We start from the raw sequence: 288358 nt of genomic DNA on the forward strand, positions 1-288358 counted from the left end.
AAAGACTGACTTTATCTCATCTGTTATTTATAAACCACCTTTGATGAAAGAGAAATTTGTTAAGACTGTGCTTCATATGATGTCTAGGATTTGCTTCAAAATAATCCGTGGGGGATGGGGAGGAGTGCGGGAAAGAGAAGGGAGTAGGTAGGGGGTGGGTAAAAAAGATTAGACACGTGGAAGTTGGGTGATTGGTACCTCAGAGTTCCTTTCCTTTTTATGGCTTTTTAAATTTTTCTGTAATAAAAAAGGTTTCTTTTTAAAGTATTTTGTGGAATCAGAAGTTTGGAGCTGAACTCCAATCTTTAGAGATCATCTATTCTAATTAACTGATTTGATAAGATGAGGAAATTAAGGCCCAGCCAAATTTACTGACTTATCCAGAGTCTCCCAGTCTCATTTTTGGTGATTTCCTATTTAGATATTGAGGAGAAATTACTCACTTCAAAGTTCTTTTGATTGATTGATTGATTGATTGATTGATTGTCAGCCTCAGAAGTCACATAGCTCTTTATCTCACCAAACAGTAACTTGTTCGAGATTTCCTAGGAGAGCCTCCACAGCATAAAAATTCAAGCCTGTTCTCCACTTTCCGAAATGTAATCTGCATGTGGTAGACTGGCGAGTTATTTGGCTCTGGTCCCCCAACGCATTAATTTCAGAAAACATAGTATTTGAAGGCCCAGTGCTTCACACCTGCAGGCATTCTTAGCCACTGTTTTAGATTTTTAAGTAAAATAACATCAACAAACACTGAATCTGTTTTATTAAACACTAAATCTCCTATTTAAATGACCCAGAATATCCTACCCTTCACAGGGAGTGTTAGCACACTCTTCTCTTTGTGCTCCCCTCCCATATCTTATCTGGCTAGGACTCTGTCTCAGCATTATCAAAGTGGGCTAGAGTCTCTTGGTACTCAGCACATTCTTTATCTAGCTTTCTTTTCTAGGCCTACAAGCCAAATGTGGCTGGGCAAGGAGTGGGAAGGACTATCACGAGGCTCCTCATCTTGAGTGGGAGGAGAGTAAGTGATCTTGAGAACAGCATCTTAATAGGTCATAAAGAAAAGCAGGGAGTTAGCAGAGGGAGGAAAACAGAGAAAGGAGTAATGGGCAGGAAGATGGTCTGTATGAGTATCTGAGACATAAGACCTGCTGCCCATAGCTGGCCTTTTTTTGTTTTTGAGATGGAGTTTCGCTCTTATTGTCCAAACTAGAGTGCAGTGGTGCGATCTTGGCTCAGTGCAACTTCCACCTCCAGGTTCAAGTGATTCTTATGCCTCAGCCTCCTGAGTATCTGGCATTACAGGGGTGTGCCACCATGCCTAGCTAATTTTTTGTATTTTGAGTAGAAACGGGGTTTTACCATGTTAGCCAGGCTTATCTCAAACTTAGGTGATCCGCCCGCCTCAGCCTCCCAAAGTGCTAGGATTACAGGCATGAGCCACTGCGCCCAGCCCATAGCTGGCTTTTATAGGCTCCTAAAGTATTTTATGTGGATGGAACCGTCCTCTGCCCTCCATCTTTCCCCACTATTGGGTATTAGTGTCTGTGCTGACTTGAATACTACTTTAGCATTTACCTCCAAATATGGCCAATTTCCCTAAGTGGCACTTGTCCACATCTGTCTACAATAGCTAGCTATGTTCCTGTGTCCCACCTTAGAGGACTGTTGTTTGTCCTGACTGAGCTTGATTCTTACCTGCTTCCTTGAACCCCTTTTTCTGAGCCTCAGTTATGATATTTGTCACATCATAGCAAATTGTCCTGACTGTAGATGCAGAAATGTATGTGTTATTTCAAAAATTACACCTGGTGAAGTAGCTCCCGCCTATAATGCCAACATGTTGGGAGGTTGCAGCAGGAGCTTGGGAGTTCAAGACCAGCCTAGGCAACATAGCAAGACCTTGTCTCTACTAAAAAAAAAAAAAATCCAAAAAAAATTAACCATTTGTAATGATGCACGCCTGCAGTCCCAGCTACCCAGGAGGCTGAGTCAGGAAGATCGCTTGAGTCTAAGAGATCATGGCTGCAGTGAGCGGAGATCTTGCCACTGCACTCAAGCCTGAGTGACAGAGCAAGATTTTGTCTCAAAAACAAAACAAAAAAAGATTAAATTTTAAAAATACTAGCGTTCGTTTTGGCCAGGCATGGTGGCTCACACCTGTAATCCCAGCACTTTGGGAGGCCACGGTGGGTGGATCACGAGGTCAAGAGATTGAGACCATCCTGACCAACATGGTAAAACCCCATCTCTACTAAAAATACAAAAGTTAGCCAGGCGTGGTGGCGTGCACCTGTAGTCCCAGCTACTCAGGAGGCTGAGGCAGGAGAATTGCTTGAATCTGCGAGGTGGAGGTTGCAGTGAGCCGAGATCGCACCACTGCACTCCAGTCTGGCAATAGAGCGAGACTCTGTCTCAAAAAAAAAAAAATACTATATTATAGAAAACAAAGCAATAATACATAAACAAGGCCAGGGGCGGTGGCTCAAGCCTGTAATCCCAGCACTTTGGGAGGCCGAGACGGGTGGATCACGAGGTCAGGAGATCGAGACCATCCTGGCTAACACGGTGAAACCCCGTCTCTACTAAAAATACAAAACATTAGCCGGGCGAGGTGGCGGGCGCCTGTAGTTCCAGCTACTCGGGAGGCTGAGGCAGGAGAATGGCGTGAACCCGGGAGGCGGAGCTTGCAGTGAGCTGAGATCCGGCCATTGCACTCCAGCCTGGGCGGCAGAGCCAGACTCTGTCTCAAAAAAAAAAAAATAAATAATAATAATACATAAACAAAAATAGTAGTACAGTAAACTTTTCTGTATCCATCACCCACCTTCAGCAATTATGTTAATCTTTTTTTTTTTTTTCTGAGACAGAGTCCACTCTGTTACCCAGGCTGTAGTGCAGTGGGGCTATCTTGGCTCACTGCAACCTCCACTTCCCAGGCTCCAGCAATTCTCCTGCTTCAGCCTCCTGAGTAGCTGAGATTACAGGTGCCCACCACCACACCCAGCTAGTTTTTGTATTTTTAGTAGAGATAGGCTTTCGTGGTGTTGGCCAGGCTGGTCTCGAACTCCTGACCTCAACTGATCCACCCACCTCCGCCTCCTAAAGTGCTGGGATTACAGGCATGAGCCACCGTGCCTGGCTAACTCATGTTAATCTTGTGTTGTGTATATTTCCACCCACTCCTCACTCCCCCAAGTATTTTGAAACAAATATATATTATTTCATTTTTAAATATTTCAGTGTATATCTCTAAAATACAAAAATGTTTTGTTTTTGTTTTTGTTTCTTTGAGACAGAGTCTCACTCTGTTGCCCAGGCTGGAGTACAGTGGCGCAATCTCGGCTCACTGCAATCTCCACCTCCCAGGTTCAAGTGATTCTTCTGCCTCAGCCTTCAGAGTACCTGGGACTACTGGTGTGCACCACCACGCCCGGCCAAGTTTTGTATTTTTAGGAGAGACGGGGTTTCACCACATTGGCCAGGCTGGTCTTGAACTCCTGATCTCAAGGGATCCACCCATGTCAGCCTCCCAAAATGCTGGGATTACAGGCGTGAGCCACCATGCCTGGCCTATTTGTTTATTTATTTATTTTAGAGATAGAGTCTTGGTCTGTTGTCCAGGTTTGAATGCAGCAGAGTAGTTATAACTCATTGCATCCTTCAACTCGTGAGTTCGAACAATCCTACCACCTCAGCCTCCCAAGCAGCTGGGTCTACACGTATGAACCACTATGCCAGCTAAGATAAAGATCGTTATTATTATTGTTATTATTTTGAAACAGTCTCACTTTGTCACCCAAGCCAAGTGCAGTGGCACAATCACAGTTCACTGCAGCCTTGACCTCCCCGGCTCAAGCTACCTTCCCACCCCAGCCTCAAAAGCAACTAGGACAACAGGCATGCACCACCACATCTGGCCAAGTTTTGTATTTTTTGTAGATACAGGGTTTCACCATGTTGCCCAGGCTGATCTGGAACCCCTGGGCTCAAGCAGTCCTCCCACCTTGGCCTCCTAAAGTGCTGGGGTTATAGGTGTGAGCCCATGCCCAGCCTGGTTCTGCTTTTCATTGGACAAATATTTATTGAGCATTTACTGTGTGTCAGGCATAGGAACAGGAGTTGGATATACAGTGGATCTGTACTATTCATGGATTCCATACTTATGAATTTACCTACTTTCTAAAATTTATTTGTAAGCTAAAAATCAACACATATGGCATTTTCAGTCACTCATGGGCATGTATAAAGAAGCAAAAAATTTGAGTCACTCGGCCAGGTGTGGTGGCTTATGCCCGGTCCCAGTGACTTATACCTTGGTCCCAGCTGCTTGGGAGGCTGAGGCAGGGGAATGGTGTGAACCCAGGAGGCGGAGCTTGCGGTGAGCTGAGATCGTGCCACTGCACTCCAGCCTGGGTGACAGAGCGAGACTCTATGTCAAAGAAAAAAAAAGGGCAGTGTTTCTCAGACTTCATTGCACATTAGGGTCATTTAGGGATCTTTTAAAAAGTCTGAAGCAACATCTCATACCAATTAAATCACAGTTTATTGGGTTGGGACACAGGCATCAGTATTTTTTAAAGCTCACAAGTGATTCTAATGGACAGATAAGTTTGAGAGCCCCTGAGCTAGAGTCATCTGAGAAGGCATCAAGGAATGGGATTTGGAGTGATTCTTGAAGCATAGATGGAATTTGATTAGCTGGAGAGAAGGTGGAAATTTTGATGAAAATATTCCTAATAATAATTATAGCAAATTGTCATTTCCATTTTGATCAGGACAAATGGTTTGTAAAAGTTACTTGATAAAAGGAATAAAGTGTCATCATTATTCAAATAAATAAAATATTGTTCAATACAGCCAAATTTCTAAGATTTAACAAACAAATACATTAAAAAATATTCACAACTGAGCTCAGTGGCAGTGGCTCACACCCTAATCCCAGCACTTTGGAAGGCTGAGGCAGGAGGATTATTTGAGCCTAGGAGTTTGAGGTTACAGTGAGCTATGATGGCATCACCACACTCCAGCCTGGGCAACAGAGCAAGACCCTGTCTCAAAAAAAAAAAAAAGACTGCATTTCCCAAAAATGGCTAGTTTTTTTGTTTTAATTTTGCCAGGCACAGTGATCCACACCTGTAATCCCAGCAATTTGGGAGGCCAAGGCAGGCAGATTGCTTGACCTCAGGCGTTCAAGACCAGCCTGGACAATATAGCAAAACCGCATCTCTACAAAAAATACAAAAATTCGCCGGGCATGCTGGCATACTCCTGTAGTCTCAACTACTTGGCTGGGAGGATGGCTTGAGCCCTGAAGGTGGAGATTGCACCACTGCATTCCTGCCTAAGTGACAGAACCAGACCTTGTCTCAAAAAAAAAAAAAAAAAAAAAAAAAGGTTTGTAATATTATAAACCGAAGAGCCTAGGCCAGGCATGGTGGCTTATGCCTATAATCCTAACACTTTGGGAGGCCAAGGCAGGCGGATTGCCTGAGCTCAGGAGTGTGAGACCAGCCTGGGCAACATGGCAAAACCCCATCTCTACTAAAAACACAAAAACTTAGCTGGGCATGGTGGTGCACACCTGTAATCCCAGCTACTCGGGAAGCTGAGGTGGGAGGATCGCTTGAAGCGGGAGGCAAGAGGTTGCAATGTGCCAAGATCGCACCACTGCACTCTAGCCTGGGCAACAGAGTGAGACTCTGTCTCAAATAAATAAATAAATAGCCTATTGATTGGGACCCATGTGTAACCTGTATCATTTTGAGATCATTTTGAGATTTCTGTTTAAATAGTTATGTATAAAGTTGATTTGAGGAAAAATAATGTGTTAATTGTTATTTCATAGCTATGTAGAAAATTCTTAGGCTTCATAGAACTAGACTATTACAATTCTTTGTTGGAAAGGGAGTCCTTCCTAGAATAAGTTCTTGATTTTAAATTATTTTCCTATAACATTGTGTCTTGGCCGGGCGTGGTGGCTCAAGCCTGTAATCCCAGCACTTTAGGAGGCCAAGACGGGTGGATCACAAGGTCAGGAGATCGAGACCATCCTGGCTAACCCGGAGAAACCCCGTCTCTACTAAAAAAAAAAAAATACAAAAAACTAGCCGGGCAAGGTGGCGGGCGCCTGTAGTCCCAGCTACTCGGGAGGCTGAGGCAGGAGAATGGCGTGAACCCGGGAGGCGGAGCTTGCAGTGAGCTGAGATCCGGCCACTGCACTCCAGCCTGGGTGACAGAGCGAGACCCCGTCTCAAAAAAAAAAAAAAAAAATTGTGTCTTAAGAGCATTACAAGGTTGGAAGAAGCAGGGAATAGCACTCAGTAATAAAACAGAATAATCAGTTTCTCAAGGAGTCTGTTTGTCCTGCTGGCAGCAGCTCTCTTCAAACACATTTCTTACTAATATGGTTTTAACTCTAATGGAGGTGTGCTCCCTTTGGCAGCACATATACTAACTGTAATGGAGATAAATTTGGATTTGAGATAAAATTTTCCCTACCGAGTGTCTTACTAAAGTTTGTCACTTTCTCCTTTTTATGAAAGTGCCAAGTTTTAGACTATGTGCAAAAATTTTGGCCAGCTTGCTTTCTGTGAGATTAATTTTCCTACCTGGCAAGGTGACATTTAGCAAAACTGGCAATATACATTATTTGTAAGTGTCTTTATTTTTCTTTTTTTTTTTTTTTTTTTTTTTTGAGACAGAGTCTCACTCTGTCGCCCAGGCTGGAGTGCGGTGGCCGGATCTCAGCTCACTGCAAGCTCTGCCTCCCGGGTTTATGCCATTCTCCTGCCTCAGCCTCCCGAGTTGGAACTACAGGCGCCTGCCACCTTGCCCGGCTAGTTTTTTGTATTTTTTAGTAGCGACGGGGTTTCACTGTGTTAGCCAGGATGGTCTCGATCTCCTGACCTCGTGATCCGCCCGTCTCGGCCTCCCAAAGTGCTGGGATTACAGGCTTGAGCCACCGCGCCCGGCCGTGTCTTTATTTTTCTAAATAATGGCAATTATAATGGTTTAACCTTGTGACAGACACTTCAGACAATATGGACTAACAGATGTGAGTTCATATTTTGGCTCTGCAGTTTACCAGCTTGGACTTGGGCAAGTTTGCCTAATCTCTCAGGTTAAGTACTTAGCTTGCAGTATTGTTGAAAGATTAAATGAAAACCAAATAAAATTCATTAGGCATTTTCATTATCTCCTCACTGCCGTTTCTCTCCATCCTAACACTGGCTTCTATCTCTTCCTGCCAGCGTTGCTGCCATTTCAGTTAGATATTCTACTTCACAGTTCAAACTTCCTCCAACAACCTGACCATTCCTTCTTCTCCACAGACTCCTCTCCAGTTGAGGTCTTGGGATTAAGGGCTAGAATATGTTTGACATATAGAAGGGTACAAAATGCATATCAGATTAATGACTCAGTGATGTGGCAGGAATAGTTGTCTCCACGACTGCCCTCAAAGCAGAATCAAAAAGGACACTGATAAGTGGCCTCTTTCAACTGACAGCAATGAATACAAGATAGGTGGAACAAACCATTTTTAGTCCAAGCTTCATTAGATAATACTAACTTGGAGCACAACAGGGCTACATCAGCAAGAATAAGGTAGCAACTTGTAACACTCAGTGTAATGAATTAGGAGTAAAACTGCGTGTATTTAAATCCCAGCTCCACCATTTGCTGTGTAATGTCTCTGAGCTTTGGTGTGTGAAATGCAAATAGTAATAATAGTACTAATAGTAACTGATGTATTTTACTGTTGTTGTAAGGCTTTTTTTTTTTTTTTTTTTTTTTTGAGATGGAGTTTCACTCTTGTTGCCTTAGCTGGAGTACAATGGCACGATCTCGGCTCACTGCAACCTCTGCCTCCCAGGTGCAAGTGATTCTCCTGCCTCAGCCTCCCAAGTAGCTGGAACTACAGGCATGCACCACCACACCCGGCTAATTTTTGTATTTTTGGTAGAGATGGGGTTTCACCTTGTTGGCCAGGCTAGTCTGGAACTCCTGACCTCAGGTAATCTGCCCACCTCAGCCTCCCAGAGTGCTGGGATTATAAGCATGAGCCACCACCCCTGGCCTGTAAGGCTTATTAGAGGGTTTTTTTGTTTTGTTTTGTTTTCTTTTGTTTTTATGAGACAGAGTCTTGCTCCATCCCCCAGGCTGGAGTGCAGTGACGCCATCTCAGTTCACTGCAACCTCCGCCTCCCAGGTTCAAGCCATTCTCCTGCCTCAGCCTCTGGAGTAGCTGGGGTTACAGGCATGCGCCACCAAGCCTGGCTAATTTTTGTATTTTTAGTAGAGAGGGGGTTTCTCCATGTTGGCCAGGCTGGTCTCGAACTCCTGACCTCAAATGATCCACCTGGCTCGGCCTCCCAAAGTGCTGGGATTACAGGCGTGAGCCACCGTGCCAGGCCTAGAGTGAGTTTGTTTGTTTGTTTGTTTGTTTGTTTGTTTGTTTGTTTTGAGACAGTTTCGTTCTTGTTGCCCAGGCTGGAGTGCAATGCTGCGATCTTGGCTCACCGCAACCTCTGCCTCCCAGATTCAAGCGATTCTCCTACCTCAGCCTCCCGAGGGATTACAGGCGTGTGCCACCACAACCGGCTAATTTTGTGTTTTTAGTACAGATGGAGTTTCTCCATGTTGGTCAGGCTGGTCTCAAACTCCCGACCTCAGGTGATCCGCCCGCCTCGGCCTCCAAAAGTGCTGAGATTGCAGGCGTGAGCCACCACATCCAGCCTTAGAGTATTTATAGGAATTAAATAAAATAGGCCAGGTGTGGCCTATTCTATTTTCAAATGTGACCTTCTCAGAGAGGTCACATTTGAAAAGAGACGTGAATGAAGTAGCTTACAGAGGATACCTGGGAGAAGAGCATGCTGAGTAGAGGGATGGAAATGGGAAGGTATTCATGTGACTAAAATTCACTGAGCAACTAAGAAGGGTAGGCAATGATACCTTAAGCAGTGCACTAGACGGGGAAGGTGCTCACCTGGAGGGGAGAGAGTTCCTAGATTTTTGGCATAGCATCCACACCATTCTATGCCTTAATCCAGAGAAACTGTCCCAGGTACCCTGGAAGAAAGAGATTTGGAGATGGAAAAAGCAGCTATGCGTTCTAATCATTTTACACATCTCAACACAAATGGGGAAGCTATTTTCTTCATTTTAACATAGCAACAGGTAGAGACAGGACAACTACCACTATATGGTGGCAGGGGACATCAACCAACTGATCCAGAGCCGAGACAGGCCAGAAACTAGAGCAGAAAAAATCCTATGTTTCAAATTGGAGGAAAAGAAGACTGTTTTTTAAAAAAAATATATGTGATACAATTTTGTAAGACACATTAAATAGAAGCAGCTACCTATGGCTGAGATGCCAGTGGTTTTACTGGTGCGTTATGATAAAGAGTTTCAATAACATTGAGTGCCTATCGGCCAAACATTCCAGAGAGGTGCCAGAATAAAAAGAAGTAACATTGTGTTAGGCACTGTAACTGTTTTGTTTTTCTGAGACAGAGTCTCGCTCTGTTGCCCAGGTTGGAGTGCAGTGGTGCGATCTTGGGGTCAGGAGTTCAAGACCAGCCTGGCCAACATGGTGAAACCCCATCTTGACTAAAAATACAAAAAAATTAGCCAGGTGTGTAGGCACACGCCTGTAGTCCCAGCTACTTAGGAGGCTGAGGCAAGAGAATCGCTTGAACCCGGGAGGGAGAGGTTGCAGTGAGCCAAGATCACGCCACTGCACTCCAGCTTGGGGGACAGAGCAAGACTCCATCTCAAAAAAAAAAAAAAAGGGCCAAGACCAGTGGCTCACACCTGTTACCCCAGCACTTTGGGAGGCTGAGACAGGCAGATCACCTGAGGTCAGCAGTTCGAGACCAGCCTGGCCAACATGGTAAAACCCCATCTCTACTAAAAAAAAAAAAAAAAAATACAAAAATTAACTGGGCGTGGTGGTGTGCACCTGTAATCCCAGCTACTCAGGAGGCTGAGACAGGAGAATGGCTTGAACCCGGGAGGTGGAGGTTGCAGTGAGCCGAGATCACACCATTACACTCCAGCCTGGATGACAAGAGCGTAACTCCATCTCAAAAAAACAAAACAAAACAAAAAAGTTTAAAACTTGAATTGCTTTAATATCTCAGTTTATTGCAACCTCCGCCTCCCAGGTTCAAGCAATTCTCTGCCTCAGCCTCCTGAGTAGCTGCGATTACAGGCGCCCACCACCATACCTGGCTAATTTTTTGTATTTTTAGTAGAGACGGGCTTTCACCATCTTGGCCAGGCTGATCTTCAACTCCTGACCTCGTGATGCATCCGCCTCAGCCTCCCAAAGTGCTTGGATTACAAGCATGAGCCACTGTGCCCAGCCCAGAATATTTTCATTAAGGGCAACTCTTTGGATTTGGGCACTGTATTGCTTTATACATGAATAAAAATTTGATAAGCAATAATAATTATAATAGCTGCCAGGAGGTTTGATAACTGCATTATAGCTGTTAATTCAGTTAAGACTCACGAGAACCCTATGAGGTAGGTATTATTTTCTCTATAGATAAGGAAATTGGAATTCAAAGAGTAAGTAACTTGCTCAAGTCCACAGCAACCTTCAGCCTAAATGTGATCCCAGGTGTATCTGACTCTAGAACCCTGACACATTATCAATATTGCTCTTCTAAGAAGGAACATTCTTATATGAACTGACTAAACACTGGCAGAAGAAACTGCCGGGGAGTGGGGGGTGGTTGCTAATGCCTATAATCCCAGCACTTTGGGAGGCTGAGGCAGATAGATCACTTGAGGCCAGGAGTTCTGTCTCACAGAGTTCCGTCTCAAAAATAAAATTTTTTAAAAAGCAGGGATTCTAGCAGCTGACCTCTAGTGCCCTCATCTACCCCAAAGTCAGTACACCTAGAATTGTTACCCCTTACTTAAATTAGAAATATTATTAGTTGTAATTTATATTTAAAAAGGAACAGGGCTGGGTGCAGTGGCTCACACCTGTTATCCCAGCACTTGGGGAGGCCAAGGCTGGAGGATCACCTGGGCTTAGGAGTTGGAGACCAGCCCAGGCAACATAGTGAGACATTGTCTCTACAAAAAAATTTATTTATTTATTTATAGATAGAGTTTCACTCTTATTGCCCAGGCTGGAGTGCAGTGGTGCAACCTCTGCTTCCCGGGTTCAAGCGATTCTCCTGCCTCAGCCTCCCGAGTAGCTGGGATTACAGACACCCGCCACCATGCCTGGCTAATTTTTTGTATTTTTAGTAGAGATGGAGTTTCACCATGTTAGCCAGACTGGTCTCGTACTCCCGACCTCAAGTGATCCACCCACCTCAACCTCCCAAAGTGCTGGGATTGCAGGCATGAGCCACCGCGCCTGGCCAAAGAATTTAAAAATTAGAGCTAGGCATGGTGGCACACGGCTATAGTCCCAACTACTTGGATGGCTGAATGGGGAGGATTGCTTGAGCCCAGGAGGTTGAGGCTGCAGTGAGCCATAATTGCACCACCGCACTTAAACTTGGGTAACACATGTACTCTGAGTTCCGGGAAAACCCACACATCTACTTAACTTTGGGACTTTAATGTTCCTGTTAATGCCACCTAAATCAACCCTTTGGCCATGACCTATGTTGGCCAATCAAAACTCAGCAACCAGGCCGGGCATAGTGACTCACACCTGTAATACCAGTACTTTGGGAGGCTGAGGTAGACAGATTATTTGAGCTCAGGAGTTCCAGACCAATCTGTGCACCATGGTGAAACCCTATCTCTACCCCAAAAAAATACAAAAATTAGCTGGACATAATGATGTCTGCCTGCAGTCCCAGCTATTTGGGAGGCTGAGGCAAGAGGATGGCTTGAGCCTGGGAGGTGGAGGTTGTGGTAAGCCGAGATTGTGCCACTGCACTCCAGCCTGGGCAACCTGTTCTAAAAAATTATACACCCACACACATATATATGTGCGTATATATGCCCACACATATATGTATATATACACACAAATATATGTGTATACACACACACACACACATATATGTACCAGAAGATCGCTTTTTAAATTTGTGTGAATATTAATATGCATACACATATGTGTAGAAAAAACCCCACAAAGACTGATGAGGTCTTCAATTTGCTTTACTGTATATTCAGCATACATGTATTACAGTTATCTAGTGAAAGCTATAAAATGTTTAAATGAAGACTAGGTTTTAGAATAAGTTAAAAAATAAGATAGTCTATCAGAAGTAGATTCTGAAGGAAACAAAAGCAAACAAAGAACAGCTGGATTTCTATTGGTAAGGGAGGTTGCTCTTTTTAAAAGAAAAATAGCAAATGATTCCCTGTGGATCTGGAACTTACTCTGTCAAACTAAGGATGTGTTTTTGTGACTATCATCTCTTTATTCTAATGCCAAGTGGAAAGAGAACAAAGCAATGAGAGGAAACTGATAAAAACCTTTAGCTGATCAAGGTGGGGAATTAGGAAAACTAAACCTAAATAAACTCTTGAAGTAACTTTGTGTAGCAAGAAAATAGTCTGAACTTGATTATGATGAAGAAAATCCTTACAGAGTTCATGCTACCAGAAGAATTTTGAGACTACATTGGCATGAAGTGTGGGGACTATCAAGAATTTTATGACCGGGTGCGGTGGCTCTTGCCTGTAATCCCAGCAGTTTGGGAGGCTGAGTCTGGCAGATCACTAGGTCAGGGGATCAAGACCATCCTGGCTAACACGGTGAAACCCCGTCTCTACTAAAAATACAAAAAATTAGCCAGGAGTGGTGGCGTGTGTCTATAGTCCCAGCTACTCGGGAGGCTGAGGCAGGAAAATCACTTGAACCCGGGAGGCAGAGGTTGCAGTGAGACAAGATCAGGTCACTGCACTCCAGCCTGGGCGACAGAGCAAGACTGTCTCAAAAAAGAAAAAAAGAATTATATTCAGAGTCAATTAGAAAGAAGTCAGGTGCAGTGGCTCAAGCTTGTAATCCCAGGACCTTGAGAGGCTGAGGCAAGAGGATTGCTTGAGCTCAGGAGCTCAGGACCAGCCTTGGCAGCATCAGAAGATCCCATCTCTACCAAAAAAAAATTAGCCAGGCATGGTGGCATGTGCCTATGCTCCTAGCTACTCTGGATGCTGAGGTAGGAGGATTGCTTAAGCCTGGGAGGTTGAGGCTGCAGTGAGCTGTAATCGCACCACTGCGCTCCAACCTGGGCAACCAACCGAGACCCTGTCTCAAAAAAGGCTTCCTATTCAGTTTGTGCAGATAACTAAGATATGATATATTTTGAAATATGGAAAACGTTTTTGAGACCAATTCTTGCTCTGTAACCCAGGCTGGGGTGCAGTGGCATGCTCTCAGCCCACTGCAACCTCCACCTCTCGGGTTTGAGCAATTCTCCTGCCTCAGCCTCCCAAGTAACTGGGATTACAGGTGTGCGCCATCACACCCAGCTAATTTTTGTATTTTTAGTAGAGACAGGTTTCACCATGTTAGCCAGCCTTTTCTCAAACTCCTGACCTCAAGTGATCCGCCAACCTCGGCCTCCCAAAGTGCTGAGATTACAGGCATGAGCCACTGCACCCGACCAGAAAACGTGTTTTTAGCCTGTGTGTTTCCAGTAAAATCTTACCTGATCTAAGTGTCATCTAAACATGATGTTTAGCAATGACCCGGTATGTATTTTCATATCAGAAAGAAGAGGAAGGTAAAATTGTCTTAATCTACCTCTTGTTTAACCATTCCTACTCCTGTCTGGACCACATAGCCCTAGTCAACACATAGCCCTACTCAACGCCAAATACAGTTTTTAGCATGAAACCGAAAGGAATAAATAATCACCAGAATGCTGAACTTGAACATTAAAGCTATAATAGGAACATCAAGCTAGTAAAACTATGATTAGTGGGTAAGTGGCTTTTGCAAGGCTGGGCTATTAGTGTTATATTTTTGGCAATAGTTTTTTGTAGCATACACATAATTCCTTGTTTGATACAAGTGATGACTTCTTCCAAGTGAGCACACAATCATTTCTACCTACAAATATTATAACTAAAAATTAATTATCAGGAATGCCTTCTCAATATAGCAATTTAAAATGTGAGGTGTGCTAATTTGTTTGCTTAATGTTGTTTATTAAATACCTATACTGGCTGATTTAATCCATAGCATACTATGTAGTCAGGTATCAGGGTTGGCTGCCAGATATGAGCCTTTGGCCAAATGAGGGATGAAGTTACTTCGTCTCTCATCCAGCTTTGCCAGACCAACTCACATAGATGACTGTCTACATTTTTAACCCTCTTTAGAAAAATATACAGAAGCTTTACAATTTGAAACCAGTCTTCCTGTACTCCCTTTGTATTCTGAATCTTACTATTTGTCTTTTCTGTCCTGACAATGTGATTTGTGAACTTAGCTTTGGATTCTGATTTTCGTTTATTTGGTTCTACATATTTTGGATCCTATCTTTGGCATGTTTTTTAAAATTTTTGTTCCATCCTGGGCTTGTATCTAATTCAAATTCCTGAACTTGACACCCCCAAACTCCACCCATAAACCTTTTAAACAGATGTTATTTCTTAAGCCCTAGAGACTAAAACTACAGGGGAAATATTACCTCAGCTAGAAAAGCATCCTTCTTAGTCTTTTGATATGATCTCTTCTTAGGTGAAGGGTCCTCACACAAAAACATAAATTTGTTAATCCAAAAGACATTATGCAAGAGTTATATGTTTGTACAGGCTTTTCCCCCAACGAGGCAAGAAGAACCTGCTCGGCTAGTTGTCATTGCTGAACTAAGAAAAGACATTCCTGTGATACACACTTGAAATCTGCCTTTCACTGAATGCTCATCTCCTCATTTGCTCCTCAGATACAGACAATTGCCTGCCCAGTTTTGTCTGGTTCACCACTAGTTTAGTAGGGGACACTAAGATTTTCCTGTATCCTAGTTCTGCTCTGGTGTCTCACTGTTCACCTTTCCTGATTGTGTCACCACCCATTAGTCCAGGTACATGTTCGTCTGCGAACATATGAATGCACGAGACACCAGGCATATGCTTACTTAACATGAAGTTGCCTAAATGCTCTTATAAAACCTTATTGTGAGTGTATGAATTTAATGCCAACTTGTTTGAATTATAATGTCAATTTTTTTTTGTTTTTTTGGTTTTTTTTGAGACAGAGTTTCATTCTTGTTGCCCCGGCTAGAGTGCAATGGTGTGATCACAGCTCACTGCAACCTCCACCTCCCAGGTTCAAGCAATTCTTCTACCTCAGCCTCCCAAGTAGCTGGTATTACAAGCACGTGCCACCACCTCCGGCTAATTTTTTGTATTTTTAGTAGAGACGGGGTTTCACCATGTTGGCCAGGCTGGTCTCAAACTCCTGACCTCAGGTGATCCACCCGCCTCAGCCTCCCAAAGTGCTGGGATTACAGGCATGAGCCACTGCACCCACCTAATGTCAAATTATTAACACTGATATCCTGGGCCCAGAGCTGTTTGAGTTACTTAATCTCTGACTCTTTGGGAGTAGCAATATAATGCTGTCTTTCTGGAAATGCAAATACTTCGCTACAATTTGAGAAGATTTTAACCCCAGATAGATTTCCCACCAGTTTGCAACAGTGCCTGAAATTCCACAAGAAGTATTCATGTCTTTTTGTCTTGAAAGGAACTCAAGCTAGCTATTAAAATGTATTCGTGTGTGTGTGTGCGCGCGTGTGTGTGTGTGTGTTTTAAAAGATTAACAATAATTTTCTGGAGATAGTGGGATTACTAATGGTTATTTTTATATTCTTCATACTTTTCCCTATTTTAAAATTTTTCTACAGGGAAGATACACACTTCTATTATCAGGAAAAAAATGCTATAGCAGTTTTTATGAGGCCAGGTGTAGTGGCTCACACCTGTAATCCCAACACTTTGGGAGGCTGATTGCTTAAGGCCAGGAGTTTGATACAAGCCTGGGCAACGTAGCACAACTCTGTCTCTACAAAATAAAAATTAAAAAAAATTATACCCTCAAAACGAGAAAAATCTAAAGCCATTATCAGATAGCAGCTTATTGAATGTATATTTCTCAAACCTTTTATGTTAACACTAGATAGCTAGAACCCAGACCTTTTCAGAAATAGGCATAAGATCCCAAAAGGAAGTAAATCCTCATATTGATAATATTGATAATGTCTTGTTCTTAAGCAGAGTGTTTATTCTGTTTAATAACACATTCTTTTGTATGTATCAATATTACACTAAAATTTTTCTTTTTTTTTAATCCTGAAAGGGCCAAAGATAAACTTCCTATTTCCCCAGTATTTGCCCAAGCCTCCCATGGCAGGACTCACATACAGGGCCTTTTTTTTTTTTTTTTTTTTTTGAGACGGAGTCTCGCTCTGTCACCCAGGCTGGAGTGCAGTGGCGCGATCTCGGCTCACTGCAAGCTCCACCTCCCGGGTTCATGCCATTCTCCTGCCTCAGCCTCCTGAGTAGCTGGGACTACAGGCACCCGCCACCGCGCCCGGCTAATTTTTTGTATTTTTAGTAGAGACGGGGTTTCACCGTGGTCTCGATCTCCTGACCTTGTGATCCGCCCGCCTCGGCCTCCCAAAGTGCTGGGATTACAGGCGTGAGCCACCGCGCCCGGCCTACAGGGCCTTTTTTATAGCTAATGCTGCTATAAGTAGCATTTCTAAAAGTGTTTAAGAAACTATGCCAGGCGCCGTGGCTCACACTTGTAATCCCAGCTCTTTGGAGGCTGAGGCAAGAGTGTTGCTTGAGCCCAGGAGTTTGAGGCCACAGTGAGCGATGATCATGCCACTGCGCTCCAGCCTAGGTGACAGAGCAAGACTCTTTCCGTAAAAATAAAAAGTATTGGCCGGGCGCAGGGGCTCAAGCCTGTAATCCCAGCACTTTCGGAGGCAAAGGCGGGCGGGTCACGAGGTCAGGAGATCAAGATCATCCTGGCTAACACGGTGAAACCCCGTCTCTACTAAAAACGAAAAACTAGGAAGGCGAGGTGATGGGCTGCTATACTCCCAGCTACTCGGGAGGCTGAGGCAGGGGAATGGCATAAACCCGGGAGGCGGAGCTTGCAGTGAGCTGAGATCTGGCCACTGCATTCCAGCCTGGGCGACAGAGCGAGACTCTGTCTCAAAAAGAATAAATAAAAATAAAAATAAAAAGTATTCCAGAGGCCGGGCGCGGTGGCTCAAGCCTGTAATCCCAGCACTTTGGGAGGCCGAGGCGGGTGGATCACGAGGTCAGGAGATCGAGACTATCCTGGCTAACATGGTGAAACCCCGTCTCTACTAAAAATACAAAAAACTAGCCGGGCGTGGTGGCGGGCGCCTGTAGTCTCAGCTACTTGGGAGGCTGAGGCGGGAGAATGGCGTGAACCCGGGAGGCGGAGCTTGCAGTGAGCCGAGATCAGGCCACTGCACTCCAGCCTGGGAGACACAGCGAGACTCCGTCTCAAAAAAAAAAAAAAAAAAAAAAAAAAAAAAGTATTCCAGAAACTAGAACAGATAAGACAGACCAATATTAGGCTCAAGTTTTCCTCATATTATGGTAAGGTTTAAACTATTGAACTAGGCTGGGCACAGTGGCTAATGCCTATAATCCAAGCACTTTGCAAGACTAAGGCAGGAGGATTGCTTGAGCCCAGGAGTTCAAGGCCAGCCTGGGCAGCATAGTGAGAATCTGTCTCTAAAAAAAAAAAAACAATGCCTGGCCAACATGGTGAAACCATATCTCTACTGAAATACAAAAATTAGCCGGATTTTTTGGTGCATGCCTGTAATCCCAGCTACTTGGGAGGTTAAGGCAGAAGAATCACTTGAACCTGGGAGGCAGAGGTTAGAGTGACCCGAGATTGCCCCATTGCACTCCAGCCTGGGTGACAGAGTGAAACTTCTTTTCTGAAACTTCTCAAAAAAAATAAAAATTAAAAAATAAACTATTGGAAGGGCGCGATGGCTCACGCCTGTAATCCCAGCACTTTGGGAAGCCAAGGCGGGTGGATCACGAAGTCAGGAGATCGAGACCATTCTGGCTAACACGGTGAAACCCCATCTCTACTAAAAATGCAAAACATTAGTTGGGCGTGGCAGTGGGCACCTGTAGTCCCAGCTACTTGGGAGGCTGAGGCAGGAGAATGGCGTGAACCCAGGAGGCGGAGCTTGCAGTGAGCCAAGATCGCGCCACTGTATTCCAGCCTGGGCGACACAGTGAGACTCCATCTCAAAATAAATAAATAAAAATAAACTATTAAAATTCAATTTAAAATAATTAAGTTATGATGATAAACATCATATGATATCAACTCACACAAGATTCATGGTCCTTTTCAATGTCAGGTAAATTCATCCTTGATTTCATGAAAATCCAGGGATGGCCGGGCGCAGTGGCTCACGCCTGTAATCCCAGCACTTTGGGAGGCCGAGGCGGGCGGATCACGAGGTCAGGAGATCGAGACCATCCTGGCTAACACGGTGAAACCCCGTCTCTACTAAAAATGCAAAAAATTAGCCGGGCGAGGCGGCGGGCGCCTGTAGTCCCAGCTACTCGGGAGGCTGAGGCAGGAGAATGGCGTGAACCCGGGAGGCGGAGCTTGCAGTGAGCCCAGATCGCGCCACTGCACTCCAGCCCGGGCGACAGAGCGAGACTCCGTCTCAAAAAAAAAAAAAAAAAAAAAAAAATCCAGGGATTAGAGTAGTTTCATCTAAGTGCAGCTAATGTCTATTCCATTTTCAGGTATGTACATGGAGAACATACCTGAAAATGATATGTTCATGGAGAATCAACTTGCCTTTCATTCATTTCAACTTGTTTTTCATTCAAATATTCAGATATTTCATTTCAGACATTTCCTTAGCCATATGTTAGTGCTGGGGATGTTGTATTGAACAAAGCAGGCATGGTTCCTGCCCTCATGGAGTTTACAGTCTAGTGTGTTCCTAGCATACCACCATGACAATAATGTGCAGTTGTTTTTCTTTTTTTCCAGAAGGGTCTCACTCTGTTGCCTAGGCTAAAGTACAGTGGTGCAATCATAGCTCACTGCAGCCTCCAACTCCTCGCTCAAGCAATCCTCTTACCTCAGCCTCCCAAGTAGCTGGGACTACAGGCATGTGCCACCATAATCAGCTAATTTTTTTAAAGATTTTTTTTTGTAGAAACAGGACCTCACTTTGTTTTCTGGGGTGGTCTTTTTTTTATTATTTATTTATTTATTTATTTATTTTATTTTGAGACGGAATCTTGCTCTGTCACCAGGCTGGAGTGCAAGTGGAATGATCCCGGCTCACTGCAGTCTCCACCTCCTGGGTTCAAGTGATTCCCCTGCCTCAGCCTCCCAAGTAGCTGGGATTAAAGGCACATGCCACCACGCCAGGCTGATTTTTTTTTTTTTTTTTTGTATTTTAGTAGAGACGAGGTTTCACCATGTTGGCCAGGATGGCCTCAATCGCCTGACCTCGTGATCCACCTGCCTTGGCCTCCCAAAGTACTGGGATTACAGGCATGAGCCACCACACCCAGCTTCTGGGCTGGTCTTGAACTCAGGGCCTGAAGCGATCCTCTTACCTCACCTCCCAAAGTGTTGGGATTACAGATATGAGCAACCATGCCTGGACTTTTTTTTTTTTTTTTTTTTTTTTTTTTTTTTTTTTTTTTTTTAAGATATAGGTAGTTGCCGGGCGCGGTGGCTCAAGCCTGTAATCCCAGCACTTTGGGAGGCCGAGACGGGCGGATCACGAGGTCAGGAGATCGAGACCATCCTGGCTAACACAGTGAAACCCCGTCTCTACTAAAAATACAAAAACTTAGCCGGGCGAGGTGGCAGGCGCCTGTAGTCCCAGCTACTCGGGAGGCTGAGGCAGGAGAATGGCGTGAACCCGGGAGGCGGAGCTTGCAGTGAGCTGAGATCCGGCCACTGCACTCCAGCCTGGGTGACAGAGCGAGACTCCGTCTCAAAAAAAAAAAAAAAAAAAAAAAAAAAAAAAAAAAAAAAGATATAGGTAGGGTCAGAGCTGGGCCCAGTGGCTCACTTCTATAATCCTAGCTATTTGGGAAGCCCAGGAGGGTGGATGGCTTGAGCTCAGGAATTCGATACCAGCCTAGGCAACATGGCAAAAGCCCATCTCTACTAAAAATACAAAAATTAGCCAGGGATGGTGGCCTGCACCTGTAGTTCCAGCTACTCAGGAGGCTGAGGTGGGAGGATCAATTGAGCCTAGGAGGCGGAGGTTGCAGTGAGCCAAGATCACCCCACTGCACTCCAGCCTGGGTGCAGAGCCAGACTCTGTCTCAGGAAAAAAAAAAAAAAAGATACAAGGAGGCGGGGCACGGTGGCTCACTCCTGTAATCTCAGCACTTTGGGAGGCCAAGGTGGGCCGATCACTTGAGTCTGGGAGTTTAAGACCAGCCTTCAAGACCAGCCTGGGCAACATGGTAAAACCCTGTATCTACTAAAAAATAAATAGTATTAATAAATAAAAATTAAAAAGATATAATTAACAGCTAGGTGCAGTGGCACAGGCATGTAATTCCAGCACTTTGGAAGGCCACGAAGGAGAATCTCTTGAAGCCAGGATTTTGAGACCAGCCTGAGCAACATGGTAAGACTCCATCTCTACCAAAAAAATATGGAAATTAGGCGGGCATGGTGGCATGGCACGTGTGGTGCCAGCTACTCTGGAGACTGAAGTGGAAGGATTGCTTGAGCCCTGGAGATGGAGATTGCAGTAAGTGGAGATTGTACCACTGTACTGCACTGTTGTCTGAGCAACAGAGGGAGACCCTGTTTAAAAAAAGAAAAAATACTGGAACTCATAGATACAATGGATTGGGTGCTCAGGATTTTCCCTAATCACTAGGTAAAACCAGCATGGTTCATGTCTTTGTGAAGTACTTTTCCAGCTACACCCAAGCTTTAATGCACAGGCAATCACCAGGAATCTTGTTAAAATGCAAACTGTGATCAGTAGGTGTGGGTTGGATCTGAGCTTTTGCGTTTTTTTTTTTCTTTCTTTCTTTTTTTGAGAAGGAGCCTCACTCTGTCACCGAGACTGGAGTGCAGTGGCATGATCTTGGCTCACTGCAACTTCCGTCTCCTGGGTTCAAGCAATTCTCCTGCGTCAGCCTCCTGAGTAGCTGGGATTACAGGTGCACGCCACCACGCCCAGCTAATGTTTTTTGTATTTTGCCATGTTGACCAGGCTGGTCTCGAACTCCTAACATCAGGTGATCCACCCACCTTGGCCTCCCAAGTGCTGAGATTACAGGCATTAGCCACCAAGCCTGGCCAGATTTTGCATTTCTAATAAACTCACAGATGCTGCCTATGCTGATGGTCTACTGACCCCATTTTGAGTGTAAGGAGTTAGACTGTGTCATCAGGAGAATATCAGCTGCAGCTCCTTCAGGTGTTTCTGTGTGAGGGCTGTCCTGTCCTTCATATAGTATATAGCTTCTCCCCACCTTGGCCAGCATCATCTCTGTTCCACGCCCCACTCCCCAGCTCTTTAACAGGTTTTACACATACACACACACGTACGTATTTTGTTTGTTGTTTTTGAGACAGGGTCTTGTTCTGTAGTCAGGCTGGAATGCAGTGGCGTGATCACGGCACACTGCGGTCTCAACCTCCCAGGATCAAACCATCCTCCCACCTCAGTCTCCCGAGGAGGTGGGACTAGAGGTGCATGCCGCTTTGCCTAGCTAATTTTTGTTTTGTTTTGTTTTTGAGAAGGAGCTTCGCTCTTTTTGCCCAGGCTGGAATACAGTGGTGCCATCTCGGCTCACCACAACCTCTGCCTCCTGGGTTCAAGAGATTCTCCCTGCCTCAGCCTCCCAAGTAGCTGGGATTAAAGGCACACGCCACCACACCTGGCTAATTTTTTGTATTTTTAGTAGAGACGGGGTTTCACCATGTTGGCCAGGCTGGTCTCGAACTCCTGACCTCAGGTGATCCTACCCGCCTCGGCCTCCCAAAGTGCTGGGATTACAGGCCTGAGCCACCATGCCCAGCCATGCCTGGCTAATTTTTAAATTGTTTGGACAGACAGTTGCAGGAGAGTAGGTCTCCCTTGTTACCTAGGCTTGTCTCGAGCTCCTGGCTTCATACAATCCTCTCGCCATGGCTCCCAAAATGCTGGGATTACAGGCAGGAGCCACCGTGCCCCGCCTTCAACAGGTTTCTTGTTCTGAGGTCTGAGAGTGTTTGCCAGACCCACAGCTGCCTGACCCAGGGCCTGTTTCCTATCTCAGGAGAGGCCTTTTGTGCTACTTCTCCTTGAGATGCTACTCCCTCCCATCCCCCAGGAAGTGATATACGGCCTCTCCTCCCTTTTGCTGGGACACTTGGCAACCAGACCCTTTGTGTATTTATGGCCCATTAACAAATTTATCTAAGAGATAAGAAAGATCACTGAAAACCAGCTGCCCTTTGTTCAGATCATTTCACTTTGAAATAAGCCTTATCCCTCTCTATTTTTAGTCTACTGTTTATTTTGTAGGTTTGGGTAAGGTGATTATAGCCCAAGGCTTGTTTTGATCTTTGTTCCTTAAGCTCTGGGGTGATTGGTAAACAGTTTGGAAGCCAGTGACTACTAGCTTTTATTTTAGCTTTTTCAGGGTCTTAGAATTGTAGACTTCCACCGTAGGAAAGGGCTTTCAAGGAGTTGTAGGTTAGCCCCCCTTCATCTGACAAATAGGAAACAGGAGTTTTCTGTCAGGAGCCCCTGGAGTTTCTATACCTTACAAAACACTACACAATTCAGGGCCGACTGGGCTGCTAGAGTCCCTCAGACCTTTTAAACTGTGCTCCAAGGAGCTGCTTAGACCTGCCTGCCCTGATATGTTTGTGTTTGGAGGAGTGGAGATAAAGGCGTACCTCAAGCAAAGCAGCACCATTCATAAGACTTTCATCCATTTCACATCCGTTTCATAAAATCTAAGATTTTAGAACTTGGATTTTATTTGAACAATGAGCTTTATATATTAAAAGAATTAACCATTTTATTTCACCATGATGCCTGCAAATTAGTCTTTATTAAATATTTACAGTTTAAGAGATCACATTTTTCTATTCTCATTTTTCATGCAAGTTTGAGCCAGAGCTAAAATTCTGTATCTGTGGAAAAGCTAAAGAAAGGAAGTCTGACACTTAGAACATTTAAATACAATATTTAAATACCCATTTTATCTTAGGCAGGAACTCATGCTGTAAAAGTTATGTCTTACATTTAGAAAGATAGAACATGCATCATCTTGTCTAGTCACTGTTAGCATTTTTATGATACTTTTCCAACTCTTACATTGAAAGTTATACACATTGATTTTCACCCAAACCTTGGTAAATTAAAAACCCTTGTTGAGATACAATTTACTTAACACATAATTCTCCAATTTAAGCTGTATAATTCAATGTCTTCTAGCCTATTCACAGACTTGTGCAACTATCTCTGCTATCTAAATCCAGAACATTGTCATCATTCCAAAAAGAAGCCCTGTTGGCTGGGCATGGTGGCTCACGCCTGTAATCCCAGCACTTTGGGAGGCCGAGGCGGGCGGATCATGAGGTCAGGAGATTGAGACCATACTGGCTAACACAGTGAAATCCCGTCTCTACTAAAAATACAAAAATTGGCCGGACATGGTGGAGTGCACCTGTAGTCCCAGCTACTCGGGAGGCTGGTGTAGGAGAATCGCTTGAACCCGGGAGGCAGACGTTGCAGTGAGCCAAGATCACGCTGCTGCACTCCAGTCCGGGTGACAGAGCGAGACTGCATCTCAAAAAAAAAAAAAGAAAGAAAGAAAAGATGCTTCAAGATGAAACTGATTATCTTCCCAGCCACTGGCTGCCAGAAACTCATTGGAGTGGATGATGAATACAAACTTCGTACTTTTTGTGAGAAGCATATGGCCACAGAAGTTGCTGCTGATGCTCTGGGTGAAGAATGGAAGGGTTATGTGGTCTGAATCAGTGGTGGGAACAACAAATTTCCCCATGAAGCAGGGTGTCTTAACCCATGGCCGTGTCTGCCTGCTACTGAGTAAGGGGCATTCCTGTTACAGACCAAGGAGAGTGGGACAAAGAAAGAGAAAATCAGTTTGTGGTTGTATTGTGGATGCCAATCTGAGCATTCTCAACTTGGTTATTGTGAAAAAAAAAGGAGAGAAGGATATTCCTGGACTGACGGACTGACTGATACTATGGTGCCTCATCGCCTGGGGCCCAAAAAAGCTAGCAGAATTCGCAAACTTTTTTTTTCTTTTTTTTTGAGATGGAGTCTCAGTCTGTCACCCGGGCTGGAGTGCAGTGGTGTGATCTCGGCTCACTGCAACCTCCGCCTCCAGGGTTCAAGCGATTCTGCTGCCTCAGCCTCTCAAGTAGCTGGGATTACAGGTGCCCACCACCACGCTCAGCTAATTTTTTGTATTTTTAGTAGAGATGGTGTTTCACTATGTTGGCCAGGCTGGTCTCGAACTCCTGACCTTATGATTCACCCACCTCTGCCTTCAAAAGTGCTAGGAATACAGGCGTGAGCCACTGCGCCTGGCCAAACTTTTCAGTCTGTCTAAAGAAGATGATGTCAGGCCGGGCGCGGTGGCTCAAGCCTGTAATCCCAGCACTTTGGGAGGCCGAGATGGGCGGATCACGAGGTCAGGAGATCGAGACCATCCTGGCTAACACGGTGAAACCCCGTCTCTACTAAAAAAAATACAAAAAACTAGCCGGGCGAGGTGGCGGGCGCCTGTAGTCCCAGCTACTCGGGAGGCTGAGGCAGGAGAATGGCGTAAACCCGGGAGGCGGAGCTTGCAGTGAGCTGAGATCCGGCCACTGCACTCTAGCCTGGGCGACAGAGCGAGACTCCGTCTCAAAAAAAAAAAAAAAAAAAAAAAAAAAAAAAAAAAAGAAGATGATGTCCACCAGTATGTTGTAAGAAAGCGCTTAAACAAAGGAGGTAAGAAACCTAGGACCTAGAAACAAAACACCCAAGATTCAGTGTGTTGTTACTCCACGTGTCTTGCAGCACAGATGGCAGTGTATTGCTCTGAAGAAGCAGCTTACTAAGAAAAATAAGGAAGAGGCTGCAGAATATGCTAAACTCTTGGCCAAGAGAAATTAAGGAGGCTAAGGAGAAGTGCCAGGAACAATTTGCGAAGAGATGCAGACTTTCCTCTCTGCGAGCTTCTGCTTCTAAGTGAGTAACAAATAAATAAGATCAGACTTGCAAAAAAAAAAAAAGAAAGAAAGAAAAAGAAAAGAAACCCTGTCACTCCCATTGCCCTCTTCTCAGCCCCTGGCAATCACTAGGCTACTTCTTATATCTATAGATTGCCTATACTGGATATTTTATTTAAATGAAATCATACAGTATGTGGCCTTTTGTGTCTGGCTTGTTTCACATAGCATAATGTTTTCGAGTTTCATCCACGTTGTAGCATGTATCAGTACTCATTCTTTTTTATGCCTGGATAATAACCCATTGTATGGCTATACCACGTTTTGTTTATTCATTCATTAGTTGATGGAAATTTGAGTTTTTTCCACCTTTTGGCCATTATAAATGATACTGCTGTGATCAATGGTGTATAAGAATTTGGCCAGGCAGGGTGGCTCAAGCCTGTAATAGCAGCACTTTGGGAGGCCGAGGCGGACGATCACTTGAGCTCAGGAGTTGGAGACCAGCCTGGCCAACGTGGTGAAACCCCATCTCTACTAAAAATATGAAAACTAGCTGGGCAAGGTGGCAGGTGCCTGTAATCCTAGCTACTCGGGAGGCTTGCAGTTAGCCGAGATCACACCATTGCACTCCAGCCTAGGCAACAGAGCAAGACTCTGTCTCGAAAAAAAGAATTTGAGTACTTGTTTTTAATTCTTTTGGATATATACCTAGGACTAGAATTTCTGGGTCATATGTTAATTCTGTGTTTAACTTTTGAAGGAACCACCAAATAGTTTTCCATAGAGGCTGTAGCATCCTACATTTCTTCTAGCAATGTACAAGAGTTCCAATTTTTCCATATCCTCACCATTTATATATCTAGACTATAAAAAGAACAGCCTTGTTAGATATATGATTTGCATATATTTTCTCCCATTCTGTGATTTGGCTTTTTATTTTCTTGATGATGTCCTTGGAAGCAAAAAGTTTTATATTTCAGTGATGTTCAATGTGTAGAATAAAATTTATAGGAGGCCATTGGTTTGGACTGAGCTCCTGTCCTAGGCCTAACAGATCCAACCAAAATGGAGTTACTAATGCTGAAATTGCATGTCAGTAAGTAAAAACTAAGATCTTTATCTGACCTTCTGAGAAATCAGGAGAGAAAGAGAGAGAATAGCCAAATCCTCCAGCAGGCCAGTTTTAGCTGGCATGATAAGGAAATCCCCTCTGCCTGTCTGTAAAAGCTATCTCTGGCATGATAAGGAAGTCCTCTCTGCCTGTTTATAAAAGCAATCTCTTCTGCTTTGCTCGTTGGAAGACTCATTCTGTTTTATAGAATGATATATTGCCTGAGTTTAGAATCACAAATAAATAACAATTAAGATTTTTAAACTAAATGTGTTGTAATTTTCTCTTTTGACAAATATATTCATTTGTTCTTTTGTCATTTGTGCTTTTGATGTCATATCTCAGAAACCATTGTCTAATGAAAGCTCCTGAAAATGTACACATATGTTTTCTTTTAAAACTCTAATACTTTTCACTCTTACATTTGGGTGTATGGTCCGTTTTGATTTTATTTATTTGAATTTTTTGTTGTTGTTGTTTGTTCGTTTGTTTTTTGAGGTGGAGTCTTGCTCTGTCGCCCAGGCTGGAGTGCAGTGGTGTGATCTTGGCTCACTGCCAGCTCCGTCTCCCAGGTTCATGCCATTCTCCTGCCTCAGCTTCCCGAGTAGCTGGGACTACAGGCGCCCACCACCATGCCCAGCTAATTTTTTGTATTTTTAGTAGAGACAGGGTTTCACTGCGTCAGCCAGGATGGTCTCGATCTCCTGACCTTGTGATCCGCCCACCTTGGCCTCCCAAAGTGCTGGGATTACAGGCATAAGCCACCGCACCCGGCCAATTTTGAGGGTTTTTTTTAGATAGGGTCTTTCTCAATTGCCCAGGCTTCAGTGCAATGGCACAATCATGGCAGTTGGCTCACTGCAACTTCCAAAACTCTTAGGCTCAAGCAATCCTCCTGTCTCAGCCTCCTGAATAGTTAGGACTACAGATGCTTGCCACCACACATGGCTAATTTTTAAATTTCTTTAAAAGACATGTCTTTTTTTGTATGTGTGGGTGTGAAAGGGTCTTGCTCTGTTGCCCAGGCTGGAGTCCAGTGGCATGATCAGCTTGCTGGATTCAAGTGATCCTTTCATCTTAGCCTCCTGAGGAGCTGAAGCTACAGACACACACCATCATGCCCAGTTAATTTTTTAAATTTTTAGTAGGGACGAAGTCTCACTATATTGTTCAGGCTGGTCTTGAACTCCTGGGCTCAAGCGGTCCTCCCACCTCAGCCTCTGAAAGTGCTAGGATTACAGGACAAAGCCACTGTGCCTAGCCTGGAGTTAATTTTTGTATATGAAGTAAGCTAGGGTTCCAACTTCATTTTTTTTTTTTTTCACCTGACATCCATTTGTTTCAGCATTATTTGTTGGAAAGGTAGTTTATTTGGGTCAAGTTTGAGGACTGCAACCTGGGACCTTTGATTAAGTTGCCCCGAATATATGCTCTGATCAGCAGCAGTTACAAGTGAATTTTTAAAGAAAAAAACAAGAGATAGTTCCTAAGTTGTTTACCAAGAATTTACCATAAAATAACATTAACTATTAATTGGCTATACATTGACTTTTCTTTTTAATTTTATGTTGTTTTATTTTATTTTGTAGAGACAGGGTTTTACCGTGTTACCTAGGCTGGTCTTGAACTCCAGAACTCAGGGGATCCACCCGCCTTGGCCTCCCAAAGTGCTGAGATTACAGGCATGAGACACCACGCCTGGCTTGTTTTGGCTTTTGGTTTTGTTTAAGATAGGGTCTCACTGTTGCTTAGGCTGGACCATACTGGTGCAAGCACAAATCACTGCAGCCTCCACCTCCCAGGCTCAAGCAATCCTCCCACCTCAGTCCTGTAAGTATCTGGGTGTGCACCACCACACCTAGTTAATTGTTTTTTTAATTTTTTGTAGAGATGGGTTCTCTCTGTGTTGCCCAGGCTGGTCTGGAACTCCTGGGCTCAACCAGTCCTCCTGCCTCTCCTTCTCAAAGTGTTGAGACTATAGCACCGTGCCTGGCCCCAAATCCCTTTAAACAATTGTCCCCTGGACATGTCTGTGGGTGGGCAGGGGAGCTTGACATACTCATGTCTCTCTGGCCTCAATAAATTTTGCATCTCAACATCCCAGACTGCTCTAAGCTATTTTTCTTTACTCAGAAATCAGAATGTAGGCTGGGCATGGTGGCTCATCCCTGTAATCCCAGCACTTTGGTAAGCCTGCCTAGGTGGGAGGATAGCTTGAGCCCAGGAATTTGAGATCAGTCCTGATCTCAAATAGCAAGCCCACATATATATAAAATTTAAAAAAATTAGTTGGGGCCTGGTATGGTGACTTACACCTATAATCCTAGCACTTTGGGAGGCCGAGGCAGGTGGATTATCTGAGGTCAGGAGTTCGAGACCAGCCTGGCCAATATGGCAAAACCCTGTCTCTACTAAAAATACAAAAATTAGCTGGGCATGGTTGTGAGCACCTATAATCCCAGCTACTCAGGAGGCTGAGGTAGGAGAATCACTTGAACCCAGGGAACAGAGGTTACAGTGAGCTGAGATTATACCACTTCACTTCAGCCTGGGCCAAAGAGTGAAACTGTCTCAAAAAAACAAACAACAAAAAAAATTAGTTGGGTATAGTGGTGTGTACCTGTAGTCCCAGTTACTTGGGAGGCGAGGTAGGAGGATGGCCTGAGCCTGGGATGTCAAGTCTTCGATGAGCCCTGATCTCATCACTGCACTCCAGTCTGGGTGACAGAACAAGACCCTGTCTCAAAAAAAAAAAAAAAAAAAAAAAAAAAAGCCAGACATTGTGGCAACAGTCTGTGGTCCCAACTACTTAGGAGGCTGAGGTGGGAGGATCACTTGAGCCCAGTAGACTGAGGCTGCAGTAAACTGTGATTGCACCATTGCCTTCCAGCCTGAGGGACAGAGCGAGACCCTGGCTAAGAAGTCAGAATGTATGTGTCCTTCAATTTTATTCTTCCTCTTCCTGATTGTATTGGCTATTCTCAGTCCTTTGAATTTCCAAACTCTTTTCAGAATCAGCTTGTTGATTTCTGCGAAGAAGACAGCTGGGGTTTCGAGAGGAGTGGTGTTAAATGTGTAGATCAGTTTGGGGAGTACTGCCATCTTATCAATATTAAGTCTTACAATCCATGAACATAGGATGTCTTTCCATTGATTTAGATCTTTTAAAATTTATTTCAGCAACGTTTGTAGTTTTCAGAGTACACGTTATACAATTCTTTTGTTAAATGTATTTCTATGTACTTGATTTATTTATTTATTTATTTATTTATTTATTTATTTATTTATTTGAGACAGAGTCTTGCTTTCACCCAGGTTGGAGTGCAGTGGTGCGATCTCAGCTCACTGCAACCTCCACCTCCCGGGGTTCAAGCAATTCTCCTGCCTCAGCCTCCCAAGTAGCTGGGACTACAGGCGCATGCTACCACACCCTGCTAATTTTTATATTTTTACTAGAGAAGAGGTTTCACCATGCTGGCCAGACTGGTCTCAAACTCCTGACCTCAGGTAATATGCCTACCTCAGCCTCCCAAAGTGCTGGGATTATAGGCATGAGCCACCATGGGCAACTGTATTTTTGTTTTTAATTTATTTTTTTGAGATAGGGTCTCACTCTGTCACCCAACCTGGACTTCAATGGTGCAATTATAGTTCACTGCAGCCTCAACTTCCCAGACTCAAACCCTCTTCCCACCTCAGCTTCCCGAGTAGCTAAACTACACAGCTGCATGCCACGACACCCAGCAAAAAAATTTTTTTTTTGAGACGGAGTCTGGCTCGTTGTCCAGGCTGGAGTACAGTGGCTCGATTTTGGCTCACTGAAACCTCCACCTCCCGGGTTCAAGTGATTCTCCTGCCTCAGCCTCCTGAGTAGCTGGGATTACAGGCGCCCGCCACCATGCCTGGCTAATTTTTGTAGTTTTAGTAGAGATGGGTTTTCACCATGTTGGCCAGGCTGGTCTTCAACTCCTGATCTCAGGTGATCCACCTGCCTCAGCCTCCCAAAGTGCTGGGATTACAGGTGTGAACCACTGCGCCGGGCCTCACCCAGCAATTTTATTTTATTTTTTTTTTTGAGACGGAATCTCACTCTGTTGCCTAAGCTGGAGTGCAATGGCATGATCTTGGCTCACTGCAATCTCTGCCTCCTGGGTTCAAGTGTTTCTCCTGCCTCAGCCTCCAAAGTAGCTGGGATTACAGGCACCTGCCACCATGCCTAGCTAATTTTTGTATTTTTAGTGGAGACGGTGTTTTGCCACATTGGCCAGGCTGGTCTCAAACTCTTTACCTCAGGTGATCTGCCCTACTCGGCCTCCCAAAGTGCTGGGATTACAGACGTGAGCCACCCCTCCCAGCCCACCCAGCAAATGTTTAAAAAGAATTTTTGTAGAGTTGGGGCTCTCACTGTATTAACTAGATTGGTCTCGAATTCCAGATTGGCTCCAGGTTGGCCTCAAGTGATCTCAAACTCCAGATTGGCCTCAAGTGATCCTCCCACCTCAGCCTCCAAAGTGTCAGGATTACAAGTGAGAGCCACCATGTCTGGCCTGTATTTTTTTTTAATGCTGTCATAAATGAAATTGCCTTCTTAATTTCATTTTGGGATTGTTCCCTACTAGTGTAAAGAACTGATTTTTTTTTTTTTTTTGTAAAGTTGATGTACCCTGCAACCTTGCTGAAGTCATTTTTAAATTCTAATAGTTTTTTTTTAGTAAATTCCTTAAAATGTTCTTTCTTTCTTTCTTTCTTTTTTCTTTTTTTTGAGATGGAGTCTCGGTCTGTTGCCCAGGCTGGAGTGCAGTGGCATGATCTCAGCTCACTGCAACTTCTGCCTCCTGGGTTCAAGCAATTGTCCTGCCTCAGCCTCCTGAAAATTTTTTGTATACAAGATCATACACCGTGCAAGTAGAGATTGTGTTACTTCTTATTTTCCAATCTGGAGACCTTGTATTTATTTATTTTCTTGCGTAATAGCCCTCACTGGAACCTCCAGTGCAATGTTGAATGGCAGTGGCAAAGTGGACCTGCTTGTCTTATTTCTGATGTTAGAGGAAAAGCATTCAGTCTTTCACCATTAAGTGTGATGTTAGTGATGGGGTTTTAGCTATGTCTACAATGCCAGTGCATATTCTAGTATAGAAGTTCCAGCTGAGGGTAGAAATAGAGAACAAAGGTCAGAAGAAAAAGTTGGGTTACATTTGGGAATCCTCAGTATTCAGATGAGAGTTCAAGTTATGGAAACTTAAGATTGTCCAGGACAGATCACATAGGATGAGAAGAGGATTGGGGATTGATATGGTTTGGCTTTGTATCTCCACCCAAATCTCATTTTGAATTGTAATTCCCATGTATTGTGGGAGGGACCTGGTGGGCCGTGATTGGATCATGGGGGTGGTTTCCCTATGCTGTTCTCATAGTAGTGAGGGAGTTCTCATGAGATCTGATGGTTTAAAAGTGGCAGTTTTCCCTGCGCTCACTCTCTCCTGCCATCTTGTGAGGAAGGTGCTTGCTTCCCCTTCTCTTTCCACCGTGATTTTAAGTTTCATAAGGCCTCCCCAGCCATGCATAACTGTGAGTCAACTAAACCTCTTTCCTTCATACATTACCTAGTCTCAGGCAGTTCTTTATAGTGTATGAGAATGAACTAAAACAGAGAATTGGTACTAACAGAGTGAGGTACTGCTATAAAGATAACCTGAAAATGTGGAAGTGACTTTGGAACTGGGTAATAAGCAGAAATTAGAACAGCTTGGAGGGCTCAGAAGAAGACAGGAAGATGTGGGAAAGTTTGGAGCTTACTAGAAACTTGCTGAATGGTTTTGACCAACATGCTCATAGTGATATGGACAATGAAGTCCAGGCTAAGGTGGTCTCAGATGGAAATGAGGAACTTTTTGGAAACTGGAGCAAAGGTCACTCTTGCTATGCTTTAGCAAAAAGACTGGTGGCATTTTGCCCCTGCCCTAGAAATCTGTTGAACTTTGAACTTGAGAGAGATGATTTAGGGCATCTGGCAGGAGAAATTTCTAAGCAGCAAAACATTCAAGAGGTGATCCGGATTTTTCTGAAAGCATACAGTCACATACGGTCACAAAGAGATGATTTGAAATTTGAACTTTTGTTTTGTTTTGTTCTTTTGAGATAGAGTCTTGCTATGTCACCCAGGCTGGAGTGCAGTGGCACGATCTCAGCTCACTGCTTTCTATGCTAAAACCAGAAAAGTCCCAATCAAACTAAGACAAATTGGTCACTTTTAGGAATACATGAATAAATACCTTTTCCCAAAGAGACTGAAGGAAGTTGAAATGTAATGGTGAGTTGAGATTGTGGTTCCTAGGCTACCCCACCAATACTTAGCAAATTCATAAGTCACGTAAAAACTTTTTCTAAGCCTTGAAGCTATGTTTGTCTAGTCCCTGAAATCTGACCACTCTTCTCCTTTTTATTTATTTATTTATTTATTTATTTGTGAGACAGAGTCTCATCTGTCACCCAGGCTGGAGTGCAATGGCACGATCTTAGCTCACTGCAACCTCCGCCTCCTGGGCTCAAACGAAAACAACTCTCCTTTTCATCTTACATTCCGTAGCCTGGAGCCCCTGTCTGCCATGAGTAGTAGGATGTGGGTAAGGCAGGTGGACAGCTCCAGGGCAACAGAGACAGAGGAGATTCTCGCACAAGAAGAGGAGCCGGACCAGACCTTTAAAAGCTCCTCCAGAGGCCGGGCACGGTGGCTCACGCCTGTAATCCCAGCACTTTGGGAGGCCGAGGCGGGTGGATCACCAGGTCAGGAGATCGAGACCATCCTGGCTAACACGGTGAAACCCCGTCTCTACCAAAAATACAAAAAATTAGCCGGGCATGGCGGTGGGTGCCTGTAGTCCCAGCTACTTGGGAGGCTGAGGCAGGAGAATGGCATGAACCTGGGAGGCGGAGCTTGCAGTGAGCCAAGATCGTGCCACTGCACTCCAACCTGGGCGACAGAGCGAGACTCCATCTCAAAAAAAAAAAAAAAAAAAAAAAAAAAAACCTCCTCCAGAAATAATAGCTGGGGCATTTATGAAAAGGAAGCAGGTATCAGCAGCAGAAGGGCCCAGGAGCAAGAATAGTGAAGCACAAGGGGCTGCTTGTTTGTGCTGTTATTTGCAAGTCAGGAACTGTTTGACTTGACAAACACGTTATCACTCATGACTATTTTAAGAGAATTTCTGTCACGGTAAGTCCACTTCTAATCATTTCCACTAAGGGCACAATCAGGAATGTATGCAAATATATGTACAAAGAAGAAAAAAGGTACTGATTACAGTTTTGTAGTAGTAAAGATCTACAAGAGAAAGTGATACTTAATTGAGCTGAGCCGTGAAGGGTAAATAGGAGTTAGCCAGGTCTGCAGGGTGGGGAAGAGTAAGAAGGGAAGTTAAAGGGAACAGCATGTGCCAAGTTACAGAGATAGGACAGAATGTATTGGGAAACAGTAGGAAATTGGGTATTACTGGAGCAAAGGATACACTGTGAATGGGGGAAGGGACAAGGCTGGGAGGAAAACCTCAGAAGCAGAACAGAATTATAATGTCAATTTTTAAAATCATAGTCATTTTCCTCTTTGAGTGAATAAAAAACCACATTCTTTAGGTTGGCATGTATACACAGAGAGATAAGAAATTTAACTCTGTATGCAGAAAACTCAAACCAAGGGAAGTAGTGAATTATCCTTGAGTTTAAATGTTATTTGCAATAATAAAATAGGGAGATTAAAGAGTCCTGCTACTTTGATGTCAGGTGAAATCATGTCTATGTATAATACACTGGTCAAAGTTCAAGAACTGGTTATCTTTATAAAAACACTGCTCTCTTCTTTGCAAAGTCATCACAATGGCTCCAGAATTATTGGGGCAAAACATTTTGTTTTTCATGTAAAAAGTTATCTTTTTATTTATTTATTTATTTATTTTGAGACAGAGTCTCACTCTGATGCACAGGCTGGAGTGCAGTGGCACAATCTCGGCTCACTACAACCTCTGCCTCCCGGATTCAAGCAATTCTCCTGCCTCAGCCTCCTGAGTAGCTGGGACTCAGGGATGTGCCTCCATGCCTGGCTAATTTTGTATTTTTAGTAGAGACGGGGTTTCACTATGTTGGCCAGGCTGGTCTCGAACTCCTGACCTGAGGTGATCCACCCGCCTTGGCCTCCCAAAATGCTGGGATTACAGGTGTGAGCCACGGCGCCTGGGCCAAAAGTTATCTTTTTAGTCAAGTTGATAAAAAAATAAAACTTTGCTTATTGCTGATGGATCTATTTACATAATAAGAAATTTCTCTAAATTTATCATTATCACATTGTCTCAATCATTACCTGCTGTTGTTACCACTTATCTGTTCTTAAACTCCACTTACTTTTTGCAACTCGTCTTTTTGCTACTTCTACTGCTAAATAATCTTCGCAAAGGGAGTCTTTTCTTCCTATCTCTTCTCATCACCTGCTTCATTGTTCCCTGATCACAGAGATCAAAACCAAAATAATGTACCACCATCACTGTAGGGGATGGAAAAACACACACGAACCTTTTTCTTCTACCCTCCTAGGTTCTCCAGCTGGAGTCCTGGGAATCAAACTGATTAAAGATAGATTAACAAGAGAAAAACAGAGTTTATTAGCATGTACAGCACACATACACAAAGGAGAAACTCAGTAATGAGTAACTCAAAGGGGTGGTTAAAATCTGGGGCTTATATAGCATCTTAACATGGAACAGTATATATGTAGAGAAGTGACAAGATAAAGGGGTTACAGCTTTTAGGGGCAGCAAACTGTGGGGAGGTAAATATGTGGGGGAGAAACCATTGGAAGATAAAGGTTATTTTATTTCTTTTGAGGCAGGGTCTCTCTCCACTGCCCAGGCTGGAGTGCAGTGGCTCCATCTCGGCCCACTGCAACCTCCACCTCCCAGCTTCAAGTGATTCTCTTGCTTGGCTTCCCAAATAGCTGGGATTGTAGGCACCTGCCACTATACTCAGGTATTTTTATTTTATCGTATTTTTAGTAGAGATGGGTTTTCAGGCCAGGCACAATGGCTCACGCCTGTAATCCTAGCACTTTGGGAGGCAGAGGTGAGCGGATCCCTTGAGCTCAGAAGTTCGAGACCAACCTGAGCAACATGGAGAAACCCCCATCTCTACCAAAAATATAAAACAATTAGCTGGGCATAGTGGTGCATGCCTGTGGTCCCAGCTACTCAGAGAGGCTGAAGTGGGAGTATTGCTTGAGCCTGGGAGGTAGAGGTTGCAGTGAGTTGAGATCGTGCCACTGCACTCCAGCCTGGGTGACAGAATGAGACCCCATCAAAAAAAAAAACAGAGAGAGAGAGAGAGAAGGGGTTTCACCATGTTGGCCAGGCTGGTCTCAAACTCCTGCCCTCAAATGATCCACCCACCTCGGCCTCCCAAAGTGCTGGGATTACAGGCCTGAGCCACAGCACCCGGCCAAAGGTTATCTTAATAAAGTTTTTTTACGTAGATTCCTTTCTCAGTGCTATGTCTGATCCCTGTCCTGGTAAGAGTCTGGGCTAAAAGTCAGGAATGATTGAGTTGTTCTCCTTTTCATGGAGGGGGAAGGAAATACCCTTACAATTTATGTCCTGTTCTTAGCCAGACAGGGGAAAGAAGCCCAAGAGCCTGTTTTTTGTTTCTGTTTTTGTTTTTGTTTTTTTAAATTGGAGGCAGGGTCTTGTTCTGTTGCCCGGGCTGGAGTGCAGGGGCACAATCACAGTTCACTGCACTCTCAACCTTCTGGGCTCAAGCAATCCTCCCACCTCAGCCTCCTCAGTAGCTGGGACTATAGGCATGTACCACCACGCCAGGCTAATTTTTGTATTTTTTTGTAGAGACAGAGTCTCACTATGATGCCCAGGCTGGTCTCAAACTCCTGGGCTTGAGTGATCCTCCCTCTTCAGCCTCCCAAAGTGCTGGGATTATAGGTGTGAGCCCCAAGAGCTTCTTTTGCATCAGCCATTTCTCAATCTTCTTCAGCTCAAAATAATCCTATTCAAATGACATTTTTGGGGTAGGATGTTCTAATCCACTGCAATGCCATTTATTGCATCAGCCAACACTGGATTCGTGATATTACTTGCTCACAGGTAGAGGCTATTAGACTCCCCTGACTGGTTAATTGAAATGAATGCATCTTCACTCTCTGTTTTCTTTTTTTAAATTTTGGCACTCATTTTTCAAGTTTCCGACAAAACATCTTGAAATGTCCCTCTGTAGGCCTCAAATAGTTAAGAGCCTCAGAAAAGCATAATTGGTTCTAAAGGTAACAATTCCTTTTAGTTGTGAGAACCAGTCTCACAACTTGCAATTATGGCCATAGAATTTTTTTTTTTTTTGAGACAGAGTCTCGCTTAGTCGCCCAGGCTGGAGTGCAATGGCGCGATCTCGGCTCACTGCAAGCTCCGCCTCCCGGGTTCACGCCATTCTCCTGCCTCAGCCTCCCGAGTAGCTGGGACTACAGGCGCCCGCCGCCTCGCCCGGCTAATTTTTTGCATTTTTAGTAGAGACGGGGTTTCACCATGTTAGCCAGGATGGTCTGGATCTCCTGACCTCGTGATCCGCCTGCCTCGGCCTCCCAAAGTGCTGGGATTACAGGCGTGAGCCACCGCGCCCGGCCTATGGCCATAGAATTTTAGCAGTGCACACTAGCATGTACTTCAGAAATTATCTTGTCCAGATCCTTCTTATAGATAAAGCAACTGAACACAACACAGTGACTGAGTGACCTTGGGCAATTTACCTATCTTCTCACTTTTCTTATCAAATTGATCTCAGCAGTTCCTATACCTTTGAGGGTTATTGTAAGGAATAAATAATAAAAGGCTGGGCACAGTGGTTCACATTTGTAATTCCAGCACTTTGGGAGGCCAAGGCAGGAGAAACAATTGAGCCCAGGAGTTTGACACCAGCCTGGGCAACATACCAAGACCCAGTTTCTAAAAGAAAAGGTTAAAAATTAGCAGGGCATGGTGGTGCATGCCTGTAGTCCTAGGTGCTTAGGAGGCTGAGGCCGGTGGATCATTTGAGCCCAGGAGTTTGAAGTCACAGAAAAGTGGTGTCGTTGTCTGGGATAAATATCAGAGGTTTCTTGTCTCATGCCAAGGGAATCGAGAATGTGGACACATAAGAAGTGGGTTTAAGAGCATTGGTTTAACAGGCAAAAGGAAGAGAAAAAGGAATACCTCTCTCTTGGAGAGAGAGGGACTCCTGAGTGGGACTTTTGGTCTCATGGTGAAACACATGGGGTTTTATAGACGAGCTTGAGGAAGCCATGTCTGAGTTACATAGAGCCCAAGAGATTGGATGGACCAGGTGTGCCATTTTCATAGCACGCAAAGAAGCTGGCTGCCCTACCCTAATATTTTATTATGCAGATGGGTCCTCTACCTGGCTGGAGCCATGTTGCCTGTTCCTTTACTGTACACGTGGTTGACAAAGAAAAGGGAAAATGGAGCCTCCATGTTGAACATGCCTCACCCCCAGGTAGCCTTTTCCTATTGGCACAGCTGTTGGCATTTACTTGTGCAAGCTTCCAGCTTGCTTATTTATGTCTGCAGCTCGGTTTTTCAGGCTACTCTTTGTTAGAAAAGAAATGATTTAGGAGCTGCTTGGTAAGAACCCTCACTATCTGTCTAAATAATTTATTTCTAGTTCCTGTATCAACAGTGAGCTGTGGGCCAGGTGTGGTGGCTCACGCCTGTAATCCCAGCATTTTGGGAGGCTGAGGTGGACAGATCACTTGAGGTCAGCAGTTCCAGACCATCCTGGCCAACATGGTGAAACCCCTGTCTCTACTAAAAATACAAAAATTAGCTGGTCATGGTGGCTCACGCCTATAATCCCAGCTATTTGGGAGACTGAGGCAGGAGAATCGCTTGAACCCAGGAGGCAGAGGTTGCAATTAGCTGAGATTGTGCCACTGCACTCTAACCTGGGCAACAGAGAGAGACTCCATCTCAGAAACAAACAAATCAGTGACAAATCAGTGACAAACCAATGCACTCTAGCCTGGTGACAGAGTGAGACCCTGTCTCTAAAAAGAAAAAAAAAGGGCCCTGCACAGTGACTCACACGTGTAATCCTAACACTTTAGGAGGCCAAGGCGGGAGGATTGCTTGAGCCTAGGAGTTTGAGACCAGCCTGGGCAATATGGCGAAACCCCATCTCCGCAAAAAATACAAAAAGTAGCTGTGACAGCATGTGCCTGAAGTCCCAAGTACTTGGGAGGCCGAGGTGGGAGGATCGCTTGAGCCTGGGAGGCAGAGATTGCAGGAGCCAAGATCGCACCTCTGCACTTCAGCCTGGGCCGCAGAACAAGACCCTGTGTCAAAAAAAAAAGAAAAAATATAAATGAGATAATGCAAGTGAAACAGAGCAGTAATCATTCAATAAATGTTTGTTATGACCATGGATACAACAACTAAAAAGTCCTGAATTTGCTATTTACAATTAACTCGGGAAGTCCCTAAATATCTCTGGATCTCAGTTTTCACAATCCATGAAATGAATGAGAAGGTTAGACTAAGTCAGTGGTTCAAGTTGTGCTGTGGAGTCCTAGGGCTTCCCTGAAGGACAGCAGAGAGGGGCTGGGAGGCCAGCAGACAGCCACCAAATAACCTACCTTTCTTCAACCAAAGCTGTTTAGCTTTCGTCTTCTGAAATTTTTTTTTTTTTTTTTTTTTTTTTTGAGACAGAGTCTCGCTCTGTCACCCAAGCTGGAGTGCAGTGGCCGGATCTCAGCTCACCGCAAGCTCCACCTCCCGGGTTCACGCCATTCTGCTGCCTCAGCCTCCCAAGTAGCTGGGACTACAGGCGCCCGCCACCTCGCCCGGCTAGTTTTTTGTATTTTTTTAGTAGAGACGGGGTTTCACCATGTTAGCCAGGATGGTCTCGATCTCCTGACCTTGTGATCCGCCCGTCTCGGCCTCCCAAAGTGCTGGGATTACAGGCTTGAGCCACCGCGCCCGGCTCGTCTGCTGAAATTTTTGTTTGAATAAAATAGTTCTGAGCTGGGCATAGGGTCATGCCTGTAATTGCAGCATTTTGTGAGGCCACAGTGGGAGGATCATTTTAGGCCAGGAGTTTGAGACCAACTTGAACCCCATCTCTGAAAAACATAAAAATAAATAAAAATTGTGCTTAAAAAAAGTAACTACTTAGCAAGATAAACTTTAAGGTTCTTTCAGCTCAAGATTCTATGATTTTGCAAAGATCACACTGTGTCCTTTGTTCTGGTTTCAAAATAAAGACAGGGATTTTATTTTTTTATTTTTGAGACAGAGTCTCACTCCTCATCACCCAGGCTAGAGTGCAGTGGTGCAATCTCGGCTTACTGCAACCTTTGCCTTCCAGGTTCAAGCGATTCTCGTGCCTCAGCCTCCCAAGTAGCTGGGATTGCAGGTGTGCACCACCACACTTGGCTAATTTCTGTATTTTTAGTAGATACAAGGTTTCACCACATTGGCCCAGCTGGTCTCAAGTGATTTGCCCTCAACTCCTCGCCTCAAATGATCCATCTGCCTTAGCCTCCCAAAGTGTTGGGATTACAGTCATACATCACCATGCCCAGCCAAAATAAAGACAAAGATTTTTACATTTTTAAGGATAAGATCAACTTATGACTACAGGCACAGAGCCAGGACGGAACTCTAGGTCTCCTGACAGTAAGGAAGATATAATGTCTTGAGGTTAAAAGGAAGGAGATCTTCAAATGATTAATGCTCAGTAATGACTATGGACATTCTTCTGTTTTGGTTATAGGGAAACAAACCCTGGATTTTTGCTTCTTAGTTTTCTTTTGGATTATTTAAGGAGTGAGTATTCTTTTTTTTTTTTTTTTTTTTTTGAGACGTAGTCTCGCTCTGTCGCCCAGGCTGGAGCGCAGTGGCCGGATCTCAGCTCACTGCAAGCTCCGCCTCCCGGGTTTACACCATTCTCCTGCCTCAGCCTCCCGAGTAGCTGGGACTACAGGTGCCCGCCACCTTGCCCGGCTAGTTTTTTGTATTTTTTTAGTAGAGACGGGGTTTCACCGTGTTAGCCAGGATGGTCTCGATCTCCTGACCTTGTGATCCGCCCGTCTCGGCCTCCCAAAGTGCTGGGATTACAGGCTTGAGCCACCGCGCCCGGCCGGAGTGAGTATTCTTTAGGTGACAGTGCTGATTACGATCCAGTCTACAATTAACACATTTATTACCCAATCCTTTTCTGGGTAACTGAAGTTTAATGTTTGCTGGATTATAGTTGATTGAGAAAGAGGACCGTAAGGAGAGATTTCAGCATCACTTTCACTCAGATTTATTTTTAAAAAGGTTATAGGGTGGTTATTGCCATGTTATTGAGATATCCAGGTGAGCTTTGTATATTTCAGATGCAATTCTCTGGTACAGTTCTATTTTCAGTAAACCTACCCCAATTTCAAAGCTCTAATCAAAAAAGAGGTTGTACTGGCCGGGTGCAGTGGCTTACACCTGTAATCCCAGAACTTTGGGAGGCTGAGGCGGGTGGATCACATGAAGCCAGGAATTCAAGACCAGCCTGGCCAACATAGCAAAACTCCATCTCTACTAAAAAGACAAAAATTAGCTGGTGTGGTGGTGCACTTCTGTAATCCCATCTACTTGGGAGGCTGAGGCACAAGAATCGCTTGAACTGGGGAGGCGGAGGTTGCAGTGAGCCGAGACTGCCCCACTGTGCTCCAGCCTGGGTGACGTAGCAAGACTCTGTCTCAAAAAAAAAAAAATTATTTTTTTAAAAAAAGGTTGTATATGTAATCCCAGCACTTTGGGAGGCCGAGGCAGGCATATCACCTGAGGTCAGGAGTTCAAGACCAGCCTGGCCAATATGGTGAAATCCTGTCTCTACTAAAAATACAAAAATTAGCCGGGCATGATGGCGGACACTTGTAACCCCAGCTACTTGGGAGGCTGAGGCAGGAGAATAGCTTGAACCCCAGAGGCAGAGGTTGCAATGAGTAGAGATCACACCATTGCACTCCAGCCTGGGCGACAAGACTGAAACTCCATCTCATAAAGAAAGAAAGAAAGAAGGAATGAAGGAAGGAAGGAAGGAAGGAAGGAAGGAAGGAAGGAAGGAAGGAGGGAGGGAGGGAGGGAGGGAGGGAGGGAAGGAAGGAAGGAAAGAAAGAAGGAAGGAGGGAAGGAGGAAAGGAGAGAAGGAGGGACGAAGGGAGGGAGAGAAGGAGGGAGGGAGGGAAGGAAGGAAGGAAGGAAAGAAAGAACTTCAACACACATTATTTTATTTGATACTTACAAAAATTCTCTGAGGTAGACAGAAGAGGTTTCTTCCCTGATCACAGAAGAGAAAACAAAGGCTCAGGGAAGTTGATTATTATAACTATTCTACAGCTAATAAGTTGGTTATGCAGTCGTTAAGTCTTTATTGAACATCTCTAGCATCCAGACATTGGGTTAAGGACCCAGGACTCAAGTTCAAATGAATCACACCTCAGTGTGGTTCTCTTACTTGGAGTAGTTCTTGAATGCCTCAGTTTTAAACTTAAGGAGGCTTTCTTACAACTTTAAACTGTTTAACGGATAATTCTTAATTCACATAGTATAATATAACATACCCAACAACATTTTGCAACAGGCCAGGTGCGGTGGCTCACGCCTGTAATCACAGTACTTTGGGAGGCTGAGGTGGGTGGATGATCCAAATTCAGGAGTTCGAGACTAGCCTAACCAACTTGGCAAAACCCTGTCTTTACCAAAAATACAAAAAAAAAAAAAAATTAGCCTGACATGGTGGCGTATGCCTGTAGTCTCAGCCACCTGAGGCTGAGGCAGGAGAATCGCTTGAACCCAGGAGGCGAAGGTTGCAGTGAACTGCACTCCAGCTGGGACGACAGAGCAAGACTGTCTCAAAAAAAAAAAAAAAAAAAAAAAAAAAATTCTGCAACAGCTGACGACAATCGAAAGAGAAAAGTAAAGACTGACTTTTCTAACTATAGTATTTTGCCTGCTAGGCATTCTAGGTTTTTATTTTAAAAATGTCTTAGGAAACTCCAGCTGTTACAAGGAAGTATTGCTTTTGGTTTAATGTTTTATCCTGCTAGTGCACTCCACCCTTAAGTGATCTTAATGACTAATAGGACTGGCACCAGTTCTCACTTACCAGATGTGAATTCCACTTACTAGTTTGTTTTTTGTCTTCTGCTAATTTGCAGTTGTAGACAAAAACAGAGTAAAGAAGTTCTTAAAACAAATGAAAATCGGCAATGTAGTCACTGTTTAATTTTTGAATTGGCCTGGCACAGTGGCCTCACCTAAGAGTCATATGGTTGTTATGTTCCCTGATGTTAGGGGGCCCTCCCCTGCAGCCCACAGTGACTCAGAAGGCAGCTGCCGAGAACAGGAAGGCCTGGGGTTCATGTGACAAGCCACCAGCCTTTACCAGAGCAAACAAAGTAGGTGGGATGTTCCCCTGTCCCCTGACCACCAGTTTTATATCACATTTCAGAGCTTTTATTTTTCCTTCCTCAGACAGCTCTGAATTTTCTCTTTGACCTAATTTGATTTGTGGAGAAATGCTGTCGAAAGGGCCTGCTGAGATTTTGTCCTGGCCTGCCTCACTGAAGAAGGCCAACAATCTGTTTGCATAGCAAGAATGAAAAAAATGTTTCTGTGCTTCAGAGATTACTGAATACTCTTTTTCCAAAATGAATCCGTTCCTTCTAGCAGGGATCATTTTTGCTAGTTGGGAAGATAAAGCTGTCAATATTCAGTAGCCAATCTCTAGATTTCTTTCTTTCCTTCCTCCCTTCTTTCTTTTCTTTTCTTTCCCTTTTTTTTTCTGAGACAGAGTCTGGCTCTGTCGCCCAGGCTGGGGTGCAGTGGCACGATCTCTGCTCACTGCAACCTCCCACTCCTGGGTTCAAGCGATTCTCCTGCCTCAGCTCCCGAGTAGCTGGGATTACAGGCATGTGCCATCACACGTGGCTAATTTTTGTATTTTTTGTAGAGATGGGGTTTCGTCATATTGGCCAGGCTGGTCTCAACTCCTGATCTCAAGTGATCCGCCTGCCTCGCCTCCCATAGTGCTGGGATTACAGGTGTGAGTCATCACACCCAGTGCCAATCTCTAGATTTCAAGAGAACACATGACATCATAGTTTCTTGGAGATTTTCTTCACTGGATTTAAGTCATTGTTCTCCAATGTGTTCTGAGGGCTACCTACATTTGAATCATCGAGATTAAGGTATCATCATCTCTACCAAAGGACCTTGTAATCTGTGTTTTTTTCAAGACTAAGTCTCCCTCTGTTGCCCAGGCTGGAGTACAACGGCGCGATCTCGCTCACTGGCAACCTCCGCCTCCGAGGTTCAAGCAATTATCTGCCTCAGCCTCCTGAATAGCCACCACACCCAGCTAATTTTTGTATTTTTTGAGATGGAGCCCCGCTCTGTGGCCCAGGCTGGAGTGCAGTGGTGCAATCTCGGCTCACTGCAACCTCCGGCTCCTGGGTTCAAGCAATTTTCCTGCCCCAGCCTCCCTAGTAGCTGGGGTTACAGGTGCCCGCCACTATGCCTGGCTAATTTTTTGTGTGTACTTTTAGTAGAGACGGGGTTTCACCATCTTGGCCAGGCTGGTCTTGAACTCCTGATCTTGTGATCCACCCACCTCAGCCACCCAAAGTGCTGGGATTACAGGCGTGAGCCACTGCACCCGGCCAAAATTTATTTTTTTGCACAAAATTAACTTAGCTCAATCAGAGTTCACGAACCTTCATTGGTAAAGTGACCACAGGAGAGAGTCCTGGGGCAAAGGAGGAGTCTTATTTATGCCTTTCCTGTTTCCACTCCTGTACTCCCCCTCCCTGCAAAAATGCCATTTCTGATAGTGTTGGTCACTGCAGAAGGAAACAGGAAAAAACAGGAAGGAACTGAAGAAACATCAGTATTCCCTCTTGATTATCCTGGTGTGGGAAACAGGCCTGAGTTTAGAAAGCAATGCAGCAGAATGCTTACGAATCATTCACAAAGCTTGGTAAAACCACAGACTCCCCTTCTCCCCATTCTAATTAAGTGGGTGGGGTCTGAGAAGCTATATTTGTAAAAATACCTACAGTGATTCTAATGCAGGTTGATCTGGGGGGTCCATCAGGATATTTCTTGTTTAACGTACTGGAGCCCAGAGCTAGAAGTCCCCTTTGACAGCTGCTCTTCAAACTGTTGGCACAAAGACCTAAAGTAATTTTACAATATAAAGATATATGTGGGTTCTCTAACTGTCACAGGGGAAGCCCCCAAATTGGGGATCAGCCCAGGAGGCCATGAGGGTTCTTGACTTTTGGCAGGAAAGAATTCAGGAGGCCGCAGTGGCTCATGCCTGTAATCCCAGCACTTTGGGAGGCTGAGGCGGACAGATTGCCCGAGGTCAGGAGTTCGAGACCAGTCTGGCCAACATGGTTAACCCCATCTCTACTAAAAATACAAAAAAATTAGCCGGGTGTGGTGGCGTGCTCCTGTAATCCCAGCTACTTTGGAGGCTGAGGCAGGGGAATTGCTTGAACCAGGGAGGTGGAGGTTGCAGTGAGCTGAGATCACGCCACTGCACTCTAGCCTGGGCAACGGAGCAAGACTCTGTCACAAAAAAAAAAAAAAACAAAACCGGAATTCAGGAGCAAGTGGACGGAATAAAGTGAAAGCAAGTTTATTAAAAAGTAAAGGAATGAAACGGTGGCTACCCCATAGACACAGTAGCAGCATGGACTGCTTGATTAACTCTACTTATGGTTATTTCTTGATTACATGCTGAAAAGGGGTGGATTATTCATGTTTTCCTGGAATGGGGTGGAGAGTTCCCCAGAACTAAGGGTTCTCCCCATCTCCTACTATATAGGGTAACTTAGGGACGTTGCCATAGCATTTGTAAACTTTCATAGTGCTGGTGGGAGTGTCTTTAAGGGTGCTGATAATGCATTAGAATTAGCATATAATGAGCAATGAGGATGACCAGAGGTCACTTTCTTTTTTTTTTTTTTTGATACAGTCTTGCTCTGTCACCCAGGCTGGAGTGCAGTGGCGAGATCTCAGCTCACTTGCAATCTCTGCCTCTCAGGTTCAAGCGATTCTCCTGCCTCAGCCTTCTGAGTAGCTGGGAATACAGGTGCCCGCCACCAGGCCCAGCTAATTTTTGTATTATTAGTAAAGATGGGGTTTTATCATGTTGGTCAGGCTCGTCTCGAACTCCTGACCTCGTGATCCACCTACCTCGGATTCCCAAAGTGCTGGGATTACAGGTGTGAGCCACCACGCACATCCTCCAGAGGTCACTTTCTTTGCCATCTTGATTTTGATTTTGTGCGGGGGTTGGCTGTTTTTTTGTTTTTGTTTTTGTTTTTCTGTTGCCAGGCTGTTCTTGAACTCCTAGCCTCAAGTGATCCTCACACCTTGGCTTCCCAAGTGCTGAGATTACAGGCATGAGCCACCACACCCAGCCCTTGGCTGGGTTCTTTACTGCACCCTGTTTTATAAGCAGGGTCTTTGTGACCTACATCTTGTGAAACAAGTCCTGCCAAATTCCTATCTCATAAATAGCCAGCATTTAGTTTTAGTATATTCCGTGTTTGTCTTAAGATAGTATGTACATTTTCCCCTAGAGCAGCAAAAAAGAAAAGGATAATGTATATTTTGTATTTAAAAGAAATACTGGGGCCGGGCATGGTGGCTCACACATGTAATCCCAGTACCTTGGGAGGCTGAGACGGGTGAATCACCTGAGGTCAGGAGTTTGAGACCAGCCTGGCCAACATGGCCAAACATTTTTTCTAGTCTCTACTAGAAAAAAAAAAAAAAATTAGCCAGGCATGGTGGTGCCTGCCTGTAATCCCAGCTACTCAGGAAGCTGAGGCAGGAGAATTGCTGGAACCCAGGAGGCAGAGGTTGCAGTGAGTTGAGATGGCGCCACTGCACTCCAGCCTGGGCAACAGAGCGAGATTCCATCGCAAAAAAAAAAAAAAAAAAATACTAACATCTCTACAAATAAATGAGCCACCTGATGGGAACAATACTTTAATATATTCCATTAAAAAATATAAACTTTGGCTGGGCGTTGTGGTTCATGCCTGTAATCACAGCACTTTGGGAGGCCAAGACAGGTGGGTCACCTGAGGTGAGAAGTTCAAGACCAGCCTGGCCAACATGGTGAAACCCTGTCTCTACTAAAAATACAACAAATTAGCCAGAGCATGGTGGCATGTGCCTGTAATCCCAGCTACTCAGGAAGCTGAAGCAGGAGAATTGCTTGAACCCAGGAGGCGGAGGTTGCGGTGAGCCAAGACCGCACCACTATATTTCAGCCTGGGTAAGAAGAGCAAAACTTCGTTTTAAAAAAAAAAAAAAAATTAGCTGGGTGTGGTGGCACACACCTGTAATCCCAACTACTTGGGAGGCTGAGGCATGAGAATCACTCGAAGCTGGAAGGCAGAGATTGCAGTGAGCCGAGATTGTGCCATTGCATTCTAGCTTGGGTAACAGAGCAAAACTCTTGTCTCAAAAGAAAAAAAAAAAATCATGGTGGCTTGTCAAGTTTTGGAAATTTCTCCTTAATGGTTTTTCCTAACATTGCTTTCAGTATGTCACTCTGTCACTCCTTTGTTCAAAAACTTCAATGAGACTTCACTGCCTACTTATTAAATTCCATCGGCTAGTGTTTGAGGCCATATAACTTTATAACACTTGGCCTCAGTCCACCCTGCCAGCCTCACTGTTTTGTTTTGTTTTGTTTTGTTTTGTTTTGAGACTCTGTCACCCAGGCTGGAGTGCTTTGGCTCAATCTTGGCTTACTGCAACCTCCACCTCCCAGGTTCAAGCAATTCTCCTGCCTCAGCCTCCCAAGTAGCTGGGACTACAGGTGCCCCCCACCATGCCTGGCTAATTGTTTTTGTTTGTTTGTTTTTGTTTTTTGGTATTTTTAGTAGTGTCAGGGTTTCACCGTGATGGCCAGACTGGTCTCAAACTCCTGACCTCAGGTGATCCGCCATCTCGGCCTCTCAAAGTGCTGGGATTAAAGACATGAGCCACAGTCCCCAGCCAAATTGATTATTTTATTTTTTATTTTTATTTTTATTTATTTATTTTTTGAGATAGAGTTTTGCTCTTGTTGCCCAGGCTGGAGTGCAATGGCACGATCTCAGCTCAATGCAACCTCCACCTGCTGGGTTCAAGTGATTCTCCTGCCTCAGCCTACCGAGTAGCTGGGATTACAGGCACCCACCACCAGCCCAGCTAATTTTTTGTATTTTCAGTAGAGATGAGGTTTCACTATGTTGGCCAGGCTGGTCTCAGACTCCTGACCTCAGGTGATCCGCCCACCTCGGCCTCCTGAAGTGCTGGGATTACAGGGGTGAGCCACCATGCCCAGCCTATTTATTTATTTTTTCAGACAGAGTTTCGCTCTTGTTGCCCAGGCTGGAATGCAATGGTGCAGTTTCAGCTCATTGCAACCTCTGCCTTCCGTGTTTAAGTGATTCTCCTGCCTCAGTCTCCTGCTTTTGGAAAGTATTTAGTATTTTACAGAAGAATGGGCTCAGTGGCTCATGCTGGTAATCCCAGCATTTTGGGAAGTTGGAGGCAGGCAGATTGCTTAAGCTCAGGAGCTCTAGACTTTCCTGGGCAATATGGTGAGACCCCATCTCTACTAAAGATTGCTTTTAAATAGCTGGGTGTTGTGGCAAGGGCCTCTAGTCCTAACTACTCAGAGGCTGAGGTGAGAGGATGCTTTAGCCTGGGAGGTCGAGGCTGCAGTGAGCCATGATCGCACTACTGCACTCCCGCCTGGGTGACAGAGTGAGACCCTGTCTCAAAACCAACTAACAAAAACAAAACAAAAGTATTTTAAAGGATTTCTCCTATTTAAGTCTTTATGCATATGCATGAAAATATGTGGTAAAGATATTTTAGTTGTAGGAAAAATGTTGGAAGCAATCTAAATGTCTATCAAACAGGATAATGGTTAAATTATGGTACATCCTGTGATATACCATACCAATTAGAAAGAATGAAGTGGATCTCCAGATCCTAAATAATTTGATTCTACAAAATTAAGAAAATCTGTCCAATTAAAAATACTTCAGGGGTGGCTGGGCACGGTGGCTCCCACCTGTAATCCCAGCACTTTGGGAGGCCGAGGCGGGCGGACCACCTGAAATCAGGAGTTCAAGACCAGCCTGGCCAACGTGACGAAACCCTGTCTCTACTAAAAATACAAAAAAAATTAGCCGGGTGTGGTGTCGTGTGCCTGTAATCCCAGCTACCCAGGAGGCTGAGGCAGGAGAATCCCTGGAACCCGGGAGACAGAGGCTGCAGTGAACCAAGATCACGCCACTGCACTCCAGCCTGGCCAACAGAGCAAGACTCTGTCTCAAAAAAAAAAAAAAGAAAACTTCATGGCCGGGACCGGGCATGGTGGCTCATGACTGTAATCCCAGAACTTTTGGAAGCTGAGGCAGGCAGATCACTTGAGGCCAGGAGTTTGAGACTAACTTGGCCAACATGGTGAAACCCCATCTCTAAAAAATATACAAAAATTAGCCAGGTGCCTATAAACCCAGCTACGTGGAAGGCTGAGGCAGGAGAATCGCTTGAACCTGGGAGGTGGAAGTTGCGGTGAGCTGAGATTGTGCCATTGCACTCCAGCCTGGGTGACAGAGTAAGACTCCATCTCAAAAACAAACAAAAAAAGCGTTTAATTTTATATTTACATTAGTGATATCATGTCTCACATATAAATAATAAATATATATTAGCTATGAACAATGTATTTTTAAGATTCTGGGACCGGGTGCAGTGGCTCACACTTGTAATCCCAGCACTTTGGGAGGCCAAGGCGGGTGGATCACCTGAGGTCAGGAGTTCGAGACCAGCCTGACCAACATGGTGAAACCCTGTCTCTACTAAAAATACAAAATTAGCTGGCCTTGGTGGTGCATGCCTGTAATCCTAGCTACTTAGTATGCTGAGGCAGGAGAATCGCTTGAACCCAGGAGGTGGAGGTTATAGTGAGCTGAGATCGTGCCATTGCATTCCAGTCTGGGCAGCAAGAGCAAAATTCTGTCTAAAAAAAAAAAGATTCTGGTCATGAAGGTACTATTGAGAGGTGACAAAGATATATGCGTATATGGAAGATATGTACATAACATAAATCCCCACTGTAGATATCAGTAACTCCACTTTTTTTTCTTTTTCTTTTTTGAGATGGGGTCTCACTCTGTCACCCAGGCTGGAGTGCAGTGGTACAGTGATGTAATCTTGGCTCATTGTAACCTCTGCCTCCCAGGCTCAAGCAATCCTCCTATCTCAGCCTCCCAAGTAGCTGGGACTATAGGCGCACCACACCACACTGAGATAATTTTTGTATTTTTTTTGTAGAGATGGGGATTTGCCATGTTGCCCAGGCTGGTCTCAAACTCCTGGCTTCAAGCATTTCTCCCGCCTTGGCCTCCCAAAGTGCTGAGATTACAGGTGTGAGCACCGTGCCCAGCCACCAACTCCACCCTTCCAGTAGTTCAAGCCAAAAATCTTGGCATCATCCCTGAATCCTCTCTTTCTCTCATACCCCACATTAAAGTATTAACAATATCTGTTGATATATATATATATATATATTTTTTTTTTTTTTTTTTTTTTTTTTTTTTGACACGGAGTCTTGCTCTGTCGCCCGGGCTGGAGTGCAGTGGCCGGATCTCAGCTCACTGCAAGCTCTGCGCCCGGGTTTACGCCATTCTCCTGCCTCAGCCTCCGAAGTAGCTGGGACTACAGGCACCCGCCACCTCGCCCGGCTAGCTTTTTGTATTTTTTTTTTAGTAGAGACAGGGTTTCACCGTGTTAGCCAGTATGGTCTCAATCTCCTGACCTCGTGATCCGCCCGTCTCGGCCTCCCAAAGTGCTGGGATTACAGGCTTGAGCCACCGTGCCCGGCCCTGTTGATATTATTTTAAAAATATTTCCAGAATCTAAACCCTTCTCACCACTTCATTCTATACCACCCTGGTCCAAAGTGTCATCTTCTTTTTTTTTTTTTTTTTTTTTTTTTTTTTGAGATGGAGTTTCACTCTTTTGCCCAGGCTGGAGTGCAGTGGTACAATCTCGGCTCACTGTAACCTCCACCCGCCGGGGTTCAAGTGATTTTTTTGCCTCAGTCTCCCAAGTAGCTGGAATTACAGGCATGTGCCACCACGCTTGGCTAATTTGTTTTTTTGGTTTTTGGTTTTTGTTTTTTTTTTTTTTTTTTTTTTTTTGAGGCGGAGTCTCGCTCTGTTGCCCAGGTTAGAGTGCAGTGGCACGATCTCGGTTCACTGCAGCCTCTGCCTCCCAGGTTCACACCATTCTCCTGCCTCAGCCTCCCAAGTAGCTGGGACTACAGGCACCTGCCACCATGCCTGGCTAATTTTTTATTATTATTATTATTTTTAGTAGAGACAGGGTTTCACCCTATTAGCCAGGATGGTCTCGGTCTCCTGACCTCGTGATCCGCCCGCCTTGGCCTCCCAAAGTACTGGGATTACAGGCGTGAGCCACTGCGCCCGGCCTATTTTTTGTATTTTTAGTAGAGATGGGGTTTCACCATATTGGCCAGGCTGACCTTGAACTCCTGACATCAGGTGATCCACCTGCCTCGGCCTCCCAAAGTGCTAGGATTCTAGGCATGAGCCACTGCGCCCGGCCAGTACTTTCTTTTTGTAGCATTTATCACAATTGTTGGCGTATAGTTACCAGGTTATAAGCTTCATTGAGAGTTTGAGTCTGGATCTCTGCTATATCCCTAGCACTGGTATATAGTAGATACTCAACAAATGCTTATCAATGAGTTAATAACTATATCTCCAAGAGTAGTTATAGTATTGTTGTAACTTCCCTTCTACTTCAAAGCTGCTTTTGATGTAACTCCTATCAACAGGTTGGAGAAGTGAGTTCACCATGACTTGTTCTGCGTTATGTGTATAGTTGTGTCCCCACAATCCCTGTGATGCTAAACATACAAAAGGGGATAGATACATGTTTAGGGGTTGGTTGATTAAATGATGTGGTTTGATACTCATCTCCTACCTCAACTTTGCCTATTGTCAGATAAGAGTCAAAGAGAAATATTAGGGAAGCAACTCTAAGCTTACAGAGGTCAAAACCTTACTTGGGTCTTTTGAAATACAGTCTGGCATTCATAGGAATTTGTCTGCTTTTGTCCACTATTGGCCTGAAAAATCAAATACCCTATGCCAAGAGCCTGATTGCCAGTAACTACTGTATTATCGAGCATTATAGATATTAAATTCCATGCGTGGCCAATATCATACATGAGTAGGTTTTAAAGTAATCAGAAAGTATTTGCTTTTTTTTTTTTTTTTTTTTTTTTGCTTTGCAGATGGATGGGTAAATATTCACTGTTCCTCTCTTCATTGTAGCAAAATCATAACTGTGTTAGAGCATTAATAACTCTCTAGCTATGTGGCTTTGGGCAAATCATTTCTCTCCAGACATTAATTTCCTTATTGACAAAATGAGGAAATTGGATGTAAGGTCTCTTCCAATTCTAACATCTTTTTTTTTTTTTTTCTATTTCATTCAATGAAAATTACCACACAAGGCCGGGAGCGATGGCTCATACCTGTAATCCCAGCATTTTGGGAGGCTGAGGCGGGTGGATCACGAGGTCAGGAGTTCAAGACCAGCCTAGCCAAGACGCTGAAACCCCGTCTCTACTAAAAATACAAAAATTAGCCAGGCATGATGGCAGGCGCCTGTAATCCCAGCTACTTGGGAGGCTGAGGTAGGAGAATTGCTTGAACCCGGGGGAGAGAGGTTGCAGTGAGCTGAGATCGTGCCTCTGCACTCCAGTCTGGGTGATAGAGCAAGACTCCGTAGACTCCGTCTCAAAAAAAAGAAAAAGGAAAAAGGAAAGAAAATTACCACACAAATTAACTTACTTCTGGCTGAGTGCGGTGACTCACGTCTGTAATCCCAGCACTTCGGCAGGCCAGGGCAGGTGGATCACCTGAGATCAGGAGTTTGAGACCAGCCTGACCAACATGGTCAAACCCCGTCTTTACTAAAAATGCAAAAATTAGCCAGGCGTGGTGGTGCATGCCTGTAATCTCAGCTACTCGGGAGGCTGAGGCAGGAGAATCGCCTGAACCCGGGAGGCGAGGTTGCAGTGAGCTGAGATCACACCATTGCACACCAGGCTGGGCAACAAGAGAGAAACTATCTCAAAAAAAAAAAAAAAAAATTAGCTTACCTCTAATTTATTCAGTTATCTTCTGTGTTCACAGGGAAAAATAAGACAAGTTTTCCTTAAATCTGGAGGTAAACTTTTTTTTAGGTTGCGTATGTGTTCCTACAAGAGAATTTTCTTTGAAAATAAAATACTGGACCAGCCTGGGCAGCCAAAAAAAAAGGAAAAATTAGCCAGGAGTGGTGGCACTTGCCTATAGTCCCAGCTACTCAGGAGGCTGAGGTGGGGGGATCATTTGAACCCAGGACATCAAGGCTGCAGTGAGCCGTGACTGTGCTACTGCACTCCAGTCTGTGCAACAGAGTGAGACCTTGTGAAAGAAAGAAAGAAAGAAAAAGAAAGAAAGAAAAGAAAAGGAAGGAAAAGAAAGAAAGAGAAAGAAAGAAGGAAAGAAAGAAAGGAAGGAAGGAAGGAAGAAGGAAGGAAGGAAGGAAGGAAGGAAGGAAGGAAGAAAGGAGGGAGGGAGGGAGGGAGGGAGGAAGGGAGGGAGGAAGGGAAGGAAGGAAGGAAGGAAGGAAAGAAAAGAAAGAAAGGAAAGAAAGAAGATTAAGAAAGAAAGAAGATTAAGAAAGAAAAAGAAAGAAAGAAAAGGAAGGGAGGGAGAAAGAGACAGAGAAGAAAAAGAAGAAAGGAAGGAGAGGAAGGAAGGAAAAAATGAGAGCAAGGAAGGAAGGAAGAGAAAGAGGGAAAGAGAGAGAGAAAGAAAGAGAAAAGAAAGAAAAGAAAGAGAAGGGAAGGAGAAAGAATCAAAGAAGGAAGGAAGGATGAAGGAAGGAAGGAGAAAGGAAAGAAGGAAGGAAGAGAGAGAAAGAAAGACGAAGGAAGGAAAAGAGAAAGAAGAAGAAGAAAAAAGAAAAAGAAAGAAAGAAAAGAGAAAGAAAAACTGAATACATAGACTTTTTCCTATTTGGCCGTTAGATGTCGCTCAACATCCAAAAAGTGGAAGAAACCGGATGTACACTATAAATCTCCTGCCCGGGTCCCCGAGGGCTGACCCAGTCGCACTAGGTGGTTTGCTTAATCATGTACTGGTATTTATGTGTCGGTGTCTTGCCACATATAGCAAAACAATCCCCTTAGCCATCCAGAAAACTTGTTGCCTGTACGTCTTATTTATGTATTTATTTATTTAAGGAGAACAGGGTCTTGCTCTGTAGCCCAGGTTAGAATGAAGTGGTGCAATTATAGCTCACTGCAACCTTGAACTCCTGTACTCAAGCAATCCTCCCACCTCAACCCAAACATCTCAATTTTATCACTTCTTTTTATTTTTTTCAGACAGAGTCTCTGTTCCCCATACTGGAGTGCATCGACACAATCACAGCTCACTGCTGCCTCAAGCTCCTGGCTCAAGTCATCCTCTTGCCTCAGCCTTCAGAGCGGCTGGGACTTAACAGGCGCGCGCCACCACACCCGGCTAATTTTTGTGTCTTTTGGAGAGATGAGGTCTCCCTGGGTTGTCTAGGCTGGTCTTGAACACCTGTAGTCAAGGGGTCCTCCTACCTCAGCTTCCCAAAGTGCTGGGATTGGGATTACAGGCGTGGAACACTGCACCTGGCTAATTTTATCACTTAAGTCAACATATAGTTGTTGAAGATTTTGGCTGACTACATACCAGGATCAATAAGCTCCCTGGCGGAATTCCCCCTCATCCTTCAGGACTTAGATCAAATGCTACCTCCTCTGTGGGACCTTATCTGCCCTTCCTAACCGAAAGCGCTATAGAAAACTCTTTGTCACAGTACTTTTGTATTGTGTTGGTTTACACACCTACCTCCCCAAATTCTGGAAAAGATTCCCAATCTCCTTCATAATAAAAGAAATACACACTAAACTACAAAAGATGTTATTTTAACTTAGATGGTAAATATCAACAGTTCTGATAAGATATTTGGTTTAGAATAATAGGCATTCTCATATATTTTTAGTGGGAGTGTACACTGGTTTATGATTACTGTTAATAGAAGACAGTTTAGAGATCTCTCTTTTTTTTTTTTTTTTTTTTTTGTGAGACACAGTCTCACTCTGTCACCCAGGCGGGAGTGTGGTGGCACTATCATGGCTCACTTCAGCCTTGACCTCCTGGGCTCAAGTGATCCTCCAAACTTACTGCTCCCCGCTCTAGGTCCTAGGCTAATAAACTGATAAGATTTGGCATGAGAAGGATAACAAAAGTAGCACGAATGCATTTTTGGCAGACTCGAGTCAGGGAAGGGAAATGTTGACCTGGAGGGGTGATGTGAAGTATGACAACTGGCAGGTGGGTGATTAAAGTCTGACGTACACTGCCAAACACCTGTGGGTAGTCCTAAACCTACCACACTAGGCATCTTATCGTTAAATTGGCATCCTTTGCTGTATCTCTCTTTCGTCTCAGAGAAGAAAAATGTCCTGGCACTCACCACCTTCAGTCCTCTTCATTTTTCAGAATGCTGATATTGGCTGGGCACAGTGGCTCACGCCTGTAATCCCAGCACTTTGGGAGGCTGAGGCGGGTGGATCACGAGGTCGGGAGTTTGAGACCAGCCTGACCAACATGGTGAAACCCCGACTCTACTAAACATACAAAAATTAACCAGGCATAGTGGCGCGTACCTGTAATCCCAGCTACTCAGGAGGCTGAGGCAGGAGAACTGCTTGAACCCGGGAAGCAGAGGTTGCAGTGAGCTGAAATTACTCCACTGCACTCCAGCCTGGGTGATAGAGCGAGATTTCCGTCTCAAAAAAAAAAAAAAAAGAAAGAAAAAAGAATGCTGATATTTATTTATACTTGAGGAGTGCTTTAAAGTAATTTTTTTTTGAGACTGAGTCTCGCTTTGTTGCCCAGGCTGGAGTGCAGTGGCACAATCTTGGCTCACTGCAACCTCTGCCCCCTGGGTTTAAGCGATTCTCCTGCTTCAGGCTCCCAGGTAGCTGGGACTAAAAGAGCGTGCCACACCTGGCTAATTTTTTGTATTTTTAGTAGAGATGGGGTTTCACTGTGTTAGCCAGGATGGTCTCGATCTCCTGACCTCGTGATCCGCCTGCCTCGGCCTCTCAAAGTGCTGGGATTACAGGTGTGAGCCACCGCGCCTGGCCATAAAGCAATTTTTAATTGGTTGTATGTTTCACAACCTGCACAGGGAAACTCAGGCATCACCTGCAACTTTCCCATGCAGGAAGTGTTCCAACCTTACACCACTTTTCAGTACAGAATCTTTTTTTTTGCTGTTGTTAAGATAGAGACAGGGTCTCCCTATGTTGCCCAGGCTGGTCTCAAACTCCTGGGCTCAAGGGATCCTCCTGCCTCGGCCTCCCAAAGTGCTGAGATTACAGGCATCAGTCACCAAGCACTGCCTCAGTACAGAATCTTGAGTGTAATTATGGTTTCATAATGAACTTTGGTTTCATCAAATGAAGATTGAATTATAGCATTGCAACTTTTATTTATCCACAAGTGGATTACTTAATATTTGTTCTCATTACTACAGATTTAAAAAGCCTTTCAGCAAAAGGCTCTCATTTGCCTCTCACGTGATTGTTGCCAGGAAATGAGAAACCATATTACATCCTGAATACTCCTTGCTGCCTCAACAATAGACCTAAAACAATAATGGGCTCAAATTAAGATAGAAATAGAACTATGGGATTGAGGGAAACTAACGTTAGCAATATTACAATGCTAATATAGCACAGAACACTTATATAACCAATGTACTTTATGCATCACTGGGGCATCTAAACATTTATTCAATAAGCAGCTATCGGCTGGGCGCAGTGGCTCACACCTGTAATCTCCGCACTTTGGGAGGCCGAGGTGGGTAGATCACCTGAGGTCAGGAGTTCAAGACCAGCCTGGCCAACATGGTGAAACCCAGTCTTTACTAAAAATACAAATATTAGCTGGGCATGGTGGACCACACCTGTAATTCCAGCTACTTGGGAGGTTGAGGCAGGAGAATCACTTGAACTTGGGAGGCAGAGGTTGCAGTAAGCCAAGATTGCACCACTGTACTCCAGTCTGGACTACAGAGTGAGACTCTGTCTCAAAAAAAAAAAAGCAGTTATCGAATACTTGGCATTTATTTTACTTTTCCCTCTGATTTCTAGTTAATAACTGTATTTGAATATTATGTAATCCTATATGCCAGGCACTATTTTAGGCGCTTTATATATCATCTCATTTTTACTCTTTGGCTTCACATGTCTATTCTCTTCCTAACTGCCTCTTCCTTCTGTAGCTCACAGTTTGCCTCTGCCTCCTACTTTTTACCTCTTGTCTCTATTATTTACTTTCCTCTCATTATTTTTCTCTCTGTTTCACCTCTATCCTTGGAAAACTTTTTCCATTTTTCCTGTGATTCACATTTCCCGCTGCCCCCATCCTTTTCCTCTTTGCCTGCCTGTAGTGTATGTTGATAGACATGAAGAAAATTCAGAGGAAAGTCACAAATAGTTTTTCTTAAAATACTTTTAAGTTTTAATGACCACTAATGAGTCTATGAGCTTTTGGTGCTCCACATCTTCACTATTTAAAAAATGTTTGAGGCCAAGCATGATGACTCACGCCTGTAATCCCAGAATTTTGGGAGGCCGAGGTGGGCGGATCACAAGGTCAGGAGATCGAGACCATCCTGGCTAACACGGTGAAACCCCATCTCTACTAAAAATACAAAAAATTAGCCAGGCGTGGTGGTGGGTGCCTGTAGTCACAGCTACTCAGGAGGCTGAGGCAGGAGAATGGCGTGAACCCGGGAGGTGGAGCTTGCAGTGAGCCGAGATCACACCAGTGCACTCCAGCCTGGGCGACAGAGTGAGACTCCATCTGAAAAAAAAAAAAAAGTTTGCCATCCTGGTGGGTGTGTAGTAGTATGTCATTCAGTTTTTACTTTGCATTTCCCTGAACACTAATGATGTTGACCATCTTCTCATGTGCTACTGGACACTCACATATCTTCTTTTGATTATGATTATTATTTGTGTGTGTGTGTGTGTGTGTCACCCAGGCTGGAGTGCAGTGTCACAATCTCGGCTCACTGCAACCTCCGCCTCCTGGGTTCAAGGGATTCTCCTGCCTCAGCCTCCCAAGTAGCTGGGATTACAGGTGTGTGCCACCGTGCCTGGCTAATTTTTGTATTTTTAGTAGAGACAGAGTTTTGCCATGTTGGCCAGGCTGGTCACGAACTCCTGACCTCAGGTGATCTGTCTGCTTCGGCCTCCCAAAGTGCTGGGATTAGAGGCGTGAGCCACCACGGCCAGCCACATACCTACTTTGGTGAAGTATCTGTTCAAATATTTTTCCCTTTCAAAAAAATGAGTTGTCTTTTTATTATTCAGTTGTAGGAATTCCTTATATATCCTGGATACTGGAACCTTATCTGATATATATTTTGTTAATAATTTTTCCCCAGTGTGTGGCTTGCATCTGTTTCCTAATGGTGGCTTGTTGGGCTGGACACAGTGGCTCATGCCTGTAATCCCAGCACTTTGGGAGGCCATGGTGGGCGGATCACGAGATCTGAAGTTCGAGACTGCCTGACCAACATGGTGAAACCCCGTCTCTACTAAAAATACAAAAATTAGCCAGACGTGGTGGCATGTGCCTGTAATTCCAGCTACTCAGGAGGCTGAGGCAGGAGAATCACTTGAACCTGCAAGGTGGAGGTTGCAGTGAGTCGAGATCGAGCCATTGCACTTCATCTTGGGCATCAGAGTGAGACGCTGTCTCAAAAAAAATAAAAAATAAAAAATAAATGGCCAGGTATAGTGGCTCACACCTGTAATCCCAGCACTTTGAGAGCCGAGGCTAGTGGATCACAAGGTCAGGAGTTCAAGACCAGCCTGGCCAAGATGGTGAAACCCCATCTCTACTGCAAATATAAAAATTAGCCAGGTGTGGTGGTGGATGCCTGTAATCCCAGCTACTCGGGAGGCTGACGCAGGAGAATCACTTGAACCTGGGAGGTGAATGTTGCAGTGAGCTGAGATCTCACCACTGCACTCCAGCCTAGGCAACAGAGCAAGACGCCATCTCAAAAAAAAAAAAAAAAAGATGGCTTATTGTTGTTTTGAGACAGTCTCACTCTGTCACCCAGGCTAGAGTGCAGTGGCATGATCTCGGATCACTACAGTCTCTGCCTCCCAGCTTCAAGCAATTCTCCTGCCTCAGCCTCCCAAGTAGCTGGCACTAGAGCCTCGCCACCACACCCGGCTAATTAATGTAGTTTTAGTGGAGAGGAGGTTTCACCATGTTGGCCAGGCTGGTCTCAAACTCCTGACCTCAAATGATCCGCCTGCCTTGGCCTCCCAAAGTGCTGGGATTACAGGCATGAGCCACTGTGTTCAGCCTGTTTTGTTTGGGTTTTGGTTTTTTGAGACAGGGTCTCGCTCTGTCGGTCAGGATGAGTACAGTGAAGCAACCACAGCTCACTGCAGCCTCAAATTCCGGAGCTCAAGAGATGCTCCCACCTCAGCCTCCCAAGTAGCTGGGACTATAGGCACGTGCCACCATGCCACACTAATTTTATTTTGTTTTTTGTGGAGATGGGGTCTCCCTATGTTGCCCAAGCTAGGCTGAACTCGAGTGATCCTCCTACCCCAGCCTTCCATGCCTAGCCAATGGTGGCTTTTGGTAACCAAAAGTATTTCTTTTTGACGAAGTCTACTACTTTCTCAAACCTTCCCCTATTCACAAGTCAAGATGTTATTTTCACATGTTTCCTCTAAAAGCTTTATGGTTTTAGCTTTACATTTAGGTTTATGATCTATCTCAAAATGACTTTTTTGTGTTATGAGCTGGTGGAAGGGATTTATTTTTTCCATAAGGATATGCAGCATAATTTATTGAATTACTTTCATTTACTCATTGGATTGCTTTGGTGCCCTTTTGAAAGTCAAAGACTGCATAAATATGGGTGGTTTGCTATTTTTTGAACTATTATTCTTTTCTAGTTCATTTTTAAATTATCTTTTTGTTATCAGTGTTTTACTTTATTGTATTCTGATCTGAGGATCTGGTCTACATAATATTGACTTTTTAATTTCAGGAGACCTCTCTTTTGGCTTAGTACCTTGTCAGTTTTGTTAAATAATCCTTTGTGCTTGAAAAGTATGTTTTTTCTCTAATATTTGGTTTCATAGTTCTATGTAGGTCATTTGAGGAGCTGTTTTAATTGTGTTGCACAAATCTTCATATTCTTCATAAATCTTTTTTTGGCTTGAGCTCTCCTTTTTTGAGATATGTGTTACCATCTCCTACCTTGGCATGCTCATGAGATGGCAAGGAGGCCCATACGAGATTCAACTGGAGTTAGTAAAGGGAAGAAGAGTAGGAGTTCAAATCAAAGAAGCAAGTGGTGCGGGATCATGTTGTAAAGCCTTGGATTTTTCTGTGAGTGAGCTGAGTCATTTCTGAAGGGTTTTTTGAACAAAGGATTCAGTGATGCCGTTTAAAGAATAGAATTTCGATACCTGAAGATAATAAGAGCCACCTATAACAAACCCACAGCCAACATTATATTGAACGGGCCAGAGCTGGAAGCATACCCCTTGAGAGCTGAAACAAGACAAGGATGTCCTCTCTCACCACTCCTATTCTGCATAGTGCTGGAAGTCCTAGCCAGAGCAACCAGGCCAAAGAAAGAAATAAAATGCATCCAAGTAGGAAAATAAGTCAAATTATCTCTCTTCACTGACAATATGATTCTATACCTAGAAAACCCTTAAAGATTCTGGCAAAAGGTGCCCATCAGTAGTGGACTGGATAAAGAAAAGATGAAATATATACACCATGGAAGGCCGGGCGCAGTGGCTCACGCCTGTAATCCCAACACTTTGGGAGGCTGAAGTGGGCGGGTCACGAGGTCAGGAGTTCGAGACCAGCCTGGCCATTTGGTGAAACCCATCTCTACTAAAAATACAAAAATTAGCCGGGTGTGGTGTCATGCGCCCATAGTCCCAGCTACTCGGGAGGCTGAGGCAGGGAGAATTGTTTGAACCCAGGAGGTGGAGGTTGCAGTGAGCCGAGATCGTGCCACTGCACTCCAGCTTGGGCCATAGAACGAGACTCCGTCTCAAAAAAAAAAAAAAAGAAATATACACACACACACACACACACACACACACACACCTTGGAATACTATGCAGCCATAAAAAGAATGAAACCATGTTCTTTGTAGCAACATGCATACAGCTGGAGGCCATTATCCTAAGCAAATTAATGCAGAAACAGAAAACCAAGTACCACATATTCTCACTTATAAGTGGGAGCTGAACATTGGTTACACATGGACATAAAGATGAAACAATAGATGCTGGGGACTACGAGAGAGGAGGGAGTGAAAAAAAACTACCTATTGGATACTATGCTCACTACTTGGGTGACAGGTTCAATAGCACCCCAAACCTTTCGCATCACACAATATACCCATGTAACAAACCTGCACGTGTACCCCCTAAATCTAAAATGAAAGTTGAAATTTTTAAAAATAAGAAAAACAAAACTATTGTATTAGTCTGTTCTCACACTGCTATAGAGAACTACCTGAGACTGGGTAATTTATAAAGAAAAGAAATTTAATTAGCTTCCTGTTCTGCAGGCTGTACAGGAAGCATGACTGGGGAGGCCTCAAGAAACTTACAATCATGGTGGAGGGTGAAGAGGAAGGAGGCATGTCTTACATGGCCAGAGCAGAGGAAAAGAGAGCAAAGCGGGAGGTGCTATGCACTTGTAAACAACCAGATCTCGGCTGGGTGTGGTGGCTCACACCTGTAATCCCAGCACTTTGGGAGGCCAAGGCAGGTGGATCACAAGGTCAGGAGTTCAAGACCAGCCTGGCCAAGATGGTGAAACCCTGCCTCTACGAAAAATACAAAAACTAGCCGGGCATGGTGGCAGATGCCTGTAATCCCAGCTCCTCGGGAGACTGAGGCAGAGAATTGCTTGAACCCCAGAGGCGGAGGTTGCAGTGAGCTGAGATCACATCACTGCACTCCAGCGTGGTGACAGAACAAGGATGCGTCTCAAAAAATAATAACAAAAAATAAACAAAAACACAAAAAACAGATCTCATGAGAACTCAGTATCACAAAAATAACAAAGGGAAAATCCACCCCCATGATCTAATCACTTCCCACCTAGTCCCTCCTCCAAGAGTGAGGATTACAATTCAATGTGAGATTTGGGTGGGGACATATACCCAAACAATATCAATTATATACAAGTATGGGAAAAAAGATGAATTTTTCCACAGGGGGCCAGGTGGCAGATGGGGGTTCTATAATTAAGAGACTATTGTAGAAGATCAGGCAAGAGAAGATGATGCTTTAGGCCAGGTGCAATGGCTCATGCCTGTAATCCCAGCATGTTGGGAGGCTGAGGTGGGTGAATCACTTGAGGTCAGGAGCTCAAGACCAGCCTGACCAACATGGTGAAACCCTCTCTCTACTAAAAATACAAAAATTAGCCAGGCGTGGTGTAATCCCAGCTACTCTGGAGGCTGAGGCAGGAGAATCGCTTGAACTTGGGAAGCAGAGGTTGCAGTGAGCCAAGATCACACCACTGCACTCCACCCTGGGTGACAGAGCAAGATTTTGTCTCAAAAAAAAAAAAAAAAAAAAAAGGATGATGTTTTGGACCAGGGTGGTATAGAAGGAAGTGGTGAGAAGGGTTTGGATTCTGGAAATATTTTAAAAATAATATCAACATCTTGTTGATACTTTAATGTGGGGTATGAGAGAAAGAGAGGATTCAGAGATGATGCCAAGATTTTTGGCTTGAACTGTTGGAAGGGTGGAGTTAGTGGCTGGGCACGGTGCTCACACCTGTAATCTCAGCACTTTGGGAGACCAAGGCAGGAGAAACGCTTGAAGCCAGGAGTTTGAGACCAGCCTGGGCAACATGGCAAAACCCCGTCTCTACAAAAAATACAAAAATTAGCTGGGCATGGTGTCATGGACCTATAGTCCCGGCTACTTGGGAGGCTGAGGTGGGAGGATCGCTTGAGCCCGGGAGGCAGAGGTTACAGTGAGCCACAATTGCATCACTGTACCACTGCACTCCAGCCTGGGTGGCAGAGTAAGAACCCATCTCAAAAAAAAAAAAAAAAAAAAGAAGAAAAAGAGAAACAAGAGTGGAGTTACTGATAACTACAGTGGGGATTTATGTTATGTACGTATCTTCCATATATGCATATATCTTTGTCACCTCTCAATAGTGCCTTCATGACCATAATGATTTTTTTTGTTTCTTTTTTGTTTGTTTGTTTGTTTGTTTTTTGAGACAGAGTTTTGCTCTTGTTGCCCAGGCTGGAGTGCAATGGGGCTATATTGGCTCCCTGTAATCTCTGCCTCCAGGGTTCTAGTGATTCTACTGCCTCAGCTTCCTGAGTAGCCGGGATTACAGGCATGTGCCACCAAGCCCGGCTAATTTTGTATTTTTAGCAGAGTTGGGGTTTCACCATGTTGGTCAGGCTGGTCTCAAACTCCTGACCTCAGGTGATCCGCTCTCCTCGGCCTACCAAAGTGCTGGGATTACAGGCATGGGACACCGTGCCCGGCCCCAGAATCTTAAAAATGTATTGTTTGTAGCTAATATATATTTATTATTTGTGAGTGAGGTATGATATCACTAATGTAAATATAATACTAATACTAAAGTTTTGTTTGTTTGTTTTTGAGACGGAGTCTTACTCTGTCACCCAGGCTGGAGTGCAATAGCACAATCTCGGCTCACTGCAACCTCTGCCTCCCAGGTTCAAGCAGTTCTTCTGCCCCGGGACTACAAGTGCACGCCACCACGCCCAGCTAAGTTTTGTATTTTTAGTAGAGACCGGGTTTCATCATGTTGGCCAGGCTGGTCTCAAACTCCTGACCTCAGGTGATCCACCTGCCTCAGCCTCCCAAAGTGCTGGGATTACAGGCATGAGCCACCACGCCTGGCTATATAATACTGAATGTTTTAATGCACATTAGTAGTTAATCCTCATTCAAACCTAGGTGATAGGCACATTAATACAACGGGATACTGAGTCCTGTGGACGTTAAATAACTTGTCCATGAATGCAAAGCTAGTAAAAAGGAAGGCTGAGATTCTTTTTTTGTTTTTTTGACAGCATCTCATTCTGTTGCTCAGGCTGGAGTACAGTGGCACATTCATAACTTACTGCAGCCTTGACCTCCTGAGTTCAAGCGATCCTCCCACCTCAGCCCCCAGAGTAGCTGGGACTACAGGCACATGCCACAACACCAGGCTAGTTTCTATATTTTTAGTAGAGATGGGGTTTCACCATGTTGGCCAGGCTTGTCTCAAATTCCTGATCTCAAGTGATCAGCCCGCCTCAGCCTCCCAAAGTGCTGGGATTACAGGCATGAGCCACTGTGCCCAGCCAGAAAGCTGGGATTCTTTTTTTTCTTTTTGTAAGTTGTTACCAGATGCTCCTTACCTTTTCTTTAAAAATGGTTGTTTTTAAATTTTTGAGCAGGTGACAGTCATAGTTCAAATTTGAAAAATACATGAAGCTTCTCTTTTAATCTTTTTTTGTTTTTTGAGACAGAGTCTCACTCTGTTGCCCAGGCTGGAGTGCAGTGGCCAGATCTCGGCTCACACTACAACCTTCGCCTCCCATGTTCAAGCGATTCCCTGCCTCATCCATGTGCCACCACATCTGGCTAATTTTGTATTTTTTTTTTTTTTAGACGGAGTCTCGCTCTGTCACCCGGGCTAGAGTGCAATGACACCATCTCAGTTCACTGCAACCTCCACCTCCCAAGTTCAAGTGATTCCCCTGCCTCAGCCTCCTAAGTAACTGGGATTACAGGTGTGTGCCACCACGCCCGGCTAATTTTTGTATTTTGAGTAGAGACAGGGTTTCACCATGTTGGTCTGGCTGGTCTCGAACTGCTGACCTTGTGATCTGCCCACCTTGGCTTCCCAAAGTGCTGGGATTACAGAAGTGAGCCACCGTGCCCGGCCAATTTTGTATTTTTATCAGAGACCGGTTTCATCTTTTTGGCCAGGCTTGTCTTGAACTCCTGGCCTCAAGTGATCCTCCTGCCACAACCTCCCAAAGTGTTGGGATTATGGGCGTGAGCCACTGCAATCGGCATTGCTAACTTCTTCAATACCCTTCCAGAGATACTTTACTTCCTAAACAAGCAGCTATGAAGTAAGTATTTCCACACTTTGGGAAGTCAAAGTGGGAGCATCACTTGAGCTGAGAAGTTTGAGACCAGCTTGAACAACATAGTGAGACCGTATCTCTACTAAAAATGAAAGAAATTTGCTGGGCATGATGGTACCTGCTGGTATAGCCTACTTGGGAGACTGAGTGGGGAGGATTGCTTGAACCCAGGAGGCAGAGATTGCAGTGAGCTGTGACCATGCCACTGCACTCCACCCTGGGCAACTGAGCAAGACCCTGTCTCAAAAAAAAAAAAAAAAAAATTCCCCTGCCCCCGTTTTATTTTTTTACAAAGGGTAACAATTTATACCCTGCTCTGTATCTTGCTTTTCCATTTGGACAGCTTTCCACATTGTTATACCCATAATTTATTTAATTAGTTCCCTACTGATGGACATTTAGTATGAGTGCAGTGGCCGGATCTGCTCACTGCAAGCTCCGCCTCCGGGTTTACATTTCCTGTATCTTGGGACTACAGTCATTTTTTGTATTTTTTAGTAAACGGGGTTTCACCGTGTTAGCCAGGATGGCCTCGATCTCCTGACCTCGTGATCCACCCGTCTCGGCCTCCCAAAGTGCTGGGATTACAGGCTTGAGCCACCGCGCCCGGCCTTTCCAGTCATTTTTTATTGTAAACAATGCCGCTGTGAATTACCTTGTACATATGGCATTTTGCAAAGGTGAAAGCTGGTATTATAAACCAAATCTGAGTGTAAAGCCACTAAACTGTGGCACCACACTGCCTCCCAATATGTTGTTAATTGACTTGAGAAGATGATTCTTCCTAACTACTCTCATTTTTTTTTTTTTTTCTTTCTGAGACGGAATTTCACTCTTGTTGCCCAGGCTGGAGTGCAGTGGTGATATCTTGGCTCACCTCGACCTCCGCCTCCTGGGTTCAAGCGACTCTCCTGCCTCAGTATCCCGAGTAGCTGGGATTACAGGCATGTGCCACCATGCTGCACTAATTTTGTATTTTTAGTAGAGATGGGGTGTCTCCATGTTGGTCAGGCTGGTCTCGAACTCCTGACCTCAGGTGATTCGCCCACCTTGGCCTCCCAAAGTGCTGGGATTACAGGTGTGAGCCACTGCGCCTGGCCCACTCGTCTCAATTTTATGAGCATACTTTATGTTTTAATATTCCTGATGCTCAGCTCCCAGCTCCAGGTGCAACCACTCTTGAATACCTGTGAAATTCATAAACATTCAATGTCCTCCAGCAATCCTCTCTGGGAACCTCATCCACACACAGATAACCCTGATCACAGAGTCTAGAAAAGGAAATAATAAACTCAGACCACCTGAGAAAGATTTCCTTTGCTTATAAGTTAAGGTGAATGTACTTTAAGAAGCATCCCAGAAGGGGAAAGTGTCTGTGTAGGGCACATGGAAAGCCTTTCCTAAGGTGAGACAATGATCTGACTCTTGCAAAGACGGATTGCATGTCAGCATCTTGAGCAATATGCCACCTGATCATGTGTGACACGTAGCACAGATCATTTTTGTCTTGCACAACCTTTCACTGTGCATGGGACTAACTTTGCTCTAGATTGGAGTCATTTCCTGTTAAAATGTTACATCTACTTTGTGGTGCTAAGAGGCTTACTGGTCTTAAGATAGATAAATGACTCAGTAACTGTCACTTCCTGAACTTTGGTCTAATTTGCGTTACAATGACATGTACTCCCCTGTGAACTTTCACCTAGATAGCTGATTCCCTGAAATTATTAACAGTACTGCAGGTGGGCCTAATAATCCTCTTTACTTCATTGATTTTGAGATATCTAAACACTTCATAGACATTAGCAAATACGTGTAAGTTAAAACTCCTTTCTTTCTTTCTTTCTTTCTTTCTTTCTCTCTCTCTCTCTCTCTCTCTCTCTCTCTTTCTTTCTTTTCTTTCTTTCGAGACAGAGTCTTGCTCTGTCACCCAGGCTGGAGTGCAGTGGATCAGTCTCTACTCACTGCAACCTCTGCCTCCCAGGTTCAAGCGAATCTTGTGCCTCAGGCTCCCAAGTAGCTGGAATTACAGGCGCACGCTACCATGCCCAGCTAATTTTTTGTATTTTTTAATAGAGATGAGGTTTCAGCCATGTTGACCAGGCTGGTCTCAAACTCCTGACCTCAAATGATCCACCCACGTCGGCCTCCCACTACTCTGGGATTCCAGGTGTGAGTCACTACAACTGGCCAAAACTCCTTTTTCTATCTCACCCATAAAATACAGCAATGGTCTATAATTTTCATCTTGTGGAAACAGCAATAATAATATTGGTAGAGTCCTTACCACATGCTAGGTATTGTTCTAAGCCCTTTAGATAATACTCTCACGAGGTGGGCTCTATTGTTATTATCTCCATTTCATTTTTTTATTAAAAAAATTTTTTTTTGGCTGGACATGGTGGCTCATGTCTGTAATCCCAGCACTTTGGGAGGCAGAGGTGGGCAGATCATTTGAGGTCCAGAGTTTGAGACCAGCCTGGCCAACGTTACAAAATCCCGTCTTTACTAAAAATAAAAAAATTAGCCAGGTATGGTGGCGCACGCCTATAATCCCAGCTACTCAGGAGGCTGGGGCAAGAGAATCCCTTAAGTCCAGGAGGTGGCCGGGCGCGGTGGCTCACGCCTGTAATCCCTGCACTTTGGGAGGCCGAGGCGGGCGGATCACGAGGTTAGGAGATCGAGACCATCCTGGCTAACACGGTGAAACCCCGTCTCTACTAAAATACAAAAAAAAAAATTAGCTGGGCGCGGTGGCGGGTGCCTGTAGTCCCAGCTACTCGGGAGGCTGAGGCGGGAGAATGGCGCGAACCTGGGAGGCGGAGCTTGCAGTGAGCCAAGATCGCGCCACTGCACTCCAGCCTGGTGCACTCTGCCTCAAAAAAAAAAAAAAAAAAAGTCCAGGAGGCAGAGGTTGCAATGAGCTGACATCACACCACTGCAGTTCAGCCTGGGAGACAGAACAAGAAATCATCTCAAAAAAATTAAATTACATTTAAAAATAATAAAGCCTGTAATAGCACTTTGGAGACCGAGCGTTTCACTGTATCGCCCAGGCCAGAGTGCATGGCACGATCTTGGCTAACACAATGCAACCCCACTCCCTAAAAATCAAAAAAATTCTCCTGCCTCAGCCTTCCATGTAGCTGGGATTACAGGCACCCACCACCATGTCCAGCTAAGGCTTTTGTATTTTTAGTAGAGAAGGGGGAACCCGTTGGGCCAGCTGGCTTGAACTCCTGATGTCACTGATCAACCCATCTTGGCCTCCCAAGCAAGACTCCTGGGCTTATAGGAAAAAGCCACTACACCCTGAAAAATTTTACATTTTTTTTTTTTTTTTTTTTGGAGACGGCGTCTCGCTCTGTCGCCCAGGCCAGGAGTGCAGTGGCACGATCTCAGCTCACTGCAACCTCCACCTCCCGAGTTTAATGCCATTCTCCTGCCTCAGCCTCCATGAGTAGCTGGGATTACAGGCACCTGCCACCACCATGTCCAGGCTAGTTTTTTGCATTTTTTAGTAGAGACGGGGTTTCACCGTGTTAGCCAGGATGGTCTTGATCTCCTGACCTCGTGAGGTGATCCACCCGTCTCGGCCTCCCAAAGTGCTTGGATTACAGGAGTTGAGCCACTGCGCCTGGCCTTTTTTTTTTTTTTTTTTTTTTTAAGAGACAGTATTGCTATGTTGCCCAGGCTGGACTGGATCTCCTGGGCTCAAGCGATCTACATACGACGGCCTCCCAAGAAGCTGAGGTTAAAGACCTTGCTCCAAATCCACCCGCTTTGTGAGAGCTTCCTTGCAACACTGACCTCATTCCTCCTGCCACTCTGACTGTAAATGAGCTGCTCCTTCAGCTGTGTCCTCAAGGCATGGTATATCTGATTCTCTCTGTAGGTCACATTCTATCCCCCATGTAGTACATTTTGCTGTTTATAATCTGTTGTAGAATGTAGGCTCCTTGAGATTGAGAACTGACACTATTTCATTTCTATATCCCTTTGCATGTTCTACTTAGGTTTCTGCAACCTCCACCTCGTGGGTTCAAGCAATTCTCCTGCCTCAACTTCTGAGTAGCTGGGATTACAGCACACCCAGCTAATTTTTGTATTTGTAGTAGAGACGGGGTTTCGCCATGTTGGATATGGCTGGTTTCAAACTCCCGACCTCAGGTGATCCTCCCGCCTTGGCCTCCCAAAGTGCTGGGTTTACAGGCGTGAGCCACCACGCCTGGCCACATTATTCACATTTCAAGTGCTCAATTGCTGTATCTGGCTGGCAGCTAGTATATGAGCAACACAGATACAGGGCATTTCCATCACTGTAGAAAGTTCAACCAGACAGTACTAATCTGGAAAGATCATTGGTACAAATCAGTGGAGCTACAGTTTGTTTGTTTTTTTTGTTTTGTTTTGTTTTTTCTTTTTGAGATGAAGTCTTGCCGTGTTGCCCAGACTGGAGTGAGATCTTGGCTCACTGCAACCTCAGCCTCCCGGGTTCAAGGGATTCTCCTGCCTCACCCTCCCGAGTAGCTGGGACTATATGCGAGTGCCACCACGCCCGGTGAACTTTTTGTATTTTTAGTAGAGACAGGGTTTCGCCCTGTTAGCCAGGGTGGTCTCAATCTCCGGACCTCGTGATCCGCCCGCCTCGGCCACCCAAAGTGCTGGGATTACAGGCATGAGCCCCTGCGCCCAGCCTGGAGTTACAGTTTGTATACCATTAAGAAACTGTTCTGGGAGGGTGGGGGCAGTGGCTTATGCCTGTAATCCCAGCACTTTGGGAGGCCAAGGCAAAAGGATCACTTGAGGGCAGGAGTTCAAGAGCAGCCTAAGCAACATAGTGAGACTCCATCTCTACAAAAAATGAAAAATTGGCCAGGCATGGTGGCTTGCCTCTGTAGTCCCAGATACTCAGGATGCTGAGGCAGGAGAATCACTTGAGCCCAGTAGGTCAAGGCTCCAGTGAGCTATGATGGCACCACTGCACTGCAGCCTGGATGACAAGGTTAGACTGTCTCTCAAATAAATAAATAAAAGAAAAAACTGTTCTTGGGAGCACATGAGGGTAACATCGATCATAACATCATCTTGTTAATGATTTACCTTTGGAATATTCAACACTTGGTAAATGACTCACACTTACAGTAGAGAAAGAAGAAAAAGAAGTCCGGGCACGGTGGCTCAAGCCTGTAATCCCAGCACTTTATTGGGAGGCCAAGATGGGCGGATCATGAGGTCAGGAGATTGAGACCATCCTGGCTAACACGGTGAAACCCCATCTCTACTAAAAAAAAAATACAAAAAACTAGCCAGGCGAGGTGGCGAGTGCCTGTAGTCCCAGCTACTTGGGAGGCTGAGGCAGGAGAATGGCGTAAACCCAGGAGGCGGAGCTTGCAGTGAGCTGAGATCTGGCCACTGCACTCCAGCCTGGGCGACAGAGCGAGACTCCGTCTCAAAAAAAAAAAAAAAAAAAAAGAAGAAAAAGAAAAAAAAGAAGCCATTAGTAAAACAACCATGGTAGAAAATTGCGCCTGGGCGCAGTGTCTCACACCTATAATCCCAGCACTTTGGGAGGCCGAGGTGGGAAGATCACCTGAGGTCAGGAGTTTGAGACCAGCCTGGCCAACATGTTGAAACCCTGTCTGTATTAAAAGTACAAAAATTAGCCAGGTGTAGTGGGGGGCACTTGTAATCCCAGCTACTCAGGAGGCTGAGGCAGGATAATCACTTGAAACCCAGAGGCGGAGGTTGCAGTGAGCTGACATTGCAACACTGCACTCTAGCCTGGGTGATAAGAGCGAAAGTATGTCTCAAAAAAAAAAAAAAAAAAAAAAAAATTGCTTTGAGGAAACCTCAGTAATCAGAATGTTGTATCTTAAAAGTAATTAACAATCGTGAAAGCATATTTCGGTAGGCCTTTTGCAAGATATACAGAGTAAAAATCAGGCACATAAAGGTTGGGATTATGAAAGGGTGTGCATTCATTTTTCAAGTTTGCGTAGTAACTTTCCTGACATTTATGTCAAGTTAAAAAAAAAAAAAAAAAAGTCAGATGTCCGGCCACAGTGGCTCAAGCCTGTAATCCCAACACTTTGGAGCGAGACTCCGGCCAATGTCAAGAATCCCAACACTTTGGGAGGCCAATGTGAGTGGATCACCAGAGGTCAGGAATTCAAAACCAGCCTGGCCAACAAACCCCATCTGTACTAAAAATACAAAAGCTAGCCGGGCACAGTGGCTTGTGCCTGTAGTCCCAGCTACTCAGGAGGTTGAGGCAGGAGAATTGCTTGAACCCAGGAGGCAGAGGTTGCAGTGAGCCGAGATCACACCACTGCACTCCACACTGGGCAACAGAGCGAGACTCCGTCTCAAAAAAAAAAAAGTCCCAGCACTTTGGGATGCCAAGGTGGGCGGATCACCTGAGGTTGGGAGTTCGAGATCAGCCTGTCCAACATGGAAAAGCCCCCTCTCTACTAAAAATACAAAATTAGCCAGGCGTGGTGGCACATGCCTGTAATCCCAGCTACTGGGGAGGTTGAGGCAGGAGAATCTCGTGAACCGGGGGAGCTGGGGTTGCAGCGAGCTGAGATCGCACCATTGCATTCCAGCCTGGGCAACAAGAGCAAAACTCCATCTCAAACAAACAAACAAACAAACAAACAAAATTAGTCAAGTGTGGTGGTGTGCGCCTGTGGTCCCAACTACTTGAGGGCTGAGGTGGGAGGATTAACCCAGGAAGTCAAGTCTGCAGTAAGCCATGATCATGCCATTGCACTTTTGCCTGGACAACAGAGAGAGATCCTGTTCGAAAAAGAAGAAGAGGAAGAGAGAAGAAGAGGAAGAGGAGGAGGAGAAAGAGGAAGGAGAAGGAGAAAGAAAAGGCTTTCAAGTTGTCATAATTTTCTGGCATCAATGAGAATTGGTACTTTTCCCAGTGGTTTCTCCTGTGATTCTCTCAGCCTGTTCTCTAAATCTAGCCATTACTTAAGGTTTTCTCAGAACCTCCTTTCTTTTCTTTCTGGACCCTCTCCCTTGACCATAAGCCATCTCACACAACTCCTAACTGCTAACTCCAATGAAATGACTCCTAAATCAACCTTCACCACCCTGAGCTATCTGTGCACAGAGGGACACTATGTGCTGGTGTCTAAGGATGACACTTAGACCACAGACCAAGAACATAGGTAACACCTGTGCATTGTAACAAAGCCCTATATGGGAGGTTGGCAAACCTTGTTTTTAAAGGGCCAGATAGCAAATACTTTCAATTTTGTGGACCATGGGGTTTCCCTGTCCTGATTATTCAGCTTGGTCATTGTAACATGAAAGCAGGCAGAGACAATATGAAATCAAAGAGGCATGGCTGTATCCCCATAGATTTCTATTTGCAAAAACAGGTGGCAGGCAGGAGCTGGTTGCTGTTTGCTAAGTCCTTTGATCATTGATTTTCATACAAGAAACCCCTTCAAAATCCACTAGGAGAGAAAGAAATAAATGAGAGGGAGGAGAGAGCTCAGTTCTTCCCTCCCATTTATTCCAACCAGAGCAATTTAGCTTTAATCTATTTGTTTACAATGGCTAAGGTTTCATTTGCACAAAGGGTTTCAGGGCCAAAAAGTTTGAAAGCTGCTTGTCTACCAGTTCTCTGAGTTTCATTCTAGGTATGAATCTGTCACCTCCCTCAATCTAGTCACTGTCTGCTTTGATCCACATTCTCTGCCAAAGTAGTAACCGAACTGTCCACTTCTGATCACATTACTTATCAATCTTCACTGACTCCCTGTGAGCCAATCCCAAGCATCCTCCTTAATCTAACATACCTTCTGCATCAGCCACCCAGGGCTCTGTGCAGGAGACTCCCCAAAGGTGCTTTTCCTTCCTTCTCTTTCTGCACATTCTCCCCTTGCCTGGGGAGGCTCTCTGCCTCCCATCCCACGCTCTTTATAATCATCTATTTCACCACGCAGAATCATCTATTTCACCACCCACTCTTCTATGTTCCTGCTGTACTTTGTTCATGGGGCTTTTATGTGTGTATGTTCTAACTCCCCAGCTGGATTAATTATCCCTATTAAGGGCAGGAATCACATTTTGTAGATCTCTGTACCCAGAACAGGCGTTAGCATGATACCATATCCACAGCAGCTATTTGAGCTGTTTATTTAGGTTGAAATGGGGCATGCCCTGGCAGAGTGCATCCTACCTCACTAAATATTTCTTCACCTGTCTGTCATCTTCTCACTCCCACCTCCTCTCACTGTCTGTGGGAGGCTATCTTTACAATGCACAAGTGTTACCTAAGTTCTTAGATTATAAGAACACCTGGTTGATGCCTGGGAGCTAAAAGAACAAGATCCAGATCAACTAGCAGTGAACAAGACATGAGAAAGAGGCTTGAGAGACAAGTCCACAAGCCTTGTATGACAGGCAGACATAAGCTCTCTGGCCCAAGTGGGCAAGGTCTAGGCTGAGGCAATTGCCAGAGTTTGGAAAGACATGGTTTTACAGCAGAAAGAGAGCAGCAGGTCTTGGAAAAGAACATGCTTAATATTTACAACTGTTTAACATTAGGTGGATTTCTAATCCTCTGAGCCTCGTCTGTAAATTAGGAATAAAATATCTTCTGTAATGCTCTGAGGGTTAGGAATAATGTTCCTCATACATAGCATACAGAGCAGGGGCTCAATAAGTGGAATTACAGGTTGTGAAGAAAGGGAGTAAAGAGGCAAATGAGATGTGAAAAACACAAAGAAGGAAAGGGTTGTTTTTAAGATAAATGTCTTTATTTTTCTTTATAGTCTTGCTTTGTTGCCCAGGCTGGACTCGAACTCCTGGCCTCAAGTGATCATCCCACTTTGGCCTCCCAAAGTGTTAGGATTACAGGCATGAGTCACCACGCCTGGCCAAGATAAATGTCATGAACTACTGCCTTTTTTTTTTCCCCCCCATGTATGACCAGCAAATCACATTGGGCTCCTTTTAACTGTGGCTGAAGTGAGACTGTAATGATGTGGCATGTGCATAGGAATCATTTGGGAATCTTGTGAAATGTCAGATTCTCATTCCATAGGTCTGTGTGAGCCTGATACTATGCATTTATGAGGTAATTCTGCTGATCTGTGAACCACACTGTGAGTAGAAAAGTGGTCGTCCACGTAGGCCGTTGAGATAAGAACAGATGAGTCGGCTGGGATGCCTGGTCGGCTTCCCGCACATGTCTAAAAACTACCACACTTTCAAGAAGAAGGAGGTCAGCTGAGGGAGGTTAAACTGTTAGGGAGAATAGCACCACGTGGAATGATAAGGGCCAAAGGATAGAGAAATTACAAGTGAAAAAGAGAACTTGTGTTCTTTGGGGCTTATCTACAGACCATATTCCGACACAGAAACTGGATTTAAATTCTTCTCAGGGAACGTTAATCTCTTTGGACCTTGGTTTAGATGCTGGAATAATTAAAAAAAAAAAAAAAAAGATTAAGCAAGATAGCATTAGAGCTTTTGCAACAAGACACAGTTTCATCAGCGGTAAAATGAGAATAATAATAACAATACCTAAAGCAAATGTAGCAAATTAGTCATTGCAGAATCTAGGTGGTGGGAGTGGGAGTGTTCACTGAACAATTCTTTCTTTTTTTTTTGAGATGGAGTCTCACTCTGTCTCCCAGGATGGAGTACAGTGGTGTGATCTCAGCTCACTGCAGCCTCTGCCTCTGGGATTCAAGCGATTCTCCGGCCTCAGCCTCCCGAGTAGCTGGGATTACAGGTGCCTGCCACCACACCCAGCTAATTTTTGTAGTTTTGGTCGAGACGGGGTTTCTCCATGTTGGCCAGGCTGGTCTCAAACTCCTGATCTCAAGTGATCTACTCACCTTGGTCTCCCAAAGTGCTGGGATTAGAGGCATGAGCTACCGCACCCGGCCCCATTGAACAATTCTTTCAACTTTCCTGTATGTTTGAAAAATCTTCATAGTGAAATGTTGAAAAAAATATGCTTCCAAATAAGGTTGAAATTAGACAAATTAGAGTAAAATAGAGGAATGTAAATAACATTAGCCCAGCCTGAACAGTAGTTACTCTCTAAGGGACATTCTTTTAGCAGTTTTATAAATTATTTCAGAGGCAGAAATACACGTAAAATATTTCTGAGGGCCAGGCATGGTGGCTCACGCCTGTAATCCCAGCACTTTGGGAGGCCGAGGCGGGCAGATCACCTGAGGTCAAGAGTTCAAGACCAGCCTGGCCACCATTGTGAAACCCTGTCTCTACTAAAAATACAAAAATTAGCCAGGTGTGGTGGCGGGCAACTGTAATCCCAGCTACTCGGGAGGCTGAGGCAGGAGAATTGCTTGAACCTGGGGGGCAGAGGTTGCAGTGAGCCGAGATATCGCCACTGCACTCCAGCCTGGGCAACAGAAAGAGACTCCGTCTCAAAGAGAAAAGAAAAGATAGCAGTGATTGCCTCCAGGGAGGGAGAACTTTGTGAGTAGACGACAGAATGGAAGGGAGGCTTTTCACTATATTCTTTTTTGTAAGTTTTGCATGTCAGATCATGTGTTATTACCTATTCAAAAATAAATAAAATTATAGCCAGGCATGGTGGCTCACACCTGTAATCCCAGCACTTTGGGAGGCCAAGGCAGGCAGATCACTTGAGGTCACGAGTTTGAGACCAGCCTGGCCAATATGGGGAAACCCCATTTCTACTAAAAATACAAAAATTAGCCAGGTGTGGTGGCAGGTGCCTGTAATCCCACCTACTTGAAAGGCTGAGGCGGGAGAATTGCTTGAACCTGGGAGGCAGAGGTTGCAGTGAGCCAGGATCACGCCACTGCACTCCAGCCTGGGTGACAGAGATAGACTTCATCTCAAAATAAATAAAATCAAAATCAAAACGTAGAGGTCTCAAAGTCTAATAGTTTGCCTCTCTTCCAAGCAGTTTAATCATTAAGTTGCAGAATTTGCTGTGCATGACCCTTGGTTATCAAAGAGGTCAATGTCCAGCTTCATTGAAGTGGTACATAATGAGGCTGAATTGACCTGTGCACAGCCAGCTGACTCGATCTATTTGAGGACATTTTTAGTTATGAGCCAAAGGACTGCATTTTCCATTCCTGCATTCCAGTCAGGCTGAGCTCACGAAGTATCTAGGTTGTATAGCCAGAGGCAGACTGGAGGTCTAGTAGGTGTATGTTAAAGGATGTAGACAAAGATAGGGAGTGAAGAGCTACACGTCACAACTGGGGCATAGTCCTGTGTCAGGAATATTTTACATGTTCCATACTTAAAGTTTACAAAGTATTTATAGACATTGCCTTCTCTGAGTCATCCAATTTCTCTGGATGGCAAGTGGGCAAGGATTTTGTCCTGTCTTACTAAAGAGGAAAACTGAGTGTGGTGACCATGAGACACACCGCTCAGATATCCTTCCAACTGCAGGGAGCAATTGACTGAGGGCCCCTGCTGCCTTCTGAACTCCATCACCACGTGTGAGCGAGGCCACGCACCCATGGGCTACTTCCAGCCAGTGACAAAGTGTGGCAGGGATGTTAAGGCAGGCTGATACTTTGGAGATACGGGACTCCTCTGATGACTGCAATGCTCCCGCAGCCTCGCTGAACTTTCCTTAGAATACACTGTAACGTAACGTGCTTCTACCCACCTTTCCCTCCTTTCCTCTCTTCTTCACTTGGGTTGAGGTCTGTATCGCAGTCTGATGGGCCTGCCAGCCTCTCCTGGCTCCTTCCCATTTTCTCTTAGAGGCATTTCCTGCAAGTTGAATACTATGTTGGCATTAAACATAGATCTGGGTGATTCTAGGTATGCTTGTAATCGCTGCAATATATTGTCTTTGTCTTCAGAAATTAATTTCAACTTGAGTCATTAGATAGGCAAATCTTTTTTTCTACCAGTTTATCATTTTGCATACTTTATTAAAAATATTTACATATACATGTGATTCTGTGTGGCATATTACATAGGCATAGAAATAACAATTGACTAGGCACACTGACTCACACCTGTAATCCCAGCACTTTGGGAAACCAAGGCAGATGGATCATTTGAGGCCAGGAGTTCAAGACCAGCTTGGCCAACATGGTAAAACCCTGTCTCTACTAAAAATACAAAAAATTAGCTGGGGATGGTGGTGCATGCCTGTACTTCCAGATACTTGGGAGGCTGAGGCAGAGGAATCGCTTGAACCTGGGAGGTAGAGGTTGTAGTGAGCTGAGATCATACCACTGCACTCCAGCCTGGGTGACAGAGTGAGGCCCTGTCTGCCCTGCAAAAAAAAGAAAAAAGAGAAAGACAGGTTCTCACTGTGTTGCCCAGGCCAAAATGCAGTAGCTGTTTACAGGTGTGATCATAGTGCATGACAGCACTGTGATCGCCTATGATCACTCTTAAACTCCTGGTCTCAAGCAATTCTCCTGCCTCAGCCTCATGAGTAGCTGGGACAACAGGCACATGCCACCATGCCTGGCTATTTATTATTATTATTGAGATGGAGTCTCACTCTGTTGCCCATGCTGGAGTGCAGTGGGGCAATCTCAGCTCACTGCAATCTCTGCCTCCCGGGTTCATGCAATGCTCCTGCCTCAGCCTCCCGAGCCCTGGGATTACAGGTGTGCACCACCATGCCCAGCTAGTTTTTGTATTATCATTATTTTTTTTAATGAGGTCTCACTGTCGCCCAGGCTGGAGTGCAGTGGTGCAATCCTGGCTCACTGCAAACTCCGCCTCCCGGGCTCAAGCAATTCTCCTGCCTCAGCCTCCCAAGTAGCTGGGATTATAGGCATGCACCACTACACCCAGCTAATTTTGTATATTCAGTAGAGACAGGGTTTCACCATGTTAGCTAGGCTGATCTGGAACTCCTGACCTCAGGTAGTCTAAATGCCTCAGTCTCCCAAAGTGCTGGGATTACAGGTGTAAGCCATTGTGACGGACCCTAGTTTTTGTATTTTTAGTAGAGACAGGGTTTTACCATGTTGGCCAGACTGGTCTCATACTCCTGACCTCAAGTGACCCATCCACCTCAGACTCCCAAAGTGCTGGAATTACAGGTGTGAGCCACCATGCCCGGCCCAAACCTGGCTATTTAGTGTTTATGAAGACTTCAAGGTATTTTTGTTGTTGTTGTTCTTTGTAAAATAATGTGTCCTGCCACATTGTCCACTCCACTTTTCTTTTTTCTTCTTTTTTTTTTTTTTTTGAGACAGAGTCTTGCTCTGTCACCCAGGCTAGAGTGCAGTTGCCCGATCTTGGCTCACTGCAACCAGGCTCAAGCGATCTTTCCACCTCAGCCTCTTTAGTAGCTGGGAATACAGGCTACAGGCACACACCACCATGCCTGGTTAATTATTGAATTTTTTTATACAGATGAGGTTTCACTATGTTGCCCAGGCTGGTCTGGAACTCCTGGGCTAAAGCAGTCCTCATGTGTCAGCCTCCCAAAGTGCTGAGATTACAGGCACGAGCCACTTCACTTTTCCTTTTCTTTATTAACGCTCTGGAGTTTGTAATTATATGGCCAACCTAGGGGTTCTGGGAACTTACTCAGGCCAGGAGAATTACCATTTGCAGGTGGCCCTTGTGGCTCGGCAAGGAATGTCATCAACCCGCACATGCTGGTCAAAGGTGTCACCAGGAGAATGGAGACATTGTCAGCTGTGAGCAGGACATCATTTGACATAGGGTGGGAGGGGGCAGAGCAATCAGCAGGCTCTTACTTCTAGACTGTTCTTGGAGTTGGCTGGCAGCAACCTGATTGGCAATAGTTGTTTGCCTGAGTTCCCAGGATTCCACTATGAGTTCATTCTGGTTGAACAGAACGTTTTGTCAGAACAATTAGGGCTTTCTTTCTAAAGTGTGCTTGGCTGGAAAAGAAAGCAGGAGCCCTCAAGGGCTAATAATCTAGCAGTGGCTGACACTGAAGTGATGCATGGAGGCAAGGGAGGTGGAGAGTAGTTTGAAGCAACTGGGGTAAGCTGAGGTATGTGAAAGCAGCCCTTCTGCTCGTGCGTCCCCACAGAGACAGCAAGCGTGGCTAGAGACGAGGAAGAGTGTGCCAAAGCCAGAGGGCCACAGGAAAGGGAAGGCTTGGGCAGCAGTAAGTGACTTGGTGAAGACATGAAGAATGTCTTCAAGGAACTTGTCTATGTAGCAAACTGGTGATGAGCTGGTCTTGTTGAGTCGGCGTAGTAAGGAATCAGTACTTTACACACATGCACACGCACACACACGAGAGAGAGAGAGAGAGAAAGAGAGAGAACAGTATTGCCTTGCCTCTTTACAACAGATATCTCAGTTACTAACTATATATTCTGGACTCTTCAAGAGCAGGGGTCATGATTTTTTTTTTTTTTTTTTTTGTGAGACAGAGTCTTGCTCTGTTGCCCAGGCTAGAGTGCAGTGGTGTGATCTCAGCTCACTGCAACCTCTACCTCCTGGGTTCAAGAGATTCTCCTGCCTCAGCCTCCCTAGTAGCTGGGATTACAGGCGCATGCCACCACGCCTGGCTATTTTTGTATTTTTTAGTAGAGACGGGGTTTCACCATGTTGGCCAGGCTGGTCTTGAACTCCTGACCTCATGATCCATCTGCCTTGGCCTCCCAAAGTGCTGGGATTACCGGCATGAGCCACTGCACCCGGCTGAGGGGTCATGAATTTTACCTCTATTGATCCCCTAATGTTACCCAATACAGGGCTGCACACTTGCCAGGGCCTCCTCGAATACAGTATATTATTCTTTTGGGCATCTTGGAAAACAGGTTCTTGACATCCTGCCAATGTGCACTATGCTAAATGGTTTCCATGCCCAAAAGCGCGAAAGTTCCCCACCTCATCTTCAACATTCTTCCTCCACATATTTTTAGGGCTCTACCTAGCAGTTCAGTTCTAAGCACATCTTTCACTAAGCATGAGGTTTGTTAGTGCTGACAGTCAATACCAGATTAAACCTGTGTGTCCCTTAGCCATTTGCAGAGAGACCTGGGAAATCAACCATAAACAAAAGGCACATGGGGGTGAGAAGATAGGTGAGGACTTACAGGGAAATTGCTCATTCTGATGGTGAAGACAGTCCTGACAGACCTGAGGGAAAAGGTTACAAGGAAAGGAAGCCCAAGGGCTTCTACTTTGTCCCAGATTTGTATCTGCATGTGTGATTTTTTTGGTTTTGTTTTGTTTTGTTTCTTTTTTTGAGACGAGTCCTGCCCTGTCACCCAGGCTGGAGTGCAATGGTGCGATCTCGGCTCACTGCAACCCCCAGCCTTCCGGGTTCAAGCGATTCTCCTGCCTCAGCCTCGCAAGTAGCTGGGATTACAGGCACAAACTACCACACTCGGCTAATTTTTGTGTTTTTTTTAGTACAGACAGGGTTTCACCATGTTGGCCAGGCTGGTCTCAAATTCCTGATCTTGTGGTCCACCCGCCTCAGCCTCCCATAGTGCTGGGATTACAGCTGTGAGCCACCATGCCTGGACTGCATGCATGATTTTCTGCCCATTCAGAGGACTGGTAAGGAGCTGCCAAATCTTTTCAGGGACCCTCACAGCTGCTTGGAGATTATGAATCAGGGATTCTCATGAACAGGCACAACTATCACAAGAAGTCCGGCATGAAGTGAATGATGGTAGTATGTGGTCCACTGCTAAGAGATGTGACGTGCTGCTTTTGTTTTTAAAAATTCTCTGTGTTATACTTTCTGCTTACAAAAGGAGAAATATAGGCTCACTAAACATTTTCCAACATTATAAGAGATACATAATATGAAAAGTGTGAAAGTTTTTTTTTACGATCCCTGCCCATCTATCCCAGATCACCATTGCCAATTATTTGGTATATCTCTTGAGATGGCATGCTTTCTGATTTTGAAGCAGATTGTGTCGGTTTTGTTTTGTTTTGTTTTGAGACAGGATACGGTTTTGACACCCAGGAGGGAGTGCAGTGGTGCAGTCTTGGTTCATTGCAGCCTCCACCTCCCAGGCTCAATCCATTCTGTCACCTCAACCTCCTGAGTAGCTGGGAAAACAGGTGCATGCCACCACACCCAGTTGATTTTGTATATTTTGTAGAGCCAGAGTTTCAACATGTTGCCCAGGCTGGTCTCCAACTCCTGAGCTCAAGTCGTCCACCTGCCTCGGCTTCCCAAAGTGCTGGGATTACAAGCCATTGTGCCCAGCCAGGTTGTGACTTAAAATGTGCAATATCTTTGACTTCCAAAAATTGCACCACAAACAGATTCCTTGGCAGTTTGGAGTGTATGTCCCAATCTGTGTGTATGTGTGGGTACAAGAGGAAGAGAGAAAGAATAAATGTAATAAAATCACTGCTATTCCTTTTCTGGGAAATAGTCTGCAGTTCTTGATTTTTATCTTTCATAGGAAATTGTGTTATTAGGTAGCCAGATCATTTATCTAACATGAATATATTAAAATTTAGTTCAGTCTGAGACTACCCCAATCAGAATCTCCCCCGCCCTCCATTAAATAAATAAGAACTGGTTATGAGCCTCATATGCTCACCTGGTGGAGAGCTGTCAAGAACATGGTGAGCCTGGCCGACATGGCGAAACCCTAACTCTACTAAAATTACAAAAATTAGCCGGGTACCGTGGCAGATGCCTGTAGTCCTAGCTACTCGGGAGGCAGGAGAACCGCTTAAACCCAAGAGGTGGAGGTTGCGGTGAGCCGAGATCACGCCACTGCACTCCAGCCTGGGCGACGGAGTGAAACCTTGTCTCAAAAACAAAAACAAAAACAAAAACAAAAAACAATTAGCCAGTCATGGTGGCAGGCGCTGGTGATCCCAGCTACTCAGGAGGCTGAGGCAGGAGAATCACTTTAACCCAGGAGGTGGAGATTGCAGTGAGCCGACATTGTGTCACTGCACTCCAGCCTGGGTGACAGAGTGAGACTCTGTTTTAAATAAAAAAAATCAAGAGCTCTTGGTTAACTAGAGACATTTGGATTTAGCTATTCTACATTTCCAGGGTTACATCTGTAGACCTATAAAGCCAGCCTGAGATGTGTTAATATCGGGAGTGGAGGGGTGGCAGAGTGTTTCTGAGTTCGTATTCCATTTCCGTTAGTTATATCTAATCAGAATCTGAGTGATGAATGTCAGTGAGGGCAGATTCATGGCTGATCTGTATTTCAGTTTCAGAACAATAGACTGTTTCTTCTCCTCTGACAGTAGACTAGAGTGATTTCATTTGCTAAAGCCCAAGCATGAACATTTCTGGAAGCTTAGAAAAGTGATGTTTCAGGCTGAGCACGGTGGCTCACGCCTGTAATCCCAGCACTTTGGGAGGCCAAAGCAGGCAGATCATGAAGTCAGGAGATCGAGACCATCCTGGTTAACACGGTGAAATCCCGTCTCTACTAAAAATACAAAAAATTAGCCGATGTGGTGGCACACGCCTATAGTAGCAGCTACTGGTGAGGCTGAGGCAGGAGAATTGCTTGAACCCGGGAGGTGGAGGTTGCAGTGAGCTGAGATTGTACCATTGCACTCTAACCTGGGCAAAAGAGCAAGACTCTGTCTCAAAAAAAAAAAAAAAAAAAAAGAAAAGAAAAGAAGAGAAAAAAGAAAAGTGACAGCTGGATGTGATGGCTCATGCCTGTAATCCCAGCACTTTGGGAGGAGTGGGGGGGGTGGTGGTGGAACATCTGAGGTAGGAGTTCGAGACCAGCCTGGTCAACATGGTGAAACCCCATCTCTATTAAAAACACAAAAATTTAGCCGGGGCGTGGTGGCAGGCACCTGTAATCCCAGCTACTCGGGAGGCTGAGGCAGAAGAATTGCTTGAACCCAGGAGGCAGAGGCTGCAGTGAGCCGAGATCGTGCCACTGCACTCCAGCCTGGGCAGCAGAGTGAAACACCATCTCAAAAAAAAAAAAAAAAAGAAAAAGAAAAGTGATGTTGCTATGGTAGATGCCATTCTTACAGCATAACTTTGTATCGCAAACCTTTTTTATTTTTTCATTGCAGTGCTCTAACTTCAAAGACAGATTGATTTGTTTTCGTTTTTGTTTTTTGAGACAGAGTCTTGCTCTGTCGCCCAGGCTGGAGTGCAGTGGTATGATCTCAGCTCACTGCAACCTCTGCTTCCCAGTTTGAAGCAATTCTCCTGCCTCCGCCTCCCCAGTAGCTGGGACTACAGACATGAGAGCCCATACCTGGCTAATTTCTGTATTTTTAGTAGAGATGGGGTTTCACCACATTGGCCAGGCTGGTCTCAAACTCCTGACCTCTCAAGTGATCTGCCCATCTCAGCCTCTCAAAGTGCTGGGATTACAGGCGTCAGCCACCAGACCCGCCATTGATTTGTTTTTTGTTTCTTCTTTTATTTTTCTCTGCCTCTTTGCATGCCTCAATCAGATGATTTTGTGTTTGTTTTAGAGATCTGTTAAAATTACATCAGGCTAACTTGACATCAATACAGCCTTACATTTTAGAAGACAAATTCTGAATTCTTGATGGATTTCATAACATTTATAAGTAGTGTGGTAATCACATGTTTGCTAAACTTTGGAAATCATGATGCAACCAACCCTCTGCCTTCACATAGTGAAGCCTTTTGGATTTTTCTTTAATGAAATATTAAATTGAATGTGGAACTTTGAGTAATTGGCCCAGATAAAAGAAATGACTCATCCAGGGATGACAAAAATTAATCCTGACCTTGAGGATTTCACTCTGCCAACTCAGAGAGTGAGATACACTGGCATTGATTGGTAAAGTCAGAGTTCCCCTAACTCCCTCAGTTGTTTTTGAGTCATTAAGAACTACTAATATTAGCCCTGTCAGAAGCCAGCCTAAGAAAAGAATATTTGCCAAATGCAATTCCAGAGCTGGGATGTTGAGGTAGACAGTGAATATAATAGTTAAGTTATTCCTGAAATTTTAGCTCAGTTCTCTTTTTTTTTTTTTTTTTTTTTTTTTTTGAGACGGAGTCTCTCTCTGTCGCCCAGGCTGGAGTGCAGTGGCCGGATCTCAGCTCACTGCAAGCTCCGCCTCCCGGGTTTACGCCATTCTCCTGCCTCAGCCTCCCGAGTAGCTGGGACTACAGGCGCCCGCCACCTCGCCCGGCTAGTTTTTTGTATTTTTAGTAGAGACGGGGTTTCACCATGTTAGCCAGGATGGTCTCGATCTCCTGACCTTGTGATCCGCCCGTCTCGGCCTCCCAAAGTGCTGGGATTACAGGCTTGAGCCACCGCGCCCGGCCTATCTCAGTTCTCTTTACAAAATTAACATACTAATATATTAAAATTCACTCCTTTTCTCCTACTCCTACTTCCTACTGGCTCTCAAAAAATAGGACTCAGAAATGAAAGGATCAGGCATCTTCACAAAAATGAAGGAAGCCAAGCCTGAGCTGTCCATGGCTTTTCAAGTCTGCACCTGTAATCCTAACTATTTGGGAGGCTGAGGCAGAAGGATGGCTTGAGCCCAAGAGTTTGAGGCCAGCCTGGACAACACAGTGAAACTTTGCCTCTAAAAAAAAAAAAAAAAAAAATACTAAGCAAAAAAAAAAAAAAAAAATGGTTTCAGGGTTATTGTTTTTTGTTTTTTGTTTTTTTTCCCAAACGTGGCTAGCAACAGCACTTGCCTCCAACAAAACTGCAGAGGCAGCTATCCCAGAGTACAATGGTGTGATCTCGGCTCACTGCAACCTCCGCCTTCCAGGTCCAAGCAAACCTCCTGCCTCAGCCTCCTGAATAGCTGGGATTACAGGCATACGCCACCATGCCCAGCTAATTCTTGTATTTTTAGTAGAGACAGGGTTTCTCCATATTGGTCAGGCTGGTCTCGAACTCCCGACCTCAGGTGATTGCCCGCCTCGGCCTCTCAAAGTGCTGGGATTACAGGCATGAGCCACCGTGCCTGGGCCCCCAGGTATCAGGGTTTTTAAGGACAATTTGGTGGGTAGGGGAAGCCAGTGATCTGGAGGTGCTGACTGGTCAGGTCAGAGATGAAATCATAGGGGTCGAAGCTATGTTCTTGCACTGAGTCAGTTCCGGGGTGGGAGGGCTATAAGATCAAATGAGCTAGTTTATCGATCTAGGTTGTGCCAGCTGATCCATCAAGTGCAGGATCTGCAAAATACCTTAAGCACTGGTTTTAGGTTTTACATTAAACCTAAAATTTAGATGATGTTATTCCCAGGAGCAATTTGAAGAGGGTCAGAGTCATGTAGGCTCCAGTTTCATGACTCCTAAACCATAATTTTTTTTTTTTTTTTTTTTGAGACAGAGTCTTGCTCTGTTGCCCAGGATGGAGTTCAGTGGCACAACCTCGGCTCATTGCAACCTCCGCCTCCCGGGTTCAGCCGATTCTCTGCCTCTGCCTCCTGAGTACCTGGGATCACAGGCACCCGCCACCATGCCCGGCTGATTTTCGTATTTTTAGTACAGATGGGGTTTCACTGTTTTGGCCAGGCTGGTCTTGAACTCCTGACCTCATGATCCACCTGCCTTTGCCTCCCAAAGTGCTGGGATTACAGGCATGAGCCACCGCACCCGGCCCTAAACCATAATTTGTAATCTTGCGGCTAATTTGAGAGTTCTATAAAGGCAGTCTAATCCCTAGGCAAGAAGGGGGTTTGTTTTGGGAAAGGGGTGTTATCATCTTTGCTTTAAACTCTAAACTGTAGCCGGGCATGGTGGCTCACGCCTGTAATCCCAGCGCTTTGGGATGCCAAGGCAGGTGGATGACCTGAGGTCAGGAGTTTGCCAACAGCCTGACCAACACAGAGAAACCCCATCTCTACTAAAAATACAAAATTAGCAGGGCGTGGTGGTACATGTCTGTAATCCCAACTACTCCGGAGGTTGAGGCAGGAGAATCGCTTGAACCGAGGAGGTGGAGGCTGCCGTGAGCCGAGATTGCACCACTGCACTCCAGCCTGGGCAACAGGAGCAAAACAACGTATCAAAAAAACAAAATAAAACAAAACAAAAAAACCTCTAAACTATAAACTAAGTTCCTCCCAAAGTTAGTTCAGCCTACACCCAGGAGTGAACAAGGACAGCTTGGAGGTGAGAAGCAAGATGGAGTTGATTAGGTCAGATCTCTTTCACTGTCTCAGTTACAATTTTGCAATGGCCGCTTCAGTAGTGTGTGGGGGAAGAAGTGTGTGTATGTCTGTGAGTGTTGAGGGAGTTGTTCTTTTTTTTTTTTTTTTTTTTTTGAGAGGATATCTCGTTCTATTGATCATGAGGTCAGGAGATCGAGACCATCCTGGCTAACACGGTGAAACCCCGTCTCTACTAAAAAATACAAAAAAAAAAAAAAAAAAAAAAAAAAAACTAGCCGGGCGAGGTGGCGGGCGCCTGTAATCCCAGCTACTCGGGAGGCTGAGGTAGGAGAATGGCGTGAACCTTGCAGTGAGCCGAGATCAGCTGCATTTGAGGGATAAATTCCCAGTGAACAAGGTCGAGACAGTAGGAGCGATGACACACAGGAATCCTATACTAGGATGTGTTCAAAGGACTATAAGTAAATCTGTGTGACTAGAGCTTAAAGTTTAAGACAGGTGCAACGCCAAAGTATCTGAGACAGGACTCAATCAATTTAGAAGTTTATTTTGCAAAGGCTAAGGACACACACATGGGAGACAGGTCTGTGCCTTTCTCCAAAGATGATTTTGAGGGTTTCAATATCTAAAGGGTAAAGGAGTGGATATTGGGGAGAGGAGAAATTTTTAAGAGGTGTGGGCCGATAAGAGGCAAATGGTTGCATTCCTTTGAGTCTTTGGTTAGCCATTGACATGTGAGATGGGGGGTAGAGGAATAGTCATGCATTCATCTAGCTCAGTGAATCTGCATTTTTACATACGATAAAATAAACATAGGCCAGAGGAAGCAATTAGATTTTAATTTGTCTCAGGTGAGCTGAGGGATGATGTTGAGTTCTGTCCTATGTCTCACCCCTGTGAATATAAGCTATCAATTTACAGTGTGAGGATGAAATTCAACAGAAATGTTTTAGGGTAAAGATCTTAGGGCCCACAAGGAATTTCCTAGTGGGCAAATTATGAGGGCGGTATGTAGCTTTTTTGTTTTGTTTTCTTTTGAGACAGGGTCTCACGCTATTACCCAGGCTGGAGTGCAGTGTCTCCATTATAGCAGTCCCCAACTGCAGCCTTGACCACCCAGGCTCAAACGATCCTCCCACCTCAGCCCACCAAGTAGCTAGGACTACAGGCACATGCGACCACACCCGGCTAATTTTTGTATCTTTTGTAGAGACAGGATTTCACCATGTTGCCCAGGCTGGTCTCAAACTCCTGGGTTCAAGTGATCGCCTGCGTCAGCCTCCCAAAGGACTGGGATTACAGGCATGAGCCACTGCTCCTGGCTTATGTAGCTTATCTTTGAATAGGAGGCAGGTTTGTGTGACACATCCCCAGCTTGACTTTTCCCTTTGGCTTAGTGATTTGGGGGTCCCAAGATTTATTTTTCTTTCACATAGGTAAAGTCCAGAGAAGAAGCTGGTGAGAAAGAGACAGGAGCCAGATCCTGAATGACGGTAAATTGAATCCTGGAGGGAACCAAACAAAGCCCTGAAAACCTCCAAGAATCTCAAGTTCGCCAAATCCATGGTAATGTCCTGCCACTCCCCAGGACTGCCACACTGCACACACCTTATCTAATGGCAACCTACCGCAGGGGCCAAGGAAAAACGTCCCCTTTGTCCTCTGGAGGTTCACTGAAAAATCAGCTGGCAAAAAGCACACTAACAGGAGAAAAGATGTATATGTATTATTATAAAAAGATGTAAATGTATTATTATAAAAAGACGTAAATGTATTATTGGGCATGTGGGGGAACCACAGAGTAATTACTCCACCTCTCAGTGGGTTCAGAAGCTTATATACCACTCCTGAGGTTACACAAATTTTGGGGGCTCAGAGAATGCCCCAAAACAGGTAATGGTGGTAAATCAGGATTTAGTGGCAAGACAGAAATGGAAACTTGGCTAGCAAAAGTCATCTCATTATGTAGATTAGGGGTCCCCAAACTTTGGGCCATTTACATTGTGGCCATTTACATTCCTGTTAGGAATAGGGACGCACAGCAAGAGGTGAGTGGCGAGTGAGTGAGCAATACCGCCTGAGCTCTGCCTCCTGTCAGGTCAGCAGCTGTTACTAGGTTCTCTTAGGAGCAAGAACCCCATTGTGAACTGCACATGCAAGGGATCTAGGTTGCGGCTCCTCATGAGAATCTAATGCCTGATGATTTAAGGTGGAACAGTTTCATCCTGAAAACCATCCCCCTGCCCTGGTCCATGGAAAAATTGTCTTCCATGAAACCTATCCCTGGTGCCAAAAAGGTTGGGGACCACTTATGTAGATGAAACCTCACAGGTAGTAGCCATTGGAGAGAATAGATGGTTAATGTTTCTTTCAGACCTTTAAAGGTGTCAGACTCTCCACTAACCTTTCCTATATCTGGACAAGGGAAAGCCTCAGAGAGCACCTGGCTGCATCAGTGCAGATTTTCTCTGTATATTGCAAGCCTCTCCCACAAAAAAACAAAAAACAAACAAAAAAAACAAAAACAGCTTCATAGGACTACTTCCGCTTGCAGGTCCTCTGAACAGCCATCTCAAAATATGTGAAAGAAGTATAGTCTAGGGTAAAACTTTTTTGTTTGCTTCACTATGCATCTCACCTTGGGTGTTATTCTTGCCACTGGTTTCATGTTCTCAGACTCATGAAGCTGAAAAAGAGTTGGGGGTGCAGAATTTGGTGTGCTTCATCCTTTGTGGGCTTGAAGAGTCTCTTGTTCCCAAAATTAGTCCCTCTGCTTCACAGGCAAATAAAAGCAAAAAGAAGCTTGCTTAGCCTTAAGTGAGGAAATGACTCACAGGTTTAAAACAAAAAAGGAAAAGATAGAGGCATTTTGTAGGTGAAAGGGCGAGAGTCTTCTGATGCAAAATAAGAGGTCATTAGAGCAGGGATGGATTACCAATAAGCAGAGCAAACATTTGCTTAGGGAACAAACAGCCCCGGAACACGAAAAAGAAAAGAAAAATGTAATAATTTGATTGCTTAAAACACTGAAGATGGCAACATAGGAAAAAACCCAAACGAGAACTTTTTTGGATTTCGTAACACTTATTTTATGGTTTAGTATTTATGGCTTAGTTTTATATTTTATTTTGAATTACATGTGCGGAGGTGGGGGAAAAATACTGTATTTTTTCTTGCCAAGTAAGGACCATTATATATTCAGGTATAATGGTATAAGGGATATCATTTTAATGGGTCTGTTTGGAGCTTTAGATATGATCAACAGTATCTGTGTGCATGCAAGTTTGGTTAAGAAATTGGGGTATGCGGCCGGGCGCGGTGGCTCAAGCCTGTAATCCCAGCACTTTGGGAGGCCGAGACGGGTGGATCACGAGGTCAGGAGATCGAGACCATCCTGGATAACACGGTGAAACCCCGTCTCTACTAAGAAATACAAAAAACTAGCCGGGCGAGGTGGCGGGCGCCTGTAGTCCCAGCTACTCGGGAGGCTGAGGCCGGAGAATGGCGTGAACCCGGGAGGCGGAGCTTGCAGTGAGCTGAGATCCGGCCACTGCACTCCAGCCTGGGCTACAGAGTGAGACTCCGTCTCAAAAAAAAAAAAAAAAAAAAAAAAAAAAATTGGGGTAGACCGGGTGCAGTGGCTCATGCCTGTAATCCAGCACTTCCCAAGGCCGAGGTGGGCGGATTACGAGGTCAAGAGATCGAGACCATGCTGGTCAACATGGTGAAACCCCCTCTCTACTGAAAATACAAAAATCAGCTGGGCGTGGTGGCCCACGCTTGTAGTCCCAGCTACTCGGGAGGCTGAGGCACGAAAATCACTTGAACCCGGGAGGCTGGGGTTGCAGTGAGCCGAGATCGGGCCACTGCACTCCAGCCTGGTGACAGAGCGAGACTCCATCTCAAAAACAAAAACAAACAAAAAAAAACAAAACAAACAAACAGAAAACAAATTGGGGTAAAAGCCTCTGAGAGTTTCCTACAGTTGCAACTCCAAAGCTTCACAAAGCCATTCCCTGGGACTCCAGCGCTGTGGGCTCCTCAGGGGGCGGACTCGCGGCGCCAGCGCCTGCTCGCCTCCCACCTCCCAACCCTCCCTTCTGCTGTACCCTCCCTGCGAGCCGCGTGCGGGGGATGGGGGGGTGGGGCGAAGCCAGACAGCTTCATCTGGAGATCCCTGGTCACTCACGGGGGAGGAAGTCCCACGAGCCCTACCTGGCCTCAGGCGGTGGCACAACTTGTCTGCTCAAATAATCTGGTTCCAAATCCGTGCATTTTACACGAGAAAAAAACAAAACAAACAAACAAAAAGCACAACTGGGACTCAGAAGACGATTTAAGTTGTCTTTGGAAAACAGTGCATAACCCTGCACATACAAAGTTGCCTATCTCACATAAGCCTACGAAGCTATCATTCTGGAGTGATCTGGAGTTAAGTCTTTTCTTTTTCTTTTCTTTTTTTTTTTAGACAGGGTCTCACTCTGTCACTCAGGCTGGAGTGCAGTGGCGCGATCTCGACTCATTGCAGCCTCGACCACCTGGGCTCAAATGATTCACCTCAGCCACCCATCCCCCGCCCCCAACCCCGCCAAACAGCCGGGACTAGCTGGGACTAGAGGCGCGCGCCACCACGCCGGGCTCCTTTCTTTGTATTTTGGGAGAGACGGGGTTTCGCCATGTTGGCCAGGCTGGGCTCGAACTCCTGACCTCAGGTGATTCGCCCGCCTCGTCCTCCCAAAGTGCTAGGATTACAGGCGTGAGCCACCGTGCCCAGCCTCCACAAAACTTTTAAAGGTTATTAGTTCGCTAAAAATAACAGCGTAGAAGCCACTGTGCAGCGCCACGCGATCTCGGCTCACTGCAGCCTGGACCTCCCAGGTTCAAGCGATCCTCCCATCTTAGCCTCGCAGGTAGCTGGGGGACACAGGCGCGCGACACCACGCTGGGCTATTTTTTAAAATTAAAAAAAAATAATAATAATTTCGACATGCTGGTCTGGAACTCCTGGGCTCGACAGATCCTCTCGCCTCAGCCTCATAAAGTGTTGTGATTACAGTCGTGAGCCACCGCTTCCATTTTTAAAGAGTTCTATTCTGAGGACTAACGCCATTCAACAAGTCGGTGTTAATTTGTTTGCATTTTTCAAAACCCCAAAGCCAGCCTGGGTGCCATCCCCATTTGCCCCGGGCCTGTCAGTACCCCGACCACAGGCAGCGCCCCGACTCCAGGCAGGGCTACCTCCAAATCCCAGCCTCCCCAGGCTGGGCCTCCCCCCGCCCCGCTCCCGACAGGCTCTTCTCCCCGCGGCGGGGCCCCTCACCCAGGCAACACACCCTCTCACCCCGACCGGGCTCCCACCCCTCTAGGAGGGCAGGCATTGGGGGAGGGCGCCGGGACGTGCCCTAGGGTGACACTCGGGGTAGGACAGGGCGTGCTGCCGCGGGTCACGTGCTGCGGAGGCTCGGGGAGGGGCGGCGAGGCGGGGTTTATAGCCCGGGCGCCCGCGGGCCCCACGCTTTGACCGGGTGGTAGCAGCCGGAGTCGCCTTCGGGACGCGCCTGCTCCCTGCCTTTCGCTGCAGTCCGTCGGTGAGTGCGCGCCCACTCGGCGCCCCAGCGAGCCGGCCCGAGGTCCCCAGCGGCGCCCAGTTGGGGTGGGGGGCTCCCCGAGGCCTCGGGGCCGCTGCTTGCTCCCCACGGGGCTCTAAGGTGGACGGGACGCGGGGGTGGTGGTCCGAGACTCTCCGCTCCCCTCGCGGTTTCCAGATCCTGACCGGGTAGGGGCGGTCTCCTGAACCCGCGCTTTCGACCCTTGCCTTTGTGAGTTGAGGCTTCTTTCCTGCCAACAGATTTAGGGCGATTGCTATCAAGTGTCCCTTGGCCTGCCTGGGCGGTTGTGGGGAAACAATTAACATTTGTCGAAGGGACATTATCGAAAGGGAAACGCGTTAGAAAACCGCATTTTTTTTTTTTTTTGACGGAGTCTCCCTCTGTCGCCCAGGCTGGAGTGCAATGACTCCGCCTCCCGGGTTCAAGCGATTCTTCTGCCTCAGCCTCCAGAGCAGCTGGTATTACAGGCGCCCGCCACCACGCCTGGCTCATTTTTGTATTTTTAGTAGAGACGGGGTTTCACCACGTTGGTTAGCCTGGTCTTGAACTCCTGACCTCAAGCAGTCCACCTGCCTTGGCCTCCCAAAATGCTGGGATTACAGGCGTGAGCCACTGCTCCCAGCCCGAAAACCGCATTTTATGGGTACACATTTTATGAATACACAATGGGAGTGGGATACCGACACTGGCGCGTCTTCCGCCTTCAGAGTAGTGGCGGCTCCGTTCTTGGCGAAGGGAGGGTGAGCTGGCCGGCTCAGGCACGGACGACAGCAAGCAGGTTCTTTCCCTCCCAGCTCCTGCCGCAGTCGGCTTTGTGTGGGGATGGGCTTTGGGGATGCTAAGATGACGTTTAAAGGCGTCGTGAAGTGCTTCTCTTTCTGCGTAGTCTCCCCTAAACTAGCTTCCGTCCTTTCTTTTTTTTTTTTTTTTTGAGACGGAGTCTCGCTCTGCCGCCCAGGCTGGAGTGCAGTGGCCGGATCTCAGCTCACTGCAAGCTCCGCCTCCCGGGTTCACGCCATTCTCCGGCCTCAGCCTCCCGAGTAGTTGGGACTACAGGCGCCTGCCACCGCGCCCGGCTAGTTTTTTGTATTTTTTAGTAGAGACGGGGTTTCACCGTGTTAGCCAGGATGGTCTCGATCTCCTGGCCTCGTGATCCGCCCGTCTCGGCCTCCCAAAGTGCTGGGATTACAGGCTTGAGCCACCGCGCCCGGCTAGCTTCCGTCCTTTCACAAGGAAGTTTTATTACGTCCCTGCAAAGCGTTCCCACTTGATCCCCACAAGAATCCCGGCTGACCAAGATGTCTTCTGCCTGAAATCTCTTAGTCTGAACCTGGGTTTTAACTTGGCTAGCATTTTTGTCAACAGATACTGCCCTTCAAAAGGCATCTCTCTATCTTGACAGAGAAACAAAACAAGTTTGTCAACAACTTTGCTTCTCCCTCCTGAGTATTGCAAGTTCACACATAAGCTCTGAAACCTTGCCTCAAAGAAGGGAGTGGGGTTGTGTGGGTGTGGGTCCTTCAGGAGGAGGACTCTGAGAGCTGGAGAGAGGAAAGAAGTACAGAAGACTACAGGGAACTCACCCTGAATTTTTCTCTACTTGAAATCAGCATTTGCCTGGGTTGGGGAATGAATTTGGGAGAGTCATCCCAGTGTTCTGAAATAAGTCTCTTTTCCGCAGATTTCTTTCTCCAGGAAGAAAAATGGCATCCGTTGCAGTTGATCCACAACCGGTATGAATTTCTAGTAGCCTTTGCCTACTTTCTCTCCTCTTGTGTTTTGAGACATTAATAAGCACACCCTCCCTACTTTGATTGCAGAGTGTGGTGACTCGGGTGATCAACCTGCCCTTGGTGAGCTCCACGTATGACCTCATGTCCTCAGCCTATCTCAGTACAAAGGACCAATATCCCTACCTGAAGTCTGTGTGTGAGATGGCAGAGAAGGGCGTGAAGACCATCACCTCCGTGGCCATGACCAGTGCTCTGCCCATCATCCAGAAGCTAGAGCCGCAAAGTGAGTTCTGATTTTTCAAGATGCAGTCAAGGGACTGGTCAGTGGTGAGCCCCTGAGCTCACAGCAGTAACATCCAGAACTCCTTAGCCTTTCCTGGGGTATACTCTGCCTTTACCTAGAAACTTTCAGGTGACCCTCATTACCATAAAAGGCCCGTTTCTTTTTCTTTTCTTTTTTTTTTTTTTTGAGATGGAGTCTCGGTCTATTGCCCAGGCTGTAGCACAGTGGCGCGATCTCAGCTCACCGCAACCTCTGCCTGCTGGGTTCAAGCGATTCTCCTGCCTCAGCCTCCTGAGTAGTTGGGACTACAGGCTTCTGCCACCACACCCAGCTAATTTTTGTATTTTTAGTAGAGACGTGGTTTCACAATATTGGCCAGGCTTAACTCCTGACTTTGTGATTCACCTACCTTGGCCTCCCAAAGTGCTGGGATTACAGGCATGAGCCACCGTGCCTGTCCATAGAAGGCCTGTTTCATAGCATTGGCAGATGTTTATGATCCTTTAATTAAAAATCCCCCAGAGGACGGGTATGGTGGCTTACACCTGTAATCCTAGCACTTTGGGCGGCCTAGATGGGAGGATCGCTTGATGCCTGGAATTTGAGACTGCTTATTGCAGTTTCTGCCTCCAGGACTCAGGCGATTCTTCTGCCTCAGCTCCCCAAGTAGTTGGGATTACAGGCATACACCACCATGCCCAGTTAATTTTGTATTTTTAGTAGAGATAGAGTTTCGCCATGTTGGCCAGGCTGGTCTGGAACTCCTGACCTCAGGTGATCTGCCCGGCTCGGCCTCCCAAAGTGCTGGGACTACAGGTGTGAGCCACCATGCCCTGCTGTGAATGAGTTTTAGAAATGGATAGTGGTGATGGTTGTATAATGTTGTAAATGGACTTAATGCCACTGAATTGCACGGTTAAAAATGGTTGAAATGGTGAAGTTTGTTATGTATATTTTACCAAAATAAAAAATAGAAATCTCATACTCCATGAGAAATCTCATACTGTCATACTTAATAGTCACTCCCCATTTCCTTCCAACCGCCCTGAGGCAGCTACTAATCTACTTTGTCTTTATAGATTTGCCTATGCTGGATATTTCTTATAAATGAAATCATAAAATGTGTGGGCTTTTTTGTGGGGAAAAGAAAGAGAGATCAGACTGTTACTGTGTCTATATAGAAAGAAGTAGACATAAGAGACTCCATTTTTGTTCTGTACTAAGAAAAATTCTTCCATCCTGGCTAACATGGTGAAACCCCGTCTCTACTAAAATACAAAAAAAATTAGCTGGGCGTGGTGGCAGGCGCCTGTAGTCCCAGCTACTCGGGAGGCTGAGGCAGGAGAATGGCGTAAACCCGGGAGGCGGAGCTTGCAGTGAGCCGAGATCGCGCCACTGCACTCCAGCCTGGGCGACAGAGCGAGACTCCGTCTCAAAAAAAAAAAAAGAAAGAAAAAAAAATTCTTCTGCCATTGAGATGCTGTTAATCTGTAACCCTACCCCCAACCCTGTCCTTGCAGAGACATGTGCTGTGGTGACTCAAGGTTTAGTGGATTTGGGGCTGCGCAGGATGTGCTTTGTTAAACAAGTGCCCAAAGGCAGTATGTTTGTTAAAAGTCATCACCATTCTCTTAATGTCAAGTCCCCAGGGACACAAACACTACACACAGGGACCTCTGCCTAGGAAAGCTAGTTATTGTCCAAGGTTTCTCCCCATGTGATAGTCTGAAATATGGCCTCATGGGATGGGAAAGACCTGATCGTCCCCCAGCCCCGACACCCGTAAAGGGTCTGTGCTGAGGAGGACTAGTACAAGAGGAAAGAAGGCCTCTTGGCAGTTGAGGTAGAGAAAGGCATCTGTCTCCTGCCCATCCCTAGGCAATGGAATGAAACCCAATTATATGTTCTATTTACTGAGATAGGAGAAAAGAGATAGGAGAAAAATCCACCTTAGGGCTGGAGGTGAGACGTGCTAGCAGGCAATGCTGCTCTTTATGCACTGAAAATGTTTATGGAGATGTTTGCATATATGCACATCAAAGCACAGCACTTTTCCTTAAACTTACTCAGGTCACAGAGATCTTTATTCATGTCTTTCTGCTGACCTTCTTCCTGCTGTGACCCTATTGTCCTGCCACTTCCCCCTCTCTGAGATGGTAAAGATAATTATCAATAAATACTGAGGGAACTCAGAGACCGGTGCTGGTGTGGGTCCTCTGTATGCTGAGCTCCGGTCCCCTGGGCCCACTTTCCTTTCTCTATGTCTCTATGTTTCTGTGTCTCTTTCTTTTCTCAAGTCTCTTGTTCCACCTGACGAGAAACGCCCACAGGTGTGGAGGGGCAGGCCACCCCTTCATCTTTGTGATTGGCTTTTTTCATTGAGCATAATGTTTTCAGAGTTAATCTATCTTGTCACATCATATCAGTACTTCATCTCTTTTTATTGTGGAATAGTAATTCACTGTCTAGACAGACAATATTTTATTCATTCTTCAACTGATGGATGTTTGGGTTCATTCTACTTTTGGAGATTATGTATAATGCTTCTAGGAACATTTGTGTACAAGTTTTTGTGTGGACATATGTTTTCAGGTTTTTTTGGCATATACCTAGGAGTGGAATTGCTGAGTTATATAATAAGTATTTAAGCTTTTGAGGAGCTGCCAGACTGTTTCCAAATCAGCTGTACCATTTTACATTCCCACCAGCACTGTATGGAGGCTCCAGTGTCTCCACATCGTGAACTGCTTTTGCATAAAGATTTAAATCATTCTTTCAAATGGTTAAGCCAGGGACTTGTAGGATTATAAGGAGCCTTTAGAGACCAGCCATTCCAACTCTGCTACTTCCTAAATGAATTTGGTGCTTGTACTTGGCTTGGTATTCTTAGTGGGAAGCTCACACTAAAATCTCCCTTGTTAGGGAGATCCAGGGTGGTCTTAGCATACTCTTTCCTAGTGAGAACCCCAAATACACTGACATGTGCTGAAGTAAGTGTAGGTAGGGATTAAACTGGCTCGGGAATACCAACTTTAAGAGAGTTTCCAGATACCTTATTCTCTGAATGAGAGTTCAGGGAAAGCCTGGATACTCTTGGCATTAACATTAGGGGCCAGTTGATGAGGAAGAAGCTTCAGAGCCAGCTTCCTGTTTGTCCTGTCACTGCCTCTGCCTGCTCCTCCCTCATACCCCCATATTTCCTTTTCTGTAGAAGAGAGTTGCCAGCAACTTGCCAGGCCTCTTTCTGTCAGAGCTAGAGAAACCAGGCAATGCATTCTGTTGTATAAGATTAACATTCTTGCCTTTTTTTTTTTTTTTGAGATGGAGTCTCGCTTTGTCACCCAGGCTGGAGTGCAATGGCACGATCTCGGCTCACTGGAACCTCTGCCTCCCGGGTTCAAGCAATTCTCTTGCCTCAGCCTCCCGAGTAGCTGGGACTACAGGCGCACGCCACCACGCCCAGCTAATTTTTGTATTTTTAGTGGAGACGGGGTTTCACCACATTGGCCAGGATGGTCTCGATCTCTTGACCTTGTGATCCGCCCGCCTCAGCCTCCCAAAGTGCTGGTATTACAGGTGTGAGCCACTGCTCCTGGCCCATTCTTACCATTTTTTAAATAAGGCTAAAAGTATAAGGTATGGTAATGTGTGTTCATTCTACACCTACAGTACTACATTAACATTTTCCCATTTGTGATTCTAGTTGCAGTTGCCAATATCTATGCCTGTAAGGGGCTAGACAGGATTGAGGAGAGACTGCCTATTCTGAATCAGCCATCAACTCAGGTGAGCTTGGGACAAAAGTGCTGAGGCTTGACACTTCACATGTTTTCATGTTCTATCTGTTAGCACAAGCTGTACATACCACAAATAGGCAAATACTTAACTTGTTTTCCCAACCAGGATCTGGATGTGTGTTTGAAAAATAATAGCCGCTTCCTTACTTCCTGAACTGTTGTCAAGTTGTATCTATGAAGCAGAGAAGAACTAACCTCCTTTGGATTAGAAAACTTTTAGTGTGGTGTCTATCAATTTGTGTCTTTGCTCCTGTAGATGAAATTGCTGTCTCAAGTAACTGATTCTCTTGTGGTATTAAATAAATGCAGAGTAACTGATACTCTTGTGGTATTAAATAAATGCAGAGTTGATATATATATAAACTTTTCTCACCTGGCTTGTACAATGCTGCCAGGAACTACCATCCACATGGGATAGCTAGCCAGTGTTGACAAAAATGATAGGCTCATCTGTCCTGGTGATCCTTTGATTCAGATAATGTCCTAAAATTTTGTTTCAAATTAAGAATACAGAATGGCACAAAAGGATACCAGTTAGGGAAAAATATAGCTCTGTGTCTTTTCATAATCTAAATGCAGTTATCTGTCAGTTAGTGATGGGAATATGTTTTGAGAAATGCATCATTAGGTGATTTTACCATTGTGTAAACATCACAGAGTATACTCACACTAACCTAAATGGTAGAGCCCAGTGGTCCCCAAGCTTTTTGGCACCAGGAACTGGTTCCGTGGAAGACAGTTTTTCCATGGATCGGCAGGGGGCGGGTGGTGTTTTTGGGATGATTCAAGTGTACTATATTTATCATTAGATTCTCATAAGGAGCAGACACTGCACGCATGCGCATGCACAGTTCACAGGGTTAGGGTTAGGTCTCCTATGAGAATCTAATACCGCCTCTGACTGGTAATGGACTGGTAATGGTCCATGGCCCGGGGGTTAGGGACTCATGGTATAACCTGCTATATACCTAGGCTGTATGGTATATAGCCTGTTGCTTGCTTCTAGGCTACAAACCTGCACAGCATGACTACATTGACTACTATAACACAATGATAAGTATTTGTGTATCTAAACGTAGAAAAGGTACAGTGAAAAAAAAAAAGGTATACCTGTTATAGGGCAGTCCATTATAATCTTTTGGGACTATCATCGAATATGTGGTCCATCGCTGACCAAAATGTTATGTGGTTCACAACTATAGATAAGTTTAGTGTATAGCCTTTAGAATGCTTGTGCAAATCTTTTAAATTTTTCACTTACATTGCTTGAGACTATGCTAATGGTGAGAGCTATTTTCCATTTTGAATATTTTCTTTAAATGTTGGTGACTTGTGTTACCAACACAAGTTTGGCTCACTGCAGCCTCTTCCTCCTGGCTTCAAGCAATTGTCCTGCTTCAGCATCCCTAGTAGCTGGGTTCACAGGCACGCCCCGCTACACCCAGCTATTTTTTTTTTATTGTTTGTTTGTTTTTGAGATGGAGTTTCACTCTTGTTGCCCAGGCTGTAGTGCAATGGTGCAATTTTGGCTCACTGCAACCTCCACCTCATGGGTTCAAGCGATTCTTCTGCCTCAGTCTCCCAAGTAGCTGGGGTTACAGGCATGTGCCACCACGCCCGACTAATTTTTTGTATTTAGTAAAGACAGGGTTTCACCATGTTGGTCAGGCTGGTCTTGAACTCCTGACCTCAGGTGATCCAACTGCCTCAGCTTTCCAAAGTGCTGGGATTACCGGCGTGAGCCACCATGCTGGCCATGTATAATAACTGCATACTAATAACACCCTGAGGGCCAGGTTTAGTTTGATCTTCAGTTTCCTTTCTGAAATTATGTGACTTTGAAATAAGCTATATAACTTACCTTTTCTTTTCTCTTCTTTCTTTTTTTCTTCTTCTTTTTTTTTTTTTTTTTTTTTTTTTGAGACAGGGTCTTGCTCTGTCACCCAGGCTGAGTGCAGTGGCACAATCACGGCTCACTGCAGCCTTGGCAAACAGACAGATTTCATATCTGTTTACTTCATTTGCTCCTCCAGCAATTCCCAAGGATTGGCAGGTAGGGCAGATACACTTGATAGGGAAATTCAGGCTCATCAACTCTTAGTGACTTGCCCAAGACCTAAAGCTAGAATGAGAGGACTAGATTCCTTTAACTCTTCACCTGTGCTGCCTTAGCTAAGACCTTGAGTATGTCCTTGTGCTCATGTTTCTCACCAGCCAAGGGATCTGCTTTTCAACTTATAGATTGTTGCCAATGCCAAAGGTGCTGTGACTGGGGCAAAAGATGCTGTGACGACTACCGTGACTGGGGCCAAGGATTCTGTGGCCAGCACGATCACAGGGGTGATGGACAAGACCAAAGGGGCAGTGACTGGCAGTGTGGAGAAGACCAAGTCTGTGGTCAGTGGCAGCATTAACACAGTATTGGGGAGTCGGATGATGCAGCTCGTGAACAGTGGCGTAGAAAATGCACTCACCAAATCAGAGCTGTTGGTAGAACAGTACCTCCCTCTCACTGAGGAAGAACTAGGTAACTGGAATTTTATCTTCAAATACTGTTTTATATTAAATCTTTTTTAAACAGCTTCATTGACATACACTCCTATCTTTAGTCTAAATTTACACAGTTGTGCAAGCATCACCGCAATACAGTTTTAGAATACTTCTGCTACCCCAAAAGATCCTCATGCCTGTTTGCAGTCAATCCTTTTTAATTTAATTTAATTTTATAGAGATGGAATCTCACTATGTTACACAGGCTGATCTCGAACTCCTGGGTTCAAATGATCCACCTGCCTTGACTTCCCAAAGTGTTGGGATTACAGATGTGAGCAACCACTAATCTTTTTGCCTTTATAGATTTTCCTTCCTAAAGCAATCATAAAGTTCACATTGAATTGTACATAGTAAGTTTTCAAACTTTAGCAAAAATTGGCCTTGAAAAATATTTTCTGTAAATGGATTGCTTTATAAAATCCTCATTACAAAGAATCATCATTAGGTAATGTGTGCCAGGTATCATGCCGCTCAAGTTCACTGTAGGCTGGGCACAATGGTGCATGCCTATAATCCCAGCACTTTGGGAGGCTGAGACAGGCAGATCACTTGAGTTCAGGAATTTGAGATTAGCCTGGGCAACATGAAGAAACCCTAAAAAACACAAAAATTAGCTGGGCATGGTGGCTTGTTCCTATATTCCCAGCTACTCGGGAGGCTGAGGTGAGAGGATCAGTTGAGCCTGGGAGGTTGAGGCTGCAGTGAGCCAAGATTGCGCCACTGTACTCCAGGCTGGGCAACAGAGCAAGACGCTGTTTCCAAAAAAAAAAGGCAGTTTACTCTAGTGGAAAATACGTGTAGATGCATGCAGTGTGTAGCAGATACAGTAATATGTTCAGGGTAGTCAAGTCCAGCAGCAGACATGAGCAGTCTTGGAAAAATGACTACATGATTGCTAAGTGATTGGGTAGAAGTAAGAAAGTCAAGACCCAGGTTAGAGTCCAGGCCATATCAGTTGTCGCTGTGATCCCTTAAGTTTTTTTATCTCTTATTTCTAACTTCAGAAAAAGAAGCAAAAAAAGTTGAAGGATTTGATGTCGTTCAGAAGCCAAGTTATTATGTTAGACTGGGATCCCTATCTACCAAGCTTCGCTCCCGTGCCTACCAGCAGGCTCTCAGCAGGGTTAAAGAAGCTAAGCAAAAAAGCCAAGAGACCATTTCTCAGCTCCATTCTACTGTTCACCTGGTGAGTAAAACTTTATTTTAAGGTATCTGAAGTGGGTTCATTTATCTCTAGGACCAAGAATTAATGTAATCACAAAATCCAAGAATTTCACTGTTACTTGAACAACCCAATAGAAAACTGGACAAAGAATATGAAGACAGCTCACAGAAAAAGGAAGTATAAATAGCTGAAATATATGAAGTAATGCTAATCTCGCTCTGAGGGGTCAAGTACCAACATCTCTCTTGTCCTGCCACACAGGAAATGTGGCTGTTGGCAACGGTGTAGAAAAAGAACCACACTTATACAGCTCTTGCTCTAAGGGACTGATTCAAGAGACAGTTTTAGGAAAGTTACAAACATACCCACTCTTCGAGCAGTTTTACTTTTTATCTTTCGGATGTGTTTATTTGTTTAAAGTTGCAAGAGACTATAACAATGGACATCCACTAACAGGACTAATTAAATTGATATATCACAATAGACTACTGTAGCCATTAAAGGTTGCCAAGTTAGAGAACAGTATGTACCATTCTGTACTGCCATAAGAAAACCATTTCTTCCTTGAAGGGGAAATAGGTGGTTGGCAACAGGGAAGAGGAAGGTCAAATTCCTTTCTGTTTTGTAATTCTAACATCCTTTACTCATGTGCACATTAAATTTTAGTTGCTGGCTGGGCGTGGTGGCTCATGCCTATAATCCCAGCACTTTAGGAGGGCAAGGTAGGCAGATCACTTGAGGTCAGGAGTTCGAGACCAGCCTGGCCAACATGGTGAAACCCTATCTCTACTAAAAATACAAAAATTAGGTGGGCATGGTGGCATATGCCTGTAATCCCAGCTACTCAGGAGGCTGAGGCAGGACAATTGCTTGAACCCAGGAGACGGAGGTTCAGGGAGCTGTGATCACGCCACTGCACTATAGTCTGGGTGATGGAGTGAGACTCTTTCAAAAAAAAAAAAAAAAATTTTTTTTTTCGTTACTTTACCTGTGCTAAACTGGAGGTAAATTTGGAGTCAGTGATTTAACAGTTAGAGGCAGTAAAGAGCTATTACTGCTTGGTTAATTTACACATACTGATAATAAATAACAATGATAGCAGGAATAGATCTCATTCAACTCCAGGAAATTCTTAGTTTTTTTTTTTTTTTTTTTTTTTTTGAGACGGAGTCTCACTCTATCGCCCAGGCTGGAGCGCAGTGGCCAGATCTCAGCTTACTGCAAGCTCCGCCTCCCGGGTTTATGCCATTCTCCTGCCTCAGCCCCCCGAGTAGCTGGGACTACAGGCGCCTGCCACCTCGCCTGGCTAGTTTTTTGTATTTTTTTTTAAGTAGAGACAGGGTTTCACCGTGTTAGTCAGGATGGTCTCGATCTCCTGACCTCGTGATCCGCCCGCCTCGGCCTCCCAAAGTGCTGGGATTACAGGCTTGAGCCACCGCGCCCGGCCAATTCTTAGTTTTTATATTGCCTGATTTACATCATACATCTGCAAATGGGCTAACATGAATATCTGACTTGCGTGTTCCTTTGTCTTGTTTCAATGTGTCTAGATTGAATTTGCCAGGAAGAATGTGCATAGTGCCAATCAGAAAATTCAGGATGCTCAGGATAAGCTCTACCTCTCATGGGTGGAGTGGAAAAGGAGCATTGGATACGATGATACTGATGAGTCCCACTGTGCTGAGGTAAGATGACTGGGACAGTCATTCGCTGATTTCTGAAGAAGTTCTTGTCAGACTTTTCATTTCAATTCTTCCATACTATGTCTTAGAATACTCTTCTGTATCAAAAGGTTGAACGATACCATGTGCATAGGTGGCTAGTTATGTGGCAGAAAAGCAAAACTAGGCAGGGAATAATTTTATCTAACAACCTATGAGTATACATATGCCCCAAGTGAGATACAACTAAATGAGAAACATAGGCCTTGCCCTCATAATGGGTACAGAATAACAGGGGATACAGCCAGCCATGCTGTCCTATTGTGCCTTTTTTTTTTTTTTCCCAATGCTCCTTGCAGAAGAGGGCTATCCCATAGGCAGTACGCTCAGAGTAGCCAAGTCCGGTTGTTTTTTAACAGCATCAATACAGGCACTATTGGCCGCGCGTGGTGGCTCACGCCTGTAATCCCAACGCTTTGGGAGGCCGAGGTGGGCAGATCATGAGGTCAGGAAATCGAGACCATCCTGGCCAACATGGTGAAACCCTGTCTCTACTAAAAATACAAAAAATGAGCCAGGCATGGTGGCACGTGCCTGTAGTCCCAGCTACTCGGGCGGCTGAGGCAGGATAATCGCTTGAACCCAGGAGTCAGACGTTGCAGTGAGCCGAGATCACACCACTGCCCTCCAGCCTGGGCAACAGAGCAAGACTCTGTCTCAAAAAACAAAAGAAAATATATGGGAAGACTATCTCAGGCAGCCTTGGAGTAGGGGTAGGTGAGTCACATTGCTTCCTGGAAGAGATGAATGGTAAACTGAGAACTAATGGGTGAATAAACTAAGTGAAAGGGCAATAAGGTGACTAAGGTTCTGGAGAGAAGACATAGCATCTTGGCTGGGTGCAATGGCTCACACCTGTAATCTCAGCACTTTGGGAGGCCAAGGCAGGCAGATCACTTGAGCCCAGGAATTCAGGACCAGCCTGGGCAACTGTGAAACCCCCATCTCTACAAAAAATGCAAAAATTAGCAGGGCGTGGTGGTGTGCACCTGTAGTCCTAGTTGCTTGGGAGGCTGAGGTGGGTGGATCACCTAAGCCAAGAGGTCAGGGCTGCAGTGAGCCATGATTGTGCCACTGCCTTCCAGCCTGGGAGACAGACTGAGACCCTGTCTCAAAAAGAAAAAAAGAAAAAAAAAAAAACAAAAATAGAAAGAAATATCCTCTAGGATATTCTAGGAAATGTCCTAGAAAGTGGTTCTTTGCTTCCCAAAAGCTCTGAAGTCAGTAAACAGTGTTTCACCATTTTGGCCAGGATGGTCTCCATCTCCTGCAAGGAGCATGTCTTGTCATCTTATTTGAGGAGGGAATATATATATTACATTACTAGAATGAAGTACATTTCCATTCTTTTGGGTCTCCCCTACCTAATATGTTTCTTCAGTTTAAGATGATGAACTTTGGAGACTCAGGCACTAGTTCAAATCCCTACCCAGCTGTTTTCCAGTTGTTAACTGAAGCCATCTACTTAAACTCTAAGCTTATATCCACATCTATGAAATGTGAATAATACTGCTGCACTCGGCATTGTAATGAGGATTTTTAAAAGCCGAAGAATCCATATATGTGGTGGACACATAACCAGCTTACTGTCATTGAACTAACTTAACATAGCACTACTGGATCCACTGCTAATTTTAAGTTTTATTTTTAGCACATTGAGTCACGTACTCTTGAAATTGCCCGCAACCTGACTCAGCAGCTCCAGACCACGTGCCACAACCTGCTGTCCAACATCCAAGGTGTACCGCAGAACATCCAAGATCAGGCCAAGCACATGGGGGTGATGGCAGGCGACATCTACTCAGTGTTCCACAGTGCTGCCTCCTTTAAGGAAGTGTCTGACAGCCTCCTCGCTTCTAGCAAGGGGCAGCTGCAGAAAATGAAGGAATCTTTAGATGATGTGATGGATTATCTTGTTAACAACACGCCCCTCAACTGGCTGGTAGGTCCCTTTTATCCTCAGCTGACTGAGTCTCAGAATGCTCAGGACCAAGGTGCAGAGATGGACAAGAGCAGCCAGGAGACCCAGCGATCTGAGCACAAAACTCATTAAACCTGCCCCTGTCACTAGTGCATGATGTGGCCAGGCAGATGACCTGTTATGTTGAAATTAACTTGCTAGGCAACCCTAAATTGGGAAGCAAGAAGCTAGTAAAAAGGCCCTCAATTATAGTTGTTTCTAGCTGAATTAAGAGCTTTAAAGTTTCTGGCATTAGCAGATGATTCTGTTCACCTGGTAAGAAAAGAATGCTAGGCTTGTCAGAGCCTATAGCCAGAACTCAGAAAAAATTTAAGTGCACTTACGTTCTCATTCTGTGGCCATTGTGTTGCCTCTGTTCCTGTTTGTATTGAATAAAAACATCTTCATGTGGGCTGGGGTAGAAACTGGTGTCAGCTCTGGTATGATCTGAAAAGTCTTCTTCACTGGTTTATCTCATGATGATTACTTGTAAAACTTGATTTTAGCTTTTTATTTCTCAAATAGGAATAATACTACGTTTGAATTCAATAAAATTCACTGCAGGATAGACAAGTTACATGCTGTTTGTTCCATATGCTTTGTGTGTTGCTTTCGTAGAGCTGCTTAACCTGCATGACAGAGTTATTATACATACATGAATTTCGGTTGGCCTGTTGGGGAATTTGGCAGAGTGAGAACATTGGAAGGCTAATGTTAAAAATGGGATGCTTGATAACAGATTAAAAAAAAACTAAAAGCTGATGTGCATACTCAAATTTTACTAGGTGACAGTTGGCCCTCTTTGTTTGCCAACTTACTGGACCCCTGTGAGTGGGTTTGTTTGTTTGTTTGTTTTTGAGACGGAGTCTCGCTCTGTTGCCCAGGCTGGTGTGCGGTGGCCGGATCTCGGCTCACTGCAAGCTCCGCCTCCCGGGTTTACGCCATTCTCCTGCCTCAGCCTCCTGAGTAGCTGGGACTACAGGCGCCCGCCACCTCGCCCGGCTAGTTTTTTGTATTTTTTAGTAGAGACGGGGTTTCACCATGTTAGCCAGGATGGTCCACGATCTCCTGACCTCGTGATCCGCCCGCCTCGGCCTCCCAAAGTGCTGGGATTACAGGCTTGAGCCACCGCGCCTGGCCTGTTTTTAAACCAGTAAAATGTCCTAATCATGTCTGACTACCTTACTGAAAAGGAATCAGAGCTGAAAGGAAGCAAGTGATTATTTAAATCAGTGTCATGTAAAGTCACTGGGCATTTCTTGCCAGGGAACCAGTTAAAGTGTGAGTCCTAAAGAGAGAGATTCTTCAGTGTCCAGCCTCAGCTGGACTTTACTTACTGTGTTGTTATTTTGGGAGAAAGTCACTAACCTCAGTTGTTGTTGGGGAGGTACATATAGAAGACCATGTGAGACTAATTAGAAGTAAAAAGACTTTAAGCCCCCTGTAGACAAAGGTTCTTTTTTTTTTTTTTTTTTTTTTTTTTTGAGACAGGCGTGAGCCACTGCGCCCGGCCAACAAAGGTTCTTCTTACCTCCTGCCTATAGTATCCAGACTTCTAGTCCATTCAACATTGGTTATTTAGGAACTATCCTGAATCTCCTTATCATGCATATGCAATATGTCAAACTAGTTTTTAAAAGTGAGTCTCAGAACTTGTGAAATAGGCCCGGCACTGTGGCTCACACCTGTAATCCCAGCACTTTGGGAGGCCGAGACAGGCAGATCACCTGAGGTTAGGGGTTTAACACCAGCCTGACCAACAACGTGAAACTCTGTCTCTACAAAAAATACAAAAATTAGCCTGGCCTGGTGGTGTGTGCCTATAATCCCAGCTACTTGGGAGGCTGGGGAAGGAGAATCCCCTGCGTCTGGGAGGTGGAGGCTGCAGTGAGCCAAGATCTTGCCATTGCACTCCAACCTGAGCAACAGAGTGAGACTGTCTCAAAAAAAAAAAAGAACAAAACCCGGGGGGCGGAGCTTGTGAAATAGAGCCCGGGCGACAGACATGCTTCTGGCTGTCCTTCTGGCTGTCCCTGCTAAAAGGTAAGCAGGGCTGCCCTCAGCAGAACTGAAGTCTAACTCAAATTCGTCTCTTTCTATCCTGGTTCACCCCTTTATCTCCATGAAAACGAGGAAGCAGCACATAACTTTACATGCTCCTTTGGTATGAATGAGTCTATTAAACTTTTTTATGGACCAGGCACGGTGGCTCATGCCTGTAATCCCAGCACTTTGGGAGGCCGAGATGGATGGATCCCTTGAGATCAGGAGTTTGAGACCAGCCTAGCCAACAGGGTGAAACCCAGTCTCTACTAAAAACACAAAAATTAGGCCGGGCGTGGTGGCTCACGCCTGTAATCCCAGCATGTTGGGAGGCCAACGTGGGCAGATCACGAGGTTAGGAGTGGCCAACAGTGGCCAGCCTGGCCAACATGGTAAACCTCATCTCTACTAAAAATACAAAAATTAGCTGGCCATGGTGACGTGCACCTGTAATCCCAGCTCCTCGGGAGGCTGAGGCAGGAGAATCTTTTTTTTTTTTTTTTTTTTTTTTTTTTTTAAGACAGAGTCTCGCTCCGTCGCCCAGGCTGGAGTGTAGTGGCGCGATCTCAGCTCACTGCAAGCTCCACCTCCCGGGTTCACGCCATTCTCCTGCCTCAGCCTCCCGAGTAGCTGGGACTACAGGCGCCCGCCACCTCGCCCGGCTAATTTTTTGTATTTTTAGTAGAGACGGGGTTTCACTGTGTTAGCCAGGATGGTCTCGATCTCCTGACCTCGTGATCCGCCCGTCTCGGCCTCCCAAAGTGCTGGGATTACAGGCTTGAGCCACCACGCCCGGCCAGGAGAATCTTTTGAACCTGGGAAGTGGAGGTTACAGTGAGCCGAGATTGCGCCATTGCACTCCACCCTGTCCGGCGACAGGGTGAGACTCCATCTCAAAACAAAAAAACAAAAAAACAAAAAAACCCACAAAAATTAGCCGGGCATGGCTGTATGCACTTGTAATGTCAGCTACTCGGGGGCTGAGGCACAAGAATCCCCTGAACCAGGCAGGTGGAGGTTTCAGTGAGCTGAAATCTTGCCACTGCACTCCTGCCTGGGCAACAGTGAGACCCTGTCTCAAAAAAAAAAAAAAAAAGCTTTTTATCAAGTTACAAATTTTTTCTCCTCAGTGTAACTCTAGAAATTAATAAACAGGTGAGTTGAGTTGGAGGGTAGGTAGGAAGTCCCTAGGATTTGTTTTGCAGATAAGGAGCTTCTGGTTTCTGGGAAGGATGAACTTTTGTGATGTATGGGTTTCCAGGATAGAGCCTATTCACTCACTTGCCTCCCTGTTCCCAGTGACTGGCATTTTCTAGGCCTCTGGCTCTTAATTTTTTTTTTTTTTTTGATTCAGAATCTTGCTCTGTTGCCCAGGCTGGAGTGCAACGGTGTGGTCTCAGCTCACTGCAACCTCCGCCTCCCAGGTTCAAGCTATTCTTCTGCCCTCAGCCTCCCAAATACAGGCGTGTGCCACCACTCCTGGCTATTTTTTGTCTTTTTAATAGAGATGGGGTTTCACCATGTTGGACAGGCTGGTCTCAAACTCCTGACCTCAGGTAATCCACCCGCCTTGGCCTCCCAAAATGCTGGGATTACAGGCGTGAGCCACCACGCCTGACTACACATGCTTTCTTATCTTGAATATACACCTTTGTGTTTCCCTATTAATAAGAGTTACAGTGTGTTACTTAAGTTAGTACAAATTAGAAAAAAAAAAAAAGAATTGTAGTGCTTACTTGAATAGCTTATGAAAAGAAGAGCGGTCTCAAAGCTCTTCTTCCTGAGCAGGGGCAGGATAAAATGTAGACCATTCTTAGCTTCTAGAAGAGCACCAGCAGCCCTTGCTTTTTGCCGTGAGCTGTGCACATTGGTCATGGTTTTGCTGTCTGTCTTTGTGTTTCAAGTTTGTGTCTATATGTATTTCATTCATTTGTCAACATGTCTCAGGATTTGTGGTGTTCTGGAATTTTTTTTTTTTTTAGATGGGCTCTTGCTCTATTGCTCAGGCAATAGTGCTATAGTGAGATTGGCTCACTGCAACCTTCGCCTCCCAGGCTTAATCGATTCTCCTTCCTCAGTGTCCTGAGTATCTGGGACCATAGGCATGCACAATCACACCTGGCTAATTTTTGTATTTTTGTAAAGGTGGGGTTTCACCATGTTGCCCAGGCTGGTCTCATACTCTTGAGCTCAAATGATCCACTCACCTTGGCCTGCCAAAGTGCTGGGATTCCAGGCATGAGCTACTGAACCTGGTCTGTGTTCTCACATCTTGCAGCTTCATTGTTGCATAACCTGGCAGAAAATTTTGGTTTTACAGACTTGTTTTCCTCCAGAAAACAGTTCTTTTGAGGGAAAATACTAAGGCTGACACAGTATGTAACCATGGCAGGTTCGTAAACATATGACTGCATGAAACCTGGCATGATGTGCCTCAGGGAGGGTTCAAGAACATTTTTTCCTTTGCCTGTAATAATAACATAGTCTTTCTAGTTTGTCCTATGCAAAAATGCAAAGGAACATGATGCATTGGCCATTAATCACTGAGCCTTAGTTTTCTCATCTATTAAGTTAATGTTGCCTCAACAGATGGAAGTGAGTGTTGAGGATGGGGATGTGTTTTTTTAATTTGCACTAGAAGCATGGGGACATCATCTGTGGGACAGTGACATGTAGTATCTTTAACTTGGCAGTTCAGGTGTGAGTATATAATACCAGCTCATGGTTAGGAAAATATATCCACTTTGAAAAGGCAGTTTATAGGTATTAAAGAACTAATGAAACTGGGCCTAGTAGTATGTACCTATAGTCTCAGTTTCTCAGGTAGCTGGGACAGGAAGATTGCTTGAGCCCAGGAGTTTAAGGCTGCAGGAAAGAAACAACTAATGAAATGAAAAGGAAAAAACTAAAATTTGGTTTACATAAGATACAGGGCTCAAGGTCAACTTAAGCCAAAGACTTGTTTTATGGTATCTTTCTTGGTTACCTTTTGAGATTCTGATGCTACCCTGCTCCTTCCACCCCAAAATGAACTTTAGAACTGAACTTATAAAACTTTAGTTTTAGAAATTATCAACTCCTGAAAAAAAAAAGTGTATTAATTTGACCCTCACTGGGCTAGACCCAGGTCATATTTTTAGGACTGGTGAGGGTTAAGGACCTCTAACTAACCATCCTAAGCTGAGAGTCAGGAATAGAATGCTCGGAAGGAAAAGACTGAATCAGGAAATTATACTCTCAATTGGTGGTGAGAGGGAGCACTTCGTTGAGTTTGACAGATGAAACTGCTGATTAACACAGTACATCTTTAATTGTTAAGATTGCCCAGGTGCGGTGGCTCATGCCTGTAATCCTAGCACTTTGGGAGGCCGAGTCAGCCAATCACTTGAGGCCAGGAGTTCAAGGGCAGCCTGGCCAACAAGGTGAAACCTCGTCTTTACGAAAGATACAAAAATTAGCTGGGCATTGTGGCTTGCTCCTGTAATTCAAGCTACTGAGGCATGAGAATTGCTTGAACCTGGGAGGCGAAGGTTGCAGTGAGCCAAGATGGCACCACTGCACTCCAGCCTGGGTGACAGCGAGACTCCATCTCAAAAAAAAAAAAAATTGTTAAGATTGTCAGTAAGATGACTAAGTGAAGCGATAGGCAGGCAGTCAAAAGGAAAATGTTTGCAATGGGAGGTAGAGAGAATTGCCTGGGATTCTTCTCAGGTTTTACTTGCTTAAACTGGGCCTGCAGATTAGAGATATGATATGAAATATAATATAATGAAAGGTTTTGAATCTCACAAGGGAGTCTTGATACAGAATATGCTTTCTAGGTTTTTAGCTGGTATGGATTTTATGAAAGTGCCATTTGAGAGTGTCATATAAAAGATAGTAGAGCTGGTGGGGCACAGGAGCTCATGCCTGTAATCCCAGCACTTTGGGAAGCCAAGGTGAATGAAGCACCTGAGGTCCGGAGTTCAAGACCAGCCTTGCCAACATGGTGAAATCCCATCTCTACTGAAAATACAAAAATTAGCCGGGTGTGGTGGCACACACCTGTAATACCAGGTACTTGGGTGGCTGAGGCAGGAGAATCACTTGAACCTGGGAGGTGGAGGTTGTAGTGAACCGAGTTTGCCCCACTGCACTCCAGCCTGGGTGACAATGAGACTCCATCTCAAAACAAACAAAACCGAAATCCAGTGTCAAATTTTCCATTTTTTCAATTTTTAAATGTATAATTCTGTAGCATTAAGCACATTCACAATGTTATACAACCATCGCTGTTATATTCATCTTAAGCACAAATTCTGTACCCATTAAACAATAACTCCAGGCCAGGTGCGGTGGCTCACGCCTGCAATCCCAGCATTTTGGGAAGCCAAGAAGGGTGGATCACTTGAGGTCAGGAGTTCGAGACCAGCCTGGCCAATATGGTGAAACCCCATCTCTACTAAAAAATATAAGAATTGGGCCGGGCGCGGTGGCTCAAGCCTGTAATCCTAGCACTTTGGGAGGCCGAGACGGGCGGATCACGAGGTCAGGAGATCGAGACCATCCTGGCTAACACGGTGAAACCCCGTCTCTACTAAAAAATACAAAAATCTAGCCGGGCGAGGTGGCGGGCGCCTGTAGTCCCAGCTACTCGGGAGGCTGAGGCAGGAGAATGGCATAAACCCGGGAGGCGGAGCTTGCAGTGAGCTGAGATCCGGCCACTGCAGTCCAGCCTGGGCAACAGAGCAAGACTCCGTCTCAAAAAAAAAAAAAAATATATATATATATATACACACACAAGAATTAGCTGGGCATGGTCGCAGCACACGCTTGTAATCCCAGTTACTCGGGAAACTGAGGCAGGAGAATCGGTTTGAACCTGGGAGGCTGAGGTTTCAGTCAGCTGAGATCACGCCACTGCACTCCAACCTGGGGGACAGAGTGAAACTCCGTTTAAAACAAAACAAAACAAAACAAGCCCCACAATGACTCCCCAATTTCCCTCTTTCCTTTATTTTTTGAGGGATTTTTTTTTTTTTTTTTTTCAGAGACAGAGTCTTGCTCTGTCACCCAGGCTAGAGTGCAGTGGTGCAATCTTGGCTCACTGCAACCTCTGCCTCCTGGGTTCAAGTGATTTTCCTGCCTCAGCCTCCCGAGAAGCTGGGATTACAGGCATCTGCCACTATACCCGACTAATTTTTGTATTTTTAGTAGAGACAGGGTTTCACCATTTTGGCCAGGCTGGTCTTGAACTCCTGACCTCCTGATCCACCTGCCAAAGTGTTGGGATTACAGGCGTGAGCCACCACGCCCAGTTTTTTTGAGGGATTTTAGTTGCTGTTAGCTCTTTTTCCTGTTAGGTAATCAGCTGTGTTTTTTCCCTCCACTATCAAGATTCTAGCCTTTAGTAATATGTTATATGTTGTTAATTTTTCTTTTCTTTTCTTTTTTTTTTTTTTTTGAGAGAGTCTCACTCTGTCGCCCAGGCTGGAGTGCAATGGCACGATCTTGGCTCACTGCTCCCAGGTTCAAGTGATTCTCCTGCCTCAGCCTCCTGAGTAGCTGGGACTACAGGTGCATGCCACCACGCCCAGCTAATTTTTTGTATTTTTCGTAGAGACAGCGTTCCACTGTGTTAGCCAGAATGGTCTTGATCTCCTGACCTCATGATCCGCCCACCTCGGCCTCCCAAAGTGCTGGGATTACAGGCGTGAACCACTACGGCCGGCCTTAATTTTCTTGTTTTAATCTGTTGTTTGCTAAGAAACATTACCTAGCTTATCAAAATTGTACATAAAATAAAATTTGATAGAGTTTTTTGTCCCTAAAGGCTTTCCTGTGTAGGGAAGAGGTGGGGTTTTGTGATGGCTGTTTCAACCATAAAAAGAACTTTTGTTTCCTCAGTTGCTAGACATTTCCCTAGACACTTGCTTATGGAAAAGTATTATGGATTTTAAGAAAGTAATAGATTAATAGTTGAATAACGAGAATAACGAGAAATAACAAGAAATGCTATATATCTGGTATTTTTAAAAAAGCCTTCATTGACTAGCCTCCACCACTAGTTAGTTTCCTTTTTAAAAGTTTTCCTTAGTGCTTTTATAGTATGAGGGAATTGCATGAATAAGACCACAAACATCTTTTCAAAAACACAGCTATGGACAAAGCAAGGCTCACCTACATGCACTAAAGTCTCCATGAGCTCAGATGGACCTGACAACTCTGCTTCATCAGTGTTTGTTTCAATATCCAAGATTCTTCTTTTACAGGTACTTGATTTCACCACCATAGACTTGACATCTGAGACGGATGAGATTCCAGATATTATAGCTTTGGAAGAGGAGAACGGATCAAATCATTCACATGCTAATGACCCTGTCCTCTCAGGGCAAAATGTTGAATAACTAACAACAATAAAATACCCCTTTAGGTTGAATATGCAATTTGCATTACATTAAACTTCCTGTTTTTATTCCCGTGACTTTGAAGAGTGTTAATCTAGTTTTTTGGCTATATTGGTCTTAATTGCAATGACACTCTCATCTAAACTTTTGTAAGAGATCCTAGTTCTGTGTCATATATCATTTAATATAATTATTTAAAGTTTAATTGCTGAAATACTTACAATAAAAATTGGGCTGTATAATCTTGACTTCATGATTTTTTTTCCCTCTGGTATAGTGAACATTTGTTGTCTTTTGGTCTCCCATGATTCATTCATGCTTATTTTGAAGGTCTCAGTGGGTATAGTGGTCAAGGTTTTTGCTTTCCCTTAGCCTAGTGGTGGGCATGTGACTAAAAGCAGGTCAACTGGGAGGAAGCATAGCATGATGGGTAAGGGCTCAGACTCTGGTTTCTAATCTGACTCTGCCACTTACTGTGTGACCTTGAGCAAGTTACTTAATTTCTCTATGCCTCATTTTTTTTCATCAGTAAAACAGGAATAGTGTTAGGTTTGCTATGAAGATTAAACAGTTAACATTTATGAAAAGCTTAGAGCAGTGCCTGGCACAAAGCAACATTAAGTATTAGTTGCCTATAATCCCAGCACTTTGGGAGGCCAAGGTGGGTGGATCACTTGAGGTCAGGAGTTTCCAGCCTGGCCAACATGGTGAAACCCCGTTTCTACTAAAAATACAAAAAAAAGAAAAAAAAATTAGCCGAGTTGTAGTGGCACAGGCCTGTAATCCCAGCCTACTCAGGAGGCTGAGGCAGAAGAATCGCTTGAACCCAGGAAGCAGAGGTTGCAGTGAGCCAAGATCATGCCACTGCGCTCTGGTCTGGGTGGCAGAGTGAGACTCCATCTCAAAAAAAAAAAAAAAAAGAAGTATTAATTAAGGGAGTAAATTGTAGAAGCAATCTGGAGGCAGTGGCTCACACTTGTGATCTCAGCACTTTGGGAGGCCAAGGTGGGAGGATCACTTGAGCCCAGGAGTTCCAGACCAGCCTGGGCAATATAGTGAGACCTTCTCTCTATAACAAAAAACCTTCAAAAGATTGGGCTGGGCATGGTGGCTCACGTCTGTAACCCCAACACTTTGGGAGGCCAAGGCGGGCAGATCACTTGAGGTCAGGAGCCCCAGACCAGCCTGGCCAACATGGTGAAACCCTGTCTCTACTAAAAATACAAAAATTTGTCAGGTGTGGTGGCGGATGCCTGTAATCCCAGCTACTCAGGAGGCTGAGGCGGGAGAATACCAGGCTAGCCTGGAATTCCTGGTCTCAAGTAATCCTCCTGCCTTGGACTCCCAAAGTGCTGGAATTAACAGGCATGAGCCACTGCGCCTAGCTGCCAAATCTTAGAATGAGGCCTAGTGAGTGAGGACTAAACTCTGACCTTTTTTCTTTCTTGTCCAAATTCCTATCTATAGAACTTGGGGAGTCATGTCCTACAAGTCATAAAAATCTCATCAGATGGGTTTTGTTTAAGCCTATATAACCCAGCTTACTTTCCAACTTGACTGGCATAACATTGACAGATAAAGAAGGAAATAAAAATATTTTTTCCCAAAATATGTTTCTTTGTTATATTTTGAAATGGTCCTTCAAAACCGTCTCTTATGGGGGGAAATCTACATCTGTAAAGAAGCTGGCCGGTGGCTCACATCTGTAATCCCAGCACTTTGGGAGTCCGAGGCGGGCAGATCACCTGAGGTCTAGAGTTCCAGACCAGCCTGGTCAACACGGTGAAACCCTTTCTCTATTAAAAATACAAAAATTAGCTGGGCATGGTGGCGCATGCCTATAATCCCAGCTACTTGGGAGGCTGAGGCAGGAGAATTACGTGAACCCAGGAGGCAGAGGTTGCACTGAGCCGAGATGGCACCACTGCACTTTAGCCTGGGTGATAGAGTGAGACTCCATCTCATAAATAAATAAATACATAAATAGAATCTCTATTGAAATAAGTAGATCTTTCCCCTGGCAGGCCATCCCCATCCTGAAGAGATTAACTGAGAATCCAATACTTGCTCTGTCACCCACGCTGGAGTACAGTGGCATGGCATGTGATCTCAGCTCACTGCAACCTCTGCGTCCCGGGTTCAAGCAATTCTCCTGCCTCAGCCTCCCAAGTAGCTGGGACTACAGGCGTCTGCCACCATGCCTGGCTAATTTTTGTCTTTATAGTAGAGATTGGGTTTCACCGTGTTGGCCAGGCCAGTCTTGAACTCCTGACCTCAGGTGATCTGCCCACCTTGGCCCCTCAAAATGCTGGATTACAGGTGCGAGCCACTGTGTCTAGCGTAAAATTTTTTTTTTTTGAGACAGGGTCTTGCACTGTTGCCCAGACTGGCATGCAGTGGCATGATGTGGGCTCACTGCAACCTCTGCCTCCTGGGCTGAAACAATCCACAGCTTCAGCCTCCCAAAGTGTTGGGATTACAGGTATGAGCCACTACACCCAGCTTCTAGTACTTTTGGGTGGCCACCTATGAGACTTCATACTAACCCTGGTGTCCACAACCACTTATCTTGATAGACACTTTTCTATAGATTCTAGGTCTTTAGATAGTAACTTGACTCTTTCAACCAATAGCAATCAGAAAATCTTTTTTGTTGTTGTTTTTTTTTTTTGTTTTGAGACAGTCTCACCGAATCGCCCAGGCTGGAATTCAGTGGTACGATCTCAGGTCCCTGCAACCTTGGCCTCTTGAGTTTAAGCGATTCTCCTGCCTCAGCCTCCTGAGTAGTTGGGATTACAGGTGCGCACCACCATTCCTGGCTAATGTTTGTATTTTTAGTAGAGACGGGGTTTCACCATGTTAACCAAGCTGGTCTCAAACTCCTGACTTCAAGTGCCTCGGCCTCCCAAAGTGTTGGGATTACAGGCGTAAGGCACCATGCCCGCCCCAATCAGAAAATCTTTGAGTCCACCTATGACCTGAACCCTCCACTTTGAGTTGCCTCACCTTTCTGTACAGAACCAATGTATACCTTACATGTATTGATTGATGTCTTATGTCTCCCTAAAACCAAGCTATAGCCCCACCATCTGGGGCACATGTTCTCAGGAACTCTTGAGACTGTGCCTCAGGCCATAGTCACTCATATTTGGCTCAGAATAAACTTCTTTAAATATTTTGTTAGAGGAACCCCTGCTTTCCAGGCCTCTGGTTTAATAAAACATGACTCAAGTGACTCCATCTTAAACTAGCTAGGCACTTACAAGGCTCCTATAAAATTAATGCTTATGGTCTAAAAACAGCCACATTCTAAGCTTGCCACCAATTATAATAACAGAATATTTATGGCCATACAGGACATCTCCCACCAATCCTGCAGAATGTCCAGATGCTCTAAAGAGCAGCCAACTTTACTTAAAGATGATGTTAATGAGCAAGCATAGGTTGAAAGATTAATGGTCTCTGAAAGCACAATAGCCCCACCTTTAGTGAGCACATCTGCGCATTCCAAGTTTAATTACAGCTCTTTATAGTTTCTCATAAGTAGAGACAGTAACAGTAACAAAGGACCGTGTGTTCCTCCGCCTCCTTTCTGAGGTTGCTCCGCTCTTCAACGGAGTAATTTCCAATAAACTTCCTTCCTTCATTGTGCTCTGTGATTCACCTCAAATTATTTCCCGCACAAGATCCAAGAACCTTCTCTTTGGGTCTGGATCAAGACTCTGTTTTTACCGGTAACAATTTTACAGAGTTTGACTCTTTGTTGACAGGAGTCAGAGATTTTTTTTGTTGCTGTTCTTTTGCTTGGAGAAGGGTCTTGCTCTGTCACTAGGCTGAATGAAGTGCAATCGTGCAATCACAGCTCACTGCAGCCTCAGCTTCCCAGGGCCCACATGATTTTCCCACCTCAGCCTCCTGTGCAACTGGACCACAGGCTGCACCACCAGAATGGAATCAGAGATCTTACAATGACCTCCACAGTGAAAAGCTATGCATAAACTTCAAAAAGTGGTTTTAGGCTGGGCGCGGTGGCTCCTTCCTTGGGAGGCCAAGGTGGACAGATCGCTTGAGCCCAGGAGTTCGAGCCCAGCCTGGGCAACTTAGTGGGTTCTCTCTCTCTCTCTCCTCTCACTCTTTTTTTTTTTTTTTTTTTTTTTTTTTTTTTTTTTTGAGACAGAGTCTCACTTTGTCGCCCAGGCTGAAGTGCAGTGGCAGGATCTTGGCTCAATGCAACGTCTGCCTCCTGGGTTCAAGCTATTCTGCCTCAGCCTACCGAGTAGCTGAGCTGGGATTACAGTCATGCGCTACCCCGCCCGGCTAATTTTGTATTTTTAGTAGAGACCGGGTTTCTCCATGTTGGTGAGGCTGGTCTTGAACTCCCCGCCTCAGGTGATCCACCCACCTTGGCCTCCCAAAGTGCTGGGATTATAGGCTTGAGCCACCGTGCCTGGCCTCTTTTTATTAAGGTGGTTTTAGTGAGGCAGGAGGCAATAATTGCCAGAGGTAGCAATGAGACTTAAAAGCAGGTTACCCAATCCATTTCGAGGCCCTGTTGTCTATGGGGTTTGTGGTAGGCAACAGCCGTCAGTTAAGAGAACTGCAGGCGGCCGGGCGCAGTGGCTCACGCCTGTAATCCCAACACTTTGGGAGGCCGAGGACGGCGGATAACCTGATGTTAGGAGTTCGACACCAGCCTGGTCAACATGGTGAAACTGTCTCTATTGTGCTTTCAGAGACTATTAAAAATACAAAAAATTAGCCGGGCGTGGTGGTGGACGCCTGTTAATCCCAGCTACTCTGGAGGTTGAGGCAGGACAAATGCTTGAACCCGGGAGGCGGAGGTTGCAGTGAGCCGAAATCTCGTCACTGCACCCCAACTTGAGCAACAAGAGCGAAACTCCGTCTCAAAAATTTCATTTAAAGCAGACAAAGGAGCATCTAGTATTTGAGGGCATAGATTTCGCTAATGACAGAAATGGGGCTCAGAGATTACGTGACTTGATCAGAGTCACAGTGAGCATAGCGGAGGATGGAACCAATGCTTCTTCTCTCTACACCGAGGTACAGTGCTCCATTTATGGCTTTTATGTGACGTAACAACTAGCATACACAAGCAAATGAACCCCACACACCAACAATCAGAAAAGCCCGAAGACCCGAGGATCTGGGCAAGATAGCCGTTACGCAAGCGCAGAACAATTCGCTGGCCGCGCAATGCCGCGTGGGTCTTGTAGTTTCTTGGCTGGGCATGACCGGAAGGGAGGAGAGAAGGGCGCATGGCATGGCGGGAGATATAGTCCTTCCGGGAAGTCCCTCCTCCTTCGGAAGACTGGCGGCGCAGGCGCATACTGCTCTTCCTTAAGGGCGGGAGTCTCGGTTTGTGGTGGCTTTGCTGAGGCAGTTGTGCCCGCACTACCGTTAGAAGCTCAGTTTCCCGGAGGCTGTAAGTCCCTTTGAGGCGAAATGGCTCGGGGCGAGAAAGGAGCAGACTTTGGCAATGGAAGGACCGCCGCGACCTCAGGCTGACCGTAGGGAGGGATCTTGAGGGCCCTCCGAGTCCCCTGGGTTTGCGCTTTCTTTCTTCGCAGCCGCCGTGCCTACCGCGAGGATGAGCTCGGCTTCGGTCACCGCTTTCGAGAAGGAGCATCTCTGGATGTATCTGCAGGCGCTCGGCTTCGAGCCAGGCCCGGCAACCATTGCCTGCGGAAAGATCGTGTCGCACACGCATCTCGGAGTGTAAGGAGGCCGGGGCTGTCGGGGCGAGGGAGCCTGAGCCGGGGGATCCCGGCCTTGCCCTTTTGTATACCCCGGAGGTTGATTAATCAGAATTGGTTGAGCGGTTACTCTGTGCCAGGCATTGACTCCAAAGTTCCTACTCCCAGTTGCTGCCAGCCTAGTGGCAGAGGCAGACAGTAAATAATGGAAGAGTGCCGGAAGCGATCTGTAGGCGAGTGCAAAGTCTGCAGATGGGCAGAGTGCAAAACTGGAGGAACAGCTTAATTCTGCCTAGGTGGTGGAGGGGTGGTCTGTGGAGTAGTGGGAGGGATGGCGGGTAGTAGTGGAAGAGCAGGGGAATCTTACGTACAAAATGCCTTTTGAACTCAAGGGAGCCTTTGAAGGTGGTTTAACTTTATAATTTTTAATTTTTGAATTAGTAAGGCATGCTGGAGTTAGCATAAAACAACGGAGAAGGTATTAAAAACTAATACCCTTTTAATGAAAAGTATGGAAAGTAAAAGCCCCTTCCCTACTTTTTCCACTTCTGTTAAGGTTATGGATCTCTCCTAATAACCCACTGTAAATAACTCTGTTTTATTTCTATGTTTTATCAACTTTAGCCAGTATCTCTGTTTCATCATTCCCACTGTAGGCCAAGGGGAATTTGGGATAGATACATTGGCCATCTTCTATTCTCCTCAATCTGTTATATTTTTGTAAATTACATATTTTCAGTTCTTCTAGAGGCTTTTTTTTTTTTTGAAACAGAGTCTCGCTCTGTCGCCCAGGCTGGAGTGCAGTGGCGCGATCTCGGCTCCCTGCAACCTCCGCCTCCCGGGTTCAAGTGATTTCTGCCTTAGCCCCCTGAGTAGCTGGGACTACAGGCGCCCGCCACCATGTCCGGCTAATTTTTGTATTTTTAGTAGAGACATGAGTTTCACTACATTGGCCAGGCTGGTCTCGAACTTCTGACCTCATGATCCGCCTCCCAAAGTGCCAGGATTACAGGCTTGAGCCACCATGCCTGACTGTGGCTGTGGTTTTTTCCTTGTTTTTGTTTTTGTTTTTTTTTGAGTCGGAGTCTGGCTCTGTCGCCCAGGCTGGAGCGTAGTAGCACGATCCTCGGCTCACTGCAACCTCCTCCTCCTGTGTTCAAGCGATTCTTGTGCCTCAGCCTCCGTACTAGCTGGGATTACAGGTGCCCGCCACTGCGCCCGGCTAATTTTTGTGTTTTTGGTAGAGACGGGGTTTCGCCATGTTGGTCAAGCTGGTCTCAAACTCCTGACCTCAGGTGATCCACCCGCCTCGGCCTCCCAAAGTACTGGGATTACAGGCGTGAGGCACCGCACCCAGCGACCTCTATTTCTTGATTCATCAATCTCTTTTGATTCCTACCATAATTTCACAATGAACCGAGCTATTATAAGATTTCCTTCCTCCTCCTCTGCCTTCCCCCTCTTGACTTGTTTTGGCTGTATTTTTTCTGTCAAGATTTACAACTGTAATTAAGTTTTGCTTGGTAATTATTTTTGAGAAGTTACTATTAACGTGTGTAGCGGCCTGTCTAGCAGTCTTTTCTAAAAATTGAGTACCGCCTGGCGTGGTGGCTCCTGCCTGTAATCCTAGCACTTTTGGGAGGCCGAGGGGGCGGATTGCCTGAGCTCAGGAGTTCGGAAACAGCCTGGGCAACACGGTGTAACCCCATCTCTACTAAAATACAAAAAAATTAGCCGGGCGTGGCAGCGTGCGCCTGTAGTCCCAGGTTCTGGTGAGGCTGAGGCAGGAGAATGGCTTGAGCCCAGGAGGTGGAGGTTGCAGTGAGCTTAGATCGCGCCACTGCACTCCAGCCTGGGTGACAGAGGGAGACTCAGTCTCCGGGAAAAAAAAAAAAACTGACTACAAGCATATAGCATTTATCAGGTTCATGTATTATTTGTTTCACATGATTTGATGGCCCATAGCACAGTCACATTTTCTCTATACTGGTGGAGAAGTCTGAAGCTTTTCCAGAGTTCCGCTGAGAATGGCTCTCATTGTCACTGCGTCATTCTCTGCAGTGTTTTGGCAATTTTAGTTTTTTTTTTTTTTTGGGACAGAGTGTGCTATGTCTCCCAGGCTGGAGTGCAATGTCGCAATCTTGGTTCACTTCAACCTCTGCCTCCTGGGTTCAAGCAATTCTCCTGCCTCAGCCTCCTGAGTAGCTAGGATTACAGGCACCTGCCACCGTGCCCAGCAAATTTTTCTATTTTTTAGTAGAGACGGAGTTTTGCCACATTGGCCAGGCTGTACTACTTTGCATTCTACCAACAAGGTACAAGCATTTCCTTTTCTCTGCAAGATTCGCCATCTTGTAACACATGTCCCCTTTAAATGCTTTATTTTATTTTATTTTGTTTTTTTGAGGCAGAGCCTTGCTCTGTCGTCCAGGCTGGAGTGCAGTGGTATGATCTCAGCTCACTGCAAGCTCTGCCTCCCAGGTTCACTCCATTCTTCTACCTCAGCCTCCCGAGTAGCTGGGACTACAGGTGCCTGCCACCACGCTTGGCTAATTTTTTTTGTATTTTTTTAGTAGAGACGGGGTTTCACTATATTACCTAGGATTGTCTCAATCTCCCGACCACCTGCCTCGACCTCCCAAAGTGCTGGGATTACAGGTGTGAGCCACCGTGCCCGGCTCTTTAAATGCTTTAAGCATGGATGTGGCATCAAATTTACTTTTTTGTTTTTATTTTTTGAGATAATCTGGCTCTGTCTTCCAGGCTGGAGTGCAGTGGCCTGAATGTGGCTCACTGCAGCCTCCATCTCCTGGGCTCAAGTGATCCTTCCACTTCCGCCTCCCAAGTAGCTGGAATTACAGTTGCCTGCTGCCATGCCTGGCTAATTTTAATTCTTTTTTTTTTGAGATGGAGTTTTGCTCTGTTGCCCAGGCTGGAGTGCCGTTGTGCGATCTCAGCTCACTGCAACCCCTGCCTCCCTGGTTCAAGCAATTCTCTGCCTCAGCCTCCCGAGTAGCTGGGAATACAGCCACCTGCCACCATGCCTGGCTAATTTTTTTGTATTTTTAGTAGAAACAGGGTTTCACCATCTTGGCCAGGCTGATCTTGAAACCCTGACCTCATGATCCACCTGCCTTGGCCTCCTAAAGTGCTGGGATTACAGGCGTGAGCCACCACGCCTGGCCGGCTAATTTTAATTCTATTCTTTCTGTAGAGATGGGTTTTCACTGTGTTGCCTAGGCTGATCTTGACCTTCTGGGCTCAAGTAGTCCTCCCACGTCGGCCTCCCAAAGTGCTGGGATTACAGGCATGAGCCACTGCACCCTGCCAAATTTACTTCTAAAATTGCTCAATGCACCTGTAAATCCAGCTGCTTAGAAGGCTGAGGTGGGAGATTACTTGAGGCCAGAAGTTTGAGACCAGCCTGGGCAACATAGTGAGACCCTGTCTCTTAAAAAAGCAATTAGGCTAGACATGGTGGTTCACACCTGTTATCCCAGTGCTTTGGGAGGGCAAGGTGGGAGTATTGCTTGAGCCCAGGAGTTTGAGGCTACAGTGAGCTATAATGGTAGCGCTGTACTCCAGCCTGGGTAACAAGAGTGAGAGAGACCCTGTCTCTTAAAAACAAAAAAGAAAAAACCCATTATTTTTTATTCACTTATATTTTGTACATACACGTTCTCTTTGGTTTGCAGTTTATGAGTTTTTTGTTTCTATGAGCCTGAACTGGTATGACCACTTTTCTTTCTTTTTTTTTTTGAGATGGAGTTTTGCTCTTGTTGCCTAGGCCGGAGTGCAGTGGCGTGATCTCGGCTCACTGCAACCTCTGCCTCCTGGGTTCAAGAGATTCTGCTTCCTCAGCCTCCGGAGTAGCTGGGATTACAGGCTTGCACCACTATGCCCCACTAATTTTGTATTTTTGGTAGAGACGGGGTTTCTCCATGTTGGTCAGGTTGGTCTCGAACTCCCGACCTCAGGTGATCCAGCCGCCTCAGCCTCCCAGAGTGCTGGGATTACAGGCGTGAGCCACCAGGCCCGGCTCCATTTTTTAAAAATGTTAAACATATGCTTAATATATGACTCAGCAATCCATTCCAAGATATTTGCCCAAAAGGTTTGCAGTTTGGAAAAATCATATGGTTGCATTACAGAGAATGGATAGAAGGGGAAGAAGGGCTTTGCAGTTAGTTATCTAGGCCTGAACTAAAGTGGCAGTAGGAATAAAAAGAGGTCATTCATTTATTTGTTCATTCAACAAATATTTATTGACCACAGTATTGGACCTGGCTATGCAGTGGTAAACAGAATAGATATAAATTTTCCCTTACAGAATTTTTTTTTTTTTTTTTTTTTTTTTTTTTTGAGACGAAGTCTCGCTCTGTCACCAGACTGGAGTGCAGTGGTGCGATCTTGGCTCACTGCAACCTCTGCCTCCTGGGTTCAAGCGATTCTCCTGCCTCAGCCTCCTGAGTAGCTGGGATTACAGATACACGCCACCACACCTGGCTAATTTTTGTATTTTTAGTAGAGATGGGGTTTCACCATGTTGGCCAGGATGGTCTCGATCTCTTGACCTCTTGATCTGCCTGCCTTGGCCCCCCAAAGTGCTGGGATTACAGGTGTGAGCCATTGCACCCGCCCCCTTACAGTGTTTTAGTCTAGTGAAGGAACAAACCTTCAACAAATGTCTTATTACAAATTATAATAAGTGTCAAAGAGAAGAGAGCAAGGTACTTTATGAAAAGACAACAGGTTTGAGAGATGGTAGGGAAGTAGGATAGATGGAACTTCATTTGTGTTACTTGAAGAGTAGAGACATTCTAAGGACAAAAGTGTTGTTTGACAAATGGGTAGGCATAGGAACTTACGCAAGAGAATGGTAATCCTAAGTCAGAAATTCACTTGATTTGATTTTTTTGGAAGTAAATTTCATGCTTTTCCGTTTAAGTTAACTCTTGATTCCTTATAGTTGTGTGACATTTCTTAAAGGGTTTAGTGTTTTTTTGTTTTGTTTTCACTTTTTTTTTTTTTAGGCTTTGTTTTGATTAATTAGGGTAATTGGAACAATAAAAACGAATGCCAGCGTTATGTTATAAAGATGGTTCTGGGAATAAAAATCTAGTAGTGAAGACCCTGGACTCTAGGGTGAGGTGACATATTTCAAATCAGTGCTTTTCTACTTTCTGGTTAAGTGATTTTGGGCAAATTTCTAACCTCTAAATTTAGGTTTCCTCATCTGTATAATGAAGATAATCAAACTACTATCTAGTGTCATTAGGATTAAATAAAATAATTTGTGTTAAAGTAGATAGTATGTGATAGTAGTGAAGATTAGCTAAGTTACTGCTTGTAGAAGGCTTAGAAGAATGCTTGGCAAATAGGAAACTCTTAATAAATATTAACTATTTACTGTTATTCAGTTAATGTAGGTTGTTACCATTATAAGGCATGGTTCTCTCTCGAATTAGGTTTTCCTTCCTTTTCTGTAGAGTGTTTTCATTAAAGCCAGTTCTGCCAGTCTTATATTGAATCTGTGATTTGAGAATTAGAAAATGAAAGCTTGCATGTTTTTCTTAACTGGTTATAAAATGTACATGAATGAGAAAAATTAATTTGCCTTGACTTCCTGAAGAGAATGAAAACATTAATTTGTGTCGAACTCTTACTCAGCTTTTGATGATGTTTGGTTTATTAACCATTTTCTTTTTCTTTTTCTATTTCTATTTCATTTTTAACCACTAGGAACATGTTTGACAAGCTGAACCGTGATGCCTTTCATATAGTTTCTTATTTTTTGTTTCAAGTTCTGGACCAGTCTCTCACCAAAGAAGTTTTCAAGTAAGGAAAAATAATTTCATTTTCTTAAGTTTCTTTCCAAATTTGAAATGGACTGTGTTTTGATATAAGACAGAATTTCTTTTTTCTTTTTTTTTTTTTTTTTGAGATAGAGTCTCACTCCATCACCCAGGCTGGAGTGTAGTGACGCGATCTAGGTTCACTGCAACTTCCGCCTCCCAGGTTCAAGAAATTCTCCTGTCTCAGCCTCCCGAGTAGCCGGGATTACAGGTGCCTGCCACCATGCCTGGCTAATTTTTGCATTTTTATTTGAGATGGAGTTTCACTTTGTTGGTCAGGCTGGTTTCAAACTGCTGACCTCAGGTGAACCACCCGCCTCGGCGTCCCAAAGTGCTGGGATTACAGGTGTGAGCCACCACACCCAGCATAAGCCAGAATTTCAACTTGGCCTTTGACTGATGTTTTGAATGAATATTACAAAATTCAGGTTTGAGTCTTATACATTTAATTCTTAATCTTTATAAATCTGGGTGACGTTTTTCTTTGGTACATATCTTAAAATCATTTTCTTTATGTATATTTTTTTTTTTTTTTTTTGAGACGGAGTAGGTAGTGCAGTGGCCGGATCTCATAGTTTTTATTTTATATAATTCTTAACATTTTCTTTATGGTCTTAATAATTAAGCAAATTATTGTTAGCAGCACAATTAACTGGTATCAATCTGTATGAACTTGATTTTGCCCTGTTTTTTTTTTTTTGCTTAGTACTGTATGCCTTACTACTTTTCCTATAGGCAGTGTTGTTTTGTCTACATGGTTCTCTGTAAATCCTTACTTTTTTCAGTGATATATTAAAGCATCACTTGCTGTAGGGAAAAATCATTCCTAATACATTTACTCTTTTGTTGTATGCTGTTGTTTAAGAAGGAGATAAAAATGTAAACACCCACTAGTCTCAGTTCTAAGTTATTTTGCATGTGATTTGTGTTTCTGCTATCTAAAAAAGTGTTCAAATTTCTTTTGATATTTATGTTGTGCCTTCAATCTTTTATATAGGAAAGCAACAAGTAGATCTATTGCTTAGGGCATTATTTTCATTTTTGATAATCTATTTTGAATATTTTGCTTTTATTTAAAGTTCTGAGTGTGCAGGAGAATAGGTATGTTTGGATCATTTTTTGGAATTCCCTATTATTAAGGTATAGAGCAGCTTCTTCTGTCCAAACAAAAATAGATTTTTACTTTTTTTTTGCTGATTATCAACATTACGGCTCATTTTAAGTAATTCAGAAAATATAGGAAAATGTAAAAATTGTTTTGAAACCCATCAACCACTGAGTATCACTGTTGACATTCTAGCCTTTTAGTCTTTTTATTCCCTATGCATGCTCAGTTTTTTCTGCAAATACTGAATGTAGTTATAGAAAAAGTGAGGCCTTAAATAATTATGCCTCAGAATAAAAATTTGGAAAAAACTGACTGAAAGGAAAGCAGTAGGTAAATTTTAAACCCTAATATTCTTGACCAAAGTTGAAGCAAAATTTTCTTTTTCATGTTTTTCTGTCTTGTTTAGCCACAAAGCAATAGCACCCACAGTATGATAAGGATTATCTCTAGGAGTCATGCTCTTGTATGCCATTTTTTGTCCTCTTCATATATATCTGTTTATGTTTCTGTCCCGCAAGATTACTATTTCTTTTCAGGCTTAATTTACTAGTTTATTTATTTATCTTTATGCACTAGTCCAGTGGATCCGTTGAGATTGTTGTCTTTAGCTGATTTTCAGCAATTCTTATAGCTGTTCATTCCCTCATTTAATACATTTTAGTTGTTTGTATGAAACAGAACTCAATCCTTTAGATGTTTATAAATTAAAAAATTCAATTTCTCACAGGTTGGTGTCTCTCTATCTGTTATTTAAGAATGTTAACTTTAATTCATTTCACTTTAATTTTTTTTTTTAATTTTTTTTTTTTTTCTTTTGAGACAGGGTCACCCAGGCTGCAGTGCAGTGATGCCATCTTGGCTCACTGCAGACTCCACCTCCTGGGTTCAAGCAGTACTCGTGCCTCAGCCTCCTGAGTAGCTGGGGCTGTAGGCGCACACCACTATGCCTAGCTAATTTTTTTATTTTTAGTCGAGACGGGATTTCTCCATGTTGGCCAGGCTGGTCTCGAGCTCCTGGCCTCAAGCGATCTGTCTGCATTGGCTTTCCAAAGTGCCGGGGTTACAAGTGTGAGCCACCACGCCCAGCCATGTGTTAATATTTCTGGTAGTAGAAATAATTTTTTTTTTTTTTTTTTTTTTTTTTTTTTGAGACAGAGTCTTGCTCTGTCGCCCAGGCTGGAGTGCAGTGGCCCAATCTCGGCTCACTGCAAGCTCCGCCTCCCGGGTTCACACCATTCTCCTGCCTCAGCCTCCTGAGTAACTGGAACTACAGGTGCCCGCCACCACGCCCGGCTAATTTTTTTGTATTTTTTTAGTAGAGACGGGGTTTCACCGCGTTAGCCAGGATGGTCTCGATCTCCTGACCTTGTGATCCGCCCGCCTTGGCCTCCCAAAGTGCTGAGATTACAGGCACGAGCCACTGCGCCTGGCAATAAGTTTGATTTTTAAAAAATTTGCTGAGGCTTTTTTTTTTGGCTCTTGTTGTGCATAGTCCTAATGCTTTTATTTTTGTTTTCCAGATTTTGTTGGCCCCCATTTGACCAAAAAAGTGATACTGAATTCCGAAAACATTGCTGTGAATGGATAAAAAGGATTTCTGTAAGTATTCTTTTTGTTAGAAGATACAGACTTTAAGAAGTTAAAAACTACTTTAACTCTTTAACTTTTTAGAGGTGAAATCTTTTTAATGCTTCAATGCTATCAGTATAAGCAAGGAAATACTAGTTAAAATAGTCTTCTTTGATGGTTTTTGGTTGGGATTCTATGTATTTCGAAGAAACCAGCTTTGCTGGCCAGGTGCACTGAAAATAGGTTTTAGACTTCCTGAGAGTTTATAGCACAGTTTTTGTTTAAAGAAAACTTTTTCAACTGTATATTATTTTAGTTTGCTTCCCCAGATAGTATCAATGATTGTGTCTGTATCATTATAATTGTTTTTTCTTACCAGGTCTACATTGAGTTTAGAAAAACCAAAACCCACAACGTTTAACTTGTGGTTTAAATGGAATAATTCTGATCAAATTCTTTTTTCTTTTTTCTTTTTTTGAGATGGAGTCTTGTTCTGTCACCCAGGCTGGAGTGCAATGGCACAGTCTTGGCTCACTGCAACTCTGCCTCCCAGGTTTGAACGATTCTCCCACCTCAGCCACCTGAGTAGCTGGGATTACAGCCATGTACTACCATGCCCAGATAACTTTTGTATTTTTAGTAGAGATGGGGTTTCACCATGTTGGCCAGGCTGGTCTTGAACTCCTGACCTCTAGTGATCTGTCTGCCTCGGCCTCCCAAAATGCTGGGATTACAGGTATGAGCCACCGCACCCAGTCCTGATCAAATTCTTTTATGCTTCAAAAATAGTATGATGAGGAGACAGTGGGCTGGGGGCCTTACCCCCTTGGACTGTTTTGTACTCTGCTGCAGAGTTGGACATGTCCAAGCCACTGTGCTATGAAGAGGTACTAGGGAACCCCATGCCAACCTGTAGCATAGTGCTCATGAAAATGTGGGACTTCTATTGCAAGACTGTCACACCCTTTAACAAAAATAGTATGATGTAAATGTAAGAGTTTTTGTTAACAAGGTCTTCAAATCATCTTACTTCTCTTCTTCATAGGGTGAATGTGGAAGTAGCTTTCCTCAAGTTGTTGGTTCACTATTTCTTTCTCCTGGTGGTCCTAAGTTTATTCATCTGATGTATCATTTTGCAAGATTTGTTGCAATGAAATATATTAAATCCAATTCTAAAAGTAAGTTCAACTTATAAAATACTTTTTTGTTTTGATTCTTAAATTTTTATTGTTCTTTACAGTTTTTAAATCATGAAGAGATCTTAGTAAAAGCAAGATAAGTTAAAACATTAATGTACCCCAAAAAGGAAATGGTTAATATTCTACTGGAACTGTACTTTGAAATCTTCTCATAATGAACATAGTTACTATTTATATTTTTTTATTATGTTCTAATACAAGGATTGGGAAACATTTCCCTTTTTTTTCCTCTAAGACAGAGTTTCACTCTCGTTGCCCAAGCTGGAGTGCAATGGCATGATCTCAGCTCACTGCAACCTCTGCCTCCCGGGTTCAAGAAATTTTCCTGCCTCAGTCTCTTGAGTAGCTGGGATTACAGGTGTGTGCCACCATGCCTGGCTAATTTTTTGTATTTTTGGTAGAAACGGGGTTTTACCATGTTAGCCAGGGCTGGTCTTGAACTCTTTACCTCAGATGATCTGCCCACCTGGGCCTCTGAAAGTGTTGGGATTACAGGCGTAAGCCGATGCGCCTGGCTTTTTTTTTTTTTTTTGAGACGGAGTTTTTGCTCTTGTTGCCCAGGCTGGACTGCAATAGCGTGATCTCGGCTCACTGCAACCCCTGCCTCCTGGGTTCAAGCGATTCTCCTACCTCAGCCCCCTGAGTAGCTGGGATTACAGGCATGCGCCTCCACGCCTGGCTAATTTTGTATTTTTAGTAGAGATGGGATTTCTCCCTGTTGGTCAGGCTGGTCACAAACTCCTGACTTCAGGTGATCTGCCCGCCTTGGCCTCTCAAGGTGTTAGGATTACACCAAAGTGTTAGGATTACAGGCATGAGGCACCACGCCCGGCCTTTTTTGTTTTGTTTTTTTAATACTGGGGTTGCACCATATTTCCCAGGCTGGTGTTGAATGCCTGTGCTCAGGCAGTCTTCCTGCCTTGGCCTCTTAAAGTGCTGGGATTACATACATGCGTGAGCCACCGCTCCTGGCGACAATTGATACTTTTATCACTAGTGTATGGATAATGTCTGTTTTCCTAAAGGCTCATTAACATAGTATGTGACCAGACCTTTTTTTTTTTTTTTTTTTTTGAGATCGAGTCTCGCTCTGTTGCCCAGGCTGGAGTGCAGTGGCGTGGTCTCGGCTCACTGCAAGCTTTGTCTCCTGAGTTCACGCCATTCTCCTGCCTCAACCTCCCGAGTAGCTGGGATTACAGGCGCCCGCCACCACACCTGGCTGATTTTTTGTATTTTTTAGTAGAGACGGGGTTTCACCGTGTTAACCAGGATGGTCTTGATCTCGTGACCTCGTGATGCGCCAGCCTTGGCCTCCCAAAGTGCTGGGATTACAGGCGTGAGCCACTGCGCCCGGCCTGTGACCAGATACTTTAATCTTTTCAGTCTGATAGGTTACAGTGGGATCTCAGTATAGTTTTAATTTGTATTTCTCTTATTAGTGAGGTTGAAAATTGTTTCATGTTTAAGAGCAATTTGTACTTAAAAAAAAATGTTTATTTTTTGGCTGGGTGTGGTGGCTTATGCCTGTAATCCCAGCACTTTGGGAGGCTGAGGTAGGCAGATCACTTGAGGTCAGGAGTTCAAGACCAGCCTGACCAACATGGTGAAACCCCATCATTACTAAAGTACAAAAATTAGCTGGGCATTGTGGTGGGCACCTGTAATCCCAGCTACTTGGGGAGGCTAAGGCACGAGAATTGCTTGAACCTGGGAGGCAGAGGGTGCAGTGAGCCAAGATTGTAGTACAGAATTCCAGCCTGGGCAATAGAGCAGACTCAGTCTAAAAAAAAAAATTTTATTTTTTTTAGAGATAGGGTGCGTCTCCCTATGTTGGCCAGGCTAGTTTTGATTTGAACTCCTGGTCTCAAGTAATCCTCCCACCTCAGCCTCCCAAAGTGCCAGGATTTCAAATGTAATATAAGAATGTTTCCAATTTTTCTGCTAGTGGATGATCTGCCCCAATTACATGTAATACAAACTGTTTTATATAAAATATGCATGTTTGGATTTAATAAGGCATAAGACTTGTAAGCATGGATTGTCCTATTTCTGGATTTAAACCAATTCAGTCAAAATGTTCAGTCTCTAGGTAACTTCTAAATTCGGTAAACTCATTTCTTGTTAAATATTTAGTAATTCTGATGATTTCTTTGTTTTTCTTTTTTCCCCAGACGAAGTCTCACTCTGTTGCCCAAGCTGGAGTGCAGTGGTGTGATCTCAGCTCACTGCAACCCCTACCTCCTGGGTTCAAGCGATTCTATTGCCTCATCCTCCTGAGTAGCTGGGACTACAGGCACACGCCACCATGTCTGGCTAATTTTTTTGTATTTTTAGTAGAGATGGGGTATCACTATGTTGGCCAGGCTGGTTTCGAACTCCTGACCTTGTGATCCGCCCGCCTCAGCCTCCCAAAGTGCTGGGATTACAGGCATGAGCCACCATGCCCGGCAAATTCTGGTGGTTTCTCTGAGGCAATACTAGGACCTGGATAAGCAACGTTAATGCACTGTGGAAGTCCCTGATTTTCAGAATACTCATGTTTTTGTTGTATTGAGCCATGTAGGATTTATTACAGGTAAAAACCTGAACTCTGAAATATTTATATGGGTTATTCTCAGGTCTACTTTGGTTTTTAGTAACACAGTGAATAATTATTTGAGAAATGAACAGTGGTTTTATTTGGTTATCCTGTCCTATTGTCTTACTAGGAGGAAAAGTAAACTGATGGCAGCAGTGGAGATGATGTGATCCTCTCTTACCTTTTTATATTGACTTTCTTCCTTTGTTAAAAGGTTCTGTGGCTGGGCACGGTGGCTTACGCCTGTAATCCCAGCACTTTGGGAGGTCAGGGCGGGCGAATCATGAGGCCAGGAGATTAAGATCATCCTGGCTAACACGGTGAAACCCCGTCTCTACTAAAAATACAAAAAATTAGCTGGGCTTGGTGGCGGACACCTGTAGTCTCAGCTACTCAGGAGGCTGAGGCAGGAGAATGGCATGAACCCGGAAGAAGGAGCTTGCATTGAGCTGAGATCCCGCCGCTGCACTCCAGCCTGGGTGACAGAGGGAGACTCCGTCTCAAAAAAAAAAAAAAGAAAAAAAATATTCTTTTTGGAAGCAAAGTAGCTCTTATTATAATTTGAGATATCTGGCCGGGCGCGGTGGTTCAAGCCTGTAATCCCAGAACTTTGGGAGGCCGAGACGGGCGGATCACGAGGTCAGGAGATCGAGACCATCCTGGCTAACACGGTGAAACCCCGTCTCTACTAAAAAATACAAAAAACTAGCCGGGCGAGGTGGCGGGCGCCTGTAGTCCCAGCTATTCGGGAGGCTGAGGCAGGAGAATGGCGTAAACCCGGGAGGCGGAGCTTGCAGTGAGCTGAGATCTGGCCACTGCACTCCAGCCTTGGCGACAGAGCAAGACTCCGTCTCAAAAAAAAAAAAAAAAAGAGATAGCTATAAATAAATACACTATAGATATAAATGTATTTCTAGACGTCTCAAATTATAATAAGAATGTTTTTAGGTAGATGCCCTCTGAAAATTTTTAATTGTGTAAAATAACTCACCTTTAGAAATCTTTTTTAGTTGCCTGCCTTAAAAAAAGGTCATCTTACTTTCATTAACATTAGTTGTGTCGGGCTGAGTGTGGTGGCCTGTAATCCCAGCCCTCTGGGAGACTGAGACAGGAGGATCCCTTGAGTCCAGGAGTTCAAGACTAGCCTCGGCAACACCTTGAGACCCAGTCTCTACAAAAAATACTAAAAAAACAATTAGTTGGGCATGGTGGTATGTACTTGTAGTCTCAGCTACTGTGGAGGCTGAGGTGAGAGGACTGCTTGAACCCAGAAGGTTGAGGCTGCAGTAAGCTATACTTGTGCCACTGCACTTCAGCCTGGGCAATACAGTGAGACCCTGTCTCAAAAAAACAGCCCCAAATACCAAAACAAAACGTTAGTTGTATTGTTATATATTTATGGTATACTAGCTTTTGGGGAGTTGTTAGTTACATGATGTTAATTTCTTAATATTAAAATTCAACATTTTTGGTATTTATTAGCTTGTAAATCTGTTTTCCTTTTTTAAAAAGTCAATCAAATTTAGCAGTGGGAGATTGTATACCATCAATGTTAGTGACACTAGTGTTCAATTCTGATAACCCACTACTATCAGACCAGCCTGTTTTCTATAATCTTAATTGTGTTCCGTGTAGATTCTTCTCATCATTTTGTAGAGACATTTAACATAAAACCACAGGACTTGCACAAATGCATTGCCAGATGCCATTTCGCACGTAGCAGATTTTTACAAATTTTGCAAAGAGAAGATTGTGTTACCCAAAAATATCAGGAAAATGCGCAGTAAGTAGTACCTTGATAGAAAATAATTTCTTTCTTTTGAACAGATGTCACCAATATAATGTCAGCAGAAATAATCCATGCCTACCTCAAAACCCTGGTGATTATTTTTCCATTTTAAAGTCAGATAACTTTTTTTTTTTTTTTTTTTTTTTCCCCCTATCTGAGACAGGGTCTGGTTCTGTCACCTAGGCTCTTAAGCTGGAATTCAGTGGTGTGATGTCAGCTCACCGCAGCCTCTGCTTCCCAGGCTTAAGTCATCCTCCCACCTCAGCCTCCAGAGTACCTGGGATTGTAGGCGCAGGCCACCATTCCCAGCTAATTTTTGTGTTTTTAATAGTAACGGGGTTTCACCATGTTGCCCAGGCTGATCTCGAACTTCTGAGCTCATGCAGTCTGCCTGTCTCAGCCTCCCAAAGTGTCAGGATTACAGGCATGAGCCACTGTGGCTATAGTCAGATAACTTCTGCATAAAATATTTTAAAACTTTAGGCATACTATAAATGTAAGTTTAGAGAAAAAGAAAAGATCACTGTATTTATTGATTTATTTATTTATTTTGGGATGGAGTCTCGCTCTGTTGCCCAGGCTTGAGTGCAGTAGTGGAATCCTGGCTCACTGCAACCTCCACCTCCTGGGTTCAAACGATTCTCCTGCCTCAGGCTCCCGAGTAGCTGAGATTACAGGCGCCTACCACCACGCCTGGCTCATTTTCTTTTTTGTATTTATAGTAGCGATGGGGTTTTGCCATGTTGACCGTGCTGGTCTTGAACTCCTGACCTCAAGTGGTCCACCTGCCTTGGCCTCCCAAAGTGCTGGGATTGCAGGTGTGAGCCACTGTGCCCGTCCCACTTTAGTTTAAAAAGTTCAGTTTTCTTTTCTTTTTTTTTTTTTTTTTTTGAGACGGAGTCTTGCTCTGTCCCTCAGGCTGGAGTGCAGTGGCCAGATCACAGCTCACTGCAAGCTCCGTCTCCTGGGTTTACGCCATTCTCCTGCCTCAGCCTCCCGAGTAGCTGGGACTACAGGCGCCCGCCACCTCGCCCGGCTAGTTTCTTGTATTTTTTAGTAGAGATGGGGTTTCACCATGTTAGCCAGGATGGTCTCGATCTCCTGACCTCGTGATCCGTCCGTCTTGGCCCCCCAAAGTGCTGGGATTACAGGCTTGAGCCACCGCGCCCGGCCGAAAAAGTTCACTTTTCTTATGTGCTTTGTAAATATGGAAATATATTTTAAAGTTGTAATTGTAGTGTTTATTTTATTTCATATCCTTTTTTGTCTTGATATTTCATTCTGTAAATTTTTCCACATTGCCATAGTTTATTACCATGTTTTTTTTTTTTTTTTTTGAGATGGAGTCTCGCTCTGTTGCCCAGGCTGGAGTACAGTGTCACAATCTTGGCTCACTCCAACCTCCCCCTCCCGGGTTCAAGCAATTTTCCTGCCTCAACCTCCCAAGTAGCTGGAATTACAGGCGCATGCCACCATGCCTAGCTAATTTTTGTAGTTTTTAGTAGAGAAGGGGTTTTGCCATGTTGGCCAGGCTGGTCTCGAACTCCTGACCTCAGGTGATCCACCCACCTCAGCCTCCCAAAGTGCTGGGATTATAGGTGTGAGACACTGCACCATGCCAGTATATTACTTTTAATGTCCATTAGTCCGATTTGTGGGTATTTCGTTAAGTAGATATTCTTTCAGGTAGGTAGTCATCATTTTTTAAAACCACTTAATGCTATTTTATATTTAGGTTCAGGGGCTCAAGTGATCTTCCTGCCATGTCTGGGAGTACAGGCGTGTGCTACCACACCCAGCTAATTTTAAAATTTTTTTGTAGAGACAGGGCCTTGCTTTGTATCCAGGCTGGTCTCAAACTCCTGGCCTGAAGCCACTTTCCTGCCTCAGCCTCCCAAAATATAGGCATTACAGGTGTGAGCCACCACACCTGGCCTAATTTCTTTTTTGCAACTGTAGACAATTACAATAGGATAACTTTGTAGAATGCTTTGTTGTATTTTACTAAAGCTATAGAATCCTTTGAAATTAACTGAAATGTTGCCTGACTGTATTAGATAACATTTAAATTTATCCCCTGGGTATGTGAGATAAGGATAAGAGCAGAGTCGTCTTACTAACCACCATCATTCTAATCAGAGAGGGTATACTATCCTGATGTATTAGATAACATTTAAATTTATCCCCTGGGTATGTGAGATAAGGATAAGAGCAGAGTCGTCTTACTAACCTCCATCATTCTAATCAGAGAGGGTATACTAACCTACGAGTCCTAGGTCCATCTCAGTAGGAGCCTGTATGTTGAATCACTTGTGTGATAAAGAGAGTTTAGAGTCCTTTAGCTTGCTGGTGGCTGTACCCAGAGGCCTTGATCAAGGATATGAAAAGGGAAAATAGAGAAGTGGGCTATACTAATTAATTGTAATGGTATTATAGTTGTCATTTTGTATGTTTTCTTGCAGATTATCAGTTAAGCAGGTACGAAACTTGAGATCTGAATGTGTAGGACTGGAAAACCAAATAAAGAAGTAAGTGACTTTTAGAGCTAGAAGTTGCCTTAGAGACTAGTTTAGCTTTTGCATTTTACAGGTGAGAAAACAGATTCCCACAAACATTAATTAAAATAATATATCAATAGCCAGATGATGATAGGATTAGAGCATAGTTATGACTGCTAGTCCAGTTCTTCTAATAAATTATTATCGCTTTCAGATTAAATTTTATTTTTTGTTGGGGTGGTTGTTGGTGGGTGGGTTTGCAGACTGATTAGCTCTTTGGATATTAAATTGCCATGTGATTTTTCATGTGACTAACTAGATTATTTAATTTTTATTAGAATGGAACCCTATGATGACCACAGTAATATAGAAGAAAAAATTCAAAAGGTGAGACAACTTATAAAAGGAGAAATTTAATCTTTTAAAATTCTGTGATATGCAGTGTTTGCTCAGTTGGTGGGACTCTTATAGTCTATTTAGCACAATTTTTTTTTTTTTTTTTTTTTTTTTTTGGAGATGGAGTCTCGCTCTGTTGCCCGGGCTGGAGTACAACAGATTTTGGCTCACTACAACCTCCGACTCCTGAGTTCAAGTGATATTCTTGCCGCAGCCTCCTGAGTAGCTGAGATTACAAGCATGCGCTACCACGCCTAGCTAATTTTTTTTTTTTTTTTTTTTTTGAGACGGAGTCTCACTCTGCCGCCCAGGCTGGAGTGCAGTGACTGGATCTCAGCTCACTGCAAGCTCCGCCTCCCGGGTTCACGCCATTCTCCTGCCTCAGCCTCCCGAGTAGCTGGGACTACAGGCGCCCGCCACCTCGCCCGGCTAGTTTTTCGTATTTTTCAGTAGAGACGGGGTTTCACCGTGTTAGCCAGGATGGTCTCGATCTCCTGACCTCGCGATCCGCCCGTCTCGGCCTCCCAAAGTGCTGGGATTACAGGCTTGAGCCACCGCGCCCGGCGCTAATTTTGTATTTTTAGTAGAGACAGAGTTTCACCATGTTGGCCAGGCTGGTCTTGAACTCCTGAGCTCAGATGATCTGCAGGCCTTGACCTCCCAAAGTGCTGGGATTACAGGCATGAGCCACCACGCCCAGCCTCCCTTCCCCTTCCCCTTCCCCTCCCCTTTCTGAAATGGAGTCTCACTCTCCCAGGCTGGAGTGCAGTGGCATGGTCTCGGGCTCACTGCAACCTCCGCCTCCTGGGTTCAAGCGATTCTCCTACCTTAGCCTCCCTAGTGGGTGAGATTACAGGTGCATGCCAATATGTGCAGCTAATTGTTATATTTTTGTAGAGACAGGATTTCACCATGGTGGCCAAGCTGGTCTTAAATTCCTGACCTCAGGTGATCCGCCTGCCTCGGTCTCCCAAAGTGTTGGGATTACAGATGTGAGCCACTGCACCCGGTCCCATTTCTTTTTATTTATTTATTTTTTATTTTATTTTATTTTTTTTTGAGATGGAGTCTCGCTCTGTCGCCCGGGTTGGAGTGCAGTGGCCGGATCTCAGCTCACTGCAAGCTCCGCCTCCCGGGTTTACGCCATTCTCCTGCCTCAGCCTCCCGAGTAGCTGGGACTACAGGCGCCCGCCACCTCGCCCGGCTAGTTTTTTTGTATTTTTTTTTTTAGTAGAGACGGGGTTTCACCGTATTAGCCAGGATGGTCTTGATCTCCTGACCTCGTGATCCGCCCGTCTCGGCCTCCCAGAGTGCTGGGATTACAGGCTTGAGCCACCGCGCCCGGCCCCATTTCTTTTTATAGTACTATTACTTTTTTCTTTTTTTAAACTCATAGGTCGTATGTATAAAGATATTAATGGAGTGCCTTTAAAACACTTGAATATAATGGAAAAATGAACTTATAATTCATAAGCTTAATTATATTCAAAAGGGTTTTTAGATATGATTAATTAAAAATTCTCCACCCCAGTACAAAAAGCTCTGCTTGATTGTAGTATAACCTTGTCAGTTACAAGGTTATACTTGTCAGTGGTATTAATTTATCTAAGTAAAATGGGTTAACTGCAGGGAGATGTTAAGTATGAAAGGAAAATGAGGAATCAAAATGAGGCTGGTTTGGCAGGAGGGAGGATTCTGACAAATGAAAATGATCTGAGACCTCCAGAGTTTGACTTTGATGTGAGTTAAGTATTTTCTTAGGTTTTCTTTTTTTTTTTTGGATAAAATTTCTCTCAAGCTCTTTATTGTGATTCTGTGATTGCCACGCCAAGCTGCTGTGGGTATAAATTTGGCTTCCAAGGCACATTGTCACTTGTAAAGGTGAGCGCCCTCTTAAGGAAATATTTTTATTCAGTGAATGCTTATTGATATCTGATATGTGCTAGGTATCTTGTAGATATTAGGGCCAAAACAATGAGGAGAACAGGCAAGGCAAAGTCACTTCCTTCATGGTATTTTCCATTTAGTGAATCTCTTTTTTTTTTTTTTTTTTTTTTTTTTTTTTTTTTTTGAGACGGAGTCTCGCTCTGTCGCCCAGGCTGGAGTGCAGTGGCCGGATCTCAGCTCACTGCAAGCTCCGCCTCCCGGGTTCACGCCATTCTCCTGCCTCAACTACAGGCACCCCGCCACCTCGCCCGGCTAGTTTTTTGTAATTTTTAGTAGAGACGGGGTTTCACCGTGTTAGCCAGGATGGTCTCGATCTCCTGACCTCGTTCCGCCCGTCTCATCCCAAAGTGCTGGGATTACAGTGAATCTCCCGGCCAGTGAATGCAAATTATATAATTAAAATAATTTGCAGAACCTATTAAAGTTTTCACAGCCGTCTCTTCTGAGTTTGGTTCATATTTGTTTTCTCTGAGTACAGTCAACTTTGAGCCCTTGACAAGATAAAAATCTAGACTTGGAAAATCTGAGAACCAGATCCTAGATAATTACAGATTCATCAAGGAAATGCCATCCTGTGAGACCTCTAGACTGCTAGCCAATGAGTGTTCCTTTGGGAACAGCTTTACCTTGCCATGCAACATGTCAGAGATACTTAGGGTGGCACACACCTATAGTTTCACCTACTCAGGAGGCTGAGGCAGGAGGATTGTTTGAGCCCAGGAGCTCAAGGCTGCAGTGTGCTCTTGTTGTGTCAATGGACTCCAACTTGGGCAACAGAGCGAGACCCGTCTTAAAAAAAAAAAAAAAAAAAAAAAAAGAGGTGGGGGCACAGTGGCTCACACCTGCGAGCACTTTGGGAGGCCAAGATGGACAACGGATCACTTGAGGCCAGGCGTTCAAGGCCAGCCTGGCCAACATGGTGAAACCCTGTCTCTACCAAAAATAAAAAAAGTAGCCTGGTATGGTGGTATTCTCCTGTAGTCCCAGCTACTTGGGTGGCTGAGGCACGAGAATCACTTGAACCTGGGAGGCAAAGGTTGCAGTGAGCCAAGATTGTGCCACTGCACTTCAGCCTGGGTGACAGAATGAGACCCTGTTTCAAAAAAAAAAAAAGAAAAAAGGAAAAAAAAAGTGAACTAATTAGAGATATTTAATACTGTATTTTTATCATACAGGAAGAACATGTGTATAATTATATTTCTCCACCTCCCTCCCTCTTTTGTAAATTCTGTTAAAGCATAACGTATATACAAGAAATGTGTAACTCATAAGTATATAGCTTGACAAATTTTCACAAAGTGAACATGTCCGTGTAACCAATATCGTTTAAGGAATAGAATGTTACCAGCACCCTAGAATCCTCCTTGAACCTGTTTAGTTTACACTGTTTCCCCCCATGGGGAAACAGTGCCCTCACCTGTTACACTAAAGATTAGTTTTGCCTGTTTTTGAGCTTCATATAAATGCGAGTATATAGAATATATTCTTTTGTGTCTGACTTTGGCTCAACATTGTTTATGGTATTTATCCATGCTATTGTGTGTAATCATAGTGTGTTTATTCTCATTGCTGCTTAGTGTTCTATTTTATGGACATAGCACCAGTGTACCCTTTTTACTGTAGATGGACCTTTGGATTGTTTCTACTTTTTGATTATTACAAACAGACATTCTATGAGTATTCTTTTTTTTTTTTTTGCAAGGATCCTGGGCTTAAGGGATCCTCTTACCTCAGTCTTCTGGGTAACTGGGATTATAGGTATGCACCACTGTGCCTGCCTAAATATTCTTGTATATCAATTTTAATGAATATAGATTAGTATATGCCTAAGATTTTTTGTTTTTTTTTTTTTTTTTTTTTTTTTTTTTTGAGACGGAGTCTCACTCTGTCGCCCAGGCTGGAGTGCAGTGGCGCGATCTCGGCTCACTGCAAGCTCCGCCTCCCGGGTTCACGCCATTCTCCTGCCTCAGCCTCCCGAGTAGCTGGGATACAGGCGCCCACAACTGCAATTTTTTGTATTTTTAGAGAGACGGGGTTTACCGTGGTCTCGATCTCCTGACCTTGTGATATCGCCTAAAAGTGCTGGGATTACAGGCGTTTTTTTTGTTTTTAATGAGGCATAATTTCCCACACTTTAACTTCCTCAAACTGAATGACTTAAAATTGAGATGTAGTAGTTTTTTTCTCTTGAAAAAATTTTTTATTTTTTTTACTGAGATGGAGTTTTACTCTGTCCCCCAGGCTGGAGTGCAGTGGCGCGATCTCTGCTCACTGCACCCTCAGCCTCCCAGGTTCACGCCATTCTCCTGCCTCAGCCTCCCGAGTAGCTGGGACTACAGGCTCCTGCCACCACGCCCGGCTAATTTTTTGTATTTTTAGTAGAGATGGGGTTTCACTGTGTTAGCCAGGATGGTCTCGATCTCCTGACCTTGTGATCTGCCCACTTCGGCCTCCCAAAGTGCTGGGATTACAGGTGTGAGCCACCACGCCTGGCTTCTCTTGAGAAATTTTAAAAATTATTTCTCCCCAAATGATCTTTGGTAGATTGATTACATGTCAGCATATAGAAAAGGCTAACTGTATCTTGCATAAGATTTCTTAGATTTGGAGCTGGGTGCAGTGGTGCGTGCCTTTAGTCCCAGCTACTTGGGAGGCTGATGTGGGAAGATTGCTTGAGCCCAGGAATTTGGGTCTGGTCTGGGCAACATAGTAAGACCCCATCTCTAAAAACAAAAAAATTCTTAGATTTGTTTGAAAATTATAGTGAGCTAGATTCTCCTGATACATTTTTCAAAAATTTCCTTTGGAAATAAAATCCAAAGGGAGTTTTAAACTATTAAAGTATAATTATTTAATTTTCTTACTAGAAATCATTCTAGGAAATTTGTTACTAAGAGTGAACATATATTTACATTTAAAAAATATATATATGGATTATGTGCGAACTTTAATATTTTGTTTTTGTTTCCAAAGGTTCGGTCTTTGTGGGCTTCAGTGAATGAAACGCTCATGTTTTTGGAAAAAGAGAGAGAAGTTGTTAGTTCGGTCCTTAGTCTTGTTAACCAATATTATGCTTTAGATGGAACTGATGTTGCTATTAATATTCCAAGGCTCTTACTTGACAAGATCGAGAAACAAATGTTTCAGGTAAGCATTTGATATTAAGGAAGCTTTTGAGAAAACTCCTGTGATGTAATTGTATATTTTCTTGCAGTGTTCTTCTGCTTTCAGAATTTCTTTTTTTTTTTTGAGGCAGAGTTTTGCTCTTATTGCCTAGGCTGGAGGGCAGTGGCATGGTCTTGGCTCACTGTAATCTCCGCCTCCTGGGTTCAAGCGATTGTCCTGCCTCAGCCTCCCAAGTAGCCGGGATTACAGGCATGTGCCACCACGCCCAGCTAATTTTGTATTTTTAGTCGGTGGGGTTTCTCCATGTTGGTCAGGCTGGTCTTGAACTCCAGACCTCAGGTGATCCACCCCCCTCGGCCTCCCAAAGTGCTGGGATTACAGGCATGAGCCACCGCATCTGGCCTTTCTCTTTTCTTTCAGATAAACTTTAATGATAAAAAACATAAGTATTTTTATGTAATAGTTTATTATTATAATAACCTATAGTTCACCAATTTTTTTCTCCTCCTGATTCCTTAGTTGCACATAGGAAATGTTTATGAGGCTGGAAAACTGAACCTCTTAACAGTTATTCAGTTATTAAATGAAGTCTTGAAAGTGATGAAATATGAACGTTGTCAGGCTGATGAGGCAAGATTGACGGTAGACCTTCACTACCTTGAAAAAGAGACCAAATTTCAGAAGGAAAGATTATCAGATCTGAAGCATATGAGGTACTCTAAAAAGATCTGTTATTTTACTGTGGGAGGAGTAGGGTGGTTTTCTTAACAAAACTCGTATAACTTTAATAGCTCTTCTGCTTTGGCAAACAAGTATGAGAATTCTAGTACTCAAAAACCTTACTTAATGAACTCTTGGAGATACATGTGAAGCAGAAAGGAAAAGGAAAATTAGTGGGATGAATGATTTGCCCTGAATGATAATTTTTTTATGAAATAATTTTAGCTTTTCTGTAGTTTTCCTTTTGTTGGGTCTAATTATAAAACTGGGCCTTAGAAAAGGTTTTTTTTTTTGAGATGGAGTTTCGCCCTTGTTGCCCAGGCTAGAGTGCAATGGTGCGATCTTGGCTCACTGCAACCCCTGCCTCCTGGGTTCAAGTGATTCTCCTGACTTAGCCTCTCGAGTAGCTAGGATTACAGGCATGTGCCGCCACACCTTACTAATTTTGTATTTTTAGTAGAGATGGGTTTTCTCCATGTTGGTCAGGCTGGTATCGAACTCCTGACCTCAGGTGATCCACCCGCCTCGGCCTTCCAAAGTTCTGGGACTATAGGTGTGAGCCACCAAGCTCGGCCTCTTTTTTTGAGACAGAGTCTTGCTCTGTTGCCCAGGCTGGAGTGCAATGGCATGATCTCCCCTGACTGCAACCTCCATCTCCCGGGTTCACACGATTCTCCTGCCTCAGCCTCCCGAGTAGCTGAGAATACAGGCACGTGCCATCACGCCTGGCTAATTTTTGTATTTGTAGTAGGGATGGGGTTTCACCATGTTGGCCAGGCTTGTCTCGAACTCCTGACCTTAGGTGATCGGCCTGCCTCAGCCACTTGAACAGTTTTTTAATTGAGCAGAAAGAATAGAAAGTATGGTATGCTTATAGGAATGGACAGAGAGTGGGAGTGAAAGTCCTACTCAAGTTTAGAGCAAGGAAGAAATTCTATTTTAAAAATAAATGGAGTAGCTGGGTGTGGTGGCTCACACTTGTAATCCCAGCACTTTGGGAGGCTTGAGGTAGGTGGATCACCTCAGGTCAGAAGTTCAAGACCATTCTGGCCAACATAGGGAAACCTTGTCTCTACCAAAAAGACAAAAATTAGCCAGGCATTTGCCTGTAATCCAGCTACTTAGGAGGCTGAGACAGGAGAATCACTTGAACCTGAGAGGCGGAGGTTGCAGTGAGCTGACATTGCGCCACTGCACTCCAGCCTGCGTGAGAGAGTGAGACTCCATCTCAAAAAAAAAAAAAAAAAAAAATAAATAAAATAGAGTAATAGATATATTATTGCTTTTTTTTTTTTTTTTTTTTCTTTTGAGACGGCATTTCCCTCTTTTTGCCTAGGCTAGAGCGCAATAGCACGATTTCGGCTTACTGCAACCTCTGCCTCCTGATTTCAAGTGATTCTCCTGCTTCAGCTTGCTGAGTAGCTGGGATTACAGGGGCGCGCCTCCACGTCCGGCCAATTTTGTATTATTATTATTATTATTATTATTGTTTTTCAGTAGAGATAGGGTTTCACCATGTTAGTCAGGCTGGTCTCAAACTCCTGACCTCACGTGATCCACCCGCCTCGGCCTCCCAGAGTCTGGGATTACAGGTGTGAGGCACCGTATGCGGCCTCTTTCTGATTTTTTTTTTTTTTTAACTTTTTTTAAAACTATTTATTTTTTTATTTATATTTTATTTTTGAGACAGAGTTTTACTCTTGTCTCCCAGGCTGGAGTGCATGGAGTGCAATGGCATGATCTTGGCTCACTGCAACCTCTGCCTCCTGGGTTCAAGTGATTCTCCTGCCTCAGCCTCCTTAGTAGCTGGAATTGCAGGCACCCACTCCTACGCATGGCTGATTTTTTTTTTTTTTTTTTTTTTTTTTTTTTTTGAGACGGAGTCTTGCTCTGTGCCCCAGGCTGGAGTGCAGTGGCGCGATCTCGGCTCACTGCAAGCTCCGCCTCCCGGGTTCACGCCATTCTTCTGCCTCAGCCTCCCGAGTAGCTGGGACTACAGGCGCCCGCCAACTCGCCCGGCTAGTTTTTTTGTATTTTTTAGTAGAGACGGGGTTTCACTGTGTTAGCCAGGATGGTCTCGATCTCCTGACCTCGTGATCCGCCCGTCTCGGCCTCCCAAAGTGCTGGGATTACAGGCTTGAGCCACCGCGCCCGGCCGATTTTTTTTTTTTGTTTTGTTTTTTGTTTTTTTGAGACGATTTTTGCTCTGTTTTGGAGTGCAGTGGCGTGATCTCGGCTCACTGCAAGCTCCGCCTCCCCCAGGTTCACGTTTTTCAGCCTCCCAAGTAGCTGGGACTACAGGCACCCGGCTAGTTTTTTGTATTTTTTTTTTTTTTTTTTTTTTTTTGAGACGGAGTCTCACTCTGTTGCCCAGGCTGGAGTGCAGTGGCGTCTCGGCTCACTGCAAGCTCTCGGGGTTCCTGCATTCTGCAAGCTCCTGAGTAGCCGGCCTCCACCGGCCCGGCTTTTTTTGTATTTTTTTTAGTAGAGACACACTGCCATTCTCCTGCAGGCTTGAGCAATTTTTTTTTTTGTTTTGTTTTTTGTTTTTTTGAGACGGAGCCGCTCCCCAGGCTGGAGTAGTGGGGTGATCTCGGCTCACTGCAAGCTCCGCCTCCCGGGTTCACGCCATTCTTCTGCCTCAGCCTCCCAAGTAGCTGGGACTACAGGCACCCGCCACCACACCCTGCTAGTTTTTTGTATTTTTATAGAGACAGGGTTTCACCATGCTAGCCAGGATGGTCTCGATCTCCTGACCTCGTGATCCACCTGCCTCAGCCTCCCAAAGTGCTGGGATTACAGGCGTGAGCCACCGCGCCCAGCCTGTGTGGCTGATTTTTGTATTTTTCGTAGAGACGAGGTTTCACCACTTTGGCCGGGCTGATCTTGAACTCCTGGCTTCAGGTGATCCGCCCGCCTTGGCCTCCCAAAGTGCTGGGATTACAGGCATGAGACACTGCTCCCTGCCTTCTTTATGGTCATAAAAAGAGAAAGGTATTTTAGGTTCTGAATATTCACCTGTGAGAAGTTTAATTTTTATGTGGTATATTGATTGAACTTTCAGTTCCATTTCCTTCCACTTCTCTACAACTATTGTTATTTTCTTAAATTTGACTCAGTGCTTTTTTTGTATCTTCATATTTTGAATAAAGTTTTTTAATGCTGTTATAGGTATAGGATAAAAGATGATCTCACAACTATAAGACAATCTGTTGTTGAAAAGCAAGGAGAATGGCATAAAAAGTGGAAAGAATTTCTTGGTTTGTCTCCTTTCAGTCTAATTAAAGGTTGGACTCCAGTAAGTAATGTTGACTTGCCCCTGTTCTCCCCGCCCCACTTTTTTTTTTTTTTGAGACAGTGTCTTGCTCTGTTGCCCAGGCTGGAGTAGAGTGGCATGATCATAGCTGGCTGGACTACAGTGGCACAATCATAGCTGGCTGGAGTACAGTGGCACGATCATAGCTGGCTGGAGTACAGTGGCACGATCATAGCTGGCTGGACTACAGTGGCACGATCATAGCTGGCTAGAGTACAGTGGCATGATCATAGCTTGTTGTAACCTTGAACTTCCGGGTTCAAGCAATCCTCCCACCTCAGCCTTCTGAGTAGCTGGGACTACAGGTGTGCACCACCAAGCCTGGCTAAGTTTTTCTTTAATTTTATAGATAGGGTCTCCCTGCATTGCCAAGGCTGGTCTCAAACTCTTAGACTCAAGTGATCTTCCTGCCTCGGCCTCCCCAAAGTACTGGGATTACAGGTGTGAGCCACTGCACTCAGCCAATTTGCCCTTTGGAGAATAGTTTAATAAATGGCAATTTGTGAATTTATTGTGTTATGAATGACCTAGAAATGTTGTATGTATGTCATCTTTGCATTTGAGTCTAAAGTTTCTATGTTATGGTTTCTGTAATTTTTCTAAATATATATATAATATAATATCCATAAGTTGCTGTTGTCATTTACAGTTAATATTTTTCGATTTGAAGGATTGTATTAAAAGGAAAACAATTATTATTATTATTATTTTTTGAGACGGAGTCTTGCTCTGTTGCCGAGGCTGGAGTGCAGTGGCACGATCTCAGCTCACTGCAACCTCTGCCTCCCAGGTTCAAGTGGTTCTGCTGCCTCAGCCTCCCAAGTAGCTGGGGCTAAAGGTGCCTGCCACCATGCTCGGCTAATTTTTTTATTTTCAGTAGAGATGGGGTTTCACCATGTTGGTCAGGCTGGTCTTGAATACCTGACTTCAGGTGATCCACCCACCTCTGCCTCCTAAAGTGCTGGGATTACAGGCGTGAGCCACTGTGCCCAGCCAGAAAGCAAGCCTGCTCTTGATGTGAAGTACTGTGATGTTTGAGAAATTCAAGGACTAAGTAATCCCCCTTGCTCCTAATGTTGTACTTTGCTTTAAAAATAGTTATAGGGCTGGGCATGGTGGCTCACACATGTCATCCCATTGTTTTGGGAGGCTGAGGCAGGAGGATCATTTGAGGCCAGGAATTGGAGACCAGCCTGGACAACATAGTGAGACCCCTTCTCTACTAAAAAAAAAACCCCAAAACTGGGTGTTGTGGTATGTCCTTGTAGGCTTAGCTACTCAAGAGGCTGAGGTGGGAGGACTGCTTAAGCCCAGGAGTTTGAGGCTGCAGTGAGCTATGATAATGTCATTGCACTTTAGCTTGGACGAGGGAGTGAGACCCTGTCTTTAAGAAAAATAAACAAATAGGCCGGGCGCGGTGGCTCAAGCCTGTAATCCCAGCACTTTGGGAGGCCGAGATGGGCGGATCACGAGGTCAGGAGATCGAGACCATCCTGGCTAACACGGTGAAACCCGGTCTCTACTAAAAATACAAAAAAACTAGCCGGGCGAGGTGGCGGGCGCCTGTAGTACCAGCTACTCGGGAGGCTGAGGCGGGAGAATGGCGTAAACCCGGGAGGCGGAGCTTGCAGTGAGCTGAGATCCGGCCACTGCACTCCAGCCTGGGCGACAGAGCGAGACTCCGTCTCAAAAAAAAAAAAAAAAAAAAAAAAAGAAAAATAAACAAATAAAAATAGTTATCTGATACATGCTTGGTAATTCTGTCTTTCTTAGGGAGAAAATAATCTATTCATAGATTAACTCAGCATTGTTATTGTAGTAGTTAGCAAATATGTTTACTTCAAAATTGTGAATTTTCTGTTTTAAGTCTGTAGATCTTTTACCACCAATGTCTCCCCTTTCATTTGATCCTGCCTCAGAAGAAGTATATGCAAAGAGTATTCTTTGTCAGTATCCTGCTTCACTTCCAGGTTGGTTATTTATTTGTTTTTCTCTTTGAAACCTCCTTTCTGTCATTCTTTTTCATTATTATAATAGTTCTTTATATTTCTTGTCTTTTTCCTCCATTTTTTTTTATTGTGGTGAAATGCATGTAACCTAAGATTCACAGTTTCAGTTATTGCAAAGTATACAGCTCAGTGGCATTTAGTACATTTACAGTGTTGTGCAGTCATCATCACTATCTAGTTTCTGAACTTTATCTTTGATTTTTTTTGAGACAGGGTCTCACTCTGTTGCCCAAGCTGGAGTACAGTGGCACAATCTCAGCTCACTGTAGCCTTGACTACCTCAGGCTCAAGGGATCCTCCCACCTCAGCCTCTCACATAGCTGGGACTGGAGGTGTGCGCCACCACACCTGGCTAATTTTTGTAATTTTTTTTTTGTAGAAATGGGATTTCACTGTATTGCCCAGGCTGGTCTTGAACTCCTGGGCTCAAATGATTGACCTGTCTCGGCCTCCCAAAGTGCTGGGATTACAGGTGTGAGCCACTGAGCCCCAGCAGCCAGAATATTTTCATCATCTCAAAAAAACCCTCTAACCCATTAACCAGTCACTTCCATTTTCCCCGCTAGTCCCTGGCAGCCAGTAATGTACTTGTTTTTTTTTTTTTTTTCTGAGATGGAGTCTTGCTCTGTTGCCCAGGCTGGAATGCAGTGGTGCAGTCTCAGCTCACTGCAACCTCCATCTTGGGTTCAAGCAATTAATGCTCTTGCCTCAGCATCCTGAGTAGCTGGTATCACAGGTATGTGCCACCACACCTGGCTAATTTTTTTTTAATTTTATTTTTGGTAGAGACGGGGTTTTACCATGTTGATCGGGCTGGTCTTGAGCTCTTGACCTAAAATGATCTGCCCGTCTTGGCCTCCCAAAGTGCTGGGATTATAGGTGTGAGCCACTGCACCCAGCCCATTAATGTACTTCTTATCTCTATGGATTTGCCTGTTCTGGATATTTCATATAAATGAAGTCATATAATATGAGGCCTTTTGTTTCTGGCTTCTTTCACTTGCATTGTTTTTAACTTTGCACAATGTTTTCTTGAACTGATTCCAAGCAATTCTCCTTCCTTGGCCTCCCGAAATGCTGGGATTATAGGTGTGAGGCACCACATGTACAGTATTTTCAAGTTTTTTTACATCTTGTAACATGTATCAGCCTTCAATTTTTAAAAATCAGATTCGTTGAGTTATAATTCATATATCATACAGTTCATTGAAAATGTATGATTTCTTGGTTTTTGCTAAATTCACAAATATGTGCAACCATCATCACAATTGTAAACATTTTCATCACCTGAAAAAGAAACCTCATACCCTTTAGCTATTAACCTCCAATCCCCCTTCACTTCTCCAGTTCAAAGCAATTACGAAGATATTTTCTGTCTCCAGATTTCCCTGTTCTGGATTTTCATATGGATGGAATCATATCATATATAGACTTTTGTGACTGGCTTCTTTCACTTAGCATAGCGTTTTCAAAGTTCATCTAAGTTGTAGCATGTATCAGTCAGTATTGCATTCCTTTTTTATGAATATATGCCATTGTATGCCTCTACCACATTTTGTTTATCCATTCGTCTGTTGATGGACATTTGGGTTGTTTTCACCTTTTGGCTATTATGAGTAATGCTTCTATAAACATTCTGTACAGGTTTTTTGTGGAAGCTCACAATTTTTTTTTTAACATGAAAGAATAGTACAATAATTAACCTGTGTTAATTAGCACATGTGTATTATTATTATTTTTTTTTGCGACGGAGTCTCGCTCTGTCGCCCAGGCTGGAGTGCAGTGGCCAATCTCAGCTCACTGCAAGCTCCGCTCCCGGGTTCCCGCCATTCTCCTGCCTCAGCCTCCGAGTAGCTGGGACCACAGGCGCCGCCACCTCGCCCATCCTGGCTAATTTTTTTGTGTTTTTAGTAGAGACGGGGTTTCGCCGTGTTAGCCAGGATGGTCTCGATCTCCTGACCTCGTGATCTGCCCACGTCGGCCTCCCAAAGTGCTGGGATTACAGGCTTGAGCCACCGCGCCCGGCCAAGAATAGTACAATAATTAACCTGTGTTAATTAGCACATGTGTACAAGACAATTAGGTTCAGTAAAAGCGAGATAGATAAGGAATGAATGAATAAAAAACAAATTATACAGCCAAATTGGAGCAGGTAATAGTTGTAGGCTGTAGTTCACTCAGGCGAAAGGTCATGATAGCAGTTAGCACAGGACTCAATCACTGGGATAGGTAAATGGTTTGAGAGTCAGGTGTATTTGGGGAGGACACTGGTTGGGAAAGATTATAGACCAGAGAGCAAGGCTCAGTTTAGGTGCAACCATGAGAGAAGACATAGAAAAGTCTGCATGGGGCTGTGCATAGTGGCTCACACCTATAATCCCAGCACTTTGGGAAGCTGAGGGTGGAAGATTGCTTAAGCCCAGGAGTTCGAGACCAGCCTGGACAACATAGTGAGACCCAGTCTCTACAAAAAATGAAAAATTAGCCAGGCATGGTGGTGTGTGTCTGTAGTCCTAGCTATTTAGGAGGCTGAGGTAGGAGGATCATTTGAGCCCAGAAGTTCAAGGCACAATGAGCTATTACTGCTCCACTGCACAATGCTCTAGCCTGGACAACAGAGTAAGACCCTCTCTCTCTCTTTCTCTTTTTCTTAAGTTTTTTTGTTTTTTTTGAGACAGAATCTCACTCTGTCGTCCAGGTTGGAGTGCTGTGGTGTGATCTCGGCTCACTGCAACCTTCGCCTCCCGGGTTCAAGCAATTCTCCTGCCTCAGCCTCCCCAGTAGCTGGGATTACAGGCACACGCCGCCACGCCCAGCTAATTTTTTGTATTTTAGTAGAGATCAGGTTTCACCGTTTTGCCCAGGCTGGTCTCAAACTCCTGAGCTCAGGCAATCTGCCTGCCTAGACTCCCAAAGTGCTGGGATTACAGGTGTGAGCCACCGCACCTGGCCCTTTTTCTTAAATTTTAAATTAAAATTTTTTTTAAAATTAAAAATTAGTGTTATCCATTCTCAGGGGCCATGTTAATCTCTGTATTGTTCCAATTTTAATATATGTGCAGCTGAAGTGAGCATGAGACCCTGTCTCTTAAAAAAAATAAAAGGCTGCATGGTTTGATAAATGAAGAGGAGCTTCACATAGAGCATTCTGGTTCCATGGTGGCTGTGGACAGTCCTTAATTATAGTAGAATTCTTTTGATAGCTCTTGGCTTCGTTTTTAACTCTTTTATTTTTATTTTTTATTTTTGAATTATTTCTCTCTCTCTTTTTTTTTTTTTTTCAAATCCACTAGTCAACAGAGCTCTTGGCATTGTGTTGTGTTTTCATTTCAGTTGGGAAAGGGCTTTTGCACTCTCACCAGGGTTAGTTTACCCCTTCGAATCTATGAAATTCTCATGTCCATTTGGAGGTTTCTCTACTTGCCTTTACACTGAGGGAAAATGTGTCCATTTAGGAAGTCCAGTTGGAAGTGGTACTCTGGGGAGTCCCCCCCTTTTTTTTCTCCTAGTATAGAACCTTGATCTGAGCTGGGCTACTTAAACATTATATTTTTTGTGGTAAAACAACCATTTCTGCCTTCCTGTACCTTTCATATTGCATCTTACTTAATTTACTTTAAAAATGTTTTTTAAAATTATATTTCAGCATATTGAAAAGTACAGAGAATAATATTATAAATACTTGTTTATTAAACACCTTTTTGGCAAAGGTTTGCAATATTCACTTTAGGTTTTTTAAAATGTACATATATAGTTAATCCTTAGATATCCACCTTTCTTCACCTTCCTTACTGATTTCACAGAGGTAATCACTATTCTGAATCTAATCTTTAGTCTGTTGTATGTTTATAAAATAAATTTGTTACCTATGTATAGACCTATAAATAATATGTAATATTGTTCTTCCTCTTTTTTAAAGTTTATAAATGAAATTTTAAAAATTATCTTCCAAAAGGTTCTTTGTTAATGTTTGTACTTTTCGTTTTTTTTTTTGTTTTGTTTTGTTTTTTGAGACGGAGTCTTGCTTTGTCGCCCAGGCTGGAGTGCAGTGGCACCATCTTGGCTCACTGCAAGCTCCGCCTGCTGGGTTCACGCCATTCTCCTGCCTCAGCCTCCGAGTAGCTGGGACTACAGGCGCCCGCCATCTCGCCCGGCTAATTTTTTGTATTTTTAGTAGAGACGGGGTTTCACCGTGTTAGCCAGGATGGTCTCGATTTCCTGAACTCGTGATCCGCCCGCCTCGGCCTCCCAAAGTGTTGGGATTACAGGCGTGAGCCACCGCGCCCGGCTAATGTTTGTACTTTTCAAACCAGGATCCAGAGAGGGTTAGTTCGTTACATGTGATTGTTTTATTCTTAGTAACTTTTATTCTAGAATAATGCCTGTCTTTTTTTAATGACATTGATAAAAATTGTTTTTAACAATTACTGTGTTTAAATTGAGCAACATGATTGGTGACATTTTTGGTCTATTCTTTTGTTCTCCTTTTGAGAAGTGTATGTCAAAGTATATGCTTAGTTCTTGAACTCTGAATAGTAAAATTCTCAGTCTTTTTGTGAAAATGTCTTCATTTTCACTAATTTTTGAATGATAGTTTAGTTGGATATAGAATTCTAGATTGATTGGCACTTATTTCTCTTTGAGACTTCGATGATATGATCTCATTGTTTTCTGTTGTTTTTGAGGCTATTTGCTGTTGGTCTAATAGTCATTCATTTGTAGTTAGTTAATTTTTTTTTTTTTTTTTTTTGAGACAGTCTTTATTACCCAGGCTCGAGTGTAGTGGCATGATCTCAGCTCACTGCAACCTCTGCCTCCCAGGTTCAAGCAATTCTCCTGCCTAAGCTTCCCGTGTAGCTGGGATTCCTGGCATGTGCCATCACATCCAGCTAATTTTTGTATTTTTAGTAGAGACGGGGTTTCACCATGTTGAGCCACTGACCTCAAGTGATCTGCATGCCTTGGCCTCCCAAAGTGCTGAGATTATAGGCATGAGTCATCGTACCTGGCCCATTTGTAGTTAGTTAATTTTTCTTTTCTTTTTTTTTTTTTTTGGAGAGGGAGTTTCACTGTTGTTGCCCAGGCTGGAGTGCAATGGCATGATCTCCACTCACTGCAACCTCTCCCTCCTGGGTTCAAGCTCTTCCCCTAGCTCAGGCTTCCAAGTAACTGGGATTACAGGCATGTGCCACCATGCCCAGCTGACTTTTGTATTTTTAGTAGAGACGGGGTTTCACCATGTTGGCCAGGCTGGTCTCGAACTCCTGACCTTAGGTGATCCTCCCGCCTTGGCCTCCCAAAGCGCTGGGATTACAGGCATGAGTCACTGGGCTCGGCCCATTTATAGTTAGTTAATTTTTGATTTCTGGTTGCTTTTAAGATTTTTCTTTGGCTGGGCGTGGTGGCTCACGCCTGTAATCCCAGCACTTTGGGAGGCTGAGGCAGGAGGATTGCTTGAGCCTAGGAGACCAACCTGGGCAATATAGTGAGACACTGTCTCTACAGAAAAAACACAAAAAATTAGCTGGGCATGGTGTCACGCACCTGTGGCCCCAGTTACTTGGGAGGCTGAAGTGGGAGGATCACTTGAGCCCAGTTAATCGAGGCTGTAGTGAGTCATGATTGTGCTACTGCACACAGCCTGGGTGACAAAGCAAGAACTTGTCTCAAAAAAAAAAAAAAAAAAAAAAAAAAAAAAAAGAAAATATTCTTCTTTTGTATTACGCAGGTTCATTAGGATATATCTAAATGTAGTTTTGTTTTATTTAGCCTATTTGGGATTTGTGTGTGCTTATTTATTCTGAAAGCTCGTATCTTCAGTTTTAGAAACTTTTTCACCAATATCTCTTTTTTTTTTTTGAGACGGAGTCTCGCTCTGTCGCCCAGGCTGGAGTGCAGTGGCCAGATCTCAGCTCACTGCAAGCTCTGCCTCCCGGGTTCCCGCCATTCTCCTGCCTCAGCCTCCCGAGTAGCTGGGACCACAGGCGCCGCCACCTCGCCCGGCTAATTTTTTGTGTCTTTAGTAGAGACGGGGTTTCGCCGTGTTAGCCAGGATGGTCTCGATCTCCTGACCTTGTGATCCGCCCGTCTCGGCCTCCCAAAGTGCTGGGATTACAGGCTTGAGCCACCGCGCCCGGCCAATATCTCTTCAAATATTACTTTATGTCTTATTCTTTTGATCCTTTCCTTCTGAAACTCCTATTGTTGGGACTTCTGATTCTGTCTTTCGTATCTTTTAACTTCTCATTCATATTTACAACTTTTTTGTATCTCATGGCTTCATTCTAGGTATTTTCTTTAGATCGCTCCTATAACTCACTGATTATCTTTTAGTTATGTTTAATTTGCTTTTTGACCTGTCTGTCTAGTATTTAGTAGTCATAGATATATACTTTTTACCTCTCTAATCCTTACTTACTTCATTTCTGTAACTGCCTGGTTTTCATGTTGTCATCTTCTTTCATTATGGCTTCTGTTCCACTTTGGACACATACAACTGGGAAAAGCCTTTCAGAAGGTAACATGTTGAAAGAGGTCAAGCCCTTGGAATATCAGATCTTCTGTAATCCAGCCATGGCTTTCTTCATCAGTCTTATTTCCCACCATGCTTCCACTGGATGTATCCTGTGCTCCATCATAGTAGCTTGTACCTCGTTCCCTCAGTACCTTCATGCCTTCTTCCCACTCCGCAGTCTGGGCTGGATGTCTCTCCTCTGCCTCCTTAAACTCTGTATATACTTCTGTCATAATACTGTAGAAGTATAACAACACTTGACACATCACTATCCTTTCCTAGACTGACTCTTCGGAGGCAACCTCTCCATCTTTCATTTCTTTCTCCCATTGTTGGTATGGTAGTAGCATGTGGGTATGGTAGTAGCATGTAGTTATTCAGTCATAGGTTGAAGAATAATTATGTAGGTTGACTGATATCATAAATGTGCATTGAAATATGCTAAGACTGTAACTTTTTGGCCTTGCTGGCTTTTGTGATAATCTCATGATCTGTGTATGTAAACATGAAGCACGTAACACTGGGGAATTATGGATTCTTACTCTTTGAGAAACTTGTTTTAGTATTAGTCATCATTTCTTTTATAAAAGCTAGATATTCTCTATTACTTTTCTGCTCATCACTTTACACTTATCAATTGAATAATTATCTTTTCCTATTAGTGTTCGTGTTTTGGTTTTTCTGTTTTCTTCTGTTTAGAAGTTGTTCTAGAATTTCAAGGGATCCTTGAATGTTAGAATGTACAAACCTAATTAAACAGCAATCAATTTTTAATTTTCTTTAGATACACATAAGCAACATAACCAAGAAAATGGTTGCAGAGGAGACAGTAATGCCTTGGGAGCTCTACATGATCTAGCCAACAGGTAAAACAAATTTGATTTTCTTTTGTTAAACATTTAAAAAAACTCTTATTTTATAAAAAATAGAGATGGGACTGAGAGATGAAGCCAGCTGGACTTCTGGGTTGGATGGGGACTTGGAGAACTTTTCTGTCTTACAAGAGGATTGTAAAAATGCACCAGTCACTGGATGTAGTAGCTCACTCCTGTAATCCTAGCACTTTGGGAGGCTGAGGTGGGAAGATCGCTTGAGCCCAGGAGTTCTAGACCAGTCCAGGCATAGCAAGACCTTGTCTGTTCTAAAAGGAAAAACAAAAGGTGTGGTCTTTCTGGGTTGCAGAGGCTAGTCTTTAACTCTTGGCCTCAAGTGATCCTCCTGCCTGGGCCTGGCTGGGATTATGGTCCTCCCAAAGTGCTGGCTCTGTCGCCCATTATGGTCCGGATTCAGCTCACCCCGCCTCCCGGGTTTATGCTGGGACTGACCCAAATTTGTATTTTTATATTATTTTTCCTTTGCGATCCGCCCGTATATTACAGGCTTTTAAATTTGTTTTTATATTATTTTTTTCCCATCTTAAAACAGTTTCCAGTCTTACTTACTCTGGGATAGTGCGTAATTTTGCCCCCCCACCCCCTTTTTTTTTTGAAACGGAGTCTTGCTCTCGTCTCCTAGGCTGGAGTGCAATGGCGCGATCTTGGCCCACTGCAACCTCCCTGCCTCCTGGGTTCAAACGGTTCTCCTCCTGGGTTCAAGCTACCTCCTGAGTAGCTGGATTACAGGTGCCTGCCAGCACGCCCAGCTAAGTTTTGTATTTTTAGTCGAGATGGGGTTTCACCATGTTGGCCAGGCTGGTCTCGAACTCCTGATCTCAGGTGATCTGCCTGCCTTGGCCTCCCAAGGTGCTGTGATTACAGATGTGAGCCACAGCGCCCGGCCAATTTTGCCCTTTTAACTGGACAATATTTTTCCACCATAGACCCACATTTTCAGAAAAGATCCAAAATTTATGATAATGGGTATTTTTTCCCCTTCTATTCTTTATCTAAATATTGGGTTTCATGGGGATTATTTGGAAATTATCTAACGCAAATTTGGGAGTTTTTGCCTTTTTATGTATGTGAACTTTTTTGAAACTACTCTAAGTTCAAGTGTTTGGGGGCCTTTGAGATCATCTTGTCCAGATAGTTTTCAGACTATATCCTATAGTGCCATTTGGTGCTGTGGATGAATGTAACGTAACCCGTGGCTGGTCCAACCTTTTCCTACGTTAGCCTGGGCAACTTGCTCTTTTATATATTTTATACATTGGGGTGTTTGGTAAACTATTTGGTAAGAAGAGTTCCATGCTTAAAAAAAAAATTGGAAAACTTCTGATTTACTGTAACTACCAGATTTAACATATGAAAAAACCGAATTTTGTTCTAACTTCCTTCAGTAATATTCCTATTTTCTTTATTGCCTTTTTTTTTTTTCTCTATTATCCCATTTTGGACTGATTACAGATTTTATGAGCAAAAAATCTGTGAACTAAATGTTTGTAATCCGATTGGGGAACATATTAGTTCTTTATTGAAATTAAGCATTATTAAGTAGCAATCAAACACGAAGAAACTTTCCTGTATTTGGGTTTTTTTGTTTTATTGTTTTTTTAACCTACATAGGTGTCTTTCATTACAACTTTCCCAAGTAGATGAGGGACAGATGAAAGTAAAATACTTAGGAAAATTATAAAAGAAAATCCTAAATTTTAAATGAATTGAAGCACTCATCATTCTATATGGTCTTAGTGAAAACTGTAACACTAACCAGAGTTAAGCCTTTTTTTGTGAAATTGAGTTATTGGTAATTGGTTCTGCAGTGATCTAGTTCATAGCAGTCAGGACTAGTTGTGGAAGAACTATGTTTTAGTCTGCCTGGATTTGATGTTAATTTTTTGAGTGCCTAAAGAAAAATAATGAAATCTTCCGTGAGGACCTGGTGTTGAAGAGATAGTAAAGTTACTGGCCTACCCATTGTACACTCATATCAGAATTCTTTTTATGGCAGGCTGGGGGAGGGTATGATTGGTGCTTCCTAAACTCAATTAAGTTTTTGATTTTGTCTTTCCTTGAGAGCAAATTAAATATTTTGATTAAGGTGTTTTGCTGGACTACAGATTGATGGGGATACTAGATTAATACAGATAGCAGATTTTATTCATGAACCCCATTAAACCTCAGAATACTTTTTTTTTTTTGGGCCGGGTGCGGTGGCTCATGCCTGTGATCCCAGCACTTTAGGAGGCTGAGGTGGGTGGCTCACCTGAGGTCAGGAGTTTGAGACCAGCCTGACCAACATGGTGAGACCCCATCTCTACTTAAAATACAAAAATTAGCTGGGTGTGGTGGTGCATGCCTAATCCCAGCTACTTACTTGGGAGGCTGAGACAGGAGAATTGCTTGAACCCGGGTGGCAGAGGTTGTGGTGAGCTGAGGTTGTACCATTGCACTCCAGCCTGGACAACAAGAGTGAAACTCCATCTGAAAAGAAAGAAAAAAAAAAAAGATTATTTTTTTGAAGAATTTTGTACCAAGATACTATCAGAATTCTGTAGGAGCCAGAAACTCAATCCCTAATAATTTAGTTCAAATGGAAACTCTTAATATAGGAAAAATAACTTATATTAGATATACTTTGATTTCCATATCTGTCTTCTAAGCTCCTGGATCTTTTAGTTATATTCTGATTATTTTAATTATAGATTTGAGATATTGAAGGGAGGAAGGGGAAGGCTTAGTGGTGAGGGATAAATGGTTAATGGGATATGAAAGATTATTATTGCTAGATAGCGGGACAGAACAGAAGGACTGTGAAAAGCTAAGTTCCTGGGATATGGAAGTAGTCTGCTCAGAATTCTTCACTGTTAAAGGTATATGTAGTTAAATGTTCCATCAGTAATATGTAACGTAGATGGACTGTACTTAATGAAAGAAAAGAATACCTTTTTTGCATGTAGTTCAGCAATTACACTGTTTTATCTGCAATACATCATCTTTTATCAGTAACAATGTAGTTAACTGGGAAATTCATATGTAGATATGATCAATATAACCATTCAACTAAAAAAATGGAAAGAATGTAGTTTTTAGAGTGTTATTAGCCCTATCACATGCAGTTGTCATTCACGGATACCAAAAGATATGTAGTCTTTTCCATAAATCTCATTGCTGGCTTTTTTTTTGTTTGTTTTTTTGAGAAGGGTCTTGCTCTGCTACCCAGGCAGGAGTGCAGTGGTGCAATCACAGCTCACTGCAGCCTTGATCTCAAGTGATCCTTACATCTCAGCTAGCCAAGTAGCTAGGAGTGCAGGCATGCGCCTCCACACCCAGCTAATTAACTTTTTTTTTTAGAGATGAAGTCTCACTATGTTGCCTAGGTTGGTCTCAAACTTCTGAGCTCAAGTGATCCTCCCACCCCGGCCTCCCAAAATGCTAGGATTTCAGACGTGAGCCACCTTGCCTGGCTTTCATTTCTGCTTCTGATCAGAGTGAGCTCATGGAGGCTGCATTATACTTAAAACCAGAATTCAGCAGTTGGTGATGCCTTTGCTGTACACTGTGAGCATTAGCTTTCTTTGCAGTGGCTTTTTGTGTCTGTGTCTGTGTGTGTGGGTGGGTGGGTTCCATGATATTTCTAATGGTAATGATGCTGTTGTTCTAGACATCTAACTTCTATGTTTTCTCCTATACCACATTTCAAAGACAAGGAGGGCAGTATGATCTTGCATACATGCCAGCTAAACATCATTTGTGTTAGAAATTGAGTTCTAGTCTCATATCTTTCTCTTTTTATAGTTTCTATTTTTATTTTTCTCCTAATTATTGATATAACAACAACAGCAAATAAAAATGAGAAATAATTGGTTAAAGTTTTTAAGGAATCACTTGTAACATTTTTCCCCGCCAAGTACTTTTCTAGGCTTTGTATACCACCATATATAAATTTAGCTCTAGCTGGGCATGGTGGCTCATGCCTGTAATCCCAGCACTTTGGGATGCTGAGGCAGGCAGATCACCTGAGGTCAGGAGTTTGAGACCAGCCTGGCCAACAGGGTGAAACCCTGTCTCTACTAAAACTACAAAAATTAGCTGGGTGTGGTGGTCGGCACCTGTAATTCCAGCTACTCAGGAGGCTGGGGCAGGAGAAGTGCTTGAACCCAGGAGATGGAGGTTGCAGTGAGCCAGGATCCCGCCACTGTACTCCAGCGTGGGCGACAAAGTGAAAGTCTGTCTCAAAAAAAACCAAAAAGCTGTAATCGAAGGATGGATACAATCTGAATACAAATTTTAAAATGCAAAATTCTAAAGTACAAAATTTTATTTATTTATTTTTGAGACGGAGTTTTGCTCCTGTTGCCCAGGCTGGAGTGCAATGGCACGATCTCGGCTCACTGCAACTGCCACCTCCTGGGTTCAAGCGATTCTCTTGCTTCGGCCTCCCAAATAGCTGGGATGACAGGCACCCATGACCACACCTGGCTAATTTTTGTATTTTTAGTAGATACGGGGTTTCACCATGTTGGCGAGGCTGGTGGAACTCCTGACCTCAGGTGATCCACCTGCCTCAGCCTCCCAAAGTGCCGGGATTACAGGTGTGAGCCACCACGCCCAGCCCCAAATTTTAAAACATTAACATAGTATAAATGGTTGTGATTTTTTTGGCTGTATGTTTAAATAACATATTTACCAATTTTCATTGATAATAGCTTTGTAACACTGCATTTATTTTTAGATTTGAATTTTCTCTCAATTTTATTTTTTACTACTATAAAAAGTGTGTTCCTCTTTTTTCCTCTATGTTCTTCCCTTAGGATAAATTTCCACAATGGGATCACCGTCTTTTCTTTGTTTTGTTACAGTGTTAGGATTTCATGGGCCTCAATCTTGGCATGGCAAATGGATGAAGTATACAGACTGAGCCAGGGCTGCTTTAAAGTTGTCTTAGATTACGATGTTAGCAGGCTTAATAGCATGTTGCCAGTTCAGAAATGAGAGAGGGGAGGGTACAGAATGTTTCCATTGTTCTCTGCCATAAGAATCATTCAAATGGAAACACTTGTCACCTGTAGAACCCCATTCTCAAGTGGCATTTACTCATCGATTCCATCAGTTCATCAAACAGTTAACATGTATGTGTTGTACTACCAACCACTGTGTTAGTCTCTGGGAATAGCCTTAGGGAAAGACATAGCCTTTGTCCTTACCTTCTTGTGGTGGTGGCACCTTAGTGGCATTGGTCCATAGATTGCTGGCTCTGTTTCAGGGGGCTTTGTGATAATTTTTATGTAAGGGTTTCCCCAAAATCTAGTAGATGATCAATCCTTTGCCTTTGATATCTGGGTTATATTTTGTCAATGCTATGTTGAAGCTTGAGTGATTGCAGTGATTTTGAATTATGTTTGGAACGTAGACAAAGACTCTTAAGAGTGCATATTTGAAAAAGTTTGAAAATTACATTTACTATGATATAAAATATTTGCAATGCTATTAATTTTGTACTTCTAGTTATAAGAAGAAAGGAAAGTACCAACATGCATGTTGTTGAAAGTGGTCTTGATAATCCTGTCTTATATTAACTAGAGTAGAAAAGCTTTAGGCTTTTAACTTTTAAAGGTTTTTAAGATCAAAGTAAAAAAGTTACCACTTCTGGCTTCTTTGAAGATTTTTAAATTTAATAACATTTTATAATTAGCATGAATAGCTTGCAGTGAGCTGAGATCTGCACTCCAGCCTGGGTGACATAAAGTTTTAATATTTATCCAAAAGGGCAAGGGAATACAAAAGATTAAGAAATACAACAGAATGCGGCAAACTAAAACTCTAACCTTATGACGTTACTGTGAAAGTGTAACATGTTTGCTGTAGAGTAAAATTTAGCATATGAGAAATTGATTTTGGATATGAAGTATCAAAAGTATCTTAAAAATAAGTCTCTGCTGGGCCAGGTGTGGTGGCTTACACCTGTAATCCTAGGACTTTGGGAGGCCAAGGTGGGCAGATCACCTGAGGTTGGGAGTTTGAGACCAGCCTGACTAACATGGAGAAACCCTGTCTCTACTGAAAATACAAAATTAGTCAGGTGTTGTGGTGCATGCCTGTAATCCGAGGTACTCGGGAGGCTGAGGCAGGAGAATCGCTTGAACCTGGGAGGCGGAGGTTGTGGTGAGCCAAGATCGCACCATTGCACTCCAACCTGGGCGACAAGAGGGAAACTCCGTCTCAGAAAAAAAAAAAGGATCTGCTACAAAGAAACTGTGATTTGGACCCTGTGACATTATAATAATGCAATTCTGTTTTGAATCTGTTTTTAACCTGTGTTCAGGTTGTGGAGTATTCATTGTCATTTAACTCTTTCAAATCAACATATTCTTGACTCAGTATGTGGTAAGTAAAGTCTTCATAATTGGGAGGCTGATACACAAATTGGGCTGAAATACTGCTCTGCTTGTCACCATGCCTCCCTAGAATGAACTGCCTTTTGATGACCGGGACGAATTGAGTGAAATCGTAACGGACAGATACGGGGCAGACAGATTTTAGAGTAGACTTGTAAAGGGAATGGAATTCTTTCCTCGTTATAACTTGGATTTGTTGTCTTTTTCCCTTTTAGCCCTGCCTCTTTCTTGTTGCAGTCAGTTTCATCATCAGATAGAAACAGTGTTATACTACTTGAAAAGGTATATTTTAAAATGTCTCAATTAATTCTAGCCATACTAAATTATAAAATATTATTTATTTTTTTGATACCACAGTTAAATTTAATGTCTGTTTTTACATTTTCTAATATTTGTGTTTTTTTTTTTTTTTTTTTTTTTTTTTTTTTTTTTGAGACGGAGGCTCGCTCTGTCACCCAGGCTGCAGTGCAGTGGCCGGATCTCAGCTCACTGCAAGCTCCGCCTCCCGGGTTCACGCCATTCTCCTGCCTCAGCCTCCTGAGTAGCTGGGACTACAGGCGCCCGCCACCTCGCCCGGCTAGTTTTTTTTTGTATTTTTTAGTAGAGACGGGGTTTCACCGTGTTAGCCAGGATGGTCTCGATCTCCTGACGTCGTGATCCACCCGTCTCGGCCTCCCAAAGTGCTGGGATTACAGGCTTGAGCCACCGCGCCCGGCCATTTTCTAATATTTGTATATTTTGTACCATATCTACTTATATATTCCTTATTGCTAAGTGGGAATATTGGAATTAGTTAATTCTGCCAGTGACATACAATTTCACAATAATGTTAACCTTTTATAGGTTCCTGATAACCAGTGAACTGCTAATGAAGAAAGCTTCAAGATCAGCCATGATTATTAAGGGTTTAACATTACATATCTGTCTTCTTCAGGACACAAAGATGAGAACTCCCAAAGAAAAAAATGAAGCAATTTCTAAGAAAATACCAGAATTTGAAGTGGAAAATTCTCCATTATCAGATGTTGCAACGAATACAGAGAGTAGTACATTTGGAGGGTCTCTGCCAGCTAAAAAAAGTGATCCATTTCAAAAAGAGCAAGATCATCTGGTAGAAGAGGTGAGAAAAGACTATAATGAGTATACTTAAATATCAGTTATTAGATGGGCACAGTGGCTCATGCCTGTAATCCCAACACTTGGGGAGGTTTAGGCAGAGGAACACTTGAGCCCAGAAGTTCGAGACCAGCATGGGCAACATGGTGAAACCCATCTCTACAAAAAAGTTAAAAAAAAACCAGTTGAGCATGGTGGTACGTCTCTGAAGTCCCAGCTACTTACTGGTGAGGCTGAGGTGGAGGATCACTTAAAGCCCAGGCTATTGAGGCTGCAGTGAGCTGTGTTTGCATCCCTACACTCTAGCCTGAGTGACAGACTGAGACCCTGTTTCAAAAAACAAAATCAAAAACAAGTATTTTCTCAATGGTGTTGGGATCCTAAGCGAAATACAGTTAATTATTGATTACCTGAGGTAATATGGGATAAAGAAGGCTAAGGATAATAAAAATTATGGTTAAAGCAAAATTCGTTTTCCTCCAAAGTGAGAATAGATTCAATATAAACTTTTTTAGTTAATATTACAACTGTGGTGCAGAACCCACTTCCCATTCTTTAAACATTACCTGAAAGTATACAAATGATACATTTGAGAAATTTTGGAGATTAACCATTACATAGTTAGATAAATGTACCCAGGGTTTATACTTTATTAAAATACTTTGTCAGTGTTGTTTGTTGCTTAGCTGAGTTTCCTCTTTTTTTGAATATTAGAACACGTTGCAGTATCATATCACTGAGTGTAGGTTTTGTTCTTTTTGCTGTCTAAAATATTTCAAAAGTGATTAGATGCATTGTTGTTAATGAACTTGATTTTCCTAACCAGCCCCATCCCTTAACACTATTCTGCTTTTCACTGGTAAGTGACCACACAGTGCTACCATTGGTCAGCATTACAGAACTCAGTTCACGCAAGTTAAATTCTGAAGTTATTTGTTAATGTTATTTTTAATACATTTCCCATAACATGCTTTAGCATTGCTTGGATTTGGTTAAGCAGCCAGAAAATTAGTGTTACTTTTTATTCCTGAGAGACTGAAAAAAATTTGGTTTAGTGGATATTAATTCAGGTATTAGACTTCCCTCCTTTATTGCATTCCCGATCAAACTAAATGAGCATTGTCCAAATAAGAGAACTGAATGTCAGACATTTTTCTTTTTTCTTTTAAGACAGGGTCTTGTTCTGTCACCCAAGCTGGAGTGCAGTTTTGCAATTATAGCTCACTGTAACCCCAAACTCCTGAGCTCAAGGGATCCTTCCACCTCAGCCTTCCAAATAGCTATGACTATAGGCGTGCACCACTTTGTCTGGCTAATAAGTTTTTTATTTTTTGTAGAGTTTCTGTCGCCCAGGCTGGAGTGCAGTGGCGCGACTCACTTTTCCGCCCGGGCTGGTCTCAAACTACAGGCGCCGCCACCCCGTAATTTTTTTGCCTTAAGTGATTTCCTCTAGCTTTGGCCTCCCCCAAAGTGCTGGGATTACAGGCTTGAGCCACCGCGCCCGGCCAGTGCTGGGATTACAGGCATGAGCCACCATGCCTGACTGGATGTCAGTCATTTTTCTTGTTTGTAACAGGTCTAGTTTCATGGTCCTTAAGTACTTTTAAATCTCTAAAGTTCTTTTGTTTCTCTTCATTGACTCTACACTAAAGAAAAGATGGTTAGTCTTTTTTACTTTCCTAATTTTGAAAGGAAAAACACATTTTCTGATTAAAAGAATTTATATTAGCAATGGGATCAGATAGAAGAGTAAAGTCTTAAAATTTCATGAAGCTCTGAAAGTAAAATTAATTTTCTTTAAGAGTATTTATGACAGGGGATATTTAGTGTTTGAATTCCCAGAAGCACTCTGTTTTCTTGAAGGAGAAGCCCTTTTTTTCTATGGGCCAATTTTATTTGTATTTTTTATTTTATTTATTTTATTTTATTTTATTTTTTAAATTTTTTTTTTTTTGAGACGGAGTCTTGCTCTGTCACCCAGGCTGGAGTGCAGTGGCCGGATCTCAGCTCACTGCAAGCTCCGCCTCCCGGGTTTACGCCATTCTCCTGCCTCAGCTTCCCGAGTAGCTTGGACTACAGGCGCCCGCCACCTCGCCCGGCTATTTTTTTGTATTTTTTAGTAGAGACGGGGTTTCACCGTGTTAGCCGGGATCGTCTCTCGATCTCCTGACCTCGTGATCCGCCCATCTCGGCCTCCCAAAGTGCTGGGATTACAGGCTTGAGCCATTGCGCCCGGCCTATTTTATTTTTTTAAGACGGAGTTTTGCACTTGTTGCCCAGGCTGGGGTGCAATGGCGCCATCTCGTCTCACCACAGCCTCCGCCTCCCGGGTTCAAGCGATTCTCCTGCCGCAGCCTACCAAGTAGCTGGAATTACAGGCATGCACCACCATGCCCAGCTCCTTTTGTATTTTTAGTAGAGATGGGGTTTCTCCGTGTTGGTCAGGTTGGTCTCGAACTCCTGACCTGAAGTGATCCACCTGTCTCAGCCTCCCAAAGTGCTGGGATTACAGGCGTGAGCCACCATGCCCGGCCTCTTGGGCCAATTTAATTATGGCTTCCAGAAGTTTATTTTTTAGTGATGTCGGGGGCAGAGTTTTTAATTTGCATGTTTTTTCTTTTTCAGTTTTATTGATACTTAATAGAGAGCACTATTTTGATATTGGATACGTTTCTGTTTTAGAATGTACCTATACTTTTTTCAGTAATTTAGATCTGATAATGAGGTTTCTGGTGAAGAGGTATGTTGTCAGAATGATTCTGTTTCTTAATAGAGGTGTTGCTGTGCAAATTGATTATAATTGAGAAGAGTCTGCTTCCTTTAAAACTAGTCATTTTAGTGAATACAGAGCTGGCAAGCTTACAGTTGTGGTGGACAGCAGCTTAGGTCACTGCAGAATTGGAACTGCCCCTAAATCTTCCCGGTGTAAAGGTTCTTATCTCTTCTCTCCTTTATAATGGGCTATCCATTTAAGATGAGGAAATACTTCAGTGTTGTTCATTTTACAGGATTGTACCTAGATGGTCTATACAGAGTTGTTTGGGAACTTCTTTGTTGTTTATTTTTTGTGTTGTCTGCAATGGGAGGGGCTGCTGACTGTGAAGTGCTTATTATCCTTATCAGGGGTTTTGTTGCATTCTACCAATGGGCTTGGTAATCTTTGCTTTACCAATGGGCTTGGTAATCTTTGCTTTAGTTTTTCTTTTCTGTTTTAGATTGCCAGAGCAGTTTCATCTGATTCACCACAACTCTCTGAAGGAAATGAAATAAAATTAGAGGAACTAATTGACTCTCTGGGTTCTAACCCCTTCTTAACAAGGAATCAGATTCCCCGAACTCCAGAAAACTTGAGTAAGTTAATAATGCTTTCTGTTACTCTCTTTTGTTTCTTTGACATAACCACTGTTAGAACCATGACCTGACAGATCTTTTTAGCTTAGTTGCCAATGGTTCTTTATTTATGCTGTTGTACTCGACATACTAAGTGTGGGCATTCTCACATAACAGTCTTTTAGCAGTATTTTGTGCCTTTAGTGTACTCAGTATATAGAGATATAAAATTTTGATAACATACAATTTTGTCTTTGTTGTTTACTTTGCTTTTATCTAGAAAGATCTTATTTGAGCATTTAAAAAAAAATCTCTTGCCTCCTGGTCTGACCTGTGATCCACGTATTTATAGAGTACATAGGCTGTGTTCTGCCAGTCATCAACCAGAAGCATTAGCCATAAACCATGTGTGCGGAGGTCTTTACCCCTCCCAAATGAGTCAAACTGCCCAATACCTTTTTTGCTATAACTTGTAATTTGTGTAGGCAAAGTTCTGATATTGGTGTCCTTAGGTAGGCACATCATCTTGGTTGAGTAACTAAATAATTTCTGTTCTGCTGCTGATATAATTCAGTTTGGACTGAGCCACAGCCTAGGTCAGCAAACTATAGCCTATGAACCAAATTTGGCCCCACCTTGTGTGTTTTTGTATATAAAATTATGTTGAACATAAGCATTTTCATTTGTTGACATTGTTTATGGCTACTTTCATGCTATCATGGCAGAGTTAAGTAGTTGACAGAATGGATGACCTGCAAAGCCTAAAATATTACTATCTGGTCCTTATAGAAAATGTTTGCCAAACTGTGGCTTAGATGGACAAGAAAAGGTCTTTTTAATACATGTAATTCATATGTGCTGCGTAAAAATTGATGCACATTTTAAGAACAACTCTCTTTCTATGTGTTTATTTGTGTGTGATCAGTTGGAGATGGGGTTCTTTGATGTTGGGATTGGTTACATTGTGGAGCCTTGTCATCCAACCAGTATATTTATGGAACACATACTGAGTCGAGCTTTATCTTCAGTGTTAGAAATAATATGATTCATTGCATGCTCTATGTTTGGGAATGTTAGTAAATTGTGTTTTTCTCCCCTTTAATTGTAGTAACTGAAATTAGGAGCTCATGGAGAAAAGCTATTGAAATGGAAGAAAACAGAACTGCAGAACCAACTAAAATGGATGCTGAACATAGAGAAGTATTGCCAGAATCATTACCTGTGTTGCACAGTCAAAGAGAATTTAGCATGGATGATTTTCTCTTAGAAACCACTGTGTCAGATTTTGGCCAGTCTCGTTCGACTGAAGAGAAAGTTGTTTCAGATTGCAAGTGTGTGCCTCAGAAACCTGTGCTGACCAGTCACATAGATGAACCACCAACACAAAGTCAGTCAGATTTGTTAAATAAGAAAGTAATTTGCAAGCAAGATTTGGAATGTTTAGCCTTCACCAAGCTTTCAGAAACTAGCCAAATGGAGACATTCTCCCCAGCTGTTGGCAATAGGATAGATGTGATGGGTGGCAGTGAAGAGGAGTTTATGAAAATATTGGACCACTTAGAAGTTTCTTGTAACAAACCTTCCACAAATAAAACTATGTTGTGGAACTCTTTTCAGCTATCAAGTGGAATTAGTTCTAAGAGTTTTAAAGATAATGATTTTGGCATATTACACGAAACTCTTCCGGAAGAAGTTGGTCACCTAAGTTTTAATAGTTCCAGTAGTTCAGAGGCCAATTTTAAACTGGAGCCAAATAGTCCTATGCATGGTGGCATTCTTCTAGAAAATGTTGTGGGAGGGAGACAGACTACTCCAGAATCAGACTTCAATATACAGGCTCTTCGCAGTAGATACGAGGCTCTGAAGAAATCTCTTTCCAAGAAAGGGGAAGAATCTTACCTCTCGAATTCCCAAACACCCGAAAGACACAAACCAGAATTGAGCCCTACTCCCCAAAATGTACAAACAGATGATGTGCTTAACTTTTTGGACACCCGTGATTTGCATACTGACCATACAAAGACATCTTTACCCATGTCCATCGGTGAAAGAAAACGGTCTCTTTCACCACTAATTAAGTTTTCTCCAGTGGAACAAAGATTGAGGACCACAATGTCATGTAGTCTTGGAGAACTACCTAATTTAAAAGGTAAGGTTTAACTAGACCTATGCATATTCACCTGTTGAAGTTTTCTCTCAACTTTTGATAAAACCAGTACACAATGGATGCTGCATGACCTTTATTGTTAATGTGCTCCTCCTTCCTTCATTTAGGTTGAGGGGAATGATCCCTCACTCTAAAGGTCCTTTCAGAATCTCTGTTTATGTATATGTAGTTACAATTGATTTGAGACAGGGGTGGGAAAAAAAGCCCCCCCAACCTGAAACTTACTGCTTTTATAATACAAATAACTGAAAAGTAGTTGTCATCAAAATCTTGCCCACTGGAAGGTGGTTTTTAAAAACTTGAGAAACCCAATTTTAAATATCATCACTGTAATGGTGTAGTATCTGGGAGTGGGGTGTAGAAATAAAAGAAGCCAGGTCAGTGTATTAGTTTCCTAGGGCTGCCATAACAAAGCACCATAAAGTGGGTGGCTTGGAACAGCAGAAATTTATTGTCTTTGAAGACAGTAAGTTCTAGAGGCTAGATGTCCAAAATCAAGGTGTTGACAGGGCCATGTTCCCTCTGAAGCCACTAGAAGAGGATCTTTCTTTGCCTCTTCTAGCCTCTGGTAGCACCAGGCATTCCTTGGCTTGTGGCAGTGTAATTCTAATCTTTGCCTCCATTGTCACATGGTATTCTTCCCTTGTGTGTGTATGTGTCTTATAAGGACACAGTCATATTAGCTACTTAAGAGGTCACCCTACTCCAGTACGACCTCATCTTACTTAGCTAATTGTATCTGTAATGACCATATTTCCAAATAAGGTCACATTCTGAGTTACTGGGGTTAGAACTTCAACGGGGTATTAATTCAGTTCATAACAGTTAATATTAATAATTATTGAAGCTAGGTGATGGATACATTGAGTTAATCATAGTTCTCATCAGTTTTGTATGTTTGAATGTTTTCCTCATAAAAGGTTAAAAAAATCGCTCTTGTAGCTCATTAGGAGAGATAAGGATCTGGTGATACAGATTCATTACTTATCACTCTGATTTGCCCATAATAGTTATACACTGACTGCTATATTGAAAAGTATTTGGCTGGGCACAGTGGCTCATGCCTGCAATCCCAGCACTTTGGGAGGCCTAGATGGGAGGATCACTTGAACCCAGGAGTTCGACACCAGCCTCAGCAACACAGGGAGACTATGTCTCTACAAAAAATTAAAAAATTAGCTGGGCATGTTGGCACATGCCTGTGGTCCGAGGTACGCAGGAGGCTGAGGTGGGAGGATTACTTAGGCCTGGGAGTTTGAGGCTGGAGTAAGCTGCCATCGCGCCACTGCACTCCAGCCTGGGTGACAGAGCAAGACCCTGTCACAGAAAAAAAAAAAAAAAAAAAAAAGAAGTATTCTAGGAGGAATGTATTGATCTCTGGAGAAAGAGAGTACTTTGGTGAGAATAATGATAATTTTATCATAATTGAGTATTTGCAAAACTATGAACTTTTTATCTCGACTAAAATTTGCTACTGCTTGGAATCTGTTCTATTTATTTTTCTTTGTAATGTTTGCTTATACTTTGTTTTAAAAATCAATTTGCAGAAGAAGACATTTTGAATAAGAGCCTTGATGCAAAAGAACCACCATCTGACTTGACAAGATGAAGACATACCTATTTAATATAACTATGATGCACTTAAATTGAAGCTATGCCACGGGATAGAAACTGAATTATAACTTAAATACATGTTGGAAGTGTAACACTGTTTTTCAAAGTTTTAAAAAAATTCCAAATGCCTTTTAGCCTTCTTTAATATTTTTAGGTAAGGAAAGTATGTTTGGATTTTTTCTCTTTGTAGGTATATGAGATTGAAATATGAAGTATTTGGAAAACAAACGTCAAGCAATGGGAAGCCATTTTGATTTCTTGAGTAATCTTGTAAGCATTAAGTGAATGACAAAGTAGTAGTGTAACTAATTTCTTATGTTATAACTTCAGTCAGTGAATATAAGGATGAGTAGTTTTTGTTGTATGTTCACTAAGTGGTTAATAGCCATTGAATATACTAATCTTTCATCGTAGAGAACTATACAACTTTTATTGTTTCTTTATGGAACATTCTGGCTGACCAGAAAAAGTGAGAAAAGTAGTACCTTGGGATGTGTAGTCAAGATGACAAATTTTAAGACTGGAAAAGCTCTAAACAAGCTTAATGATTATTCAAGTAGAATGATCCTGAGAAGTGATGTTTGGTGGAATAAAGTGCATGTGATGATTAAGTGAAGACTGGGGCAGAATGATTTAAAAAAAGGAAAAAGATGGAAGAAGATGAGTAGACACGTGTAAGGAACACTGTCAAACTATAAATCCATTTAGTGGGTTGTATAACATTTATATTTAGTCTAATTTAGACTTTGATAATTTAACTTAATCCTACTTTTATATTTTAACAAAAATATAAATTAAAATTTTCATTAGTCTGTTTTATTGTTGTTGGGTTATTTTGTACTCCCTGTTGAGAGAAAGGAACAAGGAACAACCATCAAAATTCCTCAGTCCCTACAGAATAGCCCCACAATAACTTGAGAAAACTGAACCTAGAGTTAAATAACTTGTCACACTTGTAGTCTCCTGCCTCACTCCTTCAGGTGCCCTGCCTAGAAAAAGACTTGGGTCTAGCATCCAAGTGAACACATACTATTGCCCTCTGTGAACCAGGAGGAATGGAACAGGCACTGGAAGGGTGATAGTACCTACAATACCCTTTGTAGTCCCCATCTCACAACCATCAAAATCTTGTCCACTAGCCCCCAAAAAACTGGCAAGGAAAGAAGGTGGAGGGGAAATTTATGGAAGTAGATGGCTTAATAGTTCATCTCTCTTCATTTATCTTGGACTGCCTTTCTCTAAGTTGTTTGTGCTGTCCCAGTGTGAAGACTCATCTTTTTGTGAGAAAAGACAAAATGAAGCACATGTAACTACCTTCTTTGCAATGGAAAAGGAGAAGAAAAAAATCTTCTAAGTTGCTGTTTTCTTTTATTAGTTAATAAAACAAATCAGGGACTATGCAGGTCTATGGGGAAACCTTTAGTCTGCTTTAAGAAAACTCAGTATCTGAAAATCTTAGCATGTAACGCTATCATATCAGCATCTGCAGAAGTGCCAAGGCCATTGCTAGACACTTAATGTGTATTATTTCATTTAATTATATTTTAAATGTGCGTCCCTAGTAATTCTTAAGCTCAAGAAAGAGTTTGAGAACTGCCGCTAGGAAATAGAGATTCACATTTAACCCTGTGGTACTTTTAAGAAGCAGGTATGTTGTTACATATAATCTTCGGTAGAGATTGTTAACTATCGATAGGGAAGCTCAAGTTCGCCACTCAAGTCTGAGAAACCCTTAATTACTGAGAATCAAATGAGTAGAATGTCTGTAGACATTTTGGATTTGTAAAAATCACGTTGTTGAGTTATACCTGTGATAGGCTGAAAGTTTTTGGCATTCTTTCCTGTTCTTCATATGCCAGTAACATAAACAAAAAATATCTCAGATCTGTCACTTTCTTCTCCTAAACCAAAGTGATTGCGGCTTTTTGCCTGCAGCCTTTTCCCTATCCAATATCTCCTGCATAGTTACCTTTTGATCTTAAGAACTGTGTTGATTGGGTCACTTCCTTGCCTAAAATTCCACTAATGGTTCATTGTTAATTCTAAAACAGAGTTCAAATTTAAAGGCATGTAAGTTCCCCTGTAGCAGATTTCTTCTATTCCCCCTTCCACTGTAATCTCCCTTTTTTTTTTACTGAAATGCTTCAGTGAGCATGGGTCTTTAGGGGTCTTGGTTTACAATTTTTCTGAAGCAGGAATACCTTGCCTTCCTCTACTGGTTTACCACAATTACAGCTCTCTTTTAAGCCTCAGAAAAAATGTCACTTCCACCTTGAAGTCTTAATCCACGCTTTTTATATCCATGTGCCTATTCCTTCTCTGAAATCTCCTATGGTATCTTAACTTTTTATTCATTTTATGTCCCACTAATTGATTTTATTATATATTTTTTATGGTTGCATGTGGTCTCTCTAGTTATAGCAATATATACATACATACATACATACATACACACCTATGTAAATGTGTGTCGGGAGTATGTATTCACACACAGATACCCCAAGGCCATGTGTCATCTTTATCAATTGTTTAAGTTTTGCAATTGTTTAGTTTGCCTCCTATATCATGGAATAAATGGTAAAGAGGGCTAATTCATTACTGTAAGTGGATTTCTCATTACATTCATATCGGACATTATATAGAATGTACTGTTTTGTTCACTGTTTGTAAGATACAAAGGTGTATAAACTGACTTCTACATCAGCTTGAAACCTGAGATAATGTTAAAATGTTCTAGTTATTTTAAATGTTTAAAGAGAACCACCATATAATGTTGCTAAACATGAAAAATGTCATCAAGTGGAATAAAGAATAGCTGAAGTTAACAATTGGGGGAAATTGAACTGAAAACAAAAATACGAGTATTTTGAAACCTTTTCTTTACCATGAGTCTCTTGACTATGAAGTCAAATTTATCTAAAGGAAAAACAGGAATTCTGGAGATCTGTGTAAAAGCAGACTATTATCTTCCTACTGTGAGTGTACTAAAATTAAAATATGTTTAATGACGTTTTCCTCAATGTAGAAGTATTGAAGTAAATGTTTCTTTTATGTTGCAGATACATAGTTGCTCTAGAGATCACCTTTTTCTTTAGGCACCGTGAATAGCAAGTCCGCATCCTAAGTTGAAAATATTTGAGAATCCTCTATGGGAGTCTTTGTAAATATTTTAAATACTGTTGTTTTCAATAAATATTTTATACTATCTGGCTCTGGAATTTCCTGTATAATATCAAAAAGAACTATGCCCCTGCAAACCTTAAGATGATCACATATAAAGGTATATTAATAACCTGATCAACACATTTGAGAGGTTCAGTGATTCAGGTAAACATGTTTTGTTACTTCCATTTTAATTACTAGATTTACTGTACGTAGTATTTTAAAATGAATTTTTAAAGTAATATCTATACTGTCACTTTTCTCATATGGAGTCTTTACACTAATGTATTGCCAATGGCCCTAATTAGGTAATTTTTATAAATTACACCTGAATAGCTTCTTACTCTTCATAAGTAGTGTCATCCACATCTGCTGCTAGAAAGGGTTTAATAAATATTAAATAATTTTATAAAGCCTTAGAAATTCTAAAGCCCTATCACTTATATATACTGTCCATACAAAGATAGCACCTCGGGTGTAAAATGAGAGGCTTAGAGTTGATCACAGGTCTCTTGGCTCTAAAATACTTAGCTTTCTTTTCAAACAATTCATAAGGCAGCTATTGCTGGAACTGGAATGGGACATTTTAGATCTGTTTGCCCATTTTACTACACATTGCCAATCCAAATTAGGAACCTCAAAATCCTTTCTTAAAAGTAGGTGATCCAAGAATCTGGTTCAGTATTATCCAATTTCCAGAGAAATGCAAATGGGAAAGTGATCTTGCCCAAAACGAGTGAAACCCTATTCCTTGAGGAAGGTCACTTAGCTTCCTGGGCTTCAGCTTACTCAGTATGTAAATTCGGAATTATATGAAGGAATAATACACATTTAAAAAGCTAAGACCCATCAGTGCTGATCTGTGCAAGTTATAAGAACAAAAAAATTGCCGTGTGCAGTGGCTTATGACTGTAATCTCAGCACTTTGGGAGGCTGAGATGGGCGGATCACTTGAGGTTAGTAGTTCGAGACCAGCCTGGCCAACGTGGTGAAACCCCCATCTCTACTAAAAAATACCAAAAATTAGCTGGGCGTGGTGGTGCACGCCTGTAGTCCCAGCTACTTGGGAGGCTGAGGCACGAAAATGGCTTGAACCTGGGAGGCGGAGGTTGCAGTGAGATCACGCCATTGCACTCCAGCCTGGGCAAAAGAGCGAGACTCGTCTCAAAGAAACAACAACAACAACAAAATAAAAAGCTATGACTCACGGTTAACTTTTCAATGGAAGTAATGGGGTGTAATGATGAGGAGAGTCAGTAGTCAGATTGCCTGGGTTTAGCTGTATGAGCTTAATAAGGTCATAGCAATTTGCTCATCTGTTAAAATAGCGATCAAAGTAACCTACCACATAGGTTGTGAGGATTCAGTAAGATAAATGCACACGTGCTTAAGAACACCTGACATTTAGTAAGGGATCAAATATTCAAATAGGTTTCACATCCAGTAAATTGGGGAAGAATGGCTCAGTAGATGGTAATGGTAGTTAACACAGGACGCTATGCGCGCTATGCGCTAGGCACCGTTCCTAAATACCATGTTGAATTTAATCCTTTTAAACATCCTTTCAAGTGGTTTTTTTTTTTTTTTTTGCTGTTTTTGAGATAGGGTCTTGCTTTGTCACCCAAGCTGGAGGGCAGTGACACAATTATACCTCACTGCAACCTCTACCTCCTGGACTCAAGCAATCCTCTTTTCTCAGCCTCCCAAGTAGCTAGGACTGTAGGCACCCACCACTATGCCTAGTTAATGAAAAAAAATTTTTTTTTTGTAGAGACAGGGTCTCACTATGTTGCCCAGGCCGGTCTTGAACTCCTGGTCTCAGGTGATCCTCCCACTCAGCCTTCCAAAGTGCTAGAATTACAGGTGTGAGCCACCACACCTGGCTATAAAGTAGTATTCTGACCCACATTTTACCAATGAAGGAACAAGTGTAGTGAAATTAAGTACTTGCTCATGTTCACAGAGCTAGTAAGTGAAGGGACCAGAATACTAACTCAAGTGGTCTAGCTTGAGTCCATAGCATAAGCACTTCTACAGCTGTTACCAAACATCACTAAAATGCTGGGGGCTAAACTCACAGAATCAAATTTGCCAGTCAAGCAATACTTGTGGGCAGTCAGAATCTTTAGATTTACATATTAAGCACTTTCGAGTTATTTCAAATAAGGCCATGTTTTAAATTGCTAACACGTTTATTCAGGAATGAAGCCAAGAAGAATTTATAAATGCATTTTAATACCTTACTGATAAAATAGTAACATTCCATCTTTGCAATCTGATACGGAATACAGGAGATACTGGTAAAGGCTTTGATGTGCATATCTATTATAACCAGGTAATGAGAACACACACGAACCACCTACTTTAGTGTTACATCATACCAACTTCTCAGAAAGGCCAGCTTCAAAGCTCTACTGGGTAGCCGAGTAAATAGCGTCCAATGTTTAAAGACTGGGGAGCCGGGGAGAAAGATGAAAGGAGTAAGCAGCACACACTTCAAAGCCCACTTTTAAGCACACGACATTATGAATATTAAAAATAAAGGATGCAAACAAAAAAAGGCAATTCAGCATTTTCAGAAAGAGCATTTGGCAATATTCAACGCATAAGAAGACTGTGCTTGGGGCCATCCACTCTCTCCAGCTTCTCAAAGTGTTTCCGGGCATTGCGAATGTTGATCAGAGTGGCCGCAGAAGGGATCGACGGGTCTGACATGACCACCATCACGTACGTGTTTGAGGTGAAGATGTCGATGAAAGCAGCGAAGTTGGAATTCCTAACTTCCATGCTCTGGAAGGAAGCGGCCAATTTACTGCAGCTCAGCTTGAACTGTTTGATGATGTTGCTGATCTTCTCAAACCGGTGGACGTCGCGCTGCTCTTTGCACTGGTAGTGGGAAATAACCAAGAACGTGGCTCTTTCGAACAGCAGAACTTCATCGGCCTCAATGATTTGGGCAAAATTCCTGAGGTTCATCTCCAGCTGCTGAACGTTGGGAATCAGCTGGTAGACGATGCTGGACCAGGCTTTGTAGAGCGTCTCATCCCAGATGGACGTTCGAAAACAAGCACACTCCAGCGGGCGAGACAGACGCCTCAGGTCTTCCTCTCGCTCTTTAAAAATCAGGTCGCGCTGATCCTCCTGAACCAGATCCATTTTGTGCACCAGGCAGAAGATTTTGGCGTCGGGAGAGTTCTGGAGGATGGCCTCCAGACACGACTGGTAATAATGCATGTCCTTTTCCAGTTCGCGGCTCTCCACGTCAAACACGTAAATCAAAACTTCCACGTTACGGAAAATATTGTCTCGCTGGCTGGTGAAGTAATTTTCCATGAAGGTGTCCTGACCGCCACAGTCCCACAGGTTCAGCACCAGGTTCCCCAGGAATCGGACGTGGGAGTGCTCCACGTCAATGGTGGCCCCCAGGCGCCGGGTGTCGCGAGCAATATAATTGGCGAAGATAATCGACCTCATGCTGGTCTTCCCCGACCCGCTCTTCCCCATCAGCAGCACCTTTTTCTTCATGGCTGTATTTGGCATCACCCGCCGGGGCCGCCGCGGACTGGGCCTGAGGGCGCGGCCTACACGCAGCGCCGAGGGAGGGGTCGGGGGCTGCCGGAGACTCGCAGGCGGTGCCTCGCTCCGCTCCGCCGCGCAGCTGGGCAGGCAGGAGAGGCGAGAGCGCGAACCCGGGGCTGGAGAGGCCGCAGCGGGGCTGGCTCTTCCTCAGAAGGGAGCGCCTGCGGCTGTCGGTAGCAACGGCTTGGGAGATGCGCTTGCCTTCCGGAGAGGGAACCGCTGCGTCCCCGCCACCACCCACTTCCGGCGGCGATCTCGCGAGAGCTCCGTCGCTCCGCCGTTCCTGCCCGACGAGCTTTGAAAAGCTGCTACTCTAATGAAACCCAACTCGGGCAGCGTGAGCCCTAAGATGGAAGGGAAGCCCAAGGACTGCGGTCTTTTGTTCTGTTGCAGCTGGGTTTGCGGTTGCTAGGGGTACGTGTATGGTTGGCAGGGGGAAATGCTGCCCTCTGGTGGCCAAAAAAAGCCCCACCCACCACCACTACCGCAACTGGCTTTAGGAGCGAGGTGTGCTGGGCGGGTTTCCGCAGGGGCAGCCGACTGATGAAGTGGAGGGAAAGCCTAACTTCCCAGTCCGCTTAGGCCTCCCCAGGTTCCCTGGCCCAGTGAGTACAGGGGCAGGGCAGATGGAGAATGTGCAGATGCGGAAAGTGAGACTTAGACAAGTTAAGCGATTGCCCACCGCTGCGCAGCTAGACGATAGCGAGTCCCTCCTGGGAGACATCCTGGCTTCCAGTTGGTGCTTTTAATTCCTTTCTCACATCTGCTTTTCCCGTAATCTCAGAGTTTAGAATTTATAATTAGAATTCCAAAGCTCGAGGAAACGATAATATGGAATCCCATGCATTAGTTCCATCCTCACAGTAACCCTGTGAATTAATAACCCTATTTTCAAGTGAGGGAATCAAAGGTTAGAGAGGTTAAGTCACTTGACCAAGTTACACATATACTAAATGATGAAATGGAATTTGGTTTTAGTCTGACTGCAGTCTATTTGCCTAACAATAGGCCACCCTGTGCCCCTCTAAAAGCATAATGTGATTCTGCTCTTGGTCTTCAAGTAGATGAGAGAATCAGTGTCCTCCAGTATCGTTCATACAGAATGAATGAGAGTCATCAGGATACTGAAGCCTCTATATCTACCTTAAAGTCCTTTTTTTTTCTTTTGAGATGGAGTCTTGCTCTGTTGCCCAGGCTGGAGTGCAGTGGTATGGTCTCAGCTCATTGCAACCTCCGCCTCCTGGGTTCAAGCGATTCTCCTGCCTCAGCCCCCCAAATAGCTGGGATTATGGGCACCTGCCACCACCCCCGGCTAATTTTTGTATTTTTAGTAGCGACGGGGTTTCACCATGTTGGCTAGGCTGGTCTTGAACTCCTGACCTTAAGCGAGCCACCTGCCTCGGCCTCCCAAATTGCTGGGATTACAGGCATGAGCCACCGTGCCTGGCCTAAAGCCCTTTTCAAAGTGTATGCTGTACTGTACAAATTCAGGTATTCCATTCTTTCATTTATTAAAAAAAATTCCTACTGTTAACATGTACAGTAGAAGTTCAAAAATAGCCTTTGCTGTAGTTTATGGAAATCATAGAGTGAAATTCCATAATACAATATAGTATGTGGAAAATCTCCTCTTAGTGTATTCAATTTCATCTCCTTGGTGATATCTCTTCTGGAGCCTTCTTATCTTTCACCACCATTCTGGGGTTTCCCTTCCCCATTCTTTCGAGTTGGGTATTCTTTTTCCTGATTAAACATCTTCTCATTTTTGGCTCATTTGGTGGAACACATGATCCAATAGCTTCCAGATAAAAAGTATGAGGAGAGTAAAAATTTCAAGACGTTGGATGTCTGAAATTTTCTTTGTTTTTACCCTCACACTTGATTGGTTGGACATAATTTTTCCTTAGAGTCTTGGAGGCATTGCTCTGTTGTTCCATCATCTTTTAGCTGCCAGTAGTCTGATGCCTGCTTCTTGGTTTTGATCTATTCTTTCCTCTCTAAAAACATATTCAAAATTTCCTTATTCTAGTGTTCTGAAATTTAATGATAATTGGCATTGTTGAGCTCAAATTTGCATTGTGCTGGACCCTCCAATGTGTCTTTTAATTTGGAAACCATGCCGTTGAATTCTGAACAATGTTCTTGAATTGTTTGATGATGTATTTCCTCTATTCTCTCATGTGAATATTCCTAAGGTCTGGATATCACATTTTATGGAGTCTCCTCTAATGTATTCTTTCTTTTCTTTCTTTCTTTTTTTTTCTTGGAGACAGAGTCTCACTCTGTTGCCCAGGCTAGAGTGTAGTGGCACGATCTTGGCTCACTGCAACCTCCACCTCCCGGGTTCAAGAGATTCTCCTGCCTCAGCCTCCCAAGTAGCTGGGACTACAGGCCTCCACCACCATGCCTGGCTAAGTTTTATACATTTTTTGTTTTTGTTTTTGTTTTGAGACGGAGTCTTGCTCAGTAGCCTAGACTGGAGTGCAGTGGCACTGTCTCGGCTTACTGCAATCTCCGCCTCCCAGGTTCAAGCCATTCTCCTGGCTCAGCCTCCCAAGTAACTGGGATTACAGAAGCCTGCCACCGCGCCTGGCTAATTTTTGAATTTTAATAGAGACGGGGTTTCACCACGTTGGCCAGGCTGGTCTCAAACTCCTGGTCTTAAGTGATCTGCCCGCCTCAGCTTCCCAAAGTGCTGATTACAGGCGTGTGCCACCGCGCCTGGCCTTCTTTTCTTTTTTAAAAAAATTTTAAAATTTATTTTTAGAGACAGGGTCTTTCTCTGTCAACCAGGCTAGAGTGCAGTGGTGAGATCATAGCTCACTGCAGCCTCCATCTCCTCGGCTCAAGGGATCCTCACATGCCAGCCTCCCAAGTAGGTAGGATTATAGGTGTGTGCCACTATGCCTATTTTTTTTTTTTTTTTCCTGAGACGAAGTTTTGCTCTTGTTGCCCAGGCTCGAGTGCAATGGCATGATCTCAGCTCACCACAACCTCCGCCTGCTGGGTTCAAGCGATGCTTCTGCCTCAGCCACCCAAGTAGCTGGGATTACAGGTATGTGCCTCCTTGTCTGGCTAATTTTGTATTTTCAGTAGAGACGGGGTTTCTCCTTTCTCCATGTTGGTCAGGCTGGTCTTGAACTCCCGACCTCAGGTGATCCGCCTGCCTTGCCTCCCAAAGTGCTGGGATTACAGGCGTGAGCTACTGCACCTGCCCTGCCTAATTTTTAAGTATTTTTTGGGTAAACCTTTCTTATTTTCTATTTTTGTCTTTTTGTTCTACTTTCCAGGAGAATTTTCTCATCTTAATTTTCCAACTCTTTGGAGTTTTAAATTTTATTTTATTTATTTATTTATTTTTTTTGAGACAGAGTCTCACTCTGTCACCCAGGCTGGAGTGCAGTGGCGGGATCTCAGCTCACTGCAAGCTCCGCCTCCTGGGTTCACGTCATTCTCCTGCCTCAGCCTCCCGAGTAGCTGGGACTACAGGCGCCCACCACCTCGCCCAGCTAGTTTTTTGTGTTTTTTTTAGTAGAGACGGGGTTTCACCGCGTTAGCTAGGATGGTCTCAATCTCCTGACCTCGTGATCCGCCTGTCTCGGCCTCCCAAAGTGCTGGGATTACAGGCTTGAACCATCGCGCCTGGCCAGAGTTTTAAATTTTAATATCATATTTTAATTTCCACAGGCTGTTCTAATTGTTCTTTTTAAAAACATAAAATTATTTTTTTCATGGATTAAATATCTTCTTTTATCTATCTGAGGATAATAGTAACATTAATAAAAGTTTTTATCCTGTTTAGTCTTGGTTTCTTCCAAGTTTCTTTTGTTTGTATGTTCTCTCTCTCTCTCTCTCTCTTTTTTTGAGACGGAGTTTCACTCTTGTTGCCCAGGCTGGAGTGCAATGGCGCGATCTCAGCTCACCGCAGCCTCCACCTCCCACGATCAAGCGATTCTCCTGCCTCACCCTTCTCGAGTAGCTGGGATTACAGGCATGCGCCACCACGCCCGGCTACTTTTGTATTTTTGGTAGAGATGGGGTTTCTCCACGTTGGTGAGCCGCCGCGCCCGGCAGTAAAAGAAGTTCAAAAATGGCCTTTGCTGTAGTTTATGGAAATCATAGAGTATTTTCATGTTAGAAACTTTACTCATTTGTTCAGTGATCAGTGGTTGTCTGCTCCTATTTAAAGTTATTTAAAACCCGTGGGTAGCACTGAAGACTATCAGGTTCATTGAAATGACTGCGCCATTTCTTTGAAGAAAGTCTTGCCGCCTGCCACCTTTAGACCTGTTCCTTTTGGCTGGTTAGATTCTCCCACGATTCTTCTACTGGGATGGGGTGAGTATAAGCCTGATAAATAGCATTCTGGTTACTAAGTGGGAGAAGAAAGCTAGTTTGCTAATACTCAGTTTATAGGCCAACTTAATCCTGTTTACAATATGATATCCAGTCCTCAGTGTCTCTGGTGTTTCCCTAGTCCAGAGACCCCCTGTTTTACTCTTGGCAGGGAATAAAAACTGCTAGTCTTAGATGAGAGACGGGCAATTGCCCAGCTATGTGAAATTGCGAGGGGATCTGTAAGTCTAATTGCATCTTAAAGGGCTCTTCAAACAATCCCTCCTTTTTTAGTGCAATCTCTGCTCTCACTGATGCTACCGACTCTTGAATCATTTGGAGGTTCTGTGGTAAAAATGTTGCTCCTTGTCTTTCCCTACTATTGGCTAAGGTTCAGTTTTCTTAAGTCAACTAAGTCAGTTACCATTCTTGCTTGTGCATTCCTGCTTCCAAAAATTTTGGTTTTATGATCTCTTACCCCGTTTTTGTTCTTGCCATCTCATCCTATTTCTCTCATGTTTGTGGGATTCTGGAGAAAGATAATTGCATGTGTTCAGTCTGCTCGCTTGCTTGGAAATAGGAGAGATCTTAATCTAAAATGCTCAAATGGAATAATAATAATTCGATAGTAAGTAATACCGAAAGGGAATTGAAAAGTTTTTTTGTTTTGAAATTTTGTGGGTACATAGTAGGTGTATATATTTATGAGGTACATGAGATACTTTGATACAGGCATGCAGTACATAATAATCACATCATAGTAAATGGGTATGCGTCCCCTCAAGCATTTATCCTTTGTGTTGCAAACAATCCAATTATATTCTTTTTTTTTTTTTTTTTTTTTTTTTTGAACGGACAAGGCTGGAGTGCAGTGGCGCGATCAAGCTCCATTCTCCTGCCCAGGTAGCTAGGACTGGAGCGCCTGGCTAATGCAGTGGACGGGGTTTCACTGACACGATCTCCTGACCTTGTGATCCACCCGCCTCGGCCTCCCAAAGTGCTCCTTGAGCCAGGTTTTTTTTTTTTTTTAAGACAAGTGATCACTCTCTTGCCCAGGCTGGAGTCAGTCCTGACACACTGGAGCCTCTACCTCCCAGTAAGTGGTATTAGCTGCAGGCACCCGCCACCACGCCTGGCTAATTTTTGTATTTTTAGCAGAGACAGGGTTTCACCATGTTGGCCAGGCTGGTCTCGAACTCCCGATCTCAGGTGATCCGCCTGCCTCAGCTCCCAAAGTGCTGGGATTACAGGCATGAGTCACTGTGCCAGGCCCAATTATACTCTTTTAGTTATTTTTGAATGTACAATGAAATTATTGACCATAATTACCCTGTTGTGCTATCAAATACTAGGTCTTTTTTGTTTGTTTATTTGTTTTTGTTTTTTTATTTGAGACAGGGTCTTACTCTGTGGCCCAGACTGGAGTGCAGTGTTGTGATCACTGCTCACCGCAGCTTCCACCTCCTGGGCTCAAGCAATCCTTCCCACATTGGTGTCCCCGAGTAGCTGGGACTACAGTTACATACCACCATGCCTGGCTAATTTTATTTTATTTTATTTTATTTTTGAGACGGAGTCTCGCTCTGTCTCCCAGGCTGGAGTGCAGTGGCATGATCTTGGCTCACTGCAAGCTCCGCCTCCCGGATTCACGCCATCCTGCTGCCTCAGCCCGCTGAGTAGCTGAGACTACAGGTGCCTGCCACCACGCCCAGCTATTTTTTTGTATTTTTAGTAGAGACGGGGTTTCACCGTGTTCGCCAGGATGGTCTCTATCTCCTGACTTCGTGATCCACCCGCCTCAGTCTCCCAAAGTGCTGGGATTACAGGTGTGAGCCACCGTGCCCGGCCGCCTGGCTAATTTTTGTATTTTTTGTAGAGATGGGATCCCACTATGTTGCCCAGATTGCTCTTGAATTCCTGGGCTCAAGCGACCTGCCCGCCTTGGCCTCCCAAAGTGCTGTGATTACAGGTGTGAGCCACCGTGCCTGGCCCCTACTAGGTCTTATTCATTCTTTCTAACTACTTTTTGTACTTGTTAACCATCCTCACTTCCCCCTTAACCCCCCTGTTATCCTTCCCAGCCTCTGGTAACCATTCTTCTGCTCTCTGTGTCTATGAGTTCAATTGTTTTAATTTTCAGCTCCCGCAAATAATTGAGAACATGTGAAGTTTGTCTTTCTGTGCCTGGCGTATTTCGCTTAACATAATGACCTCCAGTTCCATCCATGTTGTTGCAAATGACAGGATCTCATTCTTTTTTTATGGCTGAATAGTGTATATGTACCGCATTTTCTTTTTTGGGGGGACAGAGTTTTGCTCTGTTGCTCAAGCTGGAGTGTAGTGGTGCAGTCTTGGTTCACTGCAACCTCTGCCTCTCAGGCTCAAGTGATCCTCCCACCTCAGCCTCCTGAGTAGCTGGGACTACAGGTGTGCACCACTATGCCTGACTAATTTTTGTATTTTTTGTAGAGACACGGTTTTGCTGTATTTCCCAGGCTGGTCTCAAACTCCTGGCTCAAGTGATCCTCCCGCCTTGGCCTCACAAAGTGCTGGTATTACAGGCTATAGCCACTGCACCTGGCCACATTTTTTTTTTCTTTTTTTAATGAGGCAGAGTTTTGCTCTTGTTGCACAGTCTGGAGTGCAGTGGCGTGATCTCAGCTCACTGCAACCTCTGCCTCCTGGGTTCAAGAGATTCTCCTGCCTCAGCCTCCCGAGTAGCCGTGATTAAAGGCATGCACCACCATGCCTGGCTAATTTTGTATTCTTAGTAGGGACGGGGTTTCTCCATGTTGGTTAGGCTGGTCTCCAACTCCCGACTTCAGGTGATCCGCCCACCTTGGCCTCCCAAAGTGCTGGGATTACAGGTGTGAGCCACTGCATCCGGCCCACATTTTCTTTATCCATTTATCTGTTGATAGACACTTAGGTTGCTTCCAAATCTTGGCTGTTGTGAACAGTGCTGCAACAAACACAGAAGTGCAGCTATCTCTTTGATATACTGATTCCCTTTCTTTTTTTTTTTTTTTTTTTTTTTTTTTGAGACGGAGTCTCGCTCTGTCGCCCAGGCTGGAGTGCAGTGGCCAGATCTCAGCTCACTGCAAGCTCTGCCTCCCGGGTTCCCGCCATTCTCCTGCCTCAGCCTCCCGAGTAGCTGGGACCACAGGCGCCGCCACCTCGCCCGGCTAATTTTTTGTGTTTTTAGTAGAGACGGGGTTTCGCCGTGTTAGCCAGGATGGTCTCGATCTCCTGACCTTGTGATCCGCCCGTCTCGGCCTCCCAAAGTGCTGGGATTACAGGCTTGAGCCACCGCGCCCGGCCTGATTCCCTTTCTTTTGGGTATATACCCAGCAGTGGGATTGCTGAATCATATGATAGTACCATTTTTAGTTTTTTAAGGAACTTCCAAACTGTTCCCCATAATGGTTGTAATAATTTACATTCCCACCAACAGTGTACAGGGGTTCCCTTTTCCCCACATCCTCGCCAGCATTCGTTATTGCCCATCATTTGGATAAAAGCCATTTTAACTGGAGTGACATGATATCTCATTGTCATTTTGATTTGCATTTCTCTGATGATCCATGATTTTGAGCACCTTTTTATATGCCTGTTTGCCATTTGTATGTTATCTTTTGAGAAATGTCTATTCAGATCTTTTGCCCATTAAAAAATTTAGATTATTAGATTTTTTCCCATAGAGTTGTTTGAGCTCCTTATATTTTCTGATTAATTTTTTATCAGATGGGTAGTTTGCAAATATCTCCCATTCGGTGGGTTGTCTCTTTGATTTGTTGATTGTTTCTATTGCTGTGCAGAAGCTTTTTAACTTGATGTGATCCCATGTGTCCATTTTTGCTTTGGTTGCCTGTGCTTGTGGGGTATTACTCAAGAAATTTTTGTCCAGACCAATGTCCTGGAGAGTTTTCCAATGTTTTCTTGTAATAGTTTCATGGTTTCAGGTCTTAGATTTAAGTCTTCAATCCATTTTGACTTTATTTTTGTATATGGCAAGAGATAGGAGTCTAGTTTCCTTCTTCTGCATATGGATATTCAGTTTTTCCAGCACTATTTATTGAAGAGACTGTTTTTACCCCATGCATGTTCTTGGCACCTCTGTTGAAATGAGTTAACTGTAGATGTATGGTTTTGTTTCTGCATTTTCTTTTCTCTTTTGTTGGTCTGTGTGTCTGTTTTTATGCCAGTACCATGCTGTTTTGGTTACCATAACTCTGTAGTATAACTGGAGGTCAGGTAATGTGATTCCTCCAATTTTGTTCTTTTTGCTCAGGATAGCTTTGGCTATTCTCAATCTTTTGTGGTTTCATATACATTTTAGGATTGTTTTTTCTATTTCTGTGCAGAATGTCATGGTACTTTCGTAAGGATTTCATTAAATCTGTAGATTGCTTTGGGTGGCATGGACATTTTAACAAAATTGATTTTTCCAATCCATGTACATGGAATATTTTTCAACTTTTTCGTGTCCTCTTCAGTTTCTTTCATCAGTGTTTCACAGTTTTCATTGTAGAGATCTTTCACTTCCCTAGTTAAGTAAATTCGTAGGTATTTAATTTTATTTGTGTCTATTGTAAATGGGATTACTTTTTACATTTTTTTCAGATTGTTCACTGTTGGCATGTAGAAGTGCTCCTGATTTTGTAGGTTGATTTTGTATCGTGCAATGTTACTGAATCTGTTGATCAATTCTAAAGGTTTTTTGGTGAAGCCTTTAGGTTTTTCCAAATATAAGAACATATCATCTGCAAACAAGGATAATTTGACTTTTTTTCTTTTTCAATTTGGATGCCCTTTATTCTGAAAGGGAATTTTTGCAAGATTTTAAAAAAATGCTTTATTGAGGTATAATTTTAATTCTAGAAAATTCATTTATTTTATGTAAGTATATAGTTCTGTTACCACCACTCAATTTTAGAGTATTTCCACCATCCCCAAAAGTTCCCTTTTCCCTGTTTGCATTTGATCTCTGCTGGTAGATCTACCCTGAGACCCAGGCAACTGCTGGTCTGCTTTCTGACTGTATAGATTTACCTTCTCAAGAAACTTCATATAAGTGGAATCGTATAATATATAGTTTTATGGCCTCTTTCTTTCTCTCTCTCTTTTTTCTTTTTTTTGGAGAAAGAATCTCACTCTGTTGCCCAGGCTGGAGTGCAGTGGCGCCATCTTGCTCACTGCAACCTTTGCCTCCCGGGTTCAAGTGATTCTCATGCCTCAGCCTCCCAGGTAGCTAGGATTGCAGGTGTGTGCCAATATGCTTGGCTAAATTTTTGTATTTTTAGTAGAGGCGGGGTTTTGTAATGTTAGCCAGGCTAGTCTCAAACTCCTGGCCTCAAGTGATCCACGTGCCTCAGCCTCCTAGAGCTACTGTGCTCAGCCCTTTTTCTTTTTTAAAAAATTTTCTATCATCTTTAATCAAATTTCACCCATGCTAAATGAGTTGTATTAGGTGCTTGACTTCCCCAAATGCTCATGTCTTGGGAGGGTATCAGTATTTGAAATCCTAAACCATTCATTTGCTATTTCTTAATAAAAATTTTTGAAAAGCATGTAAACTTTACCCTTATCTTTTGGATTACAATGCTTAAGTACAAAAACAATTCATTTAGCATAATTCAAATTATACATAAAAGCACCTGCAATTTTTTTAAAATAAAAGATTCACAGTGCACTGCACCTTGAATATAAGATATAAAGAACATATAAGGTTGGAATATAACATTTAAAAAGTGAATTCCAGGCCAGGCGCGGTGGCTCACACCTGTAATCCCAGCACTTTGGGAGGCCGAGGCAGGCAGATCACCTGAGGTAAGGAGTTCAAGACCAGCCTGGCCAACATGGTGAAACCTGTCTCTACTAAGAATACAAAAATTTGCTGGGTATAGTGGCAGGCACCTGTAATCCCAGCTACTTGGGAGGCTGAGGCAGGAGAATTGCTTGAACCTGGGAGGTGGAGGTTGCAGTGAGCTGAGATCGCACCATCGCACTCCAGACTGGGGGCCAAGAGCAAGACTTCGTCTCAAAAAAAAAGTGAATTCCAAGACATACATCTCTTTCAAAGACAAAAAACATAAAGCCAACCAACTACTCGTTTCATCTAGGTTCTTAAAATGCAGCACTCAGTAGAAGTAAATTATTGCATATTCAGCATACTCCTTTATCACTTGATTTCTTCAAACCATACTAAAAGTTCTCAAAGGAGAAATCCAGTTCTCTAAGCATGGCCTTTCTCAAGGTAACTTGAACACTGAGAAACTAATAAGGGACTAAACTTTGAGGGACTAAGTACAGTAGATGTACATAAAACAGGTACATCCAACTTAAATATTTTCTGCATAGCTAAATCACATCATACACATTAAGTTTAACTCACGTCTTTTAACATTTTTTTAACTTCAAACTTTGAGGAGAGCTAAAAGCCTAGAGTTATCATAATCACATCCCAACAATACCCTTATTTTGTTCCACAGTACATTAAATAAAGCAGCGCACCAGCAATAACATTTAACCACAGTTGGTTTTTCAATATTAAAACCACCTTGTATTCTTGGGATAAACCCCTCTTGGTCATGGTATTTAATCCTTTTTATATGTTGCTGGTTTCAGTTTGCTAATATTTTCTTTTCTTTTTTTTTCTTTTGAGGCAGGGTCTTGCTCTCTTGCCCAGGCTGGAGTGCAGTGGTGTGATCTCACCACTTTAAACAATGTTCTGTAAAGAGTTGCTTTTCAGATGGTATATAGCAATAACTTTGGGGTTGGGTGAGTTATAAGGCCACAGAATAAAAATTGTGCAGCACCACTATGTATTAATTTTACTAAAAAATTTTAGGGAGAATACTAAACAAAGATGTCCATATTAAGAAGTAAATGAAAATTGGATCCCGTTCCCAACAAGTTCATCATCTCTATCTGAGACCACCTCAGCCTGGACTTTATTGTCTATATTGCTGTCAGCACTTTGGGTAAAGCCATTCAGCAAGTCTCTAGGAAGTTCTAAACTTTCTCACATTTTCCTGTCTTCTTCAGAGCCCTCCAAACTGTTCCAACCTCTGCCTATTACCCAGTTCCAAAGTTGCTTTCTCATTTTTGGGTATCTTTTTAGCAGCACCGCACTCTGCTGGTACCAGTTTACTGCATTAGTCCATTTTCACGCTGCTGATAAAGACATATCTGAGACTGGGAAGATAAAAAGGTTTAATTGAACTTACAGTTCCACATGGCTAGAGAGGCCTCAGAATCATGGTGGGAGGCGGACGACCCTTCTTACATGGTGGGTGGCAAGAGAAAAAAATGAAGATAAAACCATCAGATCTCATGAGACTTCTTCTCTACCATAAGAACAGTATGGGAGAAACCGCCCCCATGATTCAAACTATCTCCCACTGGGTCCCTCCCACAACATGTGGGAATTACAGGCGTACAATTCAAGATTAGATTTGGGTGGGGACACAGAACCAAACCATATCAGATGGGTCAGGGTAAGGTTGGCTGGATGTAACAAAAAATGGACAGTAAGTGTAACTAGGTGAGGGGAGGTTGTCCCTACTGTCTAGCACTGCATCTTTGGATATATCATTGTTGAGGCTTTTATCCACACCATTTTCATCGTTCTAGATCTCTACCCTCTATTGAGGGCATGGATAGGGGAAGTAGGGAGTACCGTGATTGTTGACAAGGTGGCCGCCCACAAGGGCAGTTTGAATGGCAGGGATAATGAACAGGCATTCTTCTGCTGAAAGATTTATGGATAACGTTTAGGCAGCCATCAAGAGAAGGCTGGTGTCCAGCACTCTATTTCCTCTGTGAGGACTTTGTGATGTTCTCTGTCAATGGCGATGGATGGCATGCAGGCTTTGCTTTGACTTCCAACAGCTCCCACCTGTTTTTTGTCTGGCCAGGTTTCCATTGTCCCCTTTAGCGTTCTGACTTCCTACTGGGAAGGCAAGGAGCAGCTTCCCAACCTACTGTTCTGAAGAATGATCAATAAGCTTTGCTCCTGTCTGAATCTACCTTGTTGACTTTCTGTACCTGGGGTTGGAACACTCTCTCTGTAAAAAGTCAGATAGTGAATATTTTAGCTTTTGTGGGCCGAGAGGCAAAATCAGGAATGTTTACACAAATTTTTTGAAAAAATTCAAAACTTTATTTATAGACACTGAAATTTGAATTTTAGGTAAGTTTCATATGTCATGTAATAGTATTATTTTAATTTTTTCAACCATTAAAAAATATGAAAACCATTCTTAGCTCAATGGCCAGATAGAGTCAGGTGGCCAACCTGCAGACAATAGTTTGCTGACCTCTATTCTAGAGCCTAATATTGAAGAAAAAAACCTAAAAACCAAAAAAAAACAAAAAACAAAAAAACCCTCTGAATATTAAGTGTCTTGCAGTCCAAGATGCCTCTGACTGACTCATTCACTAAAATGAATGGAAAGAGTTAGGAAGCATAGGAAAGAAAAACAAGCACAAAGATTGTCAATACTTTAAGTTCCCATTTCCCATAAGCAGGAAGCCAAACTGGTTTAAGTCCAAACAACTGGCCAGAGCAGTGTCTTTGGAACTTGCTTCATGACCAGAATCACCTGGCTTCTTGTTGAAGCTAGATTCCTGGACTAGAGGTTTTGATGCAGGGGAGCCTTCTGGTTGGGGGTGTGCTCTCGGGACCAGGTAAGCGGAAGAAACACTATTTCAGGGGGTGTAAAGGAATCTCAAAAGCTGTGGTTCTTAAAGTGTGGTCCCTGGCCCAGCAGAACCAGCATTACTTGAGAGCTTGTAAGAAATAGAAGTCCTTGGCCTACCCTAGAAACAGTGAATCAGAAACTATGGGGGTGGGGTCTGGCAATCTGGTTTTCATCAAGCCAGGTGGTCCTGATGCCCACTAAAATTTGAGCGCGTCTGCTTCAAGGCATCATTACCAGCACCTGGAGAAGTGATTGAGAACCCACCTGAGCAGAGAAGGCCTGGGCTCTCTTAAACCGCTGTGTTCTCCAGTCTGTGGGTGAGAGCAATTCTAACAGACATCTGAAGCCAAAGGCTTAGGTTTCCACAGGAAGATCTGGAAACCCTATTCAAGGCAAGCCTTTTGGAAGTCAAAGGCTGTATTCCCCTAAGAGGGGGCACCATGGATCCTAGAGACAGCAAATGCCACCCAAAGTGATGGTGAGGGAGTTTTCATCTTTTCTGCACGTGTGACCATTTACTGCACCAGAAGCTTTCTAGTGACTTCCACCTTTTCCAGGTTTCTCCAAGGTCCACTGGGGAACCCCCGTCCTGGGCCTGCCAGTGAGTTGCTGGGAGTTTCCCGACCTCACAAACGGCTCTTGTGATGTAATTGTCACCTGAGGTGTGCCCCTCCTGGTCCTGGCGACATCACAGAGGCTACCTGGGCACGGACCCCGCAGCTTCCTGGGGCCCACTCAGCAGCTCCAGGTGCCTGAGTCTGGGCTGCGGAGGCTGGGGCGGTGGCATGCAGGGTGAGGTCTCCCTGGCTGCTCCCTCGCGCTAGGCCAGCTCCAGGAGGGCAACAGACGACAGGACATTGCAAAAGGGCCACTTAAATTTTCCTTCGAGTAAACAGAACACCTGCCAAGGCCCTCGAGCCTGGGCGTGCCTCAAGCCAGGTGGTTGGGGTCCAGGAGTCGGCTGCGGCTGGCGATGCTCTGAGGGGACGTCAGGGCCTCGGGATGGCCGCTATGAAGACAAAGTGCATCTGTGAACTGTGCTCCTGCGGGTAAGGTGGCTGTGCTCAGGGCAAGGCTGGGGGAGCCTGGGCTTTCAGACTCCCGAGGAAGGGAAGCCTCCCCCAGCTGCTTCATCAGGCGGCATCACGGTGGGTTCGTTCACTTGTCACGTTTTTTAGGCCACAATTTTGTCAACTAGCATTGTGCCCGCAGATGCAACATCAGTTCTGGCAAATGTGGCTGTTTTTGGGCCTTCTGTGCCGCTTCACTTCAGAACTGCAGGAAGGCTGAAATGGGCGTGGCCGGGCAGCCTGCACTCCCTTCCCTGAAGCCCAGAAAGTGTCAGCCAAGGAGGGAGAACACCTGGCCCAGTGGGACCAGTCTTGCTCCTTTTGGGAAAGTGATAGGATGGGAGGAGAATTCCTGTAGTGTAACTGAATTTCTCATTCAGAGAGATTGTTACTTTGTCAAAGAAGTATAAGGTATTAGTAAAACTTGTTTCCACATTGTGTAGAGTTGAATGAGAATAATGAAAACATTACTTTCACAGTCGCCTGGCCTGGCCAGGTCTCTCTTCTCACCTTTAAGGAGCGTGTCTGGGTGGAAGCACAGTAAAGGTGATCCTGGGGGAAATCATGGGCTTTAGTCAGAGTCCCACGGGCTGACTGGTCTGCTGTCTCTCACATGATCTCTTAGATGTTCCTTCTACCTGCTTCCCAGGACAGCTGGGTTTCTGCTTGGCTGGGGCAGGGAGTGGGCAGCAGAGGAGCAACAGGCAAGAGGGTTCTGAGGTCAGTTCTCCTGGGCTGTCATTAATTGTGGGATCTTGGATTGGTAAATAAACTCTCGGTCACAGGTGCCTCATCTGTACCAACAATACCTACCTCATAGGACTATGATAAGAGTTAAGATCATGTACGTGAGTCCTGGTACATGGACTGTGCGTAATATGTTAGTGTCCTGAAATCTGAAAAAAGGGCAAATATGACACATGCAGATAAAAATGGTATCAGTAGTGTGGATAATTAAAGGGCACTCTACAAACTGGATCAGCAGCCTTCTACATCTCTGGCATCAATGCATGGTTCCCAACTCTGGCTGCTGATTAGAATCACACAGGGAGTTTGAAAACTATCAGTTGCTCAGGCCGTTGAATTTATAATCTCAGGGTGGGTCCTGCCAACTGTCTAAAGGTGATTCTGACCATTTGCTAGGACTGGGACTCACTGAACTAGAACATGTACAAATGTGGGTCTTGCTTTTGAGCTTTGTTAAGTGGGGCCGGAGCAGTGTATAGTCTAGGACTACATGTTACCCAGCAAAACCTTTTCTTCTAAGGCCTTCTTTCTTTTTTTCATTTTGGAGACAGTGTCCCGCTCTGTTGCCCAGGCTGGAGTGCAGTGGTGCCATCTCGCTTCACTGCAACCTACGCCTCAGGGTTCAAGTGATTCTCCTGCCTCAGCCTCCTGAGTAGATGGGATTACAGGCACATGCCACCATGCCTGGCTAATTTTCGTATTTTTAGTAGACAGGGTTTCAACCATATTGTCCAGGCTGGTTTTGAACTCCTGACCTTGGGTGATCTGCCTACCTTGGCCTCCCAAAGTGCTGGGATTACAGGCATGAGCCACTATGCCCTGCCTCTAAGGCCTTCTTTCTCCTGGGACCCTTTACATTACCTTCCTGTGTCCTGCATTGTTCTAGGCATCAGGATTGAAATGTATAAGACATAATCTCCATCTTTGCACAGCGTGCAGTCTAGGTAGGAAGGCAGAATGCTCATTAAGAGATGCAGAGCATATGTAGTGAGAAGTCTCCCTCCTGGCCCTGCAGTAGGGGTATAACTCATTTGGGTGTTCCTTCTCTGACTCTGTTCTCATTCTGTCCCTGCCAAGGAGTCACTTTCCACTGGAAGCAGGGTCTGTTCTTGTGTCTTTTCTCCTTTTCTTCTTTCCTCATCCTGTATTTTCTCCTCCACTTTATGGTTTCAGCCAGTAGTCTCTCCTGTCTTCTGAATTCCAGTTTCGTTGTCACCTTCTCAAAGTGCTTTGGTGATCCATCTGTCTCATTAATCTCAGCTTCAGCAACCTTCAAACATTCTTCTGGTATCTGCCCCATTCATGGTGCCAGCAATCTTCTATTCATCCTGGGTGAAAATTTTGATTCATCTCTTATTCTCCCTCAACCACAGCATTGAATCTCTTTTTTCTTTTCTTTTTTTTTTTTTCGAGGTGGAGTCTTACTCTGTCATGCAGCGGTGCGATCTCTGCTCACTGCAACCTTTGCCTCCTGGGTTCAAGCGATTCTTCTGCCCCAACCTCCCAAGTAGCTGGGATTACAGGTACCCATCACCATGCTGGGCTAATTTTTGTATTTTTAGTAGAGACGGGGTTTCACCATGTTGGCCAGGCTGGTCTCAAACTCCTGACCTCAAATGATCCACCTACCTTGGCCTCCAAAATTGCTGGGATTACAGGTATGAGCCACCATGCCTGGCACATATGAGTCTTTTCTAAAGTCTGGGTCCCTCCATTATAATCTTTCTTTAATTGGTCTCTTCCCTTTTATTCCCGTTATAACCCCCCTGGTTCTCTCATTTTTATGTTTGGAAACTGGTCCTAAAGTACCTTTCTAGATTTTTTCTCCCATGATTCCCTTACATGAAACTGCACCTTGAATTGGATCAGGTTTCTTGGCATCCCGAGCGGACCTGCGGATCTCCCCTCTCGGATCCTTACCCTTGCCCTTTCTCTAAAATACCTATGTTCCCTCCTCCTGCTGGACTTGTAAGGTCCTGTTTCACTTGCAAGTTCCCCATTAACCCAGCCCTGTGGCTCCCCATCAAAGAAGAACCCCGCTCCCTGTGTTCTCATCCTCTAATTATGCATCAGCATGCTTTATATCCTTGATTAATTATATATACGCTGGGAAAACAGATATTTTCTATTTTTGTGTGTGCATCGTGTTACAGCAACATACTGTTTTCTTTATAACAGCCGATGCATATGTTTTTGAATGAATGGATTGCGTTTTTTGTTTGTCAAGGTCATAACATGCTGGACTGGATTAGGAAAGTAAGATTTAGAGCTGTTCTGTCCAGTATGGTAGCCAGCTGTGGCAATTTCATTTAAATAAATGAAAGTTAAATAAAACTAAAAATTCAGTTCCTCAACTGCACAAGCCACCTTTCAAGTGCTCAGTAGCTCCCATACCAGCCCATGCAGGTATGGAGTATTTCCATCACTGCAGATAGTTCTGTTGGACAACACTGATCTTGAGTCTCATTATCTTGGAACTCTTGATCTCTCCCACTCTAATTAAATCCACTCAGTGACTGGTTGGGATGGAGTGAGGAATTTTATAGGTATTTTCTAAGCGGTGGAAGTCTGTATTTGGCTTTTCCAGTCTGAGGTCCTGGGAAAAAGCGATGGGAAGTCTGGAGGACAAGAGTGTGTGAAGAAGTCGGAGACAGCGCCCTTGAGTGGGAGGGGGAGACCGGGGTTCCTGAGTGCATCACTGGAGATTTGTGGAGACCCTCAGGGCTGCCAGGGAGGGAGAGAGGCACATTTATTCCCCCTTCTCTCCCACATTCTCTTCTTCCAAAGTTTTTTTTTTGAGCAAATAATTCTTTAATGTCCTTTCAACTTTAACTTTTGAGGACATTGTACTTGTTGGTGAGGGGGCTCTAGAGATGCTCAGAGGCCTGAATAAGAAGGTGTCCGTCTGCAGGAGCAGCTGCCAAAGGCTGCTAGGGAAAAGCCACCAATGGGTGACTCTCTTGGAGCAAGTTCTTATATTTGGCCACAAGATGGCAAACTTTTCCTGATCAATTCTCACTGCGGGTTAAAACAAATCAGCCTAAATGGAAAAGCAAAATCTTTGGAGTTCTGGATTTTATTTTATTTTTAAATAGATTTATCTTAAGTTTTCTAAAATGAGCAATTAGAGTTTAGGGTCTAGCAGAACTCAGGAAAGTGGTATGCCTTTCGGAGTAGATGACAGATTACAAAGTGAAAAGTGTTTCAAATGTCTAAATTTAAAGATTCCAACCACTGGTAAAACTTTGTAATGAGCTTTCCTGGGCTAAAAAAAATCAGACGTATTTTACTGCTTCCAGCTCAAGGCTTTGCCTCCATAACAACACTACTCCTTTCCTTGATGATCAAAATCTTGCGATTGGAATTATTACCATAAAATGTCATAATATTCTATTTTCAACATAATCAGCACCAAATAAGCAAAGTATTTGTGGTTTGTAGAAATACAGTAAGGCCAGCATCTACAAATTTTTTTGAAAGTAATGTACCACTTAATTATCTTGACTTCAGAAGCCACATGGTGGGGGAGTGCTTTGAATAGAATAACTTGTATATGGGAGTATAATGCTTCCAATTGCATCTGATTATCCCCAGCATTTCCTGTTATTGAAAAAATGCTACCCTTCAGAGTTTTATAACTTTTTTTTTTTTTTGAAACGGAGCCTTGCTCTCTCACCCAGGCTGGAGTGCAATGGTGCGATATCGGCTTACTGCAGCCTCTGCCTCCCGGGCTCACGCCATTCTCCTGCCTCAGCCTCCACAGCAACTGGGATTACAGGCGCCCGCCACTACAGCCGGCTAATTTTTGTATTTTTCGGTTTTTTTTTTTTTTGCCTCTAAGCCATCTTTTATTGCGCACTTCAGCCGCGATTCTGGCGCTGGCCTGCTGCGCCCTAGGCGTAGTACTGTAGGTTGGCTTTCTTCTTCGCCTGGACCTCCAGGATGTCTTCCATGTAGGTCTCATGGGTGAGCTCCGTGGCACCCCTGCGCAGTGTGATCATAGGCGCCTCCACGCACACAGCCTTGCACTGGGCCCCATTGAAGCCATTTGTGCAGCGGGCCAGCTCTCCGTAGCTCACGTCAGGACTGACGTTCATCTTTTGGGAGTGTATCTGCATGATTCTGGCCCGAGCCTCCTCGTTGGGCATTGGGAACTCGATCTTGCAGTCCAGGCGGCCCTAGCGGATCAGGGCGGAGTCCAGGATGTCCACCCTGTTTGTGACTGCAATTACCTTAACTTGGGTGTTGGGCTGGAAGCCATCCAGCCGGTTCAGAAGTTCCAGCATCGTCCTCTGCACCTCTTGTCCCCGGACTTCTCGCTGTTAAAGTGCTTGGTGCCTATGACATCCAGCTCATCAGTGAAGATGATGGAGGGCGCGTTCTCTTTGGCCGGGGCGAAGGCATCCCAGACTAGCCTGGCACCATCCAGTGAACATCTGCACCAGCTGGGGGCCAGCTAGCTTTAGGAAGGTGGCCTTAGTCTGTGCCCTACAGGCCCAGGCCAGGAGAGTCTTTCCCATCCCTGGGGGCCCATACATCAGCACCCGTTTTGGAGGTTGGATCCCCAGGTTCTCAAACTTCTCATTGTGGTTCATTGACAATAAAATGGCCACTACCAGTTCCTGGATCTGCTTGTCCAAGCCCCCATTGTCACTGTATTGCTCTGTGGGCCTCTCATCCACCTCCATGGCCTTCACCCGCGAGTTGTACTCTGTGGGCAGCATCTCCAGGATCGGATAGGAGTCTTTGTTCACACCCACCAGGTCTCCTGGCTTTAGCTTTTCAGCATCCACCAATCCAATCACAGGCAGGAAGTACCTCTGTCGTGTAGAGGTTTTGATCACAGCATACTTGCCCTTCCTCTGGGAGTCCAGGTCAATATTGGCACCATCCTCCTTTTGGTCATTGGGATCAACATCCAGGAGCCTGATGACGTTGGAGACAAGGTACACCAGGGTCTTGTTCACTTTGATTTTCTCACTGTTCTCTTTGATCTTGTCCTTCATGGCTTGGAGCTTGTGGGTGACTCTCAACATTTCACTCTTCATGATCTTGATCTCACTGTCCAGAAGCTGTGTGTGTGTATGATCTCCATGGACATCTTGAGCACCTCCTCCCCAGTTCCATCTTGCTTGGCCTCATCCCACACCGTCGCCATCTTCTCTTCTAGTTTTTGTATTTTTAGTAGAGATAGGGTTTCACCATGTTGGCCAGGCTGGTCTTGAACTCCTGACCTTGTGATTCACCCACCTCAGCCTCCCAAACTGCTGAGACTTCAGGTGTGAGCTACCACTCCTGGCCCAGAGTTTTATAATATTAGACCACCTTCCATCTTTACAGTATTTTGAAAATTCAAAAAATATTTTCCCATATATTAATATCTTACTGTGAGTCCCTCAACATGGGAAGCATTGCTTAGTTTGGAAAGTCGATTCCTTGATTTTAGCCTGTCTTTTCCCTGGGGATGTTTTCAGTCTATTGAGCTGTTCTTTCCCAGATGACTAAATTTGAAACTATGGTTTGGTGGGGAGTGGGTGGCACAAGGCAGGGCTGCTGTAGATAAAGTAAAATGTTAATCAGCCTTTTAAAGCTGAAAGGGATCTTAGCGGTCTCTAGCTCTATTTTACAGATGAGGAAATAGAAACATTGAGATTAATTTTAATATATGGGAACACGTTTTGTCAAGCTTCAGGCACAATTTAGGTCAATCAATTAAATTTTATTCATCTTTTACTGGGTATCAGACACTGTGCTAGGTGTTAAAATTTACAGTCCAGTCTATTTTTGAGTCACACTGGACCATTTAAAAAATTGATACATAATGATTGTACATATTTCTGGGGTCCAAGTGACATTTTGATATATGCATATAACATGTATTAGCATATCAGTCACTTCACACATTGATCATTTTTTTGTATTGGGAACCTTACAAATAATCTTCTAGCTATTTTGAAATATATGGCAAATTATAACTATAGTCACCCTACTGTATTATCGAACACTAGAATTTATTTCTTCTATCCAACTGTATTTTTGTATCCATTAACCAACTTAATTAGTGCCCCCAACTCCCACAATGGGCCATTTTTGACTGTAGAGTACCATAAGAAGGCTCTTGTCCAACTGAGAAAATAGTATCTGATATAAAAAAAAAAGTGTAATTCTAAAAGCCTTTTAGTAAAGTAATATAAATAGCGAATCTTACTCCTGAGAATAAAATGTAGTAACACTGCTTTTTCTAAAATTCTTGTAAAAAAATTGTTAATGAAGGGATTGATAGAGCTTACTTTTATATCTGATTATTTTATGGCTTACAGTGCACAATTTTAAAGATTTTGTGCAATCTTGCAGGAAATTCCAGGACTGGGTAATGTATCATGAAATATTTATGAAGCATTGGTAGTATGTGCAGCATTTCATAAAAAAAGGTAGTCCCATAGAGGACTCAAAAATTGCTGAAAAGGATGTGGATTTGGCCCTTTCACAAAGCTTGCAGAGGAAGGTGATCTCAGGGGCAGCCATGTATCTGCAACTTAAATCAGCTATGTTAAGCAGGGAGGAACTTGTTATTTTAATTTTGGAAAATATTTTCTTCACATTGATGGAAATTTCCTTAACCTTAGATTTTATTTTCTTAGAGTCTCTGTTACAAATTAAGAGGAAGGAAAAAAAAAAAATTGAGGACTTGGTTTGATATTACATGTTTTAAGAAGAATTCTTATTTTTAATTTAAATAAAATTGACTTCATAAATTCTGACTAAGGAAAAAAGAGACAAAGAACAGCCTTTAACAGATACTTGCTGATGACTTATCTTTAGCAGAATCCAGATAGAAATGCCAAGGAAAAAAAAAAAAAGAAAAACTTTCACTTTAAGATTGAATTTTTAGCCGGGCGCGGTGGCTCAAGCCTGTAATCCCAGCACTTTGGGAGGCCGAAATGGGTGGATCACAAGGTCAGGAGATCGAGACCATCCTGGCTAACCCGGTGAAACCCTGTCTCTACTAAAAAATACAAAAAAAAAAACTAGCCGGGCGAGGTGGTGGGCGCCTGTAGTCCCAGCTACTCGGGAGGCTGAGGCAGGAGAATGGCGTAAACCCGGGAGGCGGAGCTTGCAGTGAGCTGAGATCCGGCCACTGCACTCTAGCCTGGGCGACAGAGCAAGACTCCGTCTCAAAAAAAAAAAAAAAAAAAAAAAAAGATTGAATTTTTATTGTAGATTTCATGTACTTTTCATGTTAAGTATGTTATGCTCCTTAAAAATGGCCTTTGATATCAGAATTAATGTTTAATTGTTCATAAATACCTTTCACCTTATAAAATGAGTACAAATGGGTATATGTCATATTTCAGATATTGTTAGAGTACAACTTCATATTCAAATTACAGCAGTAAATATGATCTATTTGACCTTATAGTCTGATGATGGATCCGTTCAGAGTAACATGTTCTAATTCTGTTCTGTAGTGGGCAGTTTTAAATATCATTCCCTCCATCGCTATTAAAATATTTATTACTGACCTTCAAGTGATTTACAGTTTATTTGGAAAGATGACATGTCTCGGGATGGGTGGTGGAGAGGCGGAAATAGCTACCCTTAGATGAATGAGACCAATAAAACAAGTGATGTAGGATGTGAGGGGTGGGAGAGGCACTTTGGGAGCGGGTAGCCGAGGAAGGCTTTAGGATGGAGAAGTAATGAGGAAAGTGAAGCTGGAGTCAGACTGCCTGGTTTCAAATGCTGGCTCTGCCACTTTTTAACTGTGGGAGCATATGCAAACCATTTTATCTTTCTGTAAAGTAGGGATAACAATACCTTATTCTTAAGGTTGGTGTGAGGATTAGGTGGGAGAGGAGCACAGGCCCTGGAGGAAAAGGGTGTGTTGGAGGTGAGTGAGACTGCCTCTGCTGCAGGGCATGGCTGTCAGAGAGACATGGAAGACATCATGTCCACCGGAGCACTTGAGCCTGCCAGGAGATTGTGCCAGAAGCTTGCTGGAGGCAAGTTGCAGAGGGACCCTTACATGTCTCAGAATGTGAACTCACCAGCAAAGAGCCATGGATGGATTTTGAGCTGATAGTAAAACAGATAAAACAGTCTTCTCCCCTCCCAAAAAAGCCTTAAAAGAGTAGAATTTCTTTTCTTCTTCTTTTTTAAAATACAGAGATGAGATGTCACTATGTTGCCTAGGTTAGTCCCAAACTCCTGGGCTCAAGCAATCTTCCTGCCTCGGTCTCCTGAAGTGCTGGTGTGAGCCACTGTGCCTGGCTCCCTCCCTCCCTCCCTCCTTCTATCTCTCCCTCCCTCCCTCCCTCCCTCCCTCCCTTCCTTCCTTCCTTCCTTCCTTCCTTCCTTCCTTCCTTCCTTCCTTCCTCCCTTCCTTCCTCCCTTCCTCCCTTCCTCCCTTTCCTTCCTCCCCCTCCCTTCCCCTCCCCCTTTCCCTTGCCCTCCCCTCCCCTTCCCCTCCCCTCCCCTCCCCTCCCCTCCCCTCCCCTCCCCTCCCCTCCCCCTCCTTTCCTCTCCTTCCCTCCCCCCTCCTCCCCCCCCTTCCCCTCCCCTCCCCCCTTCCCCTCCTCTCCCCCCTTCCCCTCCCCTCCCCCTCTCCTCTCCCCTTTCCTTTCCTTTCTTTTTTTCCTTCTTTCCTTCTTGCTTCTTCAGAAATGCCCAATATCTGAATTAGGTTGACTTTAAATCTGTTAATGTTTTGGTTTTTCTGAGTGGATTTGTAGTTTGCTAATACTTCATTAAATATATTTTATCTCCATTCCATTCTTGTCCTTTTTATTAACTTGATTCAACAAATGATTAAGTCATGATTTACTATGAGAAGTGGCAGAGTATTGAGGTTCCAAGTGCAGATTGTGGAGCCAGACTATCTTGGTTCAAATCCCAGCCTTTCCACTCCCTAGCTGTGTCATGTTGAACCATTTCACAGTGAAGTTTCTGCTTCCGTGTATCTCAGTGTTCTCATCAGTAAAATGGAGATAGAACCTGACTCACAGAGTTATTGAGGGGATTTAATCAGTATTAAATACGCAGGTAGAACAATGTCATATTGTTATAGAACTATAACATCCACAGTAAGGCATAGGTAGATGTTACTAAATAAGCATAAAGGTCTGTGTTCTAGGCAATGAAGCCTGAGGAAGCATACTTGCCTGAACACTTGAGTCTGAGTGGGAGATCCTGCCAGAAGCTCTGTGGAACTGGTACTCTAGAGAAGAGAGTTATGTTTGTTTACTAACTTGTAGGTAATACAAAATGCCCTCAAAGAATTAACTCAGGGGGATGTAATCTGGTGTTTGGGGGGCTTGATTAAATTTGGATGATAAGAATGGTCTGCAAAGACTTCATGTGCTCTTTATACTCTGGGAGGCTCTCTGCCCTTTCTGGGATGTCTACATTTGAGTCTAGCATTTATTAGGCTTTGTGAGTTCAGACTGACATTAACAAACAATAAGGTTAAGTTGCTATTCAGTTTAGAACTTTGTAAGTATTCAATGACTCGGGGGATTAAAGACAAACTCCCTGCATAGCATACCCTACTATACTGTTTTTTTTTTTTTTGTCTTTACCATCTTGTTCAAAGAAACTTTGAAGTTTCTCTGGTTGTTTCTCTAAAAGGAAAGAACAGTGTTTCTAAATGACTGTCAAATTAGCCACTAAGCAAAATACATCCTTATGTTTTAAATATCTAGACAATCCAAAAGCCCCTCATTCTAATGTTAACAAATTGGGTTTGTAATGTAAAAAATCAGTTAAGTTGCTCCCAGTGCTGGTCAATAACTAACTTTTATAAACTACATTATGCAGTAACTATTTTAAAAAATCACAAGCTTTCCCCATAACAGTCCTATTTCTCTTTCAAGTATGATGCATTTCAAGTCTTTTCCAAATAAGAAAATCTACATACCATCGGTGAACAACAGCTCCAAATGAAGAGCAGAATCAATTGAATACTTTGTTCTTTTATCTTGCTTCAAATGGGAGGGCAGCGAGTAATATTAGGGGAAGAACATGCAATGACTGTTGGGATTGCAGTCCTGGATTTAATTACTTATAAGCCTTGTGAACCTTTAACATCTCTAGACTTTCAAAAATCAGTGATCCTCAGGCAGTGAGGTTCCCACCATCTATAGTGGTGTTTTTCCAGGTCCAGACAACTTCCATGTCAGGGCCCTGAAGGTGTCTGCAGAGGTCTTCTCTGGCCTCAGCTGGTGACCTCCAGAGAAGTCAGGGAAAAGGGGACATGGGGCACAGACCTGAAGGTGGACAGATGTTTTCCTGACTTCTCCAGAATTGAATGGCTAGTTGGTAGTATGTGTCTTTCTCGGACCTCATGGCTCTTGGAGTGTCTGATCTGTTTTCTTCTGGGCACTCTGACTTCCTCTGCATGTTGGCTGGCTGTGGTTGCCCCAGCCCTAGCATCATACCGCTTCTCATTTCAGAGAACTGAAGAGTTTAGTGTGCTGTTTCCAAATTCCAAAGAAAAGAGCACCTGGTTGGGTCCAGCCTGTGACAGGTGGCTCTTCTGGCATCAGGCTGTCTCCTGTGGTCTAATAAGCTGAGCACCAGGAGGAGGGGGGTTACATAGAACAAACTGGGCAGCTAGAGGAGAGCTGTTTTAGGTTATAAGGACGTAGATAGGAAGAAAATAAGAGGAAAAAATTAGCCTTCCAAAGATTCTTGCCAAGATACCCTTGTGGATAAAGTTAGTGAAAGATGGGTTGGATGATAGTATTAGGCTAGGTGGATTCCCAGGTCATTGAACAAGCAGGCCAAAAGAGTGTCAACGGATTGCTTTTTACCTGCTTAGAACAATATCACCATTGTTAGTGATACTGGAACAATATCCCCATGCCCTAGAACTCTCTTGTTAGCTTTATCTTGTTCATTTTTAATCAAAACGTGGATGAAGACACAGAAGACACCCTTATCAAATGTGCTGAGAACACAAAATGAGAAGAACATAGGAAGCATAATAGATGACAGAATGAAGATTCAAAATTATTTTGGTTAGGCCCAGTGGCTCACGCCTGTAATCCTAGCACTTGGGGAGGCTGAGGTAGGCAAATCTTGAGCCTGGGAATTCAAGACCAGCCTGGGCCACATGGTGAAACCCTGTTTCTACAAAAAATACAACAACAAAAAATTAACTGGTTATGGGTAGTGCGTGCCTGTAGTCCCAGGTACTGGGGATGCTGAGGTGGGACGATGGCTTGAGCCTTGAAGGCGGAGGTTGCAGTGATGCAGTGAGCTGAGATCGCACCACTGAATCCCAGTCTGGGAAACAGGGCAAGACCCTGTCTCAAAAAAAAAAAAAAAATTATTTTGACAGGCTGAAATGCTGGGCCCCAAACAAGCTGGAACTTAGCAAGAGTAAGCATGAAGTTTGACATTTGGGATGAAAAATCAATTATACATAGTCATAATGGAGGTGGTTTATCTTGGCCTTTTCAGTTTGTGAAAAGGTCTTGGGGTTTTACTTAGCTACAGTTTTATGTGATCTGATGGTAGGATGTGGCTGTGAAGAAGCATTAACTTAGTTTCATGCTAAATGGAGCTAGAGTGTCCAGGTTAGCAGATGTAATTACTTCACTGGACTTTTGCCTTGTCAGACCACAACTGAAAGATGCTCTTCCATGTGGACACTTTTTATTTTTTTGGTATACCTGCTGGTGACCAGGATGGCCAGGTTATGGGGAATGCATTCTGAAAGTGAGAAAACTTGAACTTGACAACAGCAGGAGATAGATGGATAATAACCTAGTATTCCAATGCTGTAGTCTATAGAAGAGGGCTTTTACTTGTTCTGGATTGTTCAGAATGTGGAACCAAAACCCATGTGGATTTGGGGTCAATACTAATAAAGAATTTTGTAGCAGTTAGAACCATAAGAAACTGAATTGGTCTACTTTTTCTTTCTTTTTTCTTTTGAGACAGTGTCTCACTGTCACCATGGCTGGAGTGCAGTGGTGCTGTCTGGGCTCACTGCAACCTCTGCCTCCAGGGTTCAAGTGATTGCTCCTGCCTCAGACTCTCGAGGAGCTGGGATTACAGGCACGCACCACCATGCTTGGGTAATTTTTGTATTTTTTGTAGAGGTGGGGTTTCGCCATTTTGGCTAGGCTGGTCTTGAACTCCTGACCTCAAGCTGAACACCCGCCTCAGTCTCCCAAAGTGCTGGGATTACAGGTGCGAGCGAACCATGTCTGGCCAAAATAGAATTTTTCTGACCCTTGAGCTGGGTGTGTGTCTGTGAGATGCTATGGAAAGGGCTCTGGCATTGGACAGGAGGTTTAACAAAATTATCTCTAGGGTCACTTTCAACACTAGAAACCCAGATTTCTGGAAAGACAGAAGAGCCTTTTTTTTTTTTTTTTTTTTGTCATTAATGTCTCAGCAAAGAAGATTATTTATTTTAATATGATTATTGGACTTGAGAAGCTCTTACAGAGAACTATGGGTACATGTGATAGGAAAAATAAGCTGAGATCCATATGCACCCGGAAAAAACAAGAAAATTAAGAGACTTCTTAAGGCATCTATATTTAACATATAAAGCACATAACCAGACTTTAGCATCCTGTCTCTAAGCACTGCTCCTACTGAATCTGCCTTTTTACCTGGTGCCTCTGCTTTCCTGAGAGCCGTTGGATAACTTTTGGGTAGTGTATTAAAAAGCTTCATCTGTTGCTTCCACAACTTCCCTGATTATGTCTGCATGTAGCAGTTCACGTTAAGGAGGCTTTTGTGGGCTAGCCTGGGACTTTAGCCATGACGTGAAGCAATACGTTGTGAGAAATGTATTTCAGGCTTCCAACAGCCGTGTACTGACTTTTGAAACATGTTCCGTTGCAAAGCTGGAATGACCCATGTTGCTCTCTAAGATGTCCCACTTCACACCCATCTTGGAGCCTTTCCTAAACTGGGTTCTGGTCTTGGAAGCCGCCTTTGCACCTTCCTGCCAACCATGGCAGTTCCTGAAATTCTGACACTTACATGAATCAAGCCTTCCTGTTTCTCTTCCACTGCTCTATCTAGAAGTGAATTTTAAGAGGCTTTTCTTCCCCAAAAAGAATTTGAAGAATCATAAATAACTTTACATGATGCAGTACAATAAAAAGGGAAAACATGGAGAATAGTTCCGTGGTTTTTTTTTAATTTTGAGATGGAGTCTTGCTGTGTCACCCAGGCTGGAGTGCAGTGGCGCAATCTCGGCTCACTACAAGCTCCGCTTCCCGGGTTCACACCATTCTCCTGCCTCAGCCTCCCCAGTAGCTGGGACTACGGGCGCCCGCCACCAGGCGTGGATGTTTTTAAATGATGGACTAGGGAAAGCTCCTGGAATGGTTATATTATTCAGGATTCTTGGTTGAAGTAACTGAAATGGACGCTGGCTTGTTTAAGAAGAAGGCTGTGGGGCAGTTTGCAGAAGTGTGGAGAGGCAAGGTTGGAATATGGACAGGTACAGGAGAGGTCAGGAGACCAGAGCCACAGCCCAAATCACTCTGCAGAGACTGGTGAGCCGGCTGCTGAGGGCTGCTCTGGAGCAGCATGCTGTATCTGCAACAGCTGTCACTGGCCATGTCCTGGCGCTGCCAGTGTCCCTGTCTGTAGAATGAGTTCTTCACTGTCACCCCAGTTTTTAAAAAAAATTCTTTTTTCATCTTTTATTTTAGATTCTGTGAGCAAGTGTGCAGGTTTGTTATGAAGGTATGTTGTGTGATGCTGAGGTTTGGGGTACGGTTGAACCTGTCACTCAGGAAGTTAGCAGAGTACCCAATAGGTAGTTTTTCAACTCTTGTCCCTCTGCTTGTATTTTCCAGTGTCACTCTAGATTTTTTGGCATCAGTTGGCCTTTTTTTTTTTTCTTTTTCTTTTCTATCTCTTTCTCTTTTCTTTCTGCCTTTGCCTTGTGACAGGGTCTCACTGTATTGCCCAGGCTGGTCTCAAACTCCTGGGCTCAAGTAATCTGCCCATCTCTGCCTCCTAAAGTGCTGAGAGTACAGGCATGAGCCACCTCGCCAGGTCCTATTGGTCTACATTAAAGTTGCAGAGGGGAGCTTCTTACCGGCCAGGCCTTGGTCACATGCTCAGGCCTCACAGAAGAAGGGTGGGGAGTGGGAGGGGTGCCTCACTTCTTGGTTTCTGTAGTGGCAGGTGAGCACTGCCTGCCACAAGATGAATGTGGTGGGAATTCATCAAATGAAAGGCACCTCAAAAAATATTAGGTAGCTTAAAAAAAAAAAAACTCAGATGTTAGGTAGCTAAAAGAAAATGGCTGGCTAAAAATAATGTTTGTTTACATTTCTGTGTTCATTTATGAAAAGGCTCAACTTAGGCTACAGCATGGTTTCTAATCTGTGGCACCAATGGGCATTTTTGTTGTGGGGCCTGTCCTGTGCATTGTAGGGTGTTTAGCAGTATCTTTGGCCACTACCCACTGGATACCAGTGGCATCTACCCCGCTTTTGACTATCAAAAATGTGTCTGCATGTTGCCATATGTTTCCTGGGGTCAAAATTGACCTCAGTTTTGAGAACCCCAGTTGAGAATCACTGGGCTAGAAGCATTCTCAAGCCGTGGGTTATGCTTTTATTTATTTTTTGAGATGGAGTCTTGCTCCCTCACCCAGGCTGGAGTGCAGTAGCGCAATCTCGGCTCACTGCAACCTCCACCACCTGGGTTCAAGTGATTCTCCTGCCACAGCCTCCCGAGCAGCTGGGACTGCGGGCATGCACCACCATGCCCAGCTAATTTCTTTTCTTTTCTTTTTTTTTTTTTTGAAAGAGTCTTGCTCCGTCGCCCAGGCTGGAGTGCAGTGGCACGATCTTGGCTCTCTGCAAGCTCCACTTCCTGGGTTCACGCCGTTCTCCTGCCTCAGCCTCCTGAGTAGCTGGGACTACAGGCGCCCACCACCACGCCTGGCTAATTTTTTTGTATTCTTAGTAGAGACGGGGTTTCACCGTGTTAGCCAGGATGGTCTCTATCTCCTGACCTCATGAGACCTGCCTCGGCCTCCCAAAGTGCTGGGATTATAGGCATGAGCCACCACGCCTGGCTGGGTTATGCTTTCATAGCCTTGCATTAATGGCTTTATCACAGGAATGGATATTATATTATTGTCCTTGGAGAGTGACAAAGCTTTTCTCATGATGGTCCCCTTCCCCTGCATGTGAATGTCTGAATCTTCAGTGTTCTCAGCCTTCATTGTACCTGAGAATCAACTGGAGAACTGTTTGAAGGAGGCCGATTTCTGGTCCCTACTTCATAGATTTTAATTCTGTGGGTCTGAGGCCCAGGAATCTGCAAGTTTTGACAACCTTGGTGACTCAGATGCCGGTGGGTGATGGACCACACTTTAAAAAACACACGGCTACTTCATTGAGTGTCAACCCCCGAAACATAAAGATGTGTGTTTTTTTTTTTTTTTTTTGAGACGGAGTCTCGCTCTGTCGCCCAGGCTAGAGTGCAGTGGCCGGATCTCAGCTCACTGCAAGCTCCGCCTCCCGGGTTTACGCCATTCTCCTGCCTCAGCTTCCCAGTAGCTGGGACTACAGGCGCCCGCCACCTCGCCCAGCTAGTTTTTTGTATTTTTAGTAGAGACGGGGTTTCACCATGTTAGCCAGGATGGTCTCGATCTCCTGACCTTGTGATCCGCCCGTCTTGGCCTCCCAAAGTGCTGGGATTACAGGCTTGAGCCACCGCGCCCGGCCTTTTTTTTTTTTTTTTAAAGAAATGTGTCTGGGTGCCATGGCTCATGTCTGTAATCCCAGCAACTTGGGAGGCTGAGGCAGAAGGATCTTTTGAGGCCAGAAATTTGAGACTAGCACCATAGTGATACTCAGTCTCTTAAAAACAAACAAACAAACAAATAAATAAATAAATGGGCCGGGTGCAATGGCTCACGCCTGTAATCCCCAACACGTTGGGAGGCAGAAGTGGGTGGATCACTCGAGGTTAGGCGTTCGAGAGTAGCCTTGCCAACGTGGTGAAACTCTGTCTCTACTAAACATACAAAAATTAGCCGGGCGTGGTGGTACACGCATGTAATCCCAGCTACTTGGGAAGCCGAGGCACCAGAATCAGTTGAACCCGGGAGGCAGAGCTTGCAATAAGCAGGGATCACAACACTGCACTCCAGCCTGGGTGACAGAATGAGACTCTGTCTCAAAAACAAAAAACAAAAAAACAAAAATAATTAGCCAGGCATGGTGGTGCACACTTGTAGTCCCAGTTACCTGGAGGCTGTGGAATGAGGATTGCTGGAACCCAGGAGCTTGAGGCTACAGTAAGCCATGATCTGCCATTGTACTCCAGGTTGGTTGACATAGGAAGGGATACAGTTTTAAGACTTCCAAATCTTTCTATTCATCGATTAAAAAGAAGCAAGGTAAAGATGCTGTCTGTTCTTAGGCTTTTTTGGAAGGGGTTGTGTGGAACCAGCTTTGACACATGACACCAGCACTCATCGCCCTTCATCATCATCAGCAGGAAGTACTCTCTCTTGTTTTGAGCTCTGATTTGCCTTACATCTTTTTCAGGAAAGGACCTTTTACTCTCCACCCGCTTAAGTATTAGAGAAGCCTCTCAGGGAGGTTTCTATGCTTTCCTGATGTCCCAGGTCTCTTGAGTGGTCTTGTTTACGGTCTTGACTTCCTAACCCCAGGATAAAGAGGGAACACTGAACCTCAGCGGCACTGGCTTTATTTTTCATGTAGAGCCTCTATGATTGGATGTTGTCCAACATTCTGGTTGTTCTCCAGGGATGGAGGAGACAACAGGTAGGTAATACCTGTGACAAAGCTGTGGACCTCCTGAGCCTCTAAGCCCCTCTCAGAGGAAGTCTTAAATCTGTGAAAGAAGATCCCATCCACTGACAAAGCATCTTGTAGTTTTGAAGTATGTTTGGTGGCTTCTTTGAGCTACTTGTTTCTATTTTCACTCCTGCTCTATCTGGGGCTAGTCAATGATACTTCTAACAGAAATTTTTCTAAAACTCTGATCGGGTAATTTTGCCAATTTATTTTTTATTTTTAAAATTTAATTAAGTTTTTTTTTTTTGAAACAGAGTTTTGCTCTATTGCCCAGGCTGGAGTGCAGCAGCGTGATCTCGTCTCACTGCAACCTTGCCCCCTAGTTTCAAGGGATTCTTGTGCCTCAGCCTTCGGAGTAGCTGGGATTACAGGCGCCCAACACCACGCCTGGCTAAGTTTTTGTATTTTTAGTAGAGATGGGGTTTCACCACGTTGACCAGGCTGGTCTTGTACTCCTGGCTTCAAGTGATCTGCCTGCCTAAGCCTCCCAAAGTGCTGCAATTACAGGTGTGAGCCACCGTACCTGGTGATTTTGCCAATTTAAAGACTTTGATAGTTCTCCATTGATTATAGAACAAAGTCTACCCTTAAGCCCTTAGTCTACCTTCCCTGTCATTCCCCACCATGCTGCCTGTGTTCCAGGCTCACCAAACTATGTGGAGGACGCTTAACTCTCTGTATACTAACTTTACTCACACCTTGTTATTAACTATACTGACAACCTGTATTTCAGACTCACCAGACTCTGTTACAGACTAACATGCCCAGCTCACGAACTGGGTGCCTGCTAAATATTTTTTTCTAAAGAGTGGATATTGGTTGGTAACATGTAAAATCTCATGCGTTTTAAATATCTGGGCTGGGCGCAGTGCCTCATGCCTGTAATCCTAACACTTTGGGAGGCCAAGGCGGTTGGATCACCTGAGGTCAGGAGTTCGATACCAGCCTGGCCAACATGGTGAAAACCCATCTCCACTAAAAATACAAAAATTAGCCAGGCGTGGTGACTCATGCCTGTAATTCCAGCTACTCAGGAGGCTGAGGCAGGAGAATCGCTTGAACCCGGGAGGAAGAGGTTGCAATGAACAGAGATTGTACAACTGCACTGCAGACTGGGTGACAAAGCCAGACTCTGTCTCAAAAATAAATAAAATAAATAAATAAAATTAAATAAAATAAAAAATCCATACTTCTAGTTTCTTCTGAAAAATCAAAAGACATGACAGTATTGTGACTGCATTCCTAAATGCTAATGGTCAGCTCTTGCCCTGAGACAGGATGCGTTCTATCTATAGCCATCATGGAAAAAGATAGGGGGAAATACTGTGAAATTTTACCTTCCTATTTCCCACAAGAGGGCAATCTAATCTCTAAGAAAGTAAAAGGGACTGGCATTGCACAATCTGCTATTATAGCTTGACTTGTTACCCACCCAGTGGTGAAGATCTTTAGGCACCTACCTGCATTTTGTGTGCTGAATTGGCATGCCTTATGCCTTGTACTGGTCTTTCACAAATTCTTTTTTTTTGGTGTGGTTCCCCTCCAGGATCTATCTGGAAGGCCAGGTTGATGAAAAGGCATGCAAGAGGTGCCTGTGTGTAGCGTCTGGAGCCACCTTCAGCCTAGGTGGAGGTTGTGGAAGGTTGGCAGAGGCCTGATGAGGCAGGGTTGTTTCTAGAGAAAAGCGTGACCTGTAGAAACAACCTCACAGCCTAGCATTACTTGATGGTGCTTTTTGTTGGTGCAGAATCTTGATTTTTGTCAGTACCCTGAGAGAGCAGCCCCTGAACTCCACAGCGCCTCCCTTAATATTACCCTGGCTAATACAGACTGCTGTGTAAACTGAAATGCCAATTTATTTAGAATGAGACAGATCTACTGAGGGTGTCTAGAAACTCATTTTTGCTGGTCACAGTGTACTTTCTGTTTAGAAAAATTAAAAGTAGGAGCCAAAATATAATCACAAGTTGCTTGTCCGAGTTCTAAGAAAGAGGAATGCTGCCATTTGCACGTTTGAGGTCCTGCCGTGGTGTTCTGATGTATCCTTCTGAGATTAGGGACTGGATGGGTTGAGCCCCTCTGCTAGGCCTCCTTATCCAGACAGTGCTTGTAGGTACCTCGGTAGAGTGGCCCATATAACTCTGTGCCCACCGTCCCCCATATGGTTCGTGCCACATTTACATATCTTTAGATATACCAACACCACAGAGTTGATTACATTCACATGTAGCATTTTTCACTCCACGTCCTATTTTTACTTATCTATTACAAATTATTTTAATAATTCAGGCCTAAGGATTTGGGGAGGATTAGGGGTGAGGCTCCTTAGCACTCTGACTGCTCCTAAAGAGATTGCAAAGATTTCAGAAAATAAAACTAGCTCTTAACCCCCAGATGGTAGGTAGGTATAGATGAATGAAAAAGGCTCTAAATCTTATTTTCTCTGTCTTTTTTTTCCCTCTTTGTTTGCCTTTGGTCAAAACAAAACAAACATCTCTTTGCCTCATCTTTTTTCCTCTCTCGTTAAAAAAAATCTATCCTTGCTGGGTGCGGTGGTCACGCCTGTAATCCCAGCACTTTGGGAGGCCAAGATGGGCAGATCATGAGGTCAAGAGATCGAGACCATCCTGGCCAACATGGAGAAACCCCATCTCTACTAAAAATACAAAAATTATCCGGGTGTGGTGGCATGTGCCTGTAGTCCCAGCTACTCGGGAGGCTGAGGCAGGAGAATTGCTTGAACCCAGGAGGCAGAGGTTGCAGTGAGCCAAGATTGTGCCACTGCATTCTAGCCTGGTGACAGAGCGAGACTCCATCTCAAAAAAAAAAAAAAAAAAAAAAAAAAAAAAAATCAAAAATCTCTTCTTCATACTGGTAAAGTTGAAATGGTTTAGTAAGAATATGGAAATTTGAGAAAAAAGAGGAGGGAGGAAGAAAGAGCTGAAGTGGTTCATAGGTGGCATAGTTAGATTTTGAGTTATTTAAAAACTGGCTTTGGTTGTTAAAACTGGTAATTTTTTTTCATCGGTTTGGGTTGAATAACATAGCCATATTCCCTGAGGTAAAACTAATACTGAATCTATGTATCTATCTATCTGAATCCTAGTTTTGACCCTAGTTGCCACCAATTTGCCTATAGTTAGGATGTTGACTTAGCCTTGGGCCCTACAATTTAGGGCTTAGCTCTGGGCACACAAAGAACTTGGATGCTTATAAGAACTTTGGATAAGTTTTATTCATGCACTCAGTTTAGTGGGCAATCTGCATGTGCACCGGGCATGTCTCCTTCAGCCATGTTTTGTTTAAGTCATCTATGGCCTTCGGGTTCCCAGTACAAGGGATGAAGCAGGTCATGAGTGTTTAGTGACACTGTGGGGTTGTGCCCATTCTTGCCTTCCTCATTAGAAAGTGGCAGTGGGCTCAAATGCCTCAGCAGGTAGTTTGATAGGAGAAATAGGACAGTTAGAAAATGAATTATTTGATACTGAAGTTCAGTCACGCATGTATTTAAAAGCTTTTTTAGTGCTCTGAACTTGGCTTAGGTTTAGGGTGCTCTTAGGATAAGTAGAAGACTTAATTTTTACTTTTTTAGGGAGTTTAAAATCTATGCAACTGAAACAGCTATATAAAACAATTGGAAAGCAATGCAGGATACTATAGTGTAGTGAAGAGGTTAGGGAAGACACTCTGGGGTTAGACAGATGTGAACTTTTTAAAACATTTCTGGGCCTTAGTTCCCTGATATGTAAAATGGGAATGTTGAAAAGATTGATTGTATGAGGTAATGTATGTCAAGCACTTAATGTAGAGCCTGGCATATAGTTAAATGTTCAATATTTGGTTTTAATTATAGTAATTGGGTCTAACAGAAGCTTTCCTTTATGTGGTCCTATTGAGAAAGGAAAAGTTTCCCCTCCTTACTGCCCCTGGTAATCACATGGAAAGAAAATTTCCTAGAATACTGTTGTATACTTTCTTGATTTCTTTGAAAAGTTTACCTGCCTGTAATTGTCTTTTTTAACCCCTATTTTTAAAATTAGTTGCTTCTATTCTCGAGAGTCAGCTAGCCAAATAATATATTTCTGTATAAAGGAGGAAAGAGTACAGAAGGGCCTGTACCAGGACTCATATGTAAAGGCTTTGGGACAACTTCAGTGTTTTGGGTGGTCAGGATCTTTCTGCTCTTAACATTCTTGGCCAGGTTCTAAAAGACTATAGGGTTTTTTTTTTTTCTCCTAGAAATATGGAACCTGGTTATATGGGGTATTTGTTTAGTAGGACCAGAAGTGTGTAAAGAAATAGCAAATAGCCCCTGGATTATCTTTTATTTCCCATCAGAAGGGAGACTGATGGAAAGACTGATTCAGAAGCATGCAGGAAATGTGGGTTCCGGCCCTAAAAACGTGGCCATGACCGCGTGCCAGGGCCACCCCTCTACTACACGTGGCACTGGTTACCTGAGGAGGTTTAGAACCTCCTGGGAAGGGTAAGGTGCAGGTAAGTGAAAATAAACCTTACTAGGTCTCAACTTTTACATAAGGTTTTTTTTGTTTGTTTGTTTGTTTGTTTCAAGATTAAAAATGTAGGCCTGGCAAAGTGGCTCACGCCTGAAATCCCAGCACTTTGGGAGGCCAAGGCTGGTGGATCTCTTTTTTTTTTTTTAATTATACTTTAAGTTCTAGAGTACATGCACACAACGTGCAGGTTTGTTACATATGTATACATGTGCCATGTTGGTGTACTGCACCTATCAGCACCCATCAACTCGTCATTTACATCAGTTGTAACTCCCAATGCCATCCCTCCCCCCTCCCGGCTCCCCATAATAGGCCCTGGTGTGTGATGTTCCCCTTCCCATATCCAAGTGATCTCATTGTTCAATTCCCACCTATGAGTGAGAACATGTGGTGTTTGGTTTTCTGTTCTTGCGATAGTTTGCTGAGAATGATGGTTTCCAGCTGCACTCATGTCCCTACAAAGGACACAAACTCATCCTATTTTATGGCTGCATAGTATTTCATGGTGTATATGTGCCACATTTTCTTTATCCAGTCTGTCACTGATGGACATTTGGGTTGATTCCAAGTCTTTGCTATTGTGAATAGTGCCACAATAAACATATGTGTGCATGTGTCTTTATAGCAGCATGATTTATAATCCTTTGGGTATACACCCAGTAATGGGATGGCTGGGTCATATGGCACATCTAGTTCTAGATCCTTGAGGAATCGCCATACTGTTTTCCATAATGGTTGAACTAGTTTACAATCCCACCAACAGTGTAAAAGTGTTCCTATTTCTCCACATCCTCTCCATCACCTGTTGTTTCCTGACTTTTTAATGATCGCCATTCTAACTGGTGTGAGTTGGTATCTCATGTGGTTTTGATTTGCATTTCTCTGATGGCCAGTGATGACGAGCATTTTTTCATGTGTCTGTTGGCTGTATGAATGTCTTCTTTTGAGGAGTGTCTGTTTGTAGCCTTTGCCCACTTTTTGATGGGGTTGTTTGTTTTTTTCTCATAAATTTGTTTGAGTTCTTTGTAGGTTCTGGATATTAGCCCTTTGCCAGATGAGTAGATTGCAAAAATTTTCTCCCATTCTGTAGGTTGCCTGTTCACTCTGATGGTAGTTTCTTTTGCTGTGCAGAAGCTCTTTAATGAGATCCCATTTGTCAATTTTGGCTTTTGTTGCCGTTGCTTTTGGTGTTTTAGACATGAAGTCCTTACCCATGCCTATGTCCTGAATGGTATTACCTAGGTTTTCTTCTAGGGTTTTTATGGTATTAGGTCTAACATTTAAGTCTCTAATCCGTCTTGAATTAATTTTCGTATAAGGAGTAAGGAAAAGATCCAGTTTCAGCTTTCTGCTTATGGCTAGCCAATTTTCCCAGCACCATTTATTAAATAGGGAATCCTTTCCCCATTTCTTGTTTTTCTCAGGTTTGTCAAAGATCAGATGGCTGTAGATGTGTGGTATTATTTCTGAGGGTTCTGTTCTGTTCCATTGGTCTATATCTCTGTTTTGGTACCAGTACCATGCTGTTTTGGTTACTGTAGCCTTGTAGTATAGTTTGAAGTCAAGTAGCGTGATGCCTGACTGGTGGATGTCTTGAGCCCAGAAGTTCGAGACCAGCCTGAGCAACATGGCAAAACCCCATCTCTACAAAAAAAATACAAAAAAATTAGCCAGATATGGTGGTATGCATCTTTAGTCCCAGGTACTTGGGAGGCTGAGGTGGAAGGATCGCTTGAGCCCAGGAGGTGGAGGTTGCAGTGAGCAGAGATGGTGCCATTGCACTTTAGCCTGGTGACAGAGCAAGACCTTGTCTCAAAAAAAATTGTTTAAAAGAAAACCCCAAAACTTTGATGGACTTCACCTCTTTTGAAGGTGAATATTCTTTTCGAGGTGATGGAAATTGCATGAGTAAAGGAAAATCTGACTGGCTTTGGTAATGAAAGAGTGTAAGCATGTCAGGATTTCTCACAGCTGTTTTAGTAGGCAGAGTGCTTCCACGTAGGGAATAACACCACAAGAAATCTCCATTTTCCCTGATGCTTGTTCCATTTCATTCTGTGTACTCCTTTCTGCAAAGATTTAAATACCAAATTGCTTCTATTACTTCACAGTTTCCACCTGGGGTCTCGGGAGTTTGCACAGAGCCAAAAAAGCATCTGCAGCTTCCCCCTTTTTGCCACATCTTATAACTTGGGGGCTTCTTTTTGAGCTGTTTATGTCATCATGGCTATATCTCTGGGTATTCCTAGTTGAGTTTTTAGTTTCAACTGGAGCTGCAATCGCAGAAGTGGCAGGACTCCCCATGCTTAAATATTAACCTCAGCTTGGAAGGTTTTCTGCTGTGATGGTTGGGGTGACTTAGTTTTGAAACTCCCTTTTTACCTTTCTTAGCTCTGCTGGGATTAAATTTTTAAAAAAAATTTGGCAGATTTGAAAAACAATGTGAAGATTTTTTTTTTTTACTCTAAAAATACAGAAAATAGTTTTAGTCCAATCTTGTTTGCGTAGTTTTTATTCCATGAACACAGGGAAGGAAAATTATAGGCAAGACAGATTTAATTCTGTCTGCTGTTGCTGTGTGGGAGTACTGATTAAAATAAATTATCTTTGTTTATTTGAAAGGAAACTAGACAATTTTGGAAATAATAATTTGCTGCATCTATGAATGAGTTTGGACTAAATTGACCCATCAATTAGCTGGATGATCAATTGCTTTCAATCTGGTGATTAATGAACTTCCAGTGCTGTGATCAACTTTCCCCTCGCTGAGTTGCTAAGTTGCATGCATGCTGAAAAGAGCTCCCAGAGAACTCCCAGAGAACAGGTGTGTTTGCCAGACACCGTTGCTCCTGGACCTGCCCTTGGAAAAAGTCCCCTGAAGTGACTGGGGGTCCCCTCCTTCTCCTTTCTGATTTGTCCTGTTTCTTATCCAGTGTCTGATCATAGTCGGACTGAGTGGGGTCAGTATGACAGCACATGCACACACTTTAAGGAGACCTCACGGAAGTATCATAGAAGACTTTCTAGCTGGCACAGTTATTTGGGGATTCTTTTGCTAAAGAAAAAGAGGAAGATAAATATTGGGGTAGGTATCTAGCATTTTCTGCCATAATCACTCAACTCTTCAAATATGGCAAGCCTCTCTCCTCCCTTGTTCACCCTCAATTTCTTACCATGGGCTTCAAAATAGCTTTCTGCTCCTTCCAGAAATCTTCATTTTGATTTGTGAAAGTAAAGGTCAGTTCAATCTGAGAATGGCCATACTGTTTGGATCTTTAAAAATAACAACTGAGTGTTAGCTCAAAGGGAAGTTCGGTGGAATTTCACATTGCAGTTTGTCCTTTTCCAAGTTGATCATTTAGATCAGAAATCACCAATCTTTTTCTATAAAGGACCAGGTAGGCTGGGCACGGTGGCTTAGGCCTGTAATCCCAGCACTTTGAGAGGCCAAAGTGGGCAGATCGCTTGAGCTTAGGAGTTCAAGATCACCAGCCTGGGCAACATGGTGAAACCCTGTCTCTACTAAAAATACAAAAATTAGCCAGTTGTGATGGCATGCACTTGTAGTCCCAGCTACTTGGGAGGCTGAGGTGAGTGGATGGTTTAAGCCCGGGAGGTTGAAGCTACAGTGAGCTGAGACGGCGCCATGGCACTCCAGCTTGGGTGACAGAGACCCTGTCTCGAAAAAAAAAAAGACCTGGTAGTAAATATTTGAGGACTTGCAGACGGTTTCCCTTGTGTTGTGGCTACTCAAGTCTGTCTTTGTAGTACAAAAGTAGCCATACACAATACATAAAAGAACAGGCATGCTGTGTTCCAATGAAACTTAATTTATTACCTTGAAATGGAAATTACATACAATTTTCACGTGTTATGAAATATCCCTGTTAATTTTTCAACTATTTTAAAATGTAAAAATCATTCTTAGCTCATAAGCTGTAGAAAAACAGGTAGCAAGCTGAATTTGGCTCGAAGGCCATAGTTTGTTGACTCCTGATTTTAGATGATGATTGTAGAAATGAGTCCTAAGAAAAGAAAGTAATGTTTTGCTGTTCTAAACAGAAGTTGGTTACCTAGGGTAACACTCTGGAATGGCACAGAGGGAAGGAGAATCTGAACTTTTAAAAGAAGTGAGTCAGACTTAGTTTTCAGGTCACAGATTCTAAAGTGTTTAAAGATATATTACTAGATCCAAAAAAGTCTGTATTTTAAAAAGTTGAACTTTTTTGTTTTTTTAAATGTGATACAAATGTAACTTAAAATTTAACGTTTTAACCAGTTTATTTTTTAATTTTTTTTGAGATGGAGTTTTGCTCTTTGACCAGGCTGGAGTGCAGTGGCACGATCTTGGCTCACTGCAACCTCTGCCTCCCGGGTTCAAGCGATTCTCCTGCCTCAGCCTCCCGAGTAGCTGGGATTATAGGCGTGCACCACCACACCCAGTTAATTTCTGTATTTTTAGTAGAGATGGAGTTTCACCATGTTGGCCAGGATGGTCTCAATCTCTTGACCTTGTGATCCACCTGCCTCGGCCTCCCAAAATGCTGGGATTACAGGCATGAGCCATAGCACCCGGTCTATTTTTTTATTTTTGTTTTTGAGATGGAATCTCGCTGTGTCACCCATGTTGGAGTGCAGTGGTGCAGTCTCCTCTCACTGCATCCTCTGCCTCCCAGGTTCACGTGATTCTTCTGCGTCAGCCTCCCGAGTAACTGGGATTATAGGTGCATGTCACCACACCTGGCTAATTTTTGTATTTTTAGTAGAGACAGGATTTCACCATGTTGGCCAGGCTGGTCTTGAATGCCTGACCTCAAGTGATACTCTCGCCTCAGCCTCCCAAAGGGCTAGGATGATAGGCGTGGGCCACCACACCTGGCCTCATTTTAACCAGTTTCAAAATGTACAATTCTGTGATATCAAAACATTGACAATGTTGTGCAGCTGTTACCACTATTTGTTTCCAGAACTTTTTCATCATCCCAGACAAACTCTGTACCTGTTTAAACAAAAATAACTTCCCATTAACCCTCCCTTCCATCCTGCCCTGGTGTCCTTTATTTTACTTACTGTCTGTGAATTTGCCTATTGCAGGTACCTCATCAGTGGAGACATACAATATTTTTTCTGTTGTGACTGACTTACTTCACTTATCTATTTGTCTTCAAGATTCACTCATGTTGTAGCATGCATCCAAATTTTATTTCTTTTTAAGACTTCTGTCGTATGTGTTTACCACCACATTTTGTTTATGCGTTTATCTGTTGATGGACATTTTTAAGACTGAATGATCTGTTGTATGTGTTTACCACCACATTTTGTTTATCCGTTTATCTGTTGATGGACATTTGAGTTGTTTCTGCTTTTGGCTATTGGAATAATGCTTCTGTGATTGGTCTACAAGTATCTGTTTCAGTTCCTGCTTTCAATTCTTTTGGATATATATACCTGAAAGTAGAGTTGGTGGATCATAGGGTAATTCTATGTTTAACTTTTCGAGAAACCATCATACTGTTTTGCACAGAGGCTACGCCATCTTACGTTCCCACCAGCACTAGGATTCTAATTTTTCTACAGCCTTGCCAACACTTCCCTTTCTTTTTTAAAATAATAACCGTCCGAATGGGTGTGAAGTGGTATTTGATTGTGATTCTGATTTGCAGTTACCCTAATGACTAGCGATATTGAATATCTTTTCATGTCCTTTTTGCCGTTTGTATACCTGCTTTGGAGAGATGTCTACTCAAGGTGGGTTTTTTTTTGTTTGTTTTTTGTTCTTGCCATTTTAAAATTGGTTTTGTTTTTCGTGGGTTGTAGGAATTCTTACATATTCTGGATATTAATCCCTTATCAGATTTGCAAACTTTTTTCCAGTCTGTAGCTTACCTTTTCACTGTCTCGATAGTGTTGTTTACACAGAAGTTTCTAATTTCGATGAAGTCCAATTTGCTTTTTTTTGGTTTTGTGCTTTTGATGTCATAGCCAAGAAATCATTGCCAAATCCAATGTCATGATTTTTCCTGTGTTTTCTTCTCGGCGTCTGTATGGTTTTAGTTCTTATGCTTAGGTCTTTGATCCATTTTGAGTCAGTTTTTGTACAAGGTGTTAGGTAAGGGTCCCACTTCATTCTTTTGCATGTGGATATCCAACTTTTCCTGCGTCATTTGTTAAAAAAGGCTGTCCTTCCCACATTGAATAGTCTTGATACCTTTGTTGAAAATCACTTAACCATATATGTGAGGGTTTATTTCTGGGCTCTATTCTATACCACTGGTCTATATGTCTGTCCTTATGCTAGTATTGTTTTGATTACGTAGCTTCGTAATCAGTTTTGAAATCAGGAACTGTGGGTCTTTGTACTTTGTCATTTTTTTTTCTCCAAGATTATTTCAGCTGTTTTGGGTCTCTTGAGATTCAATATGAACTTCGGAAAAGGATTTTCGGCCAAAAAGGCCACAGATTTTCATAGAGCTTGATTGAATCTGTAGATCACTTTGGGTAATATTGTCATTTTAACAGTATTAAGACTTCCAGTCCATCGACATGGGGTGTCTTTCCATTTATTTGTCATCTTTAATTTCTTTCAGCAATGTCTTGTAGTTTTTTGAATGTGAAAGTCTTTCGCTTCCTTGGTTAAATTTATTCCTAAGTGTTGTATTCTTTTTGACATTATTGTAAATGAAATTGTTTATTTTCAGATTGTCATTGTTAGTGAGCAGAAATTCACCTGACTTTAGCGTGTTGGTTTTGTACCCTACGCCTCCTTCCTGGGTTCATTCGTTAGTTCAAACAGTTTTTAGAATTTTTTTTCAAGTTAAATTTGCATTTTTCATTATTTTAAGTTCTAGTGTACATGTGTACAATGTGCAGATTTGTCACATAGATATACATGTGCAGTGTTGGTTTGCTGCACCCATCAACTCGTTGTTTACATTAGGTATTTCTCCCAATGCTATATCTCCCCCTACCCCCCACTCCATGACAGGCCCCAGGGTGTGATGTTCCCTGACCTGTGTCCAAGTGTTCTCATTGTTCAACTCCCACTTATGAGTGAGAAGCTGCTGTGTTTGGTTTTCTGTCCTTGTGATAGTTTGCTAAGAATGATGGTTCCCAGCTTCATCCATGTCCCTGCAAAAGACATGAACTTATCCTTTTTATGGCTGCATAGTATTCCATGGTGTATATGTGCCACATTTGCTTTATCCAGTCTGTCATTGATAGACATTTGGGTTGGTTCCAACTCTTTGCTATTGTGAATAGTGCCGCAATAAACATACGTGTGTATGTGTCTTTATAGTAGCATGATTTATAATCCTTTGGGTATATACCCAGTAATGGGATTGTTAGTTCTAGATCCTTGAGGAATCACCATACTGTCTTCCACAATGGTCGAACTAATTTACATTCCTACCAATGGTGTAAAAGCATTCCTGTTTCTCCACATCCTCTCCAGCATCTGTTGTTTCCTGATTTTTTAGTGAACGGCATTCTAACTGACATGAGATGGCGTCTCATTGAGATTTTGATTTGCATTTCTCTGATGACCAGTGATGATGAGCATTTTTTCATATGTCTGTTGGCTGCATAAATGTCTTCTTTTGAGGAGTGTCTGTTTGTAGCCTTTGCCCACTTTTTGATGGGGTTGTTTGTTTTTTTTCTTGTAAATTTAAGTTCTTTGTGGATTCTGGATATTACCCCTTTGTCAGATAGATAGATTGCAAAAATTTTCTCACATTCTGTAGGTTGCCTGTTCACTCTGATGATAGTTTCTTTTGCTGTGCAGAAGTTCTTTAGTTTAATTAGGTCCCATTTGTTGATTTTGGCTTTTGTTGCCATTACTTCTTGTGTTTTAGTCATGAAGTCTTTGCCCATGCCTATGTCCTGAATGGTATTGCCTAGGTTTTCTTCTAGGGTTTTTATTGTTTTAGATCTTACGTTTAAGTCTTTAGGCCATCTTGAGTTAATTTTTGTTTAAGGTGTAAGGAAGGAGTCTGGTTTCAGCTTTCTATTTATGGCTAGCCAGTTTTCCCAGCACCATTTATTAAATAGGGAATCTTTTCCCCATTGCTTGTTTTTGTCAGGTTTGTCAAAGATAAGATTGTTGTAGATGTGTGTTGTTATTTCTGAGGGTTCTGTTCTGTTCCACTGGTCTATATCTCTGTTTTGGTACCAGTACCATGCTGTTTTAGTTACTGTAGCCTTGTAGTTTAGTTTGAAGTCAGGTAGCATGATGCCTCCAGCTTTGTTCTTTTGGCTTAGGATTGTCTTGGCAATGCGGGCTCTTTTTTGGTTCCATATGAGCTTTAAAGTAGTTTTTTCCAATTCTATGAAGAAAGTCAATGGTAGCTTGATGGTGATAGCATTGAATCTATAAATTACCTTGGGCAGTATGGCCATTTTCATGATACTGATTCTTCCTATTCATGAGCATGGAATGTTTTTCCTTTGTTTGTGTCCTCTTTTATTTCATTGAGCAGTGATTTGTAGTTCTCCTTGAAGAGGTCTTTCACATCCCTTGTAAGTTGTATTCGTAGGTATTTTTTTTTTTTTTTTTTTTGAGACTGAGTCTGGCTCTGTCGCCCAGGCTGGAGTGCAGTGGCGGGATCTCAGCTCACTGCAAGCTCCGCCTCCCGGGTTTACGCCATTCTCCTGCCTCAGCCTCCAGAGTAGCTGGGACCACAGGCGCTCGCCACTTCGCCCGGCTAGTTTTTTGTATTTTTTTAGTAGAGATGGGGTTTCACCGTGTTAGCCAGGATGGTCTCGATTTCCTGACCTCGTGATCCGCCCGTCTCGGCCTCCCAAAGTGCTGGGATTACAGGCTTGGGCCACCGCGCCCGGCCTCGTAGGTATTTTATTATCTTTGTAGTAATTGTGAATGGGAGTTCACTCATGATTTGGCTCTCTGTCTGTTCTTTGTGTATAAGAATGCTTGTGATTTTTGCACATTGATTTTGTATCCTGAGATTTGCTGAAGTTGCTTATCAGCTTAGGGGGTTTTGGGCTGAGATGATGGGGTTTTCTAAACATATAGTCATGTCATCTGCAAACAGAGACAATTTGACTTCCTCTTTTCCTAATTGAAAACTCTTTATTTCTTTCTCTTGCCTGATTGCCCTAGCAGAATTTCCAATACTGTGTTGAATAGGAGTGGTGAGAGAGGGCATCCTTGTCTTGTAACAGTTTTCTAAGGGAATGCTTCCAGTTTTTGCCCATTTAGTATGATATTGGCTGTGGGTTTATCATAAATAGCTCTTATTATTTTGAGATACATTCCATCAGTACCTAGTTTATTGAGAGTTTTTAGCATGAAAGGGTGTTGAATTTTATTGAAGGCCCTTTCTGCATCTATTGAGATAATCCTGTGGTTTTTGTCATTGATTCTGTTTATGTGACGGATCACATTTATTATTTTGCATATGTTGAACCAGCCTTGCATTCCAGGGATGAAGCCAACTTGATTGTGGTGGATAAGCATTTTATGTGCTGCTGGATTCGGTTTGCCAGTATTTTATTGAGGATTTTTGCATTGATGTTCATCAGGGATATTGGCCTAAAATTCTCTTTTTTTGTTGTGTCTCTGCCAGGCTTTGGCATCAGGATGATGATGGCCTCATAAAATGAGTTAGAGAGGAGTCCCTCTTTTTCTGTTGTTTGGAATAGTTTCAGAAGGAATGGTACCAGCTCCTCTTTGTACCTCTGGTAGAATTCAGCTGTGAATCCGTCTGGTCCTGGACTGTTTTTGGTTGGTGGGCTATTATTGCCTCTATTTCAGAACCTGTTATTGGTCTATTCAGAGATTCAGCTTCTTTCTGGTTTAGTCTTGGGAGGGGGTATGTGTCTAGGAATTTATCAATTTCTTCTAGACTTTCTAGTTTATTTGTGTAGAGGTGTTTATAGTATTCTCTGATGATAGTTTGTATTTCTGTGGGATCAGTGGTGATATCCCTTTTATCATTTTTTATTGCATCTATTTGATTCTTCTCTGTTTTCTTCTTTATTACTCTGGCTAGTGGACTATCTATTTTGTTGATCTTCCCAAAAAACCAGCTCCTGGATTCACTGATTTTTTTGAAGGGTTTTTTGTGTCTCTATCTCCTTCAGTTCTGCTCTGATCTTAGTTATTTCTTACCTTTTGCTAGCTTTTGAATTTGTTTGGTCTTGCTTCTCTAGTTCTTTTAATTGTGATGTTAGGGTGCTGATTGTAGATCTTTCCTGCTTTCCCTTGTGGGCATTTAGTGCTATACATTTCCCTCTACACACTGCTTTAAATGTGTCCCAGAGATTCTGGTGTGTTGTATCTTTGTTCTCATTGGTTTCAAAGAACATCTTTTCTTTCTTTCTTTTTTTTTCTTGATGGAGTCTTGCTCTGTTGCCCAAGCTGGAGTGCAGTGGCACGATCTCCACTTACTGCAAGCTCCACCTCCCGGGTTCACACCAGCCTCCTGAGTAGCTGGGACAACGGGCACCCGCCACCATGCCCGGCTAATTTTTTGTATTTTTAGTAGAGACGGGGTTTCACTGTGTTAGCCAGGATGGTCTCAATCTCTGCACCTTGTGATCCACCCACCTCGGCCTCCCAAAGTGCTGGGATTACAGGCATGAGCCACCGCACCCGGCCTCAAAGAACATCTTTATTTCTGCCTTCAATTTGTTATTTACCCAGTAGTCATTCAGGAGCAGGTTATTCAGTTTTCATGTAGTTGTGCGGTTTTGAGTGAGTTTCTTAATCCTGAGTTCTAATTCAATTACATTGTGGTTTGAGAGACCGTTTGTTGTGATATCTATTCTTTTACATTTGCCAAGGAATGTTTTACTTCTGATTATGTGGTCAATTTTAGAATAAGTGTGATGTAGTGCTGAGAAGAATGTATATTCTGTTGATTTGGAGTGGAGAGTTCTGTAGATGGCTATTAGGTCCGCTTGGTCCAGAGCTGAGTTCAAGTCCTGGATATCCTTGTTAATTTTCTGTCTCAATATGTCTAATACTGACAGTGTGGTGTTAAAGTCTTCTATTATTATTGTGTGGGTGTTTGAGTCTCTTTGTAGTTCTCTAAGGACTTGCTTTATGAATCTGGGTGCTTCTGTATTGGATGCATATATATTTAGGATAGTTAGCTGCTGTTGCTGAATTGATCTCTTTACCATGATGTAATGGCCTTCTTTGTCTCTTTTAATCTTTGTTGGTTTAAAGTCTGCTTTATCAGAGACCAGGATTGCAACCCCTGCCTTTTTTTTTTTGCTTTCCATGTGCTTGGTAGATCTTCCTCCATCCCTTTAATTTTTTAGTTTTTTTTTTTTAATTAAAAAGTAAACTTTAATGTCAAAAATGCAAACTTGGGGAGGGCAGAAAGATCACACAAAAGGCTGTCACTTCACATTTGTAGGGTTGCACAGCGGTGGGGCAGAGGTGCTCTTCTCTTCCCAGGCGGTGGGGTGGGTGGGCAGATGCGCTCCTCACTTCCCAGATGATGCCGGGGCTGGGCAAAGTCCTCCTCACTTCCTAGATGGGGCGGCAGCTGCACAGAAGCACCCCTCATTTCCTAGATAGGGCAGCGGGTGGGCAGAGGCACTCCTCATGTCCCAGACAGTGGGCAGCCGCGCGGAAGCGCTCCTCACATCCCAGACGGTGCGGAGGCCGGGCAGAGGCACTCCTCACTTCCCAGACAGGGCAGTGGCAGGGCAGAGGGGCTCCTCTCTTCCCGGTTGGTGCGGCAGACGGGCAGAGGCGCTCCTCACATCCCAGACGGTGTGGCGGCTGGGCAGAGGCACACCTCACTTCCCAGACGGTGGGCAGCCGGGGGGTGGGGGTGGGGCGCTCCTCACTTCCCAGTCAGTTGGGTGGCCAGGCAGAGGCAGTCCTCACTTGCCAGATGGGGTGGCGGCCAGACAGAGGCTCTCCTCACTTCACAGACAGGATGGCGGCTGGGCAGAGGCGCTCCTCACTTCCCAGGTGGTGGGGCAGCTGGGCAGAGGCACTCCTCACATCCCAGAGGCAGGGCAACCAGGCAGAGGCACTCCTCACTTGCCAGATGGGGCAGTGGCTGGGCAGAGGCGCTCCTCACATCCCAGACAGGGCAGTGGCCGGGCAGAGGCACTCCCCAGATCCCAGACGGCTCCCTTTATTTATTTATTTATTTATTTATTTTTTTTTGAGACAGAGTCTCGCTCTGTCCCCCAGGCTGGAGTGCAGTGGCGTGATATCGGCTCACTGCAAGCTCGGCCTCCTGTATTCACACCATTCTCCTGCCTCAGCCTCTTGAGTAGCTGGGACTACAGGTGCCCACCACCACACCCAGCTAATTTTTTGTGTTTTTTTAGTAGAGACAGGGTTTCACCGTGTTGGCCAGGATGGTCTCGATCTCCTGATCTTGTGATCCCCCAGCCTCAGCCTCCCATAGTGCTGGGATTACAGGTGTGAGCCACCACGCCTGGCCTCCATCCCTTTATTTTAAGCCTATGTGTGTCTTTGCACATAAGATGGGTTTCCTGAATGCAGTACGCTGATAGGTCCTGACTCTTTATGCAGTGTGCCAGTCTGTGTTTTTTAATTGGAGCATTTAGCCCATTTACATTTAAGATTCATATTGTTATGTGTGAATTTGATCGTGTCCTTATGATGCTAGCTGGTTATTTTGCCCCTTAACTGATGCAGTTTCTTCATAGCTTCGATGGTCTTTACCATTTGGCATGTTTTTGCAGTGGCTGGTACTGGTTGTTCCTTTCGGTGTTTAGTGCTTCCTTCAGGAGCTCTTGTAAGGCAAGCCTAGTGGCAAAATCTCTCAGCATTTGCTTGTCTGTAAAGGATTTTATTTCTCCTTCACTTATTAAGCTTAGTTTGGCTGGATATGAAATTCTAGATGGAAAATTCTTTAAGAATGTTGAATATTGGCCCCTTCTTCTGGCTTGTAGGGTTTCTGCAGAAACAGCTGCTGTTAGTCTGATGGGCTTCACTTTGTGGGTAACCCGACTTTTCTCTCTGGGTGCCCTTAACATTTTTTCCTTCATTTCAACCTTGGTCAATCTGACAATTATGTGTCTTGGGGTTGCTCTTCTTATGGAGTATCTTTGTGGCATTCTCTGTATTTCCTGAATTTGAATGTTGGCCTGCCTTGCTAGGTTGGGGAAGTTATCCTGGATATATCCTGAAGAGTGTTTTCTAACTTGGTTCCATTCTCCCCGTCACTTTCAGATACACCAATCAAACGTAGATTTGGTCTTTTCACATAGTCCCATATTTCTTGGAGGCTTTGTTCATTTCTTTTCACTCTTTTTTCTCTTATCTTGTCTTCTCACTTTATTTCATTAATTTGATCTTTAGTTGCTGATAATTCTTTCTTCTGCTTGATCGAATTGGCTATTGAGGCTTGTGTATGCTTCATGCAGTTCTCCTGTGGTTTTCAGCTCCACAAGGTCATTTAAGCTCTTCTCTATACAGGTTGTTCTACTTAATCATTCATCTAACCTTTTTTCAAAGTTTTTAGCTTCCTTGTGATGGGTTAGAACATGCTCCTTTAGATGGGAGAAGTTTGTTATTACTGACCTTCTGAAGCCTACTTCTGTCAACTCATCAAAGTCATTCTCCATCCAGTTTTGTTCCCTTGCTGGTGAGGAGTTGTATTCCTTTGGAGGAGAAGGGGCGTTCTGGTTTTTGGAATTTTCAGCCTTTCTGCTCTGGTTTCTCCCCATCTTAGTGGTTTTATCTACCTTTGGTCTTTGATGTTGGTGACCTACAGATGGGGTTTTGGTGTAGATGTCCTTTTTGTAGATGTTGATGCTATTCCTTTCTGTTTGTTTTCCTTCTAACAGACAGGCCCCTCAGCTGCAGGTCTGTTGGAGTTTGCTAGAGGTCCACTCCAGACCTTGTTCACCTAGGTGTCACCAGCGGAGGCTTCAGAACAGCAAATATTGCTGACTGATCCTTCCTGTGGAAGCTTCATCCCAGATGGGCACCTGCCTGTATGAGGTATCTGTCAGCCACTACTGGGAGGTGTCTCCCAGTCAGGCTACACGGGGATCAGGGACCCACTTGAGGAAGCAGTCTGTTTTCAGAGCTTGAATGCTATGCTGGGAGAACCACTGCTCTTTTCAGAACTATCAGGCAGGGATGTTTAAGTCTGTAGAAGCTGTCTGCTGCCTTTTGTTCAAATATGCCCTGTGCCCAGAGGTGGAATCTAGAGAGGAGTAGGCCTTGTCAAGCTGTGGTGGGCTCTGCCCAGTTTGAGCTTTCCTGCCTCTTTGTTTACACCATGAGCATAGAACTACCTACTCAAGCCTCAGCAATGGTGGATGCCCCTCCTCCCACCACGTTCCAGTATCCCAGGTCGATCTCAGACTGCTGTGCTAGCAGTGAGCAAGGCTCCGTGGGCATGGGACCTGTCAAGCCAGGCATGGGAGAGAATCTCGTGGTCTGCTGGTTGTGAAGACTGTGGGAAAAGCACAGTATTTGGGCAGGAGTGTATGGTTCCTCCAGGTACAGTCACTCATGGCTTCCCTTGGTAAGGAAAGGGGAATCCCCCGACCGCTTGTGCTCCCAGGTGAGGCAATGCCCCACCCTACTTTGGCTCGCCCTCCATAGACTGCACCCGCCATCCAACCAGTCCCAATGAGATGAACCAGGTAACTCATTTAGAAATGCAGAAATCACCCATCTTCTGCGTCAGTCTCACTGGGAGCTGCAGACCAGAGCTGCTCCTATTCAGCCATCTTGGAAGTGCCTCCTAAATTTGCCTAGTTTTTTTTTTTTTATTTAGGGTTATACATATGAGATCATGTCATTTGTGAACTGAGATAATTTTACCTCTTCCTTTCCAATTGGATGCCTTTTACTAGGTTTTTTTCTTGCCTCATTTCTCTGGCTAGAGCATTCAATACTATGTTGAATAGGAGTTGTATATGTGGGGATCCTTGTTTCTGATCTTAAGGAAAAAGTTTTCAGTTTTTCATCATTAAGTATGATGTCCACTGTGAGTTTTTCATCCATGCCTTTATTGTGTTATGACGTTTCTATTTCTAGTTTAGTGAGTGTTTTTTTTTAATCGAGAAAGGATGCTGAATTTTGTCAAATGCTTTTTTTTGTAGAGATGCATATTGAAGTACAGTCATGTGCTGCATAAGGACATTTTGTTTAACAAAAGACTGAATATATGATGATGGTTTTGTAAGATTTAATACTGTATTTTCACTGGCCTTTTGTATGCGTAGGTACATAATTGCCTACAGTAATCAGTGTAGTAACATGCTGTACAGGCTTACAGCCTAGGAGCAATAGGTTATACCATATAGCCTAGGTGTGTAGCAGGTTGCACCATGTAGGTTTGTGTAAGTCAACTCTGAGATGTTTGCACTGTGATAAAATTGCCCACTGATGCATTTCTCAGAATGTATCCCTGTCATTAAGTGGTGGATGGCTGTATGTAAGGATGATTTCTGGGACTGACTTTAAAATACTGCAGCAAAGAAGAAAAGGGGATTGATAAAGCAAGTGTGGCAAAATCTGGATAATTGTGAGGAATAGATGATACTTATTTGGGGATTCATTAAATGATTTCTACTTTTGAATATGTTTGGAAATTTATATAATAAAACCTTATTTATTTATTTAATTTTTATTTTTTTTCGAGACAGAGTCTCGCTCTGTTGCCCAGGCTGGAGTGCAGTGGCGTGATCTTGGCTCACTGCGAGCTCCGCCTCCCGGGTTCACGCCATTCTCCTGCCTCAGCCTCCCGAGTAGCTGGGACTACAGGTGCCCGCTACCACACCTGGCTAATTTTTTTGTCTTTTTAGTAGAGATAGGGTTTCACCATGTTAGCCAGGCTGGTCTCGATCTCCTGACCTCATGATCCACCTGCCTTGGCCTCCCAAAGTGCTGGGATTACAGGCGTGAGCCACCGTGCCCGGCCTATTTTATTTTATTTTAATTTATTTATTTTTTGAGATATAGTTTCACTCTTGTTGCCTAGGTTGGAGTGCAGTGGCATGGTCTTGGGTCACTGCAACCTCCGCCTCCTGGATTCAAGTGATTCTTCTGTCTCAGCCTCCCGAATAGCTGGGATTACAGGCATGCACCACCACTTCCAGCTAATTGTAGTTTTGGTAAGATGGGGTTTCACCATGTTGGCCAGGATGGTCTCAAACTCCTGACCTCAAGTGATCCTCCCGATGTGGCCTCCCAAAGTGCTGGGATTACAGGCGTGAGCCGCCACACCCAGCCTATGCAATAAAACTTTTGGAAAGGAAAAATATTATTAAAGTTCTCTATATTGTGTTCTTTTTATTTTCTTTATTTTTGTATTTGGTATGAATGTGTAGTAATTTCTAAACCTGAATTATTTGGGGGCACTTTGAAAAAACTGTAGATTCTGTGAGTAGATTCATCAGGCTTGGGGGTGGGACTTGGTCCCTGGAAGTGACTGGGATGCAGCCAGGTTTAGGAATTGTAAATAGGAGTAAGGCTTAAAAAAGGGAGTAGCAGCAGTATCCCTTGTGTTCTTTCTTGCAAGCCAGGAGAACATTCTTCTTTAGTGGGAGAGGAGCAGGGCTTGGAATCACAAATTCTACTTCAGACAGTAAGCCTAGGTGACCGTGGTTGGACAGATAACTTTTTAACCGCTTTGGGTTACTTCAGCCTTGGAAAAATTAGGAGGCTAACCTAAGACCACTGGAAAGCTCCCTGAGTTAATTATCGCACAAGCGAGACTGGCTGATGCCAGCTTTAGCCTGCGAGAGAGAGAGAGAGAGAGAGAGAGAGAGAGAGAGAGAGAGAGAGAGAGAGATACTGATCGCCAGAAAGGAGGGGATTAATATGGAATAATCCTGTGTACTTATAGAAGAGGATATTGGCATGTCTGCGTTGGGTTAAGTTTTTAGACAGGGAAATAATTAAAAATCCCCAAAGGTATTTTTGAGGGGGAGGAAAGGGAGGGAGAATCTTGCTTTATTAATTATTTTTGGTGCTTATTTATTTAAATAAGCATAAGTAGTAGAAGTGTGACATTTTATAGTTATTTTCTACATTGCAAAAAGAAAAACTCAGGCTCTTCTTGGATGGTCTAATGGAACCACAACCTTGACATACTTAATAAAGTTAAACATTGCGCAAGAAACTTTTCTTTTGAGGCCTTTAAGAATGTTCAAACATGTCTTGTTAGCTCACTAACAGGTCCAATTGGGATGTAGAGGAGATGCTGGTAGCGTGTCAGATCCTGAGTCCCCCAGGCACTGAGATTAGCCCCAGATTGCATCCTGGGGGTTAGTGTGGAACTGCTAATAGCTTTCAGTCTTTTACAGTCTAGAATTCAGAGGGAAAGGGATCTTAGGGACTCTGGGGGCAGGCCTTCCTTTCGTAGATGACAACTGAGGCCAGGAGAGGAGGACGATTTACCCGAGCAGAGTGCTCCTGCTGAGCCCAGGCGGTTTCCATTTCCCGGGGTCTCTGTTAGGATTGCAGCACCTTCAAAACATTTAACATACTTCCCTGCCGGAAGCCACATCCTTCAGTGGTGACACCCAGAGGCAGCCCTCTTGGTCTTTTGCTTGTTTTGGAAAGATGCAGCGTGACTGCTTTTATTGTTACAGCACTGGGTGGTCTGCCAGTGAGCACGTAGTATAAATAACAACTAATAAATAATTTTACAGCAGAAGTCCTAAATCTTTCCAGATAGTGCACTGGTGCATGGCTGTCAAATGCCAGACAGATCCTAAGAAAACAGTAACTTTAACCCATCCATCTTTTACGTACATGGCACATTGTTGTCATAAAATTTTCCTAAGGTTTTAGTGGCTTAAGGGAGAAAATGTACATGTGAAAACACATACACAAACACACCCACATATGCATAGCTACCCTTACTGGCGGCATGATTGCTTCCATTTTTAAACATGACCACTTGACACCTTTCTGAATTTTTCCTGTATTTTGGCTACAGTAACCTATTTTATTTTACAGCAGTAAATTTGAGCAGACGTGATATTTTTTGATAAAAGGATTCTCTAATGTTTTCATTCTGGGCCATACTTTCGCATTTGTTTTAGTGTCAGAAATGGTTAAGTTGATTTGGTTTAACTCATAGTGTAGGTTCGCCTTTCTTTTCAACCTCTGGAGAGCCAGGTACCTGAGTTCTGTGGTATCCAAGACCTCTGGCTTTTCAGCTGAGTTGGGGGTTAGGATTCTGGACTTACCCCTCCCTGGAATTTCCCAAGCCTTAGCTGCTTCTCTCGTAAATTGCGGATAATATTGATGGCACAGGGTGACTTTAAGGATTGAATATGGTACCTTACATAAGAACGCCCCAGCCTAGGGTCTCCATATGAAGGTCTTGATGAGTGTTGGTTCCCCTTGACTTCTGTGTTTTTACCTTATACCCCCTTTCTGTTGAAATCCTACCCACAGCAGAGCCTGTTCTCTCTTGAAGCCATCTGGAATGGAAATAAGCTGTGCTCCTCTGTATTTTCATAGTGCACTGTAACGTACCTCTCCTGTACAGTCTTTGATGTGATGTCTTTCACTCTGTTGATTACATGGGACATGTCTGCACCTTCTCACCCTCCAAGCTGGCTGAGCCATGAGAAGGAAAGCTGACTGAAGGCAGAGGCTGAGGCTGAGTCCTGTAGCTTCGGCAGGATTAGCACGGTGCTGGCCACATAGCAGGCATGATCGTGGATGAGCCCTCAACAGATGTGAGGTGTAATTGTTTAAAATGTTCTTAATGAGAACACATGGACACAGGAAGGGTAACAACATACACCGGGGCCTATCGGGGAGTAGGGGGCACGGGGATGGAGAGGATTAGGACAAATATCTAATGCATGTGGGGCTTAAAACCTAGATGACGTGTTGATAGGTGCAGCAGACCACTGTGGCACACATATACCTATATAACGTAACTGCACACTCTGCACATATATCCCAGAACTTAAAAAAAAAAATTGTTCTGGCTGGGCATGGTGGCTCACGCCTGTAATCTCAGCACTGTGCAAGGCCGAGGTTGGCGGATCACCTGAGGTTGGGAGTTCGAGACCAGCCTGACCAACATGGAGAAACCCCATCTCTACTAAAAATACAAAATTAGCTGGGTGTGGTGGTGCATGCCTGTAATCTTAGCTACTCTGGAGGCTGAGGCAGGAGAATTGCTTGAACCCTGGAGGCAGAGGCAGGAGAATTGCTTGAATCTGGGAGGTGGAGGTTGCGGTGAGCCGAGATTGCACCATTGCACTCCAGCGTGGGCAACAAGAGCTAAACTCCATCTAAAAAAAAAAAAAATTGCTCTTAAGTCATTAGAATATACATACTCATGAGATGGTAGCCATCTCCCTCATTCTTTCTGCTTCCAGTCTGCCCACGTCTGTCTCTAAACTCTGTCACTTGGAGGTCCTCTGCCCTTCACCTTGACTTCCCTGAGGAGGTGCCAGGTTTATAGAGTAGTGGTTAACTGCATGCAGCCTGACCACTTCCTAGCTGTGTGTTATGGATTGAATTGTACCCCCTCAAAAGATGTTGAAGTCCTAATGCTCCAGCCTCCAAATATGATCTTATTTGGTAAAGAGTCTTTACAGAGGTAGTTGAGGTAACATGAGCTCATTAGCGTGGGCCCTAGTCCAGCATGGGTAGCATCCTTATTAAAAGAGGAAATTTGGACACTGAGACAGACATGGACAGATGGAAGACAATGTGAAGACACGGAGAATCCCAGCTACAAGCCAAGGAACGCCTGAGCCTCTCAGAAGCTTGGAGCAAGGCATGGAACAGAATCTCCCCCACAGCCCTCACAGGAACTGACACCTTGATTATTGATTTCTAACCCCTAGAACTGTGAGCCAATAAACTTCGGGTTCAACCACCCAGTTTCTGGGACTTTGTTATGGCAGCCCTGGGAAAGTGATATGTAGTGGGGAGTAGGCAACTTTATAAATCTTTTCAGCCTTATTTTCCTTATCTGTAGAATGGGATGATGTGACAAATTGCACCTATCTCATTGGGGGGTTCTCAGGATTAAATCGTGCCTGGCATTTTGGGATAGATGTTAAAAAATAGCATTCATTCAATGTTATCATCCATAGACTCTGACTTCCTCATCCTGGATCGCTTTTAAACTTAGTAGTCTCTTGAGTTTTTACAGAAGCCTCTTCAGTCAGGTTTTGGTGGCCATAAGATCTCAAAATCTTAGTGTAAAACAGCATTCCCCCAAGTTTGTGGCACCAGGGAATGGTTTTGTGGAAGACAATTTTTTTGCGGACTGGTGAGTAGGGGCAGGAGATGGTTTGGGGATGATTCAAGTATATTGCGTTTATTGTGCACTTTTTTAATTTTAATTTTTTTATTATACTTTAAGTTCTAGGGTACATGTGTACAACGTGCAGGTTTGTTACATAGGTATACATGTGCCATGTTGGTTTGCTGCACCCATTAACTCATCATTTACATTAGGTATTTCTCCTAATGCTATCCCTCCCCATGCCCCCACTCCATGACAGGCCCCAGGGTGTGATGTTCCCCTCCCTGTGTCCAGGTGTTCTCATTGTTCAGTTCCCACCTATGAGTGAGAACATGCGGTGTTTGGTTTTCTGTCCTTGTGATGCTTTGCTCAGAGATACGGCTTCCAGCTTCATCCATGTCCTTGCAAAGGACATGAACTCATCCTTTTTTATGGCTGCATAGTATTCCATGGTGTATATGTGCCACATTTCCTTAATCCAGTCTATCATTGATGGACATTTGGGTTGGTTCCAAGTTGTTGCTATTGTGAATAGTGCCACAATAAACATACGTGTACATGTATCAGTCTTGCTCTGTTGCCCAGGCTGGAGGAATGTAGTACTGCAATCTTGGCTCACTACGACCTCTGCCTCCTAGGTTCAAGTGACTCTCCTGGCTCAGCCTCTGGAGTAGCTGGGATTACAGGCGTGCACCACCATGCATGGCTAATTTTTGTGTTTTTAGTAGAGACGGGGTTTCATCATGTTGGCCAGGCTGGTCTTGAACTCCTGACCTCAGGTGATCCACCTGCCTTGGCCTTCCAAAGTGCTAAGATTACAGGCGTGAGCCACCATGCCCCGCCTTGTGCACTTTAGTTTTACCATTATTACATTGTAATATATAATAATTATACAACTCACCATAATGTAGAATCAATGGGGAGCCCTGAGCTTGTTTTCCTGCAACAAGGTGGTCCCATCTAGGGATGATGGGAGACAGTGACAGATCATCAGGCATTAGATTCTCATAAGGAGCATGCAGCCTAGATCCCCTGCATGTGCAGTTCACTGATAGGGTTTGCACTCCTATGAAGCTGCTGATGTGATAAGAGGCAGAGCTCAGGTGGTAATGTGAGCAATGGGGAGTGACTGTAAATACAGAATAAACTTCACTTGCTTGCCTGCCGCTCACCTCCTGCTGTGCAGCCTGATTCCTAACAGGCTATGGATTGGTACTGGTCCATGGCCCAGGGGTTGGGGACCCCTGTTGTAAAGCAAATCATATTTGTCACCCAGACTTGAGTGTAGGGGTGCAAACATGGCTCACTGCAGCCTCAACCTCTGAGATTCAAGCAATTCTTCTACCTTGGTCTCCCAAAGTTCTGGGATTATAGGCATGAGCCACTGTGCCCTGCTAGGAATTTAGTTCTAATTAGGGGTTTAATTTCCTGACAAAGTGCTCAGCAACAAACAAGTCATATCTGTAAAATTGTCCCATTGTCATGAATTAATGTGTGTTGACTGGCTGAGCCCTGGTCTCTCTGGAGTTGCCATTTTAACTGGGAGCTTTTGTTAAACCCTTTGAATATATTGATTTTCTTGCTTTTAAATGCCTGTCATTATAGGCTATAGGAAGTAGGGTGTGGATTATTTGGTAGTTGTTAGGGGAAAAAAACGTCCATGGCTCCTGCTTGGTGTGTGCAGTGTAGGCAACACCGAAATCAAATGTGGCTTCAGCCTGCCACTGAGCATACCTATGTGGCATTGGGCCAATTGCTCAATCCTTTGGAACATCTGTTCTCTCTCCTTTGCAAAATAAAAGTGGCAATACCTGCCCAAGAGGCAGTTTTATGGTTCAAGTAAGATAACATAGGTAAGGAAACTCCTTTTTGATGTGGTGCATATTCAACAAAAGTTAATTCCTTTTCTCTCATCTCCCTCGTTCCTCAGTGGTTACAATCTGTAAGAGCAATGGCTGAAATGTTGGCCACTTCACTCATGATATTGAAGTTCCTTTTGGACAGGTAAAGAGCTTATGTCCCTCAGGTTGTACACCATGAAAAGCTGCCTGCCACCTACATGCTGAGAACCCACTTGGAGTGACACAGTTCGGATTAAAAACTTTATTTCCACATGGTCTGAAGTGAATTTGATGTATGACTTCTTAGCTCTTTTTGTGATTGTATAACTTATGAGTTGTTTATTATTATTATTATTTTTTAAAAAGCCTGAAAGTACGAAACATTTGAAGAATGAAGTATCACGAGATGGGTGTGTGTGTGTGTGTATGTGTGTGTGTGTGCGCGCGCGCGCGATAGCTAAAAAAGTAAATTTTCCTTTAGCTCATGCTCTGTATGAATTGGTCATCTGTATACATTAAATGTATATTTGTGAAGTTCTCTATGATAAATCTGCATTAGTAACTATGGCTATTTGAGCACTTGGGCTTCAGATAACATCAATATACCAAAAAAATTTCAAAGCTTTTTTGTAAACATCAATGCAGACAGTATTAATCTCTATATAAAACAGAACTTCAGTTTGAGCTTAATTGAATTAGTCACTTGGTATCAGATGTAGGAGACTGGTCTTCAGTTTCACTTAAAAGCAATAGGGAAGGAAAAGAAAGAGGCATCGAATGTTCTGCTTTGGCATCATTTTATTTGTTTTACTAATTTGCTAGTCTCAAAGCCATTCTCAGATGATGCCATTAAAAGGAGGTGGGATATTTGCCATTTTCCAAGTAATGACACATGCTAGGAGAGATCAGTCATACCCTATTTTGACCAATATAACTCATTCTATAACTTTTTTTGATCCCTTTAAAGTAAAATGATCTTATTTCTTATTAAAATAAAAAAGCATACATCCTATAGGGGAAAGGTCACAACACAGGGGTAGTTCCCAAAGGTTTTTATACTCCCCTCTGATTAATAATTATTTTCACAAACTGTGCTCAGGTACACCATGATTTGGGTTGCTGTGTGATCTGGAAGTCAATGTAAAGTGAATCATTATAAAGTGAATCATATTTTCCCATAGGAGTCCAGTTTTAATTAGGGGTTTTATTCTTGACAAAGTGCTCAGCATCATATAAATCATATATGTGGTTACTAATATAAAAGTAAAGATACTGCAATTTACATCACTGTAATAATTTAAAATAATAGCATTATACTCCTTGTTGCATACAATAGGCATGCATATAGTGCATACATTGATTATCCAAAGGGCCCAAGTGCTTTATAAAATATACATTCAACATATAAAATGCACAGCTTTGCCATGATTTAATGTATATGAAAGAACTTAATAAACTGTAGAATGCCATACAGATGTAAGTTGAAATTTTATTAGCCTTGTGCATATAGCTTAGCATAATACGTACATATAAAGACATTCCCGCATGTCTAATTGGGAACCCTTTTGCTCACCTTAGGATTTGGAAGGACATTTAGGGGTTTGGGTGACTCATAGCTCTGGATACCTAGGGAAATTTGAATGGATGCTTTTTGTTGTTAATATTTCTTTATTCTTGTATGTTCTGTTTCACAGCGTTTTCACTTGTTTCATTATGTAATCCTTTTCGAAGAGTAGGACACTGATGCTCACAGAGGATTCTGTGCTCTTTGTCACTGATAAATGCTTTTTTATTGCTGATACTCACTTTCTGAGTCACTTTGTGGCTAGGAAGTTGCAAAACTCAAACTAAAATCTGTGACTCCTCATTCTGTGCTTTTTCAAATAAGCCATAAGGGTCTGCTGTTTTCTCTGTAGTTAAGCAGATGCTAGTAAAATTATTTCAGGGATCTTAGAGTAGTGTTTAAAGAAGTTGGGATCACCCTTGAAGGGAACCATGACAAAGCCTGAAAATGTGGAGTCCTCATAGAAGACTTCGGTCTTCAGTTATGAATATGTAGAGAGGAAGAGCTGTTTGTTTTTTCTTTTTCTTTTCTTTTTTTTTTTTTTTTTTGAGACAGGGTCTCACTCTGTTGCCCTGGTTGTAGTGAGGTGGTGCCATCTCAGCTCACTGCAGCCTTAACCTCCCCGGCCCAAGCAATCCTTTCACCTCAGCCTTCCAAGTAGCTGGGACGACAGGCATGTGCCACCACGCCTAGCTAATTCGTTTTTTTTTGCAGAGGTGGAGTCTCCATCTGTTGCCCAGACTGGCCTTGAACTCCTGAGCTCAAGCAATCCTCCTGCATCAGCCTCCCAGAGTGCTGGGATTACAGGCATGGGCTACCATACCAGGCCCAAGGAAGAGACTTGAGTTTTTGCTCTTGTTTACCCACACTCTTGCCCTCATAATATTACTGAATACAGGAAGTCACAGGAGGCTGAGCAGGTGGACTACCTGAGGAAATCACGTGGAAAGGAAAAACTGGATCGTATTTCCTTGCCTTAGCATATTAGTAAAGTAATACTAGTCTATGCTGCAGTCGCAAATAAACTCTGAAATCTCAGTTATAATGAAGATTTATTAATCATGCAAAATCAAAGGCTCTCTTTGTGCCATGACTACGTGATCAGCACTGTTGCTATCCTGCAGTTCTGTCATCTTGGAGTTTGTTCTTGGAGTATGAGGAAGAGGGAGAGAAAACATGTGACTCTCCCTGGGTGAAGGGGTGTGATCTGAAGTCTCCCAGTTCTTCTGTGTGCTGAGATAATTGGCTTCTATAGCAATGAAATCATGACAGTGTCTCCGGTAACATCCTTGTTAATCACTTGAGAGGACTGTGCCTGACAATCACCTTGCTGGTTTTTTGTTTATTTAATAAACATTCATGGAATGCTTGTGTGCAAAGCATTGGGTTGAAAAGTTGATTCGATGCAGCAATTTGTTCCAAGGAATCACCTGAATTGTGTTGTATATTAACCATAATTTCTTTATTTGGGACATGGCTAGCCCACATGAAGTCTTTGTGCAAATTGGAAACAGGCATCCCTTCCTCAATACATTTTACTTCCATTTGTCAGAAAATTGTCATGCTGATTTTATTAAAAGAATGCCCTTTGCTGTTGTCCCTTGAAACATTGTCAAAATAAATATACAACCTAACAATGTATTTGAAGTGAGCAGTGCCCTCTTAGATGTGTCACTCTTGTGCAGTATACAACCTGCACAACTGTGTGTGACACCCTTTGCCCCCTTGCTTCCTACTATTGAATCTTTCTGGAATTTTGTAGATATTTTCAGGTAAACTTTATTTTCAGTCTTCGTAGATGTAGTGAGGCACCTTTCTTCTTTTTTTTTTTTTTTTTGGAAAAGACTACTTGAGTTCTGTTATGCTACAGGAAAAATGTCACTTCTTTTCATAGGATCAAATTCCCATTTTATTTGCTGTGGCAAATACTATCATTCATCTTAAACCTGGTTTGTTTTAAAGTTGTGTCTACCTTCCTCCATTGGTCTCTCTGTTCTTTGACCATTTACTACATTTTGAAAATATAGAGTTATCCTGTTACAATAGTTTCATTTTATTAAAAAAACTTTTACTCAAATAGGACCTTAATGGAATATTCTAACAGTGATAAATTCCTGCCCAGGGGCTAAAACATTTTGACATTATTAAGAAAAAAAGTTTTTCTGTTTGTCTGTATATGAAAGAGACCAACCCAACAGGCTGTGCCATTATTTATTAAATGAATAAATGAATGGACACATTGTAAGGGATATGTAGTAGTAGCTGTAAATGAATTGCTTTTTTTTTTTTTTAAATCTGTGTTATGATTGCATATTATCACAGAAAGACCCAAAGCTAGAAAAGCCCATTAGTATTTCTTTGAGTTAAGGATCTCTGCTAAGAATGAAAGTACAATCATGTGTGAGGAAAGGATAGTATATTTAAAAGAATTCCAGGCCTGGTCTAATTGTGCTTTGATTACTGTCTCTAGGGAGTAATTCTTACTTCTTGGTAGGAAACCATGAGCAAGTCTGACCATTTGGTTTTGTGAAAATAAACTTCGTTTAATTTATTGACACGTTAGACATACCTGCCAAATTTTCTCATGCTTTTTCCCTGACATGTGTCTTGCCTGATGGAGTCACTGTAATGCAGTCGATGTGTTTTTAAAGAAATTATGTTTTGCTAAGGAATGTATCAAAATTGTTAAACCATGTTGCACCTTGTTCTCATTAGTCTTTGGAATGCAGCTGCCGGAACAGAAAGGGCAGGGGAGGCGGAGTGGTGGCTCTGCGTGCTCTCACCTCCTTTCCTTGCAGAGGCCCTTGGGCTCCATCGTGAGGTGCTGGGTCTCTGCCCGTCCTCGAGCAGCTTTGCCAGGAGAGTACAGTCGAGGAGCCCTGTAACTCCAGTCCATTGCTGTTCTATTTAGAAAAGCCAACAAAAAAATGGCTTTCACCTCTGTGTACAACCTAGCTAGCTCCGATTGCTACACTGTGTGTAGAGGCGTATCTTGTTTTACTGTGCTGTGCTTTATCGCACTTTGCAGATACTGTGTTTTTTTAATGTAGGTTTGTGGTAACCCTGTGTTGAATTCTGTCTGCTGTTTCTCCAACACCATGTGCTCACTTTATGTCTCTGTCACATATTGCTAATTCTCACAATATTTCAAGCTTTTTAATTGTTATGTCTGTTATGGTGATCTGTGATCAGTAACCTTTGATGTTACTGTTTTAATTCTTTTAGGGTGCCATGAACCATGCCCATATAAGACAGCAAACAGCTGATAAATATGTGTGTGTTCTGACTACTCCACCAACCGGCCATTCTCGGATCTCTCTCCCTCTCCTTGGGCCTCCCTATTCATTGAGACACAATATTGAAATTAGGGCAATTAATAACAATATAGTGGTCTCTAAGTGCTCATGTGAAAGGAGGAGTCGCACCTCTATCACTTTAAATCAAAGCTCGAAACAGTTAAGCTTAGTTAAAGGCATATTGAAAGGCAAGACAGGCTGAAAGCTAGGCCTCTTATGCCAAACAGCCAAGTCGTGAATGCAAAGGAAAAGTTCTTGAAAGAAATTCAAAGTGCTACTCCAGTGAAGGCACGAATGATAAGAAAGCAAACAGCCTTATCGCTGATACGGAGAAAGTTTTAGCAGCTACAACATTCCCTTAAGCGAAAGCCTAACACCCGGAGCAAGGCCCTAACTCTTTTCAGTTCTGTGAAGGCTGAAAGAGGTGAGGATTGATTCGTGGAGTGGGGATTCGTGGGAGTGGGGTCAAAATATCAACATTAACAGGAATTTGGAAGAAGTTGATTTCAACCCTCATGGATGACTTTGAGGGCTCTGAGACTTCAGTAGAGGAAGTCACTGCAGTTGTGCTGGTAATAGCAAGAGAACTAGAATTAGAAGTGGACCCTGAAGACATGAATAAATTACTGCAATCTCATGATAAAACTTGAATGGATGAGGAGTTACTTCTTATGGATGAGCAAAGAGTGGTTTCTTGAGATGGAATCTACTTCTGGTGAAAGCAGTGAACATTGTTGAAGTAACAAAGGATTTAGAATATTATAAAAACTTTTTGGTATGGTTTGGCTCTGTGTCCCCACCCAAATCTAATCTTGAATTATAATCCCTACATGTCGAGGAAGGGATCTGGTGGGAGGTAATTGGATCATGGGGTGGTCTCCCCTATGCTGTTCTCATGATAGTGAGTGACTTCTCACAAGATCTGATGCTTTAAAAGTGTTTGGCAGTTACCGCCTTGCTCTGTCTCCTGCTGCCACGTAAGACATTCCTTGCTTCCCCTTCACCTTCTGCCATGATTTTAAGTTTCCTGTGGCCTCCCCAGCCATTGCAGAACTGTGTGTCAATTAAACCTCTCTAGGTTATAAATTACCCAGTCTCAGGTAGTTCTTTATAGCAGTGTATAAATGGACTAATACACTTAGTATTTTTGCTCCTTTTTTTTTTTTTTAATCTCCTTTTTTCATCCTTGAATAACCTCTCTGCTAATGGTCCATCTGGCTAACTCTACTCAGCCCAAGTGTCACCTCATCTTTGAAGCCTTTCCTGATTTCCTCTGCTGATTTAGGTGCCCAGCATCCTTAGTGCTCACACTGAGCTTGATAAAATACATCTATCAAAACAATTACCTTGTAGCATAAATACTCATTTCTCCTGATTGGACTCTGAAGTCTGAGACTGTAGCTTTTAGTTTGTATCTCCATAAATGATCACAGGCTTGCTATATAGAAATTCAATGAATGAATTAAGGTAAGATTTCCAAGGTATTTTGCTCAGCAAGTCTTCAAAAGCCGTTATATTCAAAAGCAGACGTTTCTACATCCAGTGAGTTAACATAGGTGAATGTAATGGCTTTGGTAAAGAAGTTATCTGAGTGAAAAACTAATTGAGTAGTTCGGTCAGCCTCAGCTTATTGCTCTCCCTCCCAACTGACATTATATACAAAGTCACCAGAAGGAAAGGTCTGCTCAGAGTAACCCTTCTGCCATGGTGACTCTGTTGGAAGTCATCCAGTGACACAAGACCCTGGAGGCAGCAGCTCTTATCCCTGGCTCTTTCATTTTGTGTGTATCATTGTAGTTTGCAGAGCTTTTCCTAGGAGACTGGTTGCCTGCCCTGATGTGTCAGAGCTCCTGGCGGAGCCCCAGATTCGGGCTCCCTTGTACACCTTCTCTGGGGATTGAATTTTATTACCCAATAAAAATTGCCACGGAATTCCAAGAAATGTGACATTGAAATTCATCAGGCTGTTTTATCGTGTGATGTTTTCTTGTCTTGGTGCCTGGGACTAATGGCCAATGGGTTTGCATTATCTCTAAATTTGGGGGCAACTGTATCTTCATTGGTTGGAATCTTAGTATTGAGGATTGTGGCAGGTTTTGGCTGAGCTGGGTGGAGGGGCTGTGCGTTCTTACCCTGCAGGTCACTCTGGTGAGTGAAGATCTAAGGTTCTCAGAATGGAGGGAGAACATGGAGTGAAGCATGTAAGGGGCTGTCAAGGGTACTGGTTGCTCTTGTGTGGTCTGGGAGGCCTAGAGAGCGAGGAGTCTGTGCTGGGATGGGGTTTTCTTCATTCTCTTGTGTCAGGGTCTGGCTCACCCAGGCTGCAAGAGCCAAATGCCTTTAAACTTGAGTGTGGCAAGATGTAGAGGAAAAGGGTTTTGGAGTTGGGTAGAGCTGAATTGGAATTTTGGTTCTGGCACTTCCTGTGGGACCATGGGCAAATTGCTGAGCCCCTCTGTTTAGGTTTTTTTTTTTTTTTCCACTTGTGAGGTAGGACTCCTGATCCCTGTGGGCCTGCTGTGAGGATGCAAAGTGAGAGCATTTTGGCAGAACTCCTGGCACATTCCAGGCCCTCAGGAGTTATCACCCCCTTTTGTGAATGTCTGTTCTAACAGTATATTAGAAAGATACAGAGGCACAGAAAGGGAGAGTGGATTTTTGTTTCTGCATGCTGGCTTAGTGAAGTGGCCAAAATCACTAATATGACATTGATGTCGTGAGGGCTCTGAGCTCTGTGTGAGGGGCTTTAGCCTGGCCTCTTAACCAGAGGATCTGCTCAGGGGGCCCCTCTGGAAAAGGGGGTAAGGGTCAGGAGGAAGCCTGAGTTCTAGTGTTTGCTTTGCCACCAACCACAAGTATGACCTTAGATAAATCACTTGCCTCAGTTTCCAGACCTGTTTGGAAATTGGTGTGGACCAGCTTTGAAATTTAATAGACATGAAAGTATTGTTATGAGACTATTAGAAAGTATTTTATAACTAAGAGTGGGGGTGGGTAGGGGCTTTCTCTTCCTTTCTTTCCCTCCTTTCCCTTCTTTCCATTAACAAGGTATTTAATTATCACAATCACAAAGAAATAACCTAGAAGCACTACTGTTAAAGTGATTTCCTGTAGAGGTCTTCAGATTTATTTCCAGAGGTTCCTAGGAAAGACTTTGAAGTTGGTTTAACACTTTACACCTGCTTTGCTGTCAGGTATTGGGCTAGCAGCTGGTCAGATTTGAATTTCAAAAGTCCATGAGTCAATTTATTCCTTAGCTCTTAGATAATGCTCTACCAGGATAAGCACATTTTAAAGGTGAAAATCTCCCTTTATGTAAAAATTGAAAAAATGCAGATGGGAAAGAATGGAAGGTAATATACTAAGATGTTAACTGATGGATGAGTGGTGAGGGTTCTGGATGAGTTTTTATTTTCCTTATACCCTTCTGTGCTTTCCAGGCTTTTTTTTCTTTTCTTTTTTTTTCCAGTTTTTAAAAAATATGCCCCTCCTCCCACACAGCAAATGTAGTGCTATTATTTAATATTATAAGAAATACAGGATTTAAAAAGTTTGTGACTTGCCCGGAAACTAAAGAGAGCTAGTATATCTGAAAAATCCCAGAAGGCAGACAGGGCCCAGCCAGTCTGAAACGTTTCTTTACAGGGCACCCCCCCCTCCCCCTCTGAAACCCCCAAGGTTTCCCCCCCCCCCCCCCCCCCTCCCCCTCTCCAGCCCCTGGTGCACAAGAAAAACCCCCTCCTCCCCTCCCCCCCCCTCCTCCCCCCCCCCCTCCCCCCCCTCCCCCCCCCCCCCCCCCTCCCCCCCCCTCCCCCTCCCCCTCCCCCCCCCCCCCCCCTCCCCCCCCCCCCCTCCCCCCCCCCCCCCCCCCCCCCCCCCCCCCCCCCCCCCCCCCCCCCCCCTCCCCCCTCCCCCCCCCCCCCCCCCCCCCCCCCCTCCCCCCCCCCCCCCCCCTCCCCCTCCTCCCCCCTCCCCCCCCCCCTCCCCCCCCCCCCCCCTCCTCCTCCCCCCCCCCCCCCCCCCCCCCCCCTCCCCCCCTCCCCCTCCTCCTCCCCCCTCCCCCTCCTCCTCCCCCCCCCCCCCCTCCTCCTCCCCCCCTCCCCCCTCCTCCCCCCCCTCCCCCTCCCCCTCCTCCCCCCCCCCCCCTCCCCCCCTCCCCCCCCCCCCCCCCCCCCCCCTCCTCCTCCCCCACCTCCCCCGCTCTGCTGCTCAGAGCTGGGACAAAACATTCTCCTTCTGGCAAGGCCTTCCTTATGAAGGAAGTCACATACCAGTTTTGGTGAGTCTGGAGGATTAATGAGCTGCTAAAACTCAACTTCTTCATCTCCTGAAGCTTCCTTTCAAACTACAGATTCCAAATATGACCTACCACAGCCATCTGCCACCTCCCAGTACACTTCTGATTTGTGTGCTTCAACACACACTTCCAAGCAGCGCCCGAATTCCTACCGTGGAGTCTGGGAGTTTGTCAAAAGGTGCCAGAAACAGAGCTTTATGAATGAGCTCAGCGGTCTCACAGCGTGAAAATGACTCTAGAATAACCTAGGTTTCAGGCCTCTGCCTAAATTCAGCTTTTTAATTATTCTAATTTGTTAATCATGAAGAATAAACACTTGAGCAAGTCAGCATGTTCAAGAACCTGAGCTCCTTTCCTTTCTCAAGTAGACTCCCTTTCTAAACACCCCATTTCAGAAAGTTATACCACCAGGCTGTGTTTCCCTTCCTTTCACTCGCCCAGTACAGTCTATCACTAAGTCCTGGTGAAATGTCTCTTTATTTTCTCTTTTTCACACTTTAGTGTAGGCCTTCATCATCTCATAGCCAGACAACTGTCATTGGTTTCTCCACTTCTAGACTCTTTAAAAAAAAAAAAAAAAAAAAAAAAAAAAAAAAGAAAAATGAGGTCTCTCTCTTTTGCCCAGGCTGTAGTGCAATCATAGCTTACTGCAGCCTCGAACATCTAGGCTCAAGCCATCCTCCTGCCTCTGTCTCCCTAGTAGCTGGGATTATAGATATGGGCCACTCTGCTGGCTCCAGTTCTATGCTGTTATCCTCTCAGCCCATGCATTCTTGCTGGAATAGTCTCCTTGGAAAATAGGGCTGGTCAGATCACTCCCAATCCAGAGTCTGAAGTCAGCAGCTGAGTCAGCCCTTCCTGGTGTGATTTTTCAGCCTCATGCATATCCCCAGGCCAAAGGCTCTGGACTGTCCCACCAAGTGCCCCCTGCCTTCTCCAAACTGAGCCTTTGCTCAAATCCCTGTCTTTGCACAGATACCTACATTCACCATTGTCCAGTCATGCCTGAGGTGTAAAATCTGACCATTCTCAGCTCTGGTGAAATTTCCTCACAAAGGCTGAGTTTATTACACATTTTCCTATCCTCACATGAAAACAAGTATGTCCTTATTTCCTTCCTTTGAGGTCCACTTAGCATGCTATGGAATTCTTCCACTTATTTTAGTAGTATATTTAACGATTTATATAATAATCTGCTCAGTTAATCGGGAAATCTATTTGTCGGGAGAGGCTGCAAGTCTATCTCGTTCTTGGGTTTTTTCATATTGTCTAGCCTAGTGCTTTGGACCTATAGTTGCTGTATATAATTGAATAGTAGACATTCAAACATGACTTTCAATGAGGTACTAGAATAGGTTCAATGTATATAATCTAAGTTTTCTTACCTTTATTTGTGAAGAGTAAAAGCAAAAATTTGATGTTATCCCATTTTAGTAGAGTGTTCTGAAATACTCCTTTGCAGCTACTAAGATGCTGAGGCCTTGGAGTCTCTTATTTTTCAACTGGAGTAAACTTTCTTTGAAAAGAGAGTAACTTCAGGTCCATGAGAAAGTGGGAGCCCATGAAGAGTTGGGGATGTATAGGGTTTTGGTGTCTGCTCAACATGGGGTTAGATCTTGGCTCTTGAGCAGATTTTTTGACTTCTCTGACAGGACTCAGGTTCTCCATCTGCAAACTGTTGATAATATCTGCCTAAGTTATTTTGCAAATTTTGGATGATGGATGTATGCGTCTAGAACAGTGCCTGTTGCACAGTGGGCATGCCAAAAATGCAATAATGGGCAATTATTTTCATAGCCCTTCCACAGGGTTCAGTTAGAAAGTGGGGCATCTGCAAGTGCAGCTGCAGACTGAAAACTAACCTTATTTCAAAAGCTCACCTTGCACAATGGTTCTTATTAAAATGTGAGATTGTTTATAAAGCAGAAGATTACTTGACAGCTGACCCTGAAAATGGAGTTTGAGCTCAGGCAGGAAGGGCCAGATGTGCTGTGCTATTCCAAGCTGGGCATCTCCTCCCCAGCAGGTGAGCTCTTCAGGCCAGAATAGGCAGATGTTTGGTTTTCTGGGGTGAGAAGGCAGGACAAGGTCCTGTTTGCTCTTTCACAATGTGAGTGGCTGTGAAAGGTTGAGCTTTGGGAAGCTTGCTAGGAGCTGTCACACGTGCATGGCTTTGAAATGCGGCCTTAAAACAAATTCATCACTCTCATTGCATTTCCATTGTGGGGTTGGGGGTGGATCCAAGAAAGGATCGGAGAAGAGAATTTGGTCAATTGGAGAGCTGGCAGTTGAGAACATACTATGACCAGGTACTGCTTTTGAGTGCTAGGGGCAATGAGGGGAATGGTGACACAGAATTTAATGATAAGATCTAGTTCCACCTGAGTCTAGAACAATCGTTTTTGACTTTTTCGTGTTTTTCCTCTTTCTTTTTTTTGGCAGGGTCTCATTCTCTTACCCAGGCTGAAGTGCAGTGGCATGATCTAGGCCCACTGCAACCTCCGCCTCCTGGGTTCAAGCAATTCTGCCACCTCAGCCCTCCCGAGTAGCTGGCATTACAGGCACGCTCCATCATGCCAAGTAAATTTTTGTATTTTTTGGTAGAGACAGGGTTTTGCCGTGTTGCCCAGGGTGGTCTGGAGCTCCCAACTTTGAGTGATCCACTGCCATGGCCTCTCAAAGTGCTGGAATTTACAGCCGTGAGCCACCACGCCTGCAGTTGTGGACTTTCTCTGAGGAAAACGTGTACATACACATGCCATTTTACATACAATTCCAAGAGGCTCATGGGTCCCCTGAAGTTCAAGGAACCCAAGTTAAGAATCCTTTATTTAGTAATTAAAATCTAGTGGAAAACATAAACATGAACTTTAGATTCAGAAACACTTCAAGTTTGTGTTCCACCCCTTACCAGCTGTGTATCTCTTTTTCTTTTTCTTTTTCTTTTTTTTTTTTTTTTGAGATGGAGTCTTGCTTTGTTGCCCAGACTGGAGTGCAGTGGCACAATCTTGGCTCACTGCAAACTCTGCCTCCTGGGTTCACACCATTCTCCTGCCTCAGCCTCCCGCGTAGCTGGGACTACAGGCACCCGCCACCATGCCCGGCTAAATTTTTTTGTATTTTTAGTAGGGAAGGGGTTTCACCGTGTTAGCCATGATGGTCTTGATCTCCTGACCTCGTGATCCGCCCGCCTCAACCTCCCAAAGTGCTGGGATTACAGGTGTGAGCCACCATGCCCGGCCCAGCTGTGTATCTCACTGAATGAAAGATCTTGGATGATTTAAGTTCTGTAAGCCTTAGACAGACACCTCCTATGGTAGCTGAGAATAATAGCAGCAGCATCTGATGGGGTTGTAATGAAGACGAAATAAGTTAATAAGGAAAAAAGCCATTATTAGCAGTATGCCCAGCATATGGTAAATGATCTACACGTGGTAATAAAATTATTACTAGTGAGCCTGCTATAAGGGAGACACTAAAGTATGGCAGTAATTCCTATTGGCATCTGAGAAGAAAGTGTGAACCACAGTTTTCAGTTGAGGTTTTGTATGTGAAAGAATTGTGGAAATCAGCATGGTGGGGGTTTCTGTTACAGGCAACAAATTTATTATAACTGTCTCATGCCAGTTTATAAAAGAAGGCAACCACAGCAGGATTCCATAGGGATGTTTCAGTGGTTATATAGTCCACGAAGATGACCTCATTGGATGGAATAAATCTCTCTCAGTGACAGCTAAATACTGAGCTATAATTCATTAGCAATAATGAAGAAAAAGGATAAGATGATGATGATAACAGCCATGAGCTAGTGAGGCTTTTCATGTGCCAGGCATTGTGCTAAGTGCTTCACATTTGTTTTGGTTTGTGGTTTTGTGGGGTCCTTCCTGATGAAGCTTGAGGACTTTGACTTGGTGTAGCTGGAGGACAGCAGGCTGTGTGCACACGTGTGCATGTGTGCACTAGCTAAACCAGTTTCTTATCAGCTTTCACTCATTTGACTGCTTTTGGAGCCATGACTTTTAACATTTTGGAATGTCCTCATTGGAAAATGTAAGTTTATCATGCAACGTGTAAGATTACAACCACAAGACTCAGGAAAGCGTCCCTGAGCTTGGGGGAGAGTTACAATTAACCTCGTAAAGAGTGCGGATGAAAGTCTTTCCCATAGTTACAATCAAAGACACTTTAGGCCACTCTTTCCCCAGAGGAATAGTTGCTTTTTATGGCATGTTTTAAAGTTTTATTTCAAAAACAGTCAGCATCTTAAAGCAGAATGCTGTATGCACCCCAGGACTTCACTTACAATGTGTTTTTAGTTTTCTCAATCATATTACCAAGTTTCTGGCCACGACATGAGCTGCTACCCTCACAGACCTGCACGCAGAAGGATTTAGCCTGACTTGCTTGTGCTTGTAGCAAGAGCTCGCTTCCAGATCTCTCTGCTATTTTCTGCTGAGAGGGAAGTTAGGAGTCGGCATTATTATGTTAGAAAAGACCACCTTTTCCAGCCCTCACATTTTTCAGTCCTAGAGAAGAGATGAACCCCAGTTCCATGCAGTTCTTTCTACTCTTAGTACTCAACTGCTCCTCAAACCCAAGAGAACAATTTTTTTGCCCATAACCTGGCTTAGAGTGCTTCCTAATTATGTCATATGTGTGCACACATGGGCATATCTATGTGTTTTAACTTAAATATTGGAATGTTATGTTTTTTCCTAAGACATAGGCACTGTGACTGGATTACCTTTGGATGATAATCTTTCAGTGAGCACCTAAGTATGGCAGGGAAAGATAAGTAGTCTAGTAGCGCCAAGGTGCTGAAGTACTGCTGTGTTAGTTCGCAACTGTGTTTGCGTGGAGTTTCAGGGTGAGTGAAACTTAACATCTCTCTTGGTCTGTCTGCTCCACTTGAGCTGCAGTTCTTTCTTTTGGGTCTCACTTTTCCCTCAGCACAATTTTCAGCTTCTGCTGGGCCTTGGGTTTTCTTGTTCAAAGAATGTTTTATGTGCTCCCTCCACCATAATATGTGCTCTGATAATGGCTAGAGAAAAGCATGGGGTTTGAACCAAATCTGACTTTGTATGGTCTCATTTATGCAGTGTATGTATAAATTTGTATGCTGTCATTTGTACAATGCATAGGACTGCTGTGGAGGCCTTCTCACTTGTCACTATGCCTAGAGTTTATCCTTTGATCCATTGACACTGATGTCAGGGTCTAGCTTTGTTACACAAGTGCAAATCATACCTGCCACCTGTTAAAAATCCTCTAAACCTCCTCATTGCCTGGAGTAGGGAGGGCAAATGATTCAATTTCAGGTGCCAATTGGCAGGGGTGTCTGAAGTTTGTGCTCTCTGAAGTGCATAAAGTGCTATGATAGACATGTCTGATATATGTGCAGAGTGGTAGTAGCAGCAGGTGTGCCACCTCATCACTAAGAGGACAAGGTCTGAACTTCTAAGCATGGTCCATAAGACTCTTCTTGATCTGGTTTCTGTCTACCTGTCCAGAACTATTTATCCTTCCCCAGCCTGCACCCTCCCCGCTTCCCCAGCACCCGTGCTGTCACTCCAGCATGGCTTTGCATCTGCCCAACTTCCACTGGAAATCTCTTGCCTGTTGTTTCTCCATGGCTGCCTCATCCTTCAACACCTGATTCAAGTATTACTGCCTTTGAAGCCTCCCCACTTTTTTGCTCCTTAGCCACACCTACACGGTCATGATGATGCCAACCTTGATCATATGGTCAAGGTTGAGGGTCTGCCAGATTTCTCCACTGTAAAATCACCATGTTCCCTTTGTATCTTATTATGATGGAGAGAGATTCTGATATTATACCAATATCCTGTTTCTTACCAAAACTTTACCCATCAGCCTTAGCATCCATCCATGGTTGAATGAATCCACCTGAATCTACCACTGTCACCACCATGGTTGCCAAATGGTGATGGCTTATTTTAATCATTTCTTCTACATTTTTTATTTGGCATTCTGTAAGAAAGAGCTTTCTCTTCTCCCCCATTTATACATGTGTATATATATACGTATATATATACACACACACATATATATATCTTAGTATGTACTCATTGATCTATTTTGTTCAGTGGGTTATAACCTATTACTATCATCATTTATTTTAATGCTCAAATTATTCCGTTTGAGCTCCTTCCAGCTGTCTCCCGTGTCCTTTTGACATATGTTCCTTATCCATTCAGCATTTCCTGACTTTCTGACACAAGATATTCCAAGCTCATCTTGTATTTCTCTACCTCAACCGTCAAACTTTTTTCTAACAGCTCTGCCTCCTTTTACTTGAGGTTAATATTTAGAAACCAAGGTCTGATTGTTCACTGTGTTTGTTGCTTCTATATAGATACACAACCCAACGTGCATATCAATGTGCACATATACATAATACACACAAACACATGGAAAATAACTCTTTCCATATCTGTGCATGTATATGAAAAACCCATCAGTTCATACCAATACTTCAAATTCCATTTCAACATTCCAGAGGTCTTTCTAGCTTTCTTCTTTCCATGTTTATAAATAGATTTTGAGGATGAGAACCCAGCTCCTTCTATTTTGAATATATTTACTAATTTGTAAAACATAACCAATCTTCCTAGCTATTCTGGATGCCTCTTCTGCCCCATTGTACCTACAACCCCTTACTGTCTGCTTCCTTGGCCATAAGGGCACACTGCCACCAACATAAGACATAAGGACCCCGAGTTTTTAGATACTGAGCACCAATGTCAAGAAGGGAAGATGGGTCGTGGTAGGTGAGTTCCTTTAAGGCAAGGAAATATGTACATTATCTTTCTTTCTAATTATTACCCAACACAGTACATGGCATATAACAAGAGCTTTGCGAATGTCATATGGATGAATGAATAAGTGGGCAAATACGTGAAAAGACAAAATGGTACATTGTTTAACTTGTGAATATTACAGGGATTACCGGGATCAGGATATAATAGGTAAGACCAAGCACTTTCTGTATCTGAGAAGATTTTTGTCTCTTTTCACTCAAGTGAGTAGCTTTGGAAAGCTGCAGAGGAAAGGGATCAGATACCAGGGATACCTGCTTAAGTAGCCAGATGAGCTGAAAGAAACTCTGGTCTGGAATTAGTTGACAGATGAGGCACCCAGTTTGTCTTACCAGTGCAGCACCAGGCACATGAGAGCCATTTAACCAGGATGTGTAATGATGATAACAATGGCAAGACACGTCTGGGTTTTGGCTGTTTCATTTTGTTTGAGATTGCTGTGTGTGTGCGCTAGAGATAATACAAGGCAACACTCTAGAGAAATCATTCCTATCTACCTATGTGTTTCTGAAATTTCATTTGGCATGCAGTGTCCTATGATACCCATCTACAACTCTGCTGAGATGTGCAGCTGTATGGCAACTGTATTGAATGCCACTTTAAAGGTGCTGGTACTTTAGATGATTCTTCTCTAGTAGTGTGCAGTTGTACATAAATATGCACAAAGCTCATTTTATGCATAATTAAAACCAGTTATCATTCCATTAGAGTTTTCACCAACCTTTACATGGTAACTACCTGTATGACACTGACAATAAATAAATAACACATTATTTTGTTGACTCATTTTGAGAACAGATTCTGTTGGGTGGTCACTTGAACTACTTTCCCAACCCCATTTCTCTTGCCTATTTTCCGGTGTTCTGACTCCACACCTTTGATTTTGCAGCTCCCTGTGCAGCTGGGGGTGGCTTTATGCCCTGATTTTAGTCAGTGAGAGGGCTGTGGGGAGTGTTTTTTTCACTTTTCCTTTGTCTGGTGGCAGAGGGTGGGATCCTGAGTACCTGAGGTTGCTGCCACTGCTTTCGTGAATGGCCTTTGCCTCCCCATATGTACTCCAGGTTGGAAATGGCCATGGCCTCAGACCCAGAAGGACTCGAGGCTTAGTGCAGTGTAGGCACAAAGAAGAGAAAAAGACGTAGGGGCTGGACAAAGGAATAGCAAAGAGGAGAGCATAAGGAAAGAGATGGAATTTTGTAGAAGCTGGAGGAGGCCCTGCTGTTGGTACCTTGGGCTTCTTAGAGCCTCAGAGATGGAGACTCCAGGTCCACTTCCTCTTGAATGCCCTTCTGTGTCTGATCTGGTTCTATGAGGGTCCTTTGTAGCCCTAGACTGTTTGTGTAGCATGACTCACGTCAGGTTTTGAGTTTTTTTGTAGACCTTCTGTTCTAATAAGGTTGTAAAGATTGAGATAATACAGATAAACAGGTAAGAACTGTGCCTGCCACACAGTCAATGCAAATGTCAAATATTCATATTGTTATCATTGAAGTTGTACAAATGTATTGGTGCACAAATTCTATACATTTATGAACAAAAGGGCAAAGGTCTCATGGAGAGCAGTCTCCAGCCAGTCTAATAGAAACGTATGGTGTTTGTTTCTTCAGTAATTTGAGATGAGAACAAGAAGATGGCTACTTTGCAAAGATGAGAGTAAGCTGAGAATTTTATTTTTGTGAATCTTATTTTTTGTAAAGAAGGGCTATCTTCTACCAGAAATAAAAAATGGAATGAATGCCCTGCCTGTTTTCTCCTAACACCTCTTCATTCCCTTGAACTTTGCCAGCATCTGGGAGGTCCAGTAGGAAATGCTCTTTAAATCCTCTGCATTCTTCCAGAAGCCCAAGGGGTTTAACAAGTTCTGACTTCAGTGAAAACATATAAACCAAAAGTACAATTTTTCCAACATTGTTCTTTATACTAGAAATCTTCTTGTGTTTGTCAAGTAACAAAAGCAAAACCTGGCTCTTTTGTTATTGATTACTAGTGAATCAATATAAAACAGGATATTTGGGGGTGAGAGTGGGTTACCTTTAACATTTTACATTGCTATATTTTATTGAAGGAGTGCGTTTTACACTATCTGTAAATTTTAATTTCCAGTGAGAATATATTGAAAAAGTACAGTTGGAAAGGGGTAACTTAAAAATTTTCCCTTTGGGCTAAACATCTGAGGAAAAGTAGAGAAAAAAATCGTTAGTGAAATCAGAGACAACTTTGACATACCGAATTATGAACACACAGCACAGGGAAGTAATTTCATTCCAGCTGCTCAGCTGTGGTAATAATCAAACTTGAAGTCCAGCCTCCTACTTGTTTTGGAAAGTAGGGGGTGTCTTATAACAGTGAGTTAGGTCCCTAAGAATCACATGCTTGTTGAAGAATATTTTTGGTAGTCAAAGAAACAGGCGTAGTGAAATGAGGACATTTTTTCTAAAATCATGCCATTCATTGTTTAAATTATCTTTCTTTTGCTTTAGTGACATTATAGGGGATTTGGTTCCTATTTTGAAAAGCTCCATAGAGACAGAAAATATAGATTAGCACTGGTACATTTTGATGGAAGATGCGACAGTTGAGATTTTGGTTATCTGTTGGAATTCTGAAAGTTTGGAGAATTGAAGCAAGCAGCAGTGGGGCATGGGGAATATTCAGTTTTGGCAGCTTATAAGCAGTGGGGAAAATCCTCGCTGCTCAATTGAATTCGGCATTGGCTATCAAGTCAGGATCTTCCTGTCTGCACATCTTGCTTCACCACTTGCTGCTGCAGAAAGGCCCCACTCGGGACAAAATCACTCCCTTTGGTAGCTGTTCAGGTAGGAAAAGGTATGGGTTGGGTAGGAGGGCTGGTGCAGGTCAGACTGGGGTTGGGGGTGAGGGGACAGGGAAGCCCAGGGGAACCCATTTATCCTCCTCATTACCTGCAGCATGAGACAGGGCCACGCTTAGAGAAGGAAAGACTCCTGAAGCCTTAACGCAGGGAGACTTTGGCACTGAAAACCTGACATGGAGGCTAAGAGACCTTGGGCTAAGTTTTGGGGCTCAAGGCAGTGGGACAACTATAAACATTGAAATGCCGGGGAAGCTGCGTAGCAATAGTAATTTAGAAGGCACTTGAGGACTCCAGGACTTCCAGTAATTCCATCCGTGTCATAAAACGCATGCTTGTACCCCAGAGACTGTTGGGACACTGGGACAGTCTCTTGAAGGAGATGAAATGCAACTGTTCCAGGAATCTTGTCCTTTGGGCCTTTTGGCCCCACTCGAGTTGTCGCCAGTTCACCTGCTGAGACACAAAGCACAACTCTAGGGCTGTGTCTCATATGCGTGTAGATAGATTTGGGTAGGGAGCAGTGGCAGCGACCACAGCCTAGGGCCAGTGTTTGTTTAAAGACTCATCCGGAACTTCCAGTTCTTTGCCTGAACTTGAAGCTAGGAGAGGAGAGGAGGAATCTTTTATGAGCTGCTTGGGGTTAATCTGACCTCGAAGGTGACAGCTGAGGGTAATCCTAGCCAATACCTAAGCATCCCCAAGAAAGGGGCAGTGAACACACAGCACTTGATTGTTATTTATGCAGGATGAGGAAAGGGACTTGTGGAGGGAGAAATGATGAAGCAGATTAATACATGTTGAGTGGTTGATGTCAGCTGGCTGGTTGAAATTAACATGGTGTATAGCATAACTGTTGTCATTTTTACCTTAATTAATTTTATGAGACATTTAACATATTCACACATCAAGCCAAACATCTGGGGCTATATGGATGGTGGCATTTATCCAGCTGTTTACACTCCCTACTTTCCAAGTATCAGCCACGCTCACTGGGTCCCATCCACTTGCAAGCTTAGTAAGGCAGAGGCCATACAATCCCCAACTCCAAGCTCTGTGCTTATGGGTAGAGGAGTGTCCTTATATTCTGAGAGATCAAGTTGAATTTTCCTCAGAAAGGAATGAGATGTAATGAAAAGAACATCCTTTTAGGAGTCAGCAAAAGAGGCATTAGCCCTGGTTTTAAAATGGACTGTTCTATGATATTGAGCAGGTTCTTAACCCCATTGGCCTTGCTTCCTCATCTGGGATATTGGTGATGGCTGCAGCTGTAGCAGAAGTAATAATTTCTGCCCTGCTTAGCTCTCAGGGCTGCAGAAAGAATAAGATAAGACTGTATAGCAAAGCTCTAGAAACTGTGTGTTTTACAAATTGTTCATCCAAAAATATTAAGTGTGTAGGTGTTCCAGGCAATGTGCTTAGCTGTTTATATAATAGTGAACAAGATACCCCCTTCCTCACCAAGGAATCTAGTTTGGGTGATAAAAAAGCATTTTTTAATATTGTGGAATTAATGCTGTGATAAAAGTAATCTACAGTGTGCTGTGCAAGCAACCCAGTCTTGGGTAGGGGTGAGATAGTGGGTCACGAACAGTTACTGTTTTAAAATAGGGATTAGAGGGGCTTTGGGGTTTTTTTTTTTTTTTGCAATGCCTGGAAGAGAGCCTTGGAAAGATTTGTTTAGCACAGCTGTTGGGTTTTGTCCGAAATTCACAGGGTCCTAGATTGCTTGCGAAGAGAGTGAAACTCCAATCAAGTGAGCTTGCTGGTTTTTGGCTGGAGGACACTAAAAGGCCATGTGGGAACAAGCCTACTGCAGCTGACACAAACTTCAGAGTGTGAGAAGGGACGCTTCCTTTGGTTGTTGGCTCTGCATTTATCATCAGCTTAAATCAAGATCCTGTTATATCCAGGTGGTTGGACTAAAGCCTATTAGCCTCAAGGGAAGCTCTTACTTAAGCAGATACATGCTTGTTTCATGTAGGCCCCTCTGCTTAGGGATTTGTATTCATATTTCCTTAATTTGGCCAAAAAAAAAAAAAAACTGCAAAAAGAGAACAGAGTGGGCCCCCATGTGTCTCATTTCCAGCATCAACAGTGATCAGGGTTTTGCCACATTGGGTTCATCCATCAATCCCAGTCATGCATCAATCCCAGCCAGCCATGTTTTTCACCCCTACCTACCTTATTATGCTTCTCTAAAAGTAGGGGCATTTTTAGCTGGGTGCAGGGGCTCACGTCTGTAATCCTAGCACTTTGGGAGGCTGAGGTGGGTGGATTACCTGAGGTCAGGAGTTCGACACCAGCCTGGCCAACATGGAGAAGCCCCATCTCTACTAAAAATACAAAAATTAGCCAGGTGTAGTGGCATGTGCCTGTAATCCCAGCTACTCCAGAGGCTGAGGCAAGAGAATCACTTGAACCTGAGAGGCAGAGGTTTCAGTGAACTGAGATCATGCCACTGTATTCCTACCTAGGCAACAAAAGCGAAACTGCATCTCAAAAAAAAAAAAAAAAAGACATTTTCTGAACCATGTTGCCACTATCTATCGCATCAAAAAATCCAAGGCGTTTTAGAAAACTTTTTTCACTGTCTATTTCTCCCCAAAATGTTACTTTGAGAAACTTCAAGTGTATAACACACTTAAGAGAATTTAAAAGTGAATGGCTACGTATCTGTCACTTAGATTCTATCATAACATTGACACATCTCTACATCTATTCATTCCATTATCCATGCATCTTTTAAAAATGTATTTCTGTCCGGGTGCAGTGGCTCACACCTGTAATCCCAGTGCTTTGGGAGGCCAATGCAGGTGGATAGCTTGAGCCCATGAGTTTGAGACCAGCCTGGGCAACACGAGGAAACCTCATCTCTACAAATAACAAAAAAGGGAAGACTGGCAAGATGGCCGAATAAAAACAGCTCCAGTCTGCAGCTCCCAGCGAGTCCAATGCAGAAGGCAGGTGACTTCTACATTTGTAACTGAGGTACTCACTTCATCTCACTGGGACTGGTTAGACAGTGGCTGTGCCCTCAGAGGATGAGCAGAAGCAGGGTGGGGCGTTGCTCACCCAGGAAGCATAAGGGGTTGGGGAACTTCCTCCCTTAGCCAAGGGAAGCCGTGAGGGACTGTGTCATGAGGGACAGTGCTATCTGGCCCAGATACTACGTTTTTCCAATGGTCTTCCCAACCTGCAGACCAGGAGATTCTCCTGTGTGCCTATACCACCGGGGCTCTGAGTTTCAAGAACAAAACTGGGCAGCTGTTTGGGCAGATACTGAGCTAGCTGCAGGAGTTTTTTTTTTTTTTTCCATACCCCAGTGACGCCTGGAACACCAGTGAGACAGAACTGTTCACTCCCCTGGAAAGGAGGCTGAAGTCAGGGAGCTGAGTGGTCTTGCTCAACAGATCCTTCCCCCATGGAGCCCAGCAAGCTAAGATCCACTGGCTTGAAATTCTTGCTGCCAGCACAGCAGTCTGAAGTTGACCTGGGACACTCAAGCTTGGTTGGGAGAGGGGCATCCACTAATACTAAGGCTTGAGTAGGCAGTTTTCCCCTTACAGTGTAAACAAAGCCACCAGGAAGTTTGAACTGGGTGTAGAACCCACCACAGTGTGGCAAAGCTGCTGTAGCCAGACTGCCTCTCTAGATTCCTCCTCTCTGGACAGGGCATCTCTGAAAGAAAGGCAGCAGCCCCAGTCAGGGGCCTATAAATAAAACTCCCATCTCCCTGGGACAGAACACCTGGGGTAAGGGGTGGCTGTGGACACAGCTTCAGCAGACTTAAATGTTTCCGCCTGCCAACTCTGAAGAGAGCAGCAGATCTCCCAGGACAGCTGTTGAACTCTGCTAAGGGACAGACTGCCTCCTCAAGTGGGTCCCTGACCCCCATGCCTCCTGACTGGGAGACACCTCCCAGCAGGGGTAGACAGACACCTCATACAGGAGAGCTCCAGCTGGCATCTGGCAGTTGCCCCTCTGGGATGAAGCTTCCAGAGGAAGGAGCAGGCAGCAATCTTTGCTGTTCCGCAGTCTCTGCTAGTGATACCCAGGCAAACAGGGTCTGGTGTAGACCTCCAGCAAACTCTAGCAGACCAGCAGAAGAGGGGCCTGACTGTTAGAAGGAAAACTAACAAACAGAAAGCAATAGCATCAATATCAGCAAAAAGGATGCCCACATAAGAATCCCATCCAAAGATCACCAACATCAAAGACTAAAGGTAGATAAATTCATGAAGATGAGGAGAAAACAGTGCAAAAAGGCTGAAAATTCCAAAAACCAGAATGCCTCTTCTCCTCCAAAGGATCATAACCCCTCACCAGTAAGGGAACAAAACTAGACAGAGAATGAGTTTGACAAATTGACGGAAGTAGGCTTCAGAAGGTGAATAATAACAAACTCCTCCAAGCCAAAGGAGCATGTTCCTACCCAATTTCAAGGAAGCCAAGAACCTTGATAAAAGGTTACAGAAACTGCTAACTAGAATAACCAGTTTAGAAAACAACATAAATGACCTGATGGAGGTGAAAAACACAGCACAAGAACTTGGTGAAGCATACACCAGTATCAATAGCCAAATCGATCAAGTGGAAGAAAGGATATCAGAGATTGAAGATCAACTTGATGAAATAAAGCGTGAGGACAAGATTAGAGAAAAAAAAATGAAAGGAAACAAACAAAACCTCCAAGAAATATGGGACTATATGAAAATACCAAACCCTCTTTTGATTGGTGTACCTGAAAGTGATGGGGAGAGTGGAACCAAGTTGGAAAACACTTTTCAGGATATTATCCAGGGGAACTTCTCCAACCTAGAAAGACAGGCCAACATTCAAATTCAGGAAATACAGAGAACACCACAAAGATACTCCATGAGAAGAGCAACCCCAAGACATATAATCATCAAATTCACCAAGTTTGAAATGAAGGAAAAAAATGCAAATGGCACTGAGAGAGAAAGGTTGGGTTACCCACAAAGGGAAGCCCATCAGACTAATAGTGGATCTCTGCAGAAACCCTACAAGCCAGAAGAGAGTGGAGGCCAGTATTCAACATTATTAAAGAAAATGATTTTCAACCCAGAATTTTATATCCAGCCAAACTAAGCTTCGTAAGTGAGGGAGAAATAAAAGCCTTTACAGACAAGCCAATAGTGAGGGATTGTGTCACTACCAGGCCTGCCTTACAAGAGCTCCTGAAAGAAGCACTAAATATGCAAAGGAAAAACCGGTACCAGCCCCTGCAAAAACATAACGAAATGTAGAGACCGTTGACACTATGAAGAAACTGCATCCACTAATGTGCAAAATAACCAGCTAGCATCATAATGACAGGATCAAAGTCACACATAACAATATTAACTTTAAATGTAAATGGGCTAAATGCTCTAATTAAAAGACACAGACTGGCAAATTGGATAGTCAAGACCCATCGGTGTGCTGTATTCAGGAGACCCATCTCACGTGCAAGGACACACGTAGGCTCAAAATAAAGGAATGGAGGAAGATCTACCAAGGAAATGGAAAGCGCGCACACACACACACCCACACACAAAAAAAAAAAAAAAAAAAAAAAAAAAGAAAAGGGGTTGCAATTCTAGTCTCTGATAAAACAGAGTTTAAACCGACAAAGATCAAATAAGACCATGGCATTACATAATGGTAAAGGGATCAATGCAATAAGAAGAGCTAACTATTCTAAATATATGTGCACCCAATACAGGAGCACCCAGATTCATAAAGCAAGTTCTAAGAGACTTACAAAGAGACTTAGACTTCCGCACAATAATAGTGGAAAACTAACACCCCACTGTCAATATTAGATCAATGAGACAAAATTAACAAGGATATTCAGTACTTGAACTCACCCCGGACCAAGTGGACCTAATAGATACCTACAGAACTCTCCACTCCAAATTAACAGAATATACGTTCTTAGCACCACATCATACTTATTCTAAAATTGACCACATAATTGGAAATAAAACACTTCTCAGCAAGTGCAAAAGAACGGAAATCATAACAGTCTCTCAGGCCACAATGCAATCAAATTAGAATTCAGGATTAAGAAACTCACTCAAAACCACACAACTACATGGAAAATGAATAACCTGCTCCTGAATGACTACTGGGTAAATAACGAAATTAAGGCAGAAATAAATAAGTGATTTGAAACCAATGAGAACAAAGAGACAACGTACCAGAATCTCTGGGATACAGCTAAAGCAGTGTGTAGAGGGAAATTTATAGCACTAAATGCCCACAGGAGAAAGTGGGAAAGATCTAAAATCAACACCCTAACATCACAATTAAAAGAACTAGAAAAGCAAGAGCAAACAAATTCAAAAGCTATCAGAAGCCAAGAAATATCTAAGATCAGAGCAGAACTGAGAGAGATAGAAACATGAAAAACCCTTCAAAAAATCAGTGAATCCAGGAACTGGTTTTTTGAAAAGATTAACAGAGTAGACCACTAGCCAGACTAATAAGAAAAGATAGAAGAATCAAATAGGTACAATCAAAAATGATAAAGGGGATATCACCACTGATCCCACAGAAATACAAACTACCATAAGCACATCTATGCAAATAAATTAGAAAATCTAGAAGAAATGGATAAATTCCTGGAAACATACATTCTCCCAAGACTAAACTAGGAAGAGTGGAATCCCTGAATAGACCAATAACAAGTTCTGAAATTGAGGCAGTAATTAATAGCCTACCAACCAAAAAAAAAGCCCAGGTCAAGACGGATTCACAGCTGAATTCTACCAGAGGTACAAAGAGGAGCTTTTACCAGTACTTCTGAAATTATTTCAAACAATAGAAAAAGAAGGATGACTCCCTAACTCCTTTTATGAGGCCAGCATCATCCTGATACCAAAACCTGGCAGAGACACAACGAAAAAAGAAAATTTCAGGCCAATATCCCTGACGAACGTTAATACAAAAATCCTCAGTAAAATACTGGCAAACCGAATCCAGCAGCACATCAAAAAGCTAATCCACCACAATCAAGTTGGCTTCATCCCTAGGATGCAAGGCTGGTTCAACATTTGCAAATCAATAAATGTAATCCATCACATAAGCAGAACCAATGACAAAAACCACATGATTATCTCAATAGATGCAGAAAAGGCCTTCGGCAAAATTCAAAAACTCTCAGTAAACTGGGTATTGATGGAACGTATCTCAATAACAGCTATTTATGACAAACTCACAGCCAGTATCATACTGAATGGGCAAAAACTGGAAGCATTCCCTTTGAAAACCAGCAGAAAACAAGGGTGCCCTCTCTCACCACTCCTATTCTACATAGTACTGGAAATTCTGTCCAGGGCAATCAGGCAAGAGAAAGAAATAAAGGGTATTCAGTTAGGAAGAGAGGAAGTAGCCGGGGGCGGTGGCTCAAGCCTGTAATCCCAGCACTTTGGGAGGCCGAGACGGGCGGATCACAAGGTCAGGAGATCGAGACCATCCTGGCTAACACGGTGAAACCTCATCTCTATTAAGAAATACAAAAAACTAGCCGGGCGAGGTGGTGGGCGCCTGTAGTCCCAGCTACTCGGGAGGCTGAGGCAGGAGAATGGCGTGAACCTGGGAGGCGGGGCTTGCAGTGAGCTGAGATCCGGCCACGGCACTCCAGCCTGGGTGACAGAGCGAGACTCTGTCTCAAAAAAAAAAAAAAAAAAAAAAAAAAAAAAAAAAAAAAAGGAAGAGAGGAAGTAAAATTGTCTCTGTTTGCAGATGACATGATTGTATATTTAGAAAACCCCATTGTCTCAGCCCCAAAACTTAAGCGGATAAGCAACTTCAGCAAAGTCTCAGGATATAAAATCAATGTGCAAAAACCCCAAGCATTCCTATACACCAATATTAGAGAGCTAAATCATGAGTGAACTTCCTTTGACAATTGCTACAAAGAGAATGAAACACCTAGGAATACAACTTACAGAGGATGTGAAGGACCTCTTCAAGGAGAGAACTACAAGCCACTTGCTCAAGGAAATAAGAGAGGACACAAACAAGTGGAAAAACATTCCATGCTCATGGATAGGAAGAATCAGTATTGTGCGAATGGCCATACTGTCCAAAGTAATTTATAGATTCAATGCTGTTCCCATCAAGCTACCATTGACTTTCTTCACAGAATTAGAAAAAACTACTTTAAATTTCCTATGGAACCAAAAAAGAGCCTGTATAGCCAAGACAATCCTAAGCAAAAAGAACAAAGCTGGAGGCATTGTGCTACCTGACTTCAAACTATACTACAAGTCTACAGTAACCAAAACAGCATGGTACTGATACCAGAACAGATATATAGACCAATGGAACAGAACAGAGGCCTCAAAAATAACACCACACATCTACAACCATCTGATCTTTGACAAACCTGACAAAAAGAAGCAATGGAGAGAAGATTCCCTATTTAATAAATGGTGTTGGGAAAACCGGCTAACCATATGCAGAAAACTGAAACTGGACCTCTTCCTTATACTTTATACAAACATTAACTCAAGATGGATTAAAGACCTAAACGTAAGACCTAAAACCATGAAAACCCTAGAAAAAAAACTAGGCAGTACCATTCAGGACATAGGCATAGGCAAAGACTTTATGACTAAAACACCAAAAGCAATGGCAACAAAAGCCAAAACTGACAAATGGGAGCTAATTAAACTAAAGAACTTCTGCACAGCAAAAGAAACCATCATCAGAGTGAAAAGGCAACCTACAGAATGGGAAAAAATTCTTGCAATCTATCCATCTGACAAAGGGCTAATATCCAGAATCTACAAGGAACTTAAATTTACAAGAAAAATACAACCCCATCAAAAAGTGGGTCAACAGACACTTCTCAAAAGAAGACATGTATGCAGCCAACAAACATATGAAAAAAAGCTCATCCCTGGTCATTAGAGAAATGCAAATCAAAATCACAATGAGAGCCGGGTGTGGTGGCTCATGCCTGTAATCCTAGCACTTTGGGAGACCAAGGCAGGCGGATCATCTGAGTTCGGGAGTTCAAGACCAGCCTGATCAACATGGAGAAACCCTATCTCTACTAAAAATAAAAAAATTAGCCAGGTGTGGTGACACATGCCTATAATCCCAGCTACTTAGGAGGCTGAGGTGGGAGAATCACTTGAACCCAGGAGGTGGAGATTGAGGTGAGCGATGATCTTGCCATTACACACACAGTGAGATACCATCTCACACCAGTCAGAATGGCGATCATTAAAAAGTCAGGAAACAACAGATGCAGAGAAATAGAAACGCTTTTACACTGTTGGCGGAATTGTAAATTAATTTGACCATTGTGGAAGACAGTGTGGCAATTCCTCAGGGATCTAGAACCAGAAATACCATTTGACCCAGCAATCCCATTACTGGATATATACCCAAAGGATTAATAAATCATTCTATAAAGGCACATGTACACGTATGTTTATTGCAGCAGTATTCGCAATAGCAAAGACTTGGAACCAACCCAAATGCCCATCAATGACAGATTGGATTAAGAAAACGTGGCACTTATACACCATGGAATACTATGCAGCCATAAAAAAGAATGATTTCATGTCCTTTGCAGGGACATGGATCAAGCTGGAAACCATCATTCTTAGCAAACTAACACAGGAACGGAAAACCAAACACCGCATGTTCTCACTCATATGTGGAAGTTGAACAGCGAGAACACATGGACACAGGGAGGGGAACATCACACACTGGGGCCTGTTAAGGGGTGGAGGGCAAAGGGAGGGATAGCATTAGGGGTAATACCTAATGTAGATGACGGGTTGATGGGTGCAGCAAACCACCATGACACATGTATACCTATGTAACAAACCTGCATGTTCTACATATGTATCCCAGAACTAAAAGTATAATAAAACAAAAAACAATTAGCCAGGTGTGGTGGCGCATGCCTGTAGTCCCAGCTACTGGAAAGGTTGAAGCAGGAGGATGGCCTGAGCCCAGGAGGTTGAGACTGCACTTAGCCGTGATTGCACCACTGCACTCTAGCCTGGCTGACAGAGCAAGAACCGCCTCCAAAAAAAAGAAAAAGAATTTCAAAGTAAATAAGAGATCAAGTAAAATTTTCCTTTAAATACTTTAGGATTTGTTTTCTTAACTACAGTTCAATAATTGTTTTTTTCTTTTGCAAGAAACAGCATTTAATGAACAAATCGTGAGGTGCACTTGCTGAGTTTTGACAAAATCATGTGCCTATTTAACCCAAGTGCCTATGAAGATGAAGAACACTGCCAGTGCTCCAGGACGTTTCTGCATGCCCCTTCGCCCTCACTGCCTTCTCTCACTCTCAGTGGGAACCCCTGATCTGACTTTTTTTTCTCACTAAAGATTAGTTTTTCTGTTCTAGAAATTCATATAAATTAAATCATAAAGTGTGTACTCTTTTGATTAATTCAGCAATTTTTTTTTTTTTAATTTTAAGACAGGGTCTCGCTCTGTTGTCCTGGCTGGAGTGCAGTGGGGTGAACATGGCTCACTGCAGCCTCAGTCCTCTGGACTCAAGTGTTTCTTTTGCCTCAGCTTCCCAAGTATCTGGGACTATAGGCACATGCCACCACACCCAGATAACTTTTGTATGTTTTTTTGTAGATTCAGGGTTTTGCTGTGTTACCCAGGCTGGTCTCAAACTCCTAGGCTCAAAGGATCTGCACACTTTGGTCTTCCAAAGTGCTGGGATTACAGGAGTGCACCACACCCAGCCAGCAAAATATTCTTGAGATTCGTTTATGCTGTTGTGGTTGTGCAAGTGGTTCATTCCTTTTAACTGCTGAGTGGTATCCTGTTGAATGATAATAACACAGTTTATCTACTTTCCTACTGATGGACCACCTGGGCTGTTTCTCCTTTTCAGTTTTATGAATGAGCTTCTGTGAACATTCTTATCCAACTCTTTTTGTGAATATATGGTTTTTATTTCTTTTGGATAAACACCTAGTAATGGATAAGAAACCTCCATACTTTCCTAAAGTGGTTGTACTATTTTACATTGTCACCAATAATGTGTGAGAATTTCAGTTTCTCCACTTTAACAACAGTAGGTTTTGTTGTTGTTTTTCTTTTTCATTTTACCTATTCTGGTCTATGTGTTGTGGGATTTCATTTTGGTTTAAATTTGCATTTCTGTGATTACTAACGATGTTAAGCATTTTTGTATATGTTTGTTGGCCATTTGTATATATTTGTGATATGTATATTCAAATCTTTGCCTAGCTTTTCGGTTTTCTTTATTACTCCGTTGTAGATGATCTTTCTATATCCTGGATACCAGCCCTTTGCAAACATTGTGTCCAAGTGTGTGGCTTATCTATTTTCTCAATGATATCTTTCGATGAGTGGAAGTATTTGACTTTGATAAATGTCTAATTTACCAATTCCTTCCATTATGGTTATTACTTTCTGTGATCTAAGAAATCTTTGCCTTCTTTCAAATCATAAAGACATTCTCTTATATTTTCCTCTAAAAGCTTTATAATTCTAGCTCTTATATTTAGGTTTATAATCTAGCTCAAATTATGTATGTGTATGAGAGATAGGGTTGAAGTTCAGGGATTTGTTTTTAAATCCAGTTTCCACCTTTCGTTCATTTAGGAAGTGCCACACAGGACACATGTATAGGAATCTAGCTGGTGGGTTTTTTTCTCAGTTTGCAAGTTTGCTGCTGGGGCAGGCCGCAGTCCAGTGAACAAAACTGACCCTGACCCATCTATGAGCTTGCTCTGTTTTTGCATGCTTTCCGCAATCATGGTGCCCATCGTGTGCCATGCACTGAGGCAGTGGTACATGAACCCCCCGCTGTGGGGAAGCCAGACTCTCAGCAGGGGCTGCAAGTGTGTGGTGTGTGAGTGTGGGGAAGAGTAACATGAATATGGACTTGCCAGGGGGTCCAGGAAGACCTGGTAGGAGGGATTTTTGAAATCAAACTTCAAGGAAGTAATAGGGAAGGCTAAGAATAGGCTTTCAGGCAGAGTGTTCCCCGGGCCTCATAAAAAGGAGTAGGGCAGAGTTAGAACATTCCAGAGTTGCACCTTCCTTCCCCCAGAGGATTGGCTCTCCAAGAATTGAAAGAGTTGCAGACATGTTTCTTTCTGTGTCTCCCTCTGAGGCGATGAGGCCATTGCCAAAATCCTACCTCATGCCTCCCAGGGATGCCTTGACCAATTGTACCTTCTTGAAGAGGTTTCTGTAATTAATCTAAATATTTTTTCACAGAAGAAATTCTTTTACCTTTTGATTGCCAAGGTGGGAGGGGCCGGAAGAGCCCATGAGGTGCTCTCCAGTAGCCACTGAACATATCCTTTGCTGCTCTCTCCCATCCCTTAGCTCTGGCTCTTGCTGGCATCCCTCCTGCCCACTCAGCCTGACGCATGCCTGCCCATTCCAACAGGGCTCCTCTAATCAGCACCTACCATCACCTGTCCTTAGCCTTGCATTTCTACTGATCAAAGTCCCAACACTGGGCCAGATGGGTCCAGCAGGGCCTCTCCTTGGCATTACTACTCCTGGAATCTAGTCTGCAACTCTTTAACATCCCCTTCAGCACACTCCCTAGAGTACCCTGTACACACCTTGAATCTTTTTTTTTTTTTTGACAGAGTTTTGCTCTTGTTGCCTAGGCTGGAGTGCAATGTCACGGTCTTGGCTCACTGCAACCTCTGCCTCCCAGGCTCAAGTGATTCTCCTGCCTCAGCCTCCCAAGTAGCTGGAATTACAGATGCCCACCACCACACCCAGCCAATTTTTGTATTTTTAGTAGAGACGGGGTTTCACCATGTTGTCCAGGCTGGTTTTGAACTCCTGGTTTCAGGTGATCCACCTGCCTTGGCCTCCCATAGTGCTGGGATTACAGGCATGAACCACACCTTGAATCTCTTCCTAGCTTCTAGTCCTGCCTCGTGCTCTCTCTGTCTGTAGATGCCCTGGGTTGAGGCCAGCAGACCTCGCTCTGATTCTCCTCTCCCCTCTCAAGATGTCTCTTTAATATCATCCATCTGCCCTCTTTAATCATGCCTTCTTGCCAGTCCAGGCTCTTTCTCCACCAATTATTTTTGTTCATCAGAGTATTCCTATCTGTGAAGCTGTTCCTCTATATTTGCAAGGTGATCTGATTTTAGTTCTTCCACCCACTACCCCATGATGACCACCCCAGAGTTAACATTTCTTGAGTACCTCCTGGGTAATTTCTTGCTGCTTTCACCACCAGATTTTTCAGAATCATGGTCTTTTGTCTCTAGCATCACTTCTTCAGCATTGAGTCCTTGGTCCCATCCCAGCTGCTCTACTAAAGCTGTTTTCTAGCCACCAAATAAGATGTCTTTTTCCCAGCCCTCATGACTTTTGATTCTTCTGTGGCATCAAACTGTTGAACATGTAGAAGTCTTTTCTTTATTTGATCCCTGTGACAGAGTTTTCTTACTTTTTGTCAGTTTTCCCCCCAGAAACTTATTTTCCTTCTTTGCAAATATGGTTTCTCCAAGGTTTTGTTTTTATTCCTTCCTCTTCTGTTCTGGCAACTTCATTCATATGGCTTCATTGTTGTTCCAGATGTCTTCCAAACGTGTGATTCTACAAGTCGTCATGTTCAACAGCCTGTGGACATTTCCATCAGAATTCTCTTCTCTTCTCTTTCCCTTCCTGCACAGATTTTCACCCCACCCCCTAGCCTAACCCAGGGTTTTGGCAGGCATGGCTTAATTGATCAAGGTAGTCTTTTTCACTGAACCTGGTGGTAGCCTCTTAATCTTTCCAGCGTAGCGCTCAGGCAGTGACTGCTAGTTGGTGTATCATTTGCACCTATTTGTTACATGTGTACCAGATAACCATTAAGGTTGCTTTTCTCTGACTTATATTTCAGGGGTTGGCCCTGCTTTCTGTTACCCAATTTCTAGTTGCCTGAGGGGTTAGTCTTTGTCAGAGGTTCTGGTTTACTTATTTATTTTCTTAGAGGGAGTCTCCCTCTGTCGCCCAGGCTGGAGTGCAGTGTCGCCATTTCAGCTCACTGCAACCTCTGCCTCTCAGGTTCAAATGATTGTCCTGCCTTAGCCTCCCGAGTAGCTGGAGTTACAGGTGCCCACCACCACACCTGGCTAATTTTTGTATTTTTAGTAGAGATGAGGTTTCACCATGTTGGCCAAGCTGGTCTCAAACTCCTGACCTCAAGTGATTAACCTGCCTCATCCTCCCAAAGTGCTGAGGTTACAGTCGTGAGCCACCACACCCGGCTAAGTTCTGGTTTATGATCCTTGATCATTTCACTGGCACCATGAGTGGGGTATAAGCCAGAGTTATTCAGATTTCTCATACTGTTCTGATTCTTTAAAGATCTTAATAGACAAGGTGTAGGTAGGAAGTGTGAGGTATCTTGCCTCAAGATTGCTGTAAAGTATATCTATGTCCAAAAGTTGTCTTAGTTTGCAATTCACAAAACTATTCTCACTTGTCCTTTGGCCTCCGGATCTATCATAAATAAAGGAGAACAACTTTTAGTGAATAAATATTTTAAAAGTTGATAAAGCACTGCAGGTAAACACAAATGTACATTAGGAAAAGTGTGGGCTTTATTCTTTCCCTGAGGCTAATTGGATTGTGGGGTTGTTAAGACAAAACACCATTCCAGAGACATAGATCCTCCTTTGAGAAGGCTTTGCCTGTAGCATCCAGAGTTTTTGCGATTCCAGGCAGCCCAGAATCATTCTAAGCTATTAGCATGGAAGGATGACTTTTATGACTTGGTGTTTGGCGATCCTGGGTAGCTTCCCCTCTCCTAGATGGAGAATGTATTTTTTGCACTGCTTTCCTCCCTTGCACAGCAGCTGTGACAGGTCACAAGCTCTTAACTACTGGGTAAAAGGAAAAATGGGCTGCAAATCCTTTAAGAGTCTGAACTTTGGGTTTGAAATTGGATTGTAAGTGGAAGTCAGGCATGTGGGAGGTGATTGGGCCCTGGGGTGAAGGCTGCTGCTGACCAGCTGTGTGACTTTGGGCAGTAACTCAGCATCCACATCTGTATAATGAAGCAGTAGGGCTGGCTGGTCTCTAGGGTTCTCCTAGATCTAGCATTCCATTTTCTTTATTTCCCTGGTTATTACCACTGTTACTTTATCTAATGACACTCTTGTTTAAGCAGCAAAGAAAGTTCTGTAGGAAATCAGAATTTTAAAGAGGAGTGGAGTTATATCTATTTGTTGGTTTGTATTGGGATATTTTTACACTCAGTGGGAAAGAGGAGAATGTCTTGGAAGATTCTGAGTGTAGCTGAGGGAACTTGGAAGGGCAGACAGACTATTTATTGATTGCCCTTAGGTTTATCAGAGCAGCTAGAAAAGAGATTTGGTACAGGCTGGCACTCCATCAAGCCACGTTATGTACGGCTGTGATTTAAAAGCATAGGCTTTGAAATCAGGCTGACCTGGGCGTCCAGTCATGGCTTCATCACCTTCTGGTTATGTGGCCTTAAGCAGGATAACATCTTCTTAGCACTGGTTTTCCTATTTGTAAAATGGTGATGGTAGTGCCTTGCCCATTGCATTGCTGTGAAGATTAGATGCAATAGTATACAAAACTCTTAGCCTGTGTGGTGCATGGTAATTGTTCCATAAATTAGCCTATTAATTACAGCGTGCTTGCTTTGGACAGGGCTAGGCATTTGAACTCCAGTACCTGGTTTCATCCACATAAGTAGAAATTGTTATCTGCAGATTAAAGAGGAGAAGATTGAAGTTCAGAGGAGTTAAGTGGCTTTCTCAGTGTTACGCAAGTAGTCAGTAGCAGAGCTAGGATTGTAAACCAGATCTTCCTGCCTCCGAGCCCCTTTCCACTATGCACCCTGCCTCCTCGAGTGAAGGAGAACCCTCTTCACTGCCCACATCAGGCTAGGCTCAGAAGGGGATCCAGAAGACTGGTGAAAGCAAGACAAGTCATGAGTATCCTACAAGATGCTGCCCTTTTTATAGATTAGATTCTAAAAAACTACTGAAAGTTCATATGTTTGAAAAGCCCAAAGTCATGTTATACCAGCTACTGTTCAAGCTTCCAGTTGGTGGCAGGGAGAATGGTCATGCGTTTGTTTTGATGAATAGCTTTGTTTGCAGCCAAGAAAATTCTTAACATGGAAGTTGAGACTGATCATGGTGCTTACACCCATAATCCCAGCACTTTGAGAGGCCGAGGCAGGAGGATTGTTTGAGCCCAGAAGTTTGAGACCAGCCTGGGCAACATGGCAAAACACCATCTCTACAAAAAATAAAAATATTATCCAAGTTGGACAGTGGTGCATGCCTGTAGTCCCAGCTACTTGGGAGGCTGAGGTGGGAGGATTGCTTAAGCCCAGGAATTTTGAGGCTTCAGTGAGCTATGACTGTGCCACTATACTCCACTCCTGGTGACAAAGTCAGTCCCTGTCTCTAAAAGACACACACACACACACACACACACACACACACACACACACACACAAGTTTAAAAGTAGAAGATCATGCAAGGCTGTGCAGTAGAAGAAGAGGTGGGGACATAATCCCATGCACACTCTGAGCAGAAGAGTCACAGCCAGTAACTGTGTCATGGGATCTTCAGCAGCTTTGTGGGGAGTCAGGGGTGGTAGTGGTAGCATTGAAGATGGGCCTTGAAGACAGAGAAAAGTGAGAGTGGCAGGAAAGTGAGCAGCTGCAGCTAGTGTTCCAAGTGCATAAAACTGAAACTTGGTGCTATAGATGGAGATGAATTAAGGAAGTCAGAAAAACTGCTTTATTTTTTATTTGTTTTAATGACTATGATTATGTCATATGAAGACAGGTCAGAGAGATTTTAAGAAAGAGACGGATATTGTATTAATCAACAAAAAATATTTTTTAGTGTCTTTATCTTTCCTACACTTTTAGAGAAAACTTCCAGTACCCAAGTGCTTGCGGTTCTTTTGTCTGTACCTTCGAATTTTAGATCTGCACTTTCCAATTCATATTTTTATGGCTTCATTGTTGTTCCAGATGTCTTCCAAACGTGTGATTCTACAAGTCATCATGTTCAACAGCCTGTGGACATTTCCATCAGAATTCTCTTCTCTTCCTTTCCCTTCCTGCACAGATTTTCACCCCACCCCCTAGCCTAACCCAGGGTTTTGGCAGGCATGGCTTAATTGATCAAGGTAGTCTTTTTCACTAAACTTGGTGGTAGCCTCTTAGTCTTTCCAGCGTAGCGCTCAGGCAGTGACTGCTAGTTGGTTGCATTTGCACCTATCTGTTGTATGTGTTGACCATTTGGAATATGTCTGGTCTGAACTGAAAGAAATGTACAAGACACGTTGGATTTTGAAGTATAGTAAGAAAGTAAAATATCTCATTAATAATTTTTAAATGGATGTTGAAATGATATTTTAGGTATATTGGGTTAAACGAAACATTAATACATTAATTTCACTTGCTTCTTTTTACCTGTTTTAAAAGCTTTAGTTTTTTTAGAGATACTACGTCTCCCAGGCTGGAGTGCAGTGGCTATTCCCAGTCATAGTCATAGCACACTGTAGCCTTAAACTCCTGAACTCAAGCGATCCACCCTCCTCAGCCTGCTGAGCAGCTGGGACGATAGGCAGGTGCCACCATGCCTGGCTTTTTTTACCCTTCTAATATCGCTACTATAATAGAAAATTAAAAATGACATATATGACATGGCTTGCATTGTATTTCCATTGGATGATGTTATTCTAGAGGAACATATTCTTCTTCTTTTTTTTTTTTTAAACTTTTTTTTTCTTACCGGTGTACCAGTGCAGTTGTTACATTCTTAAAGTTCTGTTATCCATTCTAGGATTGCTTGAGAGTCATAGATGACTTGAGCTCATTGTATGTCAGGAAGTGTACCTGGTCATTTGAAAGTGATAAACACCTATCCTATATCTATGATTGGTTCACGTACACCATTCTGAACTTCAGATTTTTCATCTACATAACACAATGGAGATACTAGAACAGATATTCCCTATGCCCCCTTTCCATTTAAAAATTCTGTGATTCTAGGCTAGGTGTGGTGGCTCATGCTTGTGATCCCAGCACTTTGTGTGGCTGAGGTAGGTGGATTGCTTGAGCTCAGGAGTTCAAAACCAGCTTGGGAAGCATGGTGAAACCTCATCTTTACAGAAAATACAAAAATTACCCAGGCATGGTTTTGCATGTCTGTGGTCCCAGCTACTTGGGAGGCTGAGGTGGGAGGATTGCTTGATCCTAGGAAGTTGAGGCTGCAGTGAGCTGTGATGGCACCACTGCACTCCAGCCTGGATGACAGAGTGAGACCTTGTCCAAAAAAAAAAAAAAAAATTCTATGATTCTAGCTTGGAGCCAATGCTCAGAATCAAGTATTGTTAATTATTTCTGGGTTCCATCGTAAGGTCTCTACTACTTTCTCTTCCAAGTATCAGAAAGTCAGTGTTATGTCCTTTGACCCCTGGGAATTGTGAATTCTTGAGTGGAAAGACTTTAGAGAGTTCTGTTCTGGTAGGCTAGATAAACCTCCTCTCTCCCTTTTCCTTCCTGGCCTATGGCTCCATCTGGGTTTGTTTGCGGGTGTACCTGAGCAAGGTGGTGAGGGGAGCTCTTGGAATGACACAAGTATCACAGAGCTTGAAGCAGTTTCAGTTCTTTGGATCACGGCTTCCAGGCTTCCTTTTAAATACCCTAGGCAGGGCAATTCTACAAACTTTCTTTAGATAGTAATTGGTTCTTAAACATTGAGAAATCTGTCTTTACCTTTTTGACTCTACTAATGTTAGAACGAATTATTTTCTGTTTCTTGATAACTTTTAGATATCTTTCTTTCAGCAGATCATCCTCTTATACACCATTCATCCATCTATTAAATACATATATAATATTGGCTAGCTTCCAAAACAAAAAGATGTCAGACTTGATCTTTATCCTTGAGGGATTCCTGGTTAATGAGGGTTGGGTAGATCACCAGTGAGAAGACATGGTGCTGGGTATCTTGAGAGGGGTATTCAGGGCGTTCATGGTGCAGGTAGGGAAAGGAGATGACTCCATGAGCACACTCAGGCAATGAAACATTTATTTTTGCATAAGAGTTTTTGATATTTCAAAGTGAGACAAGGTTTCAGTTAACCAGCAATAAGTCAAAGTCTGCTCTATAAATATGTTGATATGATTCCATTTAATGGAACATCAATGTCTGGGTAGAAGCTTGTTGCTCTACTGAAATCACCTTTCATGATGCCGATCATATTGCAGTATTTTGCCAGTAAATGTATTTTTCTTTTGGAATAAATCCTTATAGTGTGTTACATTTTTTAAAAGTAACAATATGGAAAGGGGGTTATATGAAAGTAGTTTTACCAGTTTAAAAAACAGGGGCACTGAAAAGGGAAAATACCACTCTGCCTGTGGAGCCTGTTTTATTGTAAGTGCCTGAAACTAAGTTATCCTGAATAAAATCTTGACTTTTCTTTTAGAGTGTGGGTGAATAAAATATACATGCAGAGGTATTTTTGGTAGCCAGTGCTTCTTGGCTTTTGATTTGAGGTTTGTAGGAATCCTAAAAAGATAGGGTACTGGTTGGCTCAAATTGAGATCTCAGGTAGTTGGACTGATTGTGAGCACAGAAATGGCAATAATACTTAACATGTATCTACTGTGGGAGATGGGTTGTTTACTATGCACACATAACAATTTATCTCTTGAATGTACAAAAGATACTTTAAAGCACTCAATTTATGTGCCAACAATTAGGAGATATTTTATTAAAGGTGTATAACAGAAATACATAGCTTTGTACATTAAATGCCAAGAATGTGCATTCTGAAAAAGAAAAACCAAACTTTTACCTATTGTATTTAACATTGTGAAATTTAGATATTCATACTATAAGGACGGCATATTTGTGAAAGATTTCCTTGTCAATGATGAGGAATATCTAAAATATTTACCATGAATCAATACTGCTTTTACAATACAAATAAAAAGTAAATGAGGCAATTTCATGCCATCTTAAGGCATTTCTGATAACAAATCTATAGGTGAGAAGAAAATAAGTAGGGATATCTGTAATGGTACTTGTTAATATGCAGTTCTAGCCATATGAACAGTACAGGTGTTGATGATTTTTCTCTGGGGAGTAGATTGAAGAGAGGTACATAGTAACAACAGTGGTGGCAGTAATATTTATATAACAGGTTGAACTTACTAACAGGAGCAGCATGCCAGCTGTTGCCTGGAAAATAGCTTTACATTAGAGCAGTGGGGAGTTCTTGGTTTCTTTCTCTGATTTTATCTCCCTTCCCCCATGTACTGCCCCAAAGTATTGCATTTTAGTTTCTGTGATTAAAAATCAGTTCAGTGTGAAAATGAGAAAACAATTCTATGCCATTCCTGAAGGTAGCTAAGTTGGAAAACACCAGCATGGAGTTTTTGCTGATGTGCTGGTGCCTAATGATGAGAGGGATCCCAGCTGGATTGTGAAGATTGTATGTGGGCATATACAAAATTGATTAACTGCCTTCACTTAGTTTTTGACAGCTTTAACAGCTGCCTCAGTCCAGCTGTAAGTGGTAAGTAAGTAAGTTTCATTTACTACCAAGCATGTAAAATGGAAAAACTCACTATAAATTATAACTGCTAAATACTATCTATTTATCATTTGTTCAATTCATCCCTAGGCATAAATTTTATTTAATCATTCACTTATGCACACAGTCTTTCATTCAATAAATATTTACTGAATGTGCTAGTATACAGTAAATATTTACTGAATGAAAAATTCAGGATATGATACATAGAGATGTACATCATGTACAATGAACAGTGGACAAGGTTGAAAAATGTACAATGTACATGTACAGTGTAGCAGTGAACAAGGTTGATAAAGGCCCTGAGCGTGACAGATGAGACAATAAACAAACTCGCCAACAGACATGCCAATCACAGGTAGCTGTAAGTGATGAGACAGGCACACGCAGGGTGATGGGAGAAAATATGTGCACACGCAGGGAAGATTGGTGGGGAGACAGGGTGCAACGGCGAGGTGGTTCCTGGGTATAAGATGATTGGGGAAAGTCTTTCTAAGGCTGTAATAACTGAGGTGAGACCTGAAAGAATGAATGAGGGAGACTTTCGATGTGAAAGTGGTTTCACATAGTCGGTGGTGTTTGGTGGACTCAGAACTAAGGTGGTTTTGCTTTAAATGATGTCATTTGTGTACACTGATGATATTCTGAGTTGACTCAGGAGTCAACCAGTTAGAAAAGACACTGGCTGGCCCTATTGGAGAGCCTTAGAGCACCCTGTTGGGTCAGTAGTAAGCCCTGAATTCCTGGGCTGTTGGGAGACCTCAGGGGAGGACCTGAGGCAGCTGGGTGGCACTCGGAGAGCTTGGGACACAGCCATTTCTCTGTTATAGTATGGAATTATTTCCATGCTTACACAAGCAATGTGGCATCTGTAACAGCTTGTGTGTAATTCTGTGATCCAAGGAATTTTTATTAACCAATTGTAGTTACAGACTACCTTTATATTCTGGCCACTTCACATAGTTTAGTGGAAAAAAGTAAGGGTTGAATTCTGGTCTTCAGTGTTGGCAGTCATATGATTTTGCAGTCTGAGTCACATTTGGCAGAAGTACTCTTATCAAATTGAATTTATTTCTCCCAAGAAGGTAATCAACCTAACTCTGTGTCTTTTATAGGCGGCATCACTGTCCACATCTCCCTACCAAGATTTATGATAAAACAGAGAAACCATGTCTTCTCTCCGAATATACCGAGAACTACCCTTGCTATCACTCTTACCTGCCCAGAGAGTCCTTCAAGCCAAGGCGGGAATACCGGAAAGGGTCTATACCAATGGAAGGCCTGACTACATCAAGGTGAGGGCAAACGGTGTTAATGTATGCAGGTACATACAACACTAATGTAGTAACATGCTGTGCTAACGTATAATATTAATGTGTAGTGCTAATGTATTAATATGCAGTATCAGCATGTAATATTAATGCCTTAATGTACTATGTCTCTGAGAGAAAATCCTGCATTTATGAGCCTTCTCAGTTTGTTCCAAATTTTCTGTTAAAGAGAAAGGATTCTTGCTTGCTGAAGTAAAGGGTGGGGAAAGGCTGGATTAATTTATATAATAAAGGATTGGAGGTTAAGAAAAATATTTAAGGGATGGAAAGAGTGGGGGATGTTGCTGAAAAGCAAGTTTTGGGCTTTGTTACATGAAAAGCTCCAGGCCAGCTTGGGTAGGTGGCGGGTGGTGGTGGTGGTGGTGAAAGAGAACTTGGCAATAGAGAAAAAGTAAGCTTTTTTTTCCCCTTAAGATTATGCTGTAAATTTTGAATTGGGGTTCTCCTGAATGTTCTTCAAGAAATGTGAACAAATAATGTTTTTCTTTTAAATTATTATTGACTCCCAAACTAAGGTTGTTTAGTTCTGTGAGGAGGCTGAGCCACACAGTTCAGTATATTAGTGTTGCAGAGGTGTTTGTACTGAGGGGGTGCAGAAAAGTTGTCAGTTCAGAGTTGTTCTACAGGCAAGGCTCTTGCAGATTCTGCTGTGGACAACTCAGTGAGTGACTTGTGACTGGTGATCTAGTAGAGCAGAAACATCTTTGAGTGCAGTTGGGAAGTCTCAGATTGTATAGTTTTGTCCTCAGCTGAGCCCTGAAAGATTGATGTGTTCTCTGCCTTCCCTGTTCTTCATCCCTGTAAAGGGCAGGGTTGCTGTGAGGTGGAGATGATGGTGAATGTTGACTGTTCCAGCACAGTGCTTGCACATCAGTGCCTCAGACTTGGTGACTTTTCTTCCTATTGTTCCCCTTTGGTTCATAATTTTGTGCTAGTAAAGGTCCCAGATGGTTTAGGTGAAGCAGAACCATTCTAATTCATTCTGCCTTCAGGTTTGCTCCAGAATAGGACTGGAAACATCTCTTGAGACTGTGAGTTGGAGGTACTCTTCTCTACACAACACTGCCATCTTCTAAATCCACAGGAAGTCCATGTCTGGGTAATGGGGTAGGAGCACCCACAATGGGAGAAATGGAGCCAAAGGATTCCTGAGCTTAGTGGAAACCACTGGACAGGGGCTTGAGAATGAGAGGGAGTTGAGGGCCTTGTCTGATGCTTGAGTTGAATCAGGCCACTTTTTAAAAATATTTTTTTTTAAACAAGGTTTCCTTCTGTAGCCATGGCTGGAGTGCAATGGTGTGCATTGCTCAGTGCAGCCTTGAATTTCTGGGCTCAAGTGATCCTCCCCGCTCAGTCTCCTAGTAGCTGGGACTACAGGCATGGGCCACTATGCCCAACTATTCTTTAAACTTTTTGTAGAGATAAGGTTTTGCTATATTGCTAAGGCCAGATGATTATGTTTATTCTAACCATTTATCTTAAATGATTTGGTTTAAACAGTGTTTCTGGGTCCTGATGTATTAAAACATTGTAGTTTATGCAGCTGTTTTTTCAACCTATGATTTATTAAACAATATGAACACTAAAGTTTGGGCTTCATTTTGCCAGGAAAACAGTATTCTTTGTCTCTGAGAATCTGAAGACCATAATAAGAAGTGTGAACCATTTCTGAGCATTGCTTTTGTTTTAGGAAGCCCTGGTCAACACCGAGTAAGAGTCCTAGGCACCTGTATAAGGGACATGTAATCAGTAGGAAAGGATAAGAGTAGTACTGAGGGGTGGCTTGCAAATATCTTGTTCGGTCTCCAGGGGTGGGTCTTTTTATCTCTTTATATCCAGTTTGCAGGAAATGAAGAACACTTTGTGAGATGTCTAGTTGGCTTCAGACATTGATATATTTCCTATTCTGAAAGTATAGATGGGGATGATTTGAAGGTTGGTTGGTGCAGGTTGCTTTGTTAGCTGCCCAAAGCTTAGGAGAATGAGGACAAACCCTTGGTCTAGGGCGGAAGCCCTGCCCCAGCACCTAGCTCTGAGGCCCCCAGATGCAACTCCAGATAGCCTCCCTCCTCCTGATGGTGCTTCGCTAAACAAAAACTTACCCTCTGACCTGTCCTAAATTATCCTTGCCTTGTGTCACTTACAACAATAAACATATCACCCAGAAGGCCCCTCTGCCTCTCCCGGAGCCAGAGTAACAATGAATATCATGTACCTCAAGTGTGGCTAAAGTAGGGGAAAGCAGACTGTGCAAGAATTTCCAAAATAAGCTGTTAATGAACATAAGGGCCTTAAAAAGAAAAAGTGGCAGGATCAAGGTTATACACACGGAGGAAAAAGAGCAGATATGAATCTCTTTTTATTTCCTACCCTAAAAAGAGAAGTAAGGGGGAAATGAGTAGAAGACATCTGTGTTCTCTTTTCTACCACAATTTCATTATTTCTCCACCCTGTGCCTGCCATGAAGGGCACTATTTTTCGTAGATTGAGAACAAAATTATGCCACTGTCAGGAAATGTAGGGAAGCTACCATCTGGTGTTTCCCTGGAGGCTTACAGGGGAAGGGATGCGGCAGCCCCGTGTCTGCATACCCCTGTGTCTGCACGGATTGTCGTCACCCCTCTGCTCTTAGAACTCTTATTACTGGAACATCCCACCCACTTCTTTATCTAAACATTGACCTTGCTTAGTTTCTGATGTTGGACGTGAGGCTCCCACCTGCTGAACGAAAAAGTCACGTGGTCCAGGGCTTTGCTGAGTTTGGTGATTAAGCCCAGACACACACACACAAAAACACCTGGTTTCTGGAAAGGTTATCATCCCAGCGTGAGGCATGATTACAGCTGCACACAACTCTTACTGACCATAAATCTTGGGGATTTACAGCAGGTGCCATGAGGGGAATGCTTGTGATTTCCAGGCATTTTTAGTGTGAAACTCTTTCTTGCAGCCCTTGGTAATTCTCTGGTGTAGAATCTGCCTTTAGTTCAGATAGACCTGAGATCAATTTATGAGTAAGAGGTTTGCACTTCAAGCCTCATTTCCCCATCAGCATGGTGACATGTAAAACACTGGGACCCCAATTTGAGACATTCTGTTAGCTAAGCCAGCTCCCTAAAGATGGGCAAAATGAACAGCATCGGAAGAAAGAGGTGAGTCTTCAATGGTGTTGGACCTTTATCCTAAAGGGAGTGGGACCATGGGTAGAGTGGAATGGAGGCACAGAGTGAGGAGATAGAATTGAGTTCAGACTCGATGGGTGTGGCTGAAAGGCAGAGGGCAGGGAATTGGTAGCATCAACTCTATCACTTATTGACAAGACTGCTTGCTAAACCAAGGAGAGTAAGGGAGGGAAGAGCTAAGAGAGAAAGGGCATTTGGTATCCTCTCCAAAGGTCAGGAAAGAAACAAGAGAGTTAGTAGCAGGCTTGAGTCTTGCACTACCCATTGAATTTTGTATATATATATATATATTTGTTCAAATAGATACTTGACTCTCCTACTCAGAGCTGTAGCTCTGGGCATATACTTAGCCTCCATAGCCTGGGCCTGAGAATTAGTGTGAACACAATGCAGATAGAGTTCTCGGCACTAGACTTGCTTGGGCAATCTCAGAGCCTTTGAATTGTCTATGCTGTATTTCTGATTAAATTTGTAGACATTTTGGCCGTTATTTCTTCAAGTAATTTTTCTTTCATGGATGATCTATTCATTTCTTTTCCCCAGTCTTTTCTTCCCCTCCTCTGTTCTTCAGATTGGATAGTTTCTATTAATCTAGTTTAAACTTCACCAACTTTTTCTCCCTTATCTCCATTTTGTGATTTAAGCCCATCCAATGAATGTTCTACTTCACATATTTTGCAGTTTTAGAATTTGCATTTGATTCTGTTTTTATCTAGTTTCTATTTATTTTACCTGATTTCCTATCTTTTAATTCATTATGGCCTTACTTTACTTTCCTTATTGAGCATGGTTTAAAAAGCTACTTTAAAACCCGTGTCAGCTAATTCCAATGTCTGGTCTGCTTGGAGTTGGTCTCCATAATTATCTTTTTTTTTTTTTTTTTGAGCATGGGTCAGATTTTGGGTTGATTTTTGTACAGTAAGAATGTTGTTATGTTGTGGACACCTTAGATACTTGTATGCATTGCTCTAAAAAGTGTTTTTATCTTTGGCAGTCAGGTAACCTGATTTGATTTACAATGCAAATTCTGTGTCTTGGCTGGCAGCTCAAATCTCACTTCAGTTCTTTAGCTTGAAATCTACCCCATATATGTGAGGTCATGCAGAGATTTGGGCCCAGTTTATGTACAGAATTTAGGGCTTCCTGTCTTTGGCTCTCTCATTTCCAGGTTTCTTTACCATTTTCCAGCAACTGTGGTTGCCTCAAACTTGGTTCTCTTTTTTTTTTTTTTTATGAGATGGATTTTCACTCTTATTGCCCAGGCTGGAATGCAGTGGCACCATCTGGGCTCACCGCAAGCTCCGCCTCCTGGATTCAAGTGATTCTCCTGCCTCAGCCTCCTAAGTAGCTGGAATTACAGGTGTGTGCCACCACGTCTGGCTAATTTTGTATTTTTAGTAGAGATGGAGTTTCTCCATGTTGGTCAGGCTGGTCTTATACTCCTGACCTCAGGTGATCCGCCTGCCTCGGTCTCCCAAAGTGCTGGGATTACAGGCTTGAGCCACCATGCCCAGCCAGCCCTCTGGTTTTGTAGTCAAGAAAAGATAATCAATAGAGATCGGCCTTTTAGTTGCCCTGCCTGGCACAGAGTGGAGCTGACCTTTAGGCTAGAAGCTTTGAATCTTAAATAGTTAATGGAAAATTAAGCAATGAAGCCTCAAACAGTGCCATTTTCTGCTTCCACCTGTTGGCTCTCTCCAGAATCCACCTTTTTAGAGCTTTAACGTCATTTGAAATAGTTTGTCTGGAGTTTATATGAAGTGGTGACAGATATTTACCTCAGCCTTAGTAGGAGTTGAGGGGCTCAGAGGGCAGAGGAGAAGACAGGTGCTATGTAACTTGGATGCTGGAGTGCATGGGCTTGGAATCCCATCTGTTATAGTGAAGGTAAGGCAGACTCTGTGTCCCATAAGGACCAGGGGCATGAATCAAGCCCTGTGATTCAGCCAAGGATCTTTTGCAGCACATTGGGATGGACTCCCCAAGCTGCCTAGGATGGGAGAATGGTTTCTCTAGAAGAGTGCCTTTTGACATTGGGAAGTTTGAGAATTACCTGTAGAAGTGACAAAGTCAAATCAACTGACAAAGAGCAGAACCCCATGGAGGAGATGGAGAAAAGATCCTGAGGAGTGGTATCGCAGAAGTCAAGGGAGAGAGAATTGAAAAAACTGAGTGAGAGGATGGATGCTTTGAACAAGCCCAGTGGGATAAGGATGAGAAGCAGCGGTTGGGTCTGGAAAACAAGTGATGCTTGGAGTATCCAGGAGTGAGGGGAATCAGATTTGATGGGTGCGACATGAGGAGAGGAAGGCAAGTCTGTACTTGTAGACAACACTTTCCGGAAGAGAGAAGGGAAAACCGGAGGAGAATGGAGCCCAGTGAGGATTGTGTCTTATTTTGCTCTTTACCTTTAAAGCTGGGAGATAACACTCAGTGGAGAAAGGAGGCAGTAGGGAGGAAGAGAGAAAAGCATGGCCTAGGAGATGGTCTATAGATGAGGTTCCCGAGAAAGAGGGCAGGGGTGAGAGGGGTTGGCTTTGGCCAAGAGGAGGAACTCCTTTTAAGATGGATTCCATTTTAATATAATTGATTACTTGGATACACTAACAAATCTTGAAGTTTGCATAAATAAACATTAAAAACAGGTTTTAAAAATGCGATGCATGGCCCTTTTGTCATGGTGAAAATCTTCATTTCCCACTGCAGGCTCGGGACCCTAGCTCACTGTTAGGTTATTTCCTCTTTCCTTTTGTCGGAGTCTTGTCAAACACCTTTCTTCAGCTTTGCCAAATGATTTGAAGTCAAGTTGTTATGACTTCCCCAGCAGGACCACTCCAACCTTTCACTTAACTCTGAGTTTAACTCTTGGCCTTCCCTACTCTATAACTTTTATAGCTACTTACCAAAAAGAAACTTACTTCTCTCACCAGTTTCTTTTTCTTGGTTCACGTCACATGTGCACAGAGACTGGGAAATGTACCACAGAAAGAGAGGGGAGATCCAGTGTTCTTAAAAAGAAAAGCTAGTTAGTTTGAGCAATTCTGGGAAGACTAAAATATAGACTTTTCTTTTACGTGAATTTAAAAGCTATAAGATTATGTGTGATTGGGGACATGCAGTTATGTTGTGGTTAATGACAGGTTTCAGTGAATGTTCTCAACATAAAAACATAATGAGGAAACACATAAATTCTGATTAAATTCACTCCTAAGCCACAGTAACTATGTTTAGGTAGGTTATAAAAAAGTCAAACTTTAAAATTTTTCTTCTCTTAAGAAGTAGATATTGCCTCCCCCCACCCCCCCCGTAGTCATTTTCCTTAGTTATAGCTGATCAATAAATTAAACCATAGAGGAATACTTAGAAAGGAACTTAAATTTTCTACTGGAAAAGATGATTGGCTTTTGTCTTCGGGAAACCAATTTCAGAATGGTCTGTGAACTGGTGAATTTGGTTGTGGGCTTTTGTCTGCTCTTTTCCAGTAGAAGCCGTGGGAGATGGGCAGTAAATGTGCTTTAGTTTTCAAGAGGCTGGCAGCCTTTGAAGGGAGGTTTTTGCGGCATCCCTGAGAGGAAGCTGGTCCTCTTGGTCAGAGTAACTGAAGAAGAGCCTGCCATCGACTCTGGGTGCAGGGTCCCCGAGAGTGGCAGGCTTACAGCTGGAAAGCATTCCTAGGTGCTTTGAGGTTGGGTGGGCTCAGTGCAGCAGCTCAGGCACCCATAGGCACCCAGCTTTGTTCCTCATTGCTTGCCCTTGATACCTCCTGATACTCCCTGGAAATGAATAGGGTGCAGGCTTAGGTAGCCATCACTGAACACAGGCTTTTATAAGGGTTTAGGAATGTGTGGTCTCAGGCTGCCTTGAAATCTGTCCATCCCTTCTGGGAGTGAGGAGAGCTCAAATTCCCTTGGGAGTACTCCCTTTAGAATGTACACTCTCTGACCAAGAGTCCCTTTCCACTCAGCTGGTTTTCAGATGGAGTTTTCTGGGCATTTCCATTTGTCTTTGTAGCCTAAGGACTTACCCTCTTAGTTCCCTGTTACAATTGGTTTAGTGCTGAATAGACACCAGGGTGTAGTACTTGTTCATTGAGAACAGTAGAAATAGGAGCTGACCCTTGGCTTCTTGTTCAGTCCATTCCCTCCATAAGCCCCGATATACACAGTCAGCTTCCAGACACTTCAGGCTAACAGCAGGGCCCCTACAAAGGAAGTCCAGGCTGAATGTCCTATAACTGCTGCTAAGATATATTTTTAAATCTACCCAGAGGGTGTTAGGGGAGTTCAACTGAAGCATCTCCCATTTCCTCCTTAGAGCCCTAGAGAGACTAATTCTCCTGCTTCCTAACTTCCTCCTCCCATCCCACCAAGCATTTTCAGGACCCGGTTCGGGTTTACTGACAATCATGTGTATAATTCACGCAAGACAGGTTACAGTGGAGCGTGTTACCTTTGCTAGTCAAGCATGGCTCAGTAATGCTGCTCCAGATTTTGGCCGGGAAGTGGGTTTTATTGGTGTTTGGGCCTAATGTTTTCCTGTCCGGAAACCTTCCCCTTCCCTTGACAGGGCTGTTCTGGCAAGCACCATCAGGGAAAATCTAACCTCCCTTTGTCCGGTTGAATAAATGGGTTCCAGGCAAAAACAGTTCGTTGTGTGAAGCAGACACCCTTCAGAGGGAAATGTTAGCATTGAGAGGTGGGAAGTTGCGAGTGCCCTGGAGGGCAACACAAGTCTGAGCTAAGCCCTGGCTCCTTAGGGCGGTTCCTGGTGGGCATTGCAGTGAGCATCTGGGCCTTTTTATCTGGGATACTTTGGAGAGGGACTGCTTCCTGTTTAGCGAAGACCATTATACTTTTTCGATCCTGTTGTTTTGGTACTCCCTGAAATAATGGGGGCGCTGACACCAGATAGCAGAGAAATGAAGGACTTAGGGTCTCCAATTATTTCGCTATTTTCCTCTTCTGGGTTTTCTGTAGGCTAAGCAGAAGAAGGAGATAAACATTAGCAGGAGAAGCTTTTGGGAACACAGAGAAGGTGGTGGAGGTACCTGAAAGGAAGTTAGCTCCACAATGAAGGGGTTGGGTGGAAGGAAGGTGGAGAGCGCAGGAGTAGAAGTAGTGACATTGTGGTTGGAGTGCAGGGTGCTCAGGTGGGGTGGGAATAGTGAGAGACAAGGGTGAGTAAGGCAGGAGCCAGGTCCAGAAAGGCTTATAAATTATTCTAGGAAGTTGAATTTTGCCTGGAAGAGTTTTAAACTGGGGAAAGCCATCTGATTTCTATTTAGAGAGTTTATTCTGGCCACATTATGGGGATTGAATAGAAGTGGTAGGGATGAAGGAGGAAGCTCAGGTGGCAGGCTGTTACCTGATCCAAGTGAGAAATGGTCAGGGTCTGGACCAAGGGGAAAGAAAAACCAATGGGGTGGAGGGGCATTGGTGAATGATAGGCTCTGGGGCCGTGAGGAAAGGAGGTCAAAGATGTGTACAGGTGTCTGAGTTGGGTGAGACATAATTGATGGTACCCTTCCCGAAGGTGGGAAATAGAGGAGAAACAGTTCAGGGGAGCGGGGAAGGCAGGTAGAGTAGAACATGACTTCTCAGCAAATGTTCATAGAGTTGGGTTGAGCAGAAAACATAAGCCTTATTGCAAGCCAAGGACCCCAACAGCATGCACTTGCTTCCTTACAGGAGAGATTTTGGGCCTCACAAAGTGGCACCAGTGAAGGCCCACCAGTATGACCAGTTCGTCCCAAGTGAAGAGAATATGGATTTGCTCACGACGTATAAGAAAGATTACAATCCCTACACTGTCTGTCGAGTGGACCCCATCAAACCTCGGGACAGTAAATATCCATATAGCAACAAGATGGAGTATTTGCCTACTTATAAAGGTGGGAGAGCACAGAGGGGCAGATTGGGGGAAGGACAGGCTGAGCCTGTGTGCAGGCCAGGAAACGTGTTTAATGTGCAAAGTCACTTAGTGCAAGAGTTGGCAGACTACTTCCTACGGACCAGATCTGGCCAGCAGCCTGTTTTTGTATAGCTGGAGAGCTAAGAAAGGTTAAACATTTTTTTTTTAATAATTGAAAAACAAATCAAAAGGCTATCATTTGAGGACTGTGAAAATGATATAAAATTCAAAATTCAGTGTTCATGTTTTATTAGAACACAGCCATATTCATTCACTTACACAGTATCAATGGCTACTTTTTGCACTATAGTAGCAAAGTTGAGTAGTTGTTGACAGAGACACCACATTCTGTGAGACATAAGACACTTAATACCTGGCTCTTATACAGAATATCTGCCAACCCCTGCCTTAGCTTGCAGTTTGAATCCTATATTGGGGGAAGCATTTCAAGTTCAAGCTAAGTTAGTTTCTACCACTGATTAAGTGATTGATTCATTCACGTGTTTAAAAAATATATCATTCACGTGTTTAAAAAATATATCAAAATGTAACATGCATATGGAAAAGTATACAATTTATAATTATACAGATCAATAAATTTGCACTGAACAAATCCATGTAAACAGTACCCAGATCAAGAAATATAACATTACTACCCCATTTCTGTCACCCTCCCCAACGAGAATGTAACCGTTATTTTAACCTTTAATACCTTACCTTAAATTAGTTTTGCCAGTTTTGAACTTTATATAAACAGGATTGCTTCTTTCTTTATTGAGTATCTATTGATATTACCTACGAGGTGTGGTCCTAGAAACTGAAGGAAGCATAATGGCCTGCCCTCGACTTTCTGGCCTAGCGGAGAGACAGGATATGTGGTCATATGTGTTGTGCTAGCAGACAGCCACTCTATGGAGCTCAGCTGCAAAGACTGAGACCATGAGACTGGAGACCAGGTTTGTCATCAATAACTCATGCTTATGATACCCACCTTTGCCCTAGGAGGACATGCTAAACAGTTCACAGACCTCTCAATGCTGTGAAGAGAGGGGGCCACTTTTCTTTAGTCAAGCCAAGCATTTAGGGTGAAGATGGTGGTGGAGGTAGTGAGGTTGGAGGGATGTGAGCTCCTAGAAGGGCCTCTAATTCTGTCATCCTGGAGGACCCTGTGCCTAGTTGAGTTTCTCTGAGTCTTCCAGGAACCGAGGACTGGATTGGCATGGGCCTCTTCAGCAATCTGAGCTCTGCCCTTTTATTTTCTTTAGCTTCCTCCTCTAACACTCACCCATGGCTACTTTTGGTCAAGCCACCTTTTGTCAGCAGTACAAAAACTGATTAATATTCTGAATGTTATCATACCCCGAAATGGCCCCACTTCTGAAGCCTTTGTGCACATTGGCATCCTGTCCTCTGAGCTTGTCCTCTTATCTCCTCCCACCATGCTAGTCCTTGGCCCTGTTGGGACCTCCAGTCCATTGACATCTCAACCCTCCCTCTTACCACCAGCCCCTCCTGTGTCTGTCCCCCCGCCCACGGAGTCTACTCCATGGCCTATCTTTGGAGCCCATCTGCTACTGATAGCCAAGACTCCCTCTCTCTTCAGCCCTTTTGCTATTTCCTCCTGGCAAAGCCGTAATCCTGTTTTCTGCATGTCTATACCTGGGCACACACCTGAGCATATATCCAGTCTTGTCAGCTCTTACCCATTTTCCACAGAAAGGGAGCAGAGCAGTCTTCTAAACATGGCCATCTGATCTGACCTCTCCTGTGTATGAAACTCCTCAGATAATCATTTGATAAAATCATTATTTTATCAAATCATATGATCCTATTATGATAAAAACCCAAACCTTGACTGCCTCCTCTGATGCCTTGGAGGTCCTGATGTCTAAGCCTATCTGCTCCAGCCTCAGGGCCTTCTTTCAGGTCCCTTCCTACATTTCTTTTCTGCTTCAGGGCATTTGTTTAGCACATGTGATGTCTTCTACATAGAATCCTTCTGCTTCCTTGATCGAGCACTTACCCTTTCAGCTAGCAGCTGAAAGATCACATTCTGAGCCCTTCCCTATGTCAGACTGGATGCTATATGGGTGCCTTGCACTCCCCTGTCTTGTCATTCATTGTGTACTTTTAATGCTTCCTATAATGGCCAGGCTGTAAGCTCCAAGGGGCAGGAATCTGTTTGTCTTTTTCTTTGCCAATTACCCTCTCACAGCAGGCACTACACAGGTAGTCCATACAACCAGGTGTATGACCATGGGCAGGGTGTTGGGGGGCACTTTTGCCTCTACTGAATGCATTCTTCTCCCTTTTAATCCAGTGTTTACAAGAAGACCAGAAATAAGGCACCACAGACATTGAGCAAGTGGGATAGAGGAATGAAACTGCAGTAAGCGCTTTCCACCATTGGTGGAGGGGATAAGGGACTCTGATAGGGCATATCCAATGGCGGACTCACCTCTCCTCTACACTGTCTTTGTGTGCCCTGTTGGTTTATGAATCTTAGTATAGGGAGAGACTCTTCAGAGCTCCTGCCTGTCAGTTCAGTTCCTTGTCTTCCACCTTTCCCTAGGTGCAGGGAGAGGTCCGCGAGTGAAAAATGCTCCTTGCTTGTCTTGGGGATTGGCAAGGATGGAGGAGGTCTACATGTAGTATTTAAAGAGAAGTCCTCCCTACTTATCCCCAGGAAACTACTTACCACTCAACACACACACACACACACACACACACACAAACACATGCATGCACGCACCCCACCACACCCCACCAGTACTCTTTAATCTCTTTCACTGCCAGCTTCCCCTGTCTCTCCCTTTGTCCATATAGCTACATCTCAGGCTGTCCTCTTCAAACTACAGAAGAGTGAATATTCCACAGCTTAAACTGAATCATGGCTGACAGGGTTTGGCTCTCTGCCCCCACCAAATCTCATGTCAAATTGTAATCCTCAGTGTTGGAGGTGGGGCCTGGTGAGAGGTGATTGTATAATGGGGGTGATTTCTAATGGTTTAGCACCCCCCTACCCCCTTAGTACTGTATAGTGAGTGAGTTCTCCTAAGATTGTTTAAAAGCGTGTGGCACCTCCCCACCTCCCGACTCACTCTCTCTGTCCTGCTCCTGCCGTGTAAGATGTCTTCTCATGCTTTGCCTTCCACCATGAGTAGAACTCCCTGAGGCCTCCCCAGAAACAGATGCTACCATGCTTCCCGTACATCCTGTAGAACCATGAGCCAGTTCAACTGCTTTTCTTTATAAATTACCCAACCTCAGGCATTTCTTTATAGCAGTGCAAGAACTGACTAATATAATGGCTGACTTCCCTACTGACAAAGTTAAAATTGAGAAAATCCTATTTTCTTTCTCACTTTCCTCAAACTTCTGGTACCTGTTAACTGCTTGCCTACTTAAACAGAGTTGATAAATGAACACCAGTCAAGTCTCAACTGGACTGCTCAGAACCAGGCATGCATAGATGGACAGGGTTTTTGTTCTTGGAACATGTGCATTTGAGGTTGGATTTCATATTTTCCTCTGCAATTCCGATTTTAAAACAAATCAGTATGTAGCTAAAGGAAACATATTTATAGTTAGATGAACCTATAGGTACCAGTTAGCAACATGTGTGTCTTATGAGGTTTTTTTTGTGAATACTACTTTCTTAGTTCATTTGTGCTGCTATAACAAAAATACTTGAGACTGAATAATTTATAAATAAGACATTTATTTCTCACAGTTCTGGAGGCTGGGAAGTTCAAGATCAAGGTGCTGACAGGTTTGGTGTCTGGTGAGGGTCTGTTCTCTGCTTCCAAGATGGTGCCTTGTTGCTGTGTCCTCATGTGGTGAAAGCCAGAAGAAAAAAAGGGCCTCGGCTGGCTCCCTCTAGCCATTGTATAGCAGTGCTAATCCATTCGTGAAGGTGGAGCCCTCATGATGCAATCATTTCCCAAAAGGCCTCACCTCCTAATACCACAACATTGGGGATTGAGTTTCAGCACATCAATTTTGGGGCACATTCAGACTATAGCAAATACTTACATTCTATTAGTTGAAGTGGTTTATTTGTTCTGTCACTCACCTGTGATGGAAGGGCTTCCCAAACTGCCTTAAATGCCCAACATCTGTATTCCCATCATCAAACACAGGGGATAACACAACAAAGTGTGTCGACTGAGGGAATGAGTGGATGAATGGTTCTGAGCCATTGTTTACAAGGGTGTTGTGTCAAGTGAGGGAATCAATGGATGAATAGTTCTGAACCATTGTTTACAAGGGTGTTGTGTCAAGTGAGGGAATCAGTGGGTGAATGGTTCTGAACCATTGTTTACAAGGGCTCCAGGTGACAGAGGTTGGAACATCTACACAAATCCCTATCCAGGCTATTACCCAATGGGTCCTGGCCAGGAGCAGAAGTGAGGATTGAGAAGGCCCATGCCACTTACCATGTGGTTGGATCAGTCCTTAATAACCCCATGCATTTGTGAGGGGTCACACCCTTATCTCTTGGTATATCACCCCTTGGGTGACTTGTTTGTGCCTTGTGAAAATTTGCTGCTTTAGTAAGTCTTTTCCATAACAATGTTCGTGTTTTATGACCATAC

At 43.5% G+C, this 288358-nt stretch overlaps 4 protein-coding genes, 1 non-coding gene and 3 pseudogenes across 11 annotated transcripts in view; 5 read left to right on the forward strand and 3 right to left on the reverse strand.

The window, feature by feature from the left end:
* Positions 1-23837: 23837 nt before the first annotated feature.
* On the forward strand, positions 23838-87394 carry LOC126937700 (40S ribosomal protein S6-like; annotated as a pseudogene).
* Positions 87395-91213: 3819 nt separating this feature from the next.
* On the forward strand, positions 91214-113321 carry PLIN2 (perilipin 2). 3 transcript variants are annotated; one of them, XM_050761336.1, is made up of 9 exons: positions 91214-91417; positions 93120-93171; positions 93259-93454; positions 97158-97240; positions 99493-99778; positions 100809-100990; positions 102520-102654; positions 104342-104632; positions 112945-113321. In XM_050761336.1, exons 2-9 carry the CDS (start codon positions 93142-93144, stop codon positions 113077-113079), a joined length of 1338 nt encoding a protein of 445 aa, XP_050617293.1. In that variant the 5' UTR covers positions 91214-91417; positions 93120-93141; the 3' UTR covers positions 113080-113321. The 3 variants fall into 3 exon arrangements, with proteins under 3 accessions (XP_050617293.1, XP_050617295.1, XP_050617294.1); XM_050761338.1 differs by having other exon boundaries at positions 91231-91417; positions 93120-93454; XM_050761337.1 differs by lacking the exon at positions 112945-113321 and having other exon boundaries at positions 91315-91417; positions 104342-105227.
* A 4821-nt stretch (positions 113322-118142) lies between these two features.
* Positions 118143-172125, forward strand: HAUS6 (HAUS augmin like complex subunit 6). 3 transcript variants are annotated; one of them, XR_007719819.1, is made up of 18 exons: positions 118143-118815; positions 124536-124631; positions 127277-127355; positions 128371-128503; positions 132738-132885; positions 135354-135419; positions 135728-135776; positions 140706-140879; positions 141378-141571; positions 144750-144876; positions 146762-146864; positions 154202-154283; positions 160909-160975; positions 161628-161813; positions 165025-165160; positions 166248-167288; positions 168854-169074; positions 171980-172125. XR_007719819.1 is itself a non-coding variant. In XM_050761326.1 (18 exons), the coding sequence occupies exons 2-18, from the start codon at positions 118688-118690 to the stop codon at positions 168913-168915; spliced, it is 2871 nt and encodes a 956-aa protein (XP_050617283.1). In that variant the 5' UTR covers positions 118417-118522; positions 118668-118687; the 3' UTR covers positions 168916-169734. The 3 variants fall into 3 exon arrangements, 2 of the variants coding, with proteins under 2 accessions (XP_050617283.1, XP_050617284.1); XM_050761326.1 differs by lacking the exon at positions 171980-172125 and having other exon boundaries at positions 118417-118522; positions 118668-118815; positions 168854-169734; XM_050761327.1 differs by lacking the exon at positions 171980-172125 and having other exon boundaries at positions 118418-118522; positions 168854-169734.
* LOC126938144 (uncharacterized) lies at positions 149877-149976 on the reverse strand (annotated as a pseudogene).
* LOC126938168 (small Cajal body-specific RNA 8) lies at positions 160703-160833 on the forward strand. Its single transcript, XR_007719994.1, has one exon. It is a non-coding gene; the product is annotated as a small Cajal body-specific RNA 8 (non-coding RNA).
* Positions 172126-174255: 2130 nt separating the features above from the next.
* RRAGA (Ras related GTP binding A) lies at positions 174256-176042 on the reverse strand. The gene has a single exon (XM_050761346.1). The coding sequence runs from the start codon at positions 175620-175622 to the stop codon at positions 174681-174683; it is 942 nt and encodes a 313-aa protein (XP_050617303.1). The 5' UTR covers positions 175623-176042; the 3' UTR covers positions 174256-174680.
* A 13193-nt stretch (positions 176043-189235) lies between these two features.
* SAXO1 (stabilizer of axonemal microtubules 1) overlaps positions 189236-288358 on the forward strand; it is a 107965-nt gene continuing 8842 nt past the window's right edge. The window contains exons 1-3 of one of the 3 annotated variants that reach the window (XM_050761332.1): positions 189236-189750; positions 274453-274632; positions 283538-283740. In XM_050761332.1, the coding sequence (XP_050617289.1) occupies positions 189704-189750; positions 274453-274632; positions 283538-283740 (430 nt within the window). In that variant the 5' untranslated portion in view covers positions 189236-189703. Of the gene's footprint in view, positions 189751-233787; positions 234185-274452; positions 274633-283537; positions 283741-288358 lie in introns of those variants that run through there. The other 2 variants (XM_050761333.1, XM_050761334.1) reach the window with 2 other exon arrangements.
* On the reverse strand, positions 194412-195686 carry LOC126937695 (26S proteasome regulatory subunit 6A-like; annotated as a pseudogene).

This window comes from Macaca thibetana, chromosome 15 (assembly GCF_024542745.1).
Source record: "Macaca thibetana thibetana isolate TM-01 chromosome 15, ASM2454274v1, whole genome shotgun sequence".
In the NCBI taxonomy this organism is placed as follows: Eukaryota; Metazoa; Chordata; class Mammalia; order Primates; family Cercopithecidae; genus Macaca; species Macaca thibetana.

Coding starts and splice junctions, on each gene's coding strand:
- PLIN2 (XM_050761336.1), top strand. CDS start 93,142: ATGGCATCCGTTGCAGTTGATCCACAACCG. Junction 99,779..100,808: donor TCTCACTGAGGAAGAACTAG/GTAACTGGAATT, acceptor TTCTAACTTCAG/AAAAAGAAGCAAAAAAAGTT. Junction 104,633..112,944: donor ACACGCCCCTCAACTGGCTG/GTAGGTCCCTTT, acceptor CTTCTTTTACAG/GTACTTGATTTCACCACCAT.
- HAUS6 (XM_050761326.1), top strand. CDS start 118,688: ATGAGCTCGGCTTCGGTCACCGCTTTCGAGAAGGAGCATCTCTGGATG. Junction 140,880..141,377: donor TCGAGAAACAAATGTTTCAG/GTAAGCATTTGA, acceptor CTGATTCCTTAG/TTGCACATAGGAAATGTTTA. Junction 146,865..154,201: donor GTATCCTGCTTCACTTCCAG/GTTGGTTATTTA, acceptor AATTTTCTTTAG/ATACACATAAGCAACATAAC.
- RRAGA (XM_050761346.1), bottom strand. CDS start 175,622: ATGCCAAATACAGCCATGAAGAAAAAGGTGCTGCTGATGGGGAAGAGC.